The 285947-nt window shown below is 43.0% G+C and overlaps 14 protein-coding genes and 4 long non-coding RNA genes across 50 annotated transcripts in view; 11 read left to right on the top strand and 7 right to left on the bottom strand.

Annotated features, from left to right (window-relative positions):
• Window positions 1-9539: 9539 nt before the first annotated feature.
• Window positions 9540-14196, bottom strand: LOC119026339. The gene is made up of 4 exons (XR_005077119.1): window positions 14182-14196; window positions 12961-13262; window positions 11822-11914; window positions 9540-10005 (listed from the first exon to the last, which is right to left on the bottom strand). It is a non-coding gene; the product is annotated as an uncharacterized LOC119026339 (long non-coding RNA).
• A 226-nt stretch (window positions 14197-14422) lies between these two features.
• Window positions 14423-30250, top strand: LOC119026337 (transmembrane protein 50B-like). 3 transcript variants are annotated; one of them, XR_005077118.1, is made up of 8 exons: window positions 14423-14577; window positions 15831-16095; window positions 16992-17104; window positions 18188-18255; window positions 19552-19644; window positions 21007-21064; window positions 21960-22101; window positions 30216-30250. XR_005077118.1 is itself a non-coding variant. In XM_037110631.1 (7 exons), the coding sequence occupies exons 2-7, from the start codon at window positions 15997-15999 to the stop codon at window positions 22003-22005; spliced, it is 477 nt and encodes a 158-aa protein (XP_036966526.1). In that variant the 5' UTR covers window positions 14423-14577; window positions 15831-15996; the 3' UTR covers window positions 22006-24186. The 3 variants fall into 3 exon arrangements, 1 of the variants encoding a protein (XP_036966526.1); XR_005077117.1 differs by lacking the exon at window positions 30216-30250 and adding an exon at window positions 22164-24186; XM_037110631.1 differs by lacking the exon at window positions 30216-30250 and having other exon boundaries at window positions 21960-24186.
• Window positions 24502-30562, bottom strand: ifngr2 (interferon gamma receptor 2). The gene is made up of 7 exons (XM_037110630.1): window positions 30349-30562; window positions 29279-29393; window positions 29014-29183; window positions 28232-28377; window positions 27636-27777; window positions 26519-26670; window positions 24502-26149 (listed from the first exon to the last, which is right to left on the bottom strand). Exons 1-7 carry the CDS (start codon window positions 30386-30388, stop codon window positions 26057-26059), a joined length of 858 nt encoding a protein of 285 aa, XP_036966525.1. The 5' UTR covers window positions 30389-30562; the 3' UTR covers window positions 24502-26056.
• A 2444-nt stretch (window positions 30563-33006) lies between these two features.
• On the bottom strand, window positions 33007-48220 carry il10rb (interleukin 10 receptor, beta). The gene is made up of 8 exons (XM_037110629.1): window positions 48007-48220; window positions 40490-40619; window positions 38985-39178; window positions 38304-38464; window positions 37358-37511; window positions 36302-36459; window positions 36046-36215; window positions 33007-35952 (listed from the first exon to the last, which is right to left on the bottom strand). Exons 1-8 carry the CDS (start codon window positions 48101-48103, stop codon window positions 35727-35729), a joined length of 1290 nt encoding a protein of 429 aa, XP_036966524.1. The 5' UTR covers window positions 48104-48220; the 3' UTR covers window positions 33007-35726.
• Window positions 48221-50297: 2077 nt separating this feature from the next.
• On the bottom strand, window positions 50298-78232 carry crfb2 (cytokine receptor family member b2). The gene is made up of 23 exons (XM_037110381.1): window positions 78039-78232; window positions 77302-77418; window positions 76430-76562; window positions 75341-75516; window positions 74787-74935; window positions 74208-74358; window positions 73432-73547; window positions 68681-69407; window positions 65697-65750; window positions 65245-65399; window positions 63111-63282; window positions 62863-63011; window positions 59848-60007; window positions 59541-59659; window positions 58184-58337; window positions 57932-57947; window positions 56807-57210; window positions 55139-55262; window positions 53457-53638; window positions 52546-52706; window positions 51840-51990; window positions 51590-51735; window positions 50298-51040 (listed from the first exon to the last, which is right to left on the bottom strand). Exons 2-23 carry the CDS (start codon window positions 77348-77350, stop codon window positions 50882-50884), a joined length of 3807 nt encoding a protein of 1268 aa, XP_036966276.1. The 5' UTR covers window positions 77351-77418; window positions 78039-78232; the 3' UTR covers window positions 50298-50881.
• Window positions 60014-61575, top strand: LOC119025543. Its single transcript, XR_005076846.1, has 4 exons — window positions 60014-60173; window positions 60363-60418; window positions 60506-61238; window positions 61362-61575. It is a non-coding gene; the product is annotated as an uncharacterized LOC119025543 (long non-coding RNA).
• Window positions 78233-78724: 492 nt separating the features above from the next.
• On the bottom strand, window positions 78725-89257 carry crfb1 (cytokine receptor family member b1). Its single transcript, XM_037109260.1, has 8 exons — window positions 89083-89257; window positions 88137-88232; window positions 87844-87970; window positions 84801-84961; window positions 84336-84496; window positions 83658-83817; window positions 83037-83167; window positions 78725-81977 (listed from the first exon to the last, which is right to left on the bottom strand). The coding sequence occupies exons 1-8, from the start codon at window positions 89240-89242 to the stop codon at window positions 81258-81260; spliced, it is 1716 nt and encodes a 571-aa protein (XP_036965155.1). The 5' UTR covers window positions 89243-89257; the 3' UTR covers window positions 78725-81257.
• Window positions 89258-91520: 2263 nt separating this feature from the next.
• Window positions 91521-191876, bottom strand: LOC119025585 (uncharacterized protein C21orf62 homolog). 12 transcript variants are annotated; one of them, XR_005076856.1, is made up of 6 exons: window positions 191473-191615; window positions 190925-191095; window positions 178883-179034; window positions 178279-178367; window positions 178047-178192; window positions 177331-177602 (listed from the first exon to the last, which is right to left on the bottom strand). XR_005076856.1 is itself a non-coding variant. In XM_037109281.1 (4 exons), the coding sequence occupies exon 4, from the start codon at window positions 97645-97647 to the stop codon at window positions 96883-96885; it is 765 nt and encodes a 254-aa protein (XP_036965176.1). In that variant the 5' UTR covers window positions 97648-97710; window positions 104664-104809; window positions 190925-191095; window positions 191473-191869; the 3' UTR covers window positions 91521-96882. The 12 variants fall into 12 exon arrangements, 2 of the variants coding, with proteins under 2 accessions (XP_036965176.1, XP_036965175.1); XR_005076858.1 differs by lacking the exons at window positions 177331-177602; window positions 178047-178192; window positions 178279-178367; window positions 178883-179034 and adding exons at window positions 154992-155111; window positions 155303-155418; window positions 155676-156073; XR_005076853.1 differs by lacking the exons at window positions 178047-178192; window positions 178279-178367; window positions 178883-179034 and adding exons at window positions 179186-179307; window positions 182101-182255 and having other exon boundaries at window positions 191473-191876.
• On the top strand, window positions 115325-124919 carry LOC119025577. Of its 9 annotated transcripts, none has more exons than XM_037109262.1 (9): window positions 115325-117716; window positions 119835-120164; window positions 120258-120545; window positions 121623-121721; window positions 122228-122296; window positions 122615-122707; window positions 122794-122895; window positions 123370-123411; window positions 123548-124919. In XM_037109262.1, exons 1-9 carry the CDS (start codon window positions 117206-117208, stop codon window positions 123721-123723), a joined length of 1710 nt encoding a protein of 569 aa, XP_036965157.1. In that variant the 5' UTR covers window positions 115325-117205; the 3' UTR covers window positions 123724-124919. The 9 variants fall into 9 exon arrangements, with proteins under 9 accessions (XP_036965157.1, XP_036965156.1, XP_036965163.1 ...); XM_037109261.1 differs by having other exon boundaries at window positions 122794-122901; XM_037109268.1 differs by lacking the exon at window positions 123370-123411 and having other exon boundaries at window positions 115328-117716.
• LOC119025579 lies at window positions 126124-149780 on the top strand. Its single transcript, XM_037109270.1, has 10 exons — window positions 126124-126128; window positions 127249-127289; window positions 142535-142882; window positions 144788-145132; window positions 145230-145517; window positions 146587-146673; window positions 147169-147237; window positions 147565-147645; window positions 147732-147839; window positions 148492-149780. Exons 2-10 carry the CDS (start codon window positions 127256-127258, stop codon window positions 148668-148670), a joined length of 1539 nt encoding a protein of 512 aa, XP_036965165.1. The 5' UTR covers window positions 126124-126128; window positions 127249-127255; the 3' UTR covers window positions 148671-149780.
• LOC119025586 lies at window positions 135203-138745 on the top strand. 4 transcript variants are annotated; one of them, XM_037109286.1, is made up of 6 exons: window positions 135203-135484; window positions 135657-135700; window positions 136734-136850; window positions 136969-137078; window positions 137753-137800; window positions 138016-138745. In XM_037109286.1, exons 1-5 carry the CDS (start codon window positions 135387-135389, stop codon window positions 137759-137761), a joined length of 378 nt encoding a protein of 125 aa, XP_036965181.1. In that variant the 5' UTR covers window positions 135203-135386; the 3' UTR covers window positions 137762-137800; window positions 138016-138745. The 4 variants fall into 4 exon arrangements, with proteins under 4 accessions (XP_036965181.1, XP_036965178.1, XP_036965180.1 ...); XM_037109283.1 differs by having other exon boundaries at window positions 136734-137078; XM_037109285.1 differs by lacking the exons at window positions 137753-137800; window positions 138016-138745 and adding an exon at window positions 137368-137610.
• On the top strand, window positions 139495-154811 carry LOC119025582. Of its 2 annotated transcripts, XM_037109276.1 has the most exons (3): window positions 139495-139793; window positions 140445-140567; window positions 151263-154811. In XM_037109276.1, the coding sequence occupies exon 3, from the start codon at window positions 152450-152452 to the stop codon at window positions 153506-153508; it is 1059 nt and encodes a 352-aa protein (XP_036965171.1). In that variant the 5' UTR covers window positions 139495-139793; window positions 140445-140567; window positions 151263-152449; the 3' UTR covers window positions 153509-154811. The 2 variants fall into 2 exon arrangements, with proteins under 2 accessions (XP_036965171.1, XP_036965172.1); XM_037109277.1 differs by lacking the exon at window positions 140445-140567.
• LOC119025581 lies at window positions 161474-173027 on the top strand. 5 transcript variants are annotated; one of them, XM_037109272.1, is made up of 8 exons: window positions 161474-162369; window positions 163114-163168; window positions 163397-163437; window positions 167603-167965; window positions 169958-170302; window positions 170400-170687; window positions 171757-171846; window positions 172209-173027. In XM_037109272.1, exons 3-8 carry the CDS (start codon window positions 163404-163406, stop codon window positions 172517-172519), a joined length of 1431 nt encoding a protein of 476 aa, XP_036965167.1. In that variant the 5' UTR covers window positions 161474-162369; window positions 163114-163168; window positions 163397-163403; the 3' UTR covers window positions 172520-173027. The 5 variants fall into 5 exon arrangements, 4 of the variants coding, with proteins under 4 accessions (XP_036965167.1, XP_036965166.1, XP_036965168.1 ...); XM_037109271.1 differs by having other exon boundaries at window positions 163012-163168; XM_037109273.1 differs by lacking the exon at window positions 161474-162369 and having other exon boundaries at window positions 162613-163168; window positions 172209-172277; window positions 172767-173027.
• On the top strand, window positions 176299-179352 carry LOC119026197. The gene is made up of 7 exons (XM_037110379.1): window positions 176299-176326; window positions 176750-177094; window positions 177745-177792; window positions 178008-178097; window positions 178647-178799; window positions 178896-178976; window positions 179177-179352. The coding sequence occupies exons 1-7, from the start codon at window positions 176299-176301 to the stop codon at window positions 179350-179352; spliced, it is 921 nt and encodes a 306-aa protein (XP_036966274.1).
• Window positions 182207-194711, top strand: LOC119025583 (ICOS ligand-like). Of its 2 annotated transcripts, XM_037109279.1 has the most exons (9): window positions 182207-182281; window positions 183965-184011; window positions 184943-185278; window positions 185368-185673; window positions 188581-188624; window positions 192142-192501; window positions 192581-192868; window positions 193212-193308; window positions 194351-194711. In XM_037109279.1, exons 5-9 carry the CDS (start codon window positions 188588-188590, stop codon window positions 194439-194441), a joined length of 873 nt encoding a protein of 290 aa, XP_036965174.1. In that variant the 5' UTR covers window positions 182207-182281; window positions 183965-184011; window positions 184943-185278; window positions 185368-185673; window positions 188581-188587; the 3' UTR covers window positions 194442-194711. The 2 variants fall into 2 exon arrangements, with proteins under 2 accessions (XP_036965174.1, XP_036965173.1); XM_037109278.1 differs by lacking the exons at window positions 182207-182281; window positions 183965-184011; window positions 184943-185278; window positions 185368-185673; window positions 188581-188624 and having other exon boundaries at window positions 192065-192501.
• On the bottom strand, window positions 192649-196599 carry LOC119025588. The gene is made up of 3 exons (XR_005076865.1): window positions 196483-196599; window positions 194214-194322; window positions 192649-192775 (listed from the first exon to the last, which is right to left on the bottom strand). It is a non-coding gene; the product is annotated as an uncharacterized LOC119025588 (long non-coding RNA).
• Window positions 196600-197405: 806 nt separating this feature from the next.
• Window positions 197406-198526, top strand: LOC119025587. Of its 2 annotated transcripts, none has more exons than XR_005076864.1 (2): window positions 197406-197519; window positions 198036-198526. It is a non-coding gene; the product is annotated as an uncharacterized LOC119025587 (long non-coding RNA). The 2 variants fall into 2 exon arrangements; XR_005076863.1 differs by having other exon boundaries at window positions 197461-197579.
• An 84007-nt stretch (window positions 198527-282533) lies between these two features.
• The window catches only part of arglu1a (arginine and glutamate rich 1a), a 10423-nt gene continuing 7009 nt past the window's right edge, over window positions 282534-285947 (top strand). Inside the window, exons 1-2 of one of the 2 annotated variants that reach the window (XM_037109624.1) lie at window positions 282534-283110; window positions 285832-285947. The exon at window positions 285832-285947 is cut by the window's right edge and continues 122 nt beyond it. In XM_037109624.1, the coding sequence (XP_036965519.1) occupies window positions 282779-283110; window positions 285832-285947 (448 nt within the window). In that variant the 5' untranslated portion in view covers window positions 282534-282778. The remainder of the gene's footprint in view (window positions 283111-285831) is intronic. The other variant, XM_037109625.1, reaches the window with a different exon arrangement.

The raw sequence follows: 285947 nt of genomic DNA, 5'->3' as shown, positions 1-285947 counted from the left end.
TAATATTCTTCACACACACACAGTTCTGTTCATAAATCAGCCGTCGTCCTGTGAAATCGTCTGACGTGTAGCTGCAGCGCCGTCGATCGTTCTGAGATCAGCTGACCTTTGACCTCCTCTCTGTGCTGCAGGTCAGGCCACCAGCGAGCCCGACGAGAGCCTTCTGATCAAGGGGTCCGGTGGGATCAGCCTGGGGGGCCTCAAGTCCGTCCTGGAAGACACGGTGTCTCCGGCCTTCGGCGCCACCATCATCATCATCATCACGGTGATCGTCTCCGGCAGCACGTACCTCTGCTTCCTCAAGTACGTGTGCGGCGGCTGCTGTAAGCCCATGCAGGTCGCCCCGACTGTGGACGTGGACCCCAACAAGGTGGAGGAGCAAGTGTAGAGAGAAAATGGCCGAGAGGAAGGAGAAGAATTCACAGAATGGATTCAGTCAGTGCCGAGCGGTGCTTTTTCTATTGGGTCGGAGTGATTCTGGTCATGTCAGAGCACCGGCCGAGGATGATTAATGGAATCGATCCGTCAGTCAGCGGTTCGCTGTCAGGCGGCTGCAGCTCTGCGACACTCGTGAACAGAGTCAGAGAGAAGCTTAATGAGCTGCTGTGTGTTGGTCAAACACGGCTGGATTGATTTTCTACTCTGGTGAAAAGCGTCTGTGAAACATTCTTTTCTTTCACTCCACAAAACTGATTATTCATGATTTCTGGAAGCTTACAGTCTCTGGTTTTTCTTTATAACCTGGTGAACGAATGACAGCCTGCAGACCTGCCTGACAGCGGGGGACAAACACATCGAGCCTGTTTCACATCAACCAGGATGTTTCCCATGAGGTCAGGACGGCAGAGGAGCGATGACGGGGGGATCAGTCCAATCAGCAGGTCCACCATCTGGCATCGAGGGTCAACACGGCACCAGATGAGATCTGGACACAGTACGCAGAATTATTATGAGGTTTTTATTGAGAGGCAGAGGACCAAAAATAAAACTGACCGACCTGAAACAGAATCAGCTGGGGCTCTTACCTCCCTTATTAACTGGTGTTAACATCTTATGCAACTCAAATATCGCTGATAGATAGAAAAAAAGCAGAAATGTGTTTTGATTATTATGCGCTGGTGTATCTATATATATATATACAGTGTATATATATATATATATATATATATATATATATATATATATATATATATATATATATATATATATATATATATGTTTGTGTCTTTCTGTATATATATGTATATATATATATATATATATATATATATATATATATATATATATATATATATATATGTTTTTGTGTATGTATATATATATATGTCATGGTATTGACAGAGGTAACTTGTTTATGCAGCAGTGTGAATGTGCTTATCTGTCGTGTTCTTGATTTACAGTAACCTCTTATATAAAAGCTGATATTACAACTCGTGTGTATCTTAATAAATGCTGTATAATGTTGTTAATCAGGTGTGGTGGCACCAGAGCAAAGACGTCTCCTGGTTTTGTGCGACGAACATAAAAACAATGAAGAGTGACGTCACTGAATGACGGCTGTATTGAAGTCAGTGGGAGAGACACAGTTGTTCCAGTTGCTCCACTGGGACCAGTGGATGGTAACCAGGCAACATGATGCCTCTTCCTGTTTTGGTTGCACAATGGCAGACGTGCTTTCCTCGTGTTAACGTTTTTGTGGAAAAATGTACAATCTGAACAGCTGTTAACAGTGAGGTTTATTGGGAACCAGTCTTTATGTGGAGGGTGTTATTCTCTTACAGCCATTACACTGTGACTTCAGAGTTTACTGCAAAATGAGAAGTTAAAGCAAAAAAAACCAAAAGCCTGTCATCATCAAACCTGGCAGTGTTTGAGTCAGTTTGTTATTGTACATCATCTGATTATTGTGTGTTTTTTTAAGACCACAGACACAGAAACACCTCACGGTTTCACTCGAGCATGAGCACAAGTCTTTTGGTCGTCTGTCCGTTGTGTCCTTCCTCCTGAGCCGTCCAGATTTCTTTGTCCCATCTGGTGGAGACGCTCTGCTGCAGACTGACCCTGTGAGCAGATGGCAGCTGACTCTTGCTGCGGTGCCTTTGGACATCTTTTGTTTACTCCTGTTTTGTTTACAACACTCTCTATGGATGCTGTGAATGCTGTCGGGCATCCAAATGCAAGCACTGGACGTCGGACAGAAACCTGAGGAGGGACACATACTTGACTCAGAGCTGCAGACGTTACTACTGAATGTGACTGTGAATGTATATTTCATGTCCTGTGAATAAATGCCACACCAAATCATAAACACTGTTCCATCTGCGTGTGTCTGTGTTCAAGTCCTGGTGACAAGCACTGTTACGCTGCATTATGGTTTTGGATCCAGTGTTTTTGGAGCTTAAAGTTTAGGAGGGACCAGTAATGAAATGTAGTTACGTGCATAAAGACCAGCAGTTTAGAACAATGTGCATCATACATGATGGTGATGAGGTTTCATCCAGGTCAGGGTAACGAACTGCTGTATCGTAGTCAGCTGGACGTTTCAGTTTTCTGTCACCTCTCATACAAGAGGCTTCTTCTAACTAACTGGAGGAGCTGCAGGCTTTTTATCTATGTGGGAGTGTCCTTGTAGAATGTGGGTGTGTCCTTGTCGAGTGTGGGGGTGTCCTTACAGGGTGTGGGAGTGTCCTTGTAGAATGTGGGTGTGTCCTTGTCGAGTGTGGGTGTGTCCTTACAGGGTGTGGGAGTGTCCTTGTAGAATGTGGGAGTATCCTTACACATTTTGAGTGTGTCCTTGCAGATTGTGGGAGTGTCCTTATGGGTTATGGGTGTGTTCTTCTGGCGTGTGGGAGTGTCCTTACAGATGAACATACGAGTGCTGATTTTCAGAGTCGTTAGACCCACTTCTGGGTCGTTGACCCAACCGGCCTTCATGTGGGACATAAAAAAATAGTTTTGACGTAATGTCTTACTAAACCTGGAGTATTTCAGGTGGCCACCAATTTATGTAAACGTTTGCAAAATGTACTTATAGGGAGGCACAATACATATCGGACAGTAAAGTCATCGACCGGATTGTGGTAAATTTACATTATCAGTTCATGGTTGGTCATCCATCTTTGCTCACTACATCTTAACTTCTTTTTCAAATAGAAAAATCTGAAATAATTGGTTATTTTATCAGTGTCAGCCAGGAGAAGCAGGCAGTTCCAGCTATCGGCCGCAAAAAAACCCAAGTGCATCACAGTGACGCACACAGAATCTTTCAAAGATGTGTTCACTGAATGTGTTTCATTTCAAAGCGATGAAAGATGGCAGCCGGAGAGCTACAGGCAGAGTGACAACTGTGCTGGTGTTTGAGTCCAGCTGCTGCCACTGTATTCATGTGACTCTTCATTACAATTCATTCACATGCAAATTGATCTTATCAGAGGAAGAATGTCATGCGAGTGAAATCCACAAGGAAAATTACACAGCAGAAGTAATACCCAGAGAGGCAGGAGGAAATCTTTGATCGGTAAAATGATCCGGATGCATAAAAAACCCCAATACAGAAACTCTGGAAGGAGCACAGACGAAGAGAAGCTGTTTCCAGAGAGCTAATTACTTTTATTCTTTAATCAATTCTGTGATTTCATTGTAAGCTCAGCTTAATTAAATAATTCTATTCCATTCTATTCTAATAAAAGGTTTACATAACCAGGACTTGTTGCTGTTGTTTGTGAGTGACATTAGGAATTGAGGTCAGCCTTCATTAAGAGTTGGCCCACAAGAAAAACTCACAGTACAGCTCATTTTCCATCCTTAATCAGGTTAAACATTACAGAACTGATAACTGACCATGTTGCCACACCCTCACAGTTCATAATGCATAGACTCAAAGAAATACATGTAAATAATGCTGCAAGTTGTGACTGTGTGAATGTGACTTGCAGCCGTCTCTCTGATCTGTTCTCTGATGCAGGACCGATGTGAAATAAACCAAAGTCTCAGACGTGATGGGGAAAAAGATGAAAGACTTCAAAATAAGAGCGTGGCACTATCTGTGTGTGTGTGTGTGTGTGTGTGTGTGTGTGTGTGTGTGTGTGTGTTAGGTGGCAGGGATCGTGAGGCAACACACGTCATGCATCTCATTGGTCCCAGTCGAGTGAACTGGGATGGTTGACAGTCGGCAGCATCATGTTCTGTGTTCGTACTTCATGTTGATAAATGTTTGCTTCTGTAAAACCACTTTCTGTTTCCTTCTCGTCACAAAAAAACTACTTGTCTAGGAAAACCTGCTCTGGTTTAAAACACCTGATTTGGTTGCCATGACCACAGGTGGAGCAGTCCGGACTTACCATGAAAAATATCCAGTTCTTTAACCACAAACACGGCTCAAAATGACCCAACTTCAGCGACAGAGAGCTCATTCATCGAAGGGTTAGAGATCGAGGACGGCAGCGTCGACCTTCAGGAGGAGTTCAACATTACATCAACATGTTCTCTGTTCCATTAGAGATGTGAAACACCTGTCAGTATCAGAGTCTCTGTAGAGTAACAGTTACTTGCATAAAATCAGTAAGATACAGATAAATGATGAAAACGTAAGAGATACAGCATTTTACAGCAAATTACTGGTTACTGAGCTACAATATTATTACAGTGTTACACCGTTATTTTACAGGAACATGCCGCTAAATTACAGTCACCTGAAATCACCCGTATGTTTAATTAATCTATTTTGCTTAATTACAGTAATCTGATGGCAATTACCTGTGAAATTACAGCTAAATGCAATAATTACTATTAAAGTTAATTAAAGGTGGAATCATTTGGATTTGTCCCAGCTGTTCCTGAATGCACCACAGAGACGGTTGATTGTTGAGTCTAAATAGACACATTATGGGGTCACAATAATTTACTGTCAAAAAACAGTAACTTACTGTGAAAGTAATGCAACTAGTGTCCAGTGATGTCACGATGCTGAGTGGAGTCACGCTGTCAGTGACGTGGTGTGAAAATATTCTGAGACTAAAGAAGTTTAGTGGTTCATGTTATTGGACACAGTCGCTGGAATAATAAGAACTGAAGTCTTTCAGAAACATGTAACAATACTTTGTTTTATACGCGTTAACATTCAACACTGCAAATAAATCTGAAACTGTCCCATAAAACAGCAGAATGGAAACAGGCCTGCAGTCTTTTATCAGCTGCTCCACTGATGCTCCACCATCAGCGTCTGCTTGGCCTCAATAACAGCCAGTCGCATTCAAACAGATGAACAAGCTGATATTAAACAGTGCAGCCTGCTCCCTTCATCACCACGTCGTCCTCCATGTTTCCTCAGCTGGACGTGAGTTAAAGTTAAATCATCCTGTCATCTGACAGCGTAATCACTGTAATTAGAGGTGAGCAGGCAGCAGAAGGCATTATTCCCACCGGAGCATTATAGATAATGTATAGTTCAGCTTCCTTGTCTGTTTAAAGAGGAGCCTTCAGTACAATGAGCACGTTCTCTTTATTCTGTTTTTACATGGAGGAGACGCAGAATTAATCAAATAAACCAGTTTCTGAATTAATAAATGCTGTGAATTGATTTTTTAAAACTAATAATAACAGTAATATCCTGTCTCATAGGAGCAGAGTTTGCGTCACAGGTGTCTTCGTCTCTGTGAGTCCTCTGAATCGGACCTGCTGCACAGTGATTCATCCTCTCACAGGTCTCCATGGCAACACGTCCACTCCTGACACACAATCAGATGTTAATTTAACGTCTTCACACGAGGCCGTACATTATCGTTTTTATTATAAGAGATGTGCCGGTGTCTGCTGCACACAATATGAAATATAAAAGTAAACGTAATGAAACAATTCTCCTTCTCATATACTGACTGTTTTCTTTGATACGAACTGGATCACTGCTCACCTGTGAGTCTACACACAGTGATTATACAAAGCTGGTTAAACTGAAGCTGATATTCTTCCTTATTGTCAACAAATCCACGCTGAACGTATTCTGGATCTTGTTCATCTGAGGCCGATGGACCCGACAGATGCAGATCCCTCTGGAGCCCGCAGACTTTAACTGAGGTCACCTGTGGGACCGTCGTTAGTGCGCAGGTGTGTGTGAAAGCAAAAGAAGGCGACAGAAGGAACAGCCCAGGTGTAAACAAGACTCTCAGTGATGGATGACGTGTTTGGGCAGGTGAGGCTGATATTTCATACCAGTAACTGTTACACTAATTAAAGATTTAAAGCAAATTGTAAACATAAGGAACAAAACGACGTCAGGTAAAGTTTTGTTTTAAAGACGTGAAGGTGTCGTGGTAACAGTTCATTTCATTAAACATTCTGATTGTTACATTTTGACTGATTTTAATGTGTTTTGGCACATTTGTTGTGTCTGGGATGAAGCCCAACGAGGTACAGATAATCAGGAATTAATCAATCAAATCAATTCTATTAATTTAGCCTAAAATCACAGTCACACATCCTCAGTGAGCTTTACAGTCTTCACAGTGAACGACGTCCTCCGTCCTTGAACTCTTCACTCAAGTGGTGAAAAACCTTCCAACAGGGAAAAAAGAAAAAAGATGGAAGAAACCCCAGAAACAGACGACGTGGTCTGTGAAGTCCATCCATCTCAAAATATCCCACTTCTACCCGGTCATATACCCGGTCTGTTCATATTCTCACCCCTGGCTTCTTTCTTCTTCTTCTTCTTCTTCTTCTTCTTCTTCTTCTTCATCATTATTTCCCACCTGTCTGACAGCAGCACGACTGCACCTGCAGCTGCCGACACCTTCCTGTCTCCTGAGAATAGAGGACTGGGAGGACGTTTGCTGAGGCTTCTTTCTTTCTTTATGCATCACAAGGACAAACTGCATCTGGGCCAGTTACTACAATACCTAACACACCAGGCTGCACAAAAGAACACTCAGGTTTCAGGAGGAAAACATGTAAACAGGAAACAGAAGCACGTGTAAGAGTTGTTTTTTGTATTTCTGTCCGACCGCTGAAATGTGACGAGTTTCTATCAGACACACACTGAGCTCGTCCTGATTCACAGAAATAATCCACACGCTCACTCGGACGCAATTTTCAATCATGAATCACAACAAACGGACAATCACGCCTCTTTATTACATTAAATATAATTACATGTGATCCACAGCTCACTGACACGAGGACATGAAGGATGGACCAACATGTCGGCTCCATCCTTCTACTGAATAACACCTGAGGTCTTCTGTTGAGACAGAAAACATCTGGTGTGAAGGACAAATGTCTTCCTGTACGGTGAACTAACATGTGCACACACTAAACTAAAGGTTAAACATCGTATCAACAAGTTTATATCGACGAATCGATCTTAAAAAACATAATCGTCTGCTTCTACAGAGCTTGTAGAGAGATGCAGAGTTGAAGTTTCTCTGCTCTTTAAAACATTATTTTGATTAGAACAACAACCTTAAAGGAACAGTTCACCCAGAAATGTAAACCTTCAGTCACTGTCTCATTTCTGGAGCCGTCTGCGTCCAGACAAACACGATATTTTCCTGAGAAATTCCTCACTAAACATCAGCAGATGAACGTTTCTGTCGCTTCCACCTTCCATCGTGAACCTCGGTGACGTCTCTGTGTGGGTGAAGCCTCACTCAGCTGTCAGGTGGCGTTTTGGTGATTAATCAGCTGATCAAACAGGCGGCACCAGCGCCAGCGATCTGGGCCACGGGGGATTTATGTTACAGGTATAGCTGAACAGATTGAACACAGTCAGGTGTTACTCTGAGAGGTGTGACTGAGACCTGTTGATCCAGAACCGGGCTGCTGGGATCCAAGACGGAGCAACACACAAACAACTGGTGGTAGATCCGGATCCGATATCCGGAAGTGATTCTCCTACACGTCACAGTGACGTCATGCGGAGGGACTGTGGGATCACTGAGTTTATGATGCTTCCACGTTTTGTTCATCAAGATTAATCCTCACAGACGACGCCACTTAAAAAAAAGCTAATCTTGAAATAATGATAAATATACACAGTAATATCACTCAGTTTCTTTAGACAAACATTCCTACAACACGCTCACAGCTCTTCTTCTTCATACAGGAAGATATTTCTTTATTTCCAGTGAGGTCGGTGTGTATTTGCATACGGAGCGGGGAAGTGAGATCCGACGTGGTTCTGAAAATCTCCTGCACTGCTGGTTTGATCTGTTGATCCTAATTGGATGCAAATGCAGGAAAAACAAGTAAATGATTTGAATGTCTGGATGAGGGATGTTTCCTGTTGCGGCTCCAGGGAGGATGATGTCTGAACATATGTGTCTGAAATATCACGGCGACTGACCGTTCATGTTTCTGTCTTAGCTGTGTTTGTGTCCTCCTGCTTCAGGGTCAGAACCGGTCAGAACTGCCTTTTGGTTCAGCAGAGTCTCATTACTCTGTGTGTACTGACCAGTTCCTCCAGGAGGAGGAGGAGCGAGGTGAAGCTCCGGGGTTAGACAGAGCAGCAGCAGCGTCCTCCTCCACACATAGAGATGGATTATTTTGTAGTGATGAGAAGCAAAATTATCAGCAGGAGATAAAAAAGTAGCTGCAAATATCAACCGACTGACTGACGGAGAGTTCGTCTCAGGCTGACAGCTGCTGGGTTTGAATCAGCTGAAAGAAAACTGCGAGATAATTAACATTTCCCAGCCTGAATAATGCAGCTGTGTTGGCAGAAGTGAGAAGTGATGAAGAACAAATACTCAGTTACTCTCCTCCAGTACATGTTTCATGTATCTGTATTTACTCTGAGTCTCTGTGTGACTTCTCCTCTCTACACCTGAACTTTCTCCTCCTCACAGCTTCACAACAGCCTCGTTACTTCAGTTTGATGCATCTGAGGTGAATTCTGGATTCTTGTTATTTCCCAACATCAGCAGACTGATGTGGACCAATCAGACGCAGCGAGACGAGACAAAGACGTAAAAGCCGTAAGAAGCCGTAAACAGACAGAGAGGGAGGCTGGAATGTGGAGAAAAGGCGTGTTAGTGTCTCGTATCTGCAGAGAGTTTCTGATTTTCTCTCTTTGTTGCTGCTCGGGACGTTTTACCAACCCAACATGTGTCTATTTGACGTCCTGGGAATGAGACTCAACAATCAACTGTCTTTGTGGTGCGTTCAGGAACAGCTGGGACAAATCCTACTGATTCTACCTTTAACTTTAATAGTCTTTGAATTCTATTAATATGACGTGAGCTTCAGTTAGCTTTGAGCACAAATGTCCTTCAGAGGGAGACTTTTTACTCTGATACTCTGAGTCCATGTCAGAGCCTGAACTCTGTTACTGTACTGGAGGAAACAAGCTGGATCAGAACTTCTACTGTCACCAGAGTCTGTTTCAGTATCTGAACTTCTCCTGGAGGACAGGATGTTCAGACCTTTGACTCGTCTGTATGAATACAGGTGATGTTTGTTTGCTGCTCTGGAGCTTCAGATTGAAGCTGCCTTGTTGTTCAACCTGCTGCTGGTTCAAAACACGAGTCGACTCAAAACAGACAAAACAAGAAAGTTGTTCCATTTTTACTGAACATTGTGAAACAGTGACAGAAAAAGAACACGTGTGTGTAAACATGAATAAACGATCTGTTGCAGCTTCATCAGCAGAGTCTTTGTTATCATCCAGACTGATCAGTTCCTCTGGAGGGGAATTGGTGATCAGACTTTCATTCTCTCTGCCGACTCCGACTGCTCGTCTCTCCGCCGGACGAAGGAAAGAAAACTGAGAGCTGGAAGCTTGTGGGAGTCGGAATAATTCAAGGTTCAGGAGTCTGGGGATCAAATCTTCCTGTGCTTGTGTGTTTGGTAAAGGTGTTTTTATGTTTGTCATCTCATTATGGAGCTTCCACTTTCTCCTCCGGCTCTCAGTTTACTTTCAGGATCCACAATCTTGTTTCTGCAGCACATCGACCTCCTGGGTCGGACGGGGAATCAGCGCCGGCTCTTCAGCGCTCATCCTGCCGTCCTTCGGTGCTGCAGAGAGACAGAACCTCGGGTTTAATTTGATTAGATTTATCCTGAATGTCATCTTAAAAAAACAATGAACAGAAATATGTCCAAACTCCAAAAACACGTTCGTCTTTGGTTTGACTTTGTGTGGAATTACAGAGTAATATTCTTCTTATTGTCGGCACAAAGAAAATGAAAGTTTAAATTGATTTTATTACTAAAGAACCTTTAATTCAACTCCCTCTTCTCTATATTTAAACACACATTTTAGTAAACTAGCAGCTGTTTTCAGTGTTCTTAGCTCAGACAGCTGGAGGTGATAAGTTCAGCTCACACATCTCATCACTTCTCTGTTCGATGGCAGTGAAAGTTTTAAATGATGCCAGTTGATGTCTGAACCTCTGAACTCTGAGCAGAAGAGATTTGTGGATTTGTGTGTGTTTGTGTCAGAATCCTGCTTCAGTCTCAGAGCCGGTCGGTGCCGCCTGCTGCTGGTTCTGCAGAGTCTCATTATTCTGTGTTTACAGACCAGTTTCTCCAGGAGGAGGACGAGTGAGGTTAAAGCCTGCAGTTTAAGAAAGAGCAGCAGCTGCATCCTCCTGCACACGTGAAGCTGGATTATTTTGTCGTGAAAAGAGGCGTGTTATCAGCAGGGCTGCATCTGGGACGTGAGCCGGACTGAATCAAAACTGAGCTGCCAAATTTCAAGCTGACCATCTGACAGGGAGTGAATTCCACAGTCTGCAGGGTCGGAGTCCATTGTTAGGAAACACACAAACACTCGAGAGTGTTTTCTGGGATGCTGCAGGTCTGAGCGGCGCCGGCTGAGCTGTTGATGCTCTCGGTCATGTAGGAGGTGACGTTTTCCACCGTCTGACCTGACTCACCTCCTGCTGGGAACAGTCCAGCAGTGCATACTAAACTGAAGCCCTCAACACAAACAGAGGTGTGACATGCAGGAGAACACAATAAAACAGGATGAGAGGGAGGAGAGAAGCAGTCTAGGAACAGAAATCTGAGTCCTGCGGTGAAATCCACCGTCAGATCTGAGTCCACTTCAGTGAGAAGCTGTTGTGTCCTCGGGGGAGACGGTGAAGCTGTTTCCAGTCCTTTGATTTGTGAGTAAGTGGTTTTATTATCTGAAGCAATCAGTGACTGAAAGGATTCAAAAGCCTTTGTGAGAGTCTGTCTTTTAGATTACATGACTGCTCTGTCATCACCGCCGGGACGAGACAGTCGCTGAGACTGAAGACAGCAGCGACAGACATGGAGCAAAAACAGGATCAGGATCAAAAGTTAGCAGTTAAGGTTCTGCAGAACATTTGTTCTGGATGTTTAAATGAGACATCTGGACAATTTCCAGAGATGTTTGTGTCGACAGAAGCAGCTGGTTTCAACGAAACCTCAGGATCATTTCCTGCAGGAAACAAAGCTGAATGTTTCTAACCCGAACCTTTTAAAAGGAACCGGGATCTTTTCTGAATCCTAACCGGGTGTTTTGTGCCTGAACAGAACCAGAACCAGAACATAAGCTTAGTGTTGTGATATAATAAAACGTAAAGTTTGAACTTATTTTTGTTTTTGCAGCAACGTTCTTTGCAAACACTTGTTCAAAGCTTCATGTTTAAAAAAGTGCAAAAGAACAGTTGTGATCTTTCTGTCAAGGAGCAGCTACTGTGGTTCAGCTGTTAGAGAAGTGTTGCAGAGACGTGACACAGAGAGAAGCTGGAGACGGTCCTGCATGTTCTTTATGATTAAAGCTGGTTCTGAAGTTGAGAGCAGCACCAGCCTCAGAGGGACTCGTTCATCTGGACTCTTGAATCCTTTGAACCTGACCCACCTTTCGCCTGGCCTCATCCCGCGGTGCTGGACTTCTCCGGCTGCTCCTCTCCTCTCACTGCAGCCCGGATCTTCTGCACCACGAACCTGCAGGCTGAGGAACAACGAGACACTGTGAACAGAACCTCTGAGTCCAGAACCAACAACACTTCTCTTGATACTTCAGTTCAGTGTTCTGCCTCGATGCGCTGCAGCGGCCAATCAAATGTGCTAAAGCATCAGTGACGGTCGTCGACCTCGTTAGCTCAAACGATGCCGTTAATTCACTCCACGTCTCCTTTACAGCCACGTCAGCTGGAAACGAGTGTTTGATCTCAGATGAGATTAATACATTATGTTACTTCAACTAATAATTGCAGCCTGGAGCTTTTATCTGGATAGGAAACAATCCAGATTTAATAACGACCTGCACAATCAGACGAGATCAGTGAGAGTATCGGTGAGTATCTGTGACTCTGGGTTTCAGTTTCCAGCCGGGGTAAAATAAATAATTGAAGAGGACGTGAGCACATTCTTCTGATGTAGCTGAAGGATGTGATCAGAGCGGATTATTCTCTGGCAGCCGGACGTCTTCAGGGAGATTAACTGTGGTTTTAATCAGTGAGATGATCCAGTTTCGAGAGAGACCTTGTTATCATCTGGCAGAGACGTGTGAGGATGTCATGAAACATGGAGATTTATTAATTATTAGATGGAGCAGATTGAAACTTTTACAGTGGAGTCAGTTTTTGATCTGTTTGTTTCACCTCAGCTATTCTCTTTATAGCAATCCTCCTGACGGAGTAGCAGAAAGACCGGTATGAAAATAAAGATCCAAAGGTCGTCTGAGTTCCAATCTGTCATAAAACCAGTTGATCTGGTCCCTCAGCGTCTCCTGGCAGACAAACGCTGAGTCATTCTGACAGCTGGCACAAACAAATCTCTCCGTCTGTCTGTGTTCGTTTAACAGGCCGAACAGGATCGACTGCTCTGTTTCTGAGACTTTAAAAGAAAATAAAAAGGCTTCAGACTGATAGTCGATGTAGCTGAGAGGTTTCCTGTGACCTCAAACCTGTTTGATCCAAACACTTTTATCATGTTTGACTCAAACACACAACTTGAACTTTTGCTGAAAGCTTTTTAAAAACAGCAAAGACTCACCGTTGATGATCAGTCACACCATGTCTCTGAGGTTCCCTGAGCTCAGGCTCAGACTCAACGATGTTTCCTCGGCGGTGAATCAGGAGCAAAGCTGTTTTTAATGCGTGTGTGTCAGCGCTCGGCTGTCATCTGAAACTGGATCTCTTCTTCTTCCTCAATAACAAGTTGGACCCTCCTCTGGCAGACCTGACCCTCCCCCTCTGCTCTGAGGTGAACTTCCTTCCTCTAACTGGTTTAACTGGAGTGTGTGTTTCCAGCTGCTGTCGACAGTCGACATGTGAAGACAGCAGCAACTCTGAACTCTTAACAACAAAGAGGCTGTTTGATTATCGGTGGGTTGAGAGACTTTTTAGGAAATCAGGGGAACATATTTGTATCTTTTCCTAATTTCATGATTCTAAACTATAAATCCAAATAGAAACTTGAAGGTTTTATACACTTCAACACAATATTTAACAGGTTGATATTTCACAGTCAGGCCATAAATAAACTCAAGAAGTAAAGGTAATTGAACAAAGTGAAAACAAACCAAAGGACAGGCATAATCAATATTACTGTCCCAAGATCAACACAGGAGGCGCCGTCAATCAAAACAAGAGAACAAACTGAAGACTGAGAGTCATTATCCATCCTTTTCACTCATTAATCCTTCATTTTCATCCAAGAAATCATTAAAAAAGAATAATTTTTCAAACCAAATTGTAAACTTGACTCCAGATAAAGAATCTCTCAGCGTCGTTATGATTATCGACCAACAGCAGAAGTTTATCACATGAAACCAGCCGCAGGCTTCTGAGGTCGCATGTGTGAAAACCACAGTGAGATTCAACATTAAAGCTCAACATAATGATTAAAGATCTGAACGAGACGAGAAATCGCTCCAAGCTTCACTGACGACTAATCATCGGCCCGCGTCTGCAGGTTAATGGAGAAAATGATGAATTATAAATGAAAGACTTACTTTGATTTCACAACTTGATTCATTAACTTTTCCCAGTCTGCTCGTTTGTTTTACCATTGTTATCCTTTTCTTTTGAACGTCATACAGTATTAAGTATATTAAGTATAAGTATTTAGATATTTTATATATATATATATATATATATATATATATATATATATATATATATATATATATATATATATATATATATATATATATATATATATATATATTCAGTTACACTTATCATTAAAATAAACAATTAAATATGAGTTTACCAGTTATTAATGAAGTTTAACACATTTAAGTCAAATCTTCTTCTTCTTCTTCTTCTTCTTCTTCTTCTTCTTCTTCTCCTTCTTTAGCATTGTAGCCTACAAGCTAAACACTTCGTCCGTCATCAGTTTATGTTCTTGGGTTTAGAGATTTACAGGAACAGCTGAAGTGAAAATGTTTATTTTTCAGTCCTGTCCCACATCAGGAACTGTAATTCTCAGTGACCGTCAGAGGCGCTGGCGCTGTTCACCGCAATTAAACACAAAGAAGAAGAAATCGACGACGGCAACAACGAAGAAGAAGACGAAGAAGAGGAAGAAGAAGAAGAAGAAGAGGGAGGAGGGAACCAGCTCCAGCTTGTCAATGGAAACTGAAAGCAATCTCTGGCTCATGACAAGGTGGGCAGCTGCACGTAACCCTACATAAACATTTCATATCGGGTAAAAACTTAGATCCCTTCGTTATGGAGTTAACGGTTTGTATCTGCTAACTGTTAGCTAGCTTCACACGTTGTCGTTTCAAACAAAACAGCCGCTGCTTCATCTGGACGAGTTATATTAGCCCCCGTTAGCTTCCTCACAGTAGCACAGCTTTGGGCACGACCCTTTAGAGATTCATATAATAAAGTTATTAATCCGCTAATGGTGCAATTCAAAGACTAAACAATTGATTATTTTACAGAATAGTCCTGCTACAAATGAACGAAGCTAGCTAGTATTGTCAGGCTAACGTTAGAGCTAGCTTAATTAAGCTATTAGCCAGATTCAGGTGTGTTTCTGTTCTACGGTGGGCAGTAATGCTAAATTCCGTTCAGTAAAATGGCAGTTTTGATGTTAAGCTTTATTTTTATTTGTTTATTGGCGCCTGGCAAAAACCTATAAATGATTGAAGAATATTTGCTCTTTAATTCGGCATGCTTGTGACCAAGTGTGTATATATATTATTTAGTTATAACTGCGACGTGTAGGAAGTGTTTTATTTGTAGTTGAGCTTCTCACAATGGCTTGAACTGGTGTAAGACATCTGTCAAAATCAACCAACAATCACCATCAATAAGACTTTTACTGCAAAAGCTGTTTGTTATATGATCTTTACGCCAAACTGAAATTTAAAAACGTGTTAAATGAATGTGGTGATAAGTAAACCAACAACAAATGACCAAATTATTCAGTGAAAATTGGTTCAATAGTCTGTATATGGACAACACATATTTAACAACAGGAAAGAGTGCTAAAGCAATATTTGATATATCATTCAAAACACAGGGCCTGCAATTTGTTGATGAAAGTAAAAAAAGTCTGAAATATCATAACAAAAGCGTCAAAGTGCCACTGAGACGTTCTGGCTTAAAAATCATATTCTCCAGATGTAACTTGGTTGAATTGACACCAAGGAAACATGACATCAATATTTTTGTTTGTCATTAGAAAGTTTAATGCAAAAATTAAACGTTTTTTTCCTAAAAGGGTGGCCCATAATGCAATTGAAATATCTGTAAAAATAAAAGCAGTATATTCATATAGTTGTTGTCTGTTAGAAACCCCACACTAACTCTGCAGATTTAGACTCCATGTCTGAGAAAACTGAACGTTACACATCAGGTAAAAGTACAGAAGATGTTAATAAGACTTGAACGATGCATTCTCTCCAGGAGACTTTGTCAGAGTCACTGATCTGAGCCAGAAGCAGAGCCGCCTGCAGTCTGTGAAGAACAACAGGTGAAGCAGGTGTTGACACCTACGGAGTCTGGAAGAGGAGACCTGGTTCACCTGTGCAGAGAAACAGACGGAAGGAGGTGGACACGACGAGGACTGCAGATGGCTGGCTTTCTGGATAACTTCCGCTGGCCAGAGTGGGAATGCATCGACTGGGGGGAGAGGAGGAACGCTGTGGCTTCGATCGTCGCTGGAGTTCTGGTCAGTAGCTTTATAAGAGTGACTGTTTGCGTGACAGTATGCAAAGGCGAGATTATGAAAATAACACAGTTGAGGCATAAGTGAGGTTATGACTGGGCTCTGACTGCTGGTTTTCATTTCTGAACTAATTGACAGACATTCCAGTACCTACAGTTAATTAATGAGTCAGACTTGTAGACCCACTCCTTTATCTGTTTTACTGTTCGCCTCTGAAAGATAGCTTCACTTTCACTTCAGAAAACATTTCAGTCTCTTTCACTGCATTTTTACATTTTGCAAACAGCCAAACTGCATCACAGCTGACATCTGGTGATTTTATCTCCACAACACTGTCTCAGAAAATCAACATGAAACCTTGTTGATAAAAACATCTGAGAAGGTTTGAAGCAAAAGAAAGTTTTGCACTGTGTTGCTATATCAACATCTTAAAAAGCGGAAGTTTCTGTGTAAAAGCTGACGCATCAAGCTGCATTTTAACCTTTATACACTTTGGAAATGCTGATGAAAAAAAGCTTTCATATTCGGGACAGTGAGCAGAAATTGAATAAGTGTTTAACCTTCCACATTAACAGCTCCTGGAAGGCGTACTCTGTCTTCAATGAGTGGTGTTTCTCAACATTTTCATTCAGAGGAATCACATCATCAGAAGTTATAGTGTACAATATTACACAGTAATTCTCAGTATACTTAGTTTACACCATATGTGATGTGACTGATTATTCCTCTCAGGCTTGACTTGTCTGTGAGCAGCTGTTTAAGAACCGATATCATCTCTGTTGATGACCAGAAGCTTTTAAAGTCTGCGCCATCTGTAAACCTCTGACAGTCGGCTCACAGTATTGCACGTCCTGTATTCCTGCAACCACAGAAGTCAACCCTGTTTTCTCTCCTCCCAGTTCTTCACAGGCTGGTGGATCATGATAGATGCAGCAGTGACGTATCCAACTCAGGACAAGATGAACCACGCCTTCCACACGTGCGGCGTCTTCTCCACCATAGCATTCTTCATGTAAGTGTTTCACACACGAGAGTTATAATCAGAGAATTAAAAATAATTGGCAGCGTTCAGTAGTTGGAAGCACATCATGTTCCTGTTGTTGATGAGGATCTCCTGCTGGTTGGATGTGTGTTGTGATTCTCTGTGTTATGGCCTCCTGGTGAGCTGTTAAAAAGTCCTTAAAAGCAGCGAATACAGAAAAAAATGTACATTGTGTTAAAAAGAGTTAATTTTAAATTACAGGTCTTGACAGTAACATTAGTTACATTAGTAGCTTTGAACTGCAGAGAATAGAAAATCATCAACTCATAATGATCAAGAGTCAGTTTCAGCTAAACACAACTGAATTATTTACTTAGATCAGTCTTCTCATGAGGACAGATTCCCTCCGTCAGCGTGAAGGCAGCAGGTTTACTGTAACCGAGCTCGGCTGCTGTTTATCTGATTGGAGGGTAAGATCAATAAGATCTAGAAACTGATGCGGGGTGTTTGGGGGCAATCTTTGACACTCATTTACGAGAATAATGGCATAAACACACAACCTAAATTCTGAGATGACAGTACGACACAAAACGAAGCTGGAGGTTTGGAGATGTTGTTGTAAACAGGCAGCTCTGTATAAAATTACCCTGTTTATTATTTTGAAATATTTTTAAAACCTTTTCGTGAAGCTTTCAGTGGCTTTTCATGTCTCACATCTGTTCAGTGATTCAAAAAGAGAAAGAAAATGATCTTTTATTCTGTTTATGTTCTCCATGATGAGCCGAGATAATTGTCATTTTCTCCAGGTAGCAGAGCACACGGATCAACAGCTGCCAGTCTTACAGCTGACTTTATTGGGTCAAACATTTTGTACACTGACGCTGCTTCTTTACTGCTGCAGTGTCTCTTCCTCTTTAATGTTATGTGATCTTCTTGAGGTCAAGCTGACAGGATTTGAGACACTTCCTTTTTGGTAATAGATTGAAAAAAACAGTGGACGCATCTCTCGACATCTTGTGAAAGCATCTTTAACAAAAGGAAGTTCTCAAGAGAACTGAAACTTTAGGCTCTAGATATTTGTCCTGCACAGCTGACTGTGTCTTTTATTTTCAGGATCAACGCAGTGTCTAACGGCCAGGTGAGAGGAGACACGTACGGAGAGGGCTGCCTCGGCCGGACAGGTGTGTTGAGAGACATTTGAGAGTCTGTATTGATTTGTAATGTTTCTGTAGTCTCTGTTTTGTTTTGTCAGTTTGCATCAGGAGGTTTGTTTCTGATTCATCAACGGTTAACAATCAGAAATAAGCTGCTGTGTTCCCAAAAGAAAACCTTTTCACCAACCACCCACACAAACCACATCTACATGAGGTTACACTGCAGTGTCACAACAATAAGAACAAGAATGTTTAGTGATGCAGCACCTTTAGAAACGAAGTTACAAAGAACTTCAAGTGACTGAACCAACAATTCACTGCAGTGAGATGAATAAAGTCGGACTGTAATATTGTCGTCAGTGATGTTGTCTCCTAACTTAACACTAAACTACATGAGGTTTGACTTTAATGACAACAAACTGACAAACATCATGTGTGAGATTCATGACACAGTTCAGACCGGATCAATACTTGATCTGTCTCTCTTCAGTCACTACCAGACAAAGGTTTTACCAAATAAGGTCCCATGATGGAAACAGGAAGGGGCGGGGCTTCAATCCATCTTCGTTTATTGGATGAACTCGTGTTGATTGAAGTCTCTTGTTTAAAGTCACTGCGGTGCCGACTCGTCTGAAACATTCTTGTGCTGATTGTTTTTGCTTCTTTAATTTCTTTACATGTGTTTTTTCCCCATATTACGCAAAATGGTGATTACACAGGTCTGTAACACTAACAAGAAAAAAAAAGAGAAGAATATAGATATTGTCCAGCACTGTGCAGATATTCTGTCTGTTTCTGTTCTTTTTAATCACGATTGTTCAGCTAAATTGATCAGATATGCCTTGAAGATGAACTCTTGCTAAAACAAGAGCTGTATATTCAGGTTCTGTCTCAGTAGTTTTCAGGTTAATAAAGGCCACTGTAACTCACTTTATAGACAACGTGATCCAATATTGTGTCTCATATTTGGAACACCGTTCCACCGTCTGGGAAACATAATTGAAAAGCACTTTCTGTGCACGTCACGGCCTCAGTTCAGCATCCGATCACTCAGAGTCTGAAATGGGGAAAAAAAAACGTTTGTGTTGTATAAACTGTTGAAAGACAAAATCCTGCTCAGAAAGAAAATATAGACAACTGACAGGATGTAAAATATAAGTCAATGTGTTTTAAAGCACAGAAAACAAAGCAGTGGTTCCGTTTTCATGCCTCACATTTTAAAACATTACTTGTAAGACACCTCTGCTCTGCTTTAATTTGATTGGCTCATGATTTGTACTGTGTCTTCAGCTGTCGGTGTTTTAACGTTGCGTGTTCTCACAGGAGCTCGTCTCTGGCTGTTCATCGGCTTCATGATGATGTTCGGCTCGCTCATCGCCTCCATCTGGATCCTGTTCGGAGGCTACGTGGTGCCGAGTGAGTCGTTACACCTCCTCTCGTCTGGTCAAATGTCTTATTTGGTTTTCATCTTTGGGATTTGGATATTATTTTAATTGTTGTTCCTTCCTCGCTCAAAATAAGAGAAGTCGAAAATAAAAGAGAAACGTCCCAAACCTCAACCCACGAAGCAACGTTACAGGACCAAACAACAGTTATGTGCTAACTGGTCGTGTCTCAACTTATATGAGGAAAGACACGCTGAAGTAATAATAATAATAATAATAATAATAATGATATATGAGCGAGTGGATCTTCTGTAGTTTAACCTTTTCAGACTGCAACACATCAGTTAGCTCCTGCATCACCCCTGACAACCTGCAATTAAATGGAGATTAGTGATTAGAAAAACAACTTCATTCACTTATTAATTCATCAGCTAATCCTCTCAGCTCTCATCCATTCATACATAATTCTGTTTGTCTTCATTATTCCATCAGCTAGAAATCTATAGCCACCTCTTTACTCCTCGTTTATCTCACCCACACAATCTCTAATCCATCAGGAAGCACAGGTCTACCACATGGTTTAACACCACAATCAAATGGGATTACTGAGGTTTTAGATATGACTCGAGCTGCGTCAATGCTAATGCGGATCAGTTTGGACACGCAGCTTTCCTCGTTAGATCTGTCGCTCCGCCAGCAGTCAGCCAGTGTTTTCCAGCCTCACAGAGGGAATTCAGCACTGACCTGGTGTTTGTATCCGGGTCAGAAACTCTCTCTGTGACTGCTGCTTCTTATGCCAGCTTATTCTGAGATTAATATACTATGACATGCCCGGTGAACTCAGTAGTGATGCTGCTAAAAGCCTGTCAGTTACAAATAAAAAGCACAGACGAGTATTAAAGAGTTATTCATTTGTATTGGTTCATCCTGTTCATAGTGGCCATGCACTGGATTCCAGTTGTTCTGATTTTATGAGGCCTCAGCGGTCTGTTACATGTCCTGGTAGCTGAGTTTAGCTTTATTTCTGAGGCACATGCATACAAAAGCTGTTTTCTCCTAGTTTGGGATGAATCATTTTAAAGCAATTGAGACGATCTAATATCAGGACGTCTCCCTTTAACCCAAACCCAGACAGGACACACTGTCCAGGGTGAAAACTAAGATATAGATTTTGTCCTAAAAACGACTGTAACTACAGAAGGAATCCACCTGGTTTGTCTAATTCAACCTGCTTGAAGCCTCGTGTTCGCTGACCTGTCAAATGTGTTCAACAGCCAGTAATGTTTCTGTAGTGCTGGGTGGTAAAGTGACTGTCTGTAGTCTGTTTAGAGACGTTTCAGTACCTGTTTCAACATCCCTGATTGTGATTTTGTTTTGTGTGTTGATGTTTTAGAGAAAGAAGTGGCTCCTGGGCTGGCTGTGTTCTTTCAGAACGCCTTCATCTTTTTTAGGTGAGTATGGGAACATGGTAATCTACTCTGGGTGTGAAGTGAAACACAGTAGGCTTGTTCATCGGCGTGGGAGTGTCACTTCATGGGCCGTGTGTGTGACATGTTGGGAACCCCCCCAACTGATCAGTTTGCCAAAAGGTGAAGCTGCTGTGTTGTTATGCTACTAGCATGATGGTCCCACTAGTGATTGTTTATCCTCCTCGATGGATGGAGGGATGCGTCGAGTCTGATTTGATCTGAATCCAGTCTATAACATGGAACTTAACTCAACCTTGTAAATGATCAGATATTAAAATTCTGCCTGTCTGTAAACTACCAACCATACGTACTTCTGTGACAGAGGTATTGATCTCTCTGAAACGGTCCAGAACAAACGGGGTAAATGTTCATGTGGGAATTTTACAGAGCAGGTTTCAGCTTGTATCTATGTTCAATACACGAACCTGATCGTGAGCGTCGCTTACTCAACAACTGCAGCTCAGTATCATTATCAGTAACAGGAAGTGTCTTGCAGCTACATGTTATTTCCAGTATGGGTGTGACTCAAGTGATTGTTAACCGGAAATTGTTTTGACTGTCACCTACACGCATGTTTTGTACATGATAAGTTTATTATTTGATGCTATAAAAAGGGGCTTGGTCCTCTGTGATGCTGGTTTCCAGGAACCGTTCACCTGCTTCACTGGGAGTATCTCTTTTTCTAAAATCAACAATCAGCTCTTTGGTTTTGCTGACATCGCTCTGTGCTAGATTGCAGATTTCCTCCTGATATGAGAAACTGATAATGATGTCCATTAAAAAATATCAGATGTGACGATCTCGATGGTCCATTAAACATCTTGTGATGGAGGAACTTGTGCTGACGTTGTGTTTCTTCCTCTCTGTCTCTCTGCAGCACTCTGATCTACAAGTTCGGCCGGACTGAAGATTTATGGGGTTAGATGGTTTGTCTTACTGCTGACTGTCGGTATTACTGACACACACGCACGCAGTCAGTCAACATGTTTTGTTACCAGCCCAAACACACACACACACACAAATCCACAGATTGTTTTATAAACTGCAATTGCTTTTTAAATAGAAATCTGTCATTGCTGCTACACACACACACACACACACACACACAATTTAGTTCTCAGTAGTTTTAGATGCTTTTGTAATGACTCATACTGTGTCTGTGCTGTTCTTGAGAAAAACTTTTCACAGTGTTTGTATCGAGAGAACCTTTTTTTTTTTGTTTTGGACAAACTGGAGGAACTGGTTCATGGTCTTTGTTTCTTTGTACGTCTGGACCGGTTCAGACCCGGTGTTAACGCCCGTCCTACATGATCCAACCACAGCTTTTAAAGTACAGGCGTGAGCGTCCCAAAGACTTCCTCTCAAACAGAGGCCACAAAAACTGCAGGTCCAACCACTGAACTAGAATCACAGCATCACCAGGCTCCCTTAACAAATTGCGCGATTTAAAGAGTTGTTCAGTGGGGAGAAACTTAACAAACTTTGAGTTACGGCTATGACAAATTCTAAATCATTGGTGCCTTGTTGTAAATTGAGCATTAAATGTTTCAGCTGAAGTTGTTTGTCTCCTTGTAAAAAGTGTCAGTTTGTGGCAGCATGTCTGTACCAGCCTGTCTGCTTCTGTGTCTAAAGTGCTAAAGTCTTACCTGCCAACATTTAGCAGCTGTTTGAACACACTGTTTACACTGATTTTACCATTTACACTCCATTTATGAAAGAAGAAACATGTTATCAGCATACTTTTTTTTTTTAAATTGTAAACAGTTACCATAAAAGGTCATTTCTGGTGGAGATGTCCCCAGACTACCTTTAAAAATTGGGCAATTTTGAGACTTGTGTCAGAAAATTTCTCATAAACTTTATGAAACTTTGTCGCTGACAAATTCTTCTCTATTTGCGCCTTCTTTTTTACTGACTGTATACATGTCCAATTTCACAAATACAGTAAACACTAACCACAGTAAAAGTCCAGTTCTTGGAGAAAGTCCCCAGACTCCCTTGAAGAAGTGCTCGATTTTGAGAGTTGTTGAATTAGAAGAATTTTGTGAAACAGCTACAGCAAATTCTAAATCATGTGTTCCTTCTCTTCAATTCGGCATTAAATGTTATACAATTTGTTTGTTTCACTGAAAACATGCCAAATCCAGTTAACAGTAACCAATACAGGCTATTTCTTGGAAAAAGGTCCTTTCAAACTCTTAAAATTGCCCAATTTTTGGCATTTGAGAGACTTTAAAAACATTGTGAAATGATGTCGCTGATGAATTTTTAATTATTTGGGCATTCGTTTAAATTCGGCTTTAAACCTAATCCATGAACTTGTTTCTTTCTGTGTAAAAGTGTCTTTCCAGACTCCCTTTAAAAAAACACTGTGTTGTGAGTTGTTGAATTGTGGGAAACAAATTATAACTGTTTCAGCAAATATCATTTAGTTCTTTGATTCTTCGGGCTGAAAACTGCCTGTTTGTTCCAGTGATGTTCGTGTTTATTTTAGATTTAAAGTGAGGCAGTAACTTCACAAGTGGTGGATCAGGGCGGATGTGAATACAAGGTCTGAACTGAGCTCCTCAGATGCTTCTCAAGTGTTCATTCATGCATTTATTCAGTGTGTTGGGGGTTACATTGTATTTTCACTGTAGTGAATCAGAGAGGGAACATCATTGCGTGAATAAGGAGATAATTTATTGCTATAAATACATTTTGAAGTGGCTGCGAACGAACGCACAACCACTGAGGGCACAAAGCCGCTCCTGCTGTCTCGACTGAAGCTGCTCATTCGTTCAGCACATGCACTGGATTATAATTAGATGATCGTTATTGTTTCTGATTCTGCTATTAGGGTCAGTTTCCTGTTGACAGATTAGTCGCTGTCGTTCTGCCTCAGGATCGAGTGTTTTTTTAAAATAGCCTGTTTTGTCTTGTAATTTTTGTCCTCATTTAGCTCGTTTCTACCAGAAAATGTCCTGTACAGTGAGATGTAAGTATTCAGTATACTCTGGATTTTTTTCAGTGGCCATTTTAAGTATTTAAGTATGGAACAAACCTTGTGAAGCTTGTCAATCAGACTGCTGTAGTAAAGGCATTAAACAGACTTCTTTACACTCTTTGCTTTCACGTGTCATCATTTTATGTCTGAAAGATACACTTGTACCTTTTAAAGTTTTGACTTGCGTTTCGTTAAAATCAGATCAGGAACACGGAGAAGTAGGAGGCACTTCCCAACATTTTTAATGTCTGAGTCGTCAAAAGTTTTGAAAATGTGACAAATAAAGAAAACGTTTTATTGTACGCTGGAATCCGCCAATTACTGAGAGTCCACAGCACCTTCATTCATTTAGGAACATGCTGCAAGGCCGTGGATGACAAAATCAGTGTGTGGGTGAGTAGACTGTTCCTCTGAATTAGACACAACGTTGGGATGAAGGTGAAGTGACACATCATGACATCTTTTATTATTATTCAACCCTAGACAAAACTTTGTAATATCCAACTAACAGCTGATTTCACCATGTATGAAGGAGTAAAAAAACAACAAATACTTTTAGCGGTGTTAAGACAGGTGGAGAGAAGCAAGACAAGAGGCAGAAAGTCCCCTTCAACAGTTCAACAGGTGAGAAAAGGCTTCGGTTTGATTGGTGAATAAAGATTAAGATTGATTAGAAGTGTTCTGTCATGGACAGATGGCAGAATGATGGTCACGTCCTCCCAGATAACAACAAATTCCCTATTGTGAGGGAGCGTTACCACGTTTTTAAAAAGGTGCAGTGTGTAAAAATCGGCTATCTGCTGACGGATAATCCAAACCAACAGGGGGCAGCAGATCACCAGAGAACGGCGTGTAGCGCTCTGATTGGTGCCGTTGGACAATAAAAATGGCATCTGAGTTCAGACGTGATATCGTGTCTGGGACCTTTTTCACAGCAGACATTTCCACTTGTTACAGCTTTTTCATTACATCTTGAGTAAAGTGCATATAAAACACATCGAATCACATGATTATCAGAACCTGATGACTGTGGTCATGTAAACAGGCTCATGTAAAAAGTGTCTGCAGTGAAAAGGGTCGGTTGTGTTAGACTCTACTCAAGTTAGCATGCTAACAAGCTAGCGGTGGCCCATCTTATCCAATAACATCCGGCCACTAGCTGCACAGCTAACTAAGCTAACCAGCTATCTGGTGATCTTCCCCTGATAACTGAGCTGCAGGGATGACAATTTTTTTGTAGGCTAAACTGGAAGTTAGCATCGCCCTGATTCACTCTCAGGGATTTTGTTTAGGATTGTTTCACGCAAACTAATTTCCAGGTTTTAACAGTCTGACTGCAGCATGAATTTGATCAGTAGCTTATTTTACATATTGCACCTTTTGTAATGATTTAGAGGTTGCTGATGCCTCCGTAGAGTCTTTACTGTGTTTTACATCAGCAGAGTTAATGCTGTGATTGTTAGAAGCTGCTTCTGATCTGGTTGTATAATGCCTACAAAAGTGCTTAGAAATGGACATAAACAGATAAAATAGTGTACAGTTGTTAAAAAGAAGTCAGCAGTAGTCTCACAGTTTCTCTTCCTCTTCTTTTAAAACTAGCGTGAAGTCGACGTCTATGAGCAGCTGTTCTCATCCCGTGTGATCGCTGTCCACATGTTGATTTAACAGTTTCTCCACAAATCAAAGTACACTTTGGACATCTTTCAACTTCTCCTGAATGTAAGACACTTTTTGCAGTCAATGCACAATTTGGCACACACAAACTTTAGACCTTGGTGATTATATTCAACATCTACAATTTGCAGCAGTATTAAATCAAATGAGAGCGGCGATGATGACAGCGTGGAGCTGCTGACTTGAGCGTTCTGCTGAATGGTTCAGTTGTTCGTCTCCTGCAGCGAAAGCTGAACGTAGCTCTGGTTAGACTAGAGTCTGTGGTCAGGGAGGAGCACAGCCGAGTCCAGCTGGCTCCAACAGTCCGAGCCGGTTTACTCCGGCGTGATGCAAGTGATGACGTCAAACTGCTCCTCGCATGGGCTGGTGGGGACGGGATGGTGCTGATATGAGGTGAACTGGAACAACTGGAAAAACATAATGATACAGTTTGTATTGTAAACTCCTCTGTGATGTGTTTCATTGTGTCCAGACATCTGCTGTTTGTGATCAGCTGCTAAATATGTTTTATGATCTGTAACCCACAGACAGGACAGACAGGCCTCCTCAACACAGTGCAGGTGGAGAGACAGACGGACAGACAGAAGGTCCACTAAACACTTCTCGGGCTTCACAGAGAAACACTTCCAGAAATGTTTAGTGGACTACAAAACTCTCTCTGTCGCATCAGTCACATGACCTCATTAAAGTAAAGCAGACTGCGAACACGGCAGTGGTGTGTGTGTGTGTGTGTGTGTGTGTGTGTGTGTGTGTGTGTGTGTGTGTGTGTCTCTTACTTCCGTAGGGATCTGGCAGGGCGGCTGCATCAGCCGTTTGATCTCCTCACAGTGGAAGATGAGGACGTACGCCATCAGGAGTCCCAGGACGAAGACGCAGGCGACGGGCACGACCACGGCCACGGCGATCCCTGCGTGGCTCAACTCGCTCTCTGGGAAAAAACACACAATCCATGAAAACAAGACTAATCTGAAGTCTGATCTAAACAGTTTTCTCTCCTGTGTTTATGAACTTGTGGGAAATAATGTTTTGCCACAATCTTTCTAAATTCCTTTATTCTGTTTTTTAGCAGATTTTTTCTCCATGTGTGAAACAGAAAACAAACTTTTTCCTCAGAGAACAAAAACAAAGTTTCAAGTGAACCCAAGTGAAGAGGAGCAAAACAGTATGAAGAAGGAACGCAAAGTTGTTCAGGAGAAAAAAATCCTAGTGAAAAAAAAAAGTTTTCTCTGAAAGAATACTGTGGTTAAATGTAATTTTTCACTACTTTTTAAAACATTTCTTTCCCCAGGAAGAAAAAATATTTTTCTGTCCTGAAAAATGTGCTAATTTTCACATGTACATAAAAATTTAAAAAGTTTCATTTTTTGTAAAACAAATTCTTTTGTTTTGTTTTTTTCCACAGCTGTCAAAACTGATTCTGGAAAGACATCGTGGTAAAACTGAATTTTCCACAGTTCTGCAGTCATGAACACAGGAGACACTTTTTTCTTCAGGAGGAAAAAACACAAAATAAATTCTCAAGAAATTTCTTTCAAGAGGAAAAAAAAAATCCACCTGTGAAAGCAAAAAAAAAATTTCTCCCACCAAAAAGTAATTTTTCATTCTTTTTCAATCAGGAGGAGAAAATGTAAATGTGTGAAACAAATGACTGGAAATGTTTTTTCAGGAGACAAAAAAAAAAAAAAAAAATTTAAAAATGTCATCTGTGAAACCAAGTGATTTATTTTTCTCCTGATAAATATCTTTTTTTTACTGTTTCACATGAAATCTTTTTATATATTTTATTTTTCACTTACTTAAAAAACTCTAGAACTTAGGAACACTGTTATATATCCACTGATTTTCTTTCTGCTCCACAAGTGAAACAAACCACCAGCTCTGACAGGGTCTTACTTGGCTCGGGGATGAGCTCACACTGGGTGCAGCTCGGCAGTCCGACCGGCTCGCTGTGGTAGATGTACTGGACCTTCACACAGTACCGATCTCCCTCCTGCAGCCCATCGATGGGCAGCGAGGCCACGCTGTCTATATAGGACTGGATTTACACATAATACAGACAGAAGGTCAATATTCTCTCTTCACTCAACAAATATTGTTTCTAAAGACTGTTTTCATCATCAAATCATCTGCAGGGTATTTTTATGATTAATGGAATGAATTAGTCAAATACATAATTATTCAATTCATGAAAGAGGACGACACGTCTGATCCAGGTGACTTCTTGGAGAAAGTCACCAGACTCCCTTTGAAAAACACACAATTTGGCGAGTTGCTGATTTAGGAGAAGCTTTATAAACGTTGGGAAATGCTGTCTCTGATCAGTTCCTCATCACTGGTGCTTTCTTGTAAATTTGGCAAATGTTTTACATTATGACCTTTCTTTGTTTGTGTCCTTGATGTACGAGTTCATTTAAATGTGGAGTGTAGAAGTGAGAAGTGGTCACTCAGACCTGAAGGTGTGTTATCTCCGAACTGATGGGGTTCCTCACCTTCAGCCGCTCTCCTTCCTTGCCGTAGTACACTCGGTGTTTGGCGTTATCTGCGTGTTCCCTGGTGAGATTGTTGTCACTGCTCAGGTGTACCATCAGTACCCCGGGCTGGGCGGTCAGAACGACTTCAGGAGTGCAGGAGTCAGCTGAGAGAGCACAACAAGCACACTGCAGATCAGGACAGATCCACACAAGCCATGGAGGCTCACTTAAACACATCAGTCTGTGGTTCACACCATGGTTAGGCCGGTTAACGGCAAGAACCACATGACAGACTGTGTCACCGCGATTCTGATGTGCCATCTCAAACAAGCCCACTCAAACTATAGAAAGTTGAAGTAACTGAAAGTAAATGTCACCAGTCGCAAGTCTGAAATTAGTCACTTCCTGACAGTTAGACCGCCGTCACTTAACACCTCTGAACCTCACGACTGTACTCACGGGTGTCTTATTTGTTTCTGCTTAGTACCGTTTTTAGTATAACATAAAAGACAACAGCATCATGAGCTGCACACAGTTACAGACACTCATACAAACTGAACGATATAAGCAAAATAAATAGAATCATTCAGTTTACTGTGATGAGAGCTGGGTAGGAAGATCCTTTCTCGATTTCCCTGAGAAGACGCAAGAAAAACTGAACTGAACTATAGTACTAACGCTGCCAAAGATCCTTTATTAAGTTCCTCGGGAAGATGGTTTACCAGAGAGAGATGTGAGAAACTTTGTACAAAACTGAATTTCTTAATTCTTAATTCTGGGTGCGGGTGTTGGTTTCTCACTGTGATTGCTGCAGGCTTCCACCGGCCTGGACCTCAGCCCTCGTCTCTCTGCCTGGATATGCAGCTTCACGCAGCCCAGCTCGTCCACGGCTTTGAGCGACGTGACATCACACGAAGAAGAAGAAATATTCACGCAGGCTGGAACATCCATCCACTTCTCACTGTCAAAACTGAGGATGGAGAGCAGAAACAACAAGAGGTTATGGGAATTAACTGAACTGGTGTCTTGTGGGGACAGATTCACAGGACAGCCATCAGACCTCACCTGCTGTACTTAACCGTGTAGGTAACATCTGTATCCTTGGTGCCGGGAGTCCATTTCAGCAGCCAGTTATCAACGTGGATGTTCTGCGGTGGTGCTGGTGGCACCTCACACAGTACTGGGAGTGATGGGAACGGACAGATCAGCGGATATGATGATGTGAGAGAGGAATACGAAAAAAAGACACATTTCCCGCAACTGTATTGATTAAATCTGATCTCTGAGGGGTTTTTTGTCTTTTCGGAACAGTCGTCACCGTCACTTTCTTGAACTTTTCTGTCCTGATTGAAACTATGAGTTTGATTAAAATCAGACATAAAACAAGAGTGTGTGATTCATAAAACTACAGTTGTCTGTTTCCTGTGAACTGCCAGTGAAAATTGATGTTTCTGATAACAGTTCTGAGTACTTTATCACTTCTACCTGTTAATCAGATTACACAGTGTAATGTTACCGCTTCCTTTAAAGAACAAGAACAATGGTAGATGAAATTTTACCACAATAACTTTTATAAAATAAAAATAATACATAATAAATAATACATTGTTATATTTTATCTGACACACTCAATTTAACCAGACTCCACTTACAATAAAACTCACACTTTTAGTTTGATTTCATGTCAAACAAAAAGTGTGAGTTTTTTGAGTGGAGTCTGGTCTATGTGTTGGTTGGATGGGTTCAGTTTATGCTGATTTTACCACAAAGCCTTATTTCACACAATTATGACATCAGACCACCTTATCTGTGACGGACAACTCCACGGACACAGTGTGATCTTTAAATAGCGAGTTTTCTTGATGGAGTCTGGCTTGCTAGCTTACAACACTCCTCTAATGTAATAGAACTTGCTGTTGTGGACCGTCCGGTCCGGACCTGTGTGTGCTAGCTTGGCTAAATTCGGACACAGACACATGTAGAGGATGTTGCCTCATAGTTAACACACACACACACACACACACACACACACACACACACACACACACACACACACACACACACACACACACAAACGGCTGGGCTAGCCCTGCTAGCTAAAAACGAAACGGTTAACGGTTATTAACGGCTCTTACCTCGAGCGACGAGCTGGACGCACAGCGCGATGACCAACATCGTGACGGAGTCATTTCACAGACTGAACCGAGTCTGGGTCAAACATGGAGGCAGGGACGAATCCGTCTCCATGTCGGCAGTAATGGATCAGAACAAATGTCACATCAGCTCAGGCTCGAGACACAACTTCCTCAATCTGGGAAAGAAATCATCTGGGAAGTTACGCACTTCAGATTTCTTCCGGACACGCCCCTTAAAGGAAACATCACAATACAAGTCATACCTGACGTCATAATGAGCATGATAACATGAATAATACATGTTTTTGCTTGTTAATCAATCTGAATCAATAGTTGGAGGGCAGAGCATGAACCGCTTACTATAGATAATCTTTTATCTATATCTTAAGATGATTTAAACACAATTACAAAAGATCTTCAATCCAAAAATTTGTCAGATTTTATTTTATTCCTTTATTTTTAAAACAACTCAAGTATCAAATTAGCGGATGAAGTGTGTCAGTGGCTTCACCTCATGGAGTCAGAAGAAAGTAAATCCAGATGTTTCTGTGTGAAACTGAGTGAAAACTAAATCAGAATTTTCATTTCATGTCTGAAACCAGCCGGACACTCAACTCAGTGTGAAACTGAGCAAAAACAAAATTCATGATGATTTTTTATTTTTTTTTTTTTCTTATCTTATGTTATATATTTTTCTTCTGTGAAACAGAGTGAAAAATAAATTCAAGATTTTTTTTCACTAGTGGAACTGAGTGAATATTTTTTTTTGTCTTTGCCTTGTGTGAAACCAATTGAAAACAAAATTAGACAACACAAATTTTTTAAAAGAAAAAAAAAAAATCCAGAAATGTTTTTTCCTGTTTTGGCTGCAAGAATGTTTTTGTATTGTTGAAACCAAACAATCATCATTGTTTCTGTTTCAGAATTCCTCTCTTGTAATTGAATTTGTTTCCTTGTGCGAAACCAAAAGAAATTAGAATTAAAATCAGACTTTTCTTTTTTCATTTGGGAACTCAAGGAGGAAAAATCTACTGATTCTTTCTTTCCCTCTTTTTCTTGTTTCACACTAGAAGAAAAAATTCCCTGAACTTTTCTTTTCATTCGTTTCACACATGAGAAAACCAAGAAAATAAACATTCAGACTGATTTTTTTTTTTCCATTAGTGAAACCAACAAATGTCTCTTCTTATTTTTCAGAAAAAAATATTCAGAACAAATAAATACAGGACATTTTTTTCACACGTGAAAATGAATTTAAATTTGTTTGTTTGTTTGTTTGTTTGTTTTGCCTCGTGTGAAACTGATTGAAAAAAAACATTGGAATTTTTGTCTGAAACATTGAGCTATTTCTTCCTGATTTTTTTGTTTCAACCAAGCAATCCCCCCCCCCCAAAAAAAAAAATCAAGACATTTTTCTTTCATTTGTGAAACCAAGTGGAAGAAAAAAGAACAATATTCAAGGTGATTTTGTTTTTGTTTTGTGCGTTGTGTGAAATCAAACACATTTTTAATTTGGAATTATTTTTTTCTTGTGTTTGAATTTGTTCTGTGTGAAACTAAACAAAAACATTAATAAATAAAAAATCAGGATGATTTCTTTCAACCAAATAAGAAGCAGGATGTGATGGATTGTGCTGCCTCACTGTGTTTTCTTGAACTGTGACTTTTGACAAAGATCTCATCTGTCCAGGAGAAAGAAAACAACCCGACAGGACACAGAAACACCAGCAGAGGGCGACATGGACCAGCAGGAGGGCTCAGCTCGGTCCAACAGTCTTCATCACAGAGGAACCAAGTCCAGAGTCGGTCTGTCTGACACAATGTGGACTTATACTCCTCTGGCTTCAGTTTAATGTTTAAGCCAAAGACTAAATTAACCTGAGCTTTATGGTTCAGGTGTGTCTCACTGCAGCGAGCCAGACTTTCAGTTTCATTATGACACAGATACCAACAAGTACAGACCAGGACAGACCAGTACAGACCATGACAGACCAGTACAGACCAGGACAGACCAGGACAGACCAGCTACCCTCCAGTGAGGCATCAGTACTGGACCAGTTACTCAGAGACGTGTTGTTAAAATCCTGTCACTCTCCAAACAGCCACATATTAATTTACTCACATGACTTTGTAAGAATCTGTTTTCAATCAGACATTAAAAAAAATAGTTTTGTATATTTTCTGTATTTTGACCGTGAATCATAAAAGTTTATAAAATTAAAGTTTATAAAATAAATAAAACACAAAAACAAGTAAGGGGTTTAAGACTTTTTCTAGACACTAATCTGAGCTCTGTGGGCGTCTTTAAAGAAACGAACAACAACTAAGGCTCAGGACGGAGACGATCTGGCTGAGAGACGATCAGGTGCGTCCTGGGAGACTGAATGGTCCCTTCACAGGTGAAGAGTCCACTCACACCTGATGTCTCCACGTCCTTCTTGTGATTTCAGAACTGCTCTCACTTCCCCACACTTATGCAAATTTATGTACACACACGCACACAAGAGGAACTGATACGTTTATTACACAAAGATAAATATTTATTCATGTAACACTGCTGTTGGAATTTGAGGAGACTAAAGAATAAAAATGAGTTAAACCAACTGCTGAAAGCAGAAACTAACCTGATGAGTAAAATCAGTGGCTGTGACACCAGGGTTTGGTATAAGAAGTGATTTATTTCATCTTGATGATCCATTAATGTCCACTAAGATGGGAGCAGTAGACATGAGAGTTGTGGAGACGTACACTTACATCACTGCTTCCACTCACTTCACCAGCACAAAGCTTCACAATATGTTTATATACAGTTTCAGTTTCCACAGACGTTACAACAGATGCTGAATGTTGAGGCGACGCAGACCCAAAAGCTCTGCAACAAGAATCAAACCTCAGGAACTTAAATCATGTTTGTCTTCTTGACCCTCTCCCATCATATTCTACACTTTCTGCCTCAAAACATCCCGAACATCATCGTCACACGGCACATTAAAAAAAAAAAAAAAGCCATTTGTATGTGTTGTTATAGAGCAGATGGAAGTGACGACAGCTGTTTCATAATCTGTACAAGTCCACAGCGAGGCAGCCGTCTCCATCTCCTCGCTGCTTCTGTTCACAACAGAACATTTTCTCTCCGTCTTTATTGAAGTGAAGTCACAAAATGAAGATTGTAATGAACATGGAAGGTAAAACTTAGAGGGAGTTCTGCTGTGACGATCTAGTTTCTCCTTCAAAAGCATAAAAACAAACATGACAGATGAACGCTGGAGGACGTTTAGAGCCACTGTAAAAAAAAAACATTATATTCTCAATTCTCTTCACAAATCCTTTTCTCAGAATTCAGACTTTTTTTCCTTAAAGTTCTGAGGGGACACAAGAGTCGGACAGAAGTCAAGAAATGTTCTTACAGTGGCCGTTAATCGTCCTCCGTGATTTGTACATTTAAGTGAAGAAACACAAAGAAAATATCTTTGATAGAAAAACAAAATATAACCAATATGGCACCAAGATTCTATAAGAATCATAAATGGAATGAAAATGTTTTCTGCATTAAAATTAATACAAGCTTCAGAGACGCACACAAAACTTTCCTTTAATAACAGTGAAAAAACGTTGGATTAAATCTGGTTCTTTGGTGATACGATGAAGACCAGAACCAGAAGAACAGAAATAAATTCCTAACTACTTCCTTCGTTTAAGTTTTGGACTCAGAACTATTCAAGTATGGAACCGGATGAGATCCGATGCGGAGACGCCTGAACACATCTGGGATGGATCGTTCCTGTTCAGGTCAAACTACCCTGTTAAAAGTTTAAAGTCTTTCAGAGACGTTTCAGCAAAATGTTAAACAGCACAACTATTTTAAAAATTACTGCGTTAGTAGGTAACAAAAGATGAAGGCGAGTCGGGTTCAGATCCAGATCTCCTGGAAGAACAAACGTCTGGATTCTGCTCTGACCCGGAGCGTTCACTGGCGGGAGGACAGCTCAGAGATGACTTTTTAACTTCTGGGATTAAAATGTAGATTTTTCTTCTACTCAACAGAATATATAACAAAGCTCTGGTGGTTTTAATTCCTACATATTAATTCTTTAACTGGCAGTGACCTGCACTGCCTGAGCTGCTGCTGAATAAAACCTTCCTGGAGGATCGACTGCAGGACTGCAGGATCAGACGGTGTCAGGGTTCCTTTTTATCTACCAGATGCCACTCAGCGGTGCTTTGAGGAGAGTCAGATATTTGAAAGTTTTTAACATTAAAAAACTGCATATTTGGGGAAACTTAAACAGGCCACTCCATAAAATTGCGTAAACATAATCATATGTATAAATATATTTTTAGTTGTTAGGCCGACTCACTAAATATTTGTTCTTGCCCTAAAGGATTTTATTGCAGCCCAGATATAAAATACTGGAATTTAATAGATGCCAAGATTCGTAAATGTATTTTTTCTAATAATTTAATTTCGTAAAATATGTGATTTGCGGTGGAAGTTATATATTGTTGCTTCAAACGTGGACTTTAATCTTATTTCTTCTCGCAGCAGCACTTTGAAAACGTTTTAATTTATTTTAGATCTGCTGTAATCGATTGTCCTCCTCAGCCACCGTAGCGCTGCGAGCAGGTGGGTGAGGTTTGGCCGACAGCTGGAGCGTTCCAGAGCCAGTGAGCAGAGCGAGTCATGACAACAAAAACTTAAATTCCAGATCGTCGCGTGATTCACAGACTTCAGATACTTCCAGGAAGTTCGAAGTGGGCAGTTTGACTGCGTGAATACTGAGAGAGAGAAGTACGATGTCTGGCAATTCGCAGTTTTCACATGATTTATCAATTGACTGATCTACAGGACGAGAGGCTCCAGGACCATCAATAAAATAAAACAGGTCAGATGGAGTAAACAGAGATGACGAGACTCGCTCTACTCGAGGGCTCTGGTACCTTCATGTCACGTCCACTGTTTGAGTCAATCAAGCGCTCTGAGATCATTTTATTTGACTTAGTCCGCTAATATTAAATTACTGCTAATTAGCACCTTTAAGCTACTTATGTTAACTCAAAAAAGCAACATGACAGTAAAACATCAACAGACTGCGACACAGATGAATCCTCTCAGCCACAGAGTGATGGCACATTACAGTGACGACTGCAGGCTTCAAACAGTGGCTGTCGGAGACGAGGGGACAGAAATGTACAACATATTCAAATCAGCGCTGACAGTACTTCCTGGTTGGCAGCAAATTCAGGTCAGATGAGGATGTACATCCTCTCCTCGTTTCACAGTGACAGCTGGAGAAAAGGCACGCCGCACATTTTCCGCACCTTCCTGAACATCATTCCCTTCACGATCCTCCAACAAACGTCTTTCGGCGTGCGAGCCTTCAGACGCACATGTCTACGATGCCCTCGTCTGTGATCAGAGGTTGACTCTTGAGCCCTGGAGCCATGTCCTTCATCTTCACCTGCTCCAAGTCACCCTGCCAGGAGTTCTCGACCATCCCGGAGGAGGACTGAGTGCTGCTGGGCTGCCGCAGGCCGGAGCTGCCTCCTGTGGAGTAAACGCCAGAGTCTGCGCTGCCGCTGCTGTCCTGACGGCTGTGTCTGCCACTTGAGACATGAAGGAGAGGGTACCTTCAGTCAGTTACACTGATAAAATAATACTAAAGTTCTTATTAAATGCTGTAGGGAACATAAGTCTACCTGCTGTCCGGCTCCGGGCCTGATGTGGGTGACGGCAGGGCCTCGGGGGGAGGGTTGTGGATCTCCAGGACCGGTTCTGGACAGATGATCACCTTGTCACACAACAGCTCTGACTCTGAGTCCGGGGTGAGGAGGCGAGGAATGTCGGAGCCAGGAGAATCACAGAGGTACTGGAGGAAGAGGAGAGAGACCGAGTCATTCGTCTGCCAACAATCAAAGGTGAACTGTGAATCTGAAGCGTGCTGCGGCTTCGTACCGTCTTGAAGATTGGTGGCAGCTGGTTGGAGGGGCAGAAAGTGGACTTGATGGTCTTGTAGGTCCTGTAGAAGCCGAAGACAGCGACCAGCACCAAGATGAAGCAGACCAGCAGGGAGGCCAGGAAGTACAGAAGGATCTGCCACCACGGTATCGCACCTGTTAGAGTGTGAACACAAAGACAGACAGGTGAGATCAGAACTGAGCTGCAAGTTGTATTCATCATCTTCATGCACTCACACAGGAAAACATCTCACACTGACACCTTTAGCCTTTGGGGGGTCAGTTGATGTGTCTTGGCCAAAAAGCTGCAGCTTACTCTTCATTTTACCAGCAGCAGAGGAAGACTCGAGACCGACTGTCATAAATAAGCAGCCACTCTTCATCTTCATGTCAGTGAAGCTCAGTGAAAAAACCCTACCTTTTATTTCTTTAGTGTCATTTTAAGAGCCCCTTTTCCAATGAATGCTATGGTACAGATAAATTCATCTGAAGGTTTTTGTGAAATATTTAGTTGTGGAGGTGAAACAAAGATCTCCTGATGCTTCAGACATCTACAACTCAAGTACCTTGCTGAGGTTCACTCACACTACATGAATAACTGCACTGTAAAATGTTTTTTTCTTTCGGCCTCACGTCTCTTTTCCTGCCATGCTACGCACCATGTGTGGTGTCTGCCTCTGCACGTGTCTGCCTGCTGCTCGCCCACACTCAGTCTACTGACTGAAGGGAAAACACGGAGCCCACCAAACGTTTGTTTTTGGTTCTGCCAGGTGGAAAGTTGACAGCTTCAACCGCCACCCGTGTGTCACGTCTCTGAGACAGAATTTATGACTCTGATGTCTCGATCTTTGATCCTCTTGAATGTCACATGCATTATATATTCTGATCTCAGCGTCAGTACTCTTGAATTGGTGACAGTTGCAGATATTTTCAAAATAAAACAGTGACCTCATCAGCAGACATTTGAAAACAAGATCACATCAATATGATCGTAGTTGACACTTTAAAACTCTGGCCGACACTTTGACCCCTTCGGGCGTGTACACTGTGTTACCTTCAGTCTCCATGCACTGTGGGGAGGTGAAGCTGCTGCTCTTGTTGTAAAAGTCAGAGCGAGACTGGACGATCACACAGTACAGAGTCCAGGGCTTCAGGTGGGGCAGCGTCACCAGGTTAGCACTGCTGCTCACCATCTGGGCTTCTGAATCCTGAAGGACACAGAGGAGATTTAAAAAGTGGGACGTGTGAAAATGATTGAAGTGTTGATGAACCTAAATGCTTTTTATGTAACTGTTGGGCACAGAGGTATGCACTCTACTGAGTGCCACCCTCGCTGTGAATACATTGCTACGTCTCTGTAAAGGACAGTATTGTGTCTGAATGGTCTGAGTGCTCTATAAATAAACACACCTGAATGAGGAAACGAGCAGGGCTGGATGAGCCTTCACTGAGACTTTTTCCTTTTAGAATATTTTCAGTATTAATCTCTCTGCAGCACGTGACTCATTCTCCAAACCATTTGTTATTATTACTGTTTTTCTTTTCAATCTTTTGTGTGTTCTGGCCTTCATCCAAATCAGCTGCACACTCGTCAGATGTGCGTCAGCTCTGTGGCCCTCGTCAAACCTGTTTGAAGATGTTCCTGCACTTTTATAGTGAAGCAGCTGGCAGGAAATCATGCCGATTTCTCGCGTGACATTAAGCACTTTGTCGCACAGACAGGAAACTGCTCTGCTCGGAGTTTAGGGCACTGATCAAAACCACTAAACCAACAACGTGCGCGACAGAAACAGACACCAGGTGCTCTGCTGCTGCACGCTCAGAGGTGTCACCAGGTGTTTTTAAGGACTGAAGACAAAGTGGGAAGTGTGAAGAGGAGAAACTGCTTTCTCTTCTGTAAACTGTGACAATCTGTCCTGCTGTTTTTAAAGAAGTATCTGCAGAGGAGGCATCACTTAACAAAAGGCATCTATTACAAACAGCAGGTATGACAGCTCTACCTGTGGGTCTGTAGAGTCTTCCCAGTAGACGATGTGGTAGTACAGTTTGTCCACTTTCTCCCTCATGGAGCTGTTGTTTCTGGTCAAAGGGTCGGAGATGTTGACATCCAGGTCGCCTCCTGCAACTGCAAGAGTCACATTCCTCGGAGGGCCCAAAGCAGCTGGTGGGAGATATTAGAGAAGATATCAGATCCAACAAACAGATTCAGGGTTGTTTCCTTCTCTCCCTTTATTTTAAGCTTCAGTAGCAACAATCTTATCTGACACATGTTGCTCCAATGCACTCACTTATTTCCTGTGTTTTGTGGAGACTGAACACAGTAAACAAGTTATCTCAGAGATCTCAGTTGTGTGATGTGAGCAGCTGGATGTTTATCTAAGAATCACCACAGATTCTGACTGTTTACTTCTACATTTCCTTGATCGTGAAACTCAACTTTGCGGTTTAGATGGTTGAGAAATATTCCCGGTATTGTTTTTCTCACAGCTCCGTCTGCATCACTTTGTGGTTGTTTGCTCTGTTGTTCAGCTCTCTTCCATCACTCTGTCTCTCTGTCTTGATGGTTTGTGGTGAACTAGATGCCGCATCAGCTCGTGCATGAAATATCTTTTCCTATAATCTTATCGAATCTCCACTCGTCTTCATCTCATCTCATTCCTCTCTCTCTCTCTCCTGCTCACCTTCTTTATCAGGGCAGAATTCCTTCTGCACCCAGTCCGAGTGATTCCCGTTCAGGTTGGCTCGTACACGAAGCACGTAGATGCCCAGGTAGTGCAGGTCGAACTCTGTGAGGTCACATGACCTGTTTGGCTTCTCTTCACACGCCATGGACCAGGTCGGTCTCTTCTTATTTGAGGGCTTCAGCCTGTACCTCCTGGAGGGGAGAGGCAGAAGGAAAAAATACTGATGGGAACGCATTTGATAAGGCAGCTGCAGAGAAGCACAGTCAACTGTTAATAAATGCATAATGAAGAATGAAACAATAGTAACAGAGCAACAGCAAAACCTGTGGTAAAAGTTAAATAAAGACATTCATGTGTTTGTAATCTATAACCTGGTTACTCCCAGATACTGGGTCACATTTTACTTTGGTCACCAAATAAATTTGCAGAATTTCATTCATAGGCTTTTATTTAAGATTCATCTACTGTCAACATTTGAGCCACATGAGGGGAGTTTGCTGGTAAACACGGTGCTTACAGAAGAATTTCAACGCTGCAAACACGACGCTTCGCAACAGAAACACTTAAATATGATTTGAAATTGGTGCTACATGCCCAGAGAAAACAGGGCTGTGATATTTAACCACTCCACATAAACAGAACTGTTAACATGGGATGTTTTAAAGCTGCATTGTACAATTTCTGGAGCTTCTTCATTCTGAAACGTTGCACATGAGAAACGTCACACTGCAGTTTCCCAGCACTTCATTTTGTCATGCTCAGCTCGCCAAGTATGAGGAACTGCAGGTAACAAGTCAACTATTATCTCCTCGATTCCAGTAAAGACTTGAATTACATATTCACTGGGAACAAATGTCAACAGAGTTCAGAAGTTTTGTTTCTCAGCAGACTGAACTGGACTGATGAGTTTACAGCAGCACATCTGTCTCTGTGAGGCTGTGATGGTCTTTATGAAGAAAAAAGAAAGAAGTTGAGATCTTTAGCAGTCATGGTGAAGTAAATGTGAAGTGCACAGAGAGTGTTGTCGGTAGGGACTGAAGTAGGCTCCTCCTCTGGCGCTGTGTCCAGGTTTTAATGTAACATCCTTGTTCTGGACTGGGAGCCTGGAGCCACGGGGATGTGTTGGTGTTTGTATCGCTGGTACAGGGGCACTTTGGACCAGGACAAGCCAGTTCACCTGGTCAGTGAGTGAGCACGCACAACACCAGAGCCTGGAGCCAGTTCATCATTTCTGTTCTAAATTCCACTGCCAAAATGTCTGCTGTGAAAAGCATGAATGTCTGAATCTGATTTCATTACTTTTTTCGACTCTGGACTGGAGCGGTGGAGAACGACTGACCTCCTGCAGCATCACGCATGTTGCAAGAAGTTAAACCAGGCGACTCATCAACAACCTAATTGTTGATCCAAAGTGAAGCTAGAGGAGCTTTACAGATTCAAACGCGAGTTAAACTGACTGTTTTCCCTCATGTATGATGTTGGTATGTGTGAGTGAGACTCACGCGATGTATTGTGTGGTGAAGGTGACACTGTGACCCTCTGCAGCGCTCTGGTCCCAGTCCCAGGTCAGGACGTAGTTTGTGTTTACAGTCACCATGGCCAAGTTGTGTGGTGCAGCCACCCCTGCTCCAGCTGAAACAAAACCAGAGGAAAACCACATGACGACACATTTCACATCAACATTTATTCGCTCAATATACTCAGTGTTTTATCCTATAGGACAAGGAAAAGCTCAATATTCTGACATTTGAGAAGCCATCTGTTGTATTTGGGTTGGACTAAATGAAAGGGAATGTCGTCTCTAGAGAATTAATGTCAACACTTCTTGCTACCAAATATTTTACAACATTTGTATTAAAAGTTAAACTATTAAAATGTCTATTACAGAAGAAAGAAAACAAAATAAGACACTTAAACTCAGAATTTTAACATTCATAAACTCACAAATATGTATATTGCCCGTAAGTGAATAAACCACCTTTTCCTCAGAGGAAACGCAGGTGGCAGGGTCCGCCACATATAAAAAAAAATAAATGTGAAACTCAGGTCAGGTTGTTGAGAAATAAAAAAGAAGAATCCTCCCTTAAGGATAAACCTGACTTCAGTCTATTTCACCAAAACCAACAACATGTTAACTCTGATACGCCCACTGACTCTTTCTGACGACAAATATCCTCAAAAAAAAAAACTTAAAAAACTTAAACACACAGTTTCCTTTTACAAAAGGCTCAACAGTTCTGAAGGTCTCAGCAAATGTTACTCAAATATGAGTAAATAATGTGTTTCAGTGGACTGTTAATTTCAGTCTGGTGGTCTCTAGAGGTTTTATGGTAGCAGAATAGAGTCTCTGGGATCCAAAACAAACGTGACACAATGGAGCTCAGTGGCTCAGAGGAAGAAGATATTTCAGGCACACAACAACAAAGGAAAAGGTTATTCAAACATATCACCAGACAAATTCTTCAACAACTTTGTAATTTCAAAGAAGGACGACAACATGTAAACTAGTGTTGTCACAATTCTAAAATGTATGATGTTGATACACTGAAAAAATGTCAGTATTGTAAAAAAAAAAAGAAAAAAAACCCAGAACACATCGAGGGCATGAAAATCCCTTCAGTTAAAGATAAAAGCTAAAAGGCTAAAACATCAACGAGGTCCAACTTCTTAGAAAGACTGCAGTAAACTCTGACGTATCAATCCTGCAGAAAAACAAGTACCAAAACCACATCAAATTTTACAATTCATACATGTTGAAGGATCAACAATTAATGCAGAGGCAGCATTTATGTCCATGTGAAACTTCATAACAAGAAGTGACAAGTCAGAAAACATTGGAAGAGACTGACGACAAACCTGCTGGCTCGAGAGAAACAGAAGCACGTGTCTAATCTTCAACATTTACAAGCATTTCACTCATTCAACTGTTTATTACACTATAAAGTAGCTGTAGGCAGATACAATTTATAGTGCAAGTGTTAATTATATCAATGTACAGTTTTTATAACATACTTTATATCAATACAACTGTGTTTTATCATATTATTGTATATTCATGCAGCAGCTCCAACAAATAATAACATGTAATAAAAACATTTATAGTGTGTTACAAATCAATCATTAAATGTTTGTTGCCTGAATATAAAAGTTAAATTATTTTGGAGACTTTTTAATGCAGTTTCAAAACTATAACAAAACTATAACTGTTGTGTTTGAACTGCTTCTTTGTCAACAAAAGTAAATGAAATATTCACGAGTATCTTCACGTTTGTTTGGAAACATTAATTAAAATGTTCTGCGTATGATGTCACGATCCTTTGATGCTCACAGTGTAGTGAGTGCAGCCAAAACCCAGAAGACAAACACAGAAAGAATAAATGATCAATGTGATTCAGATTAATGAGGTCAGTAAGGAAACCAAAAGAAGAACAAACACAGGAGCGTGTGTTCTTTTCTGTCTTGTGTAATATTTCACCAGTCGAGAACAACCAGGCCGAGAGTCAAGCACACAACAATGTGACCTCAAGAAAGAGGAACAAATCACAGAGAGAGAGAGAGAGAGAAAAAAAATCAGTGACTAATTTAGTCTCTTTAGACACAAACAGAACATGGTGCATTAATGCTGTAACACCTGTGGATTCAAAAAAGGGGGAAAACCGTGAAAAAACAGATGAAAGATGTTTCGATCGCACGCATGACTGAAAAAAAACCCAGTGAACAAACCCAGGAAACATTTGAAGGAAAAACTCTGGCAGTTTTGGGGCGGACTTGGTTCTGATCGGCACTTCCTGTGTGGGTTTCTGTGTGTGTGTGTGTGTGTGTGTGTGTGTCTCAGTTCGGCCTCCTGCGGACTCTGGCTGAACGACTTCCTCCCTGACTCAGTTCTTCACATTCCTTTACTTGTGCAACGATTTCTCTCTGTCCATTTCATACCAATTTCACAGCCACAGAGACATTTAGACTCCAAGTTAAATCAAACGCTGATGGTTTCATGACTCAAACCGTCCCAAAGACACAACGCAAAATTCAAGCCGAGTTGTCCATGTATGACTCAATGACATCACAACCCAATCTGAATTTTTGAGCCCTCTGACGACAGACGGAAAAACTCTGTTGACACTTTACTTAAACCATGTGTACGCACAAAGATGGAAACATGCAGACGCCTTCTTCTTGTCAGATTTATAGAGCTTCATGTCAACATGGTTCAGTTTATAAAACTTGATCACTGTGGATGTGGGTGCATAAGCTTCATTTCTACTACAAGAGCTCCCCTTCAACAACACTTTACACACTGATGCTTGAGGCCCAACGCCTCTCAAATTGCAGCGATGTGACCCAACAATCCTACTCTCAATTCTCGTGTCCAAACCACTTTATGAAGTAAAACAACTCCTTACAATTAATTTATTACATTTGCTCATGAAATATATTAGAATATAGAATTAGAATATTATATTATACTATATTATATATATTTTTATTTAATTCTTAACTTAAAAAGTAGTGATAGGCGCGCAGGTGGTCGAGTGGTTAGAGCGCACGCCATATGTCATATGCATGTCATATCCCCCTCTCTGGCACATGTTTCCTCTCTGTCTGCTGCCAATAAAGGTATCTATGCCAAATAAAAATAAAAAAAAAAAAAACTTAAGAAGGGGAAAAAAAAAAAGTTCTGATGATTATGTTTTAGGCAGTTTGTAGCCTTGTTGTGTGTTTTGTCAGGCCAGATGTTGACAGAAGCGCCAAAATGTCTAATTTAGTTTGTTCAAGTATCTCTGTGTTCATCTGTTCTTTCACCTCCTAATGTGAACTCCTCTGATTTTATATCAAACATAAAACATGGTTGGTTAGTTAGTTGGTTTGTATAAGTTGTATTGTTGGTTGGTTCATTTGTTTGCTGATTTGTTTGTTGGTTGGCTGGTTGGTCGGTCTGACCACGTTTTATGTTTGATACAACAAAATGAAAAACACTTGTCTTTGTAGCTGCTGACTTAACCTTCCGCCACCTACAGTTTATTTTTAACCTTTTCAAATCTTGATAATCAGGCTTATATTTCATATGTACACAAGGACACGTCACCAACATACAGATCATTTCCCTGTAATGGTTGTGACTAATAATAACTACAAAACAGGGGCAAAATTCACAGCGAGTTCTGGTTAATACTGAAGCTGAATTTGCGGAGTTCTTATAAACTCCTCCTCGGTAAAAAGTCTCCGGTGTACCTGCAGATACAGATACCAGCACCGAATGTCTCTGAACCTCGGGGTATGAAGGTGTGGCTCACCACAGAGAAACGGCATTAATGAGTCACACAGAGAAACATGGAGCCAGTCAAACTGAAAGTGAAACAGTGACTCAGATTAGGATAAATCAGGAGCTGCATGTGACTTTTGACTGCTCAATTTCATGACATTTATTTCGGTAAAGATCTTTAGAGTCGAGCATTATAAACAGTTTAATCACACTTAAACTCTGATAAGAAGACAAGTTCCTATTTTCCAAAACTTGCATTTGAAGCTGCACTTTAACACAGAAGGTGTAAGGGTAAGTTTTCCCAGAGATATTATTGATTCAAAGAGAGGATAGGCCACATCCACTCACGAAAGCGGAACATTAAATTAATTTGACAGCCATAATTCTTGGCTGCCTGACAGATGATTCAGTCTAGTTTGTTCCCAGCAATAATGCTTTGAGATGCTTGGGACTTGTTTCCACTCGTCATGGATTATTTCCTCTGTGACACCAATAAAACTTACTCAAGCCTTCAGAAACTCCTGCACGGGACTGAAACACTGTCATGGCCAACAAACTTTAAAAGACTCTCTAAACTGGCCTTACTCTCATCGAGCTCATACCTCCACTGAGGCCCCAACAGTCCCAGACACACTGCAGTGTCCTCACCCATAGATATCAGACACCAAAGTACACCAGATTTTTTGCATCAACATACATGAATTATTCCATGAGAACCCTGAAAAGAGGGGAAGGGAGGGCCTGGCTGACCAAAGTTACTACACGCTAACTGATGGAAGAAGCTGTTGTAGCCTGCGCTGCAAAAAAAAAAAAAAATCTTGATCCTCATATCTTGATCAAAACAGTGTATTAAACTGAGCCTTGTTAAGAACAACTTATACCAGTGGCACTTTAATGCATTTGACAATTAAGTCCTTAAATCCTACACAAAAAGCACCTGGAAATATTTAGTTTCAAACAGCATAACAGCAGAATAGTCTTCTATCTGCACACAGCCTCTTCAATATTGTTCATTTCTGCATCAGCTCAGGAAGAGATAAGAGCCAACTCCCAACAGATCCCTCTTCAAAACACACACAGATTATATCACTCCTACAGCTTTTTAACTCCAAGGTCAAGAGGAAGTGATCTCTTAAAAAAAAAAGAAAGGAGAAGACAGTCTCGAGTTAGTCATGACTGTATTACAGTGTACTGAAGACAGGAAGTAGAACAAGATAAAAATTATTTCCAAAGTAAAGAAATAAATCAGCCAGGAGAGCTTTCACAAAATCAAACTCACGTCCTAGTTCACTGACATTCACTCTACTTTGGACTGAACAGCCTTGTGTATTTGCTTTAACTGGGAAAGGATCTGAGCAAACAAACTTTCCCCTCATTTCCATAGAAGATGTCGGACCTCGGTGTCAGTCATGTGTTGATCTGTGGAAATGAGGAACAAACTCCAAGGCTAAAGCTGACGCTATTATTAGCTGACCACACGGCTGGTGGAAGCAGATATTCCACAGAAAATGGTTCCTGGAAGAAGAGAGCCGTCAGATAGAAGAGCAGCTGGACGCTCTAACAAAATGTAGCTTGGTGTGTTATTAATGAAGGGAATTGTGTTCTTATACTGACATTTCCACCTCGATGGCCATTTGTACACTGGAAGCGCAGCGATTGCTTGAGAGAAGAAAATGTCCAAATTCAGCTTGTTTTTCATATAAATGTGACTATTTTCTAGTTTCTTTGCTCTTCTGTGACAGTAAACTGAATTTCTGCAGGTTGTAGACAAACAGCAATATTTTATCAAGACATTTTTCAGCATTTTCTGACATCAAAAATGAAAATAAGTGTTAGTTGCATGCGTCAACCTGTATCCAGATACAACAACAAGATAGTTTCTCAGATGGACTGACAGCTGGCATCAATAATAACCCCGGGTATTTTTTTTTATTTCTATACTCAAGATGCAAATAAACACATGTATCACCTGCTGTACTGTGATCCATTCTGCATATGTCAGGCGCTAATTTGTGTGAACTCACAAAAGATTTTTGATAAACGGTGTGAGACAAACTCACAGATGGCTGGACAGACACATGCCAGGGAATAATTGTTGACGGCTGCAATCAAACATTTTAATTATCAATCAATCTGCCAGTGAGTCCAGCATGATATGGTAGAAAAAATATCATATTTTGAGTATTTTGACAGATACTGCGATGAAGTATAACAATTTATGATTCTATAATGATGTGGGTGCTCAATCAACACACTCCCACGGTATCTAAGAACCCTTACACTGGACTACACCGTCTAATATCAGACGGATCTGTGCTGTAGACTTTGCTTTTGTACCAGGCAGCAAAAATAAGACATAACAGGATGTGTTGAGTTTGTCTGACTTGACATCGTAAACACTGCGATGTGACTATTGCACACGCTCACACTGCAACATCAATGCTGAAAATGCTCACCACTATTTCTCAGAGCCCCAAGTGACAGTAAAGACTCGTCATTTACTGTCACGGATGACAAAGAAAAGAAGGAACTCCTCACATTTAAGATCATCGAGCTTACTGTAACTTCTGGGTACTTTCATGAGCAAACCACAGAGACTGCACTGTTTGAGTATATAAACAAGCCTTTACTCTTTGTTTTGACTTCATTATTCCATTTTCAACTTTAGTTTCAGTTTAAACATTGGATTGGATAGAGAGTGCAGGCTGGGGGTCTAATTGCACGGATCGGTACTTTCTGCTTCTCTGGGGACATCGGATAGAGCTGACTGCACGTCAGGCTTGTTGCCAGCGGCAACATGTTCAGTGCCTTTGAGAAAACCACAATGAAAGCAGAACAAGGTGTACCGGTACTCCTTCGACTGCGAAATATAATGGAGTGTATCTATGCAAGTCTGAATTTGCCTGAATAATGACTACTCTCCACCTAATAGGCAAATATAGTCCTTTCCATTAAACTACATTTGTCTGACAGGACAGCTTAATACCCAACCTTATGTCTCTAGTTGTGATGATGCTGTTGTACATACTGAGCAGACACTCCTCCTTGAACAAAATAAACTCTATAAAAAAACCTTCTTGCAAATGGAGGAAAGTGCAACGACACAATGCTGAGAACAGGCTGTTTTTCTGATACATACAGACACATGATTCCTACAGTAAAGCCAGGATCCACACATCTGCTGACAGTATATAATGCATCGCAGTGGACTAAAACAGCCAACAGCATATCAAAATCTGCTCAACATCTACAGCAGTAAAATGCATCATACACATTAATGCAGCAATGATAATATTAATATTATTTTCTCGCACAATAATAATAATAATAAATACGTTCATCTAATGCGGTGTAGTTGACTATCTTTACAGTTTGTATTGCTTATTTTCTTAAATAAACTAGACAGACTGTTGCTTTCATTCCTCCTGAGAGGAAACAGACAGTCCAAACACAGAAGGGGCTTTTCGCAGTCCTCAGCTGCAGCGAGGCAACATGAAGCAGTGACACTGTATTTGGCTGTGCGGCTAACAGTTAGCTAGCAGTAATAAACGCGTCTGACGCTTTATTTTCGTAGCTAATACGACAAAAACTTGCATCAGACAGCGTCTTCTTATAAAGACGGAAGTCTTCAGTGCGCTGGTAGAGAAAACAGTAAACGACGGATATGAAGCAGCTCGCTAGCACGAGCACAGTCAACCCCGTTCCCAAAACAAACCGTCGAACGTTAGCATGCTAACTTAGCTAGCAAAAAGAACTTACCGGCGCTGGTGTGGAGGCACAAGAGGAGAAGGCCGGTGAAAACAGCAGCAGACATGTTTGAGGTGGATGTTTCTTCGACGTGCGGACAGTTTTTCATGCGCTCATCGCCTGTGTCAAGAGCCGCTCGGCTGAACTCAGCTCGACTCGCCGCTCGGCTCCCCGACGACGTGAGTGACAGCTACAACACGCGAAGAAGAACCGAGATATCCGGTGGCGCTGTCAAAATAAAAGCCAGGTTCTCATTTTCTACTCGTCTGAATGAATGCAGATCCGGCACGCTGTGAAACGTGAATGCTGCCCTCCAGCGTCAATGTAAGATCAACTAGACTACAGAAACACATGAATAAATAAATCACTCACCCAGCCCGTGGTTTAAAATAGTTCATAACTCATAAGCATTTGATTGATTTCAACACTACTATACTACCACTAGTGTTTTTACAGCTACTGGATAAACCACTGTATAACATATATAAACATATTTATATAAACATATATATATTAGCACATATATTTCATATATATGAAAATACAAGTCTTCTCTTCTCTTCTGTTAACAACTCGACTCTATGAGCCCTATTCATAGCCCCCGCGTTATTTGACGACCTGAGAATTAGACTCAAAAATCAGCTGTCTTTCTACAGAATTGCTTTATGAGCATGCCCACATCACACAATTAATCACTTGAATAATAATTATCCTCCATAATGCAGCACACTGGCTTGTCTTACATTTCCTCTGTAAGGTCTCAATATAATAATAACTTAATCTATACGAATACATCACGTTTGATAAGAAAATATTTATAGTAGTTTTAATACTAAGGAACAATGCGGTTTTCGTCCGGGCCGCGGAACACTGGACCAGCTCCATACCCTCCGCAGGGTGCTCGAGGGTTCATGGGAGTTTGCCCAACCAGTCCACATGTGTTTTGTGGACTTGGAGAAAGCATTCGACCGTGTCCCTCGTGGCATTCTGTGGGAGGTGCTCAGGGAGTACGGGGTCGGAGGCCCTCTGTTAAGGGCCGTACGGTCCGTGTACGAGCGGAGCAGGAGCTTGGTTCGCATTGCCGGCAGTAAGTCAGACCTGTTCCCGGTACATGTTGGACTCCGGCAGGGCTGCCCTTTGTCACCGGTTCTGTTCATTATTTTCATGGACAGAATTTCTAGGCGCAGCCACGGGCCGGAGGGGATCTGGTTTGGGAGCCACAGGATTTCATCTCTGCTTTTCGCGGATGATGTGGTCTTGTTGGCTCCTTCGGGCCAGGACCTCCAGCATGTCCTGGGGCTGTTTGCAGCCGAGTGTGAAGCGGCTGGGATGAGAATCAGCACCTCCAAATCTGAGGCCATGGTTCTCGACCGGAAAAGGGTGGCTTGTCCCCTCCGGGTTGGGGGAGAGCTACTGCCTCAGGTGGAGGAGTTTAAGTATCTTGGGGTCTTGTTCACGAGTGAGGGAAGGATGGAGTGTGAGATTGACAGGCGGATCGGTGCGGCGGCCGCAGTAATACGGTCGTTATACCGGTCTGTCGTGGTGAAGAGAGAGCTGAGTCGAAAGGCGAAGCTCTCGATTTACCGGTCAATCTACGTTCCTACCCTCAACTATGAACTTTGGGTCATGACCGAAAGAATAAGATCCCGGATACAAGCGGCTGAAATATGTTTCCTCCGCAGGGTGGCGGGGCGCTCCCTTAGAGACAGGGTGAGGAGCTCTGTCGCCCGGGAGGAGCTCGGAGTAGAGCCGCTGCTCCTCCACATCGAGAGGAGCCAGTTGGGGTGGCTCGGGCATCTGTTTCGGATGCCCCCGGGACGCCTTCCACGGGAGGTGTTCCTGGCATGTCCCACTGGGAGGAGACCCCGGGGAAGACCCAGGACACGCTGGAGCGACTATGTCGCCCAGCTGGCCTGGGAACGCCTTGGGATCCACCCAGAAGAGCTGGAGGAAGTGTCGGGGGTGAGGGAAGTCTGGGTGTCCCTGCTCAGACAGCTGCCCCCGCGACCCGGTAACGGATAAAGCGGTAGAAGATGGATGGATGGATGGATACATTTATTCATTTACAGTAATTCAGTCAGTTTATTAAAAGATTAATTTGTTAATGCCTGTATTTGTCGTACAGTGAGTTAAATGCTTTATTACCATTTCTGTGACAGGTGTGGTCCAATAGCTTCCAGGTCAGGTGACCCATTGACCCAAGATCAATGCTGAGGTGTCTCCATGTACACCTGTGGTCTCACCTGTGGTCTCACCTGTGGCTGCACACTTACCTGATTCATGTCAGAATGAAACCAAACCCACACGTTAAAACAACGTCTTTATTTACGTTTAACTGAGTGAACATGAACACATAAATGTCTGAGCTGCACATTGTTTCACACTTTGACTTGTAGCTTCTCTGAATCATCGTCACTGCATTCTGAATTTAACTTAATTAAGAAAACCTTCATATTTCACCAATGAGGCAAAGATAAGTCAGGAAGGAAATGTGACCATTTGGTGGCAGATTCTACATCCATAGCAGAGTCGACCACGGTGGACGGACGTCTTCCAGCACAAGTGTGGGCGGCTCCGGTCCTTCAGTTACACTCTGGTGACACTGTGAGGATCATCAGAACGGCACAGCACAAAAACAACTTCACTGGGATGAGGTGTCGGTGTGCCTCCAACATCTCTGCTGTCCAGTCGCTTCACATTAACACCTGCTCTGCTGAGGGATGATATGAAGCTACTGCAGAGTTTGTTGCCTTAAAACACTGAAATAAACCAGTAATGGATGACTCCACTGTTTTGCCGACGTGTGTCAGGTCTGCCTGGTTGATAACGGTCCCTGTCATCAGCTCTTCTTCATTGCTTTTGTGTATTTTCAGCCTCTCAGTCTCCTCTAGCTCTCCCTGCTGTCGAGGCTGCAGCTTGGCCCCATGTCCTGCAGAGGGCGCCCTTCCTCCACACTCTTGTCATCTGCAACGATGCTGACAGGGTCATAGTGCTCCTCGGGCGGGTGGGAGTCACGCATGGCCATGTACATGGATGACTTGGGAGCCTGAAGGGCAAAAAGGAGGTAAACTGATTGTTGTGTCACGGTTAGAGAAGGAGATGGAGGACTGGAGTCCTTACTGCACTGCTAGAAACTTCTCTCCACATTGTTTAGACTGTTTTTCTCTGAAATTTGCCAACTCAACATTTCTGGGAGTAAAAAGGTGGAATTTGATCATTGCCTCAGAATTCTTTCAACTTGTTTTTCAGGATTGTTGAGTTTTTCGTCTGAATTTAACTGTTTTTCCACAGAATTCAGAGTTTTAAGTTGGAGTTTTTACTGTTTTTTCTCAGAATTTTGACTTTTTTCTTGGAATTTCTGAATTAAAAGTCAGAATTCTGAGCTGCAAGTTCAAATTCTGACTTTTAGCTCAGAACTCACAGTTCTTACATGTGACCCTGATCCCCTCAGTCATTAAGACTAAGAAGAAGGGAAAACATTTTGACTCTTTGCAGATTTGAACTCTGCACATTCTTAGATAACATTTGACTTTAGAGGTCGATCAGTTGTGACACTTGTTCACACACAGATCCGTGCAGACGTATGAACACACACCTCTTTGAAGCGCTGTGGCAGTGAATCTTTCGGACACAGAAAGTTGGATATATGTTTCTGATACACCACCGCCAGCACCACCGCCGCCACCACCACGGTAATGACCAAGAACGTCACCACTGCTGCCACCCACGGAACCCCAGGTTCTGCAGAACAATTGGATATCAGTTTGTTTCTCACTTTACTTCACTGCTGCAAGAGCATCTCGGTATGAATGAAACACACAAAACTTATTTCTGGGTGAACTTACTGCAGGTGGTGCGTTCACAGACCGGCGTGCTGGGCTCGCCTGGTTTGGGGTTCATCTTGGCGCTGACGTGGACCTGGACGCAGTACGAGGTCCAGCACTCCAGGTTATCCAGAACAAACCGGTTCTGCTGTAAGTTGCTGTGGCTGACGGCCTGTAGGAGGCGACAGAGAAGAGGTCAGGTGTGCAGCAGTGACAGGTAACCACAGAGACCACAGGTGAGACAAGAGGGAGAGGCGACCATCTGATCCTCTGACATCAAACATCTGAGAAACACCTGACAAACATCTGATAGATTTTGGTTTTTGACGATTTTTTCAAAAGTCTTCTGACTTTTTTTCTTGAAATTCTGATTTTAAAGTCAGATTTTTACATTTTTCTCCAATTCTTCCAACTTGTAGAACAGAATTATGATTTTAAAGTTTTCGTTTTATCAGAATTATTTTGACTTTATTGTCAGAATTTGGATTTTTTCCTCAATATTTCAATATTGTCGTTATTTACACTCTTGATTTGCAGTTGAGCGTGTAAACACACTTCAGACTCTTTTCACATCCATTTGCGATAATTGGAGGGAAAATGACTGAATTTACTACTTTGTGTGAAACATTGCTTTAATAACGATCCTGTTGTTGGTCACAGATCTGCCAAGAAAGCAAATCAGATCCCTGAACTAATGGATAATTAAGCTTTTCACACGACATCCCACCTGCTTCTCGTGGCCTTCCTTCCAGTGGGTGATGTTGTAGGTGACAGATGAAGCACCATAAGCCTCCTTAAGTGTGGAGCGAGCAAACACCGGATCTGTAATGCTGACTTCTATCGTATCCTCGGTGGAGATGAGAGAGACGCCGGGAGGACCGATGACAGCTGAGGGAGAGAGAGAGAAGAGAGGAACAGCGTGAGGAGGAGAAAACATGACTAAAGCCACATGGTGGTGAGACTGAAATCAAACGATGACATAAAAGACGTCACATCCCGAGATGAGACAAAAATGTGTTTGCCTATAATTCTGATTTCTTCGCTGAACTAAAGCCAGTAAAACATCGACGCCTCTCAGTAAGATAAAACCACAGCAGCAGCATGTTTTGCATATCAAGTTGTGTTTACAGTACAATGATGCAAATTCTACAGCTTCAGTAAATCCCAAAGGTTTCTGTGGCAGGCAGTCAAATTACCAATCGAGAGCAGAGCAGAACGGGTCCAACCTACAATGAGCTGAAAACCTGAAGCTTGTTCTTTAGAGCCCATGTTTGGTTGGTACAAAAACACATTTCTGAATATTATATTCATATTTTCTACAAGTGGAATTAAGAGGAAGACCAAAATCATTAATATGTCAGAGACAGCATTTCACAGTGTTGATAAAGTTTCTCCTGACAACACAACTCACAGAATTGAGGGATTTTTTAAGGGAGTCTGGGGGGTTGTGTTGGAATTTTCAGCAGGTTTGATGACACGTCATCAACTGACCTGTAATCCATATTTTAAATTACTGATCAGTTGTTGGAAACATTCACAGAGTCAGTCACTACAATGTAAGATCTTCTGTATCTGATGAGAACCATCACTGTGCACATCTGTGATATCAATGAACACCTGTGCAGTGTTTGGACTCACTGTCTCTCTCCAGGCTCAACTCTTTGCTCTCCACCCAGTTGGAGCTCTCTGCCCCGAGCTGCGCTTGCACTCTGCCGGTAAACTTCCCGTACACGGGGATGGAGGAGCCCAGTTGGCGGCTGAAGTCACACTGGAGTTCCGAGGAGTTCGTACAACTGGTTCTGTAGATTATGAATTGGCTCCTGTGGACAAAATACAGCAGCGCCGTGTCAGATGTGATGTTGTGGTGTGTTTGTGATGTTGTTCACTGCCAAATCATCTGTTACTGGGAATGCTTTCACCTTCTCATCACAAAGAAACTGTACAAAACTTGACAGGAAATGCAGATATATCATTTCACATTAACTCCTTTAAGTAAAAATAAACCTAAATGTTATGAACAAAATTAAATTTATTAACATCCGGGCCGCAAAGGTACAAATTATTCATGATATGATAACAAACTCAGGAAATATTGTATCAAACTGATATCAGTTTCAGTGACTTCTTTGTTGTTTTAACAAACGCTTTATATATTATATATTGTCCTGAAAGACATGCAACTTAATCTACACTTTAAATATTATACTTTTTATTACATGAATTCAGTTCATGTTCATGGCACATTTAACTTGAGAGGGATTTATTGCTGCGACCCAACTAAACACCATCTCTGCTGTATGTTATCAATATATGATAAAATACTGAAATAATATTATATAAACACACATGATGTGTCACTAATGTTAGTTAACTTCACGGTAAATGGTGCCAAAGTTAATGAGGAACAGTGATGTCATCTGTGTACTGTGTGTAATGTGTGTACTGTGTGTAATGTGTGTGTTTATTAACAGACAGTCAGTGTTCCGGCTGTTTCCCAGAAGAGAAGCTGCGTCTGCTCATACGCTGATGTTGCTGCTGATAAGAGCAGCGAGTCACTTTTCAGTTTGACAGTTATTGAAATGATGCGCCTGATAAAAATCTGGCTGGTAAACCCTCAAAACAAAAACACACTCAGCTGCCTGTCAGATTAGAGAAACCACTTCACACGTATGACCACCAGCCGTACAGACTCATTCAGATCGATCACAGCACTTAAACACTCTGGTGTTTGTGTCAGAGGAGTCAAATCTTTGAGAGATCTTCGAAAAACTGTCTACTGTAGAGCTGTTGCTAATTATTATTCTCATTCTCGGTTATTTTCTCCATTAACTGATTAGTTGTTTGGTCCATAAAATGTCAGAAAATGCTAATAGAAAGTCTGGTTTTGTCCACAGAGGAGGAAAGAAAGCGGACAATATTCACGTTTAAAGAGCCGGACTCAGAGAAATATGACTTTTATTTCCTTTAAAAGTGTGTCAAACCAAATAATCAATTATTTAAATACTCGGCGATTCATTTAATAGTTGACAACTGATCGATTCATTGCAGCTGCTTTCCTCTGCTGTATCAATCTGTATTTTTTCATGCTCCAAATTCAGTCTTAAGAGTAAAAATAAGGAAGAAAACCAAAATACTCCTGACAAAATAATTTATGTGTTGAAAAGACTCGACAGATATCTGATAGTGAAAGTAATCCCAGGGTTGCAGCTCTATTGATCAGCTGCTGATTCAAACAGCTTTGACAGCTTTGCAGCAACAGATCAGACTGACGTCGGAGTGTTTGCTGAAGCAGAGAGGTTCTGTCATCGCTGTTGACTCACTTGTACTCTGATGTGTAGACCAGGCCATCGGCTGCTCCTTCAGGTGGATCCCACCTCAGCACCAGGTTCATGTTGTAGGAGGTCAGGCTGACGTTTGTGGGTCCACTGAGGACTCCTGACACCGCTGCACAGTCCAAATACATAAAATATGACACACAGATAGAGATAGCACAGGTTCAGTCAAGATTGGAAAGGACAGAAAATGACATTTCATGTTTTTATTGAATTGCTAACGTGTCAAAATGGCAGTAAAGCTAGTTCCCATAAGAAGAAAACATAGCTGGTATAACGACTTCTTACAATCGGCCCTGCACCTGGTTTCATTTAAAACTTAAAGGCCTTTATAAACTGGAAAACTAGGTCTCTCTGGCTAGCTAGACAGCCTCGACTTACGAATAGAGAACATTTTCCTCTGCTGGCTAACTCTAGCACGTTCTAAGAAATTGTATTAAGATGTACTGTGACTGTCAAAACAATACAGTAAATATTGCTATTCATGTACAAGTCAAATGTAAAATTTCATAAAATGACATGCTACATCAATGATACTTAACATAGTAACAGTCTGTGGAACATGTTTAATCAGAAAGAGGAAGACAGACAAATAAATTTTTTCAGTTTCATTTCTATTTTTAAAAAACCTAAAGGTCTACACATTATGTCAAATAATGTGTGTGCCTATATTAGCTAGCTAGAAAAACTGGCTAGCTAGTGTAGAAGCCTTAGGCTTTGCTAGGTAGCGAGATAGCTAGCTAGATATTTGGTTGATACATTTTGTGTATTTTAAATATGTTACAACAATCCCTGAACTCAGTTTTCAGTCATAAACCTAAACCTAAAAACCTACAAAAACCCCACAAAAATATAACTAAATAAAATAAAAAAATAAATAAAATTAGCATTTCTAGCTAATGCTGGCATGTTTTGTGAAATGTTATTAATGTGTACTGTCTGTCAAATTAAGTAATAAAACAAAATACATTTTAATGCATACATTTAAAATAAATGTAATTTTAAATTCATCTTACATGATAAGTTAATGATAATTAGCATGCTAACAGCCAGTGGAAACTGAAGACAGATACAATAAGGAAAACAATGATGTTAAATTATGACTGTGACTGTACTATTATTAACATCATTATTATTAATATTATTATTTGTAACCTGAACAAATCTCATAAACCCATTTAAATTCCAGATACAGTAGTTTACACTTTGAAGTTTAGAGCTAACTGACTTTGTTTTCACTGTTAGCCTGAAGTTAGCTCATATAAACTGACCACAGGTCTACTGAAAGAGTTCACGTGAGGACAAACAACTTTTTAAATAAATATTATTTATAGGAAGTCAACATAAATACATATAAATAAAGTCTTTAGGGTTAGAAACTGTCTGTACGAGGCAACAAGCTAATATACTTGTTTCCGTTCACTGACTGTGTACTGTGATTATTAGAGACGAAGAAGAGTTGCTAAGGGTCCCCACAAGCGCCAAAAGACACCTCGTCTCTAAAACAGCCGATTTAAGTTCAAACTGAGGAACCATGTTGAGTCGAACTTCTTCTATAGAGGCCGAACACATTCAAACTTCCACACCTGGCTGTCTCGTCCTGCTAGAAGGTAAGAAGAGGAGCACACACGTTATCGATCAAAGCTTATTGATTACCTCTGGGTCCATGTAGTGTTGAGAGCGTCAGGATGAAGACACACACTCGGGCTGACATGTTGCCGAACTCTTCTTCAGTCACCGTGTTCTGTAGTCCAGCTGGGTAGTGTGTGTGTGTGTGTGTGTGTGTGTGTGCAGGTGTGTGAGTGTGTGTTTCATTATAAACAGTGTATTTCCTGGTAAGGCTCGCGCACAGAAGGCGGGGGGAAGCCCGAGGAAACGAAACCTTGTCCCCGCACAGAAACGTCTGCCGCTTCGAGGAAAACAGCCAATCAGCGTCAGTTATTAGAAACGTCACCCATCTGAGCCTGTCTGTGAAATGTCGCGAGAGTTCACAGTTACGTTGGTGTTGCGCAGCTTCAGGTGACAAGTGCGCAGACACCTGCAGCAGGGCCGGACTGAGGCTGTGAGGGGCCGAGGGGCGGGACGGAACCGAGGGGCACCAGGGGGGCCGAGGGGCGGGACGGAACCGAGGGGCACCAGGGGGGCCGAGGGGCGGGACGGAACCGAGGGGCACCAGGGGGGCCGAGGGGCGGGACGGAACCGAGGGGCATCGGTGATTAAATGTAGACCTCAAGACATTAAGGGCAGTTTTCAACAGTTTTCTAAACTAAGTAAGTGAATCAATATTCAGATTTCATTGTGTAAATGTGCTTTATCTTGTTTATCTTTTCATGTTGAACAGTTGGAACAGTGCTCTCTTCTCTTCTGTCTGTCGAGCTGTCTAATATGTTCTTGTAATTCCAAAGAAACTGTTACTGAAGCACAGCTGACGCGCGTCACTTCCTGTTTCTAGGTTCTTTACTTCACAAGAAGCTCCAGGTGTTCACAGCAGGATAACGAGGTCATTTATGTTCTGATGATGGGACGGATCCAGAACTTGCTATTGAAACACATCTGCAGAGATTACTATTATTATCATCCGGCTCCTCAGTTGGATCAATCAAGTGTTTCTGATTTGATTAATAGCAGATGTTAATTATAGAAGACGGCAGAAGTGTGGCATCAGAGATCGTAGATCATAAATCTACAGAATATCAGTTTGTTGTTTTTTTCTGTCAGAACTGTAATGACATCATGAAGAACAGTTACAGACTCTTCTTCAGCACAACTCGCTTTATTCACAGGATTTTCTCGACATCTGGAGATTCAACAGCTCGTCAGTGAGATCAGTAACAGGACAGAATCACAGAAACACTTCACAGCGATCATCACACTATAGTGGTTTATACCGATATGTCACAGTTATTCAGATATTTCTAAAGTTTGACTTTTAATGGGCAGTTATTTAAAAAGTTAGAAGAAGAGTCAGAGAGGATATTTTGCCATAAAGCAGGATTATAAACTTCAGCACGATCGACTCCACTGGTATTCAACAGTATTCTGAGCTGCTCCTCAGTGTTTGGACCGGCCGGTGGTCCGGCAGAAGACAGTCAGCAGAACCTTCTTTATGCAGCGGCGTGTCCGAGGTGTCACCTGAGAGTTCAGGTGGTGCAGCTCCAACATCCTGGACTTTGAGGAGAAAGTACGACTGCAGACAAAGAGTTGGAGACAGAGACGGTCAGGCTTCATGATCGAGTAAACAGAGAGTAACCGTTAGCTCAGTTAGCTCAGTTAGCTCAGTTAGCCATGCAGCTAGCAGGCCACGGCCGGAGCTAGCTGGTTAGCATGCTAAACATGCTGAGTGTAGAGAATAACTCTGGTGTTATATTTTTATAATTGTCAACAAATTTCATGAAAAGACCAAAACCAACAACATGATGTCCTGACAGCTTCAGGGCCGGGCTGCACCAACAAGGGTTCATTTAATCTAAAATAAAACTCAGTTTAAAATCAGTAAATCCAGGTTTTAATTCCAGCAACTTTAAACTGGAGTTTATAGTTTCAGTGCAGAATTAAATGTAATCCAGTTCAGCTGGTTTAAAAGTTCATCCTTGTTGGTGCAATCAAGTCTAAATGTTCCTACTAAGGACTTAAATCTCTAAAATATATAATTAAATATAATTAAAATAGGTGTGTGTTTGTTGGACTATTTTCAGCGGTGGATGAATCCTTGTTGGCGTATTAGTGGCAGGGCGGTGTGTGTGTGTGCGCGCGTGTGTGTGTGTGTGTGATCCGGCTGCGAGACGCTCGGTACCTGTCAGGAGCTCGGGTCACTGCTGGTTCTGGTCTGCGCTTGAGATTTGTTGAAAAAAAGAAAAATATAAAAACGTCACCAGACTGAGCCCTCGAAGGCGACGTCACAACGCTCTGTCGTCCAAAACTAAAAGATACTGAATTCATGATGAATCTTCAGGTTGTGGAGACAGAACCAGACGCTTTTTGTGGCGACAAACATGGATATTTACTCCGAGATGTCGGGACGTTTTCCAGCCGTGTTTGTTGAAAAGGCAGCTAAGATGTGTCGCTAACCATAAAACCTTCCTGCATCTCGTCTTGTTTTGTCATTACCGTTTTTCTCCTTTCTCTTTTCTCGTGAGAACTGGAGAGCTGAATAGTAATTTATTGCGAGTACTTGGATGTGGAAGTAACTTAAAAAGCCCCTGACCCCCGTCAGCCAACATGCAGAAACCTTTGTAAGCCTGTTAGCTTGCTGATGTTGAACCACTGTGCCTGCACTGAATCACTGTGATCACTGGATTAGCACCTGGACGTCAGAGTCACAGGTGCACACAGTGTTTAATGTAAAGATGAAATGATTGTTGGAGCAGCAGCACACAGTTGGATCTGTTACCAGCGATGTCGGGAGGCGTCGTCGCAGTAATCTGACGCTCAGCTGACCGCTGCAGGCGACCGATCCGATGAGGAGGAGCAGAGCGCAGAAGGCCCCCAGCAGGCCGTAGACCACAGACACTGAAACAGGAGGACGTCAACAGATATCAGATCTCAGATCAGCTCAGGATCTTCCAGCTGCATGAATCTCTGAGAGGAACTGTTAACAATCAAAAGTTCCTCTTTCTGCCAGCAGCACAGAGCAGCTGACTCCTGTTTTTGAACCGCAGAGCAACAAAGATCATCGATCTCAGCGAGCCGTGACCTACGTGAGTGCGATGGCGGCGGGCTGGTGAAGGCGCAGTGGGCGTCGCTGGGCACTGAGTTGTCGTTGAAGAGCGTTTTCACAGTCACGGTCACGCAGTACTCCACGCCTCGCTGCAGGTACGAGATCTCCATCTCTTCCTTGTACGGCCGAGTCAGGATGAACTGCAACACAAAAACACAAACCGGGTCACACAAACCGAGGCAACAGAACCTGATTTATCTGACGAGACGTCAGGACCGATATCAGCTACGTTTATGACGATAAACCAGATATTTCTGACAAGACCTCGAGACATTCTGGGCAGTTTTCAGCAGTTTTCTAAACTAAGTGAGTAAATATTGAGATTTCATTGTGTAAATGTGCTTTATCTTGTTTATCTTGTATTTCCTGTTTATTGTTGTGTTTTCATATTGGAACAGTTGGAACAGCGCTCTCTTCTCTTCTGTCTGTCTAACATGTTCTTGTAATTCCAAAGAAACTGAAGCAAAGCTGACGCGCGTCACTTCCTGTTTCTAGGTTCTTTACTTTCCTTCACAAGAAGGAGCTCCAGGTGTTCGCAGCAGGATAACGAGGTCAGTTATGTTCCCTGAATGTCACAATGAAAGAAATTGCATCATAGTTGAGATTTTTTTTTGCACAATCAGTCTCATTTTCTCCAGAAGTGTTCCAGGTCCGATCAGTTGTGTGCAGCGAGTCGACTGATGCGTTCAGGCTGAGCGTTTCCTCGAACACATGCAGGCGAGCGGAGTTGTTGAGAGGAAGACGTGGGTTAAAAACTGAAAACCACACTGTGAAAAACAGATCAGCCTCCACACGAGCTCCTCTACAGACTCACATCCACCTCTCAGCAGATAAAGAAACGTTTGTGGCTTCGCTGTTTTGATTTCTCCACATTCAGCTTGTTTCAGATCTTGGAAACACGCAAGTGGAGAAGAAAACGAAACAAAAACTGCAGGAATTCACTGATTTCTTCTCATATCTCACAAAAATGATGATCAGCATTCAGATTTGGTGTTTTTTTTTCTGACGTTGATGTAAAACCTTGAAAATATTTGATGATATTTGAAAACGTGCAATCAATTAAAAACACGTGAAACATATAAAAAGGCTGAAACGTGACTGTGAGGTTCTAGAATCTCGTCCTGGTGCATCAGCCCTCCAAAGATCCATGTTTTCCACAGGAATAATCAGATTTACACTTCGCTGCTTCGTTATCTGCGTCTTCATACTCATCTACGTTGACGCCTGCTCACAACATTAACAAAGTAAAATGACATTTTGACCTCAAAGAATCATAAAAAGCATCATTTGTGTTTGAGCAACGAGTAAACTCAAAGTAAAAGACGTGAGACGGCTTCCGATTCAAACATCTGGACTCCAACAAGCCATCAGGTGCATTACACTAGACTTCACTGATTAAATTACCCACAATTCATAGCGTACGCATGTTTAAATTGTAGTTTGTTACCTGAGTCTTGTAAGGTAGAAATAATGTCCAACCACATGGTGATACAGAGTGTAGAGCTCGTCAGTCGTCTGTCAGCTGCTCACGTGCAGACGGTGTGCATGACGGTGAAACGGACCACGTGAACAGAACGTGGGCGGGTTTAAAGGTCCGGTGTGCAGACTGCAGACGGCCGAGCAACCCGTGTCGAACCCACAAAACCCTGAATCAACCTCTCTGGGTTTGGACTCGACAGCACCGAGATTCCCAGTTTAAGGTTAGTGTCTACACAGCTCACCTGCTCCAGCAGCAACTCATATACAGCAGCGAGTCCTCAGCTACGACCCGGGATCAAGTCCAGTCTTCCTCTTTCTCAACCTCCTGACCCGTCTGACTGACAGCTGTCCTGTCCAGATTAAATCTCAGAGAACAAAGTGGACGTTGTGTTTAATTGGAGGATGGACATGAAGTTGGTTTGGTGTCTTTGGAACAAAATGAGAAGCTACTGCGACTTCAGCTGGTTGAGTTCTGCTCTCAGCAGTGTGAAGTACCAGGTTTCAGTACCGGATCATAAATTACACGTCGGCTCTCTGCCAACATTTGAGAATTTTGCTGAAATCATCGCTTGAAGGGAAGTTTCACTCCAGACTCACACCGAGAGAGAAGGAGCTGCTCATCAGCTGGATGTGTCGTAAATCTCCTTTGGTGAAACTTTCAGGAACAAAGTTTCTTTAATTGAACTCGTGATAAACACACGACATGAACGAAAGCTCGCTCTCTTCCTGTGACAGCAACATTTCCACTAACCTGTGAACTAAAGCAGCCACAGTTAAAGCCACACTGAGGAGGAAATAACCTCGGAGACAGGAAACAAACAGCTTCAGGTCGTCACCTCCGTGTGTCGTGTCGTCGTCAGCGCTGTGAAACATCGTCTTCTGTAGTTTGATTCTCTATGACTCTGACAAACACGAGCAGTCAAATAATACGTTAACGTCTGTCTGAGCCTCCGTCAGAACTAAACATCGTTATTTGTTCTCAATGCAAATCACATCGTGTTCACGTTACATGTATATGAAGTCCGATCTGACAGAACCAGACAGACGCCGTGTGAAGCTGCGTTTCAACATCTCATCGGGAAACAACTTGATATTTTCCAGCCGCGTTCCTGCCAACAAAATTGGATGTTTTTAAAAAGACGTCGGGATGTTTTCAGCTGCATTTACGGTGAAACTACTGATGAGATGTCGGGACGTTTTACTGCCAACATAACCAGATGTTTCTGCAAGACATCAGGATGTTTTCATCAACAATGTGTCTTTTTTTTTCCAACAAGACGTCGGGACACTTTGAGCTGCGTAGTGGCAACAGAAGTGGACGATTTTGATGAGACACTTTTAACTCAGTTTGTTGTGACAAAAACTGGTATTTTTATCACCATGTAAGGACTTTTCCTATTTGTGGAGACAGAACCAGGAATTTTAAACATCATGTCTTCTGAAACCCTGACAAGATGTTTTCTTGTGCATAAACCTGCCCAGACGATGAAGACATGTCACAGTTTAAGACTCGTACCTGAGCACCATCCCTGGTCCTCTTCACATTGAGGACCAGGTCCATGTAGAGGTCCGTCGACAGCATCCCGACCGATGAAGGAGGACGGACCTGCAGCAGCAAACAGTTCCCACAGCCGGACACGACCACGTCAGGAGGTCCCAACACAGCTGCGAGGAGAAAAGGTGGTTAAGGTTCCTCGTTAACATTTTATTTTGAAGCGTTTAAAGGATCTGCATGAGACCAAAGTGTGTTTGTTGGTGTCTCACTGTCTGATAGAGGTTGGAACGCCACCGACACGGTCCAGCTGGACGTCTGTCCGGCTGTGAAGGCCCGGACTCTGGCTCTGTACTGTTCCAGCGGCTTTTTGAACACTTGCGTCAGATTACACGTCTGTCCGGCCTTCAGCGCCGAACAGGCGGCCACCGCTGTCCACGACTTCTTACTCCAGAGGGAAAGAAAACAGAGACACACTGATGACGGCGTACGACAAACTGCGACACACAGCAGGTGAAAGATCGCAGCAGAGAGGCGGGAAAACTTCTGACAGCTGGTTGAAAAGGCAACTGATTGGACCGAGTGAGTCATGCTGGTACGAGGAAATCAAACCTTGATTATGAGTCGCTGTTACAGAAACAGGACTCAGACGAGGCTCAGAAACAAAAATGAAACAAAAAAACAAACAAAAATGAAACTTCTTGTTTTTGACACATCTGGTAGAAAACTGCATCTCAGCTCGGTGCTGAAGATATAGATGGACACAAATCAGACCTGTTGGATGATCGTCCTGGTTTTTTGGGGTTCAGTTCTCGAGCAGCATCATTATAGAGATATTACCCTTGAAAATATGGATCAGTCGACCAGATAGTTCCAGAAATATCTCAACAGCTACAGGATGGATTAAGATCGAATTCTGTACAGACGTTCGTGGTTCCCAGAGGATTAACTGAGCTGATAGATTCACTTTTATTGTCGCGATCAACAAGTCAGACTTCGAACAGCTGTTGGATGGATTATCATGAATTTGCAAAAACATTTCTGTCAGCTTCAGCTGTACTTTTGTTAGCGCTACTGACCAAATGTTAGCTACAGTAAGACGGTAACCAGCCTCCTCTGTCTGTTTACGGCTTCTTACGTCTGTCTCGTCTTTGTCTCGTCTTTGTCTCGTCTTTGTCTCGTCTTTGTCTCGTCTCGCTGCGTCTGCCGGGGTGATGTGCTCTGATCGGTTGAGATACATCAAGCTAAAGTAACGAGCCTGTTTTGACATTAAGATGGAAACATCAGATATATTGTAGATCTGTAGAGTGCCGACGTCCCTGCAGCTGATGAATAATTGAGAATTCTACATTTAGATTTGAGTGGTTTTGTATTTCAAACCGAACATCGATCGAAGGAAACTTATCAATGCACATTAACGCAGGACTTAAACTCCACGTTTGTTGCTTCCGGCCTGTTTTGAAAATGTCAACTCTCATCTTTTAAAGTGTAAAACAACCTGATGAACACGATGAAGCTCAGACAAACCTCGTCCTAAATCCTGAACCGCCGTCTTTTCTTAATGTGAACTCGAGTTTCTGGTCGACTGAACACTCACGAGCTGCAGAAACTCTTTTAGACATTACTTCATGTCAGTTCTTATTAAATTCTGAGACAACACGGTGAACTAACTTCATTCCTGCAGTTTGACTTCTTCTGGGTTTTCTGACTTCTTCAGTTTACACAGATCTCACCATGTATCATTGCAACGGATCAGTTATCACATAATTATCGTTGTGAAAAAATCGTCATTGTGGGCAAACGACCGTGAGTCGTATCGTACGAGGCGTCCCACAGGTGTGTTCTTTAAATCAGGTGCAGCATGACGTCACTGATCAGTTACAGCTGCAGCTAATGATTATTTTCCTTATCAGTTATCAGCTAGTAAATGTCAAAAAAGTGCTCATCACAGTCCCAGAGGGAAGTTCATATCTCTTCTTTTATCAAACCGACAGTCCAAAACACAAAAACTCTTCCATTATTGTCAGAAATGATGAAGAGAAGCTGCAAGAAGAAGCTGGAACCAAATTTATGTCAGAAGACGTAACATGAGAGACAAAGTGACGTCTTCGAATCACTTCTGTGGTCCAAAACCTCCCAAATACTCTTTGTTTACTGTCAGAAGTGATGAAGAAAAAGCAGCAAATTGTCACATTTAATGATCTGGAACCAAACAATCGTCAAGATTTCTGCTTTAAAAAAATGACTCAAACGATTCATCGATTATCAAAAATAGTTGGTGACCTGGTTTTTCAAGAAATGAAACTCAATCTGAGTGATTTCATCTGGGCTGAGTCCAAACCACAGTGAGTCAATCTTTGTGGATTTTCCCACAGAAAACTTCTCTGGTGCTGAAACCAATCTCACTTCTGCTCTCTGACTCGAGTACCTGAGACGGACGACCTGGACCTCGAAGCGGCTGCTGTCAGGGGAGTCGGCGCCGGGCAGGAAGCTGAGCGTGTGCTCCATGTTGATGGAGGAGATGGAGACATTGGATGGAGCTGGGAGGGAAACGCTGATAGCTGCAGAGAAGAAGAAGAAGAAGAAGAAGAAGAAGAAGAAGAAGAAGAAGAAGAAGAAGACATCAACTTTTAAAATCCATCAGTCTTGAATCATCTGTCTCCTGCAGCTCTGAAATCTTCAATCTACTGAACTCTTTCCTGCAGGTGAACAACAGCTGAGTGACTTTAACACACACACACACACACACACACACACACACACACACACACACACACACACACACATACAACATATGTTCAGTCCAAAGGTGTAAAAACCTCCTTCTGCCTGCAAACCTTCAGTCCAGGGAGCATTACCAAGGTGCGACTGCAGAAGAAGAAGGAGAAGAAGAATCCACAGCCTCATCTTCCCTCCATGCAGTCACTCACAGTTCAGCGTCTCTTACGCAAAGCTGGCAGATGTTTTTTAAGGTTTGAGCACACAACCTATAGAGAGGGCTGGGAGGGAGCAGGGGGTGAGAGCGGGGGATGGGACGTGAACACCGTTTGTTATCATGTCGCTAGCTGAGTTTCTGTTTCCCCAGAAGTCTCCTCCCTGTGTGAGCTTTACACTGCAAATCCTGCGTTTCAGCGTCACAGCTGTCGCAGGAGCCGGACAGAAGACTCGCTGCTGATCTGTGGGGAGTTTCTGTCTGCTGGTTTTTGTGGGTTTTTATTTTGGTAAGCTTGAAAAAAACCCAAACTTTACAGGAATAATGCAACAGATTTACAGATATACAGAGTGCAGAATGTGGCTTTATTTGTTGCACTGAGTTGTATGATTGATACAGTGAGTATAAAAAGATACAAACATGTTGTTAACTTGTGTGATTATGTTGTTTACATACAGCTGCATGCGTTGACTTGACTTTCCTGTGACTTTAGATAAGACTGTACGCTGAACAGGACAATAAACTATGGAAGACATGACATGATACTGTGACACTGATGCATTAATATTCCTCTAACAGTCACAATGCTGACGTGATTCTCATGTGGAGTAAAATGTGAGATAATGATCGTATAAAAAAAACAAAACAGAAACAGAGTTAAAGGTGCTTCTGTCTGATACAGAAATATTCATATCTTAAATCATGTTTAGCTTGTTAAGAGTTTTATCTGACGGCTCTTCAGAAAACAAAGATATTCAGTTCAGTTTCAGACAGAGTGAATAATGAGGGTCGCTGTTAAACTGTTCTTACTAATACTTCTTTACTACCTTGTTCTCTGGCTTTAATTTGGACTTTTAATTCAGAATATTTAGGTTCAACTTAACATTTTAGAATTAAACTAAAAAAAAAGTCAGAATGCCAAAAAAGTGTTTTCCAGTGGCTCCGATCGTCTTCTGTACACAGAAAATGGAACCAGATGTAAAAGACTGATTTAAAATTAAGACAAATAAAACAAATTGTTAGCGCTGAATTACCATCGACTGAGCATCAACAAGTTTCATCGTTACAGCCTCCAGCTGAAGAGTTAAAGCTTCATCGTGTGAGGATTTAAATCTCATAATTAGTGGAGGCGTCTTTGTTGTTTGGCACAGACAGCGACTGAAGTTAGCATGCTAACAGCTAGCAGCAGCCCAATCGGTTTGGACGACGGCTAACTGAGCTAACGGCAGCTACCGTCAGCAGCAGTTAGCAGTTACTCTGGCATGAAATTGAACAGTTGGCCAGTTTTCACGTGCTGCACCTTTAAGTCTGGACACACACAAACCCACATTTATAAAAAGCAGCACAGCATGTGGACCCTTTTGGCAGACGATCATTTCTTCACACCGTTTTAACAAACTCAGTTTTCAGTGCACGATGAAGAAAAATAAAATGAAAATTAAATTCTGCCTATAAAATAAAAAGCTGTCAAACGTCAGAGCAGCAGAAACAACCGTGTGTTGTTGGGGAAACATCTGCTGCTCGGCTGCGTCTAACAATCACTGTCATTATCCATCAATCTGCTGATTATCTTCAACATTGATCAAATATTTGTTCTGTCACAATTTCCTTAAAGTGACGTCTTCAAACTCCTCATTCACTGTCAGGAACGACTAAGAAAAGCTGCAAAGAATCTGAAACCAGACAATGTTTGGCATGAAATGATTGGCAACGATATTCTCTTCAATGGACCGGACAGAACCAGTCCAGTGATGTGAAGCTGTGACCACAAAATTACCAGAATTCCTGTAAATTAATGCCCTCAGATTCCCAGGAATAATTCCCTGCATGTACCTACAGGAAGATAAAAGGAAGTTGTTCCCTGATCAGAACATCACGAGTGGTCCAGAAGTTTGAAACCACTTCGACATATTTTAATTTCATCAGCTCCACAGTTGGAAATCCTTGAAACGTGTCCGTGAACTTCAGAATATCTCAGAATCTGAACGCACTCGAGCTGGTACGGATCCACGATCTCACCTCGACCCGACAGCGTTCACGGTCGCTTCGTTTGTCTTCAGGTCGGTGTGTGAAATCTCTGAGGTGTTCGTGGAGTCCGTGCCAGGTCGAGCGTCCCGTTGTTCTCTTATCTGTATTATTATTTCACAGCATTTGTGATAATCGTGTGTTTGATTGTTAAATGTTCCAACCGATTGAAAAAATAAAACTAAACACTTGTTGGCAGCAGTTCATGTCTTCAAGTTCTCGTCTTTTCATTAGTTTATAGATCAGTGGTGGTTTATGAATGTGATAATAAGGTTTTAAATCTAATATATACTGAATGTTGAAACAAAACTTTAAAACAAATACTAATCGCAAATCATGTCACAATATCTGTCAGAAAAATGTAAATATATATTTTTTGGTGCAGTTATTGAAGCAAACGAGGGGCAAACATCACGCTGAGATACTCTGAGGTTCATCTCTCAAACATTCGACTTTTCATATTATAAAAACATTATTACATTAGAAACAAATCAGAAGTATTTTGCCAAGTGGTCTCTGACTTCTGTGGTGTTTTAGGAGGAAGCTCATACGTCAAAACACAAAGTAACATGATTCACAGTTAATGATATGGAGAGGATTCAAATGGGCCTCGTGCAAAAACATTCTAATATCTTGATCCTAAATCGGTTGTAAACAGCTGAACAGAAGCTGCCTGTTCTCCTGCTGAAGGGCACCAGCAGGAAAGTAAGAACATCAGCAGAGAAACAAACATGTAGCAGCGACCTGCAGCTGACTGACGGGACAATGTGAGAATGTTACGAGCTTCCAGTGTCTCGACTCTGTTATTGGAGATAAACGCTGCTTCACAGTCCGTCTCTAACACGGAGTTTTGAACACATTATAAAATCCTTTTAGATTTCTATTTCAAGTTCTGTAAGACAAGTGGAGGTGGACGCCTCATGTATCCACAGTCATCTTCTTCATCTTCTTTGTCCTCCTCTTCTTCGTCCTCCTCCTCGTCGGCAGCGCAGGATTTTAATGCAACTTCCTGCTCAGCGTCCTGTGTTTGTGCTGGCAGGATTGCAGAAATCTCATCGTGTAATTCCTCTTCCTCCTCTTCCTCCTCCTCATCATGTCTGCCAAACGTTAACGTGAGGAGGTTGACATCCTGACCCTCCTCCTCCTCATCCTGTCTGCCAAACGTTAACGTGAGGAGGTTGACATCCTGACCCTCCTCTTCTTCCTTCTCCTCCTTTTTCTTTGGCTCGCTCCCTCCTCCAGTCGAACTGTCTGCAGGAGGATCAGAAACACACTCTGGCTGAGGCTCAGAGTGTGACGATGTGTGCGTCGGGGATTCTGACGTTTGGTTTGAGGAGAAGCCCGACGTCGGTTCAGGCGCTGGAGGCAAAGGAGCCGCCAAACAGGATGAAGACGAAGAGGAGGAAGAGACGAGGTTGGTGCCCACCCGCAGTTTATAACCTCCTCCGCCGCTGCTCTCCGTCTCGCTCTCCTCGTCACTGTCGTCTGACACAGTCTGTTTGCTCCCGTCCTCACCAGAAGAGGGCGGTGTTGGTTTGAGGTTCAGGAGGGACGACAGGGACGTGCTGCGTGGAGAGACGACCAGAACCTCGTCCAGGTGATGGATGGACGTCTGAGACACACAGACGGAGAGACAGGAAGAAGTTTAATCAGCCGCAGAGCAGAAACAACAAACAGTTCATGAATCCACCAGTCGGTAGGAAACAAACGATCAGTGTCCTTCATCAAACTGTCAGCACTTCCTGGTTAGAACTCCTCAGATGTGTTGCTTCTGTTCCCTGTCTCCTGTTTGTCAGTGAGCAGAAAACATTTTGGTTTTGTTATTCTTATTTAGGACACACCTCTGTCCGAGTTAGACGGCTGCAGGCATTAGCTTCAGGTGAAAACAGCTAATGTGTCCCGTCATGTTCTTAAAGTCTGACATGTCTAACCTGTGCCTCCCTCTGATATATAATCTAGAGGATATGAATCAAAGCATGAGAGCGGCGTTGTGATGTCACTTAACAACTTTACTTATCAGCTGATGTAAAAAAAAAAAAAAAATCAATGATCAACAGAAGATTTGATCTCTGGATCATGTTCCGTCTTCCACGTCTGTACTGTGACGCATCACATCATCGAGAAATGTCGACACGTCTGCTAACTGAAGGCACGCAACTCGAAATTATTCTCATCATTTATTTATTGTTCTTCTACGAGCCGTTACATGGAAACTTCAACCGGTGGTGTTGTATTGAAAAACACTAAAGTCAACTCAGACGGTTTGTTTAACCTGCAGTTCAAAACCCCAAAGATATTCAGTCAATATCATAATAATATAACTCACAAGGAAAACAGAACATTCTCATATTTGTGAAGCTCAAAATGACTTTAAAGTCCAGTGTTTATTACAGTATCATCACGTGAAAGTAACAATCATTGTGTTTCCACTCGGCAACAACGTTCAGACCACTAACAGTCAGAAACATCGATCGACTGCTGGGAAACCTCGTGGACGGGAGGACTGTGACTAAGAGCTCCAGGTATCGACCGGGCCTTGAATTCCTCAGATCCCGATCTCATTAAACACACGTGGGACTCGTCTGAACAAGTCTGATCCACGGAGGCCCGACCTCGCCCTCCGAAGGAGACACGCTGTGCCATCAGTGTTCGTCTCACAACGAGCATCACCCATTAAGACACAGACATTCGTTAAATGTTCACATGAAGCTGCGTATCTTCTACGTGCAACAACACGTTTCTCTCCAGTGGAAATGCTGCTGAATCACACTGAAGGAAGCGAGAGTCCACAGAGTGCTCGCTGGAGAAGAAACCACCCAGCAGCCTGAAGTCTCCTCCACAAGTAACATCTCATGTGTCGGCCAGGTTCAGATCCTGCGTGAGGGGGGGAAGCCCCTCCACGCCTCGCTGCCACTCCGGCTGACTGCAGGCTCTCGCTAACACAACACGAAACCACATCTCAGTTCATAAAAAAGCGCCTTCAAATCCCCCTCGCATGAGACAATTAGCACAGATATTAAAAGGTTAACTGTAACCGACACCCACACAGCCAACAGTAATAAAACTGACACAGGGACTGAAATGAATTCAAGGTTTCAGAAGCTGCCAACTGATTCATGGTCTCAACCCCCTTTTTCCCCCCAAAAGTCACGAGTTCAGTGTCACAACCCTTCAGATATTAAAGCACCAGCAGACAGTTTATTTTAACTCTGGAGTTTATAAATCAGCTTTTTCCACGATTATTACTTTTTTTTCCCCCTCAGAATTCTGGATTAGAAAAAAGTGAAAATTTGAAAAAGAATTCAGAATTGAAAAAGAAAATGAGAAAAAAAAAAACTGAATAAAAAATAAAATTAAAAATTAAAAAAGTGAGAATTAAAAAAAATGTGAGAATGAATAAAATAAGTTAAAATAAAACAAAATTCAGAGTAAAAATAATTGAGAATTGAAAAAAAAATCAGAATTAAAAAAGTGAGAAGACAAAATCAGAATTAAAAATAAATTCTAGTTTTGAGTTTAAAATCGAGTTTAAATTATTAGAAAAGTCACAATTCGTGAAATTTTGAGTGGAAGTGAAAATATTAAACTATATTTCACAGCATGTGTGTGAATGAGATCAGTCTCTCATTCAAAACCAAATCTTTACTTTGTATCTGTGTCTGTTCACCACCACCGTCTGTAGTTCTGCTACATGAACTTTGAACTGAGGTTCTGATAAAAACAGCAGAACTACAGCAGAACCGGTTCCAGCAGTGACCCAGTTACAGCAGCCCAGCAGTCTGACAGTGACGTTCGCTGGACTCAGTTCATCCTCACAGTGTAGATGGAACACAGAGGAGACACGATCGCAGCTCTGTTAGGTTGAACTCAGTTTGCTTCGTGTTCTCTGTTATCGATGAATACAAACGATAACTTTGTGGTTTTACAGAAAGCAGCTCTTGCTTGACTTCTTCTGAGTAAAGGAGCTGCAGCGGAAACACACAGATGAAGCGTGCAACCTTTCTCCACACTGAGAGACGACAACAGTCACACACAGTTGACTGTAATGTATCTGTGTTTTACGGTCAAACGCAGACGGGACAGATATTTTGATGACCGCTCCTTCAGTCCGTCTTCTTCTTCTTCTTCTTCTCTGATCTCAGAACACAAACCGACTACATCGACCACCCTGCAGCAGGAGACAACCAGCAGCTTTCTGCCTTCGTCTCTTTTCCGGTTGCCACAAATCGTGATGGCACAACGATGCTGCATGTAAAACAAGCGTGTGTGTGTGTGTGTGTGTGTGTGTGTGTGTGTTTCCGCTTGCAGTTCTTTCCTGTCACTTTACCAAGAAAAAGTGAAGCGGCAGCTGCTTTTCTGTCAGACCACACACACCAAACAGTGCGCCTATTGTGCACATTAACCAACAACAGTCACACAAAGATCTAACTGGATCTACTTTATGTGACAGAGCTCTGATTTAAAGTCTCACCTGTTCTCTTTTCTTTATGATGTAGTCATTCTGCCTCAACACATCGCACCACAGATGTCAGAACTCGTGAGATGACAAGAGATCCGAAACCACAGAAACTCTTATTCAAATGTTTCTGGCTTTTTAACTGCAGTTGACGAGAGCACAGCTGAGACAAGATGAAGATGCTAACGACGGAATGATGAAATACATGTAACAACACATAATGCAGAGATCAGACATCTCGGATGATCCTCTGGAGTGTTTCAGCTTCTCAAGGTTTTAAATGTGCCGTCACATGTCTGACCCAGCGCCGGTGTGGAGGAGGAGGCGGACCGGTCCGGGCCAACAGTGAGGGCATCGGACCGGGCAGCACTCTGCCACCTCACCAGGGACCACACCAAGGAATGCAGTTACAGGATCAGGGCTGATCTTTCCTGTAGCGAACATAAGAGAACGCCTCGCAGACTAAGACCAGAACCAGAACTAATGAACGATGGAGGCCGGAGCCTGATGGCGTCCTGAGCCGTAACTTGAAATGCTGCATCCATCATGTTGGTCGTTGTCTTTGGCACTGATGCATGAAATATATTTTATGAAGACTTAAATCACCCTGGGGACTCTTTTTACTGATAACTTCTGTTTGATCCAGTTTGTCCACAAGGAAAGTTGATTTAACTTGTCAAAAATCCCCCAAATTAAATCTTCTCCATCCAAAGTCTGTGAATTAGCTGATATAGTTCATTTAACAGTTGGCTCGTGATCTCAGGGGCTTCTGGAGACTCTGGTCACAGCAGATATTTGATGTTTTTCTGGTTGTTTCTGTTTTAAATCAAGCAACTTAAAGCAGCTGTGTTTCACTGTGAAGCTGCAGACAGTTCTGTGGACTACGACACTTCACCTGACTTCACGTCAGTGTGAAGCGAGGAGCTGATGACTGGATTGACATTTTTCGGGGGAACTTTTCCTTCGATGTTATGACGAACCCAGCGACTATTATAATCGCAGAGACGTGGATCATTTTCCAGTAATGACGGCTGACTAATTGTTCATTTTCCATAAAAAGACAATAAAGATGAAAATGGAAACTGTTTTTTCTTTAAAACCTAATGAACTCAGACTCATTCCTGCTGCTCGTTAACGCCTACAGCGTAGAACACGATGATACAATGAAAGTATGACTTACCAGGACGCGCGGCAGAGATTTCCTCCTCAGACAGATGTAACCAGCAGAGAACAGCAGAACCACGATGACCACACCGGCCACCACCAGCGAACACAGCAGGGTGGAGATCAGCGCGTCTGCAGAGCCGACAGGAGGACAAAAACACTCACAAATCAACTGAAAACGACAAAAAAAAAACTAACCACGGAAACATTTTGTTCTCATAATATTACCACGTCATTCCAGAAATGTAAACGTGTTTTTCCCGATCGTTTGTCACATCGGACAAAAGCTTCTGCCAAACGAATAAATGGAAATATGAAATATTAATCCTGTATGTAAGAGTTCAGAGAGTTTCTCCTCATGAACTTCTTTATGTTTCTGGAGCATTAAAGAGCTTTAATGGAATCGTTTATCTTCGACATCTCGACTCACAGGAGAGAAATGTTCAGCTCATAACTGTACAGATTCCTCTCATACTTAGTTTTTATACTTAGTTCTGTACTGCTTTTCTTCTACATCCTGTGATGCTGCACTCTGAACATGTTTGTTTGCTGAGTTTAACTTGAAATAAAGGTTTTCTGTCAAAATCCTGCTATTAATCAACATTTGGAGAACAGATTCTGAATCGTGGGAGAGTTTTGTGAAATGATTGTTTTACCCACTCTTTTTCTGGACTTCTTCCCAAAAAGGCAGTTATTACTAAGTTACATTATTAACATGTCAAAGGCAAAATCCACAGCAAGAAATGCTGAGAGGCTTAAAATCACAGCAGGGACAAACACAGAGATCTGTACCTTTGTTAAAGAGGCTCGGGCTGAAGTAACAGACCGGCCGGCTGTAGTTGGACTTGTTCCGCACGTTGTCTAGGAAGCAGACGGAGACACAGTAATTTTTTCCAGGCAGCACATACTCCGAAAGCGTCACTCTTTCCAGAGAGTAAGTGTTCTGAAAAGACACAACAGAGGGATGTTAAACTGACGACAGACAGCATTTCATGTCAGAGATGCTCTCCTGCATCCAGGAGCCGCAATCTGATACCAACATCACATTATCTCACATTTAAACTACAGAACAGTCACTCTGCTGACCGTCCCTCCACACACAGACAACCACAAAGTCAAACAGCCGCCATCACTGGTTGATATTGATATTTTTGACTCCATATTCTCATATTTCTGCTCATTTGCAGGTTCATACTTTTATTCTGGGTGTTTACTGGAAGATGTTCACACGCTTTAATGCTCAGAAAACACTTTTTTTTCCCTCACACTGTCTGTCTGAAAGCTCTTTAGGGAACTTTGCATCAGGAGACCTTTTAACTTGTTCATCACGATGGCACAAGTGAGTGAAACGCCGTCTGTGAGTTCATGTACCTTCTTTTTTTCCCCTCCGTTGTACTGGAGCCTGAGTTCGTATTTCAGAGTGTTGTAGAACTCTCTGAGGTGCTCGACAGGAGACCAAAGGTCCACACACAGGTATTCATCGCAGGGCGTCACAGAGAGCAGCGGCAGGTCCAGGTGAGCTGGAGGACACGTCGGACAGAACAAACACTTCAGTTACAGAAACTGAAACGTAATTAACGACGACTACACAGACATGAAGCTTACTGAGGTGTCTGCTAATTAAAACAGGCACTCAGGGCGTCTGCAGGTCTCAACAAGGTGAATTTAAAACCTTTTTCACAGCCAACAAACAAACCCTGAGGCTGATTACTCCCTCATGTGCGCTTCTGTTATGCTTCTCCCCAACCACAAAAACATCAGACCTCCTTCGTTAATGGAGATAAATCAAGTTGGAGGTTGTGTTGAAACTCCTGGTTGGCAGCTGAACCGGTTCTTTAATCACACATTTGCTCAGAGAGAGAGAGACAGCAGACAGGAGGATGAAGACAGCAGCTCTAATTTAAAGTGAATTCCTCTCCACTTACTGTCTCTGATGGGCTGAAAGTCGTTGTAGGTGCTGGAATTGGAAGTCCGTCCTCCCAGCCGGGCTGTAACTGTGGTACCGTAGGTCCCAGATCGGTCAGAGAAGGTTTCTGTCAGGTTGCAGACCAGCGGGTGTTGGACACGCTGGCAGCCGTCCACTGGCAGCCAGGTGGTTCCTCTGCAGGAGGTCAGAAGAGCCAACAAGTCCAAGAAATAAATCTTCCTTCTCGATAACGTCAGAGGTCTGATTGTGTGACTGCATGAAACGTGTTTTCGGTTTCCAACACAACTCACAAACTCTCTCATCTTTTACCTGAGTGAATAACCTGCACGCTACGGAAGCCCTTTTCTGCCACTTGAAGTCAAACTGATGAAACTGAATTCATTTTGACTTTTTTATTTAATAATTTGGATTTTTGTGTGTTATTATTTCAACGTTTTTGTCTCATGATGAAGATTTTCTCTCATAATTTCAGCTACTTATGACTTTTTCCTCATAATTCTGACCAAATTGTGTCTCTATAATTTTGACTGTATATTGTCATATTTATAACTTACTAGCTTATAATTTTGACTTTCACAATTTTCATTTATTAATCTCCCAATTATGATTCATTTACTCACGATTTTGACTTAATTTCCTAAATATACTATAAATATAAAATACTTTTTATCCCATAATTGTGATTGTTGTCATGTCACTTTAAAATGTTATCTCACAATTTTAATCTCTTATTTATGACTTTTTTTTTTTTATCACTCACTTGATTTATTTATCTAATTATTGGTCATAATTCTGACTTTCATCACATTATTCCAAGTTATTGATCCCTTATTCATGAAGGTTCATAGAAAAATTTTTTTTTCATCAAGATTTCATCTTGCAAAATTATTTCTGTGTTTTAAATTTCTTCTCCTGACTTTTTCTGTATGGAGACAGAATCATTGAAGAGTAAACAGAACAGAAAACGCTGATCTGTGACATCTGATATCTGATCCTCGATAATAATTATTATAATATCTGTATCACAGGTGTGTTACAGGTGGTTTGTGCATTAAACATTTGGGCTACAAACACAAATGAAACCTACGTGTTTGTGCACACGGCGTGCACGCTGTAGTGAACTCCTCCAGGTGTTCCTGGTCCAGGTTCCCATTTGAGCAGATGAATGAAGTTACTTGAGTTCAGGGTCAGTTTGACAGGCGAGGGGAGTTCAGTCATCGCTGGAAAACAAACACACGGGGTGTTAAATCTGGTGATTTGACTCTCTGATGATCTTCACAGTAAGAACTTCTTCTGTCTGTTGGTGCGGACTGAGAAAGCAGCGAGCCGACCCGACCTGCGAGCTGCTCCTCATCTCAGCTTCACACTATGTTAGCTGCTACGAGCACAACATACCTACAACTTGAACTGAACTGCTGAGGTCGGGTTGCAATTTGGGTAATGTGGTTTTATACTTTGGCTCATATTCTGACTGACAAACGAGTAATTTCTCAGGGATTGTGCATCATGTGACGACGTTACTACACTGTGAACACTGGCTTCAGAGCCTGCCGCTCCTCCTGGAGGCTTGGGATCGAAGTCCGCAGTCTTGTGAAATCAATTCACATTTTTACACGTCCGGTTCTCTCGCCTCAAAGTCTCTGAGCTTTCTGAATGTGTTTACAGTTAAATGTGCAAAACAGGCTGAAGATATTTACACGTTTTGTTCTACGACATAAAATCCATCATTAAATGTCCCGCAGTTTAATTATAAAACTCTTCAGTGTGCTAAAAGCAGCATATATTATTGATAGTCAATCCATAATGGACTGTTAAGGCAGCTGACTATCCATTAAAGAGATCACTTAAAATGTGCATCCCTAATCGCTTCACGTCTCTATTGTCAGTTTGTCTTCTGATGCGGGCAGCTTTCAGTGTAACTGTGCTCCAGGGGGTTATAATGACACCCAGGTGACTCACCTGGCAGGACCTGAGGCAGCCAGGTGAACATCCAGATGAGAGCGGTCATGACATCCAGAGCATCTCTGCTGCAGAGCCATCAGCCCAGGACTCTGCTGCTTTCACTTTCCCTACGAGCTGTCGGACATCACAGACCGGGAGACATCAGTTCACATTACATTACATTACATTACGTTCACCATGACGTCTGATAAATACTGTTATTATAACATGTGATCAGGTGGATGTGGAGAGGGGTGGAAACTTCACACTTGTTTTACAGTTACTCCCACTCACATTATGGCACATTCCTGAACAAGTCTTTCACTTTCACATTTATTATATTACACTGTAATTTTTCAATTTAAATCTTTATTTGTGATTATTTTTACACACCAAAACACCCAAAAAAAAAAAAAAACACGCCAAATTCCTCTGAAGTGTAAAAATACCTGGCAACCATCTGACTGTGACTCACATTTATCCTTTTGAAGCTGAATTGATTCAGTTAGCTCAAAAACATTAAAGAGGAACCAGCTGCTAAACGACCGAGTTGTGACGGTCAGGTAAACGATTTCTGAATTTATTTCATCCACAAACTTATAAAGTATTCGTGTTTCTCTCCAGACGTCTCCGGAAATCTCCGCTAACTTAAGCTAACGGGCTAGCTTTGTTTTCTGACAGCGCGCTAGCTAACAGGCTAACAGGCTAACAGGCTAACAAGTTACCGGCTACACGATGTCTGAGTTCACGGCTACCTGTCGGGAGAAGAAGTTCCCATGTTTGTCCTCTGACTTCACCCAGAGGAACGACCGCAGGAGGAGCCTGTGACGGTGAGGACACCACGGAGCGATCACTGTTCGGACCCCGCGGAGCTGCAGATGCGAGGAAGCGGACTCACGTTAGACTGCCGCTACTCCCGCTGCCTTCACGGACCGCTGGGAAAACTGTGTTCCCAAATCCGACAGCGAAGTTATTCATGGCACGATTACTGGCAATGGTGTGTAGAAAGTACCTACACGTCATACTTCAGTAAAAGTTACGATATCGTGTTAAAAATATTACTTTGGTAAAAGTGAAAGTGACTAATTCATATGAATAGTATCTGATGTTTAATGTACTTCAAGGCACTGATGTATGTAGAACTGATGTATAAAAGTATAAACTGAATGAATACAATTATAAATAACTTAATATCTAAATTAATAATCAAGAGCACCAAAATATTGTTTTAATTAAATGCAAGCCATCAAATGTTACATCAATGGATTTATCATCTTCTAAGGGTCTAAAAATACAATATTTGTGTTAAAAATGAGAGAATAAACAGCAGAAAGTGGAAATACAGTACATCAAAACTACATATGGACAGTACTCGACTGTCCAATACTGCCAGAAGATAAACAAATACAAATATAAATGACTTAATAATCAACACTAATGCTGACGTTATGAATATGTTTTATTTAGGTAGAAATTTGATATCAAGATACACAATAAACTATAATCAGAGTTTGAATCACAATACATGATATAAATAGACATACAGCTAAACAAACAAGGGTGGAACAGGTGAATGCAGGTGCAAATACACTGTATAGTACAAGTAGTTGTAAGCAAAGGCTGTTGTTACCCAGTAACAAGTAAATATAAAAATCTAAGTACACTTTAATAAACAGCAAACATTCTCCAGCTGTCACGTGTTTGGGGGAATTAAAACTCAAGTTCTTTGAAAACATTTTGTGGCTCTAAGTTGTGGCTGCAGAAGTAATTGGAATTTGTCCCGCAGTTCCTGAAGGCAGCACCTGGAGAGGTTGTTGATAGGAAATCACGTGACCTCGTGGAACTACAGGGACATGAGCAGCTTCTGAATTTCAGTCATCTGTTGTTCAGGAGGCATGCGAGCAACAACATGGAGGCTAAAGTAATCACATTACATTTGTACCTAATATCAGTCACAGTAGCATCAAACATACAGGAGTCACCTGCCTGTCAGGTCCAGGTGTAAACAGAACAAATTACGACTGATTTAATGGGTTTGTATAAAACAGGATGAGATACAACATGTGCAGGAAAACACTAAAACTCTGGTCCAAGTTTTTCCACCCGTGAGTCAGTGCCTCCATTTCCAGTCTTGTGCATTGCATTGTGGGACAACAACGAGACAAATATCCAGCGATTTGGTCATTTCTGCAGAGTGAAGACATGACATCACACATTCACTGCTGCCACCGTGCTGTATATGAACAGTAGGAATGATGGGAGTGACTCACGTGTGGGACATGTGAGTAACGCAGGGTGGTTGTATGATTGCATAGTTGAGTTTTAAAGGAACAGTTCAGCAAACATACCTACTAATTTTTGTTTTTGTTTTTTTCAGTGGCTCTAATCCTCCTCTGGAACGGTTCACCCAACACTACAACATTTAGTCTCATGTTGATATGAAGTCAGGTGAAGTCTTTTGGTACACAGAACATTTCTGGAGCTTCACAGTAAAACGGTTCTGCAGCATTCTGCTAATAAACTGAAGCAGATGGAGACAACATGAAGATTCAGGCTTAATAACTGTGACATAAAATGTCTCCATACAGCTCGTTGAGTTTCCCAAACTGATTTAAAAATATGTTATTTACACTCTCGACTTCCTGTGGAGCTCGTGCAGCCACTTCAGATGATGTGTGTGCTAATGTTCTTAAAAAATGGGTGTGAACAACATTGTTTCAAACTAATTTGGGACGAGTTGTATGAAGCTCCAGAACTGTTCTGTAGACTACGACACTTCACCTGACTTTATATCCTCAGGAGGAGGAGAGGAGGACTGAGTCGTTACATTTTCGGTGAACTGTTCCTTTAACGCAGGACTTAACTGAATGACAGCGCAGATTTTGGCTGAGTTCCATTTAGCTGCTTTGGTGTCAGAGTTCTGGTTATTAATGTTATTAATTACACAAAAAAGGTCTTCCATGAAAAAATAATCATCTAAAACATTATTTCCATTAAATTATGTATCTTTACACTGAACAACGACTATGGTGAACAGTATTACTTTGGCTTTTTCAGGCTGTTCTGCATCATTAACCTCTCAGAAAGGTTTCACAGTTATCACTTGAACATTAACACAAACATTCTTTTTAAAATAACGGACAAAATTAATAAGATATATGGAAATTCAAATATGGCAGCCAGGACAGAACAAACAAAAACAGCGAGATGATTCAAGATGAACGAGAACTCAAACCACGACCTCGTCAGTAAATAATAGAGACATCTATACAGACAGCATTATTAATTAACACATTTTCATAAATTTCCTTTCAGATAAATCCTGGAAATGTGTGTGCACCAAAAAGATACTTAACAATTAACAATTTTCTCAACTTGTATGGCACAGAAACACTAAAATCAGCCTCCTTTACCACCTTGGAAGGTGTGAATAACCTAAAAGTAGGACACCTCTGAGATCCGATCACCTGGACCACATTCAACTGACGTCCGTGGAAGAAAAAATACAGAAGAGCGAAACAGTTCCAACAAATTCAAAATGATTCAAGCCTTCTTGTAAATGTGGCATTAAATGTAAAACATTAAGTTGTTTGTTGCAGCAGTTTGAACTGATTTCATGATTTACACTAAATCTATAAAAGAAAACAACATTTTGTTGTTATTATTTATGTCAAACTTTGTAACTACAGTAAACAGTAAATATTACAGGCTACTTCTTGGAGAAAGTTCCCAGACTCCCTTTACAAATCACCTTATTTTGTGAGCTGCTGACTCGGGATGAACATGATAAACTTTGTGAAACGCTGATCACGATGAATTCTTAATTTTATGGGCCGACTTGTAAATTCAGCAAATGTTCCACATGAAAATAATTCTTTATTTTTTTGTTTCAGAGGCGTAAGTGTTTACTTTGAGCTGTCCGACTGTAATCAGGTCACTCAGGACGGATGTTAAAACTCAGTCAGAGCAACATATCATGAGTGCCTCATATACCCAGAGAATTCCTCCTCCTCCTCCTCTTGTGTTTCACCCTCACAGGTTTTGAAAAAGTCTGAAAAAGCGTCTGCACGTTTGACTTCATACCCGGTGAAGTCTTCCTGTGCAGGCAGCGTTACTGCCACAGCTGTCTGATCGTCTAACTCAGAGTCTGCTGGTGCTTCAGGCTGCTGGTATGGTCTGAAAATGTTTGCGGGAGAGTCTCTCATACACTCCTCCTCTTCTTCCTCATGTACAGCCAGTGCGGCGAGGGTGATTGAGAACAGATCGACGTTGCCTGAGCTGTGACACACCTCCTCCTCCTCACCTGTGATACCTTCTCTGGCTCCAGTCTCCTCAGGAATAAAACAAACCTTTGCTGCTCCTCCAGCTTTGGTCTCAGCTTCCTCCAGCTCCTCATGTACGACCTGTACCTCCGGTACCACCACCTCCAGCATTCTGCTCCCTGATGCAACACCTGAGTCCTGAGAGGAACTCTGATCTGAGGAAAGATCTGTGGGTCTGTCCATGTAGACATTTAACCCGTCTTCTTCCTCCTCCTCCTCATCCTTATCCTCCTCCTCCTCCGAGTTAGCGTGCCTGCTGGCAGGTTTAGGTGTTGTGGGATTATTCTGCCTCCTCTGTTTCTCCAGGATAATGGAGATCTGGTCAGGGACGGTCCTCTCTGGTGTGAGGGTGTAGCCTCCGCTCAGAGCCGCCTACAGGGGAGAAGATGGAGGAAGATGACAGTGAGAGAATAGATTTGTCACCCAGGTATCACCCAGTCGAACTAATCAAACAATGGTGCTGGCAGCAGAGCGAGGCAGCAAATCTTCAGTGTGAAACTTCAGGCCAACAGAATCTAATAAACAGCTGAGAGCACCAGAAAGATGAAATTTCTCACGTTATGTATTTCCTTTTGTCCTATAGCAATATTATACCAATAATAACCTTTTAAATCTTGATCATTTCATTAGTTTTGCTCAGAACACTGATCCTGTAATCCCATTACATCTGTTTATCTGTTTATCTTTTACTTTATCAGAATAATAATGACAACAATGTCTGATTGCCACTAAATACTGAATCATCTGAACCAGCAAAATAAACAGTAACTACATTTATCAGATAAATGAGGAAGAATAAAGTAGCAGAATTGTGATTAAGAACAGAACTTGGGTTCATTCCATCACTGGTTTTTGACATGAAGAGTTAAATTTTTACCGTTATTGGTCTCCCTGATTTTTCAATAAAAACGTAACGTAAGGAACCTCATCAACTGCCACAAGTTTCCTCTGCAACCTCCTAAAACAGTTTTGTGTTGTTGGTCTGAACTTTTCTGGGGTATGTTTGAAGTGAACTCAGAAAATATCAGAGAACACAACCCAGGAATATCTGACATAAAAAAAAAAATAAAAAAAAAACTGATGAAAGAAGTCCGGAGTGATACTCCAACCTCTTCTTTCCTCGACAATCAGTGTGTGAAGTCCGTGTGACTGTGTGAGCTGTCAGGCCGTCTGACCTGCAGCGACACCTGCGTCAACACGCTTCACCTCTATTTATATAAAAGGTCCAGATACAGATCGCTTGTTTATGTGGAGATAAATGAGGCGTGACTGTCATCTTTCCAAGATAAGTACATGATTCCACTTTATCACCAAGAATCAGGGAGAAATAATTAGCCTGAATAACTAAATTTAACAATTGAAATGCTCAAAGAGAAGTTTGTTGTATAGTTTAGATACATATATAGATAGATGGAGATATTGATTACTTACAATTAATGCTCTGGGCAGAGTTGCCTTCAGCTTACAGATGAATCCGGTGTAGTAGAGGAGATACGTGGAGGCCAACCCAACACCGATGAAGATAATCACAAGAGAAGCAACTGAGCCTACAATAACAGGTGCTGAAGACACACACACACACACACACACACACACACACACACGAGGTGTTAGTGTCTTGCTCTCTCACTCAGATAGTGGGACCAAGATATTTTACTTTCACGCACCATCAAACAGGAATTTCCACGAGTTTCACAGGTTAATGGAAACTCTCACTTCCACGTCTCCATCCGAAATCACTAGGTAACCGGGGGCAACGTGTGTGTGTGTGTGTGTGTGTGTGCGTGTGTGTGTGTCATCTTCTTTTTAACAAGAGTGGCCAAGCCATTATCTGGTGTGACGTTCTGCTAGTTTCAGTTAGTTTTGGACATTAAATGATGCAACATTTGTACCAAATTTGAAGAAATTCCCTGATGGCGTTTTGAAATATCGCGTTCACAGGAATGAGTTACACAGACGCTGTCACTGACCCAGAGGCATAAAAACGACATCATCTGCAGCTCATCAGCAGCATTTTTGAGACGCTGTAGTCATATCGGAGGCTGTGCCTACCTTTATTTGGTCCCACGATGCTCGTGAAGGTGCACTCCCAGGCGGATGGCTCAGTGTTGCTGTTGACAGTACTGTCTGGATGCACCTGTATGCAGTACTCTTCACCCGTCTGCAGGTTGGACAGATTATAACTCCTGTTCGTAGTCGTGAAAAGTTGCTTCTGCAAGTGAAAAATGGAGAAATTACTAATTAAAATGACATATCGAGGCCTCATCTGCGTGACTCAATCACAGTATTGAATTTGAATCTTGGTTTAACTGAATCTTTCCAAGCAGCGAGACAACAGCAGTAATGTGGAGAGAGATCTGATGTTGCAGATGGAACAATTTCCACTGAGCGAAAATAATGTTGTGTATTCGTGTCTCAGATGATGATACAGTATCTCAAAAGTTATTCTCAAAATACAGCCATAATGTCTCAAATACTCAGAATATTACGTCATTATTTGGAGCAGCTGAGCGATTATTTCCAGACACACAAGTCATTTTTTTGGGTTTCTAACTAACAGGATCTTCTTGAGCTTCCATTTCAATCATCAATGATCCGACTGTGCTGAGTTAAACCTGATGATGCTGGTTTGACGAGTCAAAATGTCTGTTGTCATCATCAACAGTACAGTTCATAACACATGAGGAGAAATCTGTGGTGTGTCACAGGAGTAAAACATGGATGTCTGACCTTTTCCTCGTTACGCCTCTTCACCCAGATGTTGTACAAATCGATGCAGTATAAATGTATATCATCGACACTGGAGTTCCTGTCGGGTTCTGGCAGTGAAATGTTGATGAGGATGCCGTTGCCGTATCCAGCCAGTGAGAGTTTTGGAGCACCTATTTCAGCTGGGAACAAAAAGAAAATGGTCTTTTTAAAAAGTTAAGAACATTCCTGTTTCCAGAATTTGGCATATTTTCTATTAACGATTTACGTGTGAGAAAAGTGTGAAAATGTAATTTTGTAAAGATGGAGAACATCTATATCAAACTGGGTTCAGCTGCTGATGTGGTGCTGCTTCTTCCCAGGAAGACTTTAATCTCAGATATCTGACTTTATTTCTCTGACATCTGAGAGGAAGTCACTCTTGTTTGTTGGCAATAAATCACAAAATTCAGCCGTTCGTTAACTTCAAGCAACACGTGAACGTACTGTCTGTGAAGGGGGTGAACTCTTTGCTGGCAGACAGTTCAGACACACTGTGGTTGTACGACGCCTGGACGGCCAGATAATATCTCCTCTCTGGCTTATTAAGGACCAGCTGCACTGATGACCTCTTTGTCTTAGTGAGACGTTTCGGTTTTCTGTCCCCGCTAAAAAAAGAAAGAGAAACAGAGCTCAAACATTTTATTTCATATGATTACTGGCTTAAACATTGATGTGATGTTTTATAGTTTCTGGACAACAAAGCTTTGATACACGCAACAACACTAGTTAGTAACCACCACAAACTCAACCCATACAGTCAAAACTAATCTACTTATAGTCATGTGCCCCTTATAATACACAGCTTTAGAGCTGGCTTGGTCTGGAGGAGAAGAAAAGGTGAAGAAGAAGATGAAGAAGAAGAAGAAGAAGAAGAAGAAGGAGAAGAAGAAGAAGAAGAAGAAGAAGAAGAAGAAGAAGAAGAAGAAGAAGAAGAAGAGATAGTGGAGGATGTTATCGGACACACTGTCTGTTTCAGCCATTGAACAAGTCACTGCAGTGTCACCAGACTCCTTTAACACACATTTCCAAATCATTGGTTCCTTTTTGTAAATTCTGCATTAACCAGATTTCACCTGATTAACGATCAAAACACACATCAGACCCAAGCAAAGACATGAATCATGTGCATTCCTTCTGTACAGGCGAGAAGAATTCCACTAAAGCTTTATTATGACTGTCAAAACAAAAGATCAGCTCAGGTGAAACTGAACAACCAGACCCATCCCTATTGCTTTTATAAGACTGTTTGAATGATCGGTTGCTTTTAAAGCCTCGGCCGACCTCTCTGTGGTCACAGCTGCCTCGCATGCTCACTGTGGTGCCACACTGCAGGCTGGAAACAAACAGCGCTGTGAAACAACGACTCGGCCACGGTCAACGAAAGCAGAAGACTGAAAAGAAAAGTTCCCTGCAGCAGTCAGATATTCCATCAAAGGTGACGCTCGAGTGAAGCCACAGATTGTCAGACAGATGCACTGAGTGAAAACGTGACTGAAGTAAAGGTCGCGGTTGATCCTGAGGCTGATATAACACGACAAATTCACACGATGTAAATCAAATATATTCATGAATGACATTTATTGTGATATATTCATACGGATTCTGTCTTTTTCCTTGTGATAAATCAAGTGTCCTACAAGTGTGTAGAGATGTAAGACTGATGAAGTTAACATCAAACTGAATATGATGTACTCCTGCAAGACCTTTGTTTATATTTGATTGAATAAAATACACATTTAAACAGACGAGGATAAAAGAAACGTCATGTTTTCAGAAACTTGACTTTAAAAGCAGCATTCTGACTTTCTTTCGGGGAAATCAGAAAATCCAGAACTCACTGTTTGTGTGATTTTTACAGAGGCCCCAGACCTCTTCCAAACATTCACAACTTATCAAGCTACAAGCTAAATGTATTGTTAGTTTTTAAAACAAAAATAATGTTCTGCTATATTTAGACTGAGCTCAGGAGTCTCACGGCAGCCTGGGGAAATGTGGCTGCTCCACAACCAAACCACATGTAAATGTGTGAATTTGCATTTCAATTCTCGTTGTGGAAACTAAAGTAATATTTGATGTTTATAGATGGATCTGCCTCTTACTTTCTATCAGCAGGGGTTAAAAAAAAGAGAAGGTTGTTTGAACAAAGATCCGCTCTCTGGCTGTCTTATCTTTCTCTCTCTGGTTTATCAGAGAGAAGATGTGAGAGAAACAGGAAGCTTTGATTTAACACTGGAGGACAAACTGCCCTGGACACAGATCACCCTGCCACACATAGTCATTTACATTTACTACATATTATATATAATTCTGTGAGCAGTCAGATGGTACAGATACTGCTGGTCTTGAGGTTTAACCATGAACCACAGCGTCTCTGCTCTGAGGCCAGCTGGGGGCCAATTCTGCATTTTGTTTCCCATCTCACATCCCTTTCACTTCCTGTTATCTCTCTCCTGTCTCTAAAATAAAAAAACAACAGAAGCAGAAGCTGTCTCCGAGGACATGTTACAAATCTGAGGACATTTATTTCTCAGGGGTCCACTTATCGTTGGGTTCTGGAAGCTTTAATCAAAAGATCTTCATCGACAGACGAAGGTTTGCTCAGTTGTCACGATGACACTTTCCATTGTTCGGAAATTGTTTGCGATTCCTCACGACGTTGACATTTTGTGAACTGGAAACTGTTGTCGCCTGATGTTTCCAAAAAAGACTGAATCTGAGAGAGCCGCAAGAAGAAGACGCGGTTCTGATACCACCTGGATCCACATTCAGCGGTACCGAAAAAGCTACGGAAGCTTTCAAAAAATAATAATTTACAGTCGTATTTTCAACCCAAGGCTGCACACAGCTGAATCACAAATGTGTTGGGATGTGTTCAGGAAAGGAATAAATATAAAGACAATAAAATTAAGTCTGAGGTCAGGGATTTTTCCTTTGGGGCTGATTTTGATGTTTTTTAAACATTTTGAATTATGTGTTTACATAACTGAATGGGAATCGGTTGTGTCACAATTTCCCTTTTCAGTGAAAACTATCAAAGTCACGATGATGAGAAGCACGTCAGTATTTTATCACCATTCTGTTCTGTCACACATTTACTGTTATCAAAGAAATTAAGCTTCTTGTGGTTTGGAGTTAATTTGTACATTGACATTTTTGAGTTTTTTCTATAGTTGCATTCTTTGCATCTTAATAAAAACTATAATATATAGTACATTATAGTATATAAGTCAAACTTTACTCACAAGACTCTCTCTAAGGACTTAAATTGGCTGATTCTGTAAAGTTCTCTGGTCGGGCAGATAACAATGTTTGGTGTTACAGACGCATCCTGTTGAGGTTTGATTCTCTGCCACAGGAAACAGTATAAAACTCTACAGAAAAGAGTCTGACGGGTTATTTTTCTGCTCCCCAAAGAGGAAATGTCAGCAGTGTGAGTGTGGCAGGAAATGGAGAGCAGCAAACAAGATGGTGGACGGGGGGGATTTACTCTGTGATCCTGTAGATCCTGTACTCCGCTCCTGGTGGGGTGCCGGGCCCGGGATCCCAACGCAGGACATGGTGGAAGTTGACAGACTTGACAGACAGATTCACCGGTGCAGGAAGGAAAGTGAGCGCTGCGAGAACAAACGCACTCGTGACTCAGTCATAAGGTTCAGAAACATACCTGGCAGGTGACTGATAACAGCATGTGGGTGTGTTGAGGAGAAAGATATCTGAGGTATTCAAGAAACTGCCTGTTAAATAATAATCTTCTTCTCTGAGTGACGTCTGTGCACTCACCAGAATCAAGCAGTGACATTGAATAGAGGAGAAGAAGCAAACAGTTCATCCTTCTGTCCTCGTGAAGCTCCAGGAGGTAGACTGCATCGTTACTGCCTGAAAAACAAGACAGCGTTCACACATTGACTGGAACGAATACTTCATGTCTTTATTATTATCATTTAAATTTAAAAAAAGCGATTTTCTTTATTTTCACATGTTTTATTGAAACTATAAACTAAGTGAACAAACAAGCTGTTAAAGTCCCAGATCACCGTTTGAAGCTAGAGAGGTGGCAGGGTCCGCCACATGCAAACCTTTAAAGTCAGTTTGTTTATTCAGTCATTGATTATTCAGTTTTTTTTAGGCAGAAAAAAAATCAGCCAACGAATATCTTTCTGTTCTCACTGACATTTCTTCAACAAAACTACAGACTGCTCCTGTAAAATATCACAACTTACTCATGTTTTACTGAATATTTAACTCACTTCAGTCACTTTTTCTCTGTCAAAACTCACATAATTAAGAGCAAAATACTTTTAAACAGTGCAATAAATGATAACATTAAACAGGAATAACATTTCCCTTCTGCCTGAATGTAAATATGAACACCATCATGCTAATTTAGTCATGTTTGAGCTGTTGTAATAATTAGCCTTCCCTTAAGTTCCCATAAAGTTGATCCATTTCTAAGATGACAGTTGACTCTGACATAAAAACAAACATGACTGACACTTAAACCGTCATAAAACACAAATATTAAAGAGATGTGTTAAAGTGTTTGCTGACGGGCTTGTCGCTGACATCAGCCAACATTAATAATTACATGTCAGCGCAAACAGTCAGTGACATGTTCACTGACACATTAAAACACATTTATGACTGTTTGAACTGACAGGAAGTGATGTTTGCTAACAGCTAACACGACACACAGGTAAAGAAAGTGACCGCTGACTCTCACACTCACCGCCCGCGTATCGTCGCCTCAGAGTCCGGGAGGGAAAACAGAAATCCTCGCTGTGGAACTCAGAGTCCAACCGACAGACGTGCCCTGCGTCATGACGACAGCTGAGCGCTCTGACGTCACACTGCATGACGGCCAGAGAGACGCCACTGCAGTGATTCATGTTCGCCTTCAAAATAAAAGCACGCATCGGAGTGAAAATACTGAATATTTCCATCAGTTCAGTTGAATTTTATCTCACAACACAAAGGTCCATATCAGTGATGAGTTATAGAAGCAAAAAGACCACAATCTGTTATAAAATATGCTAAAAAAAACAACTATTGATCAGGGTTGTACCCATGTGCCCAAAGATAAGATATAATGTGGAAGTAAAGTGATTAATTAGTGAGTTGTGGAGAAGCTGTAGGACTGAATACGTGTAATAACATGCTTTTCATTTTATTATGCTTATTTGTCAAACTAAAGTAACTTTTTTTTGTTTTGTTTTCACATGTTTGAAATAAATTAGCATTCACACATTCATTCATACACTGAATAATTCTTATTTTTCTGTGATATAAATCATACTTATACAGTGAATTAGCTAGATTTAGTTTTATAATCAGCAAAACATAAGAAGATGATCTCCTAAACAAAATAAATCCACCTGGTGCCTTATACAGTACGGAAGTGGCATGAAATCTGCTAAGTAACCGCTAGCTAAAGTGTTCAAATAAATATAGTGAAGTAAAAAAATATAATGTGTGGAAGTTTAAAGCTGCAGAAAATGGAAATAATACATGTAATGTGTGTTTTTTGTATTGATAGAACAGTAAATTGTGATTACATTTCTGAATCGATTAAATAGATGAAATAACATAAATCTGTGCAGAGATTCCTCAACATTACAATCACATTACTGGTCATACACATTTAAATTGCACTTGTCCATCTCAGCAGCTCGTTTGCTTCATCATCATCATCATCATCATCATCATCATCATCCTCTCCTTCTGTCCCTGCAGATCCTGCTTTTATTGTGAAGGCCTCCTGTGTGAGTGGACTTGCCACACGTCACTCTGTACTTTCCAGGCTGAGCTGGCTGGATTTCAGTTTTTGTGTTATTATGTTTATGCACCACAAGAGGGCGATGAGAGAAAAGATAAAACCCTGACAGCTCTCTGTGGCCTCCTGCGAAACCATTACATAAGTTATATGTTGTATTAAAGACACGCAGCAGCATTATTCCTAAAGATAACTGCTGTTTTATAATTACAATATACTCAAATATTCAAATGACCCTCCACAGTGTGCAGGATGTGCCTCTACAGGACAGTCCTCAGTGTGTACAGATGTGTACAAACATCCACAGTGTGACGGCACCAGACTTCAGTTCAGGTGTTTTTCATCTGGAATATATATTTTCTTGTAATCTATCTAATCTCTGGTGTTAAATGTTGCTGACAGAGATTCAGTTCACAGCCGGCTGATGATAAATGTGATGTTTCTAACAGCCAGCTGGAGCCAGCTGGACTCAGAACATTTAGTTATTTCATTAGTTTGATGACAAACTGACGCTTTTTTTTTTTTTTTACTTTAAATTATAGAAAATTCAGATAATTCCTGAAAAAATCAAAACACAAACTTCCAAAAAAAGTCATAAATATACAGGAAAAGAGAAAAGACCTCAGATAGTGACAATATCTGAGATGATCATAATATACATAAATATACAAGAAAAAAAACAGGGTTATTGTCTGAGATTATAAAGTTACACATTCATGAGCAAACAAATCGGAATAATCTAAGAAATTAAAAAGTTATAACTGTCAATATTCATCTTGTCCTCGACCTTGTTGTTAAGTGTTGATGAGATGATGTCGTTCACTGAGCTTTAACACAAAACTACACAAGGTTTGACTTTAATTACAACATCATGTGTGAGATTCATGACAGTTCAGACCGGATCAATACTGTACCTGATGGAAACAGGAAGGGGCGGGGCTTCACGACTCCTGTTTCCTCCAGTGGTTCAGGTTGTTGTTGTGTCAGGAGACGGTTTCCATCCCTGAAGGCTGCTCACACACACACACACACACACACACACACACACACACACACACACACACACACACACACACACACACACACACACACACACACTCACTCACTCACAGCTTTCATTTATTTTTCCACTCAACAAACACAGAACAAATGAATCCTGCGTGTTTCTCCTGCTGCTGATTAACTTTAATCGTCTTTGAATTATATCAATATGACGTGAGCTTCATTGAGCTTCGACCACAAATGTGTTTCAGAGAGATCTGCTTTGTTAGTGTGATGTGTTGTTTCCTGTGATAAACTGGTTTACGCTCTACAAAAATAAGATGCAGAACTTTTTATTTGCATCACATTTCAGTATGAGCAGTGAAATCAGAGCTGAAGGAAGAAACGAGAAACTCTGTAAAAACGTTTTTATTATCTCAGACTATACAGAGGAACAAAGTTTGTGGACAGAAGAATTAATCCACGTCGTCTGGTCATTATAAACAAATAAGCTCCAGGAATTTTGCTTTAAAAAGCCAAATTATATACAAATCAAACCTTCCAAGCCGTTTCCCAAATACACAATCTGTTCCTGAAACAGCACACGAGTCAGCCGCGAGTCGCACAACACGTCAGAGGTTGTAAAACATGTTTTAAAGTCATCTTTGAAGCGCACCGCCGTGGATTACACACAATCTTATTTTACATTTGAATAATTACATTCCCTGATGCAAATACTTAAGGTGCCGTACCAAAGATCAAGAGAGAAGAAGGGAAGAAGAAGAAGAAGAAAAAGGAAGAGGGGTGATGTCAAACCCAAAAACCCCGATGATCTCATTTTCACCCATTTTGTGGTAGAATGTTCCAGACGTTTTAAGACCGTGTGATGAGCTCTGACGGGGAGCGTTAGCACAGAGTCTCACGGCCCGCTCTAAACATCCTGTCTGAAAACCATTAAAAGGTGGCTTGTGGAGGTGCGTAATCGCCCCGTTCACCAGATGGGAGTGACTAATTTCTGGCTGCACAAGACGCTCGGTAAGTTTCCACCAGCGTTTTACGGGTGAACGAGCTCCCAGTCCGGCCCGGTGCTGAGCGGAGCGGAGCGTACTGGGTGTGACTGCTGGCTGAGAGGCAAAACACCCCCAAAAAAACAAGGTGTGCAGAAGATTTTCAGCTCTTTGAGACAAACGGACTGAACGGACTCGCCGTGCTCTGGTTGAAACCTCAGAGCTGCGACACAGAACGTTAAATTAAAGCCTGTTGCATAATGAAATGTGTTTCCATTCAGCCGACAAAGAGCCGCAGCTCAGACGTTACAGGCACCATCTTGTTTCCATATCCAAGTGTTAAGACACACAGTCAGAAAAAGTGCATTCAGTGCCAGGACGCAGAATAAATCACGCTAAAGAAAGCAGAACATCAGCGGCACGCTGGCGGCCGCTAGAGGAGGACCAACTTTTACTTTTACGTAAGACTTTGTGGTCTGGTGGTTAATTTCAAGTCTCAGGAGTTTTGCAATGTGGCATACTGGTGATTTACAAAGTATAATCTAATGTTCCTCTGTGCAGGAACAGAAAACAATGAGACTCGAGCCGTGACAGTAAACAAAGCGTGAACTTGGAGGGTCACATCAGAACTGAAATGCTTGTGTGAGAAAACCTTTATAAATACATTCGGCACTGAAAAAGTAAAAAAAAACAAAAACAACAAAACAAAATATTTCATTGAAGGCAATTTCTGTAGTTTGCTGGTAGCTGGTTTTCTGGTTTTCAGTTACCACTTCCTGTCTGATTTGCGGCCTTTAGGACGACGTTATCTGTGCTCTAACGAGAAAGCTACCAAGTGACCAGCTTCCATGATTACACCCGGAAAAACAGAAAGGCAAATCCAGCGAACAACGCAGTTAATTGCAGATAATTAGCAGGTTAAAGTGGTGGTAGCTAACAGTGGCTAATGTCAGCGATCACAGCTAACGTTAGCTCACCAAAGAAATCCTGCAAGTGTGTGAACTCGGCTCTGTTTCAAACCGTTTGGAGTTATGAACCTGTTAGAAAAGCCTGTGGATAAATTAAGAAATAGCTCATCGTCGATGTTTTTCTCTGGACCTTTTGATGAGTTTGATGAGAGTTTTATTACAAGGCCGCAAACTTAGGATTTCTGGAGAATTACTACACAGTAACTCAACAGTTTTTGCAGCAGTTTTGTTTCTCTGACACTGTTTACTTGCACACAATCCATGCAGAAGTGAAACATATACAACACGTGTTGCACACAACGCTGTGCGACTGTGGATCCCAGATCTCCGACCGTCTGATCCAAACAAACTGAGATCACAAAGCGACAAATCTGCTGCGACGGCGAAAAGGAGATGAATGCAACCACACACACACACACACACACACACACACACACTCAGACACACCCATGCACACACACACTCTCACACACAGACCCAGAACAGTCCTGAATGATCAGTGGAACAGAAGTGTTGGCTCCGGATCGTGTTTGTGCGAGCAGCTTTAACAAAGTCTCTCACAGGATATGAGCTGGAAGCAGAGAGAGAGAAAGTAGAGCCGTTCTGAACTCGCTCGCTCTTTACTCGTTTGGTAAAAAAATATCCAGAAACACACACACACACACACACACACACACACACACACACAAAAACAATCAAGCACCTCATAATGACGTGTTTTTTTCTTCACAAACAGCTGCAGAGCGACTGAATCACGTCCATCACGGTTCTGAGAAAAAAAGCTTCCCTCACTCTGGGCGCTGCCAACTTGGCTTTGAGCGGGTTCAGAACTCATCCAGCTCGTTAAAGAGAGTCGGAGTCATTGTTCTGATCCAAACAGAGAGAGAGCTGTTGGCTGGTGAGAGAGAGAGACAGACAGAGAGAGAGAGAGAGAGAGATCGTCCATTTTAACCTGTTTCAAAACAACTTGTTTTATTAGACCATCTGCAGTCAATAAGCCCAGCTGGAAACGGGCCGCTCCAGAACAGCGAGCCTACTGCGCCTCTCTGTCAGCTCATACCACAGCGGACTGACGCAGTCCTTGTCTTTTTTTGGTTTTCGTGTAGCTCTTCTATCTTTTTGAAGTTGTCTTTAGATTTTTCTGTAAGTTTTACTTCTTAAATATCCTCACAAAGCCGCTCAGGTCTCCCTCCCAGACACAACAGTATCATGCGGCTCTGGTGCCGGCGCTGACCCCGACTCTGGATTCTCTGGATCGGTTCCAGCCAGTGTTCGCTGCAGTCAGCTGCCACAGTACATCTTGTTTTTTCTTTTTTTTTTTACGATGCTCTATTGATCCCTGAGGCAGGAATGTGTCCTTGTTGCTTCCCTCCTCTCCCCGCAGCACCTCGTTCACTGAGGTCCGACAGTATTTCAACATGTAGGTGTTGAACACGATCTGCCACATGTTGCAGCTCAACCGCATGCAAGTGAAAAGAGACGATTACGTAACCCGGATGTTCTCCGACGTGGCAAATCCTTTCGCCCACTAAAGTCTGGATTAACCATCGAGGAGGGAAATAAAGGGACCAACCTTAATCTGTCTCTCCCAGTCCCAGAACCAAACCAGAATCTCTTTGCTGGGATCCTACATGGGGTTAATTAACTGCTAGTCCTTATGAAATTCACCACAACCATGTCGAACATTCACCTTTTCACCAAAGAAAGAAAAGTTATCCTTTTTCATTACGCAAAGAAAAAAAGGGTAGTGAAGGGTGTAAATAAGAAGCTTAAAACGTGACGACAATCCTTCATCTAAAAGACTACGTGACCATCAGTTAACCAAGGCTGGCTCCGTTACGTATAACCCAGGAAGAGCACAGCAGCCAGCCAATCAGGAGGGAGCACAACAGCTGAACAGTGCGGTGTGTTTACTGGGGAAACTGCAGGTCACAGTAGTGACACCGGAGGAGAAGCGATTCTACCAAGCAGACCAACCACAGCTGCTACATGTTCCAGTTCATGTGCACGTCTGACTGATGCTCCGCATGTACGTGAGCTGAGATCCAAGATGGAAACTCAGTGCTCAGAAGTGTTGATGTTGCTGGTGACTCCTGGTTGATTAACTGTTTTCCTTCCAGGGAGTTTGATCTTTAGGTTTGACAAGCAAAGATCTTTTCTCTGTGTCCACTGGAAAACTTCTGGTCACTCAAAACAACTGAAAAATGAAAGAGGAAAACACTGAATGGCTCCTGGTGTAAGTCAAGTCTCTGCAAACCCCGAGGTCCCAACCTGATTTAAATAGGGTGTAAATAACGACAAGATCTCGGGGCTTCTGGAGATTTAAACCAGTCGAGCTGCATGAAGCTATTTTCTATTCTAACATGTTGGAGGGGGAGACTATCTGCACTCCATCATTTTCAGACTCATCAAACTCGTCGAAATTTCCTTCCTGTAATTCATCAACTCATAAAAACAAAACAAGTGCAGCCATTCAGAGAGGCCCAGGTCTCTTCCCTGCTGCCCGACACATCTGGCAACACCTGGATGGGAGCTGACACCCAGCTGGATCTGGATCCTCTCATGGCTCTCTGGGAGCAGGCGTGCGGTTTATCCAGGATATTGTTCTAGCAGATGGCCGATCAGTCTGTCTGGACGCTCGTGGCTTCAGTTACACTCGTCACAGTCGCCCGTGTGTCATCTGATCTCGCCAGGGAGGCTTCAAGACCAGATGTGCACAGATGTGATCAACACAAAACAAAACAAAAAATCAACGTAAAGCCACCTCCAGCTACCTGGTGTTTCAAAGGTAAAGGGAGAGCGGTGTTTACGAGCACATCTGCAGAAAAGAGTCGCTAAGTGCTTCATAAGAGTTACAGGCAAAAACTACCGGCTCCTATCTGGACTAGAAGTTGACTCGATAACTGGAGAGCTTTAAAACTGAGCCATGTTCACACTCTGTGGACTCACTTTCTGGAAAAGTGACCTATGATCCGTTAAAGCTGCTGTAAGCGTCGTCATCGTTGAGCTTCCTGTCCCTCCTCTCCACGTCACCACACTCGCACGACTCCTTTCTTTTCGTCGAGGTGGCTCTCTTCCTCCTTCTTTAGTTTGTTAGCTAAAGCTGTCGCCGGGAGCTTTCCCCAAGAAAACAACGCTTACAGCAGCTTTAAGTCACTGCTAAAGGATGTAACCATTTACAAAGCCACCAGCTTTAAACCACTTTATGAAGAGTGCATTACAAATTAAATACTTAGGCGCCTGAAGTTGCACCAACATCTGCAATCAGAAGGTGAACGTGCATGTGAAACACTCTCCTGTGTATAACCATGACAAGAGGAAAACGTTTGTTCACGTTGTTTCTGTAAAGCGTCACCTCTAACTTGAGCACACGAGCTGGGATGATGTCACTACAGCTTTCAAACCTCATGACTTGTGTTATAGTTTGACAACTAAATATCCTGCAGACAGACTTTGAAAGAATTTGCAGCTGGTGCGCACGCTGCCAGAGCTCGTGTCCGTCTGCTGTACGACTGCAGATATTTTAAACACAGCAGCAGGAGTAAAAGCTCTGAAGTCAGTTGTCTCCTTGAAGAAAATGCATCAGGGTGAGCGAGAGGAGCCTCTCTTGAAACGCTGCTCAAGGCCGGAGTGACAGCAGCCAGTCATACATGAAGTTCAAATATCCCACAGAGAACAAGTCAGATGTGCAACTTTCCCTTTGCAGAAGGAGAACAAAAAAAAAAAAACCCAACATCCAGCTGTGTCCTGTGCGATCGCGCCATGTGTTGCTGAGCGGTTCCTCCACTGAGAACTTGTTGTCAGTAGATAAATGTGAGGAGCAGGTTCTCCGGAGGCTCTGCAGCCGGATCACTGGGGTCTGCAGGGACCTCAGGTGCAGCAGAGGGCGGCAGAGGAAGAGGCACAGCCAGGTGGGGGAAGTCTTTGTAGAGGGAGTGAGCAGGTGGTCCCACCACAGTGTAGGCCTTCAGGGCTGAGAGGCCGTTCAGCACGGCGACATCCAGGAAGGTCACGTGGGAGGAGGAGGAGAAGTCAAAGGAGAGGGCTTCTATCTCCGCTGTGAGCCCTGCTGCAGGGGAGACTGTAATCTCCTGGTCGGGGTAGGGAGCTTCCGGTGCTGCGCTGTGGATCCTGAGGGTCCGCAGACCGAGCAGAGCCAGATACTGACTGTCCATCGGTTTTACTCCGCAAAAGGACAACCGCAAATGGCCGACCGTCCTCCTGTTCAGCAGCTCCTCCAGGATCCAGAGCTCCTTCACCCACACGGTGACCGGTCCTGGCTCCCTGAGCCCAGCAGGGGGCAGAGCGGAGCGCAGAACGGTGTGACATCTGCAGCGCGAGTTGGCCAGCGCCTCGTCGCAGTCCGCGATGGGCACAGAGCAGCTGCAGTTGCGCAGGTTGTAGCCTGGAGCGCCACCGTCGAACAACAGCGTGGAGTTGACCGTCAGAGAGGTTTCAGGTGTGGGGGCGGAGTTTGTTGTCCGGGTGACCGGGGCCAGGAAGAACAGCAACCACAGTGACCATGGCAACGAGGCAGAGGAGACTGTGTTTGGAGACATCTCCATGGAGATCAAGCAGACTACATCTTCACCAAGTGGACGGACTGGACTGTAGAGAGACGGACGAGGCTGCGGACAGACAGGAGGACAGTTAGCATGTGCAGGTACGAAGAGGGACGGCAGAGCGACTTCTGCTAAATACTGACTGAGATCCCAGATGGATTTAAAAAGACATTATTTACATGTGCATGCTAACACTTTTAGCCCAACGGCTACAGTGAAGATTGAATCTTAAAGAAGCGCCCAAATCTTCAGCTAGTCCTCAGATCCTTCAGCTGTTTACGAGAACGCTGCGACTCTCCTGACTTTGCATCATGAGTTTACACTCTCGTGTGAACTGTTCCTTTAAAAGAACCGAACCCCAGCAGGATCGGACCTTTACTCAGCCCTCCATGACTCACTGCAGCACTTCCCTTAAAACACATGACACACAAAGAAAGTCTCTCTCGCTCGCTGCCCTGCAGTAACCTGCTTCTGCTTTGCATCTGTATTTTTACAACATGTGGAGGCCAGCTCGAGACCCACAGCCAGCTGAATTCAACTCTTTATTTCCAGTCCAGCCCTGGCACACACACACTCACGCACTCACACACACACACACACACACATAATTGAGCCACTTAGTTCTTGCTCTCCAGTTTTACGGGGGAGAGGTCCTTCCAGGCCCGAGGCTACTGCGGATGGCGTTCGGCTGCTTGTAAAAGTTCCTGCGCCGCGCTGCAGCGCTGCGGTGAAACAGGCAGCCGGCCACATTAAATGTTCAGGAATAATGAAACACTGGTTTCTTTATTTCCTCACTCGGGAACGGTGGAAAAGTGGCCTGAATAAGCACTTTTCACTTCCAGAGTCAACTTTTCCCCCACGCTTCTTTTCTCTGAGCGAGACGAGGACTTTCCAGCGTTCAGGTTGGACACATTCGACTTGATTGTCTCAAAAACCAGGTCTGGAAAAAGAAATCCATGTGATGTATTTCGTACCAAAGACATAGTGTTTTTATATTTTAAGTTGCCATATTTACTCTGGCTTCTTTTTGCTTGATAGTCGACTAGAAACCATCTCCTCTCACTGCTGGAGTCTTCTTTTCTCAGCTACCAACACTAAGAACTGAGATGTAGGAAGTGAAACCTTCAGGATGCTTTTGCTCTGATATATATCTGAGCAAATCATTGCTTTCTGCTACATTAATGCTTTAATATTAATAAAAACTAAGATGAAGCTCCATGAGTGTGATTGTACTGATTAAAAGTCTTTGAGAAGTTTTGGGGTTAGGGTTTGTTTTTCAGCTAACTAACACATTAAAGTTACGTCATGTACATCAAGTGATTTCAGTTGAATATCAGACGTACATTCAAAATGAAGTTACAAGAATAAAACAATTAATTTAACACAAACCACAATGTTTTCCTGAACCGAACCAAATAGTTTTTCTTTCCTTCAGTCGTTTGGATACGAGGATGTTTGTTTTTCTTGTAACATTATGACTTAATTCTCTAAAAGTCTCTGATTATATTTTATGTCTTTCGAGCTGAACTCAGTGAAAAAGACGACGATCATTATTTTAGTGAACGAGCGAGTGAATACAGATTGTGAATAAAGAAGCTTGTAGGTTGAGTTTTTTTGACATTATTAGTGTTAATCATCTAAAGTGATTAAAAACCATGCTGACGTGTTTCAGGTTGATGTAACCTGTCAGCATCACTGGACTTTTTCCTCCCTCGTGTGAAACTGGACGTCAGACATTTGGGATGTACACTGGAATAATTAACAGCTTTTCAAGACATCTGCACATTTTACTCTGTTCCAGTTTCTCCAGGAAACACTTCCCCCTTTTTATTCTCTGCAGCCCCTTTACGGGTCACGCGGGACATTATTTATAGAAATGTTCTCTGACTGTTCTCCAGATTTCTTTGTCAGATTTTTTCCCAGAATGTGATTAAAAAAAAAAGAAAAAAAACAACAACAAAAAAAACAGTACATGAGTGCTGAGTGTGTCATGGAGGATGTGAGAGTCAGAGATGTTGCTGGTGTTCAGAGACGAGAGCGAGTCGGCTTCAAATGTTGTCAAAGTCGTAACTGGTCCACATCTGAGACAGACGAATCACAACAGTGTCTACTGAGAGTTTCAGGTCGGTGGAATGAATCTCAGTCCTGAGGATCAAACTACTGTGGAGGTAAAAGTAAATAAGGGTTGTGAGAATTTGTGCGTATGTCATGTAACTGTGGAGTAAATATGAATGTGTGTCGGGGTTTCCTTGGTTTGTTGTTTTGGTAAATGTTGGTGTGAAAAATACATGATTTCCATCCAAACGTTGCACAAATTGTAACAGAAAATGTATAATTTTATGACGTTAATGGGGCAGATTCTCCAGCCTGTGTCATTAAATGTTTTAATTGCATAATTAAGGTAAGTAAAATAACTACAGTCGATCCTCAAACAATCAAAAACTATGTGGAAAAACAGAAAAGACACAATAGAAAATAAGGTTTCAGTCATACAGATTTTGTTTTTCGTCTCTTCAGCTGATGTTAAAATCTCGATTTGACTTTTCTTGGAAAAAAGGAAAAGTTAAAAGTTTAATGTGTGTTTCTCTTCATATATCTGATTTGAGATTTGAGGATTATTTGTGCCTTTTTAAAAACATTTTAAATCTTCCATATCAACATCTCTGGTGACTCTTAGTCGGTCGGTGGACCTGAAATCTTCTTCATCGGGGACAAAAGCACGAAACTAAGATGCTGAAGGGGTTAAAGTACAATTTGGCATTAAAGTCCCATTTCTGGTGTCCTGACGGTGCTTCTATAAATAAACGTGACTTCACTGTGGTTGGTTTACAGTAGCAGCTGCCCTCCATACACACCGCCCGTCCTCCCCGTCCTCCACCATCTTACCTCACTGCTAATATTAGTCATCGTCTCTCCAGCTGTTCCCAGCGTCTGGCGCTCCCACACATTATATCACCCGCTTTCTCTCTCTTTCCATTCGTCTGTCCTCTCTCTCTCTCTCTACCAAGCCCATTTTCTTTCTTTCTGTTTTTACTTTCCTTTCCTCCATCTCCATCTCTGTAATCCCTGCTACGGGGCTGCAGCTGCAGGACCGGATGCTGGCAGGCAGGACCGGACTGAGCTGAGCCGAGTGCGGAGATGAAAATCAACCATTAAAAAACACATTCCACAAGGTTTTAATGGTGATGCTGCATGTGTTTTCATTGAAATCCTTTCTGATTCTGTTGTTGTCTGTGAAGGATCCAGACAGAGAGCGAGAGAAGAAACCAGGAGAAGAGTTAGTGTGTTTGTGAGAAAGCGAGGCGGCCGGCGGTCCTCGCGGCTCCAGCTTGTTAAAGGAGAGGCTCATGCATTCCTCTGACATCATCCACCGCAGGCACCAACCCTAATCCTCCCTTCCTCTTTCTCTCTTTCTCTCTCTACACCTCTCAGCTCCACTCGTCCTCCATCTCACCCACCTCTCCTCAGTGTCTCTCTCAGCAGCTGCAGCTCTGAACGGGTTTCAAGTCTAAAAACTGTGAATATGCATCAAAAGAGATCTGATGCTGCAGTGGAAACATATAAATCTCAGATTACAGTTCATCAGAGGAAATGAATCATGGCGTCGTCCTGTCAGTAACAGATCTGATGGCGAGCTGAAGTCCTGCACGTGTTTATTTCATAGTTTCCTTCTTGTCAGCAGATGAAATGATTAAGACGTCTTCACACTGAAATCATTAAAGAACAACAAGATGTTGTTGCTGCATCGGTTTGTTGAGCTACAAGCCAAGATTAGATTAAATGAGATTATTTTAGCCTGGAAAACGGGTCATTTTCATTATCTGGCTGATTATCTGGGCTGATATTCAGCATTTCTATGATTATCTGTGTTTATTGTGTCTGATTGCACATTCATTTTGGCTCCGATCACATAATCAGTGTCATATTACGTTCACATTATACGCTTTAGCTGAGTTTAGCTGAGGCTGCCGAGCAGAAATGTTTCAGGACACCCGGAGACGATCGTCCTGACCAAACAGGCACCTTCAGCCAAACCGTGACGTGTTCTGACCCTAACAAGAGGTTTTTATGTTGCAACCTAAGCAAAGTGTGAGAGAAATGGAAAACCGAAACAAACTTGAAGTTGCAACAAAAGTTTTAAGGTCCTATTTGTACGATAAATTAACGAATGAGACTCAAAAATAAACTTTTCTCACAAATGGGACCTTTAAAATTATAATCAGTCACAGAAGTTTGGTTACAGAAGTTAAGCTCCGTGCCGACATCTGTGAGAGCTCATGAAGAGAAACTGTGAAACACTGAGGAGCAGACGGACGAACACTAAACTGAAACTTACAGTAAAGTCAAGCAGAGCTGCGTTAAATATGAATTAATGCCTCAAAATTGCTGCATGAATTTATAATTATAATTCAGTAATGACCTGAAACAGCTGCAGTCATGTCGGATCATTTGTTGGTGGTTTTGGTTCAGCCGTGTGGATGTAAATACGTCACATCTGTGAAGCTGCTGGAGCTGTAAACAGTCGAACATACAGTTTGTTTAATGAAGTGTAAATAGTTCATATTGTGTTTATACGTGTTTTACCCATAAAGCCTGTTTCCACGTCTGTAAGCTCGTCTCAGGCTCTCGTTATATAATTCCTTCTATACGTCTGCAGCTGCTGACGCCCCCTTCATGCATTTTTTCCTGCATTACTCCCGACGGGGTTTGTTTTTTATTGACTGTTGTACAGTAGAATCAAGTTAGCAGGCTGTAAAACTAAAAACTCCAGAGTCTCATAACCCGACTAATCTCCAGGTCGGATTCTCCCGAGTGTGAGAGCGAGGAGAGCGGCAGTATTTCAGCCAGGAGTTTGGCAGCCGGAGTCAGAACACAAACAAGTGTCAGAGTCACACAAGTGATATAAGTAGTATTTACAAGTAGTACAGTGAGATTAGATCACTGTGACTCCATTTAGTTTCATTTAAATACATTTAACACAGGTATAAAACACAGGTGTCGTAAGAAAAGTCTGATATTAAATCAACAGTGCAAGTTTAATTAAATCATAGATAAATATTTTCAAAGTGTATCTGCTCTGATATTCAGCAGGTTTCCATTGGAGTCAGCGTTTTATTTTAAAGGAGCAGTCTGAAGGAAAATGTTAATGAGCAGAGAAACATCCTCATTAGCTGAACAAACTAAACAATCGAACTCTCTCTGACTTCACAGGACAACTTAATCTGTACTGTTTTACTTTGTTTACTCTTTCTAAATAATCTCTCTGAAATTCTACGAAGTCTTCTTTACTTCTTGTCCAACTTTTAAAAGCTAAATTCAACCAGTAATATGAGCCATGCTGACATATACTGGATTTTACTACTGATATTAAGGATATTAAGGACGTTTTAAAGGTTTGACTTTGAGTTTTTGATGTTTGGATATCAGGAAAACTTCTAAACAGTTTCTTTATTCAGTTATGGAAAAGATAAATATTCCTGAGTTTGTATTATTATCACATTAATTATTTTTGACTTATTTTTGAATTTCTTCTCCAAAACTACATAGTTCCCCGTGAGAAATAATCTTTATTGTGCGACAAAGAAACCATTTTAAATAGTTGGTTAAGAAAGTACAAAGAGGATCAGATTTATGTGGAGAATTAAAGTCAGAATTACGACTTTATTCTCAGAGGAAATACGATCAGAATTCAGAAATCTGTTTTTTTTTTTACAAGCCTCAGTGAATTTGTGTCTGAACTGTTTGGATGTGAGACGTGGCGTTCCTCAGGGACGCGTTATCGGACCTCCTCTGTTTTCTTTACGTGTTCTTTCAGAGTTTCTCACCATCGTTACTGACGATACACACCTGTACACATCTGTCTCACCTGGTTCTCTGCATGATCTTGTTGCCCGTCTCACTGACATGAACAACTTAATGACTGGAAATGTTTTAAAGATAAACGATAACAGAAATGCTTCTTGTAGAACCGGGTGAGGAAGGACAGACTCATGACGGCTTTTGCGAGACACATTTCACAGATCTTCGATTGATTTTAGATTGTGATCTTAAATCTGATCAGGTAACAAAAACATACATTTATCATCTTAGGAACACTGTAAAAATGAGATAATTTTAACCCATAATGATGCTGAAATGCTAAAACATGCTTTTATTACACATTATTCAGATCAACATCAAACTTTTTTTCTGCTCTCCATAAAACTTCCACCAGAAAACTACAGATAATTCAGAGGGAAAGAGTCTTCACTCCATTTTCTGACTGTATATTTTAGAATTGATTATAAAGTCATCCTCAGGTGCTTTTATTTTGAAATGTTTAAAAATCAAACAAACAAATTTCCCCGTCTACGGGACATTAAAGGATTTCTGATTCTGATTCTGATCTGGTGAAGCTGCTTTCTGCCATTTCAGAAACTGAGGATCCATCTTTCAAGTTTGTCTTTTAACGTGAAGTAACTTTTATTATTTCAGTGTTCGTTAGATCAGGATTTTCACATTATCATTATTATTCTTATTATTTCATCCATGTGTCTGTCGGCTGTATACATCAAGTTTATATCATGATATTAGCTGCTTTACGAAGGTAACTGGACATATTTCAGTGTCTTGAAGACGTTTCAGCTCTTTTCATGTGATTTTGATCCTGTTTGGTACAAAAGTCTTTAAGGATTCAAGAAATATCATGAAAACAGACGCAGCGATGTTCATTTTTTAAAAAGAAATCTCTGCTTCTTTAAGATCTGAGTGACAAAATAAATACATTTACTTAAAAACAACAAAGTGAATCAGATATTAGATTAACAGCACCGTTCATTCTCCAGTCAGCTGACAGAACCAGAGTCCGGTTCATCTGACAGGTTACATAACTCGCCTGTCTTTAGGTTCCTCACTGGTTTCAGTGTCCGTATGATCCTCAGTACAGAAATATAACCTGTTTGATTCACAAACATCTGCAGAGACGACTGATGGAACAGATCTGACATTTTAGCTGCAGGACAGAGTAATAATGGACTTACATGGACGGCTCAGTTCTGGTTCTGGAGGCATGCTGCTGCTGCCGTCTGGATCCGGGCTGATCTATCCAGCTTCCTCAGGCGGTGAGAGCAGCAGCTGCAGCTTCCACATCTGTCTGCAGGTTGACCGGAGAACCACATCTGTCTGTCTGACAGCAGAGGAGAGAGAAGCCGTCAGGATGGAGAGGAAACGAAGGAGAGGAGGACGAGGACGGACGGAGAGAGCTCTCACTTTCAGGACACTGGATGGACTCAGACTCTCGGTCCATTTTCACTGACTTCTTCTCATCTCTTTTTTCTCTTTCCCTCTCCTCCTCTGCTGGACCCGCCTCTCATTTTCCATGGCGGCACTTTTCCCCCTCCAGAACAAACAATGACTGTGTTTGCTGCCATCTTGTGGCCCAAAACACTCCATCACAGCTTCACAACACCAGATCAGCTGCTTCCTGATGGATCGCTGCACTTGAACTAAACTGAGGATGTAGATTAGATTTGTTGGGTCACACTTTCCAACCGTGACCTTGAGAAATATTTTAGATTTGAGGACGGTGTTTCCTGCATGATGGAGATGTTTAAAGACTGAAAATAACAAAATAACAAAACACAATCTTACTTCTAACTCTCAGAGGACAGTGCAGGATAAATCACCCTCTTGCTTTAACTTGAACAAACACTTTTTATTGATTTATTCAGAGTTTAAACCTTCAGAGAGTCTCTCTGCTGCTCCACAACCTCTGTAATTGACAGAAAAATCAATGTGGCATTTAACAGCCCATACCTTTAACACCTTATGTAAGAAAAGTCAAGTTGTTCCCTGCCGGGTGTCTGAAATGTGTTTAGTTAGTCTCTGGTGGTGTCTCGCTCACTGAGGAGGACGAGGCAACACAGAACCACAACAGGTTAGTTGTGAGAACTTAAAAAGAGGAAAACATGTGAAAAACTGTCATTAATTTGGGAGAAATTCAGGAGAATTGCGGCGATGAAAAACAGAAGTCAGGAGGGAAAATCAGGCTTGAGCTCGTATGGTTCACTGTGATTTCTCTTCCTCAGTATTTAAAGATGCTTCATGTAAGAATAGTTGAACTATGAGTCTCATTCCCACCTCGTCACATACTGACACATTGGGATTGTAGGTCAGGATGTCTGCAGTCTCAACGTGTCAGAATATTTAGACTCATAAATCAACTTTTCTTACATGAAGCCTCTTTAAAGACTGAATGACATCAGTCTATATCTCAAACTCGACTAACGAGATGAGGGAATTAAAGAAATGGTGCTTTCAAGTGCAAGCTGAAAATTGGATGCTCGCTGCAAACTGATTTAACAGTCGAGTCACTTAAATAAAAGTATATATCTCATGTTTTCTTCTTCTATTCCCCACTGAAGTCTCCCAAAAAAGAAGCGATAGACGGCGCCGCCACTTCACGCAGCGGATGTTTGTGCATCGGAGACGACTGATCAGCCGAACACACGGACAGAACACGTCACTTAGTTTGGTTTCTGCTGCTTGTTGGAGGCGTTTGTAGATATTCCAGCTTGATTTAATTTCCCTCCATTGAAGCCGTCCACAAAGAGAGAGACGAGTCTACAGGCAGGAGAGAGAGGAAGCTCCGGTTTATACATGTAAACCACTGAAACTGTGACGTGAGCGAGTTTTAACTCCTGTAATGTTCAACAAACGTGAACAGATCAAGCGCAAAGACACGAATTATCAACAAGCAGTGTTGGGAAAGTTACTTTCCAAATGAATGACTAGTTACTGTCATTTTAAAGTAATATATCACGTTCCAATATTACTGCCTGTGCAGAGTAATGTATTATTAATAACCTCCACAGAACAATTAAACAGCCTCTGTCTCAGACTCAGTGATGAGCAGACAAACCATCACAGTCTGATTTTATTACTCAGATATTGATTGTCAGTCAATCAGACGATGAAATCTGGATCAGCAATTAATTCACTTTAACACCTGGGTGTAATTTTATTTCTCTGGTGTTTGACGTTTAGAGAACACGACTCAGACGCAGCGTCCTTGTTTTCCTCCTGATCCAAACGTTTGCACGCTCGTCGCTCACAAGCACTTTTTCATTTGTGAACACGATGGGCGGCGTCCGTCTCCAGAAGACAGTAAAAAGACAATAAAAGCAGGTTTACAACACATTTTGATATCATCCAGCAGACAGAAGATCACACTAAGTAAACCTCACAGCCTTGACTGTGTGTGTGTGTGTGTGTGTGTGTGTGTGCGTGTGTGTGTGTTTCATCCTCCTGTGTTGTGGGTGAAGGTGAGGGCGAGTGTGAGTTGAGGTCACGAGGCTGAAGCTCAACAACCTTCATATTTGCACAGCAACAGCTGCTGTTGTAGCAACCGGACCAGAAGGATCCCGACGAGAGGAGCAGAGCAGATGGAGAAACTGGCTCCTCTCGCTCTGAGGCAGTGAGATCACTTCCTGTCGGGGTTCTCGTGTTGGCGAGGACGATCAAGATGGCAGCCAGGGGCGACGCTGCTGCACCAGAACACCCAGTACTCCCAGAACCGTGACGCTGGGTGGAGGCGCAGATGGCTGCTGGTAATCATGTGACAGACAGGCGCCGAGTTTCCTCCTCCTGCTTCTGTTTGTTTTATTTACATGTGTGCATCATTTTAATCTACTGTCTCTCCTCAAAATCAACAGTTTCATCCAATAACCCATGTCTGCTCTGTAACTCTTCATATTTATCTCTGAGAGATTAACCACAATTACACCACCAGGAAGTCTGTTGACCGGACGCTAATCAGTGATTAGCATAATGCTAACAACATGAACACAACACAGAGGAGAGTCTCCTCCTGCACACAACAGGCTCGTTGCTTTGCTTTGATGCATTTGAGGTGAATTATGGATTATTTTAATTTGGCGTCATCACGCCGCCCTCCCAACGTCACCAGACTGATTTCAGACGCAGCGAGACGAGACAAAGACGTAAAAGAAGTAAGAAGCGAGACTTAAGAGACGTAAGAGGGAGACTTTTTACTCTGATGCTCTGAGTCCATGTCAGAGCCTGAACTCTGTTACTGTACTGGAGGAAACAAGCTGGATCAGAACTTCTGCTTCTACTTCTACAGGATGTTTGGACTGTTGACTCGTCTGCATCTCATCGAAACTATCCAGCAGTTTCACTCTTACAAATGTTGAAACTTGCTCTCTAACAGTTGGCGTGAGACTCAAAAATCTTCTTTTCTTATAAATAAAATCATCAGAAGAAGACAGAATAACACATCAGCTCGCTCTGTTGTCACTCAGTATTCTGAGACGTTACAGCAGCTCGTTAATCCTTCGTGTCAGTTCAGTCTTAATGTTTTCAGGCAGAAGTCGTGTTTCATGTTTTATTCTCCGTCACATCTCACAGACGCTGCTGTGACACATTTTACGATCGAATGTGACGGTTTAACATGAAATACAGAAGAATTCCAGCTGGATTAATGAGGTGACACAAACAGCTTCATGAGATTTAACAGTGTGTCTGTGGCTGCAGCAGAGATACACAAACATCAACAGGTCACACAACAAACAACCTGTTGACTCCTCTGCTTATTTACAGTTTATCTGTGACTTCCTGATCTTATACACCTCATTTAACACCTCACTTTGTGTTAATATCTTCTTGTTCCCTTAAAGGTCATCAGTCCTCCTCTCCCCACACACACACACACACACACACACACACACACACACACACACACACACACACACACACACACACACACACACACACACTTCTGTGCTTACACTGACAGTAAACTTGTGTTTGATTGCTGTAAATCTCTCGTTTGTCGCCGTGTTTAGAATTGTTTTTCTTACTGGGATAATGTATGAAACCACAAACTGTGTGTCTGTTTCTGTCTCTCACTCACTCACACACACACACACACACACGCACAGACACACACACACACACACTTGTAGAGTCGGCTCTGTTTGGTTATTTCACAGAAAGAGATGGACTTCTTGGAAGTGTGTGTGCCTGTGTACATGTGTGTGCGTGTGTGTGTGTGTGTGTTGAGGTGTTTCTGCTGCAGAGGAACGAAACTGGACGATGTGACGTCTCTTCAGGAAACCTCAACCGTCACAACCTGTTTTATTTGAAATTCAAAAGCCATCAAGCATCACTGATCTTGTTGTTGGAGTCACAAGACTCGGACGCAACTTACAAGAAAGTGAAACTGAAAGTGTGTCTCTGCAGATTGAAGCAGGAAGTCAGACAGACAGACGGACGGACAGAAGTGTTATCTAATGTTTGTTTCTCCTCCAGTAACATTTCATCCAGCTGCAGATGTGATCACAACCTGTGAGGCTGCTTATTTCTATCTGTTCGAACAATTCTGTCGGTTCTGAAAATCCAGAGGTGTCAGAAGTCCACAAACAGTTTCCCTTCGTTTGTACGAGTGGCTGGAAATAAAAAGATACAACCAGCTGATGTGTTACTCTGTCATTTAACCTTCAAACAGAGCGAGGGAAATCTGCACATACTGAAAAAACAAAAAAACAAAAAAAACTTTTGGCAATTAAATCAGTTGCGACCGAAGCTAACGAGATGTTAGCCAAATACTTAGCTAGATAAGACCTTAATAAAAGTAACTTGGACTCTTAGACTTAGATTACTGCCATTAAGTAACTCGTTACGTCACTGTCTCTACTGAGAAAAAGTAAAAAGTAAATTACAGTTAAACCTGTTGGTGACTCGTTGAGCAGGTGGGTTATATTGTTCAGACGGTCCACAGTCGTATCGTCATGTACAGACACTGAACTGAGCAGAAGCTGTTTCAATGAAGACAACACGACTCTTACGGCCACTATATGATGTTTAAACATGCAGCTGATGAGCCTGTAAACTGTCAGACATCACACAGAAACCACAGAAGCAAAATTATTATTTCAAAACACGTTCCTTCACTCCAACGACTGAAGTATAAAAGAGATAATATCATAAATATTACAATAACAAAGTCTGATCCTCCTCTATATTTTAGCAGGTTTCACAAATAACTGAATGCTTCCTAATTTCAGTGCCTCTGAGATTTATCCTCAAAACAACCCGTGGACCAACCACGGCCTAAAGATCAGAACTAACACGTTACTCATTACAACAAAAAGGTAATCTGAGTACTGAACAGATTCCTTTGTAACAAGTTACACCACACTGTTACATGTTGTAAATGTTACAGTGACGACCGAAATGCAGAAACGCTTGACAGGCAGACGGTTCTGACAAAAGCAAAACAAAAACCACAGAACTCAAAAACCAGAAAGAGCAAATACAAACTAACTATGACTAAGAGGAGCAAAGTAAACATGAGGAACACAAACAGAAAGGTAGCGTGAGGAAAACATGCTGTAGGAAACCCAACTCTGCAGCAGACTCATCCAGAACCCTCACATGACGACACAAGTCCGATGGAAACATGAGAACGTGGATGAAACAGTGATTTAACTGATCGCTCGTGGTCGTCTTGTGTTCACTCAGCCACAGAGGCAAATATACAGCAGTTATTTTGGTTTCTTCCCTCCTGGAGGTGCAGCTCAGCCCGGACGTTATCCCGGCCCTGTGCTCACCACCGGCCGGCTGCAAACCCTGACTCAGGTTATACGACTGCATCTTGGTACCATCAGAACCATCAGCAGAACTGAGCCTGCATCTACACGTGCAGGAGGGCAGAAAGATTAAAACGCCATGCTGATTCTACAGATCTCACATCATTCAGCCGTGAGACACTAAAACACATTTCCAGCCTGTCAGCGGTCGACGTAAAGCTCAACATACCTGTGTGACCACGTCCTCTGTCAGAAATCCACCCGGTGTTGTCACATATCCAAGGAGCCGAGCTGAGCCTTCCACTGAAACCTCCCCCTCCTCCTCCTCTTCCTCCCTCTTTCTATTCTTCACTCTGCCAGACTCTTTCTTTTCTATCCTCTGTTTACCCCCCCTCCACCACTCTGTAACCATGGCAACAGGCCCAGTCTGTTTCACGATCATGCCGACGTGAGAAAACAAAACATGCTGCATCTCTGTCACGGTCTGCTGAGCGAGTCACACCAAAACAAACCAACATCAACCTGGTTTCTTTTTCCCACAACAAAGAAAATAGTAAAATGAGATCTCTCTCTGGTCCGCAGATAAAAACAGCTGATTGATTTGTGGCCGGGAGAGATACAGTTCCAACAAGTCGAGACGGACGGGGAGGGTTGTTGGGAAACGTGGTTCGTTGGCAACAAGTAATAATTAAATGAGTCACAAAGACGAGGCGAAGTTCAACCAGCTGAACTGAAACTGTGACGTTGTGCAGTCCAAGTTTCATTTTGTTCATTTGACATTTTTATGGATTTCACCATCTGACAATCCATAAAGTCTAAACAGATTCAGAGAAATCTCTGTCCAGACCACCGACATCGAATGCCTGTCACCTTTTTTAAAAAGTTACATTATTTTCAGGCCATATTCTATGGACAGGATGGGCAAAAGGGCCGAGAGGGCCACAGAGTGGGATCAGACACAGCAGCTGTGGCGAGGACACAGCAGCTGCACATGTTCCCTCTACATCTCACTTTCTCTGTGTTATTCACGCTGCACCCAAAACAGAAGAGGCATGTTTCCCCCGGTCATTAACCCCAGGTAACGTTAGAACAACTGGAATAACTGTGGAAACACTCGCTCCAGGGAGAGTGAACGGTGTTGTGTTGAAGTCGGTTCCCCTGTTGATTTGTGTCTCCTCGTACCACCGGGACTTGAGCTGCTTCAAAACCTCATTAATACAGCCGCCTGCTCTGTCACAGCACAGACATCAATCTCTCTACGATGGATTCATACCATTATTTTTTTTGTTGCTCTGGACATCAGCCAGGTTACTAAGGAATGGGAGGCACGAAAGCAGTACGGGAGGAGCTGGAGGATTCGAGCAGGAGGGGTGAAATGAACAGACGCTGTGAGGAAGCTCACAGAGATGTGCTGGTACGGAGGGCAGGGCAGAAGGAAATATTTCCACAGATAGGCTGGAAGCAGAGAGGATGACAGAAAATTGTAGTTCTGCACACTGAACGGAGAAGCTGCAGGTCACTGCCTTTTTTTTGTCTCCAGGTCTGCATCAGCAAAGAGCCCTGAACGCAACATTTCTAGTGTTTTTTCTTTCAAGACAACAAGTCGTCAGAAGAAAGTAGAGGACACACTCGCTCAGTTCTGTCTCTTCATACCACAGGGACTTGTGTCTCTGACATGGACTCTGATGTGGATTACATGTTGTGTATTTCCTCCTGGCTGCTTTCTGTGACTTGAGAACGTTCTCTTATCAGCTTGTTTGTTCGTTATCTGCTCAGGACACAGCATGCCTGTGCGGTACAGGCCACGCTCCCATCCAGCCATCTTTAATCTGTCTGTTGGTGCCGCAGTGATTTCTGTCTCCAACCAGGACTCCTGAGAACCTCGGCCTGACCTCTCTGTCATTACATTTTCAGTTTTTGTGACTGAATGTGACTCTTTCTCCTACTTCGGTCATATGAACTGGGTTGGATCATATCAAACTGCTTCCTGTTCTCTGCAATTTGCAGCCTGTTGTTTTCCACGTTTCCCTTTCTTCCACCTCACTCGTCCTGTTTCCAGGGAAACATTTTGCAAATAACTTCCAAGTATTTAAATAACTTGGCTCCTTAAAGATCAGCCCATTTATAGAGCTTCAGCGACCGTGACAGGATATCTACACTTCACTGTTGCAGCACTTATGAAAGACTGAGTGTATCTGAGGCTTTCACTTCCTCTGTGACATGGAGCTGTGAACTCAGTCTCTCACCTCGTCAGTCACTCACTGTGTCCTGTCCTATTCGGTAAGATTCATGAGCTTTTATTAAACATTTCAGCGCTCAGTTTTATTAAGGCACTGATTGTGTGTTTGAACACAACAGAAACTAACTGTAGTCTGTAGTCGAAGGTGTTTGTACTAAAAACAATTCTTATTGTTTCCTCTTGACATTTGAAGCCTCATGCAGCAGCTCTGTAACACTGTAGGTGATAAACACTTCAACTGACTGAGCTACACTTCTCTCTGTGCAAGACGACTGCAGATACCAGAGCACGAAAACAAACTTTGTTGAGACAAGACAAAGATTACAGGACATATTTCAGTCTTGTTAACTGATGTGGATCAGAGGCTTTTCCAGCTGATGGCTGAAGTAGCTGAAGTTATTTTCCAGTTGTTCTCCGGCGGGAATCTGCTTAGAAATGTCTCTCCTTCCATGTGCAGAACTTGCCTTGGAAAGATCATGTTTTTAGGTTTCCTTCAGCATCACAGTTGTTTGTACATCTACACACAGAAAAGTACTGACAGCTGATTCTGCAAAGTTTAAATGGAGTTTTAGAGTGTTTTTTTTCTTGGTTGTTATTAGAGGATGACAGAGTTTGCAGTTTTGGGAATTAATGTCACCTCCTTTATTGTGAACTTGACTTACGGTCTTATTGACTCCCAGTCAACACCAAGTCCAGTCCTGCCCGTTTACTGTTGCTGCAGATTACTGAGTGGCTCCTCCTTCAGACTTGGACTGTTTGAGCTGCCTGCCTTCTGTTCACAGGTGACTGTGTGCAGTGGAGGAACAGTCGAGCTCCGCTGTGAGACGATTTGATCTGGTAGGTGCTCTTTAATTTTAACAGTCGTACTTATTGGGATGGAGGGAAACAGGACACACTGATGATACGATCAGGACTTTTGTAATATTATCCAATACTTCCTCATTATGTTTTTCTATATTTGCATTTCGCATGTCCTAAAAAAACACAGTCACAGCGGCTCACCCTGCTGTGACTCTGTTCATGACAACACAGCTACTGTATCACATTCTTATTTTTGTTTTGCAGTCCAGTCATGTCCTCCACCATCCTGCTGATCATCCTGTCTGGTGAGGAAACTGTTTTTGTTAATAATTCATTCCTTGACTGCCCGATACAGGTAGAGGTGGTTTATCAAGTAGAAGTATGCAGCGAGCTATACGCCGCTGGAATGATTGTGCTCTGTGTTTCAAAGGAAGATGACAATCAAATTAGTCATAATTTGCAGGGTGTCATCAGCCTTTAAGTGCTTTTATTATTTAATCTCTTTTCTCTATATTGGGCCTCGGAGGCTTCTCGTCCTCTTCTGATCAAATGAAAATACTTTAGAAGAGCTTTGCTTTTCTTGTGGTTAAAAACTGTCATGCATTCAAGTTTTGCATTCGACCACAGATTCACTTCTCATTCTGAAGACGCTCACTGTGTTATGCAAGATATAATAACATATAATAAAAGTGTGTGACCTTCATATTATATCAAACATTTGAGTGCTAACTGGCTTCAGATAGGAATAAAATTGTGGTGAATTAATGTGATCCACACACCAGGAGCAGGATCAAGAATATATAGTGTTTATTTAGAGGAAGAAACAGATTAGTCTGTGAACCACAGGGCTGCTTTGTTAAGAAAATGAGGCAGAAGAAGATTTTGTGTAACAACAACAGAGCCAAGAGTGACGCATGACGATCGATACAGAATTATTGATACATAGGATCCCAGACATCTCTGTTCATAGGATATAGAAACAGATTGATATCTCAGTTAGAGCAGTGGTTCCCAACCTGGGGTCCGGGCCCCCCTGGGGGGCGCCAGAGATCACACGGGTGCACACAACTCTGTCTGCTCTGAGGTTGTGAGGTTACCAAAATTATATTTGTGCAACCCTCTGAGGTTGATTGACGAGCTGGTGCATCAAAATCATGTGACCAATTCAAGGTGGTGTAGCAGCGAGATGGAGCCTCTGTGAGTCTCGGTTCTGACCTGTGTGTTAGAGCAGCCTTCAAACTACATACCCGTTTTTAAATCGTGTTGACAGGCCAATCAAATTACCGGACTTATGGTAAATAATGTCGTGTTTTTGCAAACATTGCCGTCACGTTTGATGCGCGTTTGTTGCAGGAAGAGACATTAAAAACTGGCTTCTCTCACAAAAGTGTCCGCAAGCAGGAAGTGTTTGCAACCAAGAAAACACGTTCCCATTGGTGGAAAAAGTCACCACACCAACCAATCACAAAATGATATGGCAAACCACGTGATTTGGTTGCTGAGGAACAGGGGGAGTTGTGGGAGGGACGGCAGTGGAAGAGTGACAGCAGCAGTGATGTGATAGAGACAGTGAGTTCTGAGAGTTGACAGATTTGTGACAGTTGTTGTGTTATGTAGTGTTTGGTGTTGTGTGTTTAATGTGTAGTGGAGTCCTTCTTTTGTTTAATGAGTCAGAACAAGGAGAATGTGCTGCTGAATGTGGAGCAGGCAGGGAGGTGCTGAGGAGCCCTGAGCCTGAGGCATCTCCTGATTTAAATGTAAATAGTTACATATAACTTTGTAAATTTCAAAAACTTATGCACAAATTTAGCAAACAACAATTTATATTTGCATTATAAGTAGTAAAAATGGTTCGTTAAACATATTTGTGGTTTTCACAGTAAAAAAACTAACTTTTTCCTTCTCAGATTTTATGTTATTTGGGGATTTTAGGTCCATTGTGTTATTACAGTATGTCAAAATGAAAAAATAACTGTACAGTCACACGTGTGAGGTTGTGCTGACACCAAACAAGGCAAGGTAAATAGTTTTACGGTGAAATATAATGGTAAAATCAAAAATAGACAAAAATGGCCAATTATACCCTGGACCCCAATAACACACCCAACTGGATAAACAAAACTCTATAATTCCAAATTGAAACATATTTTTGGTCCACATTTAAATTCATTAAGCTGTTTATTACCAACAACCCTATGAGGTAAAACGCAAATCGCAGTGATGAATCAGGCCTCAGTTTGCATGTTATCTGACTGTAAAACGAGGACTCTCAGTGGATTAATATATTTAAACCTGATTATTTGTCCACAGAAATCATGTTGTTCACCCCCCAACCCTATAAGTCATTATCAGCAAGCCCTTGGTTCCGTCTCCGGCAACATAAAACCCACTGCAAGAAACCTAGGTGTACTTTGACTCAGAGCTGACATTCATCCCTCATGTCAATAAACTGGTCCAGTCCTGCTTCTATCAGCTACACTCTGTCTGTAGAATAAAACACATGCTCACAGCCCCGATCTGGAGAAACTCATTCACGCATTCATCTTCTCCAGACTAGATTACTGCAACTTCCTCCTCTCTGGCATTAAATAAAAATCTCTCTCTCACGTCCAACTGGTTCAGAATTCAGCAGCTCGGCTTCCAACTGGTTTTAACAGACGTCAACACATCACTCCAACATTAGCTTCCCTCCATTGGCTCTCTGTCTGTATTAGAACTGATCTTTAGATTTTACTGATCACTTTTAAATCACGCTCAGGTCTGGCCCTGAGATATATTACAGATATTTTAATTCCTTATGAAGCAGCTCGCAGCCTTAGATCCTCAGGCGGGCCGTCCCAACTGTTCCAAAGTTGAGACTAAAAACTAAAGGGGACCTTGCCTTCGCTATAAAGGCCTCTCGACTGTGGAACGCCCTGCCTGAGGAGATAGAGCTTTCGAGATCGGTAAATTCTTTTAAATCACTTCTTAAAACATACTTTTATAGACTTGCCTTTATGTGATGTGGTCCTTGTATGTTTATTTGTACTCCAACTGTCTTAGTTGTGTTCTACTTATTTTATTTATTTATTATCTCACCTACTTTACTAATTTGTATCATTACCTGTTATTTCAACCATTTCATGCAATCTATTTTTTCGTCTTTTGTAATTGTAAATTGTATTCTTACTTCTGTTAAGAGCAAAACAACAGATGAACACACTGACCTGAATAATAGACATAATGTTGTGTCCAACTTCATTAAACAGTGTTAATGGACCTGAAAGATGCAGCCACACTTTTAGCTCTCGCTGTTGACAGTTTCTCTCATGAGGGGTTATCCAGACATCTCCGTCACAAACTATCCATCGTGGTCAGCCTTCGGGGAGGGCGAGGAAGAGGAGGGCAGTGTGCTGGTGGTATTTGAGGCTCCACGTACTCTGGCGGCATCAAGTTTAATTGTCAGGCTGAACGCCATCAGACCGACATGCCATGCTGGCCTTTCCATCCACACAGATGGAGTCTTGCCTCTGTTGCAATCTCTACCTCTGTATCTTTCATACAGACAAGGCTACTGACTCACTCCCACATTCCTCCAGCATTTCCTCCTGTTTGTTTTTAATTTGACATCAAGACATTGGGTACATGGGGGTGCATGACATGATCCACAGGAGTCAGACATACAGTGAATATTATCACCTAGTCCAGGAAGAAGAAATCGAGCGAGGGTATCGTCAACAGGAGTGTTTACTTGGATGCAGGCTCTTTGTTCACATGTGACCTGTAAGAGTTTCCAGTTGTTGTGGTGACGTTTCCATCAACAATAAAGCGGCTCTTGACTTCCTCGGATGGTCGGGAGATGAAGTTGTTCATGTTGGTTCTTGTATCTCGGCTGCTTTGTTCACCTTCCACATGTTGGTGTGAAGAAAGTCGGCAGTTGATCTGAATGTGAATGTTTGTCCGTCAGACTCAGAGTTTCTGTACAGGGACGCACCTTCTCCTCGTGAAGTTAGTTTGTTTTTTTAACTTTTCTTTTCATGTTATTGGTCTTTTGGGATTCATTAATTCTCTTTCACTGACAAATGTGTTTTCTTTTCTAGCACACATTACAGGTCTGATCTCAGAGCAGCTTCTCAGAGCAGCTGTTGGAGGATCCGTCCTGATCCCCTGCTCTCTCCCAGGATATCCACTCAGTCTCAACTGGTTTTACTGGCAGGAGGGCGACAATCCTGTTTTTCGATGGGAGAATGGGAAAGAAATGAAAATAGAAGACAACAAATACGAGGGCAGGTTCCAAGTCTTCACTCATGAGTTTAGTGCTGGAAATATTTCCATCAGACTTGAAAACATTTCTCTCGAAGATGATCAGAAAACATTCTTTTCCTACGTCAAATTCTACGATGAAGAGAAAAAAGTCTTAAAACAATCTGAAGAACGTTGCAGATCCAAGCTGCAGGTTTCAGGTAATTTCAGAAGCTTCTTTACATCAAACCTCAATAAATCAGCAGTGCCGGCCCTGAGTAACTTGGTGCCCTAGGCAAGATCTTAACCAGCACCCTCTTCCTTCAAAAATATCACACCAAATAAAAACTGAAGAAAGAAACAAGTGATAAAATACAATATAAATAAGACATTGTGCAAACATATTATCTCTCAGTCTCAGAGTGCCATTTCTCTCTTATCGAATATCAGCCGCTTTGCAGAACGACCTCCAACTCCTTCCATGTTGCCATGTGGGTAGTGTGCTCCCGACTAGTCTTTATTTGAAGGAAGAAACAAATAAATCTGTCAGCCACAGGGCTGTTTTGTTAAGAAAATCCTGTTGTCGAGGCAGAGAGAGTTTTTGTGCAACATCCAGGTAACAGCCAGGTGAGCGAACATCGCATTGTTCAGTTCTACAAAGAGTGACACGTGAGGATCAATACAGAAATATTGATACATACGATCCCAGACATCTCTGTTCCTAAGATACAGTAACAGATTGATATCTAAGATCAGTGAGTTCGTGTCGGTGAGTGCAGACGCTCAGTTGACAGGAGTGTAGTAGTAGTTTATACAAACTACAGGTGTATGAATACGTCAGGCGCCTCAGGCAGAAGCACAGGTGCAGATCCAATGTCAGGATTGGGGGGGACACAAAAGTGACTGTACGCAACTCATTCCATGTCACCATAAATCACCTGCAAGCTTAGAAAATCTGCTGAGAGCATAACAACAGATGAACACACTGACCTGAACTATACACAATGTTATGAACACAATGTTGTGTCCAACTTCACGCTTGTAAAAATTAACTTCACTCTTAATCGGCCTGAAAGCTGCAGCCACACTTCTAGCTATTGATTGCATTTGTTTGGCTGTAAACTGGATGTGTGATCTTTGATTTGATTCTACACAGACAGGCAGAGTTCAGGGCAGCAGGGTGTCATCAGCCTTTAGGTGCTTTTATTATTTAATCTCTTTTCTCTTTATTGGGCCTCGGAGGCTTCTCGTCCTCTTCTGAGCAAATTAAAAAACTTTAGAAGAGCTTTGCTTTTTTGTGGTTAAAACTTGTCATGCTGTCATGTTTAACTTCTCATCATGAAGACCATCAGTGTGTTTTGCAAGATATAACAGGTATAATACCATGGGTGACATTTATATCAGGGTATTTTTTTTGTTTCTTTGAGGTGACAGTATCTGAGTAAGAGGATTAGAAACAATAGAGTTCTGACTTATTTTCACTGTGAATTATTAGAATCTAAACTCAAATAATTTCTCAGAATTCAGAGATTAAAAATGAATATTTAAAAACTCCAATCACTGCCATGTTTTCTGAAATAAGGTCCCATGAGGTCCCCACTGGAACAGTAGTTACTGGATGTAACTTTAGTTCTCTGAGAATTTGTTTAGCTCTCTAACTGCATGTCATCGCAGCCACAGTAAAGCACATTATAGTTGTAGCCAAACATGACACCTGTGATGAAACGTTGTGCAGCTGGCTCTAGAGGCTGTATTTTCTAACCATGTTGTGGGAGTTATTCTTATGCATTTTAGAATAATGTCACTCGCCAGGTCATGTAAGGGGTAGACAACAGAATGTATTATACTTGTCAAAACGAAAATAGGAACTCCACTATGTCTCTCTTTACATTATTTTGTACCGTTGTCAGCTTCAGCTAAGAAAAAAACAGTTCACACACACGCCCAACATTAGAACTTAGAACACATCAGAGAACCTTCTGAAACGATTGCAGGCTCTTTGGTGGAGCTCTGCTTTGTTCCATCGTGACAAATGAATGGACTACTTGCGGAGGGACATGAAGACATTAATCAGAGGCACAAAAAACCTTGTCAGCAGTGAGCTTTCATTATTTTTACCAATACCCGACCTGTGCCTTGCCCATCCCCCCATCCCCCAAAAAAGCAGATTTGCATGATTTCTGAGAGCCTCATTTTCAGGCTGGAAAAGCTGGATTTACTGATTTATCCTGAAAAATCACACCCCTGGTTTACTGCTGTGACATTCTCAGCATTTTGATGGGACTCATCATTTCACTTTATGCTGACGACAATATTTTCTATTCTAACACACATTACAGGTCTGATCTCAGAGCAGCTTCTCAGTGCAGCTGTTGGAGGATCCGTCCTGATCCCCTGCTCTCTCCCTGGTAATCCACTGTCGTTTTACTGGCAGGAGGACCAGTCTTCTGACCAACTGTGTCACTGGGACAATGGGAAAACATTGCCAGCATGTGACAAATACAAGGGCAGGTTCCAAGTCTTCAATTCTGAGTTTAGTTCTGGAAATATTTCCATCAGACTTGACAACATTTCTCCTGAAGATGATCAGAAAACGTTCGTTGCCTTCGTTAAATTCGATAAGCAGATGCCACCTGAAGAACGGTGCAGATCCAGGCTGCAGGTTTCAGGTAATTTGACAGGCTTCTTTACACCAAACCTCAATAAATCTCTCCTCATATCAAAATGCTGTAAATGTCTCAGTTGTTCTGTCACACTCACAGCTCCCTACCAGGATCTGGTCCTGATGGTGAAGGATACAACCAACAGTGCAACCTGCTCAGCACGAGGAGGATATCCTGCAGCTCAGGTATCATGGAAGGGTCTGAACAGATCCAGCGATGAAGAGCTGGACCTGCAGGATGCTGAGACGTTCCTGCAGCTGGATCCAACAGAAAAAACCTTCTCCTTCACAAGCTCTGTCAACGTTAGAGGGTTAAAGTCTGTAACCTGCATCATCTACAACCCTCACTCCAACAAGACCATCACCAGAACTGAAAAGATCGACACTGGTGAGAGATCATTCAGATCAATTCATGTGGCCTGGAAGCATCTTCAAGGATGTTACAGTTAAACTATGAGGAACTGGTTGATTTGACACAATTGTTTAACTTGTTTTTATTCCTGAAAGTTAATGTAAAGTGAGAAAAGGCTTAGAAAGTTTAGAAGCTCTCAGAAGCTCTGCAAGTGTTTCTGGATAACGTCCCTGGAGCTGATTGCAATCATTTAGACAATTCATGTGAACCATGACACGTTTCAGCAGCGTCCCAGAAGCAGCTCTGAATACATGCCAAGTTTATTTTTGATAGAAACAAAACCACAGCTGCGTCAAGATGCACAGACACTCAGGACACAGAACCATGTGGTGCATCAGGTTACCTTTCCAAAATACAACACCAAGTGCTGACTCTGGCTCTACTGTACAATACACTCAGAAATATTAACAGCAAACACACTTAAAACAGATGAATAACCACAGCAAAATCACGAAACAGTTTAACTATGTAGCTAAGAAGAATTGATGAAACACAATCTGAGCGAGTCGACATGAAACAACAACATGAAACGCTCTTGGTGGGATGTGAAATATAGATTTTCCCAGTCATGTAGTCTTGCATGGTCCAAGTTCAGGTGAAACAACACCACTGAAGATGAACATGTAACACATGCTTTTCTGAGGAAACATTCAGGCACCTGTTCATCCATCTATTTTATGACCTTTAAACACCTGCCTGAGAGTAACAGGAGCATTAAACTCATCATAGTTCTTTTAAGTTCAGTCGAAAACATGTCCTGAGGTGGAAAAAACGCCGATACAAAGAGCATAAAACTACATAACTGATATTTGTCTCTTCTGATCCATTGAGCACCTGGTGAGCAGTGTTTTGTTAAACTATGTAGTTCTGGATTTGATTTGGCAAACTGATGCACCAATCATCTGGAGGCTGGCTTGTTAGTGGCGCAGCAGAGAGGAGAAAGAGGAGATGGGCTGCTTGTCTATATAATCACTCATTGGCTGTTGTAGGCTCTGGGGGGGCATAGAAGCTCCTGTGCAGCAGGTCTAATCTGTTGTTTCTCCTGACCTACAGGTGAAAATGATAAGTTTAATGTGGCTGCAACAGTTGTTGTCCTCATCATCCCTGTCATCCTCATCATCCTTGCTGGTGTCTATTGGTACAGAGGGCAACGTGAGTGATCTTTGCTGATTTTCTATTCTGTTGTTTTATGTTTCAACAACTCGTGGGACGGGATGAACTCAAGCACCAAACAGAAACTGTGTGACCTGATATGAACAAACACAACTAGGCTGAAACTGTAAAGTAGAGCTGAGAATGTTCAGTAAGCAGAAAACATCTGGTCACTTCATACCCAATCTGACGTCGCACATGGTATGAAGAGAACTTCAGTCAGCGATTTTCAAACACATCCTCTTATTTCTGGTCTGTATGTAGAGCGCCCGCCTGGTGCCGTCAGTCCAGAATGTCAGAGTCAAAATAAAGCTTTGTTAAAAACATCCTGACAGTGTTGAAGTCAGTCACAAGCTACAGCAGCTACAGCACAATATTATCACTCTGACTTTGATTTAATACACTTATTATCTCATTTAATTTAATTTCAGTCGTGTCATTTGGTTTCTTTCGACAAACTTTAATCAATACTTGGATCAATTATTATTTCTACTGTCATCACACAGGTGCAGTTCAAGACCCACGGAACCCAGAACCAGACGTCCCTAATCCCCAAGACCCAGTTCAAGAAGAAGGTTTATTACTAATAGCTGCGTCGTAGTTTCCATGAAGATGATTTAAATCTAATAATGAATTATTATTATTATAACAATTAATAATGCTAAGAATAATATTAAGCACAATGATGGTTTGGTTTCATTGGAATACACTCAATAGATTGAATACCCTTATCACGCAACTCCAGATTTAAATCCAGATGCAGCTCGAGAACCAGTCGACCCTAATCCCCAAGACCCAGTTCAACAAGAGGGTTGGCTGGTTTTTGTTGTAGTGAGCCAGTTTCACCAGAGCAATCTGTGATGGTTTGATTCTGTTCTACCTTTATCACGCAGCTCCAGCTCCAGATCAAGCTCCAGCTCAAGATCCAGATCAACCCAACCAACCACCAGTCGACTCGAATGCCAAAGAGCCAGCTCAGGAAGAGGGTCAGCTGTTTTTTGTTATTGATAGTAGCAAGCTAGTTTCACCAAAGCAATCCATGATGGTTGAATTTTGTTTTACCTTTATGAAGCAGCTCCAGATCAAGATCAAGATCAAGCTCGAGCTCAAGATCCAGATCAACCCAACCAATCACCAGTCGATCCTAATAACCAAGACGGAGCTCAAGCTGAAGGTGAAGGTGAGCAGTTTCTTGTGTTGATGGCAGCGAGTCAGTCTCACCAGAACAATCCATGAAGCTGATGATTAAAAATGCCAGCAGAGATTATTCAACCCTGATATGTAATTATTAGCAAAGAATCATAAGAATCAGAACCAGAACCACCATGTGTCACGTTTCAACTGGTTAAAGCAGCAGAACTGCAGAAACATCATGTGGTGACTAGACTCACTTAATTTGTTTACACACTACACGTTCACCAGGCCACGCCTCCAAAGGTCTCATAACCAATTACAGATGAACAGGAAGTGATTACAGAGGCTGATGGACAGTGTTGGAGTTAGAAGACGCCACAGTAGATACAGAACTGGATTTTAGTTCATTACTCCAGAGATCAACATCAACCACTGGAAACATTCCCATAGCCATTTGATCATTTAATTTGAATGAAATCAATAATCTCTAGTCAACTGTACCTCTGCCATGAAGATGCAATCGTAGCGGAACCTGCCCAAGACCCAGTTCAGGAGGGTGAGCTGCATTTAGTTGAGAGCAGCGAGCTAGTTTGGAAATGCCAACTGAGATCATTCAAAGATAATAATAATAATAATAATAATAATAATAATATCAGTTAATGTCTCTCTTTCTCTTACTAACCTCTCAGCAGCTGATGCACCTGAGGACACTGTTTTAATATCTGAGGATCGAGCTGCTTTTCACCGTCGCACAAGGATGAGTGAAGGTACTGCAGACCGCGACACCTGTGAGGACGCTGCTGCTTCTCCAGAGAAAGAAAAACTGTTGAAAAAAGAAAATGGAACTGAAGACAGAGCCTCAGATTGAGTCAGAAGTGTATCTGACAACCTGGATCAGAACTGAGTCGGGGAGGGAAGAACCTGAAGAACTACTGCACATAAACTAAAATAATCACTTGAAGACTTGTTCAGACAAACTCAGGTCCACTAAACTGTGAGTCCATTAGCTGTTAGTCAAACTCTGGTGCTGAATAAACAACTGGACAAAGCAAACAGGACCGACAACAGTATGTCGAGATAGTTCTGTGTGTTTCTTCTCTGGTGTCACACAGAGCTGCCAGCTGGACCGTGGTTCTGGAGAAGATGAGGATAAAAAACACATTTCTTTTTGGAAGTATGGCAACTTTTTTTTTGATGACATAAAGAATCTCCCGTCTCACAGGACTGAATGAAGGTCCGTTTATTTCCACACACAGACTCCACATTATAACCACAGTCAAGGCTCAACTTTGTTCACACTGAACCAAGCAGCACCATCTGAAAGGTGCTCAACTGTGTCCAGTTTAAACAGCCTGTCGGCAAAGCAGAACCAAAAGTCTTGGATGGTACACATCATGACGTTGACATCCGTGTGTTTCCCCAGTGTCACCTGTTGATCTAAACATGTACCTGCTGACTGTTTACAATCACATGGATGCTGTCCTGATGTGTTCTGACTGAGATCCAGACCCAACAATCATCCTGAAATTTGGAAGTCGGGTATAAATGTGGTGATGAGTTTGTAGGACAGACAGGATGACAGACAGGATGACAGACAGGATGATTGACAGCTTTTTCCCTCATTTAAGTTGCCAAAGACATTTCCAGTTATCTCAGTACTGTTGTTTGGTCCTGTTACGTTGCTTTGTGTGTTGAAGTCTGGAACATTTCTCTTTTATTTGATGAGTGAACAAACTATTTATCCGTCTGTCTGAACACCATCAGACTGACACACTGCGATCCACAGAGACGCCAAACTGTCCTCCCTCTCTGCATCTGTTACTTTCATACAGGTGGACATGATTCTCACCAGCCTGTGAATGTGTCTGTGGTGTGACGATTTGTGTTGTTGTCTCATATTTATTCTTATTTAAGCGCACAGTGAGTGTTTCTGTATTGTCTGTGTGTCTGAATGTTGGGGTTTGTGTTCAAAGTGTTGGGATTTTTCAGATAATTAAACAATGGTGCTTGCAAAATTGTTTGATTTACTGTGTTGTCTTGTCAATTGAACTAAGTACAAAAATGGTCAGAGGAAGTGAGTGTAAAAACCACATAAGTTAGAATAAACCAAATGCTTCCACTCAAATGGAGAGAAGGGAAAGTGTCACCTGTGTGACCTGAGTTGAAGTCCAACTCAGAGTCATATATTGCACAGTGACAAATCCTCTATTTACATGTGCAAGAAGGGAGAGAGCCTGGCATGGTAAAAAAAAACAAATATAGGTGTGGTTTCACACCATCTGGTCTGCAGATAAACCAGCTGACTGATATTTGTTTGGGAGCAGTAAAGTTCTGACAAGTTTAGAAAGACGGGGAGAGTTGTTGGAAACTGAAAAAAAAGAAAAAGAAAAAGAACCTCACCAGTGCATCTTTATTCAGCATTTGAATGCTCAGTTTTATCAAGGCACTGATTGTGTGTTTGAACACAGCAGATACAAACTGTAGTCTGTTGTAGTCGACGGTGTTTGTACTAAAACAATTCTTATTTCTTCCTCTTCACATTTGAAGCCTCATGCAGCAGCTCTGTAACACATTGTTTGGTGATGAACACTTCATCTGACTGAGGATCTACACTTTCCTCCTGGCAAGACGAATGCACACATACCAGAGCACGAAAACAAACAGACAAAAGATTACAGGACATATTTCAGTCACAGTTAACTGATGTGGATCAAAGACTTTTCCAGCTGTTTGCTGCAGTGTTTGAATGCAGAGAGACGAGGAGACAAATAATAAAAAGTCAGTGAAGTTTGTTTAGTCCGCAGAACATTTCTGGAGCTTCACAGTAAAACAGAGCTACAGCGTTCTGCTAAACAAGTGAAGCAGCTGGAGACTTGATTTAAAACATATATGGCTCCTTACAGCTCTCCTGGTGTAATCCAAGTTTTTGGAAGTCTTGACATGTTTCACTGTGAAGCTCCAGAAATGTTTTGTGGACTACGACACTTCACCTGACTTTCATCAACATGGAGGAGGAGAGGAGGACTGCAGTGATTTTTATGAGGGGAACTAATGTCGCCTCCTTTATTGTAAACTGTTTAAATTGACATTATTGTGTTACTAACTTCCAGTCAACACCAAGTCCGGTCCTGCTTGTTTAGAGTCGCTGCAGATGATTAAGGAGCGGCTCATTCCGATGGCTCACTTGCATATTTGAGCTGCCTGCCTTCTGTTCACAGGTGACTGTGTGAGGTGGACGAACAGTTGAGCTCTGCTGTGAGACGATTTGATCTGGTAGGTGCTCTTTAATTTACAGTCGTAGTTATTGAGATGGAGGGAAACACTGGTGATACGATCAGGAGTTTTGTAATATTATCCAATACTTCCTCATCATGTTTTTCTACATTTGCATTTTGCATGTTATAAAAAAACACAGTCTTGCTAAAGGACTCGCCTTCAAAGACTGCAAAGGCCGATTCAGACCCTGAACTGAGAGGCAGCACCAGAGAAAGGGAGCAGATGAGGGAGAGAGACGGGAGATACAAGATGGCTCCCAAAGTAGCCCTGTTAAAGGTGTGAGCTCTTCTCTCTCAGACGCTGACCTCGTCTGTTGCTTACTGTCTTCTGTCCTGTTCGGTAAGATTCATACATTTTTATTTATTTTTATCTCACTTCACCGTTTTATCAAGGCACTGACTGTGTGTTTTAATACAGCAGAAACAAACTGTAACATTTACTTCCTCATGCACACGTTCTGTACGGAAGCGTATTGCTGCCACATCAGATAAAATAAAAAGTGATAATGAAATAAGGTGAAACTTATGTTTTAACATGATTAATAATGGTCTCGGACGGAGGGATTTTGTCCCTGCATGATCACAAAAGTACACAGTAAAAGTACTTAAGTTCAGCAGTATGTGAAGTTTGGACTACTTTAAGAATTTTTTTTTTTTTAATCTCAAGTTGTCCTTTACTTTGGTATCTGGAAGGATACCATCGTGATACTTTGAGTTTTTTACCAGGAATAATGACTGGGAACAATAACTTCCCGTATGTGTCATGGGTCTGACTGTGAGACTACAGACTGACCCACAGTCAGAGCGGTCTCAGTAACGTTACCGTAAATGTGCGTACTGGAAAAACAGGTGCGGCTCATAGATCATACGGGGACTAAATCTCTCCGTCCGAGACCATTATTAATCATGTTCAACTTATCATGTAATAACATGATAAGTTATCATGTAATAACATGATAAGTTATCATGTAATAACATGATAAGTTATCATGTAATAAGATCCGTTTCCTGTTTCTGCTGTGTGCATTTCATGTTTTAAAAAGAACATAGTCACACCTGCTGTGACTCTGTTCATGACAACACAGCTACTGAATCACATTCTTATCTTTGTTTTGCAGTCCAGTCATGTCCTCCACCATCCTGCTGATCATCCTGTCTGGTGAGGAAACTGTTTTTGTTAATAATTCATTCCTTGACTGCCCGATACAGGTAGAGGTGGTTTATCAAGTAGAAGTATGCAGCGAGCTATACACCGCTGGAATGATTGTGCTCTGTGTTTCAAAGGAAGATGACAATCAGATTAGTCATAATTTGTTTCGCTGTAAACTGGAGTGAGATCTTTGATTTGATTCTGCAGGGCAGCAGGGTGTCATCAGCCTTTAAGTGCTTTTATTATTTAATCTCTTTTCTCTATATTGGGCCTCGGAGGCTTCTCGTCCTCTTCTGATCAAATGAAAATACTTTAGAAGAGCTTTGCTTTTCTTGTGGTTAAAAACTGTCATGCATCCAAGTTTTGTATTCGACCACAGATTCACTTCTCATTATAAAGCCGCTCACTGTGTTATGCAAGATATAATAACATATAATAAAAGTGTGTGACCTTCATATTATATCAAACATTTGAGTGCTAATTGGTGAATTTCATGTGATCCACACACCAGGAGCAGGATTAAGAATCTCAACAGTGTTAATTTAGAGGAAGAAACAGATTAGTCTGTGAACCACAGGGCTGCTTTGTTAAGAAAATGTACAGTCAGGATCAACAGACACACCTGTTGTTTGTGTAACAACAACAGAGCCAGGTGAGCAAACATCTCATTGTTCAGTTCTACAAAGAGTGACGCATGACGATCAATACAGAAATATTGATACATACGATCCCAGACATCTCTGTTCCTAAGATATAGTAACAGATCGATATCTCAGATCAGTGAGTTAGTGTCGGCGTGTGCAGACAGGTGACAGGAACTACTTGTCCTTCCTCCTGTCATACTGTAGTCGTATGCAAAATACAGCTGTATGAATACGTAAGGCGCCTCAGGCAGAACATTAATGATGACATTATGCACAGATAGACAATGAGGCTATTCTTGACTCTTACTGCACTCGCAGTGATGAATCAGGCCTCAGTTTGCATGTTATCTGACTGTAAAATGAGGACTCTCAGTGGATTAACATATTTAATCCTGATTATTTGTCCACAGAAATCATGTTGTTCACCCCCAAACCATATTAGTCTTTATCAGCAAGCCCTTGGTTCCGTCTCCGGCAACATAAAACCCACTGCAAGAAACCTAGGTGTACTTTGACTCAGAGCTGACATTCATCCCTCATGTCAATAAACTGGTCCAGTCCTGCTTCTATCAGCTACACTCTGTCTGTAGAATAAAACACATGCTCACAGCCCCGATCTGGAGAAACTCATTCACGCATTCATCTTTTCAAGACTAGATTACTGCAACTTCCTTCTCTCAGGCATTAATCAAAAATCTCTCTCCAACTGGTTCAGAATTCAGCAGCTCGGCTTCCAACTGGTTTTAACAGACGACAACACATCACTCCAACATTAGCTTCCCTCCATTGGCTCTCTGTCTGTATTAGAACTGATCTTTAGATTTTACTGATCACTTTTAAATCACGCTCAGGTCTGGCCCAGAGATATATTACAGATATTTTAATTTCTTATGAAGCAGCTCGCAGCCTTAGATCCTCAGGCGGTCCCAACTGTTCCAAAGTTGAGACTAAAAACTAAATGTTGGTTCTTGTATCTCGGCTGCTTTGTTCACCTTCCACATGTTGGTGTGAACAAAGTCGCCAGTTGACCTGAATGTGAATGTTTGTACGTCAGACTCAGAGTTTCTGTACAGGGACGCACCTTCTCCTCGTGAAGTTCTTTTTTTTTTTTTACTTTTCTTTTCATGTTATTGGTCTTTTGGGATTCATTAATTCTCTTTCACTGACAAATGTGTTTTCTTTTCTAGCACACATTACAGGTCTGATCTCAGAGCAGCTTCTCAGAGCAGCTGTTGGAGGATCCATCCTGATCCCCTGCTCTCTCCATGATAATCGAACACTCAGCAGGTTTTACTGGCAGGAGGGTGAACAACATTTCTTTCGGTGGGACAGTGGGAAAATAATACCAATCCCAAACAACACATATGAGAACAGGACTCAAGTCTTCCATGATGAGTTTAGTTCTGGAAATATTTCCTTCAGGCTTGACAACATTTCTCTGGAAGATGATCGGAAAACATTCTTTGCCTACATTAAATTCGATAAGGAGAAGCAATCTGAAGAACGGTGCAGATCCAGGCTGCAGGTTTCAGGTAATTTCAGAAGCTTCTTTACATCAAACCTTAATAAATCTATCAAAATGCTGTAAATGTCTCAGTTGCTCTTTCTGTCACACTCACAGCTCCCTACCAGGATCTGGTCCTGACGGTTAACCACACAACCAACAGCGCAACCTGCTCAGCACGAGGAGGATATCCTGCAGCTCAGGTATCATGGAAGGGTCTGAACAGATCCAGCGATGAACAGCTGGACCTGCAGGATGCTGAGACGTTCCCGCAGTCGGATCCAACAGAGAAAACCTTCTCCTTCACAAGCTCTGTCAACGTTACAGGGTTAAAGTCTGTAACCTGCGTCGTCTACAACCCTCACTCCAACAAGACCATCACCAGAACTGAAAAGATCGACACTGGTGAGAGATCATTCAGATCAATTCATGTGGCCTGGGAGCATCTAATTACAGTTAAACTGTGAGGAACTGGTTTAAATGAATTATTACATGTTTGACATTTGACAAATTAATTTAACCTGTTTTTATTCCTGGTAGATAATGTAACTTAGGAAAGGCTTAGAAAGGTTAGAAGCTGTCAGAAGCTCTGCAAGTGTTTCTGGATAACGTCCCTGGAGCTGATTGCAATCATTTAGACAATTCATGTGAACCACAACACGTTTCAGCAGCGTCCCAGAAGCAGCTCTGAATACATGCCAAGTTTATTAAAACTGCATCTGTGTCAAGCTGCACAGAGCAAAATACAACACCAAGTGCTGACTCTGGCTCTACAGCACAATACAGTCAGAAATATTAACAACAAACACACTTAAAACAGACGAACAACAAATCAGTTTAACTATGTAGCTACTCAACAACAGCAGAAGCACAAAAATCAAGAACTGATGAAATAAACACAATCTGAGCAAGTCAACAACATGAAACACTCCTGGTTGGATGTGAAGTTCTCAGAGACGTTCTCAGTCTCATGTAGTCTTACATGGTCCAAGTTCAGATTCATGAACAACACCGCTGAAGATGAACACGTAACACATGTTTTTCTAAGGCAATATTCAGGCACCTGGTCATCCATCTATTTTATGACCTTTGAATACCTGCCTGAGAGTAACAGGAGCATTAAACTCATTATATTTCTTCAAATGCTCAGATAAAATAGTCAAAAACAGGTTCTGAGGTGGAAAAACAGCCGATACAAAGAGCATGAAAATACACAAACTGATATTTGTCTCTTCAGATCCACTGAACCCGAAATCATCTGTTTCTACAACAGGTGAGCAGTGTTTTGTTAAATTACGCAGTACTGGATTTGATTTGGCTAACTGATGCACCAATCATCTGGAGGCTGGTTTGTTATTGGCTCAGCAGAGAGGAGAAAGAGGAGAGTGGGCTGCTTGTCTATATAATCACTCATTGGTTGTTGTAGGCTCTAGTGTGGGCATAGAAGCTCCTGTGCAGCAGGTCTAATCTGTTGTTTCTCCTGATTTACAGGTGAAAACAAGGGGATTCATGTGGCTGCAATAGTTGTACCTGTTGTCCTCCTCATCCTTGCTGGTGGTGCTGTGCTTTTGTATTGTCGGTACAAAAAGAAACGTGAGTGATCTTTGCTGATTTTCTATTCTGTTGTTTTATGTTTAATCAACTCGTGGGACGGGATGAACTCAAGCACCAAACAGAAACTGTGACCTGATATGAACAAACACAACTAGGCTGAAACTGTTAAGTAGAGCTGAGAATGTTCAGTAAGCAGAAAACATCTGGTCACTTCATACCCAATCTGACGTCGCACATGGTATGAAGAGAACTTCAGTCAGCGATTTTCAAACACATCCTCTTATTTCTGGTCTGTATGTAGAGCGCCCGCCTGGTGCCGTCAGTCCAGAATGTCAGAGTCAAAATAAAGCTTTGTTAAAAACATCCTGACAGTGTTGAAGTCAGTCACAAGCTACAGCAGCTACAGCTCAATATTATCACTCTGACTTTGCTTAAATACACTTATTATTTCATTTAATTTCAATCATGTCGTTTGGAGTAGACACACTTTAATCAATACTCTGATCAATAATCAGTTCTACCCTCATCACACAAGTCCAGTTCCAGATACAGTTCTAGATCGACTGAACCCGCAACCAGACGTCACTAATCCCCAAGACAGTTATTATTATTATTATAATTAATAATACTAATACTACTACTACTACTACTACTACTAATAATAATAATAATTATTATTAATAATAATATTAATCACTATTATTATTATTATTATTATTATTATTATCATCATTATTATCGAGAAGAAGGTTTGTTATTGATAGCGGCGACCTAGTTTCACTAGAGAAGTGAACCTAGTTTCATTTCTCCAGGAAGATGATTTAAAACTTATAATGAACTATTATTATTATAAGAAATAATAATGCTAAGAATAATAACAAGAACAATGATGGTGACAGCTCCAGATTTAAATCCAGATGCAGTTCGAGAACCAGTCGACCCTGATCCCCAAGACCCAGTTCAAGAAGAGGGTTGGCTGGTTTTTGTTGTAGTGAGCTAGTTTCACCAGAGCAATCTGGGATGGTTTGATTCTGTTCTACCTTCATCATGCAGCTCCAGCTCCAGCACCAGCTCCAGCACCAGCCAACCAATCACCAGTCGATCCTAATACCCAAGACGGAGCTCAAGCTGAAGGTGAAGATGAGCAGTTTCTTGTGTTGATGGCAGCGAGTCAGTCTCACCAGAACAATCCATGAAGCTGATGATTAAAAATGCCAGCAGAGATTATTCAACCCTGATATGTAATTATTAGCAAAGAATCATAAGAATCAGAACCAGAACCACCATGTGTCACGTTTCAACTGGTTAAAGCAGCAGAACTGCAGAAACATCATGTGGTGACTAGACTCACTTAATTTGTTTACACACTACACGTTCACCAGGCCACGCCTCCAAAGGTCTCATAACCAATTACAGATGAACAGGAAGTGATTACAGAGGCTGATGGACAGTGTTGGAGTTAGAAGACGCCACAGTAGATACAGAACTGGATTTTAGTTCATTACTCCAGAGATCAACATCAACCACTGGAAACATTCCCACAGCCATTTGATCATTTAATTTAAATGAAATCAATAATCTCTAGTCAACTGTACCTCTGCCATGAAGATGCAATCGTAGCGGAACCTGCCCAAGACCCAGTTCAGGAGGGTGAGCTGCATTTAGTTGAGAGCAGCGAGCTAGTTTGGAAATGCCAACTGAGATCATTCAAAGATAATAATAATAATAATAATAATAATGATAATAATAATAATACTATCAGTTAATGTCTCTCTTTCTCTTTCTAACCTCTCAGCAGCTGATGAAACTGTTTCACTAACTGGGACTCAAGCTGCTTTTTACCGTCCCACAAGGACGAGTGAAGGTACTGCAGACCGCGACACCTGTGAGGACGCTGCTGCTTCTCCAGAGAAAGAAAAACTGTTGAAAAAAGAAAATGGAACTGAAGACAGAGCCTCAGATTGAGTCAGAAGTGTATCTGACAACCTGGATCAGAACTGAGTCGGGGAGGGAAGAACCTGAAGAACTACTGCACATAGACTAAAATGATCACTTGAAGACTTGTTCAGACAAACTCAGGTCCACTAAACTGTGAGTCCATTAGCTGTTAGTCAAACTCTGGTGCTGAATAAACAACCGGACAAACAGGACCGACAACAGTATGTTGGGATAGTTCTGTGTGTTTCTTCTCTGGTGTCACACAGAGCTGCCAGCTGGACCGTGGTTCTGGAGAAGATGACCTTTTCTTAAATGTGGCAAATTTTATTAATTACATGAAGAATCTCCCATCTCACAGGTCTGAATGAAGGTCCGTTTATTTCCACACACAGACTCCACATTATAACCACAGTCAAGGCTCAACTTTGTTCACACTGAACCAAGCAGCACCATCTGAAAGGTGCTCAACTGTGTCCAGTTTAAACAGCCTGTCGGCAAAGCAGAACCAGAAGTGTTGGACGGTACACATCATGACGTTGACATCTGTGTGTTTCCCTGGTGTCACCTGTTAAACTGAACAAGCTCCTGTTGACTGTTTACAATCACATGGATGCTGTTCTGATGTGTTCTGACTGAGATCCAGACGAAACATCCTGGAAGGTGTCAAAGTTACGTTTTTTTGCTCTAAGTTACATAATTACATCGTCAAACTTCCAGTTACTTCAGTACTGGTGTTTGGTCCTGTTACGTTGTGTTGTGGGTTGAAGTGTGGAACATTCTTTAATTTGATGAGTGAAGGAACTGTTTATCTGTTTGACTGATTTACAGTATAGACAGATTTATCATTTTGTCTCCTGTTTATTCATTTTTTTTTTATTTTTAAGCACACAGTGAGAGTTTCTGTATCGTCTGTGTCTGAGTGTTGGGATTTGTATGGAAAGTGTTGGGATTTTTCTGATAATTAAACAATGGTGCTCGCAAAAGCATTTATTTCACTGCGTTGTCTTTATTTTCACTATAAAACTAAGTCCAAAAGTGGTCTGAAGAAGTTGTGTGTGAACCAAAATTGAACATAAAAACAACACAAGTAAGAATGAACCAAATGCTTCCACTCAAATGGAGGAAGGGAAAGTGTCACCTGTGTGATCTGAGAGGACTGAAGTCCAATATGACCCTCATGTGAGCACAGAACTAATCCTCTATTTACATGTGCAAGAAGGCAGAAAGAGATACACACTGAGCTGATTCTGATAACCACTGAACACAGCTTCAATGACCCACTTCCTGTCGAACATGACGAAAATAGTTGTTTCTGTAAATTCTGTAAAATTTTTTGCCTTAGCTTGCTAACAAGTGTGTTGACATGAAATTGAAGTGTGAGTTTCTGATCAATCAGATACCCAAATATTTGTATTTAGCATTTACCATTTCAATGTCTTGCTGAAGAATTGTAATGGCTTCATGTGCAGGACAGTATATTCAGCATGTAGATTTGCATTACAGTTCGTTACAGAGAATGTAATTTTGTGAATACAGATTGTGAATGACACAGGACAGAGTATTGAACCTTGCAGAACCTCTTTAGACGATGGTAAAAACATGGAAAGATTGTTTCCTACAGTCAAATATTGTTTTCTATGAGACAGGTAGTCCTTGATCCAGTTACATGAATTACAATCAACACTGAGCATCCACAAAGAGGGCAGCACAGTTTTTCCCTTAACAATGACAGGACCATGAAGCCCAACAATGTGAAAGACTGGGGCCCGTCAGTCCCAACGTTATCCCGGCCCTGTGCACATCACTGACCTGTTGTACATCCTGACTTTTGATTATATAATTGCCTCTTGGTACCCTCATCGCGTGAGCAGACAACCACACCTCTATTTACATGTACGAGAGGGCAGAGAAAGCATGGCATGGTGAAAACCAAACATAGGTATGGATTCACACCATTTGGTCTGCAGATAAACCAGCTGAGTGATATTTGTTTGGGAGCAGTGCAGATCAGACAAGTTGAGAAACACAGGGAGAGCTGTTGGAAACTGAATGAAAATACTCCACCAGTGCATTTTTGTTCAGCAGAGACAAACAATATCAGGTGAAGTGTCGTAGTCCACAGAACATTTCTGGAGCTTCACAGTAAAACAGAGCTGCAGCGTTCTGCTAAACAACTGAAGCAGCTGGAGACTTGATTTAAACATTAATGGCTCCTTACAGCTCTCCTGGTGTAATCCAAGTTTTTGGAAGCGTTGATGTGTTTCACTGTGAAGCTCCAGAATGTTTCTGGACTACGAGACTTCACCTGACTTTCTTCAACATGGAGGAGAAGAGGAGGACTGGAGTGACATTTTTCGGGGTAATTAATGTCGCCTCCTTCATTGTGAACTGTTTAAATTAACTTTACTGTGTTACTGACTTCCAGTAAACACAAAGTCCAGTCCTGCCTGTTTATAGTTGCTGCAGATGATTGAGTGGCTCCTCCTTCAAACAGAGCTGCCTACATTCTGTTCACGACCCTCACAGGTGACGGTGGCAGGTGGAGGAACAGCTGAGCTGATCTGGTAAGTGCTCTTTAATTTCCTAATACTTCCTCATTATGTTTGTCTATATTTGCATTTCAGGATAGTTTTTTTAGTTAAAAAAACAACAACATAGTCACAGCGGCTCACCCTGCTGTGACTCTGATCATGACAACACCGCCACTGTATCACATTCTTTATCTTTGTTTTGCAGTCCAGACATGTCCTCCACCATCCTGCTGATACTCCTACTGTCTGGTGAGGAAACTGTTTTTTTTTTGTTTTTTTTTAAATTCATTTCTTGATGGTACAATTCAGGTACAAGTGGTTTTTCAAGTTTGTTTCAAGTTTTTTCAAGAGAGAATAAATTATTCAAACATTGTTAATTGGCTTCAGATGGGAATAAAAATGAGGTAAATGTGGTGAATTTAAAGTGATCAGATGTTTATTATTATTATTATCATTTTAGTTGTTGCAACAATCCAGAACAACAGACACTGTTCAGAATATTCACCAGAACAACCTCAGAGGTTCTGCATGCTCAGAGAATCTGCTGAGAGCAAAACAACAGATGGACACACTGACCTGAACGTAACATTCAATGCTGTGTCCAACTTCACACTTGAAAAGATTAAACAGTGTCAGTCGACCTGAAAGATGCAGCCACACTTTTAGCTCTCGCTGTTGACAGTTTCTCTCATGAGGGGTTATCCAGACATCTCCGTCACAAACTATCCATCGTGGTCAGCCTTCGGGGAGGGCGAGGAAGAGGAGGGCAGTGTGCTGGTGGTATTTGAGGCTCCACGTACTCTGGCGGCATCAAGTTTAATTGTCAGGCTGAACGCCATCAGACCGACATGCCATGCTGGCCTTTCCATCCACACAGATGGAGTCTTGCCTCTGTTGCGACCTCTACCTCTATTATCACCTAGTCCAGGAAAAAGAAATCGAGCGAGGGTATCGTCAACAGGAGCGTTTACTTGGATGCAGGCTCTTTGTTCACATGTGACCTGTAAGAGTTTCCAGTTGTTGTGGTGACGTTTCCATCAACAATAAAGCGGCTCTTGACTTCCTCGGATGGTCGGGAGATGAAGTTGTTCATGTTGGTTCTTGTATCTCGGCTGCTTTGTTCACCTTCCACATGTTGGTGTGAACAAAGTCGGCAGTTGATCTGAATGTGAATGTTTGTCCGTCAGACTCAGAGTTTCTGTTTTTAACTTTTCTTTTCATGTTATTGGTCTTTTGGGATTCATCAATTCTCTTTCACTGACAAATGTGTTTTCTTTTCTAGCACACATTACAGGTCTGATCTCAGAGCAGCTTCTCAGAGCAGCTGTTGGAGGATCCGTCCTGATCCCCTGCTCTCTCCATGATAATCGAACACTCAGCAGCGTTTACTGGCAGGAGGGTGAACAACATTTCTTTCTGTGGGACAGTGGGAAAATAATACAAATCCCAAACAACAAATATGAGAACAGGGCTCAAGTCTTCCATGATAAGTTTAGTTCTGGAAATATTTCCTTCAGGCTTGACAACATTTCTCTGGAAGATGATCGGAAAACATTCTTTGCCTACATTAAATTCGATAAGGAGAAGCAATCTGAAGAACGGTGCAGATCCACGCTGCAGGTTTCAGGTAATTTCAGAAGCTTCTTTACACCAAACCTCAATAAATCTATATGGAACCGGTTTAAATTAATTACCTGATTGATATGACATTTAACACATTTGTTTAAACAGTTTTTATGAGTAATAAAGTGAGAAAGGGCTTAGAAAGGTTATAAGCTGTCAGAAGATCTGCAAGTGTTTCTGGATAACGTCCCTGGAGCTGATTACAATTGTTTAGACAATTCTTGTGAACCACAACATGTTTCAGCAGCGTCCCAGAAGCAGCTCTGAATACATGCCAAGTTTATTTTTGACAGAAGCAAAACCACAGCTGCATCAAGCTGCACAGAGCCAATCGAGCCAGACAGGAAGTTGAGGAAGAGATGCTCCTGGTTGGATGTGAAGTTGTGTAACAGAGATGTTCCCAGTCTCATGTAGTCTTACATGGTCCAAGTTCAGATTCATGAACAACACCGCTGAAGATGAACACGTAACACATGTTTTTCTGAGGAAATATTCAGGCACCTGGTCATCCATCCATGTGACCTTGAAATACCTGCCTGAGAGTAACATGAGCATTAGCATTAAACTCATTAGCGTTCTTTTAAAGTTCAGATAAAAGAGTCAAAAACAGGTCCTGAGGTGGAAAAACAGCCAATACAAAGAGCATAAAAACACATAAACTGATATTTGTCTCTTCAGATCCACTGAACCCAACACAACCCGTATCTACTCCTCCCCCAGAGAAAGGTGAGCAGTGTTTTGTTGTTATGTAATTCTGGATTTGATTTGGCTAACTGATGAACCAATCATCTGGAGGCTGGCTTGTTATTGGCTCAGCAGAGAGGAGAAAGAGGAGAGAGGGCTGCTTGTCTATATAATCACTCATTGGCTGTTGTAGGCTCTAGGGGGGCATATAAGCTCCTCTGCAGCAGGTCTAATCTGTTGTTTCTCCTGACCTACAGGTGAAAACAAGGGGATTCATGTGGCTGCAATAGTTTTACCTTTCCTCTTCCTCCTTGTCCTTGCTGGTGTCTATTGGTACAGAGGGCAACATGAGTGATCTTTGCTGATTTTCTATTCTGTTGTTTTATGTTTCAACAACTTGTGGGACGGGATGAACTCAAGCACCAAACAGAAACTGTGTGACCTGATATGAATAAACACAACTAGGCTGAAACTGTAAAGTAGAGCTGAGAATGTTCAGTAAGCAGAAAACATCTGGTCACTTCATACCCAATCTGACGTCGCACATGGTATGAAGAGAACTTCAGTCAGCGATTTTCAAACACATCCTCTTATTTCTGGTCTGTATGGTCTGCATCCTGACATAGTGTTGAAGTCAGTCACAAGCTACAGCAGCTACAGCACAATATTATCACTGGTGGTTTCACTTTGCTTTAATACACTTATTATTTCATTTCAGTCATGTCATTTGGTTTATTTAGACTAACCTTAATCAATCCCTGGATCAAAAATCAGTTCTACCCTCATCATACTAATACAGCAGCAGGGAACCATAAAATAATTCTTTGAGTTAGCAGAAATACACTCTTCTGATAATTTCATCATTAATCTTCTCTACCCTCATCACACCGGTCCAGATCAACCTCAAGCTCAACCTCAAGATCACGATCAGGCTCAAGATCAAGTTCTGGTTCAAGATCCAGATCCACCCAACCAACCACTAGTTGTCCTTAATCCCCAAGATGGAGCTCAAGAAGAGGGTCAGCTGTTTTTTTATTATTGATATTAGCGAGTTAGTTTCACCAGAGCAATCCGTGATGGTTTAATTTTGTTCTACCTTTATCACGCAGGATAAAAATAAAAGGCTAAAAAAATATCCCCTCACCCTAAATGGGATAAAAACATGGTGATATCTGCTTTTGGCAGGGGGCGGTGGGCTCTCTGCATCTGACGTGTGTTTGGTTTGCAAATGATATTTGAGACTGGACAGGTAGTTTCCTCCTGATTTCAATCAGAATTAAGAGAGAAATATCAGAAATGTTTGACATTTTAGAGGGTTTTTATTTTGAAATTCCACATCAGAACGTCATCTGAGTGGCTTGCTGAGGTGGAGTGGTGCTATCAGTCAGAAATGAAATTAGTCTGTGGAAACAGGTAGGTTCCTCTTAACATGAATCTCAACTTGAGTGAGATAACGAAAATATTTCACGATTGAGTGGGCTTTTATTTTGAAATTAGATGATCAAGTTACTGTTTATTTTCATGTTGGACTAATCACTCACATAATTAAAATGTCATATCCTCAATCGTCTAAGGCTTCACTGTGATCAGAATTGGGATGGTAAAAATGAATTAAGTAAATAATAAATGAATTAATTCCTTAAATGAGTGAAATGTGTTCATAAGTCGGTGATTTTATTTTGAATTCTCTTCTCTAACTGCATTACCGTATTATCCTCTACAAACAGGAACCACAAAATAACTGGCGAGTGTCACGGGGGATTTCGGAGTGGAGGCTGGCTGGACTGAAGTCATTCAGCACCGGTTGATGCGGTATTCGACGGTCTCGCCGAAGGACTCGCCTTCAGAGACCGCAAAGGCCGGTCGGTCGAAGGATTCAGACCCTGAACTGAGAGGCAGCACCAGAGAAAGGGAGCAGATGAGGGAGAGAGAAGGGAGATACAAGATGGCTCCCAAAGTAGCCCTGTTAAAGTTGTGAGGTCTTCTCTCTCAGACGCTGACCTCGTCTGTTGCTTACTGTCTTCTGTCCTGTTCAGTAAGATTCATACATTTTTATTTAACATCTCACTTCACGGTTTTATCAAGGCACTGACTGTGTGTTTTAATACAGCAGAAACAAACTGTAACATTTACTTCCTCATGCACACGTTCTGTACGGAAGCGTATTGCTGCCACCTCAGATAAAATAATAACTGATAATGAAATAAGGTGAAACTTATGTTTTAACATGATTAATAATGGTCTCGGACGGAGGGATTTTGTCCCTGCATGATCACAAAAGTACACAGTAAAAGTACTTAAGTTCAGCAGTATGTGAAGTTTTTTTTAATCTCACGTTGTCATTCACTTTGGTATCTGGAAGGATACCATCGTGATACTTTCACTTTGTTAATGACGGTGAACTTCCCGTATGTGTCATGGGTCTGACTGTGAGACTACAGACTGACCCACAGTCACAGCGAGCTCAGTAACATTACCGTAAATGTTAGTGCATTTGCGCACTGGGAAAAAAAAAGGTGCGGCTCATAGATCATGCGGGGACTAAATCTCTCCGTCTGAGACCATTATTAATCATGTTCAACTTATAATGTAATAACATGATAAGTAATCATTAGTTCTCAGTTATCTCTTTTGGGTGGAACTAATATCGCCTCCTTTATTGTAAACTTTTAAATCGACTTTACAGGGTTACTGACTTCCAGTAAACCGAAAGTCCAGTCCTGCCTGTTCCTCCTTCATGCTCCTTCATCAGACAGTTCACTGCATATGTGAGCTGCTGCCTTTCTGTTCACAGATGAAAGTGTGCCAGGTGAAGGAACAGCTGAGCTCTGCTGTGTGCATTTCACGTTTTAAAGTAAACAGTCACACCTGCTGTGTCTCTGTTCATGACAACACAGCTACTGAATCACATTCTTATCTTTGTTTTGCAGTCCAGTCATGTCCTCCACCATCCTGCTGATCCTCCTGTCTGGTGAGGAAACTGTTTTTGTTGATAATTCATTCCTTGACTGCCCGATACAGGTAGAGGTGGTTTATCAAGTAGAAGTATGCAGCGAGCTATACACCGCTGGAATGATTGTGCTCTGTGTTTCAAAGGAAGATGACAATCAAATTAGTCATAATTTGCAGGGTGTCATCAGCCTTTAAGTGCTTTTATTATTTAATCTCTTTTCTCTATATTGGGCCTCGGAGGCTTCTCGTCCTCTTCTGATCAAATGAAAATACTTTAGAAGAGCTTTGCTTTTCTTGTGGTTAAAAACTGTCATGCATCCAAGTTTTGTATTCGACCACAGATTCACTTCTCATTATAAAGCCGCTCACTGTGTTATGCAAGATATAATAACATATAATAAAAGTGTGTGACCTTCATATTATATCAAACATTTGAGTGCTAATTGGTGAATTTCATGTGATCCACACACCAGGAGCAGGATTAAGAATCTCAACAGTGTTAATTTAGAGGAAGAAACAGATTAGTCTGTGAACCACAGGGCTGCTTTGTTAAGAAAATGTACAGTCAGGATCAACAGACACACCTGTTGTTTGTGTAACAACAACAGAGCCAGGTGAGCAAACATCTCATTGTTCAGTTCTACAAAGAGTGACGCATGACGATCAATACAGAAATATTGATACATACGATCCCAGACATCTCTGTTCCTAAGATATAGTAACAGATCGATATCTCAGATCAGTGAGTTAGTGTCGGCGTGTGCAGACAGGTGACAGGAACTACTTGTCCTTCCTCCTGTCATACTGTAGTCGTATGCAAAAGCATACAGCTGTATGAATACGTAAGGCGCCTCAGGCAGAACATTAATGATGACATTATGCACAGATAGACAATGAGGCTATTCTTGACTTTTACTGCACTCGCAGTGAGAAAGTGACGCACATCTACTCAGACCTCAGTTCGTGTGTTATCTGATTATAAAACTAGGGCTGTCAGTTGATTAACATGTTTAATCCTGATTGTTTGTCCACAGTTGACTCAGGATTAACTGCAAAATAACCGCACATTCCTAAATCTGTTCTAAATGAAACTCATAAATCATATTGTTCAAGTTTCTAATGCTCTTATCAACATGGGAGTGCACAAATCTGCTTTGTTCAAGTGTTTATTATTATTATTGCGGTTGAGGTCCTGCATGCTCAGAAAATCAGCTGAGAGCGAAACATCAGAAGGACACACTGACCCGAGTGTAACATTCACCAGTGCAACTAACAGAATGTGTCCAACTTCACATTTTACAGCTTCACTAAACAATGTTAATCGACCTGAAAGATGCAGCCAAATATTTAACTCTCACTGGTGACAGTTTGTCTCATGAGGAGTTATCCAGGCTTATATAAGACATTGGAGGCTCCACGTACTCTGGTGGCAAATCAGTTCACATCAAGTTTAACTGTCAGGCTGAACACCATCAGACCGACACGCGCTGCTGGATTTTCACATGTGACCTGTAAGAGTTTCCAGTTGTTGTGGTGACGTTTCCATCAACAATAAAGCGGCTCTTGACTTCCTCGGATGGTCGGGAGATGAAGTTGTTCATGTTGGTTCTTGTATCTCGGCTGCTTTGTTCACCTTCCACATGTTGGTGTGAAGAAAGTCGGCAGTTGATCTGAATCTGAGTGTTTGTACGTCAGACTCAGAGTTTCTGTACAGGGACGCACCTTCTCCTCGTGAAGTTAGTTTTTTTTACTTTTCTTTTCATGTTATTGGTCTTTTGGGATTCATCAATTCTCTTTCACTGACAAATGTGTTTTCTTTTCTAGCACACATTACAGGTCTGATCTCAGAGCAGCTTCTCAGAGCAGCTGTTGGAGGATCCGTCCTGATAAACTGTTCTCTCCCAGGATATCCACTCAGTCTCAACTGGTTTTACTGGCAGGAGGGCGACAATCCTGTTTTTCGATGGGAGAATGGGAAAGAAATGAAAATAGAAGACAACAAATACAAGGGCAGGTTCCAAGTCTTCACTCATGAGTTTAGTTCTGGAAATATTTCCATCAGACTTGACAACATTTCTCCGGAAGATGATCAGAAAACATTCTTTGCCTACATTAAATTCGATAAGGAGAGGCAATCTGAAGAACGGTGCAGATCCAAGCTGCAGGTTTCAGGTAATTTCAGAAGCTTCTTTACATCAAACCTCAATAAATCAGCAGTGCCGGCCCTGAGTAACTTGGTGCCCTAGGCAAGATCTCATTTTCAAATTCAAGATTTTATTTCTTTTAAGTCAAAAATATCACACCAAATAAAAACTGAAGAAAGAAACAAGTGATAAAATACAATATAAATAAGACATTGTGCAAACATATTATCTCTCAGCCTCAGAGTGCCATTTCTCTCTTATCGAATATCAGCCGCTTTGCAGAACGACCTCCAACTCCTTCCATGTTGCCATGTGGGTATTGTGCTCCCGACTAGTCTTTATTTAGAGGAAGAAACAAATAAGTCTGTCAGCCACAGGGCTGTTTTGTTAAGAAAATCCTGTTGTCGAGGCAGAGAGAGTTTTTGTGCAACATCCAGGTAACAGCCAGGTGAGCGAACATCGCATTGTTCAGTTCTACAAAGATCCAATGTCAGGATTGGGGGGGACACAAAAGTGACTGTACGCAACTCATTCCATGTCACCATAAATCACAACTTCGTAGAGGCTTGCCCTATCATTCAGAAAGTACTGCACAGAGAATCATGTATTATACTTAACTTTCTTGCTTGTTTGTCCTAAACAGTCAGCAGCGCATATCACTGCTTACTTAACTGTTATATTAGTAAATCATAATTTTAAGGGTCTCGGGGATGTAATGTCTACTCATGTTCTTATCTTTCACCTCCCTCCATCCCTCCCAGATCCACAATTCTTCTCACCATCTTCCTTTTCTCCCAGTGTATGGGACTACTTGATGAATGATCAGTTTATAAGGATGAATATCAAAATATGAGGCCCTAACCAAGTTGTGTAAACTAACTGATCATGTTTTTACAATGCCAGTTAAGCTGATAAACAGTTCTAAAAAAACACACAGTTCTAAGAGAATCTAAAATGTGAAGAATGTGAAGTCTGAAAATACATTTGTTCAATTTTGAATAATTTAGGGTATTTTATTGGGGGGGGGGCAATTCATGTTTTTCAGAAATTGGGGGTCATGTCCTCCCATGATCTGCACCCATGGGCAGAACATTGATGATGACAGGTAGAGAGTGATGCACGTCTCCCCAGGTCTCAGTTTGCATGTTATCTGATTGTAAAACAATTTAACATATTTAATCCTGATTATTTGTCCATAGCTGACTCACAATCTGCAAAAGAATCACACATTTTTTCCCCTGCTCTTAATCAAACTATAAATCATATTGTTCAAGTTTCAATGCTCTTATCAACATGGGAGTGCACAAATCTGCTGTTCAAATGTTTATTATTATTATTATTATTATTATTGTAACAATCCAGAAAAAACAACTGATTTATTTTCCCTGTGAATTCCAACCATGTTTTAATCAGAATTATTAGAATCTAAACTCAAATAACAATTTCTCAGAATTCAGAGATTAAAAATGAATATTTAAAAACTCCAATCACTGCCATGTTTTCTGAAATAAGGTCCCATGAGGTCCCCACTGGAACAGTAGTTACTTGATGTAACTTTAGTTCTCTGAGTATTTGTTTAGCTCTCTAACTGCATGTCATCGCAGCCACAGTAAAGCACATTATAGTTGTAGCCAAACATGAAACCGGTGATGCTGATGAAACTGAGATATCGCCCAGACTAATTATTGATATGAAATGAAATAATCTCCACAATGTTTGTACACCTGGTTCAGAGTGTTTATGCATGTAGAACACATCAGAGATTGGATGATTTCTGAGAGCCTCATTTTCAGGTTGGAAAAACTGGATTTGCTGATTTATCCTGAAAAATCACACCCCTGGTTTACTGCTGTGACATTCTCAGCATTTTGATGGGACTCATCATTTCACTTTATGCTGACGACAATATTTTCTATTCTAACACACATTACAGGTCTGATCTCAGAGCAGCTTCTCAGTGCAGCTGTTGGAGGATCCGTCCTGATCCCCTGCTCTCTCCCTGGTAATCCACTGACGTTTTACTGGCAGGAGGACCAGTCTTCTAACCAACTGTGTCACTGGGACAATGGGAAAACATTGCCAGCATGTGACAAATACAAGGGCAGGTTCCAAGTCTTCAATTCTGAGTTTAGTTCTGGAAATATTTCCATCAGACTTGACAACATTTCTCCTGAAGATGATCAGAAAACGTTCTTTGCCTTTGTACATTTTTACGATGAGCAGAAAAAAGTCGCCAAACCGTCTGAAGAACGGTGCAGATCCACACTGCAGGTTTCAGGTAATTTGACAGGCTTCTTTACAACAAATCTCAATAAATCTCTCCTCATATCAAAATGCTGTAAATGTCTCAGTTGTTCTTTCTGTCACACTCACAGCTCCCTACCAGGATCTGGTCCTGATGGTTAACCACACAACCAACAGTGCAACCTGCTCAGCACGAGGAGGATATCCTGCAGCTCAGGTATCATGGAAGGGTCTGATGAGATCCAGCGATGAAGAGCTGGACCTGCAGGATGCTGAGACGTTCCTGCAGTCGGGTCCAACAGAGAAAACCTTCTCCTTCACAAGCTCTGTCAACGTTAGAGGGTTAAAGTCTGTAACCTGCATCGTCTACAACCCTCACTCCAACAAGACCATCACCAGAACTGAAAATATAGACACTGGTGAGAGATCATTCAGATCAATTCATGTGGCCTGGAAACATCTTCAAGGATGTTACAGTTAAACTATGAGGAACTGGTTGATTTGACACATTTGTTTAACTTGTTTTTATTCCTGGTAGATAATGTAACTTAGGAAAGGCTTAGAAAGGTTAGAAGCTGTCAGAAGCTCTGCAAGTGTTTCTGGATAACGTCCCTGGAGCTGATCGCAATCATTTAGACAATTTATGTGAACCATGACACGTTTCAGCAGTGTCCTAGAAGCAGCTCTGAATACATGCCAAGTTTATTTTTGATAGAAACAAAACCACAGCTGCATCAAGCTGCACAGACACTCAGGACACAGAACCATGTGGTGCATCAGGTTACCTTTCCAAAATACAACACCAAGTGCTGACTCTGGCTCTACTGCACAGTACACTCAGAAATATTAACAGCAAACACACTTAAAACAGATGAATAACCACAGCAAAAGCACAAAACATTTTAACTATGTAGCTAAGAAGAATTGATGAAACACAATCTGAGCGAGTCGACAACATGAAACGCTCTTGGTGGGATGTGAAATATAGATGTTCCCAGTCATGTAGTCTTACATGGTCCAAGTTCAGGTGAAACAACATCAATGAAGATGAACATGTAACACATGCTTTTCTGAGGAAACATTCAGTCACCTGGTCATCCATCTATTTTATGACCTTTAAACACCTGCCTGAGAGTAACAGGAGCATTAAACTCATCATAGTTCTTTTAAAGTTCAGTCGAAAACAGGTCCTGAGGTGGAAAAAACGCCGATACAAAGAGCATGAAACTACATAACTGATATTTGTCTCTTCTGATCCATTGAGCACCTGGTGAGCAGTGTTTTGTTAAACTATGTAGTTCTGGATTTGATTTGGCTACATGATGCACCAATCATCTGGAGGCTGGTTTGTTACTGGCTCAGCAGAGAGGAGAAAGAGGAGAGAGGGCTGCTTGTCTATATAATCACTCATTGGCTGTTGTAGGCTCTGGGGGGGGCATAGAAGCTCCTCTGCAGCAGGTCTAATCTGTTGTTTCTCCTGACTTACAGGTGAAAACAAGCGGATTCATGTGGCTGCAATACTTGGATCTGTTGTCCTCATCATCCTTGCTGGTGTCTATTTGTACAAAAAGAAATGTGAGTGATCTTTGCTGATTTTCTATTCTGTTGTTTTATGTTTAATCAACTCGTGGGACGGGATGAACTCAAGCACCAAACAGAAACTGTGTGACCTGATATGAACAAACACAACTAGGCTGAAACTGTAAAGTAGAGCTGAGAATGTTCAGTAAGCAGAAAACATCTGGTCACTTCATACCCAATCTGACGTCGCACATGGTATGAAGAGAACTTCAGTCAGCGATTTTCAAACACATCCTCTTATTTCTGGTCTGTATGTAGAGCGCCCGCCTGGTGCCGTCAGTCCAGAATGTCAGAGTCAAAATAAAGCTTTGTTAAAAACATCCTGACAGTGTTGAAGTCAGTCACAAGCTACAGCAGCTACAGCACAATATTATCACTCTGATTTAATACACTTATTATTTCATTTAATTTCAGTCATGTCATTTGGTTTCTTTCGACAAACTTTAATCAATACTTGGATCAATTATTATTTCTACTGTCATCACACAGGTGCAGTTCAAGATCCACGGAACCCAGAACCAGACGTCCCTAATCCCCAAGACCCAGTTCAAGAAGAAGGTTTATTACTGATAGCTGCGTCGTAGTTTCCATGAAGATGATTTAAATCTAATAATGAATTATTATTATTATAACAATTAATAATGCTAAGAATAATATTAAGCACAATGATGGTTTGGTTTCATTGGAATACACTCAATAGATTGAATACCCTTATCACGCAACTCCAGATTTAAATCCAGATGCAGCTCGAGAACCAGTCGACCCTAATCCCCAAGACCCAGTTCAACAAGAGGGTTGGCTGGTTTTTGTTGTATTGAGCCAGTTTCACCAGTTTCACCAGAGCAATCTGGGATGGTTTTATTCTGTTCTACCTTTATCACGCAGCTCCAACTCCAGATCAAGATCCAGATCAACCCAACCAACCACCAGTCGACTCGAATGCCAAAGAGCCAGCTCAGGAAGAGGGTCAGCTGTTTTTTGTTATTGATAGTAGCAAGCTAGTTTCACCAAAGCAATCCATGATGGTTGAATTTTGTTTTACCTTTATGAAGCAGCTCCAGATCAAGATCAAGATCAAGCTCGAGCTCAAGATCCAGATCAACCCAACCAATCACCAGTCGATCGTAATACCCATGACGGAGCTCAAGCTGAAGGTGAAGGTGAGCAGTTTCTTGTGTTGATGGCAGCGAGTCAGTCTCACCAGAACAATCCATGAAGCTGATGATTAAAAATGCCAGCAGAGATTATTCAACCCTGATATGTAATTATTAGCAAAGAATCATAAGAATCAGAACCAGAACCACCATGTGTCACGTTTCAACTGGTTAAAGCAGCAGAACTGCAGAAACATCATGTGGTGATCTGCACCACTGGGCGTAGACTCATTTGATTTGTTTACACACTACACGTTCACCAGGCCACGCCTCCAAAGGTCTCATAGCCAATTACAGATGAACAGGAAGTGATTACAGAGGCTGATGGACAGTGTTGGAGTTAGAAGACGCCACAGTAGATACAGAACTGGATTTTAGTTCAATATTCCAGAGATCAACATCAACCACTGGAAACATTCCCACAGCCATTTGATCATTTAATTTAAATGAAATCAATAATCTCTAGTCAACTGTACCTCTGCCATGAAGATGCAATCGTAGCGGAACCTGCCCAAGACCCAGTTCAGGAGGGTGAGCTGCATTTAGTTGAGAGCAGCGAGCTAGTTTGGAAATGCCAACTGAGATCATTCAAAGATAATAATAATAATAATAATAATAATATCAGTTAATGTCTCTCTTTCTCTTTCTAACCTCTCAGCAGCTGATGCACCTGAGGACACTGTTTTAATATCTGAGGATCGAGCTGCTTTTCACCGTCCCACAAGGACGAGTGAAGGTACTGCAGACCGCGACACCTGTGAGGACGCTGCTGCTTCTCCAGAGAAAGAAAAACTGTTGAAAAAAGAAAATGGAACTGAAGACAGAGCCTCAGATTGAGTCAGAAGTGTATCTGACAACCTGGATCAGAACTGAGTCGGGGAGGGAAGAACCTGAAGAACTACTGCACATAAACTAAAATAATCACTTGAAGACTTGTTCAGACAAACTCAGGTCCACTAAACTGTGAGTCCATTAGCTGTTAGTCAAACTCTGGTGCTGAATAAACAACTGGACAAAGCAAACGGACCGACAACAGTATGTCGAGATAGTTCTGTGTGTTTCTTCTCTGGTGTCACACAGAGCTGCCAGCTGGACCGTGGTTCTGGAGAAGATGAGGATAAAAAAACACATTTCTTTTTTGAAGTATGGTAACTTTTTTTGATCACATGAAAAATCTCCCGTCTCACAGGTCTGAATGAAGGTCCGTTTATTTCCACACACAGACTCCACATTATAACCACAGTCAAGGCTCAACTTTGTTCACACTGAACCAAGCAGCACCATCTGAAAGGTGCTCAACTGTGTCCAGTTTAAACAGCCCGTTGGCAAAGCAGAACCAAAAGTGTTGGACGGTACACATCATGACGTTGACATCTGTGTGTTTCCCCAGTGTCACCTGTTGATCTAAACATGTACCTGCTGACTGTTTACAATCATATGGATGCTGTCCTGATGTGTTCTGACTGAGATCCAGACCCAACAAACATCCTGAAAGTTACGTTTTTGTCTTTTTTTTGTTTTTTTCAGGCTGACAGTTGCTGTGTTTTGTTTCAATAGAAGTTGGAAGTCGTACATTTCCTGTTACTTCAGTACTGTTGTTTGGTCCTGTTACGTTGCTTTGTGTGTTGAAGTCTGGAACATTTCTCTTTTATTTGATGAGTGAACAAACTATTTATCCGTCTGTCTGAACACCATCAGACTGACACACTGCGATCCACAGAGACGCCAAACTGTCCTCCCTCTCTGCATCTGTTACTTTCACACAGGTGGACATGATTCTCACCAGCCTGTGAATGTGTCTGTGGTGTGACGATTTGTGTTGTTGTCTGATTCTTATTTTTAAGTGCACAGTGAGTGTTTCTGTATTGTCAGTGTGTCTGAATGTTGGGGTTTGTGTTCAAAGTGTTGGGATTTTTCAGATAATTAAACAATGGTGCTTGCAAAATTGTTTGATTTACTGCGTTGTCTTGTCAATTGAACTAAGTACAAAAATGGTCAGAGGAAGTTGTGTGTGAACTAAAATTGAGTGTAAAAACCACATAAGTTAGAATAAACCAAATGCTTCCACTCAAATGGAGAGAAGGGAAAGTGTCACCTGTGTGACCTGAGTTGAAGTCCAACTCAGAGTCATATATTGCACAGTGACAAATCATTTATTTACATGTGCAAGAAGGCAGAGAGAGCCTGGCATGGTAAAAAAAAACAAATATAGGTGTCTGGTCTGCAGATAAACCAGCTGACTGATATTTGTTTGGGAGCAGTAAAGTTCTGACAAGTTTAGAAAGACGGGGAGAGTTGTTGGAAACTGAAAAAAAAAAAGAACCTCACCAGTGCATCTTTATTCAGCATTTGAATGCTCAGTTTTATCAAGGCACTGATTGTGTGTTTGAACACAACAGATATAAACTGTAGTCTGTTGTAGTCGACGGTGTTTGTACTAAAACAATTCTTATTTCTTCCTCTTCACATTTGAAGCCTCATGCAGCAGCTCTGTAACACATTGTTTGGTGATGAACACTTCATCTGACTGAGGATCTACACTTTCCTCCTGGCAAGACGAATGCACACATACCAGAGCACGAAAACAATCAGACAAAAGATTACAGGACATATTTCAGTCACAGTTAACTGATGTGGATCAAAGACTTTTCCAGCTGTTTGCTGCAGTGTTTGAAAGCAGAGAGACGAGGAGACAAATAACAAAAAGTCAGTGAAGTTTGTTTAGTCCGCAGAACATTTCTGGAGCTTCACAGTAAAACAGAGCTACAGCGTTCTGCTAAACAACTGAAGCAGCTGGAGACTTGATTTAAAACATTAATGGCTCCTTACAGCTCTCCTGGTGTAATCCAAGTTTTTGGAAGTGTTGGCATGTTTCACTGTGAAGCTCCAGAATTGTTTCTGGACTACGAGACTTCACCTGACTTTCATCAACATGGAGGAAGAGAGGAGGACTGCAGTGATTTTTATGAGGGGAACTAATGTCGCCTCCTTTATTGTAAACTGTTTAAACTGACATTATTGTGTTACTAACTTCAAGTCAACACCAAGTCCGGTCCTGCTTGTTTAGAGTCGCTGCAGATGATTAAGGAGCGGCTCCTTCCGATGGCTCACTTGCATATTTGAGCTGCCTGCCTTCTGTTCACAGGTGACTCTGTGAGGTGGAGGAACAGTTGAGCTCTGCTGTGAGACGATTTGATCTGGTAGGTGCTCTTTAATTTACAAACAGTCGTAGTTATTGAGATGGAGGGAAACAGGACACACTGGTGATACGATCAGGACTTTTGTAATATTATCCAATACTTCCTCATTATGTTTTTCTATATTTGCATTTCACATGTAATAAAAACACAGTCACAGCGGCTCACCCTGCTGTGAGTCTGTTCATGACAACACAGCTACTGTATCACATTCTTTATCTTTGTTTTGCAGTCCAGTCATGTCCTCCACCATCCTGCTGATCATCCTGTCTGGTGAGGAAACTGTTTTTGTTAATAATTCATTCCTTGACTGCACGATACAGGTCAATCCCGCTGCAGGTGCTTCCATGGTTTGGCAACGTCTCGAAGAGTGTTATGGGACTCCCGAGGTCATCGAAGACGCACTGCGAAGATTGAGAACTTTCCGAGGCTGACCAATAGAGGTACTGTTAAGCTGAGAGAGCTAAGTGACATTCTCCATGAACTGGAGCGCGCTAAGCAGGATGGTGCACTGTCTGGACTCTCATATTTGGATACAGCTCGAGGGGTGAAACAAATAGTGGAAAAGCTCCCTTATAACCTCCAAGAGAAATGGATCAGCTTTGGAAGCAAGTACAAAGAAGATTACAGAATGGCTTTTCCTCCCTTCTCTGTCTTCTCAAGGTTCGTTGAACAACAGGCAAAGATAAAAAACAATCCAAGCTTTACTATAACACCGAACAGCAGTCATGTCACTTCCAGGGTCGAAAAGCCTACAAGGTACAGTGGTAAAGGGTCTGTGGCTGTACATAAAACTGACATCCCTGCAGAGCCATTAAGCATCCAAGCCAGTTCTGCACTGAAGAAAATGGGAGAACCGGATCATCAGTGTCCGATACATAGAAAGCCCCACCCACTGAAAAAATGCAAGCTCTTTAGAAACAAAACTCTAGAAGAGTGCAAATCATACCTCAGAGAGAATCACATCTGTTATCAATGTTGTGGGTCTACTCAGCACATGGCAAAAGAGTGTAAAATGGCTGTCAAGTGTTTTGAGTGTAACAGTGACAAACACATCGCAGCTCTGCACCCGGGTCCTCCTCTTCTGACCACACAGTGTGGTGGACGACAGAGATGAAAGCGGGGAGCAAAATGAAAGCCCACCATCTTCAGTCACCTCCAAATCTACAGAGGTTTATGGAAGTGCAGACAGTGCAAGATCTTGTTCCAAGATCTGTTTGGTGAAAGCATATCCTGAAGGGAAAAAGGAGAAGGCAATCAAGATGTATGCGGCGTTAGACGAACAAAGTAATAAGTCTCTCGCCAAGACAGAGTTTTTCTGTCTTTTTGAAGTGAAAACTAGCTCCTTACACCCTGAAAACCTGTGCTGGGAAACTAGAGACTTCCGGTAGGAGAGCTGCTAATTTCACCATTGAGTCCATGGGTGGGAAAGTAAAGCTTGCCTTACCCCCCTTGATAGAGTGCAACATGGTGCCAGACGATAGGACAGAAATCCCCTCCCCAGAGGTTGCATGCCATCACCCCCACCTACAGTCAGTTGCTAGTAAAATTCCACCTGTGGACCAAGACGCACAAATTCTTCTGCTCTTAGGAAGGAACATCCTAAGGGGGCACAAAGTACGTGAGCAAATCAACGGGCCCCACAACGCACCTTATGCACAGCAGTTAGACCTAGGCTGGGTCCTTGTGGGAGATGTGTGCTTGGGCACGGTTCATAAGCCATCAGAGGTGAACGTTTACAAGGCAAATGTTTTGAACAACGGCCGCGTATCCTTCCTCAGGCCATGTCCAAACAGCATCCACGTGAAGGAAGACTATGGTGGTATGACACAGCATCACGGTGCAACCCTCCCTGCATGTGACCTGAACACAAGTCTCCATGTGCATCCAAGTACAGACAACCTAGGGTGTTCTGTGTTTGACAGGTCTAAAGATGACAACAAACTAGCACTGTCCATTGAAGACAAAGCCTTCCTAGCTCTCATGGATTCAGAAGTCTACCAAAATGAGGAGAACAGCTGGGTGGCTCCTTTACCCTTTCGGGTTCCTAGACGACGCCTTCTAAGCAACAGGGAGCAAGCTTTGAAACGCCTCTGCTCACTTCAGAGAACCCATGAGAAAAAGCCAGAAATGAGAGAACATTATATCAAGCTCATGCAGAAGATGTTGGACAGTGGCCAAGCTGAGCTTGCTCCATCTTTGGACAAAGGGAAAGAACACTGGTATTTGCCAACCTTTGGTGTGTATCACCCAAAAAAAACCAACCAGATACGTGCTGTTTTCGACTTGAGTGCTGAATGTGATGGAACCTCACTCAGTGATGTCCTCCTTAGTGGACCAGATTTGAATAACACTGCTTGGAGTTCTTTTGCAATTCCGCAAAGAACCCGTCGCTCTTACAGAAGACGTGGAGTAAATGTTTTATTGTTTTGTCGTCCGAGAAGAGGACAGGGATTATCTTCGGTACCTCTGGTATGAGGATAATGACATAAGCAAGAATGTCACCAAGTACAGGATGAAGGTCCATGTTTTTGGAAACAGCCCTTCACCTTCTGTGGCCATCTACTGCATGAGACAAACAGCACAAAAAGGTGAACAAGAACATGGTTGGGATGCAAGACGCAGTTTGTCGAGAGGCAGTTTTACGTAGATGACGGTCTCACCTCAGTCGCCACACCTGAAGAGGCAACAGATCTCCTCTCACAAACCAGAGAAATGTTGGCAGAATCCAACCTGTGACTGCACAAAGTGTCATCAAACAGTAGTCAGGTAATGGAAGCGTTTCCAGTAGAGGAGCGTGCCAAAGATCTGAAGGATCTAGACCTCGGAGTGGATCCCCTACCCCTTCAGAGGAGTCTGGGTCTCTCCTGGAATTTGGAAACAGACAGCTTTACTTACCTGGTGTCCTCTGAAGAAAGGCCGTACACACGGAGAGGTGTGTTGTCAACAGTTAACAGTTTGTATGAGCCCTTGGGCTTTGTTGCTCCTATAACAATGCAAGGGAAAGCACTTCTGTGGGAGTTGTCTTCTGAACAGAGTGAGTGGGATGCTCCTTTCCTCCCACAAAAGGAGGCAGAATGGAACTCATGGAGAGACTCTCCAAAGGCTCTGGCAGACATGCTTATAAGGAGGCGCTACATACCAGTTTGGCTGTTCTCAACCCAGACAAAAGAACTGTGCATCTTCTCAGATTCTTCCACAGTGACGATAGGAGCAGTGGTCTACCTGAGAGCTGCAGACACTGAGGGACAGTGTCATGTCCGATTTGTCATGGGGAAGTCAAAATTAGCTCCTCGCCGCGCTCACACCATTCCACGTTTGGAGCTCTGTGCAGCGGTGCTGGCTGTTGAGCTATACGAGTTGATCAGCGATGAGATGGACATTGAGATAGCCATTGTGAAATTCTTCACTGACAGTAAGATTGTCCTTGGCTACATTCATAACTCTACAAGAAGGTTTTACCTCCATGTCTCCAACCGAGTAACTCGGTTAGAGACATAGACGATCTACACACCCCAACCAGAGGTACTATGTGCCGACAGATCTGAATCCCGCTGATTATGCAACCAGGTTTATGCCAGCATGCCAACTCGAACACAGCAGCTGGTTGTCAGGTCCAGCTTTTCTCTATCAGGACAATGCAGAGGAGATATCCAAATCTAATATCTTCGCCCTTATTGAGCCTGAAGCAGATGAGGAGATTTTTCCAGAGGCTACTACCCTGGCAACCGAAGCATCAGAGTCTCAGTTGGGCTCCCAACACTTCGAGCGATGTTCAAGCTGTAGAACACTCTATCACACCATAGCCAAACTTATTCACGTTGCAGCATCTTGCAAAAGAAAGTCAGACAAGGCTGGAAAAAAAGGTTGGAAGTGTTTCGGAGATGCATCCAGCATATGTGGGCTTTTGAAAGCCAAAGCCGTGATCATCCGCTCCCTGCAACACAGTGCCTTTAAGGAGGAATTTAAATGTCTTGAAGGCGGACAGTCCTTCCTCAAGCAAAGCACACTCAAAAAGCTCAATCCGATTGTTGATGAAGATGGCCTACTTCGTGTCGGAGGTCGTCTTTCTTGTGCCGATCTGAAAAAAGAAGAAAAATATCCACTGATCATTCCACACACACATCACATTGCTACACTACTTGTGAGACGTTTTCATGAACAAGTAGCTCATCAAGGGCGACACATTACAGAAGGAACCATCAGATCAGCTGGATACTGGATAATTGGGAGCAAGCGTCTGGTGTCTTCTGTCATTCACAAGTGTGTTACCTGCCGCCGACTGCGAGGAAGGTTGGAGGACCAGAAGATGGCTGACCTTCCGGCCGACCGACTCACTCCTGAACCTCCGTTCACCACTGTCGGCCTTGATGTCTTTGGGCCGTGGTCTGTCATGACACGTTGGACAAGAGGAGAATATGCAGACAGCAAACGCTGGGCTGTGTTGTTTACATGCATGTCAACTAGAGCAGTGCATATCGAACTGATAGAAACCATGTCAACAGACAGCTTTATCAATGCTCTCTGGAGGTTTTTTGCAGTTCGTGGTCCAGCCAAACTTCTGCGGTCAGACAGAGGAACCAATTTTGTGGGAGCTTGTAAAGAACTGAATATGAACACAGAAGACTTAACAGTTAGGAAGTACCTCCAGGAGAAAGGTTGCTTCTGGGTGTTTAATCCCCCTCACGCTTCCCACATGGGTGGCTCCTGGGAAAGGCTCATCGGAGTTGCCAGGTGCATCCTGGATGCAATGTTGCTTCAGACGGGACCGGCACGTCTCACACACGAAGTCCTCAGCACTTTCATGGGGGAAGTCATGGCAATTATGAACGTGAGACCTCTCGTGACCATATCCACCGACCCAGATATGCCTATGGTGCTCACCCCAGCGATGCTCCTTACTCAAAAGATGAGCGCAGTTTCAGCCCCTTGTGGAAAGTTTGACGTGGCTCAGTTGTATGGCAAGCAGTGAAAGCAAGTTCAGTGTCTTGCTGACACGTTTTGGAAGAGATGGAAGGGAGAGTATCTGTCTACGCTACAGACCTGCAAGAAAATGAACAAAAGACCAACCAAATGTCAAAGAAGGAGATGTTGTCTTGCTGAAGGTCAGCCAAGCCCACAGGAATGAGTGGCCAGTGAGGCTGGTTTTTAAGACTTTCCCAAGCAGTGACAACAGAGTCCGCAAAGTAGAGGTGCCGACTGTAAAGGATGGGACAGCTAAGGTGTTCTTAAGGCCGGTCTCAGAGATCGTCCTTCTTTCAGAGACTTAATGTGTATTGTTTCCAGAAGGCATTCCCCTTTAATTTTGTTTGTATCTGGAGTGATATAATGTAAGCAAATCAAGCGGGGAGTGTACTGTCCTTGAAAGTTAAAATGTTAAGTTAAAGTTCATAAGTTAACTTGTAAGCAGGTCTAAAAAGTATATGCGCTTTGGTTCAGAGAAACCGCGTCAGAGTGAGCACTCGGCTCGTCAAGTCCAGCTATGCTGTGTTTTTTCTGTTGCATGCTCAGTTCTCATGCTTGGGTGTAAAAGTGAGCACAGATGGCTAAACAGACTGCTAAATAATATTGTTCAATGCCTTTTGCCTTGGAGAATATTTATCTATGAGTATAATACGCGAATAGTGTTACATGATTGTGTATTTTTGTAATTAAGACATGATTAGTTATGTTTTCGGTAAATACACCTTGCTAGCTATCAGTCTATGTTAACTCTTTTCACTTGTTAATCTATGGATGCTAATTGAAATATGTTCATACTATGCTACTGTAAGTACTGTAAGTAAATTGTGTTTCTATCTGTGATAATTTCAGTTTTACGGAGGAGAAATAGAAGACTCCATTAAAGGACGGAAAAGATCATGCCTTGTAGTTTTTTGGAGAACTTCTATCTGTTAACTGTCGAGCTTTGCATCAGCACACGCACCGCGGGGGCAGTACACCTTCTGTCAAAGTGTCTCTTTCACAGTTTGAGCCAGATTAATCCTGGCGTTGTCATCTTGGAATACGCCCTTGTCATTAATTTGGGAGAAATTCAGGAGAATTGTGGGGATGAAAAACAGGAGTGCTGGGAGAATCAGCAGGGTTAGCTTGTACAGTTGGGAGCTCTGCAGTTATTTACATGTGCTTCATTGTGATTGCTGTTATTCAGTCTTTAAAGATGCTTCATGTAAGAAAACGTCAAACACCAGAGAAATAAAATTACATCCAGGTGTTAAAGTGAATTAATTGCTGATCCAGTTTTCATCGTCTGATTGACTGACAATCAATATCTTAGTAATAAAATCAGACTGTGATGGTTTGTCTGCTCATCACTGAGTCTGAGACAGAGGCTGTTTAATTGTTCTGTGGAGGTTATTAATAATACATTACTCTGCACAGGCAGTAATATTGGAACGTGATATATTACTTTAAAATGACAGTAACTAGTCATTCATTTGGAAAGTAACTTTCCCAACACTGCTCATTGATAATTATGTCTTTGCACTTGATTTGTTCACGTCACAGTTTCAGTGGTTTACATGTATAAACCGGAGCTTCCTCTCTCTCCTGCCTGTAGACTCGTCTCTCTGTTTGTGGACGGCTTCAATGGAGGGAAATTAAATCAAGCTGGAATATCTACAAACGCCTCCAACAAGCAGCAGAAACCAAACTAAGTGACGTGTTCTGTCTGTGTGTTCGGCTGATCAGTCGTCTCCGATGCACAAACATCCTCTTATTTATTGGGTATAAGGTCATATGCCAAAATATTTAAACAGTAAAAAGCAACAGGACAGTTGATGACAGCTTTCACACTTCACACTTCACATGAATCGCTTTTTGGAAAACAGGCAAACAAGCGTTTTTGAGAGACTCAAGTGGAAAATAGGACAGAATATATATACTTTTATTTAAGTGACCTCAACTGTTAGATCAGTTTGCAGCGAGCATCCAATTTTCAGCTTGCACTTGAAAGCACCATTCCTTCAATTCCACCATCTCGTTAGTCGAGTGTGTGATATAGACTGATGTCATTCAGTCTTTAAAGAGACTTCCTGTGAGAAAAGTTGATTTATTATTTATTATCAACTTGTCTAATATACTGACACTTTGGGATTGCAGACAGCAATCACAATGAATCACACGTTAATGTGACTGCACAGATCCCGAGGTGATTCTACCCGAGGGAGACTTTTCACTCTGATACTCTGAGTACATTTCAGAGCCTGTACTATTACTTTTACTGGAGTAAAGAATCAGTAATTCTAGTTTTACCAGAGTCTGTTTTTACACAAGTATCTGAACTTCTACTGGAGAACAGGATGTGTGGACTGTTGACTGTCTGGTTATTCACTAGTCTCTATTGTATCTGTGAATATGTGGTCTTATACATCTCAGTTTGTCTGCAAATCTATTCTATCTATTCTTTATATTGACAATTATTGATGTTTCACATACATTGTAAAAAAAGGATATTTTTCAAATATGAGATGATCAAATAAATATCAGTATATATCATCAGTGTATTATCACAGTATACTGGCATGTATGTAAATAAAATAACATTTAACATTTCAGCGTGTTAATATCTTCCTCACACACACACACACACACACACACACCTGTAGAGTCGGTTCTGTTTGGTTATTTTACAGAAAGAGATGGACTTCTTGGAAACAGCAAACAGCTGTGCAAAGTGCAACTTTCTATTAAACACTTTCAGTTCATACGTGTGTGTGTGTGTGTGTGTGTGTGTGTTGAGGTGTTTCTGCTGCAGAAGAACGAAACTGGACGACGTGACGTCTCTTCAGGAAATCTAAACCGTCACAACATGTTTTATTTAAAATTCAAAAGCCATCAGTGTTACTGGTCTTGTTGTAGTAGTCACATGAATCAGAGCAAGTGAAACTAAAAGTGTGTCAAGAAGTCAGACAGACAGAAAACAAGTGTTAACAAATGTTTATTTCTCCTCCATTAACGTCTGATCCAGCTACAAATGCATTCACAACCTGTGTGACCGCTAATTTCTATCTGTTCGAACAGTCCAGTCAAAAGTCGACAAATGGTTTCCCTTGTTTGTGCAAGTGCCAGAAAATAACTGGATACCACCAGCTAACGTGTTATTCCTCCATCATCAGACCCTCAAACAGAGCGAGGAACATCTGCACAAACTGTACAGTTACATCAGTTGCACCCGAAGCTAACTAGATGTTAGCCAACTACTAGCTAGATACGAGCTACCAATGTGGAGAGAAAGCCATTGGCTATACGTTACATTATCACGTTACTTTGTCAGTAACTCATTAGGCTACTAGCTACCAAAATCATAGTTAAACCTGTTGGTGACTCGTTGAGCAGGTGGGTTATATTGTTCAGACGGTCCACAGTCGTATCGTCATGTACAGACACTGAACTGAGCAGAAGCTGTTTCAATGAAGACAACACGACTCTTACAGCCACTATATGATGTTTAAACATGCAGCTGATGAGCCTGTAAACTGTCAGACATCACACAGAAACCATAGAAGCAAAATTATTATTTTTCAGTTTATTACTCATTTCAGTGCCTCCGAGATTTATCCTCAAAACAACCCGTGGACCAACCACGGCCTAAAGATCAGAACTAACACGTTACTCATTACAACAAAAAGGTAATCTGAGTACTCAACAGATTCCTTTGTAACAAGTTACACCACACTGTTACATGTTGTAAATGTTACAGTGACGACCGAAATGCAGAAACGCTCGACAGGCAGACGGTTCTGACAAAAGCAAAACAAAAACCACAGAACTCAAAAACCAGAAAGAGCAAATACAAACTAACTATGACTAAGAGGAGCAAAGTAAACATGAGGAACACAAACAGAAAGGTAGCGTGAGGAAAACATGCTGTAGGAAACCCAACTCTGCAGCAGAACCCTCACACGACGACACAAGTCCGATGGAAACATGAGAACGTGGATGAAACAGTGATTTAACTGATCGCTCGTGGTCGTCTTGTGTTCACTCAGCCACAGAGGCAAATATACAGCAGTTATTTTGGTTTCTTCCCTCCTGGAGGTGCAGCTCAGCCCGGACGTTATCCCGGCCCTGTGCTCACCACCGGCCGGCTGCAAACCCTGACTCAGGTTATACGACTGCATCTTGGTACCATCAGAACCATCAGCAGAACTGAGCCTGCATCTACACGTGCAGGAGGGCAGAAAGATTAAAACGCCATGCTGATTCTACAGATCTCACATCATTCAGCCGTGAGACACTAAAACACATTTCCAGCCTGTCAGCGGTCGACGTAAAGCTCAACATACCTGTGTGACCACGTCCTCTGTCAGAAATCCACCCGGTGTTGTCACATATCCAAGGAGCCGAGCTGAGCCTTCCACTGAAACCTCCCCCTCCTCCTCCTTTTCCTCCCTCTTTCTATTCTTCACTCTGCCAGACTCTTTCTTTTCTATCCTCTGTTTACCCCCCCTCCACCACTCTGTAACCATGGCAACAGGCCCAGTCTGTTTCACGATCATGCCGACGTGAGAAAACAAAACATGCTGCATCTCTGTCACGGTCTGCTGAGCGAGTCACACCAAAACAAACCAACATCAACCTGGTTTCTTTTTCCCACAACAAAGAAAATAGTAAAATGAGATCTCTCTCTGGTCCGCAGATAAAAACAGCTGATTGATTTGTGGCCGGGAGAGATACAGTTCCAACAAGTCGAGACGGACGGGGAGGGTTGCTGGGAAACGTGGTTCGTTGGCAACAAGTAATAATTAAAAGAGTCACAAAGACGAGGCGAAGTTCAACCAGCTGAACTGAAACTGTGACGTTGTGCAGTCCAAGTTTCATTTTGTTCATTTGACATTTTTATGGATTTCACCATCTGACAATCCATAAAGTCTAAACAGATTCAGAGAAATCTCTGTCCAGACCACCAACATCGAATGCCTGTCACCTTTTTTAAAAAGTTACATTATTTTCAGGCCATATTCTATGGACAGGATGGGCAAAAGGGCCGAGAGGGCCACAGAGTGGGATCAGACACAGCAGCTGTGGCGAGGACACAGCAGCTGCACATGTTCCCTCTACATCTCACTTTCTCTGTGTTATTCACGCTGCAACCAAAACAGAAGAGGCATGTTTCCCCCGGTCATTAACCCCAGGTAACGTTAGAACAACTGGAATAACTGTGGAAACACTCGCTCCAGGGAGAGTGAACGGTGTTGTGTTGAAGTCGGTTCCCCTGTTGATTTGTGTCTCCTCGTACCACCGGGACTTGAGCTGCTTCAAAACCTCATTAATACAGCCGCCTGCTCTGTCACAGCACAGACATCAATCTCTCTACGATGGATTCATACCATTATTTTTTTTTGTTGCTCTGGACATCAGCCAGGTTACTAAGGAATGGGAGGCACGAAAGCAGTACGGGAGGAGCTGGAGGATTCGAGCAGGAGGGGTGAAATGAACAGACGCTGTGAGGAAGCTCACAGAGATGTGCTGGTACGGAGGGCAGGGCAGAAGGAAATATTTCCACAGATAGGCTGGAAGCAGAGAGGATGACAGAAAATTGTAGTTCTGCACACTGAACGGAGAAGCTGCAGGTCACTGCCTTTTTTTTGTCTCCAGGTCTGCATCAGCAAAGAGCCCTGAACGCAACATTTCTAGTGTTTTTTCTTTCAAGACAACAAGTCGTCAGAAGAAAGTAGAGGACACACTCGCTCAGTTCTGTCTCTTCATACCACAGGGACTTGTGTCTCTGACATGGACTCTGATGTGGATTACATGTTGTGTATTTCCTCCTGGCTGCTTTCTGTGACTTGAGAACGTTCTCTTATCAGCTTGTTTGTTCGTTATCTGCTCAGGACACAGCATGCCTGTGCGGTACAGGCCACGCTCCCATCCAGCCATCTTTAATCTGTCTGTTGGTGCCGCAGTGATTTCTGTCTCCGACCAGGACTCCTGAGAACCTCGGCCTGACCTCTCTGTCATTACATTTTCAGTTTTTGTGACTGAATGTGACTCTTTCTCCTACTTCGGTCATATGAACTGGGTTGGATCATATCAAACTGCTTCCTGTTCTCTGCAATTTGCAGCCTGTTGTTTTCCACGTTTCCCTTTCTTCCACCTCACTCGTCCTGTTTCCAGGGAAACATTTTGCAAATAACTTCCAAGTATTTAAATAACTTGGCTCCTTAAAGATCAGCCCATTTATAGAGCTTCAGCGACCGTGACAGGATATCTACACTTCACTGTTGCAGCACTTATGAAAGACTGAGTGTATCTGAGGCTTTCACTTCCTCTGTGACATGGAGCTGTGAACTCAGTCTCTCACCTCGTCAGTCACTCACTGTGTCCTGTCCTATTCGGTAAGATTCATGAGCTTTTATTAAACATTTCAGCGCTCAGTTTTATTAAGGCACTGATTGTGTGTTTGAACACAACAGAAACTAACTGTAGTCTGTAGTCGAAGGTGTTTGTACTAAAAACAATTCTTATTGTTTCCTCTTGACATCTGAAGCCTCATGCAGCAGCTCTGTAACACTGTAGGTGATAAACACTTCGTCTGACTGAGGAGCTACACTTCTCTCTGTGCAAGACGAATGCAGATACCAGAGCACGAAAACAAACTTTGTTGAGACAAGACAAAGATTACAGGACATATTTCAGTCTTGTTAACTGATGTGGATCAGAGGTTTTTCCAGCTGATGGCTGAAGTAGCTGAAGTTATTTTCCAGTTGTTCTCCGGCGGGAATCTGCTTAGAAACGTCTCTCCTTCCATGTGCAGAACTTGCCTTGTAAACATCATGTTTTTAGGTTTCCTTCAGCATCACAGTTGTTTGTACATCTACACATAGAAAAGTACTGACAGCTGATTCTGCAAAGTTTAAATGGAGTTTTAGAGTGTTTTTTTTCTTGGTTGTTATTAGAGGATGACAGAGTTTGCAGTTTTGGGAACTAATGTCGCTTCCTTTATTGTGAACTTGACTTACGGTCTTATTGACTCCCAGTCAACACCAAGTCCAGTCCTGCCCGTTTACTGTTGCTGCAGATTACTGAGTGGCTCCTCCTTCAGACTTGGACTGTTTGAGCTGCCTGCCTTCTGTTCACAGGTGACTGTGTGCAGTGGAGGAACAGTCGAGCTCCGCTGTGAGACGATTTGATCTGGTAGGTGCTCTTTAATTTTAACAGTCGTACTTATTGGGATGGAGGGAAACAGGACACACTGATGATACGATCAGGACTTTTGTAATATTATCCAATACTTCCTCATTATGTTTTTCTATATTTGCATTTCGCATGTCCTAAAAAAACACAGTCACAGCGGCTCACCCTGCTGTGACTCTGTTCATGACAACACAGCTACTGTATCACATTCTTATTTTTGTTTTGCAGTCCAGTCATGTCCTCCACCATCCTGCTGATCATCCTGTCTGGTGAGGAAACTGTTTTTGTTGATAATTCATTCCTTGACTGCACGATACAGGTAGAGGTGGTTTATCAAGTAGAAGTATGCAGCGAGCTATACACCTCTGGAACGATTGTGCTCTGTGTTTCAAAGGAAGGTGACAATAAAATTAGTCATAATTTGTTTCGCTGTAAACTGGAGTGAGATCTTTGATTTGATTCTGCAGGGCAGCAGGGTGTCATCAGCCTTTAAGTGCTTTTATTATTTAATCTCTTTTCTCTATATTGGGCCTCGGAGGCTTCTCGTCCTCTTCTGATCAAATGAAAATACTTTAGAAGAGCTTTGCTTTTCTTGTGGTTAAAAACTGTCATGCATCCAAGTTTTGTATTCGACCACAGATTCACTTCTCATTCTGAAGACGCTCACTGTGTTATGCAAGATATGATAACATATAATAAAAGTGTGTGACCTTCATATTATATCAAACATTTGAGTGCTAACTGGCTTCAGATAGGAATAAAATTGTGGTGAATTAATGTGATCCACACACCAGGAGCAGGATCAAGAATATATAGTGTTTATTTAGAGGAAGAAACAGATTAGTCTGTGAACCACAGGGCTGCTTTGTTAAGAAAATGAGGCAGAGGAACATTTTGTGTAGCCAAGAGTGATGCATGACGATCGATACAGAATTATTGATACATAGGATCCCAGACATCTCTGTTCATAGGATATAGAAACAGATTGATATCTCAGTTAGAGCAGTGGTTCCCAACCTGGGGTCTGGGCCCCCTGGGGGGCGCCAGAGATCACACGGGTGCACACAACTCTGTCTGCTCTGAGGTTGTGAGGGTACCAAAATTATATTTGTGCAACCCTCTGAGGTTGATTGACGAGCTGGTGCATCAAAATCATGTGACCAATTCAAGGTGGTGTAGCAGCGAGATGGAGCCTCTGTGAGTCTCGGTTCTGACTTGTGTGTTAGAGCAGCCTTCAAACTACATACCCGTTTTTAAATCGTGTTGACAGGCCAATCAAATTACCGGACTTATGGTAAATAATGTCGTGTTTTTGCAAACATTGCCGTCACGTTTGATGCGCGTTTGTTGCAGGAAGAGACATTAAAAACGGGCTTCTCTCACAAAAGTGTCCGCAAGCAGGAAGTGTTTGCAACCAAGAAAACACGTTCCCATTGGTGGAAAAAGTCACCACACCAACCAATCACAAAATGATATGGCAAACCACGTGATTTGGTTGCTGAGGAACAGGGGGAGTTGTGGGAGGGATGGCAGTGGAAGAGTGACAGCAGCAGTGATGTGATAGAGACAGCGAGTTCTGAGAGTTGACAGATTTGTGACAGTTATTGTGTTATGTAGTGTTTGGTGTTGTGTGTTTAATGTGTAGTGGAGTCCTTCTTTTGTTTAATGAGTCAGAACAAGGAGAATGTGCTGCTGAATGTGGAGCAGGCAGGGAGGTGCTGAGGAGCCCTGAGCCTGAGGCATCTCCTGATTTAAATGTAAATAGTTACATATAACTTTGTAAATTTCAAAAACTTATGCACAAATTTAGCAAACAACAATTTATATTTGCATTATAAGTAGTAAAAATGGTTCGTTAAACACATTTGTGGTTTTCACAGTAAAAAATCTAACTTTTTCCTACTCAGATTTTATGTTATTTTGGGATTTTAGGTCCATTGTGTTATTACTGTATGTCAACATGAAAAAAATAATGTACAGTCACACGTGAGGTTGTGCTGAAATACTGACACCAAACAAGGCAAGGTAAATAGTTTTACGGTGAAATATAATGGTAAAATCAAAAATAGTCAAAAATGTCCAATTATACCCTGGACCCCAATAACACACCCAACTGGATAATCAAAACTCTATAATTCCAAATTGAAACATATATTTCGGCCACATTTAAATTCATTAAGCTGTTTATTACCAACACCCATATGAGGTAAAACGCAAAAAGAGCGTTTTCGTGTGGACGGCCTTTAAATCTATTAGCAGTGAAAAGGAACTTTACTTAAGAGAGAATAAGTTATTCAAACATTTTAGTGCTAATTGGCTTCAGATAGGAATGACAATGTGGTGGATTTAATGTGACATGACTTGACTGTGTGCAGACAGTTGACAGGAACTACTTGTCCTTCCTCCTGTCATACTGTAGTCGTATGCAAAATACAGCTGTATGAATACGTAAGGCGCCTCAGGCAGAACATTAATGATGACATTATGCACAGATAGGCTATTCTTGACTTTTACTGCACTCGCAGTGATGAATCAGGCCTCAGTTTGCATGTTATCTGACTGTAAAACGAGGACTCTCAGTGGATTAACATATTTAATCCTGATTATTTGTCCACAGAAATCATGTTGTTCACCCCCAAACCATATTAGTCTTTATCAGCAAGCCCTTGGTTCCGTCTCCGGCAACATAAAAGCCACTGCAAGAAACCTAGGTGTACTTTGACTCAGAGCTGACATTCATCCCTCATGTCAATAAACTGGTCCAGTCCTGCTTCTATCAGCTACACTCTGTCTGTAGAATAAAACACATGCTCACAGCCCCGATCTGGAGAAACTCATTCACGCATTCATCTTTTCCAGACTAGATTACTGCAACTTCCTCCTCTCAGGCATTAATCAAAAATCTCTCTCGCGTCCAACTGGTTCAGAATTCAGCAGCTCGGCTTCCAACTGGTTTTAACAGACGTCAACACATCACTCCAACATTAGCTTCCCTCCATTGGCTCTCTGTCTGTATTAGAACTGATTTTTAGATTTTACTGATCACTTTTAAATCACGCTCAGGTCTGGCCCTGAGATATATTACAGATATTTTAATTCCTTATGAACCAGCTTGCAGCCTTAGATCCTCAGGCGGGCCGTCCCAACTGTTCCAAAGTTGAGACTAAAAACTAAAGGGGACCTTGCCTTCGCTATAAAGGCCTCTCGACTGTGGAACGCCCTGCCTGAGGAGATAGAGCTTGCAAGATCGGTAAATTATTTTAAATCACTTCTTAAAACTTGAATTTCCTCCGGGATCAATAAAGTATCTATCTATCTATGTATCTAAAACATACTTTTATAGACTTACCTTTATGTGATGTGGTCCTTGTATGTTTATTTTTACTCCAACTGTCTCTTAGTTGTGTTCTACTTATTTTATTTATTTATTATCTCACTTACTTTACTAATTTGTATCATTACCTGTTATTTCAACCATTTCATGCAATCTATTTTTTCGTCTTTTGTAATTGTAAATTGTATTCTTACTTCTGTTAAGAGCAAAACAACAGATGAACACACTGACCTGAATAATAGACATAATGTTGTGTCCAACTTCATTAAACAGTGTTAATGGACCTGAAAGATGCAGCCACACTTTTAGCTCTCGCTGTTGACAGTTTCTCTCATGAGGGGTTATCCAGACATCTCCGTCACAAACTATCCATCGTGGTCAGCCTTCAGGGAGGGCGAGGAAGAGGAGGGCAGTGTGCTGGTGGTATTTGAGGCTCCACGTACTCTGGCGGCATCAAGTTTAATTGTCAGGCTGAACGCCATCAGACCGACATGCCATGCTGGCCTTTCCATCCACACAGATGGAGTCTTGCCTCTGTTGCAATCTCTACCTCTGTATCTTTCATACAGACAAGGCTACTGACTCACTCCCACATTCCTCCAGCATTTCCTCCTGTTTGTTTTTAATTTGACATCAAGACATTGGGTACATGGGGGTGCATGACATGATCCACAGGAGTCAGACATACAGTGAATATTATCACCTAGTCCAGGAAGAAGAAATCGAGCGAGGGTATCGTCAACATGAGTGTTTACTTGGATGCAGGCTCTTTGTTCACATGTGACCTGTAAGAGTTTCCAGTTGTTGTGGTGACGTTTCCATCAACAATAAAGCGGCTCTTGACTTCCTCGGATGGTCGGGAGATGAAGTTGTTCATGTTGGTTCTTGTATCTCGGCTGCTTTGTTCACCTTCCACATGTTGGTGTGAACAAAGTCGGCAGTTGATCTGAATGTGAATGTTTGTCCGTCAGACTCAGAGTTTCTGTACAGGGACGCACCTTCTCCTCGTGAAGTTGTTTTTTTTAACTTTTCTTTTCATGTTATTGGTCTTTTGGGATTCATCAATTCTCTTTCACTGACAAATGTGTTTTCTTTTCTAGCACACATTACAGGTCTGATCTCAGAGCAGCTTCTCAGAGCAGCTGTTGGAGGATCCGTCCTGATAAACTGTTCTCTCCCAGGATATCCACTCAGTCTCAACTGGTTTTACTGGCAGGAGGGCGACAATCCTGTTTTTCGATGGGAGAATGGGAAAGAAATGAAAATAGAAGACAACAAATACGAGGGCAGGTTCCAAGTCTTCACTCATGAGTTTAGTGCTGGAAATATTTCCATCAGACTTGAAAACATTTCTCTCGAAGATGATCAGAAAACATTCTTTTCCTACGTCAAATTCTACGATGAAGAGAAAAAAGTCTTAAAACAATCTGAAGAACGTTGCAGATCCAGGCTGCAGGTTTCAGGTAATTTCAGAAGCTTCTTTACATCAAACCTCAATAAATCAGCAGTGCCGGCCCTGAGTAACTTGGTGCCCTAGGCAAGATCTTAGCCAGCACCCTCTTCCTTCAAAAATATCACACCAAATAAAAACTGAAGAAAGAAACAAGTGATAAAATACAATATAAATAAGACATTGTGCAAACATATTATCTCTCAGTCTCAGAGTGCCATTTCTCTCTTATCGAATATCAGCCGCTTTGCAGAACGACCTCCAACTCCTTCCATGTTGCCATGTGGGTATTGTGCTCCCGACTAGTCTTTATTTAGAGGAAGAAACAAATAAGTCTGTCAGCCACAGGGCTGTTTTGTTAAGAAAATCCTGTTGTCGAGGCAGAGAGAGTTTTTGTGCAACATCCAGGTAACAGCCAGGTGAGCGAACATCGCATTGTTCAGTTCTACAAAGAGTGACACGTGAGGATCAATACAGAAATATTGATACATACGATCCCAGACATCTCTGTTCCTAAGATACAGTAACAGATTGATATCTAAGATCAGTGAGTTCGTGTCGGTGAGTGCAGACGCTCAGTTGACAGGAGTGTAGTAGTAGTTTATACAAACTACAGGTGTATGAATACGTCAGGCGCCTCAGGCAGAAGCACAGGTGCAGATCCAATGTCAGGATTGGGGGGGACACAAAAGTGACTGTACGCAACTCATTCCATGTCACCATAAATCACCTGCAAGCTTAGAAAATCTGCTGAGAGCATAACAACAGATGAACACACTGACCTGAACTATACACAATGTTATTAACACAATGTTGTGTCCAACTTCACACTTGTAAAAATTAACTTCACTCTTAATCGGCCTGAAAGCTGCAGCCACACTTCTAGCTATTGATTGCATTTGTTTGGCTGTAAACTGGATGTGTGATCTTTGATTTGATTCTACACAGACAGGCAGAGTTCAGGGCAGCAGGGTGTCATCAGCCTTTAGGTGCTTTTATTATTTAATCTCTTTTCTCTTTATTGGGCCTCGGAGGCTTCTCGTCCTCTTCTGATCAAATGAAAATACTTTAGAAGAGCTTTGCTTTTTTGTGGTTAAAACTTGTCATGCTGTCATGTTTAACTTCTCATCATGGAGACCATCAGTGTGTTTTGCAAGATATAACAGGTATAATACCATGGGTGACATTTATGTCAGGGTATTTTTTTGTTTCTTTGCGGTGACAGTACCTGAGTAAGAGGATTAGAAACAATAGAGTTCTGACTTATTTTCACTGAATTCTACCCATGTTTTAATCAGAATTATTAGAATCTAAACTCAAATAATTTCTCAGAATTCAGAGATTAAAAATGAATATTTAAAAACTCCAATCACTGCCATGTTTTCTGAAATAAGGTCCCATGAGGTCCCCACTGGAACAGTAGTTACTTGATGTAACTTTAGTTCTCTGAGTATTTGTTTAGCTCTCTAACTGCATGTCATCGCAGCCACAGTAAAGCACATTATAGTTGTAGCCAAACATGAAACCGGTGATGCTGATGAAACTGAGATATCGCCCAGACTAATTATTGATATGAAATGAAACAATCTCCACAATGTTTGTACACCTGGTTCAGAGTGTTTATGCATGTAGAACACATCAGAGAACCTTCTGAAACGATTGCAGGCTCTTTGGTGGAGCTCTGCTTTGTTCCATCGTGACAAATGAATGGACTACTTGCGGAGGGACATGAAGACATTAATCAGAGGCACAATAAACCTTGTCAGCAGTGAGCTTTCATTATTTTTACCAATACCCGACCTGTGCCTTGCCCATCCCCCCCGAAAAAAGCAGATTTGCATGATTTCTGAGAGCCTCATTTTCAGGTTGGAAAAGCTGGATTTGCTGATTTATCCTGAAAAATCACACCCCTGGTTTACTGCTGTGACATTCTCAGCATTTTGATGGGACTCATCATTTCACTTTATGCTGACGACAATATTTTCTATTCTAACACACATTACAGGTCTGATCTCAGAGCAGCTTCTCAGTGCAGCTGTTGGAGGATCCGTCCTGATCCCCTGCTCTCTCCCTGGTAATCCACTGTCGTTTTACTGGCAGGAGGACCAGTCTTCTGACCAACTGTGTCACTGGGACAGTGGGAAAACATTATCAGGATGTGACAAATACAAGGGCAGGTTCCAAGTCTTCAATTCTGAGTTTAGTTCTGGAAACATTTCCATCAGACTTGACAACATTTCTCCTGAAGATGATCAGAAAACGTTCTTTGCCTTTGTACATTTTTACGATGAGCAGAAAAAAGTCGCCAAACCGTCTGAAGAACGGTGCAGATCCACACTGCAGGTTTCAGGTAATTTGACAGGCTTCTTTACAACAAATCTCAATAAATCTCTCCTCATATCAAAATGCTGTAAATGTCTCAGTTGTTCTTTCTGTCACACTCACAGCTCCCTACCAGGATCTGGTCCTGACGGTCAACCACACAACCAACAGTGCAACCTGCTCAGCACGAGGAGGATATCCTGCAGCTCAGGTATCATGGAAGGGTCTGAAGAGATCCAGCGATCAACAGCTGGACCTGCAGGATGCTGAGACGTTCCTGCAGCCGGGTCCGACAGAGAAAACCTTCTCCTTCACAAGCTCTGTCAACGTTAGAGGGTTAAAGTCTGTAACCTGCGTCGTCTACAACCCTCACTCCAACAAGACCATCACCAGAACTGAAAAGATCGACACTGGTGAGAGATCATTCAGATCAATTCATGTGGCCTGGAAGCATCTTCAAGGATGTTACAGTTAAACTATGAGGAACTGGTTGATTTGACACAATTGTTTAACTTGTTTTTATTCCTGAAAGTTAATGTAAAGTGAGAAAAGGCTTAGAAAGTTTAGAAGCTCTCAGAAGCTCTGCAAGTGTTTCTGGATAACGTCCCTGGAGCTGATTGCAATCATTTAGACAATTTATGTGAACCATGACACGTTTCAGCAGCGTCCCAGAAGCAGCTCTGAATACATGCCAAGTTTATTTTTGATAGAAACAAAACCACAGCTGCATCAAGCTGCACAGACACTCAGGACACAGAACCATGTGGTGCATCAGGTTACCTTTCCAAAATACAACACCAAGTGCTGACTCTGGCTCTACCGCACAATACACTCAGAAATATTAACAGCAAACACACTTAAAACAGATGAATAATCACAGCAAAAGCACAAAACAGTTTAACTATGTAGCTAAGAAGAATTGATGAAACACAATCTGAGCGAGTCGACAACATGAAACGCTCTTGGTAGGACGTGTAACAGAGATGTTCCCAGTCATGTAGTCTTACATGGTCCAAGTTCAGGTGAAACAACATCAATGAAGATGAACATGTAACACATGCTTTTCTGAGGAAACATTCAGTCACCTGGTCATCCATCTATTTTATGACCTTTAAACACCTGCCTGAGAGTAACAGGAGCATTAAACTCATCATAGTTCTTTTAAGTTCAGTCGAAAACATGTCCTGAGGTGGAAAAAACGCCGATACAAAGAGCATAAAACTACATAACTGATATTTGTCTCTTTAGATCCATTGAGCACCTGGTGAGCAGTGTTTTGTTAAACTATGTAGTTCTGGATTTGATTTGGCTACATGATGCACCAATCATCTGGAGGCTGGTTTGTTATTGGCTCAGCAGAGAGGAGAAAGAGGAGAGAGGGCTGCTTGTCTATATAATCACTCATTGGCTGTTGTAGGCTCTGGGGGGGGCATAGAAGCTCCTCTGCAGCAGGTCTAATCTGTTGTTTCTCCTGACCTACAGGTGAAAACAAGGGGATTCATGTGGCTGCAATAGTTTTACCTTTCCTCTTCCTCCTTGTCCTTGCTGGTGTCTATTGGTACAGAGGGCAACGTGAGTGATCTTTGCTGATTTTCTATTCTGTTGTTTTATGTTTCAACAACTTGTGGGACGGGATGAACTCAAGCACCAAACAGAAACTGTGTGACCTGATATGAACAAACACAACTAGGCTGAAACTGTAAAGTAGAGCTGAGAATGTTCAGCAAGCAGAAAACATCTGGTCACTTCATACCCAATCTGACGTCGCACATGGTATGAAGAGAACTTCAGTCAGCGATTTTCAAACACATCCTCTTATTTCTGGTCTGTGTGTAGCGCTGTTTTTTTTGTTGTTTTTTTTAATCTATAGTAGTGATATTGTCTAACCAGGGCAATCGGTGATGGTCTGATTTTGTTCTACCTTCATCACGCAGCTCAAGATCCAGATCAACCCAACAAACCACCAGTCGAACCTAATCTCAAAGACCAAGCTCAAGCTGAAGGTGAGCAGATTTTTTCTCAGAATCGAGCTGTGTTTCAGCTTCCCACAACGACGAGAGAAGGTATTGCAGGCCACAACACCTTTGAGAAAGAAAAGCTGTTGGAGAAAGAGACAAGGACAGCGCCTCAGACTGAGTCAGAAGTGAATCTGACAACCTGGATCAGAACTGAGTTGGAGAGGGAAAAACTAAAGAACTACTACACACAGACTAAAGACTTGCTCAGACAAACTCGGGTCGATTAAACTGTGGTCCATTAGCTGTTAGTTAAACCATGGTGCTGAGTAAACAACCAGACAAAGTGAACGGACCGACAACAGTATGTTGGGATAGTTCTGTGTGTTTCTTCTCTGGTGTCACACAGAGCTGCCAGCTGGACTGTGGTTCTGGAGAAGATGACCTTTTCTAAAGTGTGGCAAAAAAATTTTTTATCACAAAAAGAATCTCCCGTCTCACAGGACTGAATGAAGGTCTGTTTTTTTCCACACACAGACTCCACATTATAACCACAGTCAAGGCTCAACTTTGTTCACGCTGAACCAAGCAGCACCATCTGAAAGGTGCTCAACTGTGTCCAGTTTAAACAGCCTGTCGGCAAAGCAGAACCAGAAGTGTTGGACGGTACACATCAAATCAAATCAAATCAAATCAATCTTTATTTATATGGCGCTTTTCATACAGAAAACAGTACCTCAAAGTGCCTCACAGAAATAAACAAACAACAGCAGAAAAATAGAAACAGCAAAATAAAATTAGGAGAAGATAGTTAAAAGAACCCAAACCCTCCCACCCCTTCAGACATGGACAGAGACATACACACTCATACACACACTCACACATATGCACGCAGACAAACACACACTCATACACACCCATACAGTAGCTGTCACTAAAGAGACATGGCTGGACAGCGAGACCTGGTGCATGGAGGAAGCTACCTTTCAGGAGCCAGCCACACCGGGAGAGATGTCGGGCCAAGGCCACAGGGAGCACCACCACAGAGACCACCCCAACCCGGGCAGACAGGAGGCCCCACACCAAGGTGCAGAGCCCTCTGGTCACCCGGGCTGGAGCCGTCCATGGGACAGCACCCCCCGCGGCCAGACCAGAGACCACCCCCAGCCCGGCAGGCCCCCATGAGGAAACACTGGAGATTAAAAACTGACAGACTAAAACAGTAGAATAAAGCAAAAAGCATAGAAGCTGAAAACACGAGGGACTAAAACATAAAAGTATAAAGGCTAAAAGCTTGCTTTGTGGGTTGAAATGTGGAACATTTCTCTTTTATTTGATGGGGGAAGTAACTATTTATATGTTCGATTGATTTAAAGTTACTTACTGACAGATTTATCCTATTGTCTCCTATTTATTCTTTTTTTTTTTTTTTTTAAGCGCACAGTGAGTGTTTCTGTATCGTCTGTGTGTCTGAATGTTGGGATTTTTCTGATAATTAAACAATGGTGCTTATTTCACTGTATGGTCTTTAATTTTCACTATGAAATTAAGTCCAAAAGAAGAAGAAGGTCTGAAGAAGTTGTGTGTGAACCAAAAATGAGCGTAAAAACAGCACAATTAAGAATAAACCGGTCGCTTCCACTCAAATGGAGAGAAGGGAAAGTGTCACCTGTGTGATCTGAGAGGACTGAAGTCCAATATGACCCTCATGTGAGCACAGAACTAATCCTCTATTTACATGTGCAAGAAGGCAGAAAGAGATACACACTGAGCTGATTCTGATAACCACTGAACACAGCTTCAATGACCCACTTCCTGTAGAACATGAGGAAAATGGTTCTGGTTTCTGTATAAATAAACATTTTTTGCCTTAGCTTGCTAACAAGTGTGTTGACATGAAATTGAAGTGTGAGTTTCTGATCAACCAGATACCCAAATATTTGTATTTAGATACCATTTCAATGTCTTGCTGAAGAATTGTAATGGCTTCATGTGCAGGACAGTATATTCAGCATGTAGATTTGCATTACAGTTCGTTACAGAGAATGTAATTTTGTGAATACAGATTGTGAATGACACAGGACAGAGTATTGAACCTTGCAGAACCTCTTTAGACGATGGTAAAAACATGGAAAGATTGTTTCCTACAGTCAAATATTGTTTTCTATGAGACAGGTAGTCCTTGATCCAGTTACATGAATTACAATCAACACTGAGCATCCACAAAGAGGGCAGCACAGTTTTTCCCTTAACAATGACAGGACCATGAAGCCCAACAATGTGAAAGACTGGGGCCCGTCAGTCCCAACGTTATCCCGGCCCTGTGCACATCACTGACCTGTTGTACATCCTGACTTTTGATTATATAATTGCCTCTTGGTACCCTCATCGCGTGAGCAGACAACCATACCTCTATTTACACGTACGAGAGGGCAGAGAAAGCATGGCATGGTGAAAACCAAACATAGGTATGGATTCACACCATTTGGTCTGCAGATAAACCAGCTGAGTGATATTTGTTTGGGAGCAGTGCAGATCAGACAAGTTGAGAAACACAGGGAGAGTTGTTGGAAACTGAATAAAAATACTCCACCAGTGCATTTTTGTTCAGCAGAGACAAACAATATCAGGTGAAGTGTCGTAGTCCACAGAACATTTCTGGAGCTTCACAGTAAAACAGAGCTGCAGCGTTCTGCTAAACAACTGAAGCAGCTGGAGACTTGATTTAAACATTAATGGCTCCTTACAGCTCTCCTGGTGTAATCCAAGTTTTTGGAAGCGTTGATGTGTTTCACTGTGAAGCTCCAGAATGTTTCTGGACTACGAGACTTCACCTGACTTTCTTCAACATGGAGGAGAAGAGGAGGACTGGAGTGACATTTTTCGGGGTAATTAATGTCGCCTCCTTCATTGTGAACTGTTTAAATTAACTTTACTGTGTTACTGACTTCCAGTAAACACAAAGTCCAGTCCTGCCTGTTTATAGTTGCTGCAGATGATTGAGTGGCTCCTCCTTCAAACTGAGCTGCCTACATTCTGTTCACGACCCTCACAGGTGACGGTGGCAGGTGGAGGAACAGCTGAGCTGATCTGGTAAGTGCTCTTTAATTTCCTAATACTTCCTCATTATGTTTGTCTATATTTGCATTTCAGGATAGTTTTTTTAGTTAAAAAAACAACAACATAGTAACACCGGCTCACCCTGCTGTGACTCTGATCATGACAACACCGCCACTGTATCACATTCTTTATCTTTGTTTTGCAGTCCAGACATGTCCTCCACCATCCTGCTGATACTCCTACTGTCTGGTGAGGAAACTGTTTTTTTTTTGTTTTTTTTTAAATTCATTTCTTGATGGTACAATTCAGGTACAAGTGGTTTTTCAAGTTTGTTTCAAGTTTTTTCAAGAGAGAATAAATTATTCAAACATTGTTAATTGGCTTCAGATGGGAATAAAAATGAGGTAAATGTGGTGAATTTAAAGTGATCAGATGTTTATTATTATTATTATTATCATTTTAGTTGTTGCAACAATCCAGAACAACAGACACTGTTCAGAATATTCACCAGAACAACCTCAGAGGTTCTGCATGCTCAGAGAATCTGCTGAGAGCAAAACAACAGATGGACACACTGACCTGAACGTAACATTCAATGCTGTGTCCAACTTCACACTTGAAAAGATTAAACAGTGTCAGTCGACCTGAAAGATGCAGCCACACTTTTAGCTCTCGCTGTTGACAGTTTCTCTCATGAGGGGTTATCCAGACATCTCCGTCACAAACTATCCATCGTGGTCAGCCTTCGGGGAGGGCGAGGAAGAGGAGGGCAGTGTGCTGGTGGTATTTGAGGCTCCACGTACTCTGGCGGCATCAAGTTTAATTGTCAGGCTGAACGCCATCCGACCGACATGCCATGCTGGCCTTTCCATCCACACAGATGGAGTCTTGCCTCTGTTGCAATCTCTACCTCTGTATCTTTCATACAGACAAGGCTACTGACTCACTCCCACATTCCTCCAGCATTTCCTCCTGTTTGTTTTTAATTTGACATCAAGACATTGGGTACATGGGGGTGCACGACATGATCCACAGGAGTCAGAAATACAGTGAATATTATCACCTAGTCCAGGAAAAAGAAATCGAGCGAGGGTATCGTCAACAGGAGTGTTTACTTGGATGCAGGCTCTTTGTTCACATGTGACCTGTAAGAGTTTCCAGTTGTTGTGGTGACGTTTCCATCAACAATAAAGCGGCTCTTGACTTCCTCGGATGGTCGGGAGATGAAGTTGTTCATGTTGGTTCTTGTATCTCGGCTGCTTTGTTCACCTTCCACATGTTGGTGTGAACAAAGTCGGCAGTTGATCTGAATGTGAATGTTTGTCCGTCAGACTCAGAGTTTCTGTACAGGGACGCACCTTCTCCTCGTGAAGTTGTTTTTTTTAACTTTTCTTTTCATGTTATTGGTCTTTTGGGATTCATCAATTCTCTTTCACTGACAAATGTGTTTTCTTTTCTAGCACACATTACAGGTCTGATCTCAGAGCAGCTTCTCAGAGCAGCTGTTGGAGGATCTGTCCTGATCCCCTGCTCTCTCCATGATAATCGAACACTCAGCAGCGTTTACTGGCAGGAGGGTGAACAACATTTCTTTCTGTGGGACAGTGGGAAAATAATACAAATCCCAAACAACAAATATGAGAACAGGGCTCAAGTCTTCCATGATAAGTTTAGTTCTGGAAATATTTCCTTCAGGCTTGACAACATTTCTCTGGAAGATGATCGGAAAACATTCTTTGCCTACGTTAAATTCGATAAGGAGAGCCAATCTGAAGAACGGTGCAGATCCACGCTGCAGGTTTCAGGTAATTTCAGAAGCTTCTTTACACCAAACCTCAATAAATCTATATGGAACCGGTTTAAATTAATTACCTGATTGATATGACATTTAACACATTTGTTTAAACAGTTTTTATGAGTAATAAAGTGAGAAAGGGCTTAGAAAGGTTATAAGCTGTCAGAAGATCTGCAAGCTGATTACAATTGTTTAGACAATTCTTGTGAACCACAACATGTTTCAGCAGCGTCCCAGAAGCAGCTCTGAATACATGCCAAGTTTATTTTTGATATAAGCAAAACCACAGCTGCATCAAGCTGCACAGAGCCAATCGAGCCAGACAGGAAGTTGAGGAAGAGATGCTCCTGGTTGGATGTGAAGTTGTGTAACAGAGATGTTCCCAGTCTCATGTAGTCTTACATGGTCCAAGTTCAGATTCATGAACAACACCGCTGAAGATGAACACGTAACACATGTTTTTCTGAGGAAATATTCAGGCACCTGGTCATCCATCCATGTGACCTTGAAATACCTGCCTGAGAGTAACAGGAGCATTAGCATTAAACTCATTAGCGTTCTTTTAAAGTTCAGATAAAAGAGTCAAAAACAGGTCCTGAGGTGGAAAAACAGCCAATACAAAGAGCATAAAAACACATAAACTGATATTTGTCTCTTCAGATCCACTGAACCCAACACAACCCGTATCTACTCCTCCCCCAGAGAAAGGTGAGCAGTGTTTTGTTGTTATGTAATTCTGGATTTGATTTGGCTAACTGATGAACCAATCATCTGGAGGCTGGCTTGTTATTGGCTCAGCAGAGAGGAGAAAGAGGAGAGAGGGCTGCTTGTCTATATAATCACTCATTGGCTGTTGTAGGCTCTAGGGGGGCATATAAGCTCCTCTGCAGCAGGTCTAATCTGTTGTTTCTCCTGACCTACAGGTGAAAACGAGGGGATTCATGTGGCTGCAATAGTTTTACCTTTCCTCTTCCTCCTTGTCCTTGCTGGTGTCTATTGGTACAGAGGGCAACGTGAGTGATCTTTGCTGATTTTCTATTCTGTTGTTTTATGTTTCAACAACTTGTGGGACGGGATGAACTCAAGCACCAAACAGAAACTGTGTGACCTGATATGAATAAACACAACTAGGCTGAAACTGTAAAGTAGAGCTGAGAATGTTCAGTAAGCAGAAAACATCTGGTCACTTCATACCCAATCTGACGTCGCACATGGTATGAAGAGAACTTCAGTCAGCGATTTTCAAACACATCCTCTTATTTCTGGTCTGTATGGTCTGCATCCTGACATAGTGTTGAAGTCAGTCACAAGCTACAGCAGCTACAGCACGATATTATCACTGGTGGTTTCACTTTGCTTTAATACACTTATTATTTCATTTCAGTCATGTCATTTGGTTTATTTAGACTAACCTTAATCAATCCCTGGATCAAAAATCAGTTATACCCTCATCATACTAATACAGCAGCAGGGAACCATAAAATAATTCTTTGAGTTAGCAGAAATACACTCTTCTGATAATTTCATCATTAATCTTCTCTACCCTCATCACACCGGTCCAGATCAACCTCAGGCTCAAGATCAAGATCAACCTCAGGCTCAAGATCAAGATCAACCTCAGGCTCAAGATCAAGATCAACCTCAGGGTCAAGATCTAGATCCACCCAGCCAACCACTGGTTGTCCTTAATTCCCAAGACAGAGCTCAAGAAGAGGGTCAGCTCTTTTTTTTTTTTTTAAATTGATAGTAGCGAGTTAATTTCACTAGAGCAGTCTGTGATGGTTTAATTTTGTTGTACCTATATCATGCAGCCACAGCTCAAGCTCCAGATGCACCCAACCAACCACCAGTCCAATTTAATCCCCAAGACGGAGCTCAGGCTCAAGCTGAAGGTGAGCAGTGTCTTGTGTTGATGGCAGTGAGTCAGTCTCACCAGAACAATCCATGAAGCTGATGATTAAAAATGCCAGCAGAGATTATTCAACCCTAATAGCAGCGAGCTAGTTTGGAAATGCCAAGTGAGAGTATTCAAAGCTAATAACTCATAATAATAATAATAATAATAATCTTATCTCTTTCTAACCCCCAACAGCAGATGCACCTGAGGACACTGTTCCACTATCTGAGGATCGAGCTGAGTTTTTCTGTCAGACAAGGATGAGTGAAGGTACTGCAGACCGCGACACCTGTGAGGACGCTGCTGCTTCTCCAGAGAAAGACAAACTGTTGAAAAAAGAAAATGGAAATGAAGACAGCGCCTCTGATTAAGTCAGAAGTGTATCTGACAACCTGGATCAGAACTGAGTCAGGGAGGGAAGAACTTCTGCACAACGGACAGACAAAAGTATGTCGAGATAGTTCTGTGTGTTTCTTCTCTGGTGTCACACAGAGCTGCCAGCTGGACTGTGGTTCTGGAGAAGATGACCTTTTCTTAAATGTGGCAAATTTTATTAATTACATGAATAATCTCCCGTCTCACAGGTCTGAATGAAGGTCCGTTTAGTTCCACACACAGACTCCACATTATAACCACAGACAAGGCTCATCTTTGTTTGTTCACGCTGAACAAAGCAGCACCATCTGAAAGGTGCTCAACTGTGTCCAGTTTAAACAGCCTGTCAGCAAAGCAGAACCAGAAGTGGTGTGACGGTACACATCATGACGTTGACATCCGTGTGTTTCCCGGTGTCACCTGTTAACCTGAACAAGTTCCTGCTGACTGTTTATAATCATATGGATGCTGTTATAATGTGTTGTGACACTGAGATCCAGACCCATCAAACATCCTGGAAGGTGTCAAAGTTAAGTTTTTTTGCTCTAAGTTACATAATTACATCGTCACACTCCCTAAAGCGCTCTTTCAGCTTGAGCCTGATGAATCCTGGCACTGTCATCATGGAATATGCCTGTGTCATTGCCGAAGAAAAACATCCATTGATGGAAAAAGAAATGGTCATTCAGTATGGTAGTCAGCTGACCTCATTCTTTGGGTGCATAATGTTGCTGAGCCTGACGAACTGCAGCAATCCCAGCACTGCCCCCACAGGCTGTAGGCACTAGGCATGATGGGTGCATCACTTTATTTGCTCTCTTTTTACCCTGATGTGCCCATCACTCTGGAACAGGGTGAATCTGGACTCATCAGACCGCATGACCTTCTTCCATTGCTCCAGAGTCCAATCTTTATGCTCCCTAGCAAACTGAAAACTTTTTTTTCTAATAGGCCTCAGTGATGAGTGGTTTAATTAAGGCTGCGCAGCTGTTTAGTCCCAATCCCCTAAGTCCTCTTCACATTGTGTGTGGAGGCGCTCTTACTTTCAAAACTATCTTTAAATCCATCTCATAAATATGAACTTCAGAGGAGTGATATCAAAGTGACCTCTACATGTTTCTGTAAATCATTTGTTGACTATGTTAATGCTTATATGTATCTGACTGTGTGTGTGTAAAAGAGAGTGACACAGTGATCCTACAGTAATAAATGTCCTGTATATATGACATTTTGGTTTGTTCTGTTTGTATGTCTTCCCCCCTTTTTAGCAATGTTGCTGTTTTCTGAGAAAATGTGCAACACTCATTGTGTCGTTATGATGTGACTAACTGGGGTCAGTACTTTGTGCAGCTTTGTTGTTTCACAACCGAGTGAATTTATTTTCGCTTCTCTAACAGAAAACAATAAATTATACATACATATATCTATACGTAGCTGAAAGAGGAAGTGGTCTGTTGGTGCAGCAATGTCTCTCGTCTGTACGTTCATCTGTCTGTCTGACACCTTTTGCCTCACTGACCCAGCTTTGTGTGCAGGCTTTGACCTCTTATTTTAACCCTGTTTGATGGATTCCAATTTTCAGATTTGACTGGAGTATACATTGTAAGTGGGACCTTTTCACAGACAGGCTGTTTGATTCATGCTCATGTTTGCCAAGAGGAAAACCAATATCTAAAAATGTCTGTCTTAGACTTTGGCTTTTTCCTGTGACTGTCTGCAGACTGTTTTACTTTCTACATCAGATGCACACATACTTCAGGAGCTGTTTAAAGACAACATACTTCATAATATTTGTGCTCAGTTTATGTTAATAACCTGTTAAAAGCCCATTTATAAAAAGTAAAACATATTTAGTCCAAAACACAGTGTTCCTGATAAAATGTTGACAAAATGACCCAGAGAATCTGCGATCACTGAAGCTTTTTCATTCCTTTGTCTAAAGATTCCTCTCATCCCTCCAGATCCTGAGATGGCAGCCGTTTGACAGTCTCATTTCTACATAGTATCATAAGCTGACCTATCATTAAATCATTCACTGAGCACTCAGAAAACACGTTGATGAGCCGAACATATAATAACTTTTTGCCTAAAATCTGATCAGCGCCCAGTGTCATCACTCCCATGTGAAACCTGCAAAGAGTACAGTGCTGACCTCGGTATGATGGACGCTGGTATTTGTCGACATTTCCACAAATGAGCTACTTCCAGTTCCTTTATGAAACCCGACAGCAGAGAGGATGTGAGAGGAATAATGATGAGACACTGTTCAGTGAAATATGAGCCAATCAACAGTTAAACTGTGGCCTAATGGACGAGAAGGAGTGGTGAAGATGATTATAATGTAAAGAAACATCGCTGCACCAACAGGCCACTTCGATGAGGCAGTTACGTGTGTGGATAGCAGAGTGTATCAGCCTCGTGTCGATGATGCCTACATTTCTGCAGAGCCACACTGGCTGAGGGACGACCGGGCATCCTAAACTGTTCCAATAAATGGAGACTGTGACATGAAATCATGTGAACAAACCTCTAAACCACACAACACATGCTGAGTAGTGTCTCTTTTCATGAGAGCAGATGCAGGAAGTTCTCATGTAAGAAAGTTTTTCAGAAAGTGTCTCACCACAAGCACCTCACAGACAGAGACGTCATGTGAAGTTCACTTGTTCGTGTGTGCAGACGTGTGGCAGGTTGTGTGCTCACCACAGCATGGGGAAATGTGTGCATGTGGTTTATAAACATACCTGAGATCAGATCTCAAGGCTGTCTGAGCAACAACTGAAGCATTAATCTGGGTGTGTTGTCTTGGCAGTCAGAGAGGAAAGTAGTCCCTCCTCCTTTTGCTGCAGTGACTCATTCACTCGCTGTGTTCAGAGAGGCAGCGCAGACGGAGGAAGAGCTGCATGAGGAGTGGAAGCAACACAGGTCAGCTTCATCTCATTTCTTACAAGCTGTTTACATCAAAATAAGAAATACTGCTTCTGCTTTCTGTTTTAAGAGGAGTTAAAACCTGAACATCTGAGGGTGGATATGATCTCAAAGTACCATGCTTAAGTTGAAGTTCAGAGACGTGTCATTGATTCATTTTAAGGCTTTGAACTGTACTGTGACCTTTTGTCTTTAGTCCTGTCTCTACTAAACGTATTCTGTTTTAGCTTATTTTCCGAATGTGATTTTTAAATGTCTTTTATTGTAATTTCATGCCCCTCTACAGCATTGTGAGTTGCCTTGTGTCTGAATTGTGCAACACAAATAAACTTGCCTTGTGTAAAAAATAAAGAAAGGTAAAAGAAGAAGTACTTCATTCAGTACAGAGTACAGGCTCTGAGTATCAGAGTGAAATGTCTCCCTCTGACGGACATTTGTGGTCAAAGCTAACTGAAGCTCACGTCATATGAGGTGCTGACAAGCATTTTCCCCCCATTACCACAGTCCGCCTCTCCATCTCTTTCTTCTTCTTGCGTCTTTACGTCATTGTATCTGACCGCCATGTCCAGAGTGCCAATCACGTGTGAGAGCTACTGCTCGTGCGCAGATAAATAAAATGGCCGGAATAACTATACACCGACTATTATCCTCTCTCAATCTATCAATCCCCAGGTACTGCAGAACTTGTGTAGCTTGGTTTTGTATCTAATATCAATATTTAATATCCATAACTAATTGTTCTGTAAAGCTTTTGCATGTTTTGGAAATGTGTAATGAGTGTAGAGAGCTCAAATGGGAAGCTTCGTTTCATGCCGTTGGCCTGTTGAGATTCACCTTCTGTGACCTTCAGCTTTCTACAGCAGTTTTGTTAGCGTAACAGTCATTAACGTAAGAAACTAACGTAAGAAAATGTATTTCTAAGAGTCTTAGCCAGCCGTTTGTAAGTAACGTTTTTAACTAGTTTCACTTGTGAGTCACTCGTTAAGATGGACGTGCCATGAGTGTAAAGGGTGTTTTGTGTGTGTGTGTGTGTGTGATAGAGAGGATTTGTGTATATTAAACAAGTGTAGAACGAGTGTGACTGTAATGTATGTGTTGAATATGAATGAATGTCAGGATTAAAGTGTAGTTAATATGTATTTTGTGTTATATTATTTTTTGTACAGCTTAATATCTTAGGTGAAGCTGATTCTTGTTCATGTGGAATATAAACAGGATTATTTTGAACTCATGTGTGTCATCTTTCTTTTAATCTGCTGTTTATTGACAGCCTGCTTTTGCCATTTGTTATTTGAGTTTTAGTGTTTTGGTGTGAACGTGAATGACCCTACATTAGAAAAGCTTTGCTGCTGATGTGAGTACTGGCTGGCCAATCAGACAGTGTTTTACTGGCTGCTCAGTGCTTCCAAACCTGTGAATCCTTTGCTGCTGGTCCAGATTTCTTCTAGGTGATATACAGTAACAAGTATTTTTCTTCCCATTGCTGATGTTATTATGACCTGAGCTCATGATGTACAATATTATCTAACACTTCCTCATCTTCTGTCTAAATCTGGACGCTATGTCTCTAAAATCTCACAGTGAAAATCCGTGAAACACACACCTAAAAGACTAAACACAATGTGATGTGTTTCTATCACAGTCTTAATGATCTGCTTTGTCTCTGCTCTTTTCTTTCAGCAGTCCTTTCATCCTGGCTGTGGTGTTTCCTCTGTTGCTTCTCCTCGGTAAGAGTTTTCCACTCACTGGCAAGAAAACAAAAAGCTAGAGTTCAGGACACACCTGAAGTCTTTTTAAGCTTCTGCTTCCTGTGATGAAGTGAAACATACTGGAATGATCTGATTTACTTTGATGTGTCAGTAAACAATTCAATTTAAAAGAAACGTCATTTTGCACGACATGTGATGAAAAAAATGGATGTGTTGCATCAGCTGATACGTAGCCTCTCAGAGCAGGTCTGCGACAGGAAAGGGTTGATGCTTGTGTTGTGGTTCAACAGGAACAATACAGTTAGAGAAAAGTGTGTGTGGAAGAAACTATAATAAATGCATGATACGAATCTGCTGATGTGATGTGATGAATAGTCCACACCAATATTCAAAATGCTCACCTGTCGGCGTGACGCATAAATACTGCAGCACTCACTGAGGTAGTTAAGAGGTCACAAGGACTCTGGTGGTTTTGAAGGCAGCTAATAAATCGCGGATTCAGTTCCCTGTCTGTAAATCCCACATGTACATCATATTGACTTTACATCGGTGTTACAGTCTGTGTTTCTGCCTATTTAAATGGATATTTGTAAGAAAACCCCAGAGGACATTTTTATTAGCAACCAAAATGAGACACATTTCACAGGAAATCCTTTCAACTCCTGCTATGTTTGTGGAGACCTAAAACGATATTAAAGTAAAACTGTAATGTACTCTTAACTCTAACCAGGGAGTTTTGTGCTTAAACCTGTCCAGATCATAAGCACAGCATTGTGACAAGAGATAAATACAAACTATGCATCAGCAAGCTCTTGGATCGTGCCTTTGAACACAAGTGTGGGCACTGACTTGCCTCTGACATGGGGCATTTAGTATCAGTTCAGCATTTTCTGCATTTGAGACTGAGCATTTTCTCCTCTTGACAAACATGTCATTGTTTTGTTTCTAGCACCCGGTGTGGCTCAGATCCTTGTCACTGCCACTGCTGGAGGATCCGTCCTGATTCCCTGTTCTCTCCCAGGATATCCACTCAGTCTCAACTGGTTTTACTGGCAAGAGGGTGAACAACATTTCTTCTACTGGGACGGTGGGAAAGTAATAAAAATCCAAAACAACAAATATGAGAATAGGACTCAAGTCATCAGTTCTGGGTTCGGTTCTGGGAATATTTCCATAAGACTTGACAACATTTCAACTGAAGATGATCAGAAAACATTCTTTGCCATTGTAAAAAAAGTTGGCAACCCATCTGAACAACGGTGCAGATCCACACTGCAGGTTTCAGGTAATTTTAGAAGCTTCTCAATAAATCTCTCCTCATATCAAACTGCTGTAAATGCTGTAAATGCCTCAGTTGTTCTGTCACACTCACAGCTCCCTACCAGGATCTGGTCCTGACGGTCAACCACACAACCAACAGTGCAACCTGCTCAGCACGAGGAGGATATCCTGCAGCTCAGGTATCATGGAAGGGTCTGAACAGATCCAGCGATGAAGAGCTGGACCTGCAGGATGCTGAGATGTTCCTGCAGCCGGGTCCAACAGAGAAAACCTTCTCCTTCACAAGCTCTGTCAACGTTATGGGGTTAAAGTCTGTAACCTGCGTCATCTACAACCCTCACTCCAACAAGACCATTACTGGAACAGATCAATTAATGTGGCCTGGAAGCATCTTCAGGGGTGATTATTTAACTACAGTTAAACTATGAAGAACTGGTTTTAATTAATCATTACCCTTTTGATTAGACATTGCAGCAGGTCTAATTTGTTTGTTAATCTGTTGTTTCTCCTGATTTACAGATGAAAACGAGGGGCATCATGTGGCTGTAATAGTTGTACCTGTCATGTTCCTAATCATCCTTGCTGGTGCTGTGTGGTTCTATTGGCAACACAAAAAGCAACATAGTGTTCTTCACTGATGTTCTGTTCTTACTGTTGTTTTCTGTTTCATCAGCTGAATAAACATTATTTTATCACTTTTAACCAACTGAATTCTGGATGTTCAAGCCAACACATAAATAAACACTTTCGCATAGTTGTAGCAGATTTGGCAGTCGAAGTCTTTTCGGAACTGGTGAAGTGTGGGGTGATAGTAGAGAGTTGAACAGTGAACAGGATGTGACATTATTCGCTTTAGAGGGGAAGTGTACTTTCTGCAGCTTGTGTGTTACAGTTATTTGTAACAACCGACATAGACAGCTGTCATATTAGATTGTTCTTAACTGTCATTAACAAGCAGTTAGCTTAACAAGCACAAACGAACGGTCTTCTGAAATATGACTCATACTTAAGCACGTTGAATAAGCAGTAGGCGACTTGTTAGCCCTGACAAGAAAGTTATGCTGATGGATTTCGCTCCACTGTCACGTCTCATCTATGTGTGTGGTGTAGTTCTAGATGAGGCAGCGCCCCCCCCCCCCCACGTGCCTGTAACAAGGCATTGGATGTGACAATATTGTATGATATATTTGATCAGTTTGAATAAAACAATTTTCCTGTGTATACCTGAATATTCGATGCCCCTCTGTCTCTGTGCTGATGAGGCATTTCCCTCCTCTTCCTTTCTTCTCAGCTAAAGCTCTGTGCTCTCTGTTTTATGTGTTTGAATAAGTTTGTGGTGTTGCCACAGCGGTGAACAACTTCCTACACACATCAGAGTTCACAACATTCTCATTTACAGTGTTGAAGAAGCACCCGGGCAACACACAACAGACGACGACTTACATGAGTTAACACGGATAAACATTTAAGACAGCTCTGCTTGTGGATGAAACATTAATTTCTTTGAGATTAGTGACTGTTTCAGTCCCAAGTGATCATGATTATTTGAGTTCATACAGTTGTTAAAAAGGGATTAAAAATGTAATAAAGTTGATAAGAAACGTTCCCTTTAATGAGAAGTCTTTATTTAATGCAGGATGGACCACAGTTTGGATGAGGGCATTGTGATGTGGTAGAACATAAAGTTCTTCTGCCCCATCTGCAAACCTAACCACCATTCGGTCAAGAGCTTTCAGCCGATCTGCCCCCAGCCTCCAGAACTCTCTCCCACCAGATATTCACACTTCTAACACTTATTCCGAGTGGCTTACTGTATCAGACTAAAATGTTTTTAATTGAATAGAATTGATTCTCTTCCTGACATTGACTCTGGTGCAGTGGTACTGTGGGTGATGTGTTGTCAGGGTGGGTTTATCCCCTTTGATAGGAAATAAAAAAGCTTTTTTTAAAGTGACAACGAGAAACTTGTAAGTGTTGAAATCTGACCTGTAACAGCAAACGAGACCATCAACGTAAAGATGGCTATTCTTCTATTGTTATTATTAATGTCTGTGCTCGTGTAGTCAGCAGTGAGTGCCTCCTCAGTGCCCATGTTTAGTATGCGTGGCACCCCCTTACATAAGTGGTCGCGGCTGCATTGATCCGGTGAGACACTGCTTCGGTATCTATCAGACTATATCATATAATCATATAATATAATATAATCACACTCTTTCCTATAGCCTATTCCACTCTATTGCACTGATCTGTAAGTCTGCGTTCTTCATCGATGTATGTTTACAGACTGTGTTACACATTAGTCATCCGGCGCGGATACATTATTTCTGTTTTGCTGAATCATGATTGGTACAGCTCTGCGGCAGCGGTCAAACCACTGCAGGCTGCAAACCGATTTTATTTATGTAGCGAGGCATTAACCATCATTAACTGTTTCTATGAATTGAGACTCATAGATATGAATTGAGAAATCATGTGAACAAACCTCTTAAACTGCAGGCTAAGACTCCAGAGAGCCCAGACAGGCAGGAAGCTCTCATGTTGATAATTCAGCTCAGTTCATCTCATTTCTTAACAGCTGTTTGCATAAGAATAAGAAGTATCCCTCTGGGAGCACTTGTCTAGGCCGAAGCTAGCTTTAGCCAAGTCCTTCTCTCGTTTCAACGTACGTTATAAGTGGACCGTAGCTGTTTAGCTGGAACATGTGGCTTGTTTAGCTAGCTCGTTCTCTGCTACGCTCACCTAACGTCAAATGTGGTTTTTATATTAAATGCAGTTCAAAGAAGAGCTGTGCCAGTAATGCTACTACGAATGGTTTTCTTCAAAAGGAGGAGACCTGTACTCCCCAGCAAGTGACTGCCCTCACTGTATCAGTGCTAACCATGCTGGTCCTAAAACAACCTCGAGCTACATTTAAAAGCTAAATAAAAGCCATTGAGTAATTTTGCAATTCACAATCCATATAGTCAATTAGTTAGCTCAATAATAACAAAGTGTTTGTACTTTATTACTTCCCATCACTGATGTTATTATGACCTTACTTCATGATGTATAATATTATCTTACACTTCCTCATTGTCTGTCTACATCTGGACACTACGTCTCTTAAGGCTCACAGTGAAACTCTATTAAACACACACACGTAATGGATTAAACTGAGTGTGTATGAGTCAGTTCAAGCTCATTAAACTGTGTTTAAACTGATAAATCTCTGGTTTTATTATCTGGTGTCAACATGTGCTCACACTATGTGATGTGGTTTTATCACAGTTCTAAATGATCCACTGTGTCTCTGCTCTTTTTTTGCAGTCCTGTCATGCTGGCTGTGGTGTTTCCTCTGTTGCTTCTCCTTGGTAAGATTAATATTTTCATTCAATGAAATCATTATGATAAGATGATTGCACACCTCATAAAAAAACACATTACTGCAAAAGAGGGAAATAAGATTTTTACAAAAAAGCGTTTTTTAAGCTTCTGGGCTTCCTGAGATTAAGTGAAACATAACTGGAAAGAACTGATTTACACTGATGTCTTAGCAAACAATTCAGTTTATGAGAAATTTCATAATGCACGCGTCTGATGACAGAAACTGGATGTGTCGCATCAGCTGAAATGTAGCCTCTGGGTGCAATTCACACAGTTTTTATGTTTTATGGTCAGGAAGCAAAGAATGTGTGTGTCAGGGACGATGATTTGTTAAAAAAAAAAATGTCAGGTTGTTTCTTTAAAACAATTCATTTAGATAAGTTGCAATGTTCTTTGGATGTGTGAATATAGTAAGCTATAAACCAGGTTATTTAATAATCTCTGAGAGCAAACAAGACAAATTAACAAACAAGAAGACACTTGTCTTCTTGGATACAGAGATGCTTGTAACCATATTGGCAGCTAAGTTAAACAGCTGCATAATAATTTCACTCTTATTATAACAGGTTAAGTAGCTATGAGCTCAGCATGTTTTACAAATATTAATTATTATATTTTCACTTTAAGTTTAAGTGTTTTAATTAATAAAAAGAAATAAATCATTTTAAGTTCCACATTCTGTCATCTAATATTTCATCCCATTACTTTTGAAGATGTTTTATTTTTCCGCTGTGGTATCGTTTCAGCATTGTATCGAGGTATTTTAGGCAGGTATCGCACTGAAGTCATAATTTTGGTATCGTGACAACACTAGTTAGTTAGACTATGATTGGATTTTTAAGATGCATGTAAACACCTTAGCCTGACTCAAATTTGCCAAAGTCTGGTATCTTTTAACTCCGCCGGTCAAAAAGGCCGGTGAAAATATTCCATCCAAGCATAAATTGAATTGTATTTAAAAGTGAGGACGAGTTAGTGGCAGCTACAGCCCCACTCATCAATGCCAGTTGTGCACAATGAGACGCCATCACTGTTATGGAGGCTTGATGTTCTCAACAGCCTGCGAAGTTCTTATCATAGATTTCAGCGATATCTATACCGAGTGGGCTAAACTGGCCAACATAGCCTGCGTGATCCCCGTCTCCAGTGTGCCAGCGAGAGGTTTCTCTCTGCAGAACCCCATCAAAACAGCACAGCTAAGTCGCCTCGGGGAGAACAAGGCGACAAGACTTAATTCAGAAAGGTATCTAACCGTAATTTCAAACATTCGTCCAGTAAATTGAAAACCTGTCGGTCACGTTGTCCAGTGACAATTTCTTCTAGCGGAAACCCTGAATCCGACTAAGCTGAGCATGTAAATGTACTGAGTGTCGGGGGTCAACAGACGACGACTTGCATGAGTTCACACTGTGAAACATTTTCAGATGGCTCTACTTACTGATGAAATGTAAATAAATGAGCACAACATAGAAAAGTGGAACTGAAGCTGATCCCTTCATAACGATCCAAGGAGAAACATGGTGTTGGTAGTATTGATAGTTTTGGTCGATCCACACTGACAGGTAGTTGGAGGTGACATGTCCCGGGACTGCAGTCTTCGCCGTATTGATATATTCATACGTTAAAACACCAACATTACAAACAAAGTGACTGACGGAGGCAGCGGCAGATCAGCTGCCAAGTTTTGTCAGGTAAAATTATTTTTTTATCTAAGGAGTCAGGTGGATTTAAGGACAGCTCAGATCAAATCAGAGCTTCAGTTTCCTGTTCAGAGGAATCAAGCTCAATCATACAAAGTTATTTTTGTCATATTGTCTATATAATTTTGGGTGTGTAGTCTAAATTTAGTGTGCCACTCCTATGAGAGACTAATAGGTGGTGAATAAATATTTTAGTGTGTAAAGAACGACTGCTGGATCAGAGTGAATGTCTAAATGAGACTCAAAGACGTAAAAATTGATTTTGAAATATGCCAGATTCTTATTTCAAAAGAACATAAAAGGTTAAACATACAAAAGAAAATAGTAATTCCACTTAAAATAACAGTAGTAACACCAGTCATGTTGAACCACAGTTGATCAAGTCACATTTTGCTCTCAATTCACCGTACCTTACCTGAATACACAGTAAGTAACATTCAATTCACAGTGTCTTTCTCATCAGACTCAATTCAAAACAAGAGGAAGTGTGTGTGTGTGTGTGTGTGTGTGTTGGGAGTAAGAAGATGAGGGGGAATGAAAAACGATAATGAAGCCGAGTGTGAAGGTGTGTGAAGCAGTTGGCCTACCTCAGGACCAGGTGAAGTAGAAACAGGATGCGTTCAATGACCACAGCAGTATCTTTGGACACTGTGTCTCTCTCCAGCTCTCTAGGTCCTGGTGGGAAGGCTCGCCATCGACAACAAAGATCCAAATCCAGGAACGACCAATAGTGCAAACAAAATAAAACAACCCCTGACCTGTCAGACAGTGTCAGAGAAGTGTAATTAGTTTTAATCAGTAGTACTTTTCTCCCTTTCCTTTCTGAAATCACACAATATGATCAATATGGAACTTTACTTACAAAACAACACACTGTGCAGGCTTTGCACCTTACTTTCTACACTTATAACATACAGACTGTGTAAAAGTTACCAAAGTATACATATATAACCCACATGTGCCAAAAAAATAGCTTGCTTTCATCTACTTTAAAACTATAAATTACACCAAAAATTCCTTTTCCTTCTATCTTCTCACAGCATATAGTGAATAGTAAGTGCATAAAAATGAGTCAGTGAGGTTAAAGATAAATAAAACCTCTCATTTAGAGGAAAAAGATATCTGTCGGTCTCACCATTTCTCTTATCCGGCTGGGCGTATGCACATGAAATGGCGGCGCTCAGTTAGCTCACAGGTTCACAGCCGTTGGTACAGACTAAGTGTGGGCGGGAAGGTCAGAGGCGACAAAGGGCCGAGCTAACGGCTATTAGCTAACGGCTATTAGCTAACGGCTATTAGCTAATGCTACTATCGCTGGAGCTAGCGACTGTGCTAATTCGCCTTTTCCAAAGATACTCCACAAGAACGCCGTGAAAATCAGAGCATACAGCCCACAGCATATATTATCAAGATTAACTGGTATTTCCTGAGGTTTCATCGACATTTTCAGTCTTTTCACCGAGTGTTAGCATCAGTGCTCTGACAGATGCCTTCTCTCTCTCTTGCACACAGAAGAACGGAGGCAGTGGGCGGGACTAGAAGAATTTAGTGATCTCTGATTGGTCCAAGACATCTTGTCAATCTTTTGTGATATGTTCACTGGATATTGGATATCCCAACATTTTAACAACTCTTATGTAATTTTGAGTGAAATAACAATATTGCATTACTCTTATAGTTATAGTTTTTTCCCCTCTAAGTTAATATCATGTGGGTTACATTAGCCTAATCAATCACTGCCTTTGTGCATTTGTGATGGAGAATTTCCTCTTCCTGACAAATATTTCCTTGTTTTCTGTTTTAGCACCCATCTTGGGTCAGAGACCTCAGCTTCTCCATGTCGCTGTTGGAGGATCCGTCCTGATCCCATGTTCCCTCCCTGGATATCCGCACAATCTCAAGTGGTTCTATTGGCAGGAGGACGAGTACCTTGTGTTTCACTGGGATGGTGGAAAAACCATCCCAGTACAAAACAACAAATACAAGGACAGGTACCAAGTCTTCAATTCTGAATTCAGTTCCGGAAATATTTCCATCAGACTTGACAACATTTCTCCTGAAGATGATCAGAAAACATTCTTTGCCTACGTTAAATTCTACGATGAGCAGAAAAAAGTCTTCAAACACCCTGAAGAATGGTGCAGATCCATGCTGCAGGTTTCAGGTAAATTCAGAAGCTTCTTTATGCCAAACTGCTGTAAATGCTGTAAATGTCTCAGTTGCTCTTTCTGTCACACTCACAGCTCCCTACCAGGATCTGGTCCTGACGGTTAACCACACAACCAACAGTGCAACCTGCTCAGCACGAGGAGGATATCCTGCAGCTCAGGTATCATGGAAGGGTCTGAACAGATCCAGCGATGAAGAGCTGGACCTGCAGGATGCTGAGACGTTCCTGCAGCCGGGTCCAACAGAGAAAACCTTCTCCTTCACAAGCTCTGTCAACATTACAGGGTTAAAGTCTGTAACCTGCGTCGTCTACAACCCTCACTCCAACAAGACCATCACCAGAACTGAAAAGATCGACACTGGTGAGAGATCATTCAGCTCAATTCATGTGGCCTGGGAGCATCTTCAAGGATGTTGCCATGTTTTTACTTGATAATAACCTTTTAGGTGATTTTCAGTCAGGCTTCAGAACCGGCTGCTACTGTTGTGACAAATTATTTCATTGATGCTTTGGACATAAAACAACATTTGTGGATCGTTCAGTGGACCACAAACTGCTGGGTATACTGAGGAGCTAGTTTTGGTACTAAGTCTTTTTAAAGGTCTAAAAATTATTTTGCAGATTGAACTTGAACTGAGGGCCACAAATCTGATTTTCTTGGTGTAAATTGTTAGTTGTTAAAAGTGTTTCCCCCTTATTTACAGAGGAGGGCGAGCAGAAGTATCTGTTGCCTATTAAAATAATTGCACCTGTCGTCATCATCGCCCTCATCGCTATTTTGTGTGTGGTGCTACAGAAAAGGTGAGTGATCTTTCTTCACAGTTGAAGCTCAAATACCAGACACACAATATATTCAACAAATGAACAATTGATCCGAAACTGAAAAGATTATGCAGATTGAAAGCCTGGAGGGTCAGTGGGTCATACTTCAAGGTAAAACAACATAATTAACCCATTAGCTTCATTAGCAAACAGCTAATATTAGCATTTAACAGGCCTCATTGAATAAAGCCTCATTTCAGGCGTGTAATCATGACATACATCGTTATAGATTCTTGTTATCCAGTTCATGCAGACCATTTTAAGATAAATAACTGACTTATTCTCAAATGTCCAGTAGATACAGTTCAGTAAGTTATTTAGTCAAAAAACACCATTAACCTGCAACATGGCGTTATGTTAAGATGGCTGCTGACCTCTGACCTATCAGTCAACACCTGTTTTGGACCAGTTAGGAGCCTCTATGAACGGCCTGTGGCCTGCAACAGCCAACAAGTGGTTTCACAGACAGACAGGCAGACCCACTAGTTCCCTCCCCTTTATCCTGAGACCCTTACATGCCAGCCCCCTAAACACTTGTTATTGACTATGTGCACAAAGTAAGTTTAAATAGTGAATAAAGAACTACAATGAGTTTAATGCTCCTGTTACTCAGCATGTGTGCTGTGGAGCCTGTTCTCTTAATGGTTCAATAACAGCTTTGAACTGACTCTCATCTACACTGGGAGAAGAGATTTAAGTTCATTTTAAAAACATTTCCAGAGTGGTAACAGGAGAAATTCAGAAAGTTGTAAAGTGATTGATGGTTTTGGCAGATGAAATAGTAAATCATTGTGGTAAACCATCACCACTGCAGTCCCCGTCGGCTGAGGAACTGATGGTAAGTCATTATGACAGAATAAAGAACAAAGAGGTTGACTCTCTACCTTGTTAACAGCTCTGGCTCGTTTTCCTCCAGCGCTGAATATTCACTCACCTCAAAGATGATGTGAGGAAGCAGGTGAACACCAGGAAACAGGATGCCCCTGAAACAACCTGATGATTTCTTTGTTTTAATTCACAGTATTTTTACTGGACCCCAGGACCAGAGAAAAGATGAAGAAGGTGCAAGAGAATCAACCCAGCCCTCCGTCCCAGGCAGCCCGGTGTTCTGAAAGTTGTGCCTGCTCACCGAAGCAAGTTTAATTAAGATTATATTTAGTAAAATGTCAAATATCACCGTCACTGTGTTGTGTGATAAAACTTCAATATTTTACCAAAACCTGCATGGAAAGATGTTACTGGGACGGTGTATTTTGAAGAGTTTAGAATCAGAATCAGAATCAGAAAAAGCTTTATTGCCAAGTACGATGTTACACATACGAGGAATTTGTTGTGGTGATGTTGGTGCATGCATCAAATAACTATTAAGTGAAAATATAAACTATTTTAAAAAGTAGAAAATATAACTATACAATATAAATATATATACACAATCTGTTTTTTGGGTAAAAGGATAAAAGGAGCAGACCAGCTGGCAGTGAACAATTACAAGAATGATGTGCAAATGAAAATGTGCAAATGAACAGGATGTTCAAGGTGAGCGTTAATGTAACGCATAAAGTTATGGTACTGTCAGTGTGACAGTAGAGTCAGTGGTAGAGGTGGAGTGTGAGGAGTGTCAGGGGGGATTCAGGCCTTGTTGATAAGGCTGACAGCAGACGGGAAATTATTTTACTGTTGTCTTAAAAAATGGTGCTGGAAAGCCAGCTGTTGTAAAAGTGCTGCTGCTCTGCACAAGTGCTGCTTGAGTGTCGGCGTGTAAAGTGCTATTAGTGATCCAGAAGTACCGAGGTGGTTGATGCACCTTTTCTAAGAAACGGTTGTGTCTCTTCCAGGAAGTGCTTCTGGTGTTACACCTTTTATAAGACTGTGGTCTAGTTGCAGTGTTGCAATAAACCGCATGTGATAATAATAACAGAAATTTTATATATAGAGCACAGTTTACAAACTGACTCCTGCAGGCGCATGCTGAAGCCATATATCTAGACATCCGTGTAGATATTCCGTGAGAGAAGACGGAGAAAAATAACTCCACATGTCGTCTCTAAGAGCTGATGAATGTTCCTCAGGGTCGATGGATTTTTGGTCAATACAGAAAGACATTTACTGATGTTTGACTACACACAGACGTTGATACAACTACTAGGCTACTTCAGCATATATCACACTGACTCTAATGTGGAGACTGTGCAATTATTTAATTAAGATATTAAGTTGACTGTTTTAACTCTGTTATAAGTTTCATTGTTTTTAATTTGTCAGATTTCAGTTTCGTTTTGTCCAGTGTGAAGACAGTGCCAATGTGGAGGCTTTTTGTTGACACAGGAAGTTGTGTTTAATTATATTTATATGTATTTAATTTATTATCATTTGCTGTAACTAGCAGAGAAGAAAATAAATCTGTCTTCCAATTCAGTGCATCTGTGACCTAATAGTTATTTTTGTGAAAAAAAATGTCGGCAAGTACACAAATGAAAATACTCGGTTTGAAAAAAATGGTATCGGTGCAACCCTGGTGTGTGCAGATGATACTAAACAGTTTGGAGGTCAGTCATGATAGAGACAGTTTGATGTGTCACCAGTAGATGGTGCTGGAGCTCAGTTAAAGCTGAAGATCCATGTGTGCACCTGAGCGTTTGTGGTAGAACCTCAGAATAAAATAACCTCAGGTCCAAAGTCCACACATTTAATGACAGGTCCAAAACATATTCATGTAGGTATGATTGTGTTTCACATTCATGTATAATGTTAAATGGAGTCTAACTGAGACGTGTAAATGCAGATATTTAAAGACGCAGTCTATGGTATGTTGTGTGTGTTCTGGGTTCAGAGGATAAAACTGTCTAACGGGAGCTAAAAAGCTTAAATTGCAGTGTCGGCGTGGGAGGATCTGAGCCCGATGGACCGAAGCGTTGAGCCTTTTTTTTTTTTTTTTTTAAGTAAAGTGAGCTGGAGACATTAAGCTGTTAGACAAACCGGCTCAGGAGGAACGGACTGGGAGAATGCCTCTCAAATTAGCTGAACAAACAAGGAGAGGATTTTCTGCATGGTCAGGAAAAGAAGGAAAGCTGAGCGGTCACAGATATACGACACCGCCCGGGTCACAGTCGGAGGCTCCGAGGTCACATTTTAAAGAGTTATTAAAGATCTCACCTGGTCGGACAGAAACAGCCGGTTCATCTGCTCAACAGAACCACATGAAGATCTGATGTACACGTGTGCCATCTTTGTTACAAAAACAGCCTTTACAGGCATTAAAATAAAAGATTCCAACAAAATAATGCTTCTTCTCCTGTGTTGGTTTTGTCATCACCTCACTCGAAGCACATTATTTGCATTTTCCACCAATAGATTCCTGAAGAACCTGAATGAGGCCGACAGTCGTTAATCGTCGCTACCTGGAGCCGCTGAGTAGAGAGAGTTGGGATAATATACGTTTAAAACGCTTCATCATGTGATTCATGGAGACTTGAGATGGTTCCAGGAAGTTTCTAAGTGGGCAATTTAAATGCATGAAAAGAGAGAAAGAAGAACGACGTTTGGCAGTTTGTAGTTAACTTCTGACTTCTGGAGGACGGTGCTTGATCAGAGTCGGTTCCAGTCCGCCTCCTCTGCAACCTGTTGGCCCACAAACGTAGCTCCAGGGGCTCATGGGAGGGGGAACACTTACTCAGTGCCCCCTCCTCCCTTCCTGCACTGGACCTTCGGAGCGCCCTGGTTCCTGGTTCCCATGTCTCTGCTGGGATTAATCCCTGAACCACAGGTGTGATAATCCCAAACAGAATGGGGCTGCTGAACACTGGGGCTGACAGTGCTCAGGCCCCAGTCTGCTTTGATCAGGGGGGCAACAGCTGTTGTTCCTGTTGGTCCACAAACTGAGCCTGGACCTGCTTCCAGAGAGTCTGGAGCACAAAACAAAGGCCTGTTGTCCCAGAGAGGGGCGAGGACGCTGTTCAGAGGACAGACAGTAATGTCGTGTGAAGGCAGAAGAGATGGAAACCTTCTTCCACAGGGAGCGCTGAGATTCTGGGGCATGTTCTGTTCCACGACCTCTCAGAACTATAACATTTCAAACTCTAGAACAAAAGAGAACATTAACGGTAGCTGTATTTTTAGAACCATGTGATCGGTCCGGACTCTTTGACCTGAATATAGTTTATTATTCCATGGAGCTAAAGCCAGACATGAAGGTCAGTCTGATGTTAACACAGAGACGCAAATCATTCAAATCAATGTGAAATAAAGCAGAAGTAGGTCATCTCTTTTTTTATTTAATCAGTGTTGTGTTTTATGATGAGTTAGTGGGTCTGCTTAGTTTGGTTAAAGAGAGAAACTCAAACACAGACGCTGTACAGTTGTATTTTTCCTGAATATAATTAAAAACTGACCTTTCTTGACATTTTGTGAGTTTGTTTTGTTACATTATTAGAAGTTGTGAACTTGCTTCTGTTACATCTCGCAGCTGAATCTCTGAGGGCCTTCAGATCATCGCTGTCAGCTCATTTTTTAAATGTTTTAAACTGAAATTCTACACAAATCTTACAAACTGCCCCTTTAATGGCTTCTAGGATAAAACCAAACTCACTTTCTATTTGTGAAACCACATTCCTGATGTCGGCCGCCCAACGTCCTGCTGACAAACAGATCTAAACCAGCACATACGTGTAAGAAAGTTTAAGGGACTTTTCTTCTTCTTTACACCACAGAGTCTAGAAGAGATCGCAAACTGAACGTGAACTCTTTCATCACCCACGAATGTTTCCCCCGGAAATCAGTCGGCTCATGGAGGCGTCTGGATGTTTCCTCCGCTCATCATCATCAGACAGACTCCGTCATTTACGTGATTATTGAAGAGCTGCAGGAACGTCACCAGGACTCTTTACCTCTGACCTCTGACCTCCAGGTAGAGATGTTTCTATCAGCTCCTCTGTCAACAACACGTCCTCATACTGAAACCACTGCGTAGGTTTGATTGCTATTTCTCCCAGAATGCACCAGTGACAGACCTGCAGGACCGTCCTCCTCCTCCTCCTCCTCCTCCTCGTCCTCCTGCAGCCTGCATCATATTTCATCTTCAACAAACCTCCTGAATTATCTCTGCTGCCACTAGAGGGCGCCGCCCAACAACAAATGCAGACTGGACAGTCAGTCCAGTATTCAGTCTTACTGTTTGTATAATACAGCAGATTAGATTAGAGTTCTCTGTTTGTGTACAGTTTTAAGGTATTTGTGTTTTTAGGTACTTTATTGTATTTCCCTTCTCTGCTTCTTTATGCTGCCGCTGCAAAAGTTTAGTTTATTTATTCCACTACATTTAATTGACAACTTTAGTTATTAGTTATTTTGACGAGTACACGGAGCATCGGAGCCAAAGATTGATTTGATAATGACATAACTGACATAATATTCTAACTTTTGTACCTGAGTAAATTTAATATCAGGTTCTTTAAGATTTTTACTCGAGTACTATTTGTATGGGGGAATTTCAGTTTTACTGAAGCAACGTTCTAAAGTTATATTTTGATATTTTGACTTATATACATAAAACTGTGTGTGTGTGTGTGTGTGTGTATATATATATTATATAGATATACATATATATTTTAGTTACCTCTGAAAAGTGTTCACAAGTTAACTTTTTTTTTGCGAGTACTATTCACATGAAAGTGATATTTTAGAATTATGTTTTGACCTTTGAGTACTTTTACAACACTGCATGTCTGATTATATACATTTTTATACATAAGTTACCGCTGAAAAGTGTTTGCAGGTCAACTTTTCATTTTATTTTAAAGTGTCATCCTGTTGGTCAAAGAGTTACAACTTTCATCTTCTTTTCTCACTAAACTTAACATCATAAAGATTCAACGAATATCCAGGATGTAAAAGTTAAAGTGATGTGAAGGGATAGCGAACACGTCTCCATCCATCCACTGGAGGGCAGCCTTCACCACAACATGCTCAGGTTCCTCCTGTGTCCTCCTCGTGTGTCCTCCTCGTGTGTGTTTGTGTGTTTGTGTGTGTTTGTGTGTGTTTGTGTTGGGGAGTCGATCTTGGTGATGAGAAGTCTCCAGCTCGGACTTTCCCACTCTGCATGCAGCAGCTTTAAACTGTTCAATCATCAGATGTGTCGCTGTTCGTGTGAGTCTGCTGCTCAGATCAGGTGCTGCACCAACAACGACACCCTGTGGTGACCAGGAGCACACACACACACACACACACACACACACACGCACACACACACGCACACGGTGGTGACTGTGAGTTAATATACCCTCCCAGTTGTCCTGTCAGGTTGTGTTTCACAGATCCAGGGTCGCCCTTTATGTCCCAGTCTGAGCCTCTGCCTTTGATTCATCACACACACACACACACACACACACACACACACACACGCACACACACACACACACACACACTCAATGCAATTGCAATCAGATTAAATGCAAAACGCATGTGTGCCACATCAGAGTGCAGCCAGCTGTGTGTGTCTGTCGCCATGTGTAAAAAAACACACATGATGTACACACACATGCACGATGAACACACACACACACGATGAACACACACACACATGATGAACACAAACACACAATGAACACACACACACACACACACGATGAACACACACACACACGATGTACACACACACACACACGATGAACACACACACACTCAGATGCAGACAGGCTCTTCTGGATCGACGCTGTCTTGCAGCTGCAGTTTGCTTCAGGATCAACAACTTCCTGGTTCTGTTTGGAAAAGTATCTGATTACATTTATTATTGCAGCGTGACGTCACGTACGGTTTGACAGAACACTTTTAGCGGGTTCTCTCCATTTTTATAACATTCTGTGGTCAAACAGAAGCTCAGGGCCACAGGCTGGGAGTAAAAACAGGCTGGTAATAAATCTGATGTTGAAAATATCACATCATTGTTTCTGACTCAGAGGAAAACACACTGAAAAACATCTGATATCAGTTTCTTCATTTCAGTCTGATTTAGGGATGTTGTGATATTGTGATCTTTAAAAAAAGAAATACTGACATCATGTTAATAGTAAAGAAGTTTGACCTCGGACATCTTCTGTTTGTGAACCTTGTGGCTGTCGTTGTTCGTTGTGTTACTAATTAAACAGCTATAGAGACAGACTCACTCATTTATTTGACACAGTAAATACAGAATGTTTAAAGTAAGATTTGACTTGATGTTGCAATAATCTCCTAATTGTGATTTTGTTAATTGTGCTGTTATAATCTGACATTGTGATGGCCTCAGTCGAGATATACTGGTGAAATGAGTTTGAAGATCCAAAAAGTGTCTGCGCCCGGAGCTGCTCCAACCATTTAAATCTTAAAATCTGAGCAGTTATACAGTTGGTCCTATGTGTCTCTTTGGCCATTTAATAATCCACATCAAGCACAGATCTTATTCCTACGGGTCTTTTTTCTGCGCCCTGTGTGTGCCGGCGTTACAGTTTGAAGTTTTGAATCCTCCCTCAACAGTTACTGAGGTGAGAACATCGTCGCCGAGAGGAATGACGGATAAAACCAACAGAAGTACAGCCGCTGTTGTAATAAAACAGAATGATCCTTTAAGCTACTCACTCCCGTCAATGATTAAAAAGGACTTAAACCCATTTCTATACACTCTGTCCTCGGACAATGAGGCGAGCACATAAACAAACCCCAGCAACAGTCCCAGTCCGCGGTACCAGCCGGCCTCCCTGCCCCGGGATCGGGCCGCTGACCTTTGCATGAATGGGGGGAAGATATTGACTGACAGCGCTGGCTGAATAGGAAGCCCGGTTAGCTCCCAGTCCAGCACTCGGGTAAGCTGATACCCTCGAGTCCCCCCGCTGCCCGAGTAAACACGGGCCAGAGTCCCACAACCAAACTGCAACAGTCACTAAAGAGGCCGGTCTCCTCCCGCCCTGCCTCCCCCGGCACGATGTCACAAGGCCAAATCGATGCATCTGACCCTTCTTTTCTCTTGTGCATGAACTTTCACCCCCCGGCCCAACAAAGCCAGAGAGAGAGAAACTTCTTCATCAGAGTGTTTCAGTCTCAGTGCTGCACAAACAAAGCTGCCCTCCAGCTCCAGCTCACACTCCAAGCAGCTCTCTGTGTGTGTGAGCTTCAGATAGAGAGACGTCCAGAGAGGGAAGTGTGTGTCTGCGACCAGTGAGAGTGTGTCAACTGTCTCACAGTTCAAAGCTGGAACACAAATATCTGAACAGGCTCGTTTCTTTAGTTTGATGCATTTGACCAGTTTGATCAGAGCACATCACGCCTGGCAGACGCAGCGAGACGAGACAAAGACGTAAAAGCCGTAAGAAGCCGTAAACAGACAGAGAGGGAGGCTGGAATGTGGAGAAAAGGCGTGTTAGTGTCTCGTATCTGCAGAGAGTTTCTGATTTTCTCTCTTTGTTGCTGCTCGGGACGCTTTACCAACCCAACATGTGTCTATTTGACGTCCTGGGAATGAGACTCAACAATCAACTGTCTTTGTGGTGCGTTCAGGAACAGCTGGGACAAAATCCTACTGATTCTACCTTTAACTTTAATAGTCTTTGAATTCTATTAATATGACGTGAGCTTCAGTTAGCTTTGAGCACAAATGTCCTTCAGAGGGAGACTTTTTACTCTGATACTCTGAGTCTGAACTCTGTTACTGTACTGGAGGAAACAATCAGTACTTCTGCTTCTAAACACGTATCTGAACTTTGTTGACTGTTGACTGCGTGCACTGCTGTAGATTAAACTAACCAACAGTATATAAAGCGGTTAAAATTAGCTCTGCCTTCATCACTGTGAAGACATTGTCTTTCCTACTTTCTCAGCCTCTCTGATCGACTCTCGTGAAGATTCATGTGCGACTGCTGTCGTCTCTGCGTGTGTCTGTGAGAGCTTAAAAACTTTAAAATCGTGTGAGAAGCAGCTGAACTGTTCCCATCAGCCGGTCAGAGCGTGGGCGGAGCTGGGAGCAGACAGACGCATCATTCCCACCTGATCCCTGCAGGGAAGGAAGAGGAAACAGGCAACAGTAGGAAACTGGGAATAATGGGCAGAAAACTGACGTTAACTGCTTAAATGTGGGAACTGAAGCAGAGTGTCAGTCGGGGGAAACTTGTTAAACAGGACGACAGAGAAACAAGTGACAAAGATCGTCAGGCAGTAACTGAGCAGGTGATGTGACGAGGAGTGTTAGTGTTTGTATGTCAATGAATTTATGTAACAACAAAGCTTCAGATTATCTCCCACAACTGCAGCCAGAAGGAATTCAAACCACATGAATTCAGACCGATTGATTAAAATGTTTTTCATTAATATCTCAGCCTTCATCCAGTATTTATGCTAAGCTAAGCTAACCTGCTGCTGGCTGTAGTATCAGCCTGTATTAAGACATGAGAGTCGGTCAGTCCTCTCATCTACATCACGGCAGGAATGAGAATAGATATATTTCCCAGATCATAAAAGGATATTACGACCTCTCTTGGCCAAACTATGACTCGTATTTGGGGATCAGCTGACTTTTAATTGGACCTGTTCAAGTCAATTTAAACTCAACTGGACACACGATCTATAAAACGTGCATGACGTATCTGTTTTATGTGTTCCGTTGGCTCATGCTGCTGTGGGCGGACGTCAGGACGTCGGCCGGGTCGGCGGGTCGAGGTGGTGAGGTCACAGCGAGGCAGCTGGTCAGCAGTCCCGGTCCACGCACAACAAAACCACACACACCACAGTTTACTGGCATCTGTGTGAGTGGGAAGAGTGTGTGTGTGTGTGTGTGTGTGTGTGTGTGTGTGTGTGTGTGAGCACCAATGTATTATTTCTAAAGAATGCTATAAATGTTTGTGAGTGTGTGCTTGTGGTTTTATAATGCATGTTTTTACAATCACGTGTAGGCGAAGGACTGTGTGTGTGTGTGCGTGCATGTGCGTGTGTGCGTGTGTGTGTGAGTGTGTACATGTGCGTGTTTTACAGTTGTGAGGTCAGCAGGTTGAAGAAAGTATTCTCTCGCTCACTTTGTAGCCGTCAAGGTGAACAAAAGGTGAAGGGGAGGAGAGCGACCAGGTGGGTCTCACCTGACCAGGTGTGACACACACACACACACACACAACTTGTTTGAGTTCACAGGGGAGACAAATGTGTGTGTGTGTGTGTGTGTCTGTGGTTCCTTCTGTTTATTTAAATGCATTCGTTTGCCTCTGGTGTGTTTAAGTAGGCAAAGTCAAATCCCCAGGAGTGTGTGTGCCTCTTTTGTGTGTGTGTTTGTGTGTGTGTGTGTGTGTGTGTGTGTGTGTGTGTGTGAACAGTGGCCTCTTTAACGGCCTGCACAGCTCCCCAGGCTCGGCTGTAAACCAGTAACAGTAGTGGACTTTTATTGGGGCTGTTTAGCTCATTAAAACCAGGACGGACACCTTTCACCCAAACAAGTGCTGCTGCGAACACGTCAGTCTGCATCGTGTTCACGACGGACTCTGTCTGACACCTACGGACACTGTTATTATTCTGTTATTATTCTGTATACTTTTTATTGTCAGCAGATCCCATAAAACAAAGCCCAGAAACCACCAGCGTTCCTGTGAGTCCGTCTCTTAATAGTTTCTGTCTGTGGCTCTCAGCCGACGGCACTTTTTATTCCTACTGAAGCAAATAAACAACAACAACAAAAAACACAAACAGGAGGAAAAAGTGCATTTTTTGGAGACTATTTTCAGCTGTGGATGGATTCACATCGAGTGCATGAGGGTTTAATCAGGTTGGTGTGTGTGTGTGGACCGCAGTGTGTGTTCATGTGGCTCACAGCTGTCGGACGCTGGAAGAAGAAGATATATCAGTCGGTACCGTCACTGCTGGAATATCACCAAACCTCTCTGTTAAATATGCTTTGAACAACATTTCCAATCACCTCAGAAACCTTCAGCAAAGGTAAGGAAGCCGTCTCGTGTCAGGACGTCACAGAGGCTGAAAAAGAGGATTTTCTGTCTGCTTTTGTGTAAAAAACTTCCTCTTCCTGTTTTGTGTCATAAAGAAAATCCAAGCAGTGTTTCCATCAACGAGGACCCGAATCTAAGATGGCGAAAAGGGTTGAAAATGGAAAAGTTTGATAAAGAAGCTGTTCTTCAAAGTCCAGGCTGGGACAGAGTCACAACCCAGAAACTTTCTGGACACCAACAACCAAAAACACCAGGAACAAAACAGACAAACTGACCGAGAGAGACGGAGAGACGAGGACTTAAACACACCGCAGGTCAATCAGAGACAGGTGAGACGATCAAGGACGAGACAGGAAACACATCACGACACGAGGGTCAACCTTACAAAATAAAACAGGAAATAACAAAAACCACAACAAGAAACATTGAACTTCAGTATAAATGCATTGCAGTGCATAAGGAAACAACTTATTTAAACCTTTAACTCACTTGATGATTATTAACATCGTATACGTTGTTTGTGACCTCTTCTTCTTCTACTCTGTTAATTACAGTCACGTGTTGCATCTTCAGTTTGATGAAAACATTTCTCTTTTAATTCTTCCTCGAAACATTTCAAAAGTTTGCCTGAAATCACCAGAAGTGAAAAGCTGACGACATCAAAGTTACTGAACTTCCTGCTCAAACATACTTTACACATTTAGCTGTAAACCGATCGATCGACACGTAGACGCGTCTCTTTGTTAACGTGTCAGATGTTTACTGACATATTTTATGTCATAAAATAAAAACATGAACATATCTTAAATCTCCTTGTGGACTCGCTCCTGCTAGAGTGCAATTCTATTTTTCACCAAATGTAATGAGATGAAAACATGTGTGAAACAAATGTGCACTGAATCTTTTCTATTGTTTCAAACATTATTGAGTGTTTTAATCAGATGCCAGATCTTGTAAGTTTGTTTTTGTACCTGTGTAATTCCATTAGTGGGACCGGCTCGGTGCTGATGACTTGCAGCTGGGCTGCAGGTCACAGCCGAGTCACTCGGGTTTACTCAGGAACTCAAACTGCGTCTGACGGAGCGACTCCACACCTCCAATATTATTTGGAATTTCCTCAATTCCTTAAGTTTCACAAAGACGACGTTTCGCCTTCACAGCATCGCACGTCCTGCAAACTTTATACGTTTTACTTGGAATTATACGAAATCAATCTATTAAAATACAAAAATCCCTCGAGAGTTTTTCTAATCTTCAAAGAAAACTGCAGATATCAAACCTCAGTCGCTCACTTCCAGAGGAGCTGAACAAATATTAGACTTAATGGATGATCGATGGGCTTCGCAGCGCTGCGTGTGTGGAGCTAACAGAGCGGTGTGGACACAGTCTGTGAGGTCGAGCTGCATCTGCTGCTTTAACGTCAGACGATCAATGACGGGCGCCGGAGAGCAAACACGTGACGAGGACGAGGATTTTATTCAGATGTTGTGCTTTACAGGAAGACAGAACTAATAATCCTGCGTTATAAGATCATCTGCAGCTCGTCGCCTCCTGAAGGAGAAGGAGAAGGAGAAGGAGAAGGAGAAGGAGAAGGAGACGTCACCGGAGACTCTCCTCGTCCTCCTCGCTGACCTGCAGTCAACCGAGCGCACCTGTTTTTCAGATGAATCCTCCTCGGAGCTGTAATCCAACTTTCCCATGGAGATTACGGCTTCTGTGGCTCTCTGATTTATGTTTTTTGTGCAAAATGTGAAAGCAGCTCAATAATGAAAAGATACGAGGGAGAGTGGGAGGAAGAGGAGGAGGGAGATAGAGACGCAGGCAGCAGAGGATTTCATGGTCACGCACAGATGTTCAACCCCACACAATGCTGCTCATGTCTGGTATTTACTGCTTCCTGGTTCCTCAACAGTTTTATTGGTGTGTGTGTGTGTGTGTGTGTGTGTGTGTGTGTGTGTGTGTGTGTGTGTGTGTGTCTCGTGGACGTTTCAAGGCTTCTTCTACTGCCGTAAAAAAAGATGTCCCTCTTTTCTCCTGCTGGAAATCAAGGTTAGCGTCGTGGCGTCCGTGTTCTGCAGGCGTTCTGGACTCGTAAAGATGAATCTAGAAGGCTGAATGATTCTGTCTCGTAACGCTGACGGGTCAGAACTCCACGACGACAAGTAAACCTGTTAAAGAGCGTTTCGAACAAGATGTCAAAATCCCCCACAGAGCAAAATCACTGTCCTGCAGACGTGTAAATCACAAATACATCTCAGTTCAGCTGCGCGAAAATCCAAAAGTTTACAGATAAATACATGAAATGAAATGAACTTGTGCTTCAAATAAAAATAAAAGTACATCATGAGATGTAACCGCAGGAAAAACACAGGTGTAATGAATTAAACCAATAGCTGTAGCTGGGTAGATGTTTTTTTATTTTTTTTATTTGAAGTTTTAATTTGCTTTTCTTTTGATTACTCTGTTTCTCCTGCAGTGGCCACACCTTGTTTCTTACTGCTCAATGAAATAAAATATGTTACGACACATAAAAGATATCCAACAGAGTTTCTGACTGATGAGTAAAAGTGAAAAACTGGAAATATAATGTCAGATGATCTGACTAACACTTTCTGACGCGTCTTGAATCTGCAGTGACGGCTCCTCTGCGGTCACTTGGAGGCGGCCAGGTGTGAACTCAGCATCGACGCATCGTCACCTTCTGTTGAACTCGTTAGCAAACAGTCACTTATCAACACATCCAGCAGTCAGAGAGCGACGCTGTCAGACATCTGGAGTCACTGTGTGTGATGTTTGCTCCTGATTAGCTCCTCTCACTGTTAAACATTAAAGTCTTCCACCTCAGTGATTCTTCTTCATCTCTTATAGAAGAGATCAACCTCACATCGTCTATCATTTCAAATAAAACCACTTTTATTCTGTATAATGGAGTAAAAGAGCTCTGTGGATCCTCGTGAAGCTGCAGATTTTGATCAGTATGTTGCTAAATATCGATCAGTGCACAGAAAGTGTTTCCTCTTCATACACAGAAACCTTCTTCTTCTTCTTCTTCTTCTTCTTCTTCCTCTTCTTCTTCTTCTTCCTCTTCTCCTGAACACTTTCTCAGGACTTTGTATGTTGCAGCGTCTCTGGACCTCATGCGGACTCTTCGACCAATCAGCCTCTTGATTTAAGAGAGTGTTTACTTTGACTCATTAGTGGTTTACTCCCACATGCCAGACTCAACACCAGCGACGGTGTGAACAATGCCCAGCCCGGCCTCACAGCCGCCGCCTGTGAACCCTCTGCGCTCGCTTCTCACATGCCCACGCTGTTATTCCCCCCTCCACTCCAGCCGGGCGCAGGGGGAGTCGCGCGTTAAGAGGCAGCGCTCGGAAACAGGATACTGTGAGAGACCTTTTGTGTCTCCGACTTTGACTGAGAGAAAAGGAAAACACGGGAGTTTCTCACCTACTCAGGTCCACGCTGGGGGTGCTGAGGTGACGAGGGGAGGGCTGCACCACCCGGGGTGACGGGAGGCCCTGGTGCAGCACAGCTCACTCCTTCTTTTTAAAGTCTCAGCTCCTTGTTTGGCAGAGACTTTGTTTTATTAACAAAAGTACAATATCTGCCTCCAATAGTACGAGTACCTCGGATCTTTATGTAGGTAGAGTTTGAGTAAATGTACTTAGTTACATTCTGTCACTGGGACGAAGTTTCCCACACAGTGTTTCGCTTGTTGATAAAACTGAGGAACAAACGAATAGAAGTTTATGTCTGAGTGTGTTGTGAAGTTAATGTGAAATATCTTAGTGTGTGTGTGTGTGTGTGTGTGTGTGTGTGTGTGTGTGTGTGTGTGTGTGAGAACCAGACTGGAGGCTTTATCACAGTCCAACAACACATCCGACAGTAGCAACATGTGTGTGTGCGCCTCGTAGTTTTCGTATATATACAAGTGTGTGTGTGTGCTGTCGTCTGTGTTTGTCTGCAGGTTTGCTGACGAGGCTGGCACTCATCAGACGTGTGTGTGTGTGTGTGTGTGTGTGTGTGTGTGTGTGTGTGTGTGTGTGTGTGTGTGTGAGGAATGTTAATGGATGGCAGACAGAAATCGAGTCAGAGAGCAGAACAATTGAAAATGGATGAAGGAAACGGCAGCTCAGATTAACGAGGCTGAACAATGCACAGTGTGTGTACGTTGAGCCTGTGCTGTGTGTGTGTGTGTGTGTGTGAGAGCGATACACACACACACACAGACACACACTCACTTTAATTGTTCCTCATCACCTGCACACATTGTGTATTGAATTATTGATTCAGTTTTTGGGAGGACGCGTCAGGAAGCTGCGGTCGGTTCTGTTGATCCGACTGTGAGCCGGAGGGGAAGAATCTTCTGTAGCTAATGAACATTTTATCAATTTGTTTTAGATGAACGTGTTAGCAAACAGTTCAGCAGATACGTAGCAACATTAGCATTCATGTGGAGGCATTTCTCCGTCCACCCGATGCATCTGAGTCCGATCTTCACTCTCTTTTTGCTCTGTTTTGGCCTCCACCACTGAGGGAAACATTGATTAAATATGTTGTTTCTAGATATTTTTTTCTGTGGACGTGTTTGTTTATTGCTTGTTTAAGTGTAGCCTCCTAATGTGGCTAAAATCTGTGCTAATGAGCAGAGAAACGATGAAGCTAACGTGCTAAGTAGCAGTGAGCTGTACAATCAATGTACATGCTGCAGAATTTAGACACCTGAGTCTGAAGTTTGTGTGACCAAATCAGTTTGTGATCTTCTGGACGCCTGAAGCTGTTTTACTCTGTTTTACTGTGAAGCTGCAGAAACATTTTGTGGACTACGACACTTCACCTGACTTTATATCACCAGGAGGGGGGAGAGGAGGACTGAGTCCTCATATTTTGGTGAACTATTCCTTTAAAATCACTGTGAAAGTTTAAAAATCACAGTAAGTCTTAAGCACGTGCTGTGATTGTCTAAACATGATGCTTCAGATGCTGCGAGCACATGTTGAAACAGCTTTTTTTGCTCTACTGATGAACTTTTCCTTGACATCATGACGATAAACGACGTCACACTTTTGTAGCATGTGTCATCTTGAGATTAACCCTGATATCGATCCATAAATCCAGGTCTTGGTCTCCATGTTTCCCCTCAACGCCTCCACAGTTTGCTCCCACTAAAAGAGAAAGAGAAGTGATTGTAGGTGCTGATCTCAGCGCCACTTCCAGCCTTTGTGACTGAAGAGAAAACAGTCGTAAAGAGTGGATCATCTCCCATCATTACCTCTCCTCCCTCCACTTCTCACCGGAGCATCCTGAGCCCAACAAAGGTCTCAGGAATGTCTCCTCCTCACTCCCAGGCGGTGCTCCGGCCTCAGGAATGTGGAGGAGGAGGAGGAGGGAGAATTCAATGAAAAGAAAAGGGAGAGAAACGAGGAGGAGTCTTGCGTCTGGTCCCACCTCCTCCCTCCTCCTCGACCAGGCGATCGCCTCCACTCGTCCCAGCGTGAGAAAGAACAAAGCTGCAGAGGAGGAGAGCATGTCGTTTCTCCTCCAGGCCCCATGCTTCGTGTCACTAATTGCAGGAATGAGAGGAATGAGATGATGGAGTCTCGCTGGTGCTGAGGTCTATTTGTCAGTCTGTGTTACGGCGGCTCACAGCTGCTTGCTGCAAGACAAAAGCCTGAGACAGTTACACAGCTTTGAAGAGAAGGAAGAAACAGGTGATTCTGGAGGGGAGACGTATTGTTTCTCTTAGCTTCACAACAGAAACCCTGTGAGATTTAACTCAGCGCTGTGTGATTTATTAGTCAAGCATTCAGAGACTTTAATGTGGTCGGTTAAATGGTTTTGTGCTTTTTGTTGTTCGTCTATGAAAAACACTTCATGTTGGAACAAACGCGTTCTCGTCATTCCGCTGTTTGTTCGACGCCTCGGCCTGATTACACGGCAACCCAGCTCTCGCTGCGCAGCGAGAGGCCTTCATCACCTTTCTCTACGAACATCATCAGCTCCTTTTAGACAGAAAAAACGGCACATCTGCAGCAAAGTAAAGGCTGCAATGTCTTCCTAAAACAGAGGTGTAATATTCCTTCTTTTCCAAAAAATGCTACTGGGGTAGATAAACATGATGTGATGTGAAGAACAAAGTTTGGTGTGAACAGTGAAGCAGGTCGAATTTGTCTTCAAAATAAAAGCTTTACATTGCACCCCATTGGAGTTTAGAACTGGGTTCTTAGCGGGGGGCTTTTAATTTGAAAGTAGCGACTGTTAGTAGCTTCCTGCTACAACAACAGGCGGACAGTGAAGACAGCTACAGAGACCGAGGAGACGCTGCATCTCCTGGATCTCTGCAGCTGTCCAGTTGTTCATCTTGACGTCTGTGGATGAAGTGATGGACTGACTGCTGTGATCAGCTGTTTCCTGACGGCATCATATGCTGTCAGGCGGAGGGAAAAGTAGTTCCTATTGAGCTCCGTTATTAAGACCAGCTGTCGATGATACGTGCTGCTAACATCCCACGTAGCTTAGCATGCTAACTAACACGAGCTGACATGAAGTATTTACTGTTGATTTTCTTTAAAAAAGAAAGAAAGTCTGTATTTCATATAATTCACATGTACAAATGATGACTCCACATTATATCACCCATCTGCCGACCACATCTCCTTGAAATTGTGTTTTGATACGGCTCACTTCAAACAGGAAATAGTTTTTTGGGAGGAAGTGTGATCGCTGCCTGGATCAGACAACAAGTGTTGATAAAAATTCACTGCTGACTTTTCCGTATTACAGACACACCAGGATCTCTGCCGAGCCTTCACCGTAAACATAATCATAAAGACGTTACTGCAGCCGGACGATGTTTCTGTCTGTTCTGATGGAAACAAATGAAATCCGTCTCATCTGCTCACCCTGATCCAGGACCAGAGAACTTTCTGGGTGCAGAAAACAAGATGTTTTGGAGTCTTGTAACGTGAAAGACTTTTTCAGAGATGAGCTGTCAGCTGCGTTCTCTCGCCTGCTCTTCAGTTTCAGCCTCTCATGTGTTCCCTGTGATCTCTCTCCCTCCATCTTGTCTTTACAACTCCCGCTGATTTCTTTACTTGTTCCGACACGCCGATACTCCTGAAAACCCTTCTCTCCGTCTCATCTGTAAGATTTGTTCCCCAGCAGCTTCTCTGATCAAAGACGTGCAGCCTTCCTCGTGCTCCTCTTCTGTCTCGGGATGAAGATGAGAAACGTTTGGATCAACAGGCCTCGCCGCTGCTGACTTCACTGCTCGGAAAGCGGCGGTGATGAAGAAGGTGCTGGTCCGGTGCAGCCCGGGAACAAAGGCAGACATGACGGAGCGCGTTTTAGTTATCTTTTTTATTTAGAGGCCTAACGACCAGTGGGATCTGTCGGGGGAGTTAGACGTGAAGAGGAGTGACGGGAAGTGTTGGGTTTGATCAGAACCGCATGTGGACTCAGTTACAACAGATCCACGATTCATCTGCAGCCGTATTTCACCTTCTAATGGTGGAAACTCCCTCGGGTACGACGAGACGCACTTAGCATGACAAAAGCTAAGTGGCTGTGTGTGTGTGTGTGTGTGTGTGTGTGTGTGTGTGTGTGTGTGTGTGTGTTTGTAGTTTTTCCTAACACAAGTTTCATCCGACCACAACTCCATTTTCCTCCACCACTCGCCTTCGGGGACATATTAACCTGTAACACACACATGCACGCACGCACACTCAAGAACTCCAGACCCGTCTTACACACACACACACACAGACACACACACACACACACACACACACACACACTAATGCCATGGAAAACCCAGTTACAGAGACGGTACCGGATGTGAGGAGGTCCTGGTTCAGGTGACGGAGTGTGTCTGCGTGTGTGAGAGTGTGACTGTGTTGTCTGAGCGAGTGTGCGACCATGTAACCAGTGTGTGTGTGTGTGTGTGTGTGTGTGTGTACATGGGTAAGAGGGCAGAGGTCGTGACAACAGCCCCGAGGTTCAGGAGTTCAGCTGAGGTCCTGAGAGAATCCGCACGGCCGCCTCTATCTCTGCCTGATAAGCCTGCAACAACAGCACGAATGCACCGGATGTGTGTGTGTGTGTGTGTGTGTGTGTGTGTGTGTGTGTGTGTGTGTCACTGTTGAGCTGCTGTCGTTTCCAGTTTGTGTGTTTGACTTAGAAACAGATGATGGTGACGAGGGGGAGGAGACGAGGTTTATCTGTAGGCTGATAGTTTCAGTAATGTCGCCATAAAATGTCAAAAATGTCAAATAAATGTCTGTTTTTTTAAACCTTCAGCTGACGAATACTTAATAAGAAAACTTAACTAATAACTGCAGAAGTAATAAAAACACTGTGTCCACCACTGTGTTGAGGTTTGGGCAGCGGTCCACAGCAGAAAACACTTCACTGTTCATTAAACTCTGCTGTACAGTCGTAACTGAATCTGTAAAAAGCCTCTGAGCAGGTTGTTTCTCATCATATTCACAGTCATTAAAATCAAGAACAAACTAAAGTGGAGACACATTTTCCCCCTGATGCACTTCAACACCACACAGATTCCTCAGACGGCTGATTAAGACGTCTTAACGCAGGATTTGGCATTTTCAGACACGTCGAAGGAGAAATTCGAACACATTTTCACAGCGTCAGAGGAAGTGATCGGCTGCGTGGAGACGTTTACTCTGCTGACATTTTACAGATGAAGTGTCTGCCGTCACTCTCTCCTCACTGCGCCGCTTTATTTCTTATTCCTGAACAATTTAATTATAAACTTGAACTTTCTGTCTCGCCGTGTGTTTACCATCTTCTCTCCGCTCTGACTCGTTCACGTTGACACGGCGCCAGCTCTCCGGCAGCTGAGGATTGTTCCCGCTCCCCCAAAAAGTTTATGTTTGCCCACGAAAAGGCGCAAAACAATGTCGACTTCTTTTGTGACCTTATCAACAAACACAAACGTGCATCACAATTAGAGAATTGGAGGCACGGAGCCACGAGGAGGAGGAGATCTCGTGTTTGAAAAATTAAAATAACTTTCAGGCTGGCGCTGAACGTGGCCTTTTTCCTTTCTCACAAAACAGTAACTGACGATTAATTAAAAAGCCGTGGAGCAGTCAGCTGTGCAGCCTGTGGCGCTCCGCTGTCACATTTACTGCTTTATTTTCCTCCTCTGTACCACTTAATCCTGTCAGCGTTCTTCCTCACTCCTGAAATTTAAACCCTGTGAATGTTCTCGCCGTGCCGTCTGTACGCGGCGTCCTCGGCCCTCCGCCTGCCTCCCCGACAGCAGAACCAAAGTGCAAAAACAAAATTAAAATGCAATAACAGGAGGAGCTTATTTTCCTTGGCCTCCTCCGTCTTCTTCATAATCACAAAACAAAGAGCGACTCCCCTCACCCTTCCTCCTCCTCCCTCCTCCTCCCTCCTCCTCCCTCGCTCTCCCACCACAGCCAGGAGAAAAGACTGGCGTGTAGGCTTTTACATGCTGAGGGGTCGCAGACCTCTCCTCACCTCCCCCCTCCATCTCACCCCCTGCATCTCCTCACCCCGAGGGCTGAAAAAGCGGTCATGTGGGACGCTCAGCGGCGCGGCTAACGAACGAGGGGAGGAAGGAGGAGGAGGAGGAGGAGGAGGAGGGAGGAAGAAGATCAGCGTAGCTCCAAGGAAGGGAGGTGAGATTACAGGTGGAGATAACAGTCACTGACATGGAGATGGTGTTGGATGGAGGAGACGAAGCAGACGTGGAGCACGTGGACAGAAATATGAGATAAGGAGAAGGTGGAGGAGGAGGTCGGCGGCCATCTTGGCAGTTATTTCAGACTGTGCATTAACTTTAAAAAATTAAAAAGTCAAGAAGCCGATTAACCTCCGAATTAAGTCAAGTAGAGCTGGCATTAAATTTGGGCTGAACAAGCAAAAAAGTTAAAACAGCTAGTTTGAGATTATCAGTTTCCTTGTTTAAAGTAAAGTAACTGTCAGATTTTACAGAACAGAACCAGAACTGTCGAGGGTCCGACACAGGTTAACAAATCAAGAAACACAGACGAAACACAGACGAAAAAATGAAGAGTGAGCAGGAACTAGGGCGGAAAAGCAGACAAAGACAGGAAGTGACACATAATCTACAAAATAAAACAGAAGACCAAACCAAAAATAACAATTCATGACAAAAAACGTCTCTTTTAAACAGTCACCTGGACGTAAGTGTAGACTCGCCAGTCAAATCTGAATAGAAACGCTTGAAATGTCGCCTCAGAAATATAATTTAAAACTGTTTCTGGTTCGTCTGCTCTTTTAAAACGTCTCTGGTTTACAGATGAAATGTTCCTGCAGGACTCGTCCTCCTGAGAGAAGTACAAGAAATACAGTTTTATGTGACAAAGAGCTTCCTGTGACAAATTAATTTATCTCCTGTGAAACAAACCTTCCACCAAAATGTCTAATCTGTCACTGAGAGGACGGTCAGTTTGACAATCCGTCGGTTATCGTGCACAAACATGGTGGATGAATACGACTCTGCAGTAACGTCACGTACTTTACATTAACGCTTCACTTCAGCTATCAGGCACTCACCGCCTGAAGTCCTGACAGGTCGCCCAGTTTTATGGCAGAAAAGGTAATAAAACATCCGCGGAAACTTTTTAGAAAACACTCGTGCGGCACAAAACGGTTCTTCACCGTCCATTTGTGTCCTGAACAGCTGCTGCGTCGCCAGAAAACTCCACTTGAGTGAAAGAGAAGTGCTGTTTGTTTGTTTGTGAGTGTCGGAACATTTTAAATGGACAGAAGTGAAGTGCTGCAGGAGGAGAGGGGAACAGTTCTGCATGAATATCTATGAATTTATAAACTTTTTGCTGCTAGTTGAGAGAACTTGTGGCTGTTTTGATGGAAACTGAGGAAACTGAGTAGATTTTTTTCTTTATTGTCGCCTCGTTCACGCCTGTAGCTTCTGTGTTTGGAGACTGTAAATCTTATCAGACCACAGTCTCCTCCAGCTCAGGCCTGTGTGGGTGATACAGGTGTGTTGAGTTGAAACTAATTACTGGAAAGTCTTCTTTAATTCTGTTTTGATCTGTCGGGGAATCGATGGTGGCAGAGAAGCTCTGGATAACAGAGCTGATCCCAGATTATCTCATGTCATTTCTGTTCGGGGATAAAAACACAAACAAAAAGAAGGAGAGAGTTGGATTAGTTTTAGGGAGGAAACAAAACAAAAAGGAATAAAGGGTTAAACTGACTGTTAAAGCCTGCAGACCCCCTGAGAGGAGAAGAAGAAAGGAGACTGAAGAAGAAGAAGAAGACAAAGAGCGAGACAAAATGAAAGTACGATAATGAGAGGAAGAGGATGAGGAGCGTCTTCACTCTTCATCGTGTCAAACATTAACACATCCATCCTCTCCAACAGCTCGTCTTCGTTTCTGCTGCTTCTCCAGTGAATCACCTCGCTAAATCTGAAACACCGGGACAGAAAACACCTGATGAATTCAACAACAAGTGAGAGTAATAATGTGAGGATTTATCTGAGCATGTGCAGAGGACGTCTCTGTGACGGCTCCTCTTCAGAGCCGACGTGATGAGCGGAGATGAGAGTGATGCTTCAAGAGGAGGAGGAGGAGGAGGAGGAAGAGGAGGAGGAGGAGGAGGAGGAAGAGGAGGAGGAGGAGGAGATGAGATATCAAGGTGATGAAGAGTTCAGAGTGTCTCTACCTGAGCTCTCAGGTTGATCTGACTGAACGTGAACTGACACCGTCACAGACATGAGACGCGTGACGGAGGAGGAGACGAAGGAAATATCTTTATTTCAGGAGGAGAACAGGAGGAGCAGAGGTGATGTAATCCAAATAATGACATCATCGATAAAAATAAACTTTTCTTTTCTTTCTTGAACTGAAAGTTTTTCAGCGTTCGTTCGAGGTCTGACTGGAGGTCGTTTAACCTGACGTCGTGTTCGCATCTGGAGCTGCTTATGTCTGAGAGGGGGAATGTAAATGTGTGTGTGTGTGTGTTTATGTATAAATGTGTGTGTGTTTATGTATAAAATGTGTGTGTGTGTGTGTGTGTGTGTGTGTGGTTCTGATCCAGCCTTTCCTTTAGGGCCTTGCCTGGCATTGTGCTGCTTCCTGTGCCGGCAGACATTATCAGTGTGGGATCAACAAAAGGACAAAAGGGCTCCGGACACACACACACACACACACACACACACACACACACACACACACACACACAAGCTAGCTCACTTTTTCCCAGGCCTCATGGAGCCACCAATAGTTTCCTGTCTGTCTGTATTACATATCTATCTATCTATCTATCTATCTATCTATCTATCTATCTATCTATCTATCTATCTATCTATCTATCTATCTATCCAGCAGATAATGATTTTATAAACTGCGTGAGATAAAGATCAGGTGATTGCGTGTCCTGCAGGAATCTGAAGGATTTTATCCTGCGAGGTTCAGATCTGATTTCCTGCCTGATGACATTAACAAAAAGAAAAAACACTCCTCATACTTATATTATCTGTAGACGCTCCTCTGAAGAGCTCTTCTCCATCTTTTTACAGATTTCTTTAAACTCTGTGAGCGAGGTAGAAACCTCTCACCCAAGAGACAATTAGCTAATCTGTGCCTGTGTCTGTTTGGAGGACTCTAATCTTCAGTCCCGACAGAGGCAGCGTTAGGAGCCGGACTCGCCTCTGTGCTCTGTTAAAGGTCAAGAGAGGACATCGCAGGAGAAAGACGGCACAGAAAATAGGTGGATTGAGCCGGAGGAGGAGGAGGAGGTGTTCACGGCGCTGATCCCAGATGATCTCATGTCATCCAAAAACATAAACAAAGCAGAGCAGAGGATCAGAAAGGAGGAATAAAGGGTTAATCCATCTGTTAAAGCCTGCAGACATCCTGCAGAGACAGAGACAGAGTGAGGAGGTGAAGAGCTTTGTCACAAAGTGAATCTCTATAGTCACAACAACAAGGTGTTTCTGCAGGGAAATGTAGGCTGCAAATCAAACAAGCTGTATGTGGGTTATTCAGGGGTCAGACAGTGTTGATGTCAGATAAAATATGAAGACATAAAAAGCTGTGCAACACAACAGCCGAGTGTCTGAGAAACCCCTCGACATGTGAGACACAAGCAGGGAAACAAGAAAGACAGAAAAGCTTCCACGGTTAAATATCAGACTGTCTATCACCAGACTCCCTTTACAAATTGCCTAATTTTAAGAGTTGTTGAGTGAGGAGGAACTTAACGAACAGATACGAGAAATTAGGAATCATCGGTGCCTTCTTGTAAATTCAGCATTAAATTAAAAGATGAAGTTTCTTTGTTTCCTTTACACTCACTTTATGAAACAAGACAACATTTTGACACAACAAAAAGTCACCAGGCTCCCTTCAAAAAACGCTCAATTTTGTGAGTTTTTACATTCAGAGAAACTTTATAAACTTTGTGGAACTTTGTCTCTGACAAATTCTTTATAGTTTAGCCCTTCTTGTAAATTCAGCATTGATATTATTCAATTAGATGTTTTTTTAATTTTATTATTATTATTTTTTTTTACCTTGTTAAAATTTGTCACGGCCAACATTTAACAGCCGTTTGAACTGATTTAATCATTTACACTAAATTAGTGAAAGAAGCAAAGAAACATTTTATTGTCGATAAACAGTCAACAGTAACCAATATAGGATACGTCTTTGTTACCTGTGGCAAAATTCACCAGACTCCCTTTAAAAAACATGGAATTTTAAGAGGTTTTGAGTTTGGAGAAACTTTATAAACATTGTGAAACAATATCTCTGATAAATTCTTAATAATTTCGCCTTCTTGTAAATTCGGCATTGATATTATCAATTTAGTTGTTTTTTTTAACCTGTTTTTCTATATAGGCTACTTCTTTGTAGCCTGTGGAGAAATTCCCAGACTCCCTTTAAAAAACGCTCAATTTTAAGAGCTGTTGAGTTTGGAGAAACTTTATAAACTTTGAGAAAGACTGTCTATGATAAATTCTTAATAATTTGGGCCTTCTTGTAAATTCAGCAAGTGTCACTTGAGACTTAAATCTGTCCACTTCCTTTGAATGGCATTCAATGATCCCCTCTCTGCTCTGTGTAACTTTCTGTCTCTCTCGCTGTAATTCTGTGGCCTTTGGGACTGAGGGCCTTTGACGAGCACTGAGAGTTAATGGCACATTGGAGTCAGACAAAGACACCCTGTGGATACAGAGGCCGGAGAGGAGGAACTGGAGAGGATGAGAGCGCAGGACGAATCTTGGAAATAGTTAGAGAGATACAACATGTGGTATTGAGAGAGAGAGAGAGCAGAGATGGAGCGAGAGAATGTATAAATGAGGGAGAGAAGAGAAGAGGAAATGAGGCGAGACGGTCGATGAAGGGAGGAAAACAAAAAAAAAAAGCAGGGCCTTTATTCCGGCGTCCTCTTTTATCGATCGGCAAAAGAAGGAAAAAGTGAAACACTGCATCCCCGTGAAAGTTGCAATCCAATAAGAGCTAATGAGATATCATTTGAATGCCAAAAGGTCGGGAGATAGTGGTGCGTTGAGGTGAAGAGGTGGCCTGAATGAGTCGCAGTGGATTCCCAGGGAGAGCGCTGGTGAAAGGAGGCCCGACCCCCCAGTGGGTCACTCTGTTCACTCCCTCTTTCACCCCTCCGCTGGTTTCCTCTCTCAATCAGATCCATTCTGCTGCTCTCAGCGCTAATCCACCCGACGCCGGCTGAGAAACACTCTCATTAGCCCCTCTGAGTGTGTGTGTGTGTGTGTGTGTGTGTGTGTGTGTGTGTGTGTGTGTGAGACTCAATGTCAGATGTTGTGAACAAACCGAACAAAAAGCCTCAAACTAACTGCTCCTTCAGTGTCATTTATACTCATTATACAGGTGAAGGAGTCCCACTTCTAACTGGATACTGTCTGAAATATAGTTTGTACACTCGGCGTGCAGACGGCTGGAGTAATGACGCCATTAACGCCGACGTGACCGCAAATTAAACTGTACAAATGTTTGACTCCTGCAGTCAAGTTTCCATTTAGTTAATCACGTCACGAGGGATCGTCAGTGTGTCTCCACTTCAAAGCTTTATTGTTACTGTCAGAAACTGAAATATCACTTTGAGCGATCAGATGTCACTTTGCTTATTTGCTCGAACAACTTATGCTTTTATTTTGAAGCTGCAGTGTTTTGTAACTGGGTGAATGGCGTCTCTCCTGCCAGCCCGGCTCGTCTCGGTTTGACTCGGCACAACTGGACTACCTGCTGGAAGGTGCGTCAGGACCAGAAGTATCATCGCCGACAACGCTGATCCGTTAATTCAGTTATCAATTTCCTGTAATCTTCACAATAAAAGCTCTGTGTTATTAAATCATTGGAAAGCTTTTATTGTGAAGCAGCAGTCACTAAACTCGACTCCTGAAGACGATGAAACAGTGAAACACAAACAGAACGAACATTTCTTTTAGAAATGTTTCCTGCACAGACACGAGTTGAGCTCGGCCCGCTTTGAGACGGGGCGGCGGTGACTCCGGAGCAGGTCCATCTCCGGACTGGTTCAGTCTTGTTCTCCAGGCGTCTGCTGTGAGAGCCCGATCCTGCACTCCCAGCTCATTTTGAACAAACGTCCCATTGAGCTGCCAGCCTGCCGTCTCTTGCACTCGGGTCCACCTCGTCTGCGACGGGCCGCGCCGTCGTTTGATCCTTTGTTGACATGAGAATATTGAGTAGAGCAGCTTTAAATAGGAAAGAGGCAGGATGTCCGATAAGCTGAGAGGCGGTGAGGTCAGAAGATGTTCCGTGACCTCATCATGTAGCTGGTTCTGGTCATCAGCTGATGCGTCGACACGTGTTTCTGCCCGGACGCTCGGGCGCTCTGATGCAGGATGAAGCGCTGTGAAGCCTCTGACCTCACACAACAACACGGCGCCGCTTCACACCATTTGGACACTTTCCTCACTTAAGAAAGTGCTTTTGGGCTGATTAGGAAAGCGCTAACGGTCGCGACTGTGCATTAATCACCTGCAGGAGCCACCGGCTGAGAGACGGGAGGGGAACGAGGAGAGAGCGGAGAACGGGCAGGATCGCTTAAAGGAAAACAGCCTCATAACAATGACCATTCACCGGCTGGGGGACTGTTTCCCCTGGGAAAGCTTTACAGTCCTTTCCTGCTATAACAACAGACCACCAGAGAGTGTGTGTGTGTGTGTGTGTGTGTGTGTGTGTGTGTGTGAGACAGCCTTGTGAATGTGTACTACATGTAAGTGTGTGTGTGTGTGTGTGAGTCTGTGTGTGTGTGACTGATTTTATTTGCGTATTTATTGACGTAATTTTGATTTCTGTGTCTGTGTTTCGGTTATAGTGTGTGTGTTTGTACGTATGTTTGCATATACATGAAGTGGATGTGTGTGTCCATTAACTCTGTGTGTGTGTGTGTGTGTGTGTGTGTGGGTGGGTGTGTGTTACCACCTGCAAAACTCGTTACAAAGGCCCACAAGCGGCGGTCTGGTGAACTGAGCCGATCCCATTTCCGCTGCGGTCACACGCCACCATCACACTCTTTGAACAAGCACCCTCTCACACCCACTCAGACACACACACACACACACACCACACACACACACACACACACACACACACACACACTCACTTTCTCTCACCCAGATATCCAAAACACATTTATTCCAGTGACTTCAAGGGCATGTAAAGTGTCAGAACTTTAAAAAATCTCCCGGAGGTAAACCCTCTGTGTGTGTTTGAAGCTGACACACACACACACACACACACACACACACACTGTCTCTTATACACCTGAGGGAGAAAAAAAAAAAAAAAAGCTTTTAACGTGCAGGAAACCAGAGTCTGGAGCAGCTGTCCCTTCACCCCGGCTGGCTGGAAGCGATGTTGTGACATGTCGGGACAAAAGGCCTCGTCGCCGTGCGGTTCTGGAGACGAGACGCAGAACGACTGCAGGCTGAATGTGTTTAAACGCCGACAGTCATGAATAACGTACCGCATGACGGCTTCTTCTGTCTCACAACTGTGTTTTCATACTTGGGAGTGAGAGAGGCGGTCAGTAAATACATCACGCTGACAGGTTGACGTGGAGAACAGAGGTGAGGACTGTTTAACGACAGATAACGATGCAGGTTAGTCAAACAGATTAATGCGACGTGTTTGTACAGTAACGTCCTGTTTACTCAGATCACAGTGAAATACAGCTGAGAGCGAGCAGAGGCGTCCAGAAATTCACTGACTACTGTTGCGAGAATAAATATTGTCCAGTCAATCACCAGAAGACGACATGTTAACTGTGTGCTGGATGAGAAAAACAACATGTGGAAAATCTAAAAACATCCGATGGTTTCACACTTAAAGATGGTGGAACGCAGTCTTGAACTCGGTCAGTGGCTTCGCAGCCGTCTGGCCTGTAACTCCACCAGCATCATGTGACGTGTGATGTGAGTCGACTCGTGCAGGTGTTGTTTCTTTCTGATTTAGTGTTTTGTGGAGAAAACTTCCCTCAGCGTATGAATGACTAGTAGATGACTGAATTGTTATTTTTGGGTGAACTGCTCCTTTAACCAAAACCACAACCTTGTACCATTCTTGACTAAAGCGCACTAAAGTCCTGCACACCTGTACGTCCCTGACCTCCACCCTGCAGGCCCGCTGTGGTTCATAAATGAAGCGCCTCCTTTATTACTAAAAACAGAATTTCAAGGATTCAAACGATCTAAAAACAGAATTAAACACTCAGTTATGATCCGACAGATGGACTGAATCAAACCCAACCCCTTTTTTTTCTGGCATGAACATTGATAAATGTAAAAAATACTTCATTTTCATAACCGTGCTCATCGTTTTTGTTCTGCCGGGGTGCTTTTGTTCGTCCTGCCCACATACCTCAGGTGCAGTGAGGGGTGATCTCTGACAGATGCCGCGGACAAATGAAAACACCGAGGCATTAGCTCGGGGGGGGGCAGTGGGGCAGTGGGGTGGACTGTGGACCTGTCAGAGCCGGGCCGGTTGTGCAGAACCGTGAGGACAGTTGATCCAACAGGTTAATTGTCTGTTCCCAACCCCAAACCGTCCCGCCCCCGCGTCGCTCGGTGCCGTGAAGACATCTTGTGACATCCAGCGTTCCAGACCGGTGACTCGGGCTTTTTTTCTCTTCGGACCCCCACCTGCTCATCACACACACACACACACACACACACACACACACACACACACTCATGCTGACAGGGTCCACTCTGTCTGGCCCCCAGCTGTTCGGCCACAGATGGGTGGCTTCCTGTCAGAGTCTTTTCCAGATGTAAAAGGTTTTTTTTTTTCCTTTCCCTCTTTCTTCCACCGCCTTTCTTCTCCTCCCCTCAAGTGTTTTGTGTGTCTGTCCCAAATCATCAAAGCTCATATCAGGACTCCCGGGTTTCCTCCGTCTGTCTTTTCAACTCCTCCTGCAGCATTTGTTGGAAATCACTTCATCTTACAGGTGAATTTCAGCTGGAAAGTTTATTTTTTATTTCCAACTTTATCCATAAAAACGAGGCTTCGAATCAGGAAGGAGCGACTCACACCTCCATGATTGTTTTCCTTCTGTAGAAACTGTTTTAAAGCATGAAAACATCAGATTAAAGGTTAACAATCCATAATTAAACCTCTGCTGTCTCCCTCCATCCCTCCTTCTTCCTCACCTCTCCTCAGAAGGAGACATATGGCTCAACAATAGTCACAGGCGTTAAAATATTAACTCGCTCCACCTCATTAAGGCTCTCTAAGTCATAAAGCCCTTCTGTGAGGCGGCAGTAGAAACCCTGGTCCAAGCCGTGGCCCTCCCCGGCCCGCGGTGCTCGTCAGGCTGCAGCAGCAGCAGCAGGATGTGGCCCCCCTCCTGCAGCCTCCACAAAGGCCAGTATGGCATCGTTAATGGTGCATGTTGGCTTAAAAATCGACCCGCAGCTTAGCAGGAGATGCTCTATGAAATGGCGTCTACAGAGTCAACAGGGGGGCCCGGTGCTTTGTATATGAGTGTGTGTGTGTGTGTGTGTGTGTGTGTGTGTGTGTGTGTGTTGGAGGGGGTTCTGAAGATATGCACACTTTGTCCAACGATCCACAGTTTGTGTTGAGAAGCTTCTGCATTCTTAAACTGGCAACAGACACGAAACGTTATGAAGTAAATGTGGATCACACGATGTGACGACACATCTGACACTTCGGTAACAAACATACTGAAAGTTCCTTGTTGTCAGGATTATTTAACAGGTTTTAAGTCCCTCAGAAGTCCTGATAACATGCTTGTTACACTCGTTATTCCTTAATGATGCTTAATTAATGTCCGTTATAATCTGCCTTCATGTCTCCATCATAGACGATTATAAATAAATGAATAAACTCACTTTTTCTCTCCACCCCGACACAAACTCCTGCAGGAGACACTTGTTTGCATTAATTAATACTGAGTTACAATAAATCATCATCATGTATTTTTACCTCGTCAGTAAACAGGCGTGTTCCTTCTCTCTTCTGTCCAGCGTGGTGGTGATCATCTCTTGTTTTCAGATGTTTCAGGATCAGTTCAGCTAAATGTTTCCCTGTAGTACACTTTATTATTATCATTATTATTATTTATTATTAAATTATATATATATTTTATTTATTTTTTTATAGTATATTCTTTTATACTTTGTTGTTTTTGGTCTATTCCCCAAATAATCAAGTGTGAAAGTTCACATGAATCTGGATTTGGACCCACAAGCAGACTGAACAAGTTGGTTGGGTCGAGGGCAGAATACAGGTGAGCATCAGAGGTGAGAGGAGGCAGGTAGACGCAGGACGGACACAGTCTGGAGGTGGAAGTGGAGGATGGAGGACAAAAAGCGGGGAACACATTGCAGGACATTTGTTTGGTGATTTAGAAATAAACAGCCCAGCTCTCCCGTCAAACCCGTCAGCAGGACCACGGTGCAGAACGAGCAGCGATGGAGGACGTCCCCGACAGAAACCCCGGGAGCGACCCTCCAATCGACTCGGTGCTGGAGGCCCACACACACGAGGGGCTTCTCGACCAGTCGGCCGTCGATATGTCGGTGGGTGGGGGGATTCTGGGGGCAGAAACTAGACAGCTTTCGACGATGGGATTGACTCGGGATGGTGGGGTGGATGTTCGCGGTCCGGGGTGAGCCCTGACGCTCGGCGGCCGTATTGACGACCTCGACAGCTCAAGACCCGAAGCTGAGAGAGACTCCGGCCTCACCGGGTCGGGTTGGGCGTAGATCGCTTCATGAGCCAAGTGGAGGAGACTTCAGCATCTTACCTTTGTCTTTCACAACACAGGTGGAGGAAAAGTCCCTCGCTCCTCCTCCTCGTCACTGATCCCTCTCTCTGTGACGCTCCTCATCCTCTCCATGACCCAAATGTCAATCAATACTATTTCCTCCACCACACACACACACACACACACACACACACACACACACACACACACCTCCTCCTCCACCTTCCTCAGGCTTTTAATTGAAGTGTTGTGAGGAGGAGAGAGGAGGATGCACGGTCGGTGTTACGCATCAGATCAGTGACGTCTGATGACTTTAGTTCCTCGTTACTTTGCAGATTCCTTCCTACATCAGAGCAGAAGTCGCACATTATTGATTCTGGCTCATTATTATTTATAAAAATGAATTGAACGAGACAGAAACTCTGCGTTAAACGTGACACACGCTGGTCTGACGTCAGTTTTCGATGGTGGCTGCATCACCGACATGTCAGCAGATCTCTGTATCCTCCTGAAATATATTCTGTAAATCCTCCCAGTGTGAGCTCACGTTGGCTCTCTAACACAACAGCTGTCCCCTGAAAGGAAACTTCTCTCTTTTCTCCACCACTGTCTGCTCTCCACCCTCGCTCCTCCCGTCTCCACCTCTTCCCTGTCACTGATCCCCGTCCTTTGTGAGCCTCCTTCCCCTCTCCGTGAGCCACTGCCGGGGGGATTAACTCCCCAACTGTCAATCAGGACTGTTTTCCTTTCTCCGCCGCCCCTCCTCCACCACCACCTCCACCTTTTAATTGAACAGGGGAGGGGGAGGATGGTGGTTTTTTTCCTCCTTTTTTCTTCCACTCCAACATTTGATGCCTCCTTTCCCTCCTTGTGTGTCGGGGCTGTTTGCTCAGCTCCGGGTTGCTGAGTTTGAAGAAAAAAAAGGAGAGATGAAGGAAGAAAATCCAGGCGGACTAAAGAAGGAAGGAGCGAGAAGACGAAGGTGTAAAAGTTTAATAAACATCGAGAGCTCTCGCTTTTCAGAGAGGGATGAGTGCTGCCGGTGTGAGTCTGTGTGTGTGTGTGTGTGTTCGCGTCTCCTTCCTCCTCTGTTGTCGGCCATAAACACGTCTTTTCTCTGTTTTCAATTATTCACCGTGACGAACGGGATCGCTCGCATTAGTTTGTTCGCACGTATTTCGTCATATGTGGCTGACAAGGTGCAAATCCCGCCGACGTGACGGCTGACGGTGCACACAGAGGGAACGGCGAGAGAGAACGAAGCTTCACGTCGTCGAATGAAAACACAAAGAGAATAAAGTTAAAGCATGTAAACGTTCCATGTCCGCTCAGTATTTACTCTCACGCAGCTCGAATGCGTCTCTGAACCTTTCATGTTGTTTCATTTTGCAGGGGCTAAATATTTACTCTCCACTCTGCAGAAGTGATTTCATTTTTCACTTTGCCACTATTTGACACTCCATGTTTGTGTTGGCGGCTCCTTTTTTCAATGAGCGGGAGGCAGAGAGCCGTGTGATGTTTGGGCTCGAAACAAATACCGGTTTGAAACTAAACAGAGGATTCAAAAGGCCTTTCAAACATTCACAGAAGGGTTTTTTTTCTCCCTCTTCCAGAAATGTACGTTGGATCTATACACACGAGCAATGATGCATAAACTCAGGGCACGAATCATGGACAGCAGGAAAAAATGCCAGTCAGATTTAATTGTGTACGTTTTCTACAGTCACGTCACCACACTGCTGCCGCTCGCTGCTCGTTTCCACACAAACACAAAAACTCATTAACTCATAAACTATCGATTTCACTCCTTTCATTGAGCCGTTTTCCTCTTGATTGATGCTCAGCTGCAGTCGGAGGAACTCAACACGTCCTTCACATCAAACGCACGAGTCGAATGATGAAAGAGACGAGAGGACGGCGTTTTATTTGGAGGGGAAACTTCAATACAAACTAAAACTAAATTAACGAGAGGAAGGATGAGACGCAGGTGGAGGAACACAGGTGAGAGGAACGAGCGGAGGAAAGAGCTGATTGGCCGGGAGATAACGAAGGTGATGCAGCGCAGGTGAGGAGGGAAAGCAGACACCAGAAAACCTAGAAAAAGCCCACAGAAAAGTTCAGTTCAGTCAGTTCAGTTTATTAAGACAGCAGGTCAACAAACTGTCTGTAAATTAACCCCGGAATATCTGAAATAAATAAATAAATAAATACCTCTTTCAAGTATGTTGGTGTCTCTGTCCTGATAAAACAGTAAATAATTGGAGATTTTTCTGGATAATGTGACACTGGAGGCAGGACGGGCGGCTCGGGGTGAACACCAGGTCTGACGTGACAAAAGATACAGAAGGTTGTAAAACTCTTCCTGTGTTTTCTGTCACAACCCTTCATCAGCTGATCCGACTTCCTGAGGGAGCAGGTTTTATCTCCGTCTCCTGAGTAAACCCCAACCATCCTCCATCGCAGGACCTCAGTATCATGTTCTGCTCCTCGGGAGTCTGAGGTCAGCAGTAACTGGTCCGACAGCACTCAGGATCGGCTCTATCACAGCTCATCTAACCTCTCCTTTGATTTTCTGGACCTTCTCCTACTTAGTGTAGTGTTACAGCAGGCAGAACCGGGCCTCCGTCAGGCTCCCTGCAGCGATGACAACCAGCAGCATTAGCGCAGGATTCAGGCTTGGCTGAGCTAAAACAGTGCGGTTAGTGCCCGGCATGTTAAGATCCCTGATAACAATCAATGGAGGATCAATATAAATCAATGAGGGCTAATGGCAGAGAGCTCTCCCTCTTAAAGGTCAGTTCTCTTTGTGGGTCGTTATCAGACCATCAGCCGCATCACCGGACCGTTAACTCCTGCAGGGTCTCCCAGGAGACCCGAGTCAGAAACCAGATGTGTGTTTGATCACCTGATGACGGCGAGAGTGTTTGTGAGGCTCGCACAGAGAAAACACACCGAGAGAGCCAAACACAGAGCAGGAGGACGGATCAGCAGCAGCTTTTTAACAAATACATTTAAATCTGTACGTACGTGTCTCACCATGAGTCTGATCACACTCGTCTGCTGGTGACGTGACGACTGTTCAAGACGCCGTTAATCCAGAACCGACTCATTAATGTGAAAATGGACCCAGACGACAGACAGGTGAAGGAACAGAGGGATTTAATACTGATAACAAGGTCCAAAATCTAAAGTCTGAGTCACAAAATGGCAGATAAAAAATAAAGCTGGCAGCAAAGGGTGACCTGAAAATAAACATCAACACTAAAATGGAGGACAAGTAAAGTAAAACATGAGGACGTGATGATCTTTTTCCTAAACCTTGTTCAGACTCGCAGCCCGAATCTGTTTTCTTGCAGATGTTTTTAACCAGGCTGATTTTAGGAAGACGTTTGCAAATCAGATCCAAACCATCCGGACGCGTCTCGGGCCGGATGCTCCTGTAACACTTCAGATCCAGAGTGACGGATTGTGCAGCAGCAGGAACATGAAGTGGAGTCACGCTGGAATCAACTCTGCCGCTCGGCCTGATTGTTTGCATGATCCGAGATGATGGAGCTTCACAGTTACTGACGCCTCCGTCGTGACCACGCTGACCCGCGGCAGGAAGGTCGGTGATGTCAGCGCGCAGAGATCCAATCTGATCACTTGTAAATAACAGTCTGATTTGTCTGCAGTCTGAAAATAGCCTTTGAGCCGCGACCCAACCACATCACAAGCCTCGGAAAAATCCTGGTTTAATTTCTAAGGACGTGACCGGCGTGTCCCTGTGAAGCGTAATTACATCGGTGGCAAATCAGCGCCAGTCCCGCAAATCGTGTTTGTAATGTTCTGAGTGAGACGGACTGATGATGACGACCTCCGGATCAGACAAACACTCAGACAGCATGTGTTGTTTTCGGAAAATGAAACAACATAGAGAAGTCGGTCGCTGAGTTCGTCTCCTGCTGGGATGTTTTCTGCCACTTTCTGAGAGATTGTTCTGATAAAAGCGTCGGCGAGATGGAGTCTCAGAGATTCAGAGTCGTTCTGGGTCGACTGTCGCCTCTCTTCACTGACTCAGACCTTACTTACTGATTACTTTCAAGACTTTTAAAAGTATTTAAATATCGATATTAGAAAAATAACACATCGTCTTCCCTCTTTGTGTTTAAGTCCAGACTGAGGACAGAATTTTTGCACAAACTCACCGATATTTTAATCTCATTTCCTGTCAATAAGCCTTGTTTTGAGATTTATTAAACTTTTCATTGTAATGTTCTTATGTACGGCAGATAAAAGGCTCTACAAGCCATACGATAAAAGAAATTCTCTGTTAAAATAAGCATGAACATGTAGAAAACTACGCGGAGCGATGGTTTTTGTTCTGTCTGTGAAAGCATCGGGCTGAAAACAGCAGAAACTGTTGGCATCAGTCGATCCTGCAGTGGAAACAGAAAAACGCTGACCCCACACAAACTGCTGCTGCAGCGAAACACAGAATGACTGATATAAATAAATATATAAAACCCGGTCAACAGCTGACGGAGTGGATGAGACAGAAGGAGGAAAACAAACGCCATCCTCTCCTGTAAGGGCTCGCCACAAGTTTCCATCGGCGTGCCGGAGTCGTCACATCACATCAGATTACAGATTTATTTTCCAATAACAAAGAGACGCGTCGCTTCACAGCTCCGCCCGAGACTACGAGCCCCGAGATATCACGAGAGCATAATCCCAAAAAACAACAGAGTGAAAGATGAATCTGAATTCTTCTTCTCCTGTGGAAAAACACAAACTCCTCCTCCGACTCTGAGCGTCTTTGTTCAGTCGCCGCCGTCGTGTCTCTACGCGCCACGTTTACGGATCTCCGATTCAAAGACCGAACTCAGGTCACCAAACAACCTAAAGTGCCGGATTAAAGGTCGACTGCATCGCTGAAATGGTGTGTGTGTGTGTGTGTGTGTGTGTGTGTGCTGTCACTCAGTCTGCCTCTCAGGTGGTTTCATGTGTGGTGAAGGTGTGAAGGTGCTTAATCTTCCTCTTCACAGCCGCTTTGTGTCCTCGTCTCTGAGCAAACACACACACACACACGTGTCCACACATGAAATCAAACACACACATGCACACACACTTCTACGTGCATGCACCTCTATCTTCCACTAAAAGGTAAAAGATGTTTCAGTCACCAGAACCGTGTTGGTTCGGTCCAGATAAGTTCTCAGTCCACAGTAACATGTTCGTGTTCTCTACACGCTGCAGCCTGACGCTCCTGCTCGTCCACAGAGTCGCTGTCCTGGTCCGAGCTGCTGTAAATCACCTCTGTACTGCCTCACCTGTCTTCACACTGACCTCAGCTCAGTTGCTGTCCGGACGTCTTCACTGCCCTCATCATCCAGACTTCCCTGCACTCGTGGACTTTGTGGGAGAGTTTGCTGTCTGCAGAATTCCAGCGTGAGACGGATGTAACGTAGCAGAACTTATTATGAATCTGTAAAATAAAACAATGACTTCATTGACACGTGACCTGAATCCTCCAGGCCAGAAACAACACTGAATCACATCCTGATGCAGAGAGATGAAGCAGTAAAGGTTCAAGACGTTAGCAAATTGATTTCACAGCTGTGTATCTGCAAACTGACGCGCTGACAGTGAACACATCACGGTGCGGTCCGTGAGTCCAGAGGCTGGACGTGTGGACGCAGCCCGACTCTGGCAGAGTTCTGTCAGCCAACAGAACCGAGTCTGCACAGCTGAGGAACAGCTGCAGTGAAGATCACAGTCCACAGCTCACCTGCCCGCTGTGGTTTCTGGAGCTTACCTTCGTTTTCTGGCCTTTTTCTTGCAAAATTACAAACGACAGTGTTGTTGAGACGTTTCAAACTTTAAAAGCAGCTGTAATTATTTAACGCCGCGTGTTTGCAGAGCTCGACATGCGAAGCCGAGTCTCCAGCTCTCCGCTGTGCAATATAGAAAGTGGGCAGCGGTGATGGATGGGAGGAAATAATGCACTTCTCACTGACCTCATTTGAACAAACGCACATTCATGCAGTAAACCTCACTTCACATGGACACACACACACACCGACACACAGATCTGAGCCAGCTGCAGGTCACACACACACATTCACAAGCCCTTAAAACGTTGCATTAAATACAGAGAGTGTATCAGACACACACACACGTTGAGGAAATACTTAGCAGGAAGCGAACACATGCAGGACTTCAGACGACGACACTCAATCACACAATAATGTGATCTGTTGGATTTTATTAGTGCAAAGAGAAACACACACTTTCCTCCCTCGTCCCGTCTCCATCAATCGTCCTCAGCGGCGGAGCGTTGTTTATATTCCGCCGCAGTGGATTTACACTCGGGGGTAGCTCTGTTTTAAACTTTGTCATTATTTGGCCGAGCCGTGTTGTTACAGCGGAGTCGTTTGCAGCGGCGGCGGCGGACAGATGCGAGCTGATTGGATCCAGGCTCGCCGTCCTGATTAGAGTGATAGAACGGATCAGACCGCGATGATGGCACGCTTCAAAACTTAACTCATGGAGTTTTAATAAAGAATCCCTGATGAGGAACACGGTTACAGTATGTTGGGAATTATCCTGGAGGAGAAACGTGGGAATGACTCCAGGATCGAATGAGCTCATTAAACACACGCTTACAGGAACGTGTTCTGACGGGTCCAACATCGGACCGGACCCTCAGAGAGCTGTCAACATGAAGACGAAGAAGAAAAAAACAGAGTGTTTGCAATAGTTTTGTGAAGTTTTCTAATGATGACTCTTGTTGGGAACATGTTGCTGCCATCACATTCTAAAAACTCAATAAAGCTCATGAGTTAAAACATTAAAGGGACAGTTCACGCCCCAAAACTGTAAAGATTCACATCCGTCTGGAGTGTTTTGGCGAGTTGATAGAGACACTTCTGATTCAGAACATGTTTGATAAAAGTAGAAAAAGAAGGAGAAGTTGCTCTAAATGGAAATGAAATGAAATCACAGATCCAACAGCGACAAAGAGGCTCAGAGAGTTTATAGCTGTTGTTTTAACTCTTGTACCTTGTTGGTCTTTTTTATGTCAGATATGAAACGCACAGATTTCAGTATCATAAAACACAAAGAAATATAAATACTACACAACATCAACATATATAATCTACAGCTCAACAGTTTCTTATTTAATGGGATGTTTAGTTAAAAAGACGATAGTTCCGACATGAAACTGCTCTGTGGATTATCTTCAGTCATGATTCATGATTTCTGAAGTCTTTATTTATCTTTTGGTGCTTTTAGCTCCGCAGAGTCGAGCGTCATCTCGTTCTGTTGGGCCGACATCTCTACGTACGACATCTGTTCTGTTTTATTCATTTATATGTTTTATACATGTGATAAAAGCAGATTTTGCACGTTTTGTCCTGATTCTTGCTCATTGAGTAAATCACCTCCGACTCATCCAGGAGAGCGTTTCTTCAGGCAGGATGTGTGAAGGAGAGCCGAGCTGGATTAACTCTGCTGTAAACACAAACACTGAGGTATCAGGTGGACGAGTCCAGAAACAAAACACCAGACGATCAAGAGTCGATTCAAGAGGCCGACTTTAATCCTCTTATCTCATTGGCCGGCAGTTTAAAGATTCCCATCATGCTCGGCTCTGTGTTGTTTTTAACATCTTCAGTAGCAGTAAGTCAGGTGTTTCCCGCCCGGAGGTCACGTGATGTCGTGGTTATTGATCTGTGGATGTATCGATGAAAGTGTGTTCAGCGTTCATCACATCACATCTGAGCTCAGATAAAAAGCTTCATGTTTCTCTACAAACATTCAGCAGCTTCCTCCGACCCCGAGGAACAAACGCACCGACAGCAGCTGTGGGATTGTCTCGGCCCGACCCGACCCGAAAGGAGGAAAATCACTGGTCCTTTCTCTGAAGGTAGATAAACTGAGCTGCAGGAGCTCAAACTGCAGAGTTACGGAGCATGAAAACAAGCCTTCGGGTGTACGTGAAGAGAAAGAGACAGAAAGAGAGAGAGAACAATGGGGCAAAGGTTCCCGTCACGGAAGGCTTGAAGGGGAGGAAGAGGCCGGCCGGTCGGGTCGGGTCGGCTCTGTTATCATAACAGCAGCTAAAGCAGCGCTAATGTGGGAAACACAACAGAGATGTGAATGGAGGCTCGGAGGTGAGCAGGTCCAGAATCACAGAGAATAAACCTGCTGATATCACAAAGATATAAGATATAATCACGGCAGCTGTGTTACTGTGAGGTGCAGCATCGATCGACAAACAAGGTTTTTTGTTTTAGCTGAAGTCTTTTGTTTTGTAATAATTCATGGGGCTGATCCTGGATCCTACCTGGGTCTTTAGTTTCTTCTTCTTCTTCTTCTTCTTTGAGGTTTCCTGGGGGTTCGGCGTCTCGTTACTTCCTCTTCTCTGTTTATTACTTCCATGAGTAAAGCAGCATCTAATGAAAACTACACTCTTTATTTACTCTGAACCGTTTCATGGAAACGTGCTTTTATTTTTCCCTCTGACTGGCTGGTTAAACAGATCCAGCTCCAAACATGCTGGATCCTACATTTCCCACAATGCAACCTGATCTGATCTGGTAAAGAGGTTCTGTCAGTCTCCATGTTTTCAGTTTACAGTTTGTGGTTTCTGTTTTTTGAGCTCCATGTTTCAGCTGCCATGATGACATCACTCTGACATCAGCAGGGTGAGCTGAGCCCTGATAGGTCAGTCCTGACGCTCCTGCACAGGGTTCAACGCCACGTTCCCAGGCTGAAGCGTAAACTGACCTTTACGTTTGATGAGGAATGGTGAGAGTTACGGAGGCGGCAGCTGAGATCTGCAGTTTTTTTCATTTTTGTTCTGTTTCCCAGCTGGTTCTGTTTTAGCACTGTTAAGCTTTGGAAGCCGACCCGGTCCGAGTCTGTCTCCATTTCTTGATTTGTTTTGACTTTTTGTGACAAAATCCAGATCATAACAAAAGATGATTGAACAGCTAAGCGTCTGATCGGACCTGCTGCTGCTGCCGGAGGACCGACTCACTGCCTGCGTGTCTGACGGCAGTTGTTCAGGAAATAAGTGGTGAAGGAGTCGAACCTCCTCTCCATATTCATCTGAGCCAGACGCCACGAGAGCGATTGACACCGAGTGTTATCAGCTGTTATCAAAAGGCTTCATCACAGCGGCCGATGTTAATCCCCAGGAACGATGCTGCTCCATGCACACGAGCCATCCTTCAGCGCTGCGTTAGGCTGTATCAATAACAGCACCTGTTGCCTGATGACGGCCCCGCCGAGGAATAATTCATGAGCTGAAGCTCGACTTCAATTTGACGCTCAGCGGCAGCAGCCGAGAATCTGATGCGGCGCTCGGAGCCGCAGCAGGAGTGAAGCTGTTTTAATCAGAGGGCGGCTCGTCGTCGTCTGAGGTGAAACTGTAACACGTCCCTCAGTTTTCAGGATTATCAGAGTCAGAATCTCTGGAACTGAACCCTCTGCTGGGACTGCAGGAGGTTCAGCTCACCTGCTGTTCAGGTGAGGAGAGCAGCTCTTAATCAATGACTCAGAGCAGCTTGTGTCGTTCCCCTCGCAGTTCTGGACCTCATCAGAACAGAAACGCTGCTCTGTTTAGACCCGGTTTCTCTGCAGCCTTTTGTTCTGTTCTGTTCTGATTGAAGTGTTGAATATTCTGCAGAGGTTTACCTGAGTCAGCGCCGTGTTCAGTGCTGATTGTGACAGATTTTAAAGGTGCAGTATGTAAGATTATTAGTTAAAAATATATATTGTGTTGAGGAGACATCAGGTCTATCAGCCCTCTGACCTGAAACCTCTTTCTCTCAGCGGTCCAACGCTCCCGAGCTAACTGAGCTAACTGAGCTAACATTAGCAGTTAGACTTCAAGTTAAATATCGCACCTTTTTTAAAGGGAAAACATAATTAATATTCACAAGTTATCAGTGAAGTTTTCTGTCTGTTCTGAGAGTTTCCGTCTGATGAAGCTCAGGTTGGACGGACAGCTAGAAACAGCTTCTCCTCCTAAACCAGTTTAGTATCATGTACCTGAAACAAACCCAACTAACTGACTGAATTATTACCGTTATCATGTCACAAAAGTGGAATTAAACATGTCAGATCAGATTGTAATCATAAACTTTCAGTTATCATATTATTGTGGTCGTGTAAACGTGCTGAATAAGAGCCGTGGAGGAAGAAATCCTGAGTTCAGAGACAAAGAAAACTGGAAACATGGAAACTGTCCCTCAGGTTATAAATGTAGGACTGATTTTCTGCAATTACACGACTGAGTGGTTGAATTTAGGGAACAAAAACAACAGAAACAGGCAGATTTGTTTCAGGTTTTGGAAGATCTGAGTTTTTCTCCAAAGTTAACTTTTAGGTGATGGGCTGAAGAGGAGGAAGAAGGAAAATGGTGGGAAAGAAAAATGAATTTAATCGTTGCGCTCGTAAACGTTTTCTATCTAATTGGACTGAAAGTCTTTTCCAACCTGCCGGTGCTGTTGGACCGACGGCCGAGTGGTGAACAGAACACATTTTTTTGGGTGATTGTGGATTCGACAGTCAGCCTGTTTCTCTTCCAGCCTCGGTGGTTTTGGTGAGATTCTGGTTTTGGTTTGAGTAGATTGTTGTGATTAAAAGAGAAGGTCAGAATAATTATTGTCGCTCTCCACTGTTGTTGTGTTTCTCTGCGGTGGTGAATCATTATATTATTCTGTTCCAGGCCGCGAGTTCATCGTGGGATTTTATTGAGTCGTCGAGGGGTTCAAGCAGAAGTTTTCTGACTGGGAGATATTTAGATTCATGACGAGTTACGATGATGAAAACTTGAAGATAAGACGACAAAAGAGGAAACACAGAAAAACACAGGAAGTGTTCTGACCCACTGCTGCAGCGAGCAGCACCACATTGTACCGTCTGAGGAGCGGCTCCTCGTTACACTTCTGAGGAAATCATCGTCTTCAGAGCGGCTTGAAGTGGATGAATCAGCTGGTAAATCCCCTCGCTGGCCTGTGAGGCTGCTGGTCGGCTCGAACTTCCACTTCACCAGAAAAAGCTTCTCATCGTAGCTGCAGGACTTCAGGAGGACAGACGACGTGGAGTGTCAACAGGTTGAGCTAACAGCTAATTCTGCAGAATTTAATGACGCCGATTTGCTGAAATGTAACCAGACGGATGCTGAATAAAGAGAACGACGCTTCTGATTCGGTAGTTTTCTTTGTTTTTGCGGCGACCAGATTAACATTTTCATTAGCATCTCTTCGCTGACACAGCAGAAAACAGCATGTTTAATAGACTTTGAATGGTAGAGAGTTTGTCCAGGTGTTTGACTGACTGAGGCTCGTCGTGTCAGACTCTGATCTGGATGATCGTGAACTGTGATGTTCACGTTAGCATTTCTACCAGCGACCAGATTAACAGAACAGCTTTGAATGTTTCCTACAGAAGTTTTTCACTTCATAATGTTCTAACACTGGATCTTTACTGTTACGTAGGTGTTTGTGTGCAACACCTGGTGATGTTATTTCCCCTCCGTCCACCTTCAAAACCATAAAAACACCTGAACAATAAAAAGGCTGCAACCACATGGTGTGTGTGTGTGTGTGTGTGTGTGTGTGTGTGTGTGTGTCATCACCGCGGTCATGTGGATCAGTGTGTATACACGTGGTTGCAGATGGAGAAATGTTTCCCATCGATCGACCTCCACGAGCGTGACTCGTGGAGATGCGTTTATCGATCCAGAGAAGCGTCTTTATTCTCTGGGTTTCCGACTCCTCTTCTCATCTACAACCTCTTTTTTTTTTTTTTATTTCTGTTCTCATTTCCTAATCTCTGCCGTTCCCCTCCCTCGTTACCTCCCCTGCTGTGCTTCCCTCTCTGTTTTAATCTGCCGAGCCTTAAACAGGGGAGATGAAAAGTGATGAGTAACCTTGAGAGAGGTGGAGTGTGACGTGTGAATGTTGGACGGAGGCTGAGCAGCATCCTGACTGGGAACCTGGAGACGGAGACTCTGATGCAAGAGTTTGGATTTTGATTTTTTAGGGCGTGTGGAGGAGTTTCAAACGCGATCAGTCAGGATGTGTGAGTGGAACTAAAATCAAAGCGAACAGAAAAAAAAATGCTGCTGAATATTTTGTTCAAATTAAAGCTGTTTAAAATTTCCAGTTTCATTCTCGGGGTGAGAATAAACGTGTCAAACGATCCGACAGCTGTCAGGGAGAAGAGCTCAAACTCTGTCTGGAGATGAAAACAATCTTTGAACCTCGTGTAGAAAATGAATTCTGACTCTCAGAGAAGCTGCAGGAGACGCCGGTGTGTCTTTAAGTGGTGTCAGCGCTCAGAGCTGTGTGTACCGAGGCAGCGAGGACGCAGCAAATCAGGCCCGATATTGGCAGCGGTGTCAGTTGGCTGGCGTCTCTGTGCATGACCAGGCATGAGAGAGCGAGCTCAGAGCGACTCTGAGAGGATTACTGGCCGGGATGAACCGCCACAGTCAGGGTCAAAGGTCGTGCAGCGGTGACAGGACGGGCAGAGGACGTCGGGAGGACGGAGCTGTTTTTATCAGCGTCCGTGTTTCAGCGGCGGAAATTAAACTTCCACAAACAATCAGCTGATGTTTCAGCAAAAACCACAGAGAGGTTTCTTGAAGTCGCTTTGCTTGAGACACAAACTCTCACTTAGCGTTCAGAAAACATCACGGTTCGGCTTAAAATAACTGTTTCGGTCACCAGGATCCGGACAGAAATGATCCGACTACCCGTGGAAAAATAGCTGGTGTAGTCATCACGAGAACGGTCCGGGTGTCCTCAACAATATCCAGCGGTTTCGATGGGAATCGCAGCTTTTTAACCGCTTGTATTTCTTTGCATTATTACATTTGTACTCTCGTCTTTCATTTCCTGGATTCTGTTTTCACCGTGAGGAGACGAAACTGCTCCGCGGAGATCAATCTAATTAAATCCATTTCTGAGTCTGACCGCTGAGACGTTTCCTCTGTCGGCTTCAACGAGACATGATTGTTGTCGTAAAATAAATATGAATCACGAACGAGATTCAGCCTCATAACTCTGAGTATAAATGAGCAGTTTGTCTCAGTAGTGAAGCAGCGAAGCGTTAAACCACGACATCATTAAAAAGCGTCACCACAGACATGTTTTCCATCAGAGCGACCGCTTCAGCGCTGCGTCTCATCTGAGCGACGCTCTTTAACAGGCGGCTCGGCCCGAGCGACTCACCTTTCAGTCCGACTGGAGGATTAATGTGACTGTTGTCATGCTGCACCGCCTCACACGGGCTGAGGCGCCGCGGACGTTCATCTACGCTGAGGAGTTTTAAAGTCGTCGGTGTGACTTCAGGTCATTTTCATTAGCATCTCTTCGCTGACACAGCAGAAAACAGCATGTTTAATAGACTTTGAACGGTAGAGAGTTTGTCCAGGTGTTTCTGGATGGCTGCTTTCAAATTTAACTGGTTTGCAGGTTCAGACGAACTTTGTTTTATTTATTTATTGTTCAGTCGAACTCGAACAGCTCAGTCGGCAGGATTAAATGTCATCGGTTCACGTTTCTGCAACTCATGTGACGCCGGCTACGTTCTGTATCACACTCACATTACATGTTTATTACCTGACATTCACCAGGAGGTGGAGTTACAGGTGAGGAGATGATGGACAGACGGGTGACTGTAGTTTGAATCTGCATCTGGTAATTTGTAAGTGTGACACCGTCGGATATTTTGAAGGAGACGGGGAGATTTCCAGCCGTGTTTGTGGCGACTCACCTTGACATAAGCACAGCGTTGTGACATAAGTTTAAGCCCTGTGTTTCGTTATCTGTGGTTTGACAGAAATCTACATGGCTGACTTGTATTCTGGTGACTGGTTTGGGTCAGGAAGAAAGACACGGATCGACTGGGAAACTCTGACAGACCAGTTTTGGGGAATATCTTATATTCATTCATGAAAGCTGGATCACTTACCTTCATTCACAGACAGGCAGACTTCTGTTTGACTGGAAATTATAGAAGATCTGCAGCCGATGAATGTTTGAACTCAGCTTTGCTCTTGTGAAGTGTGAACGGAGGGATATTAGACGATCAGTCAGAAAGAGTAAAGACTTTAAAATGTTGCTCGTGTCCTAATTTTCCTCACTCGCAAGTGAGAAGAGGAAAGTGAAAAACTTCTTCTTCCTCTTCTTCTTCTTCTGTTGCTCTGATGAGCTATAAACACTGTTAAATGAGGTCATAATGACACGTCGGCGGTTTGTTTCGTGGCCTCGTGCTGCAGCTGAAGTGTCTCTGCAGCAACACACGTGACTGCAGATGGAAAAAAGCTGGATGTCGTCTCAAACAGGTGTGTCAAAGACTTCTGAGGCCCTGAAATCTGCTCGTCAACCTCAGAAACATTTGAAGGTTTTGTTGGGAGGTGCGGACAAACCGGCACTCAGGAGAAGTCAGCAGTTTGTGTCTGAAGGAGGTCGATCGTATGTTTCCTCGCTCGCCGTACGTCGGACAAAACTGTGACTTCCCCTCCGTCTCACAGCCGTGACCGTCCTCCCTGTGATGCTCGTCCAGGACTCTGATGGATCCACATGACGTTAGAACCATGTCATCCAGATCCAATACGCCCGCTCTGCTGCGCGACATCGTGAAACACTTAGACCTCAGCGCTCCATGAGAAAATCCACTTCGCCTATCATCAGCTATCTGGACATCAGATTTGTCTCTCTAATCAACATTCGAGCGCTCTAATGGACATTCCTCGGTTTCTGCAAGACTTTCAAATGAGAGGAAGAGGGCGAGGTTTTAATCTCTCCAATTACTCTGTATCTCCTGGTAATACAATCAGCCGGAGCAGGCCGACGATGGCGAGCCTTCAGTGGCTGCAAATCAAAAACAAATGCCGGGAAATGCCGGGTCTATTGTCTGCCGTGCTGCGATCTCAGCCCTCTGCTGAAACGCTGGAGGAGAGAGGGAGGAAGCGGGAGAGAAGGAGAGAGGGAGATAAATTAGAAAAGAAATCTCTCAGCGAGTCAGATGAGGCAGTCGATAAAAAGTTTTTTTGGAACGGACTTCCACACCACCATGAAATAGGATTTTCTGCCCCGAATCAAGAACGCTGGAGCTCCGATCACCCTTCTTTTTTTAATCTTTTCCCTCTCTGTCTTTCATTCTTTCTTTCCTTTAATCTAATTTGAAGGATTTAATGGGAGTAAGGAAACGATTTGGGGTTGCTGGATCTTGCTCGTCTCTCATTGCCTCGGACGCTCAAAAAAAAAAAAAAAAAAAAAAAAAGATGTAACTGCGATCCTGCATTTATGAAAAGTGCTTTCTGAGCTGGCTCTTCTCTTCAGCCGGCTGAACACGGTGGTTTGTTTGGAAGTGAGTCTGAGCTGAGAGGTGGGCCTCTCCTGGCACCGCCGTCTGGGCCAGAACTGTTTCTGCTCTTTTACACCCCCGTCGACTGACTCACCTCACGCCGGAGCCAGAACCAGAACCGCAGAGGCGATTAGACGCAAAGAGTGCAAAGAGAAAATGAACGAGGGTGTAGACGGATGGAAAGGAGATGAAAATGGTGAGAAAGAAGGAGAGAGAAAAAGGGAAAAACAGACTGGCAGAGAGTCAGATTGCAGCTCTTCGCCTCTCCAAGTCTCACTTTCCTTTCCTGGAAACCAGATCCTCCCTGTATCACCCTCTCTCTCGCCTCTGGGTTCAGCTGGATCCAGTCTGCAAGGCCAGCAAATAAATCTGGCCCTCACCCCTCCTTTATTTTCTCCTCCTGCTCCTCGCTTCCTCTCTTCTCTGACCTTCCATCCCTCCATCTTTTACTCTCCGCTGTCCCCTGTAACCTTCTCCTGGCTCCACTTCAAACTCAGGAATGGCAACATAAACGGTGATTTATGCCACAGCGACTGGGAGGGAACGGGAGCCGAGGAGAGAAGAGGAGGTGGAGAAAAACTAAGTGGGGACTGAAGGCAGAGCGCGACGAGAACTGGCTGCTGAGACGCTGAAAAAGCCAAGCAAAGGTATGTGAACTTCAGGACAACGAGACATTTTTACAAATCACTGCATGGATTGTTTCTGCAGCGTTAAGAAACAAAGTATGCCAGCGTGCAAGTTAAACAAAAAAAAAGTCTATCACGAAAGCATCGTTCACAAACCTCCACAGTTGTTTGGCTGTTTGACGCCAACATGCTCTCAGTGGAGAGATTAACCTAAAAAAAAGGAGAAAAGACAAAAAACGTACAGAATAAAACAGGAGCTGGAACGTAAATTAGGCCAAAAACTGATGAAATAAGTTTAAAAACAAACAGGCCTTTTTAATTTAATTGACACATCCAGGTGGATGAATCTGCTCTGAAGGAGTTTGATGGATGGAAAGTGATGAAAAGAAATCAATGGATGGTCAAAAACGTGTGAACGAACAAAGAAAGGAATCGGATGAGTCGGATCTGAGACGATCAGCAGGCTGACGGGTAACGAGAGGGAGACTAATTGAAAACTCTGAAACGCTGAACGAGCTGCAGTCGAGGAAAAAAAAAGAGTAAAGTTGAGAAAAAGAGTGTGGAAAGAAAATTGAAAAGGAGAAGGTGAGAGATGGCGAGGCTGGTCGTACACGGCGGAGGCAGGGTGGGGGGTGTAATTCACTGGTAACCGTGGCGACGGTGGCGGAGCTCCAGGTGATGCTAATTACTCCCATCCGTCTTCTTTAGCGCCGCTGCTAAAGCACGTTAGCCGAGGCCTTGGAGCAAATCACACGGAGTACAGGTAGATAAATAAATAAATAAATGTTTGATTTGGAGGATAAATCTTCTTCTGCTCCTCCTGGGCAACGAGGAGACAACGAGGAGGCAGCGAGGAGGCAGAGAGGAGGAAGACAGGAGGCAGAGAGGAGGCAGAGAGGAGGAAGAGAGGAGGAAGAGAGGAGGCAAGGAGGAGGAAGAGAGGAGGCAGAGAGGAGGCAAGGAGGAGGAAGAGAGGAGGAAGAGAGGAGGCAGAGAGGAGGAAGAGAGGAGGAAGAGAGGAGGCAGAGAGGAGGAAGAGAGGAGGCAGAGAGGAGGCAAGGAGGAGGAAGAGAGGAGGAAGAGAGGAGGCAGAGAGGAGGAAGAGAGGAGGCAGCAAGCTCCATGATCGTCCCACCCACAGTTTCCACCGGGCCAGTCACAGTACAGTCGTGGTACCTGGTACCAGCTGGACTGGACAGCGCTCGTGTTTCCTCAAGTCTATTTCTGATGGAAGTTGACCACAGAAGCGTCGACGTGCGATTGAGCAGTTTGAGCCAGACAGGAAGTCAGACGGCGGAGCGGCACTGTGCATCCGGTTAATTTTCAAAATAAAACAGTGTCGACTCTACAGCAAAACAAAGTCAGAAATATTAAAAATAAACAGAATAAAAGACTCAACTAGGTAGCTACTGAGCCACAGTAGAAGCACGTAGATCAAGAGGAAGTGATGGAAGCCTAACAGCATCAGACAGACACGACGCTCCTGAAACCATATATGAGATATGAAGCTGTGCTGAGGACGGAACCAAACAGAGGTGGACCCGGTGGACTCAAGGTGGCTCTGAGTGAATATTGGTTTTTAATAATTCAGATGCTGGACGTCATCTATGTGATGGGAGGTGATATCCATACCTGTAAGACTGTCTGGGTGCTTTTGTGAGAAATTCTCTGCTGGCGAACCTTTAGGAAAACTGAACCTGGAGATGATCGACTGTCGTTTTTGTAAAAGAGCGTTAAAATAATAAATCAGCATTTAGGTTTGATTTAACACGGGACGGGAGTAGCTGATCCACATCAGGCCCACGACACTCTGAGTGGAACACCGAGTCAGTTCTGATGCTAACAAGCTGAGTGTTTGTCCACGTTGACTCCTGTCACAGCGCTGCAGAGTGACCACATCTGAAACATTACATTATATTCTGGTCTGATCTCCAGTTTACATGACTGGATGTTGTTTCTCTTCAGCCTCTGCAGCTGTTTTGGCGTCTTCGCTGTAACGCTGGAGTCTGTCTGAATGAGATCTTTTGAAAGTTGCGTGTTTTGTCGTGTGCAGCCGACATGTTGTGAGTCTGTGTAACTGGGAAACACTCGCTGCAGCTTCAGGCCCGCAGCCAGAACACGAGGTCCGTCCCGTCAGGTGTTCCACATTATATTGATGGGTGTTCCCCACCAACACATTAACTCTCATTACTGCTCCAGTGAACCGCCTGGCATTTACTATGACAAATTCCTCTCAGCGCCGGGCTCCCAACACGACCTGGAATAAAGATCTCAGAGCCCTCACACATACATCAGCAGCCCCCGCAGCTACCTGCACACATTACCCCGCTTCAACACATTAAAACAATTTCTGAGAGGCAAACTTACATTTTTCAAATGTCACACGTTTCCAAACTTAAGAATGAGATTGCTAAGAAAAAAAACAACCTCTCAGCGCCGTTCCCTCAAACCCTGAGTGGTATTTCCTCGCTAGCAATTAAGTTATTAGACCGAATGTCCGATTTGTCAAAGGGTTAATAGCCTCAATCACATTCTGGACCGATCAGCTGACCTTTAATGCAACCGTGAAGGTGTTTTTCTTTAATATTGCTGCGAGAGCCAAAGTTTGATTAATGTTACAGAGGAAATAAAAAGAAGAATTATTTATTTTTTCAACACTTCAGTCCCACTTCAGACGGTCTGTGGACAAACTGAATTGTCTTCTCGCTGAAAAAACTCCACAAAATCTACTTCTGCTGATTGATGTCGCTCAAGTATGTGAGGGAGGAAGAGCTCAATTAATGTGTGTGTGTGTGTGTGAGTGTGTGTGTGAGTGTGTGTGAGTGTGTGTGTGTGAGTGTGTGTGAGTGTGTGTGTGTGTGAGTGTGTGTGTGTGTGAGGGGGGGTTGCAGCTTGTAATTGAGTTAAAGTCTCCGTAGGCCAGAACTGAATTAAGAGCAGATTAGAGGCCAAGTGCTGAGTGTGTGTGTGTGCATGTGTGTGTGTGTGTGTGTATGTGTGTGAGTGTGTGTGTGTGTGTGTGTGTGTGTGTGTGTGTGTGTGAGCGTCCTGCGCGGGGCTCTGAATTGCTCCCCTGTGTGTCGGCTTAATGCTGTTGAAAGATGATATGAAACGTGGTTTGAATTTAAAACGCTTGTTTTATGTATTCTTTTGATTCTGTCACGTCACAGGTGTTCCTCGAGGACGCGTCCTGAGGGAGGAGGTGAATATCCAAGATATGAGCAGAACCGCAGGAGGGGAGAGGTTCTGATCGCTGGAATAACAGAATATGGTCCAGATTAAAAAGGCTGTGTGATGGCGGTTTGAGTGACACCTTTCACATCATACAGACTTTTATAAGATATTGATAATATTTCAGCTCATTGGTTTGATTTTACAGTCGGCGTGTTTGGTTTCACCTGCACTGTTTCCTGCAGAGTTAGCATGTAGCAGGTGAACACACAGCAGCTAACGAGACAGATGTTTCTCTCAGCTGGTGGAAAAAAACAAATCTTAAAAAAAAAAAAACAGTAGAAGAAGAAAGAAAGTAAATAATAATAGTCTGGGCTGCACGAGTCTCCAATGTCTGTTAAATAAAAGGAAAGCTGTTAAAAGAGACATTATTGTGTCATAATCTTATAAATGTGATGTGATTAAAGGAACAGCACACCCAAAAAATCAAATATATATATTTCTCCTCTGACCTGCAGTGTGATTTATCCATCCAGGCTAGCTAACTAAGCTAACTGGCTTCAAGGAGGAAAGAATCAGTTTCGTATTGGCTGAGAAGATAAAATCACAACTTCTACGTCTGAGATAAGTCCATCAGAGTGCTGCTGCAGTACAGGTCTTGAGTAAACGCTCTTAGTTACATTCCTCCGCCTCTTAGCTGCGTGGTTGTGGAGCGTCTCGTCTGCGGCGGCCTCGGCTGTGTGTCTGAACGAGAACCTACTTTGAAGTATGACCCAGCTGTCCCATTCAGGCCTGAAGTGCTCACCAGGTGCCTCGGATGACAAAAAGAGGGTAGAAAAAACATTTCTCAAAGGAAACTGCTGCTCACAAAAGGCTCTGCATTCACATCTCAGATCTCCCAGCAACCACGGCTGCTGTGAGGTCACACACACACACACACACACACACACACACACAATGACGAGCAGATAGTGATACAAGCTGAAGGACGGAGACGTGTTTCTGTTTGAGTCTCTGAAGGTTCAGATCTGCTCCCTGCAAAATCACCCACAGCTGGAAATCAGCATTTATCTGTCCCGAGAGAAAAGCTGTTAATAAATCTCTTCTGTTTAATACGTCAGATCACAAATGCTCCTGATGAACCAGCTCAACTTTCTGCTGCCGCGTCATCTGCTGCTGGATTCACTCTGTAGTAAACATCATATTTCTGTTTGTTTATCTCCTGATCATCCGAACAAAAGATGAAATATTTCCTGCTGCAAAACTTGAAATCCTGTCAGTGTTGCTTCTGAAGCAACCCGTCACTCACACTTCACCTCCTGGATCGTATTTCATCGTCTCACTTGCAACACAGAAGCAACTCGTGCTGAAGGCGTCGGTGCGCTTCAGCCGCGGTATGTCGTGTTTTAATTCTTCTCTTCAATCTCAACAATCTGTACGTCTCACAAGCTGCAACCAACCGTGAGCCTCAGCTGCCTGCACTGATTTGACAGTTCAGTAGCACATAAAGATATTCTGGCATCAATATTTGAACCAAACCTCGCTGCACATCTAAATGAAGTTTATTCAAACTGATCGCTGATTTATCAGGTTTTTAAAATGTCTAAGCTCACAGTTAGTCGTCATCCATGAACGTCTCAGCAGAAAATCCAATGATCCGACAGCATGATTCATGCCCGACACTGATTCTGATGCCAGTTTGTTTAGAAAAACCACAGATATTAAAAAATGTATGTTTACAGACGAACGTTGAGGTCACACAAGTTGAAAAAAGTGTCACGGTGCATACAGGTGTGCAGGATGTTGTTGGGAAGCAGGGTTGTGTTCACTCACACACACCTGATGAGGTACTGGAGGCACTTCCAACACTTCTACAAAAAAGTGACAGTGACTTTTACTTCCAGAATGATAGAAACCCAAAATTACTCCTGAGTTTCTCTCCTGTGTCGCTGCACACGGCGGAGGTCCGGCGGTCGGGCTGCCTCACCTGTGAAGTCACTCAGTGACTCTTCGCAGTGACTCACAGTTCTGTTGTTCGCTCTTGTCGAGGAAGTCGTAGGCGGTTGCACATCCTCTCTCTCTCTCTCTGTGTCGTCCACTCCCAAAGTATTACTCTTACATATAATGTCACGCAGGCTCGTCTGTCACTGTCCATCCAGTGACAGGTCAGTTATAAATGAGTCATCCGTAAATGAAAGTGGAGTTATGACTCCCCGCGGAGACGCTCGTCCTCTGACTCTGACCCTGTGGGAGGCTCAGCTGCAGCATCTTCTCTGACATCAGTATCTTCTCTAATCTAACATTCATGTGTTTGTGCAGAAAGGTGTCCTGAGCTGCACCTTCGCGCAGATGTTAAAACCGTTCTTTAAGAAGCCTCCTCCGACTTCCTGCTCTGACGTACCGTCTACAGCGTTCAAAATGTTGATGTCGCACAAGCACAGAATCAGGCGTCAGGCATGGCCGCCTCGCAGTAATGATGTCACCGTCCCGCCCTGTATTCTGGCGCGAGTGTGGGCGCGATTAGAAGTGTTTCAATCTGTTAGTCTCATTCACTTTGCTCAGCGTGTGTGAGGCTGTTCCTGGTACTCTCTCTTTTGTCCCGGCCGTGACTGACGGGGCACCGCGTCACCTGGCATCTGCGACCGACCGTAAAAACGTCTAACGGTGAATTGATAGAGCGCCCGCACGTGTGCGATTGTGCGGGTGCTGGTGATTTGCATCACGTCGCCGGCATGTGTCGCTGAAAGAGCGCGATGGAGCGGCTGCCTCGGGGGCCATTGTCCCCTCCAGATGTTTCCCTGAGCCACCCAAAGAGCCGCGGCCAGAGGAGAAAGAGGCCAAAGCCACTAGACGCCGTAAAGCCAGGCTGTAAATTTGCTGCATGCCACGGCACTCGATTTGCACCTGAATGGGGCCAGGCGGTCCGGCTCGAGTGGGAGAGAGGGTGGGCCGGGTCACACACACACACACACACACAATGCAGCAGAGGCACACAGTGAGGCGAGCTGCTGCAGCCTCCCCCGCACTCGCTGTAAGAGAAGGTGCTTTTTAAATGGTAATGAAAAACAATCGTACGTTTCTACAACGAGCCGAGGCCGAGCTGACGGGGGAGCGAGGGGAACCATTACCTCCATGTAACCACAGATGTGAAGTGTCCTCAGCGTAACTGGAGGAGAAGCAGAAAACAAATGTTGAATAAACTCTTTGAATCGGTTTTTATTGCTGTTTTGTGCCACTTCTCCGTCACGATGCAGGACTCAAATGTTCTGTTTGTTTTAAAGTTCACATGGTTCGACAAAAACTCCAGATACAGAATATTTTTTCACTTTTTTTTAGTATCTGGAGGAACATCCACTGATTTCCTGTTTGCTGTCAGAGGTTTCAGCACCGGCGTGATGACTGTGTGGATCCAAACAGCTCCCGCGGTACATGTGTGCTGGGTAGAAATAGAATATCCTGACCCAGGATCAGCTCAATATTCTTATACTTGGTGTACGTTTCTTTATGTTTCTTCAGGTTTGTGAAGTCGTCACTGTGTTCAGGCACAAACACCACTTCAGGTTCCGGTCATGTTCTGTTCTAACAACATCTGGTCTTATCAACACAAACCCGGCTGGTTCTGTTCCTGACGTTGCCTCACTCTTGTCTTCCGGTCCGATACATAAGATGAACATACACTATATTACCAAAAGTATTCGCTCACCCATTCAAATGATCAGAATCAGGTGTTCTAATCACTTGGCCTGGCCCCAGGTGTATAAATTCAAGCACTCAGGCATGCAGACTGTGAAACAAGACATTTGTGAAAGAATGGGCCGCTCTCAGGAGCTCAGTGAATTCCAGCGTGGAACTGTCATAGGATGCCACTTGTGCAACAAATCCAGTCGTGAAATTTCCTCGCTCCTAAATATTCCACAGTCAACTGTCAGCTCTATTATAACAAAATGGAAGCGTTTGGGAACAACAGCAACTCAGCCACGAAGTGGTAGGCCACGTAAAGTGACGGAGAGGGGTCAGCGGATGCTGAAGCGCATAGTGCAAAGAGGTCGCCGACTTTCTGCACAGTCAATTGCTAGAGAGCTACAAACTTCATGTGACCTTCAGATTAGCCCAAGTACAGTACGCAGAGAGCTTCATGGAATGGGTTTCCATGGCCGAGCAGCTGCAGCCAAGCCACACATCACCAAGTGCAATGCAAGGCGTCGGATGCAATGGTGTAAAGCACGCCGTCACTGGCCTCTAGAGCAGTGGAGACGCGTTCTCTGGAGTGATGAATCACGCTTTTCCATCTGGCAATCTGATGGACGAGTCTGGGTTTGGAGGTTGCCAGGAGAACGGTACATTTCAGATTGCATTGTGCCAACTGTGAAATTTGGTGGAGGAGGAATTATGGTATGGGGTTGTTTTTCAGGAGCTGGGCTTGGCCCCTTAGTTCCAGTGAAAGGAACATTGAATGCTTCAGGATACCAAAACATTTTGGACAATTCCATGCTCCCAACCTTGTGGGAACAGTTTGGAGCGGGCCCCTTCCTCTTCCAACATGACTGTGCACCAGTGCACAAAGCAAGGTCCATAAAGACGTGGATGACAGAGTCTGGTGTGGATGAACTTGACTGGCCTGCACAGAGTCCTGACCTGAACCCGATAGAACACCTTCGGGATGAATTAGAGCGGAGACTGAGAGCCAGGCCTTCTCGACCAACATCAGTGTGTGACCTCACCAATGCGCTTTTGGAAGAATGGTCAAAAATTCCTATAAACACTCTCCTCAACCTTGTGGACAGTCTTCCCAGAAGAGTTGAAGCTGTAATAGCTGCAAAAGGTGGACCGACATCATATTGAATTCTATGAGTTAGGAATGGGATGGCACTTCAGTTCATAGAATGAGTAAAGGCAGGTGAGCGAATACTTTTGGTAATATAGTGTACGTTTGAATGATAACGTGGTTTGTCAGCAGATGATTCTGGAGACTTGGTTGCTGCTTGGGCTCCATTTAAATCCACCCTGCGGATTAATAAACTCTATTAAAATGTTTAAAAATACATGCAAATATTGTGGTTGAACATATTTGTTGCAAATCTTATATGACATCCAAATAATTACCCAGCATGCACTGCAAAGTGTGATTACAGAAGATTATTGCTGGATTTTATTGTGAAATGATGCAAAATAAAGGTTGTGGAGAGGTTTGATCACTTCCTGCATTTACACTCAGACATGTCGGTGCGTTAATCGATACAGTCTGATTTCCTGATTTTCCTGAAAATGACACTTAATTGTTAGAACTATAAAGAAACGTCTCAGACTGTGGAGACGTTCGTCAGACCTGATTACATGTCTGGAAGTTAAATCGATGTGAATGCTCGCTGCAGCTCTTTTAAAAGTTGTTGTTTTCTTTTAATCACTCACTCCCTCACACACACACACACACACACACACACACACACACACACACACACACACACTACCATGTGCACGTACGTCTGTTTACTCTGCCCGAGCCGTGCACTCTGAACGCCACATTAACTCCATTTTGTCACTCATCACCGGGCGGCGTTAACGCTGTGACCTTTCAGCGCACACGCTGACGTGTCATTACCGATCCCCCGGCAGAGCCTGGGACTCCCAGCCACAGCCCATTAGCGAGTCATCTAACGACCTTCATGTAATGACCAAATCACTCCCGTACGGTGTAACGCGGGAAGTTAATGGATCTGATTCTCACACAAACACAGAGAACACACAGTTACAGCTCGATCTATCTCGGCATCAGCTGACGTGAGAACGGAGGAATGCCGTGTGAACGAGGCGGTTAATAATCCAGGAAGTACGTATGGAGGGCTGTGATGGTAAAGTTTCTCATGCAACGAAGCGTCGAGTCGCGTGAGGGATAAAATACTTTACACTGATAAAGAATATTCAGTCTAAAGTATAAAAAAAGTGAGAATAAAGTGAGAGAAGTCTGAGTCAGGTGGTGGACGAGGTGAAGCTGGGATCCTCACACTGTTTGTTTTTAAGTTGTGTGAGATATCTTACTTTAACTTTGTGTTTCTTTACGTGCTGTGAGATGAGATTCAGCCTCACCAAAGTAGTTTTGGAGCCTGAACCAAACCTGAACACCAACGTTTACCAAATGTAATAATCCAATAATCATAAAAAGTCATAATACATGAGGTGTTGGCAAGGTTTTATTTTGAAACTCTAACCAGACGTTGAATTTGAGGCATTTCTTCTAACAATTAAACATGCAGCACGAGTCAATTTATAATCCTTTATAAAATGCTCTTTATAATAATCTTTAAAAAGCTGTTAATAAGCTCATAATAAAGGATTTAATAACTGCAGACTAACATGTATTCAAAACTTTCTTTTATTAGCTATCTTGTCAACAATGACTTTAAGGTAATTAAGTTAAACTCACTGTTACAAACAAGGTAGTGAAACTCAAAAGGCTTTTATTTGACGTCACACATGAAGCTCCAGGAGAAATTAATGTGACGAGGAATTGTTTCTAATGAAGAAGTGAGAATTAACTGACCCCACTTTGAGAAAATGGCGAGACAGAAAACAAATCTTTTTCTGATAAACGCTCACATCTGGACAGCCGGAGCACAAACATAATACACTCCAGGCTGAAGACGGGCCGACCCTCGAGACGCTCCCTGGAGCCCAGAGCTGGATAAGCCTGGTTTTATTATGGACGGCACACACACACACACACACACACACACACACACACACACACACATGTATTAGCTAATTATGTTTGCGGCACTGTGTGTTGCAGCACCTCGCTCACTGCAGCGGACTGTTAGACATGCAAACATCCAAAACAAGCATCTTATTGTAGTTTTTACTGGTGGCCTGTGCAGAAGAACAGCTGCTGGTCAAAGATTAACAGATCTGGAACCATCCTCATGACTAATTAGAAAGCAGACAGGCTGTCGCTCTCAGACAACAGAAACACAAAAGGCCAAACATTTGTTTCTTGTGTCTGATGTGTCACCCAGGCCCGGTTCAGACCTGGTCCACATGAGTCATCGCCTACATCATCCGAGTCAGATGGACAACGAAATGAATAATTACATGTAGAACATTTGCCGAATTAACAAGAAGACTCCAATATTTGAGAATTTGTCAGCGACAATGTTTCATAAAATGTATAAAGTTTTTCTGACTCAACAACTCACAAAATTAGACGACTTTTATTGGGAGGCTGGTGACTTTTCACAGAGAATTAGCCTTTATTGGTTACTGTTTACTGTATTTGTATAATTTGACATATTAACATACAATACAGTGTTGAGTGTAAATATTGAACTCACTGTGTGTTCAAACAGCTGCTACATGTTGGCAGGTAAGAGAAGATTTATCCAGACAAACTGAGACTTTTCTTTTTACAAGGAAACAAACTGACATCATGTTCTGATTGAATGCTGAAATTACAAGAAGGACACAATGATTTAGAATTTGTTGAAGCAGTTTCACAAAGTGTGTTAAAAGTTTCTCCTCATGAAACAACTCTTTAAATTGCATGATTTGTTAAGGGAGTCTGGCGATGTTGTGTTGACAGTGTGTTCACAATCAGCTGCTGCTGACATCAGCAGGTCGTTTACATCACAGAGAACCTCATGATGTCACACAGGGTGTTGTATGTTCTCACAGTTGGTTCTTCTTCTTCCTCTCCTCCATCTTCTTCTTCCACTTCTTCCTCTCCACCAACTTCCTCTTCTCTGTTGTCTTCTTCTCCTTTCTTCTACCTTCTTTTTTCCTCCCTCTCCATCTTCTTCTTCTTCTCCGTGTTCTTCTTCTACTCTTTTCTTCTTTTCCTCCTCCTTCTCCTCCTCCTCTGTCTTTTTCTTCTCCGTCTTCTTCCTCTTCTCCTTTCTTCTTTTCCTCCTCCTCCTCCTCTTGTGATCAGATCACTCTGGCCACAGATCAGTACCGGGTCTGAACCGGGCCTCAGTTAAGCTTTAGCACCTCTGGGCTCTGGGGGGACTGCAGGTCACCGCGGCGAGGTCGCCCTGAAGCAACAGCTCACAACATGTTTTCCATTTGAAGTCGTGAACTTAATGCAACTCATTTATCAGCGGTGGCAGAAACAGACAAGCTCACTGAAGTCCTGTTAAGTGTTCTGTAACAACATAAATCAGCTGCTCTCTGCCCAACAAGGCTGCTAGTTAACTTCCCTAACTCACATCCCTCAGCGCTCCGAGGGGGAGCGGGGGAGCGGGGGAGCGCTGGAGATCCGTGAGGACCTTTTTGCAGAGGCAGCGATATATCTATTCCTTCATAATTTAAAACCAACAGGCTCGGGGCCTCCGCTGGCCAGACGCGGATTAAGTAGTAAAACAAATGCTTTAGCCGCTCGTCCGCGGCTATCAAAACAGCCATTAGCATTTCCGCGGCTGGTAATCGCTGGCGTTGAGAAAACAGGGAGGAAGCCCTCTCAGCTGGCTTCCCACACATCGCAACAAAGTGGGCTTATGAGCACGCCTGCCACTCATGATGGGACACACACACACACACACACACACACACTGTGTCACCGGATTCCATGCCCTCAGGCTGACGGCAGACGTGGCGGGTTCCCAGGGGCAGATCGCGTCGTTTTTTTTTTTTTTTTTTTTGAAACCAGTATGAAAACAATTAAGTCATCAGCGTGGGCTCTGCGGAGGAGGAAAGGGAAATTGCCAGCAATAATTTAAAGGGAGGAAATGGGATTACAAGCAGAACAATGGGAACTTCTAAGATATCAAATTAGTGCGTCTTCTGTAGATGCAGCGTGAGGACGAATGTCTCAGGCCTCGGAGCGATTCGCTGCCAGCTCAACGGCACTCAGGCCAGAGCAAACGGAGGACCTGAGAGGTCGCTGTGGGCGTTAACGCTGACTTTCACTGACAGAGTTACAGGAAGACATGCATTAGTTGTTACTGTTATTAACATGGAAACAAGTCGACATTGATCATCCTCACGTACGTCAGTTTAAACAGGCATGTTAGGATCATTAATATCCACAGTGAAGACGTCAGAGTCTGCAGATGTGATAAACACGATGTCATCTTTCTATTTCTGGGCTCAGTCTGCGTGTGATGCAAGACTTCTCCAGCTGTCTTTATCTCCTCTGACCTCATATATATATATATATATATATATATATATAATGATGTTTTTTGTACTTTGCTCCCATGACTGCAACACAATATCCCTCTGATATCTAACAGTAGTTTATCAGAATTAACACAAACTGTTTAACCATCGATCACTAAATGTGTCTAAAATATTTAATTATCCTATTTAAAGGAGCCGAGGAGAAACAAACTAAATCAACAAACTCTCTTTGTTTTCATGAACAAACTGAATAAACAAGCTGACCTTATAGAAAAACACCTTTCATACTGTTTCACTCTGTTTACATGTGGCGGACCCTGCCACCTCTCTAGTCTCAAACAGTGTTTCCTCTGAGAACACGTCTGACCGGATGAGTGATTGTACACTTTATAACGGCCTTTCAAATAATCTCTGTAGATGAATCACACAAAAAAAGATGAATGAATGTTTCATAAAGTTTAATAGGTTTAATAAACTTCTGATTAGCTGTATACACACCTGTACTTTATGTGGTTTATAGTTATATTTCACTTCTCATACAGATTTATATGCAGCTCACCCAGAAGTAACTTTAGATATGAGAACGTGTTCACAACCTGTTCACGTTTATCTATTCTGTTTATTGATATTTTAAACCTGCACTGTTCTCCTGCACATATCTCACAAGGGAGGCATGAAATAAAATATAAATCTGGGATGACGCTGCCTCAGTCTCCTGTAAATAAATACTCTGCGACGCCTCTTAGACACGCGGGAGAACAACAAGACAACAACAGGAACACAAACTTTCATTTTTGCAGAGCGAGTAAAGCGAAAGTGGAAACAACCTCACAGCAGCTGCAGCTACTTCAGCTTAGTGCATTTCCGTATTTATGACTGTGTCAGCTGCACAAAGAGCATTAATGTGTATTTAATGTGTGTGAGGTTAACGTGTGTGTTCCAGTGTTTCTCTGAGTCGCTCTAACGAAAGTCAACAGTGAAATAAACAACGGCAGCACTCGGGCCGGCGTTAAAACACACACCGCTGCACGCTGTCACTCACCCTGCGACTACACAAGTTCAGGTTGGTCTGCAGCGACTCTTTGAACTGCTAATTGTTAATTACTTCAGCATTTCTCAGACAGCTGAAAGGCTCACAGAGCAGCTGTGATTGATTGGGCCGGCTGCTCTGCGGCCTTTGATGTTGATTTATTTTCCTGATATCCACAAAGTGAAGTCGGCAGAGAAAAAAGGGCCGCGGCTGCTATCTGCAGATCTCTGCTGCGTGTCCGTGTGAGGCTTCATTTCCATATCAAAAAATACTTGTTTAACAAACGTTGCCACGGATCAAGTGAGCAGCATCAGGGGTTGTTTCCTCTGCGACCGCAGGGGGAAAAGTCTGTGAAGTCGAGTGAATTCTGGTGGTGCAACAAGCAGCAGAATGCACTCTTCATCTGAGGAAGACTCCTAAAAGTGGGATCATGCATGAAGTCCAGAACTTTTCTTGCAGCCTTTTTTGTAGTTTTGATATATTGTGTGTGAAAAATGTTACAAATGGACTTATTGTGATCGATTAAACAACTTTTTTATGCCCAGATTCTGTCAGAAATACTACAACAAAAAGCAAATAAATGTATGTTTGTAATGTAGACAATGTGCTTTAGTCCCAACCTGTCCCATCTCCTACACACCTGGCTCATGAAATAAACGTGCAAATGATATTTCTAGAGTCAAATTATGAAATATGATATTTTATGTCAGTTAATGAAAACACATAAAATGCTAAGACATAAACGACAACGACTCATTTTGCTGCATGCTGCCATTTCAATGTGATTTTAAAAAAAGAATTAAATTCAATCCAACAGCATAATTATCTAATTATCCTGTGAGTCTGTTTTATTTTATATAACTGGGGTCTGGAAACAGTCGTGTTGTGATCGGTCAAAGACTAAATCAAATGACAAAACACACTTTGATCATAAGTCTTGAGAAAAGGGTTGAAAGGGATTTTAAACCCTAAAGTTTGAAGGATGTTTACCAGACAGTGAGAGTTTTACCAGGTTGCATTATGGGAAGTGTAGCATCCAACGTTGCATTGCTAACGTTTGAAGCTAACGTCTTGTGTGAGCGTCCAGTAATCTGCTCGTTCAGTTTCCTCTCTGCAGCCTTGTGTGTGTGTGTGTGTGTGTGTGTGTGTGTGTGTGTCGCCTCCTCTGGTTTGTATTAACCATCACAACATGTGCTTCTGATGGACTGAATCAGCTTCAGTGTGTGAGACGCTGCAGCTACTGAAGAGTGTTTGTACGAGCTCGACGTATAGCTAACTGTTACTGATATGTGAGTCTGCTCACTGTGGCCTGCCAAGCACTGTGTGTGTGTGTGTGTGTGTGTGTGTGTGTGTTTACAGTAAGTCCGGGGAGATGGTGGAGCCATCTGTCCTCACCACAGTGGAACTGATGAAGCTGTCAGACCAGCGCCGTGTGAATCCCTCCTCCTCATCATCACCTCTATGTCACTAATTACAACCTGTGTGTGTGTGTGCCTGTGTGTGTGCGTGTGTGTGTGTTCTTCACTGCCAGCGTGAGTTTATTATGTAATTACTTTTGTTATTCTCAGAGAACAACAGAAAAGGGACGACTTGTGTTACAGATGAAGAATCAGGGAAACTTTCAAAATAAAATCATATTCATAACATTATGTGATACCTCCTGTAATTAACACACTGATATCTCCTCAGCTTTGTGTGTGTGTGTGTGTGTGCGCGCACTGACAGGTAAATGCGTCACAGATGGTGACATCACAGCAGGTGGCTGCTCTCCAAAGCTGCTAACATGGCGGGGGAGGCGGTGTCGATGAGGGAACAGTGACAGGGCCGCCGCCGCGGGAGACAGATATACCCTGACAACGTCCTGGAAATGGACACGCCCACTTCCTTCCACCTCACACACACACACACACACACACACACACACACACACACACACTAACAGTACACACCTGAGAAGGAGTAGCGTTGGTACGTTCATGTTGCTTCACAGATTGTGTGGCGTGACTTCAGGTGTAACTTCCACGATTATTTTTGACTCACGGGAGAACGTGACATGTCGAGGGGACTTAGGTTAAATCTGCAGTTCCTCTGCTTCTGGATCTCATCCAGGATGAGCCTGAACACACAGATGGAAGAGGAAAAAAAACTGAGATACTAAGAAGCAAAGTACTGAAGCAAAAGAAGGTCTAAACTTTGTGCGACTGTGATTTTACTTTTGGAAATTACTCAAATCATTGGTTATTGTTTCCCAGCTGAATCTGGTCACATTGAAATGATGTAAACAAACGTTCTGCCTGCGTCTTTCTCAAGAAAACAATAAGGGAAAAAAATGAGGATTCAAAGTTTTACAGTTATGTCCAAATTGGTTTGAAGCTGAGGAGAGAAGATCACGTCATTATTTAGGTCGTCTTTTACGTGACGACTCCAGAATGAGACGCAACAATCAGCTGTCTTTGTGGTGCGTTCAGGAACAGCTGGGACAAATCCTACTGATTCTACCTTCAATAGTCTTTGAACGATATTAACATGACGTGAGCTTCAGTTAGCTTTGACCACAAATGTCCTTCAGAGGGAGACGTCTGCGTCTGAACTTCTCCTGGAGGAGAGGCTGTGTGCACGCCGCCTCCTCCGGTCGGGTTTGTTTTCTGTCGTCTTCCAACAAACACAACCTCCCACGTCACCGAGCGAAGGTGTGCAGGGACCTGTGGAGTGGAGACAGACGGCTGCTGTCGATACAGAATATCACGGCTGTATGTTTTGATTCTGTCATCCAGATGGTTTGAGACACGACCATGACAACAGAGAAGATATTTTGAACCATGTGATGTTGTTCTCAGGTTTGTGCGTTGTTTGTGTGTGTGTGTGTGTGTGTGTGTGTGTGTCCTGCTGTGTGTGGGCTGGTGGGAACCTGAGTGTGTGATAGTCTCCAAGGTCATTTCTCCTCCTCATGACTTCAGTCTTTCTCTCAGCGCCCTCCTCCTCCGCCACAATATGACTTCCTCCCCCCGGGGCAACAAAGGGACTATTTTGGACAACAATGATCTTCCTCTGACGAGACACTGAGAGACGGAGAGACACCGACTTAAATCTCCTCAGGTTCGAAAAATGCATCGGACCAACTGAGCTGACTTGGCAAAGGTACAACACATTCAACTCAGCGCGCAGACAAAAACACAGGCGCACTTCCCCGTTCACGTAGACACGATGAGACAATACGTGGAGGTAAACAAGATGGAAATAGAGCCGAGTCGGAAAAACTGACTGGATGCTTTATGATCTGCTGAGTGAAATAAATCTGCTGGCTGCGCTCGTCTCGCAGCTGCAGGTCGACAGTTTTCCCTTTCGAGGGAGAAATGACGTGTTATATTTAACCCTTCAGCTCCCGACGTGCTGCCTGATGACTTTAAAAAGACTCACGGTCGAAGATGTTGAAGTCCGACACGTCAGCGTCCTCCGAGGAACCACCGGAAGCTGATTTTGGTGCCCACTGCCTCCGACGATGACAGACAGATGGTTCGTCCAATCAGCTGTCCAATATTTGGTGGAAAGGCTCCGCCCCTTTCCAAACTGTGTCTTGCGACGTCTCTCTAGATGGTGACGTCCAGCAAACCATCTGGTGAATCAGCTTAATGGAGTAAAAACACACATCACTTAATTCCACTGTTACTCTTGGAGACTCGTCCACCGTCCTGCTGCAGATATTCACCCAGAGAACCAAACGTATTCATCCACATCACAAAATAGTCCCGTACGTACATGACGATATAAACTTGATGTTCGTCCGAACTGCTTCTGTTCTGCAGGTAAACACTGTAACTTTTTGTCTGGCAGGTAAACTGTCATGGAGTGAGGTTTTAGTTGTGTTATTTCCTGTTTTATTTTGAAGTTCTGTCCTCATGTTTCCTGTTTTGCTTTTCATTTCTTCACCTTTTACTCCCCTCATTTAACACCCTGCAGAGGATTTCAGAACCACAGGGAGGTTCTGGAGGTCCACGCCCAGAAATATTTCAGTTTTCAGAGACTTTGTTTGGCAAATTCTAGAGACGTTTTGGGAAACAAACGACCTCTGACACAGAAAAGTGGACTGGAACAGCTAAGCCGGAAATCCAAGTAAGACAAAATGCACGTAGCACACAGTGAACAATTACTTTTTACCTCTTCATCAGTTTTTGCTTTACAAAGTGTCTTTAAATGTGCAGAAACTACAACTTTGACTGTCGACTCCTCCAGTCTTTTATTTTTAAAGTTCCCTCAGCTGTTAAATCAGCTGCTGTGAAGTTTGCAGCGTCCATGTTTTTCAGAGCAAACACACCGGAACGCTTTTAGATTGGACCGACTCGGAAATTGTTTCAACTTACAGGAGAATTCATCATTAAAGAATGAGTTCAGGACTGTTAGAGAGTCTGCTGTCGTCAGCCTCTCGACGGTGGTCTGACCCCTGTGAGCAACAGGAAATCACTGCAGCAGATTTATAATAAGTGTCAGAACGACAGGTTGTGATGATTAAAAGGGCATAATGATGTGAAAACCTGGCATGAATCAGGAGAAATACTGGAGAATTCTGCACAGGAAAAGGCAAAGAAAGGTGTGAGTCATCTGGGACGACTGGAGGAGTGTCTGCAGGTATTTTAAGTGAATCGATTTCCTGAAGTAATCCTGGGAAATACTGAAATACTGTCAGTGCTCGATAGTCAACTCCAGGGGCGTTGTTGTCCTCGCTGTCCAGCTGCAAAAATATTCCAACAAAAAGCAGCATGACAACATTAAGCATGTTCAGTGACAGTGACGTCAGAAAATGAAGCTGGCTGGCTTTTTAATTCCCTTTGTTAGGTCATCGGCCTGCAGGCAGCCATGTGACCCTCCCTCTCCCCAGAAACAGGCCAGTTCACACGAGGTCTGCGGTTCTGTGTGCACGCTTTGTGTCCGTACAGCACCGCCTGTCACTGCCACTGGTGAGAGGAAACACACAAATCACACAGAAAGTCTCGGCCACACACTGTGAAAGCCGTCCCGGGAAATCAGAAGAATAAGACGCAGCCTCTCTGATGAAGAGCTGAGTCCAGAGCAGGACGGAGGGGGGGAGGGAAAAGGGGACGGGTGGGTTGGCAGCAGGCCACGGCGGATCTGAGGGGGTGGCAGCGGGTCCTGTGGGCTGTAACCTTTGCCTGGGCGGGTCACGGGTTCAGAGCCCAGGTGGAGCTGAGCTGCAGCAGACTGACAACAGACATCACATGTCTGTTTATGGTTTACGTCTCGGCCGAGGCTTCTTGGCCTGCGGTCCTTCTGTTGTGTCTGAGGTCTGAAGTGACGCTGTCAGCCAGGACGCTCCGAGATGTTCGTCCAATGATTTAACGTCCGATTACTGAAGGACGTGTGGCTTTAATATGACGGCGTAGCCAATATCATGTGACCCGATTCTTTACAGGGAGAATTCTGCTCTTATTTTTTATATTTGCATGAATTGTCAACAAATCAGTGCAGCTATCAGAGCCCACTATGTGTCTTTTTATTGGTCCTAAACCACCTTGTTGCCCTCTGAGAACCTTCATCCATTCATCATCCATAACCACCACCTGGAGGCGGGAAAAACCTGCCCTGACGTACCTGAAAACAAGAGAAACAGCACTGTAGGTTGTGTGTAGCTGCAGGTACACACACACACACACACACACACACACACACACACACACACACAGTGACGATACGTCTTTGTCCTTTGACTGATGACAGCAGAGACGTTCTGGCAGAGTTATTGTGGACCTGAGACTTCCATGTGAACGTCTGTCATGTCTTGGAGGAACAGAGGAGGGAGAAGGAGGTCCGTTCTCCCACCATGCACTTCTCTGCGTGGGGGCTCCGAGAACAGGAAACGCAGGACTGGGCGTCGCTCCTCGGCTCAGGGATGGACGCGGCGTTTGTATTCTTTTTCCCAGAGGCTGCTATATTTATATCTATTGTCTTGGACAGGGGAGCTCCTCTGTGTGTGTGTGTGTGTGTGTGTGTGTGTGTGTGTGCGGTGCTGTCTCTGGCCCGTTGGACGAGGTCCAGTAATGAAAATAACATGTTGACCAAAGGATGACCGCAGCGGCTGACGATGACAGCAGCGACTCTCGCTCTGTCTTTTGTTTTGCTGCGAGGTCGACGGTGAGATTCCCACCGCAGGTCGTAAACAAGCGCTGACAGCACAACAACAAAGGCTGAAGATGGTGTGTGTGTGTGTGTGTGTGTGTGTGTGTGTGTGGCTACAACCTCCTTTTCACCTTAATCTAATTCTCAAATAAACACGGGAGGTTTGCAGATTAATCAAATAAATAAATGTCATGAATAAAAACCACCTTTGTGCGCCGTGGGGAGGGAGGTGATCTGAAGGAGACGGTGGACAGCCGGTGACAGAGAGCCGGAGAGACAGATGGACTGTGAGAGGAGGAGGAGAAGAAGAAGAGTGTGACCTCTGACCTGCCACCATGATACAACATGAGAGAGAGGGAGGAGGAGGAGGAGGAGGAGGAGGGGCCGGTGATGAAGAGGGCCGGAGGATTTAACGAGGCAGGATGATGACGGGAGGATGAAGAGTCTGAACTCATCATGTTAGAACTGATTTGAGGAGAAGTGAGAGTGAAATCTAATAAAGTGTTATGAAGAAAAATATCTCAAGAGTCTTTAAAAGAGACAGAAACAACCTACAGGGTTAATATGACTCATGACAAGTATTAAAACACCATGTGTCATGTATTTTGTATCGTAGAGTTCTTTCTTTCTCTCTTTCTTTGTTAATTATTATTTATTTCCTTTGTTCCCTTCGTCCTTTTTTGACTTGGCTTTTCCTTCTTCTTCTCTTCTTTCATTTGTTTCCTTCCTTCCCTCCTTCTTTCGTTGTTCCCTCTGTCCTTTCTTCCTTATCTTCTTCTATCCTTCCTTTGTTTCTTTATTTCTTATTTTCCTTCTTACTATTTATCTTATCTGATTTCATGACTCTTATTTTGAAGGGGTGCTCCAGTCTTCAGCAAAGCTTTGACCACTGTTGGTCTTTAATAAATCTGTGGAGTGTCCCTTTAATACCGGCTTTATTCCAGGTGGATCCATGAGGACAGGTGTCATTATGACAAGTAAAACTGCAGAAGGTGATTTTAATATAATATTTTCCAGGTGTGTTTATTTCAGATTCTCTCCTGATGATTTTTTACAGTCGTGGTCGTGTTTTCTGACTTCGCCTGTTGAATAAATCTTCATCTCCGTCCTCCATCTTGTTTCTTCCTCATCACTTCTGACTCATTAGTCTCCACGTCTCTCCGACCAGACTGCTGTCTGCTGTCCACACTGATGTCCCGTCTGCTTTCTGTCCGCCACATGCTAATGACACATTCCTGCAGCTCACTTCTGTTTCTGTCAGATGAAAGATACTGAAGCTACCACGTTAACGACACATGTCGCTCTCCGTCTGCTCGTATTGTCTCCACACAGCGACACGATGCAGCGGCGTCCTCATCGTAGCTCTGCTGCAGGCGGTCCGGTCAGATTCCTGCTCAGATAGAAGCACAGTTTATTAAACACACATCTGGAGCTCTGCCAACACACTCAAACAGCATCTTTAAATAGAAACCGTGGTGGGAAGAAACATTTTTACGTGTGCTGAATACATTTTTTTTTCCAGCCTTGCATCAGCCCAGAGACTCAGCAGAAAGCTTCCCGAGCAGAGAGAACGTCGCTCCGCTGTGGTTTGTGCACATTTTCCAAGAGTTCATTTCAAAAGTTGCTGTTCGACCATTTTTAGGAAAAAATAAACTTGTGTTTCCGTTCAGATTGTAGAAACTGAATGATGAAATTTAGAGAAACTTCAAAGTGTTTCGCTCCCAACTGAAAACTGGAGGATGTGAGTCAGTAGTTTTGTTGAGCAGAGATTTAATTTACTCTTTAATTTAACTCTTACGTGTCATGAGACACAAGGAGCAGCCGTGAAAACACTGAAAGTGTATTGTGACGTACTGACAGTCACACGTGAGGTGAGCGGTGGGCAGGGCTGCGTGCTAGCTGCTAGAATTAGCCGTCGGCCGCGACAACGACGGCCAACAGGGAGGAAATGCTGTCAGACGGCAATAAACACGGACGAGGACGGAGGTGGGAACACGCCGAACGAGGCCAAAGGCATCGTCCTCTGGAAGCACTGGAAGTACCACGCACTGTTTTTTTTTTTAGAAACAGGGTTAAAGTGGAAGGTGTGTGTGTGTGTGTGTGTGTGTGTGTGTGTGAGACAGCTCACCTAAACTATAATAACGTCATGTTCTCATTTTCCTCGTGCGTACGTAACGAGAGGAATTCCAACACAAGTCTGATCCGCCAAATACTGAAGCTTTGTGGATCGCAGGTCCAAAGTGTCCCATTAACCTGCTTATCTTAACATTAACATCTCTCTGAATCAAAACAATGACAAACAGCTTGATGTGAAGCAGCGCGGGATCATGGGAGTTGTAGTCTTCATTGTTAAACAACCATGTTTTAAAAGTTTGACTCACATTATCACATTTCAGCTGAAGTTGTAGCAAGAGACGAGCAAAAAGTGAAGTAAAAAACAAAATGCAGCACATAACAAAGATGTGGTTGTTTTATATCCTCAGCTGGTGTTGATGTTTCTTGGTAGATTATATGAATATATGAGGAGAAGTATTTCTGAGTATTTATATATGAATTTACATTTTTTTTTCCCATACATAAATCCATCCCATTAATTGTCGGACAACCTTTTCACCCTCCCATCATTTTCAACACTTGATGACTGAAAGAACAAACACGAGAGAAACTAAAGAGATTCAGTGAGAAGCTTCACTGAGAGTTGAACACGCTGACTGTTAAAAACCTCCATCTCTCAGGTTTCCTGCACGGACGTGAGTTGAGTATTTTAGTGGGGAGACGGTTCTTGTTACGGGTTTTGAGTCGTGAGACAGCGCCGCGGCCCGGCTTGGTCCTGCTGCAGTGCTGGAGCGACTCGAAGACTTTATTTCAGGTGTCTAACCAAACACCCACTGACTTTCTGTCTCTTTTGTCTCTGTGACTCTTCCTCTCACCTGACTGCAGCCCCCCCACCGCTACAAACATCAACTAGAGGCCTTTAAAGATGCGAGAATGCGTCCGCCCGTGTTGGTGGCCGGTAGAAAACATGGCCACCCACCTCGATGAAGACCGCTCTTTGTGTACGGCGAGCCGCTGAGGAGTCCCCGACACAGATGTGAGCTGCTGCTAATTGTTATCTCAGGACTCTCCCGTGTTGTGACAGTGGACGGTGTCCATCTCCAGCAGCTCTGCAGGGACGGGACATACCACTACACCCAGAGACGGGGGGAGGGTGTGTCTTCGCAGGGAGGTCGGAGCGGGGCTGTCCTGGTCCTGATCGGGGAGCACTCATTCGTGTTTATCTGGTAAATTTGGGCGGTCGGTTGTTTCTGAGGAAGGTCGATGTCAGGGCGTGAAAACAAGAGCTCGATGTGGGGGGAGAGCAGCTGCTGATGAGGCAGGCATGAACACACACACACACACACACACACACACACTCACACACACACACACCTCTGCCTCTGATTGTTAACCGGCGCTGATGTGAAATGAGAGTCTGGCCTCTAATTTGGTGTCCGCATGTATCAGGATAGTGTCGTGATGAATGCTCCCTTTATCCTGATCAGTCTTCCTCTCCGGACAGCAGATTGATCCGCCTCTCTATCGATCCGCCAGCTCCCTCTCCTCTGTTCGTCCTCCTTTACCCTCAAATCCCTCCATCCTACATCATCCGTCACCTGTTCTCACTTTTCCTTCCTTTTTTTTTGGCATCCTTTTTCTTCTCTTCCCTGATTTCCTGCTTTGTTTGTCTTTCCCCCGCTCTCTACATCATCTCTCCCTCGTTGTTCCTTCCTGTCTTCACTTCATCTTCCTCTCGCCTCCTCTCTGTCTCGGCCCACCTTCGTTTTCTCAGTGCAGCCCCAAAGTCAGAGAGTTGATGATGTTGCAGGAAAAACTCCATCTTCAACATGGAGGAAATCAATAATGTGACTTAATGCCAGTTAATGTGAGTAAAGGCAGCTTTGTGTGCACGAGATTTCCTCCAATTTCCTTTGGGGTTACCTTCTCTTACTCTCTCATCAGTTTCCATGAATGACTCAGTCTAATGTGAGTTACAGTATGAAACAACAGCTGCAGGTTTACACCACCCGGATTAAAAAGCTGCAGTTCCAGCACATGTTGTTTTGCAGTCTTGGGAAGTGATGAATCCATCTCGGCCTGTCCTGAAGTTGACAATCCATCAGCGGAGATGTTGTCAGGAGTGAGCGATCGTCATCTGCGTGGCAGGAAAAACTGAAGCAATCCGACTGATGAGGAAACTGAAGGAACGGGACAGCTGCTCTAAAGTTTCATTCTGTTTTCTAGAGAAAATGTATTTTCACAATCACTTGCTGGCAACATCTTCTGGTAACAGGCTGAACTCAGACCCGACGTGTCAGGACAGCAGCGTGAACAAAGCATTCATCCGGTAAACTGTCAAGATGCTTTGAGTAACAGTAATTAGACCTTGTCCTGCACGGAGGATGCAAATCATTTTCCGCAGGACAGGTCTGCACAGACGGAGCTGCTGACAGGCTTCATGACGAATCACAGGTGAAACAGATGAAGCAAAAGAGGCAACGCAGAGGCGCAGTGGAGTAGATCGCTCGCAGGGTCTAAGGAAGCTAAGGAGGCTAGCTCGTTAGCTTGTCAGTTGCTGACATGGAAATACATTTGTTGTGTCATCTCAAAAGATCCACTTCTACCACCGCCAATTAATTCCTCCTCATGTTTAAGTTGTAGTTTATATTTTAAATCTAATAAGCGACTCTCCCGCTCAGCTGTTCTCTCAGACAGCGCTGACTGGTCGACTGCAGAAACCAGCATGTCAGGATGATTTAAATTGAACTCAATGAGAAAGATTTAGGCAGATTTACTAAACTCCAGCGAGCGGATCAAGTGATTGCAGTAAAATTGCTGCAAGCTTTTGCCGTTTAACCTCCGTGTGACACTTGAAACTGATCCAGTGACCAGATTTTTATTGAAGAGTCGGGAGACTGCTGTGTGACATCTGTGCAAAACATGAACAATACCAGACAACAGTATTAACTTCCAGCACTTCTAATCCACAAGACATTTTCTGTATTTCCATGAACGCTCTGCCAGTGGAAAGCTTTCAGTTTGAGGACGCGATAGCAGGAAATGTTCGGTTCTGCACGGCCGCAGGAAGCAGCCAGCAAACAGCAAGCTGATGTCCGTCAGATGAAAGTATTAACAGGAATGTGTGAGTGAAACTAAACTCCAAACCACAGCGTGCCGGTGTGCAGCAGAAGCGGGCCAGGCCTGTGGAAAGAGACCATGAGAGTGTTCTGGTGTGAGGCTCGGCCCGGCGGAGCTGGATCGGCCCGTTCTCTGCATTCTTTGCTGAGCCTGTTGAACCCACGAGGCTTCGACTTATGATCAGATATTTTCTGATGAAATCTGACTCTCAGTTCACTTCAGCGTGATCTCTTAAAAGAAACTCTCAAACTTTTAAACACGGATCCTCAGCCGTCAAATCCGTTCGCTTAAAGCCTCTCGTTTTCAAACTCGGTCAGGAATTAGAAATGAGGAACTTCCTGTTCGGGTTGCTGTTTGGTTTCCACGCCGCCTGGAAAGGAACAGAGCCGGCGGTGCTGTCAAATGTTAGCGTCACTCCGTGAACACTGTGTGCAGAGGTATAAACCAAACACGCAGAGTGGGCAGTGCCAGCTGGTTGAGGGATTATGCGTTTTTCACCGGGGGTGCTGGATCTGCCATAACACCTCGCAGCCTAAATCACAGGCACCTCCTGTTGTGGCAGAACATGTCAACCGGTATATTTAGATCGCTCCGTTCACCGAGGAGTCGAGGTGAGGAGGAGTGAAAGTCAGATGACACACACACACACACACAATCATCCCCTCAGAGTGTGTGTGATTGACAGCAGCAGATGGCAGTGCGACCGGAGGGATCCCCTGCAGAGATGTGAGTGTGGGGTCTCCGCTGACCCCCCCGGTGGTCACCGATCACCGCTGGACACAATTAGTAAGTTCAGTTCAAACAAAGTCGCAAACATGCAAACAAACACCCGGCGCCCGGTCCTCTGACAGCCGTCGGTAGAAGGTGATCTGAGTATACGTGGCGACATGTTACGGTTCAGCGAGAGGTGACGTGAAGAGGCTGAGGGCTGTTCTGTCAGGTTTCTGCTCCTCTCTGAATATGCATGATCCCAGATGGCCAGATGGCACTACCCGCTTGCAAAGGGGGGCCTTCGGTGCTGTGGGGGGGTGACGACAATGTTTCTAATGATGGATAATGCTAATAATGCGATGTCGAAAGCGTGCGACATCTTCACTGCATCTCTAATTAGGTTGCGACACATTTTAAGCAGCTCCTGATGGCAGACTGTTGAACGTGCAAGCAGGTAAGAACATCTGAGGTGCTGTAATTAAGTTAAGTCACAAAATATCAGCATATTGAACAACGCTCTGTGAGATTATCTGGTCTAACGCTTCATTCATCAAGGTCGTGGATTTACCTGAAGGAACCCAAATGCAAGATGCGAGGAGGTAAGCAGGTTAAAACTAATTCAAAGTGAGCTTTAGTGAAACCAAACAAACTAGTGCAAACCAGGAAGACAAACTTTACTGACTGATGGAACTGAGGTGTGTGGGGGGAAAAGACAAAAACAGGAAGTGGGAAGCAAAACATGCACAAGGAGAAGCTTCTAACACCTAAAACTAATTTCATAAATATCAATAACTGAGCGATAAAAACGAACTTGACAACACTCGAGCTGCTGAGGAACTGCAGATGTCTGAATTAGCTCTGAGCTAACATTCAGTCCCTCTACAAATAAAGACGAGTGAAGTTAAACTGAGTTCAGAGTCAAAGCGACAGAGAACGAGTGTCTGCAGGCAGTAAACGCTCCCTGCTGTGAATGTGTTGGTTCCTTATTGATATTGACGCTGACCTCACTGACTTGTGTTATCAAAAATCTTATTTTCCCCTGAGGCTTCAGGTTATTGCTTTTCCCTCCGCGTCTTCATATCCTGACTCACCTCTTCCACTGCGGCGTGAGGCGGGAGATGAAGTCGTCCCGGTCGTCTCGGCGCAGGTTCCTAACACTCTTTATCATCAGGCGGTCCTGTCAGAGCGTTAACGAAAGAGCGCTTGTTAACTCCTAATTTAACACCTGAGGAATGCAGCGGCTGGGGCGAGATAGAGTCTTATCTGCTGGAGGAAGCAGGAGTGCTGCGTCGGGGGGGGAGGGGGTGGACATTCCCCAGAGGCTGAGCAGCTAACCTGGGACGTGAAAGTGACTACAGGGTCAGCGGAAGGCCGCATGCTGGAGTACGCAACGCGAATGTCTGCGGCTCATCTTACTGCAGGGAAAAGGCTTCAACCTGGGGGGGCTGAGAGCAGCGGCGAGGCAGACTACAGGAGGAAGAGCGGCGCTGATGAGCGGTAGTTTTCTTCACTGTTGGAAGTAAAACAACTTCTTGATGACTGGCTGATTATCAGGCGGCGGTGCGGGAGGGAAATGAGCGACGGTGGCAGCTGTTCGATGCCTGGCGTGATGCTACCACCTAGCAAGAGGCTATCTGAGGTCACAGAGCGAGAGGAGAGAGAGACGCTCGGTCACACACCGGCCAGATGGTGAAAGTGTATTTACAGTAGCACCGCCTGGCGTTCAGCGTGCCAAGAGACTCTCCTCACTAATTAGATAACTTTGAGTTTGTGTTTGCCAAGAGAACACAACGAGAAAATATGCAATTCTGATCAAGGGCACAGAGTTTGATTTGATTAACACTTAAAGTGATAAATGAGCGTATTTGTCACCGAGACAATCGGCATTTTTCAACATTATGTTTCTGTGGAGGCGGGTGACTGCAGGACTGTGGCTGTGGGTCAGGAACCAGGAGGGTTTGGACGGAGACTTGTTTTATACAGCGCAGAGACCAAAGGGATTTATAAAGACTTTATTTACACAGTTTCATCTCCACTGTAGCTGCTCAGCTAACAGTGTTCGTTACAAGACATGAATGTTGGTTTGTTTGTTTGTCAGCAGGATTATATAAAACCACTGCAGTGAACAGTTTCAGCTGCACATCCAGATAAAAACAAACGTCCAGGAATTTTTTTCTTGGGTTTTATTTTACTGTGAAGCTCCAAAAATATTCTGTGGACGACAGAACTTTGACTTAAACAGATGATTTTGATAATGATTTTTGTTTTCCTGTTCCTGTAAAGTTTAATTAAAGGGTTGGGCATCTTTGTGTGTGTTCGAGTGACAGCGCTAAACAGCTCAGCGTCGCCCTGATGGGGTGTCACAGTCGTTTCACGAGGTGTCATAAGGCCACTGGGCATGCCCAAATCAGGCTCGCACTTTTAAAGAGCCGGTGTCACGCAGCTCGACCCGCTCAATACAGCTGTCAGTCACAGCAGCTCCACCTAAAAAAAGACAAGAGGGAGGAGGGGGAAGGTTGGTTTATGGAGTACGTACGTGTGAAGATGTGATGTGAGGTCTTTCAGAAGCACCGACTAATCAAATTCCAGCACCGAGCTCTGGGATCGGGGACCAGGTCCTGTGGGGGGGTCCAGATATGTCAGGAGACCTCTGAGGCCTCCAGGGGAAGGAATGGTGAGAGTGTGAAAGGAGGAGGTGTGATGTGAGGAACAAGAATTGATTAGCCGGTCACTCCCAACCTCGAGGGGGGCTGGAGTTGTTTTCTGACGGAGTCTGAAATGTGTCGACGATTCGGTGGATTCAGAAGAGATCTCATCTCAAGATGTCTCAGGCCCTGTTCAAATGTTTAATTAAGAGTTATAGTGCTCTTAAGAAGTAATCGGTCTCTTAATGATAGAGAGTCTGATGGAGGGAGATTAAAAAGTGACCCTGAGCCTCATTAAACGAGTCTGAGAGAGAACAATCTGACTGAATTTCCGGAAATCTGCCAAAAAGAAAATTATGAAATTGGGAGTTTTACACGTATTAACAGTTGGTGGCGCTGATTCTGTTCAGGTGTCTCCAGACCCCTGCAGAAGAAGAGTCCACATCGAGATGACCAATACACTCACGTCATGTTCATTCAGCACATTTTGTTTGTGTGATGCACTTTTCCACCTCAGCCGAGCAGCATCTTCTGTTTTATCAGCCAGAATAAAATATCATCATTTCTACATTTCTGCAGGTTTAAATTTGCACATTTTGAGAAGTTTCCTGTCAACATCTCTGCAACATGTGTCGCTACATGTTCATATTACTTGTTTTGGAGCCGAGAAGCTGTTCGAGGCTGCATTTTAACATTTAGTAATTGTGAAGCAGCTGGATATTATATATTCAGGCAACAGAAGTAGGTATTTTAAGTAAAAACATGATCGATTTCTAATACACAGTTTCCACATATCTGTGGTTTTGCAAAAAAAAAAAAAAAAAAAAAAAATCCTCCCTGCCAACGTTTACTCTGGTTACTCTTGTTCTCTCTGTGTTTCCACTTGAAAATTGGAAACCATTAAAAACATATTGAAGTTAATGCATTTATTGTTCCGATTGGTAAAAAAGAGAAAAGAATCTGAGGAAGCTCCTTGTTGGTTCAAAACAAATAAAATGTTCTGGTTGTCAGAGACAAGAAATAAATCATGCACCCTGTCGAAGACAAACTTTTCCGGTACGTCCGTCCCTCCAGACTTTTAAACAAGCGTGCACACGGACAACTTTGAAGTTCTGCAAACATGAGGATTAATTTACTGTCCAGAACATCAACATCTCCAGAACACTGTTTTTACAGATCTTCACTCTTCCTGTCTTCCTCCAATTAACAGGCTTTACAGGACCAGGAGGGGCCACATGTATGACCCGGGGTCTAGAAGGTTTTACTCTCCGAGTCAAGGGTCAGCTAAGTTTAGCTGCGCCCTGGAGAGGGAGCGAGTGTTTCACCAGAGAGTTGGATAAAAGACGCCACCTCTTGCAGGAGCAGCGAGCTCCATATTGAATGTGAATCAGGGCGGGGGCCCATCCCCTCCATTGTGTGGATAAAAGAATAGCTTGTCTTTCATGTCCTGAATTTTGAAGCCCTGTGGGTCTCCTTGTATCAGCCCGACTGATCTCTGTGCTGCTGCTGCAGGGAGGAGGACTTTGAAAATGAAAATGCCTCGGCTGCATGCTGCTGATATGATAATTAAGATCAAACCGAGATCTGTCCGAGAAAAAAGCTTGACAAGGAAACTTTGAGCCACATCTTCATCGTGGACTTTGATGGATTACCGTTTAAAAACAACACGGTTTAGTCTGAAGGTGAGTTTGCCTTCAGGTGTTCTCAGCCTGCAGAGTGCTGACAGTTCTCAAAGCTTGCAAAAGCTTCCTTTTCCCCGTTTGTCCCTGTCCTCCTGCTCCTCTCTCTGCACCGTCTGGGAACTCAATACCAAGTCTGACTCTCCACCCATGTTTCCCCAAACACACCAGGGTCACAAACCTCTTATCCAGTGATTCCTCAGTTTGTGAACCTGAGGCAGGAACACTGCAGCAGGACGGTTTGTGTGTGGTCGCTGCAAAACTGCCCAAGTGATTTTCAATTGCCTTCCTGTTATTGTCTCGCTGCTTGGCACTTGCATTGTCCTCTCCTTTTTCAGAAACCCCACCCATCTGGCTCTCCGGCAGGTTAAAACAAACACTGATGCAAACATTTGACCAGAGTTTGCTCCCAGTTCTTTTTATACGATTGCTCCTCCTTTTTCTTACGTCCTTTGCTAAAATCATTGTCCCACTGACGGATCTGACTTCGTCTTTGGATTCTGCTCAGTTATAAAGAAGCTGTGAAGAGAAAATAACATCAGATCTGACTCACAGTTGGTGTGATTGTCTCCAGAGGAATCACAGTCTGTGTAACAGTGACATTACGGATGTCGTAGCGCAGAAATACTTGTCTGAAATCGGCTATGATGTCCTCTTTGGAGAAAAAAAAACGATGTTGAAGAAGCATTTTGAAACCAGCCAACAGTCCAACGATAAAACATCTCAGAAACTTCAGGCCTTCTCATCTCACACCTTCATCAGGAAAATGTTTAGTTTATACCAAAAGTCCTGCAAAGTTAAAGACATCCTCATCAGTCTCAGCTGTACTCTGTATTCAGTGCTGATCAGCTGATGCTAGCATGCTAACACACCAAACAAACATGAAGAATTTGCCAACTTGCCAGATTGTTTGTCACATAGAACCGTCAACTCCAACCAATCAGATCAACAGAGGAGAGTGATCGCTTTCAGTGTCAAGAGGAGGACTTTATATCATCAGGAGGAGGAGAGGAGGACTTTATATCATCAGGAGGAGGAGAGGAGGACTTTATATCATCAGGAGGAGGAGAGGAGGACTTTATATCCTGAGGAGGAGGAGAGGAGGACTTTATATCCTCAGGAGGAGGAGAGGAGGACTTTATATCATCAGGAGGAGGAGAGGAGGACTTTATATCATCAGGAGGAGGAGAGGAGGACTTTATATCCTCAGGAGGAGGAGAGGAGGACTTTATATCCTCAGGAGGAGGAGAGGAGGACTTTATATCATCAGGAGGAGGAGAGGAGGACTTTATATCCTCAGGAGGAGGACTTTATATCATCAGGAGGAGGAGAGGAGGACTTGATATCATCAGGAGGAGGAGAGGAGGACTTTATATCATCAGGAGGAGGAGAGGAGGACTTTATATCATCAGGAGGAGGAGAGGAGGACTTTATATCCTCAGGAGGAGGAGAGGAGGACTTTATATCCTCAGGAGGAGGAGAGGACTTTATATCCTCAGGAGGAGGAGAGGAGGACTTTATATCATCAGGAGGAGGAGAGGAGGACTTTATATCCTCAGGAGGAGGAGAGGAGGACTTTGTATCATCAGGAGGAGGAGAGGAGGACTTGATATCATCAGGAGGAGGAGAGGAGGACTTTATATCATCAGGAGGAGGAGAGGAGGACTTTATATCATCAGGAGCAGGAGAGGAGGACCGGACTTTCCTTTTTGGCTGAACTGTTCCTTTAAGATCAACTTTCCAATAAACAAATGCAGTTTGTATCGACTGCAGACGAGAGATGTGATGAGAAAACATCATGTGAACGCTGCGACACGTTGAACTGACCGACACAAAGTGACGGGGCACTTTTTATCCTCCTCGGTCTCTCTCACAGCTCACAGGACGGATTTGTCAGATCATTTGTCTTCGGATCATTTACAGCTCTGACGAAAGGTGAACGGTCACGGATGGATGTCAGAATCTCCACTAGACAAATGAGTTTGGGACCCGGCAGCTCAATTCAGGTCCACGCAGAGGTCAACCCAGCGACGGCGGGGTGTCCTCAACAAGTTAACCCGACTGTGAATGGGCTTCCTCCGGCAGACAAGGCCTCCATACATCGCGGGCCGGGCCTCCTACTGTTAGCTGAGGGCCCGTCGGAGCGCTCGGGGAGGCTACTGTTTCTGCCACTGTCAGTGAGATGGATGAGGGGGGAAACACGCAGAGAGGGAGACTCTATTTAGACCGGCTGACATCTTAGGCTGCGTTTGACACGCGAAGAAGAAGAAATCTCACAACCCCCGACTTCACCCGCGCTCGCACAATGAACATATGGTGTCTCCAAACACTTAAACACACATGCAGAAGAAATTAGATTACTGCTGACGATGACGACCAAATTAGATTTGTCACACTCTCACACGGGAGAGCAGAGTGGTTGGTTTTCGGGGGATAAACATGTATGCACACACACGTGTGCAGTACAAAGGTTGGAATTCTGCACAAAAGGGCGGAGGGATGACACCACACTGTGCCTCCGACAGGACGGGTGATGGATATGATGGATCAATCACCCGCTCTGTTTAATCAGGACATCAGTCACCAAACGGGTGATGGGTGAGATGGGAGGGGGAGTCGGGGTGAGAGGGGAGGGCGGGGGACAGCTACAGGCTCTTTATGACCACATTTAACCCCTGATGGGAATCTTTATAGATGCTGTATATCTAAACGGCTCCTGCAGAGAAGAAGAGCCCTGCAGAGAACAAACTCACAAACAGGGTGAGATCGTTCCATCGCTGGTTATCATGTGATATGTGACAACAGCTGGTAACTAACAGTAGTCTGAACCCCCCAGTGTTTGATCAGTGAGCATATAGATTAAATCGCTCACCTTTTCCTGCGGTTTAATTAATAAATCTGTGGCTTAATGAGTAATGAAACTGAAGCTCGGCATCAGGGAATTCAGTTTACAGACAACCTAAAGCGAAGCGGAGAGAGTCCTCCGCGAGGCTCCAGCTGAGCTGCTGCTCGTCATAACGATGAAGTAAATGTTGATTGCATGATGTTGCGACACCATCAGTGTTCAGATCAACTCTCTATAAACATCTCTGTCACCACCCGGTGATCTCCAGGAGGACACAGACCATTTCTGTCTCCGCTGTAGAACAAACTGAACTATCGTCGTGTGTTTGTTGTAGCTGCTACTCTGAGGAAAACAGAATCCATCTGGTTTGTTTCTCGACTGTCTGAAGATGTGAGCTGTTATCAACGTCTTTAATTCTCATCCGTCCTCCACTGACATGTATTATGTTCATCATTGTCACTCTTAGATTAGCAACAGTTGCTAATCAGCAAAAAGTGCAGCTGAAGCGGATCTGAACGTCGTGAGTCTTGTTGATATTTGGTCTTAAACCTAAAATGTTGACTGGTTTGCTTCAATAAAAGAAAAGTCAGGGGCTCAATGAAGATATTAGGATTCTACAGGTGCGTGAATGTGTTCATGGCATACCTGTCACACCTTCATAGCACCAGCAGTCGTTGCTTATCCTCCAGGACAATAAGGGATGAAAGGTCGGCTTCCTTATTAAAGATTACTGGCTGAATAGTCGGTGTGTTCATGTGGAAATGCTCTGAAAATGAAGTGAAACAAGTGAGATGAGGGCGGGAAAGTATTTATTTCTGCTTGCAGTGTGTGAAGGCAGCCTTGTACGAGTCTCCCTCAGTTCCCCTGATCACCATCCTGGCTCCCCTCTTCAACATACCCAGCCTGACAAACACACTGTGAAATCAGCCTCACCCCCCGTCCTCCTCCACGCCTTCCACAGGAGGAGAGCGCTAATGAAAGCTAACACGATCAGCCAAGAAAACAGCCGTCACACCCTCAGCCCTGTTTCCTCCCCACACACACACACACACACACACACACACACACACACACACACACACACACACAGCTGCAGCAGTGAGGGAGACTGTGTCTAAACTACGCTGGCCAAATCTGGAAATATTGTTTATGTGTGAAAACAGTTCTGTAAAGGTTTTTTTTTATTCACACTGAAACGCTGCGAACAAAAAGGCTAAAACAGGACGGATGTGATGCAGAGCTGCACACACACACACACACACACACACACACACACACACACACACACACACACAGTTCTGTTTAGTCTGCGGTCGGTTCTGACCTGCACATTTATAATTGTTCTCGTTGATATGTTTTTCCTGTTTCACCAACATGTGATTGGCCTCATGTTAAAGACTACAACACAACTCTCTGCTGGCATATCTGAACACCTACTACTGATATTCAACACGTTTCTGTGCTATAGATTTTTATTCATTGTTGAGCGTCTGCAGGCCACTTCGCACCTCATTAAAGATCAGCTGCTCTTTGTTTTGATGCAGAAACAGGAGCGAGTGTTCTGAGAGGATTCATGAAACGCTGTCACAAGAAGTTCTTCAGCACAGAAAGGATGGTCCACGTATCAAACATGGCTGTCTTCTCTGCAGTAGAGATGAATACATGTTGAAATTGGAGCTTCATGATGGGAGGAAACAGAGAAAAACGAGGCTGTGGTATTTCCTTCTGCACAAAAGCTAAAAAAACCTACAACAACCAGAATGCATCGTGTATAATAAACACTACTGATGATTGGTGATGTTCTGCAAGCAAAGTTTGGGTGATTTGGGGGTTGAAGGAAGGGTTGGCAATGAGGCTAAAATCAGCTTTTCTTATAAAAAGCACCTTTAAGTGTTTTTCACATTGAGTTCTGCATACGGCAGCATGAGCAGCACCTCCAGCAACAGATCAGGACCACGTCGTTATGTCGACTTTATGTCGTCTGAGCTGCAACAACAACTCCAGAAACTCAGTAACTCACCAGACGAGCGCGTCAGTATATTATCAACTCTTCTCTCTCAGAGGTTTTGTCAGCTGGACAGCCGGAGTCTGCTGTTTTTGTTTTTAGACAGGAAATCAAACAGGAACTTTAAAAGTCGACAGTCCGATGACATGAGTAGAAGTGGAAGGACAGCTGGACCACATCTGGCCTCATGCTGCATATTCATAGGTAACACTTTGCTCTTTATCTGGTGCAGAGAGGTGACACACAAACACATCAGCCTCTGCAGATCCTCGTTCTAAAAAAGCCCGGAGGGAGCCGGCTGTGGGCGGATCAAGGAGAGGTGGCAAACTCATCTATTCATGCTAAACATCACGGCTGTCGGGTCTTTGTGGGAATGACAGAGCAGCTTCCTTTCACTTGAAGCTGACGTGGACGAGAGGCAGGAACCTGACAGAGCCTGAGGGCCACGACGTCTCGCTCACTCTCATCTACTTGTTGTTGCTCTAAAGATATCAAACTAATAGAGGCAGTTCTGAAGCCGTCAGTGTTCGCTGCTTTCATCTGGGTATGAATAATTACCTCCTCCTCCAACCTGAATGTGAAAGCTCAACCCCGACCAGTCAAGATGAAGTGATTCCTGAACAGCAGCCAGAAAGTCCATATCTGCGAGGGAGAAGCTGTTCCGCTCTGTGAACAGATAGAAATCAGCGCTGATTAAAAAACTGAGTCATGCTGCATTCAGAGGCAGCAAACCGGTCAGCTGAACCCGCCCTTTGTGAAATGTTTGCTTAATGTGTGAGGATGATGAGGGCTCGGTGAGGAAACGGTGGATGAATCAGAGCGCCAATCTCTGACTGATGGTGGTTGGACGTTGAGTAAGACCTTGGCTCTTTCCTTATTCGCTGGTTTTCTTGAGCTCTCACAGAGAGCGTCGCTCACCGTGACCCCAGTCGTCAGGAAGCATCCATTGTTAGAGCGAGCAAGGAGAGTGGATTGTGTGTGTGTGTGTGTGTGTGTGTGTGGTTGCGTGCTTGTGATGGATGTGTCCCTCTTCCTGTTTGTAGTTTCTCAGGAGAGCTCTTTTTCCCATGCTGTGAACTGTGCACACTCTCTCTCACGCTGGCCGCCGAGCTCTGCAGTGGGAGAAAGAAGTAGGTGCGAGCAGAAAGCGAGGAAGGGGGAGATGAAAGAGTCGCGGGAGTAAATCTCATTCCCCTTGGACCAGATGATATGCCAAAGACACACTCGGGAGGGCCGCAGAGTCTTTTAAGTCAAATTCTTTATTCCCTCGTGTTTTGACATTAAACTACGGCCTCCGCAGGCGAGCGGCGCGTCGACACACAGTGCAGCTCATGTTCCCGTCAATCCTTCGCCCTTTCATACGTCTGCTCAGTTGAGCAAACACCGACCTTCCCCTCCTGAGTTTACTCACAGTTTTTAATTTCAGCTGGTAATTGCTCTGATACCTAACCTTGGCCCGTTTGAGTCCTGAATGGTGGTGAAGGGAGGGACCTCCGGGGTGCCACGCCAAGACGAGAAGAGAAGCGGAGCGCCCGTCTCAGATGAAGATAGAGACAAGAGCTTAACCAGATCAGCTTCCACGCCGAGCCAATACTTCAAACCCGACCCTTGACCTCTCCGGTTGGCCTGTCACAGTCACCTGTCCTCCTCGCTCTCTTCTCGGCCAGCCCTCTCGAGAAAGATGATCCTCGGCGCTGACCACCGCTTGTCACATATACGTGGTGGTGACAGCCAAGTTCCCTCTGAGTCTTTTGTCGCGGAGGTCATCTCTGAAGCTCCTCTAACACTTAATTACATCTCTTAAGAGGAAGGGGACATGACTGAGCTCTTCAGCCGGCCTCGACACAAAACAAATCGTCCGGAGGAAGACATTAGACATATGGTGGTCGCAGTGAATGAGGAGCTCTTTTTAAGGGTTAGTGATTCTGAATTGAGTGAATCGTCTGGATTGCTGTTCCTGAGTAATGGTCAGTCAGAGGACGGACATCTGGTCGGTGGTCCGGCGGAGGTTGTCGGGGTCACGCTGTAGCAAAAAGAGTGTGACGGATGATGGAGGAAAGTGGCAGAACAAATCAGTCAGCAGCAGCAGCAGCAGCAGCAGAAGAAGAAGATGTTCACTTCACTCAAAGCAAACACACAAATCAGTGAGGAGCTGTAGATCGGGTCAGCTGTTTAGATTCTCAAACACAACGCTGGGCGACATGTGGTGGACGGTTCAGAGCAACTTTAGTCGTCGATTTTCTGGCAGAGATGACTCGTTCAGTGTTAATCTCTTGTAGACCAGCTGTATCTGATGCCTTCAATCTGCTTTCATTTACACAAGGTGCCAGTAGTGCAACATGATGCATCCTGACCAGGGCTGCAACAAAAAGTCAAGCTATTAACTGCTGAAGTCGTTTCTCAATCAAAAGAAGTCAATGATTTGCAGCTTTTCTTTCTCATTTATGAGAGGATCCGTACTTCTCATGCTTCCGATTCATGCGTGTTGGAAGCCGTGCAATGCATTCTGGTAGCAACGCGTTGTGTTTCAGAGACGGGGCGTCGTCACCTCGTTTGCATAACTGAATCAGCTGCATCTGAAGTCAAACTGTCAAACTGTCAGGTTGAAGTGAAGTCAGATCCTGAAACTGTACGGCTTCAGAACACAGTCTGCTGAGTCATTTTTGTGATATAAGACGAGGTCACCATGTTGGTTCTGGTTGAGCAGCGGCCCACAAATGAGTCCAATTGTCCAATCAGGTGAGGCCAGTTTGTTTGGGTTTTGGACAAAAGAAGCAACTTGAAGGCTGAAAAGAGTTGCAACTGATTCACTCTTTCTTCTTCTCCTCAAAAACAAGACCTAACCCAACCTAGAGGCCATCTGGACCCAGTCGTACACTGGTCCCGGGTCAAAGCTTGGTTTCTAAGGAGCACAAAGTAAAGAAGACAAACATTTAGCCCAAAAAAATGCCTTGATGGATGAATTCTGGTTCCTTTGAGACTTGTTCTACATTCACATCACAGGCTGTTGAAATAAAACTTGGATCATGAGTCGGCAGAATAAACGCAGGCGACTGGAGGGAAGTGTTGAAAAGCTGTTATAAGTCGGTTCTGATCGGAGCAGACAGAACACGCTGGATGTTTCCCAGCTATCAGCGGTCAGTGCTGCAGTCCAGCGACACTAAACTCCCCCCCTCCTTTTCCCTCCACATCCTCAATTTCTTCCCTCTCCTAAAATCTCCACCTCCACCGTCCTCCCCCGCTTTTGTCTCCTTCTCCTCCTCACCTCTCCCAGACCCGGCCCGAGGTGAAAGAACCGTTCCCATTCAGGGCAGTGGAGGGGGAAAGCTTGCTTTCAGGTCCCCCTCCTCAATAGCTCTTTATGCCAGGACCCCTGGGCCATCAACATGACAATGTGACAATGTGGCGGGGCTTTTTAAAAGAGATCCTGTGTTTGTTAAGTGTTTTTCCCCCTGAAGAGCCACCACGGGGCAGGGTCAGGAGCCCTGAACAGTCCTCATGAAAGAAGAGGGCCAACTTTGATCACGCAACGTGAAAGGGATGGGCTTTTTTGATTAACTTGAGCCCAGAGATCTGGGATCTGTTGTTTTTTTTTCAGGATCACAGAGCGCCTTGAATCTGAGTTCTGAGGATAATCTGTAGCACACATTTGAAATCATGAGCCACATTTTAATGTTCGACTTAGACATCATTAGAGAGTCGTACAGAGAATGACTTACGGTGTGCTGAAAGATCCTTAAAGGGATTTGGTTTCAGGGGGGAAACCGTAATATTTTCCAACCTCATGAATGCCTTTTGAGTCACCGTGTGCAGCTAACAGTGTGTTGACTGCTGAGATTACTGAGGTTTATCTCATTCATGGACGTCTAAAGAAGAAGCAGTACGACTTCTTTGCAGCCACTGTTTCCACTGTTGTAGAGGTGGATGCATGTAAACAGGAAGTGGTGTAATGTCCTTTAATAGTTCAATTGTTAAATACCTAAATCACACAGTTAGCATGAAACTGTAACTTAAACTATTTAATTAGGACAGTATTATGTGGTGTTAGGTGTTATATTCTATACTTTACTGTGCTGTATTACTTTATTGTGGTTACTCTGTGCAGTGCTATAAACTACAATATGCTATGCTATACAATGCTTTGCTGTAATTAGCCTTGCTATACTTTACTACACCATGTTCTAGGCTGCTATGCTGTGCTAAATTATGCTAGGCTATATTGGGATATGCTAAGCTACAAAATGATGTAATGAGCTATGCTATACTACACTATGCTATCCTATACTGTGTTCCAGGCATCTATGCTATACTTTACAATGCTTTGCTATAATGAGACATGCTATACTATGCTACACTAAGTTCTGTTGTCTATGCTATAGTATACTATGCTGTGCTAAACAATGCTAGGCTATACTGTGAGATGCTATACTATACTACTCTATGCTATGCAATGCTATGATGTAATGAGTTATGATATGATACACTACATTATGCTATACATTGCTAAGCTATGCTATGCTATACAACACTATGTTCCAGCTTAAGATTTAGCTAATATGCAAAATAAGTTTGTACTCAGCACTGTAGATGTAAAATTATAAATGACAGTAAAGAAGTTTTCGGTCTTTTAATCAAATTTCAATGAGGCAGACAACAGAAACAAAAGACAATCTTTGAATGTAAGTTAACCAATATGAACAAATTAAGTGATGTAGTTCTCATTCAGGTGTGTATTGTATTCAGTCATGCTAAGAGCAGGTGAGTTAATCTGGTATTCATTAACTATCTCTGTCGCCAGACATGTGACCGGATCAATCATCATTTAGGTTTTAAACGCCTCCCACCGCAGGAAGAGGTGGTTCTCCTGTGACATCTACACCTTTAAGCCTTGACTGACGTGTGATTATTCCTGACATCTCCAAATTGTTTCTCTTGAGGTTTCCTCTGCGTGGCATCCTTTCAGATGCGGATTAGAGAAATTCGAGACCTGCTCTCTGGACCCTTTGAAACCCTCTCTAACAACCTCATCTTCCCTGCTCGTGTTATTGCCTCTCCTTCATCGTTCACCCCAAACCACCCAGGAGCAAAGCAGACAAACTCTGCAAATTCTTTCATTTACACATCCACCGCTTCTCCAATTCGACTCCTTCTTTCTCCCCCAGCGGAGCTGCACTGGAACTCTTTTCCTCTCCACCTCCATGAAACATTTTCTATTATTCATCAAAGAGCGCTTTAAGCACCTCTCCTTTCCCGAAAAACAAGACATCTCTGGCTCTTTAATGCCTATTCCTCTCATCTCCGGGAACAGAATTTGTGGATCATTAAAATAAAACACAACCACAAGTTACAGAAAATTGACTCTTTGGCTTCGAGCAGAGGAATAAGAAAGAGAGGAGGAGGAAGAGAGGGAGGGAGGGAGGGAGGGCAGGGGAAGCTGTTCCTGGATGGATGAACTGAGACTTGCCCTCAATTTCTGGCACTAAAATCACATCATTTTTCTTTTCGCTTTAATACTGAGGAAATCTGCATTTCTGTGGTGGTGGTGCTCTCACTCAGCCTGACAATACAGGCTCACGGATGAACGCACATGTTACTCGACACAAGGGCTCGTTTCATCTGCACGAGTATGAATGTGACTCATCTGACAACCGCTATCAGTTCGCAACAACCGAAATGATTCTTGATCTACAAACGAGGCTGCACGCAGCGTGACTCCGTGTGAACAAATCCTTTCTTTCTACTAAAATTAGATTCAGAGTTGCAGAGAGCTGCAGGTAATTAAAAAAAAAACCTAAATGACATAAAAACCCTGTGAAGTCGCAGCACTTTCATTTTTTAACTTGAGTTGTGTGACCTTTGTAGGCTGAATCACTGGGCTTTTGAATGATGTGTTTTTAAATATAGTAATGCCAGTTTATTTCGAGCGCAGCACTCCAGGGAGAGTTATCACAATGGCCTCATTTTACCAGAGTGGGATGGCAATCTCTTAGCGCAGGACTGTGTCATTGTCAAGTTGTGTTTTTTTTTTCTCCTTCTCCCACGTTGTGTCTGTCGCTTGGTTATCTGATGTTCTTGTCGCTATATTTACAAGCTCTGATAAAAAAGCATCATTTTGGCCCCTGATAGTGCATGAAAACAACATTTAAAAATGGACACAGGCAAAGTTAAATATAGGTCAAACAGGGACAAGAATTGAAATCAGTGTATGTCGACTGTGCTCGCTGTCAAAAGGCACTTCACACTTCCAAGGTTCATTTTATTTAACAGCTTAGAGGACGAGGTTAAAGTCGTTCTCTCTTTTCATTCAGACATCAGAGTTTTTCCTGTGAATGTTAATCTCAACATGTAGGTGTCAGAGGAATTAATTCAATAAATACACAAACACAGTATCACGCGTTAAATTTCAGGTAAGAGAAATTAGGATTTAAGCACAGCAAGTGGAAAAAACCTTGACTCACTCTGATGTCATGCACCTCTGTCCAAAATAAAATACAAACTGCATTAAACCCAAGAGGCTCGTTTAGATTATTATAAACACAGTCTGACGGTGTTTACTCTGCACTGAAGAGGTTTACGTGTGATTCATAACCGCCAACGTTGAACAGAAAGAGCTTGAACAACGTCCAGTGTGGCGCAGTGCTGGGAGAAGAACTTTAAACAGAACTTTTTTTTACTTATGTAAAAGAATTAATATAACAGTGTGGACAAACTTTGTTATATGTGAACGTTCTGCATTTGAAATTGACAAGTACAAAAATGAAAAGTTCTCAACACAGCTGAACAGGGTGAAGGCGGCTGTGGCTCAGGGGTAAAGCTAGCGCCTTATCGGAAGGTCGCTGGTTCGATCCCCCACCATGCCCTGGTCTGCATGTTGAACTGTTCTTGGGCAAGATAAGATGCCTTAAATGTAAATGTCAACAAACACTTGGTGCTCCTCCTTAACCGGCCCCCACAGCAACCTGTAACTTCAGTTCCTACTGCTGCAGTTTGTTTTTACACCTGTGCTATCTTTGACTTAAACGTCTGGTGAACAGTCAGTTAATGTCTCTGCTGTTGATTTGTGTACACACATTACCTGTTTGAGAGCTCATATTATGGACTTCAAGGATAAAAATGTGTGACTTTTAACATCCTGGCAGGCTCAAAAGGATTTATTCATACTCTGCACGAGCTGGACTGAAATATTTTTAATGTGCTCTGGAACAAACTTGTGATTTTAGGGCTATATTTAAAAAAAAAAAAAACTGACTTGACTTGACAACCATCACTGTTACCTTGATTATAATTTGTATTTTTTAATTAAAACACGTTTCATCAGAGTGTGTCTGTGCTCCCGCACACACACAGACACACACACTGCCCATAAATAATTATTTAATTATTAATTTCCAATCAGACAGCAGAGCTGTGGGACTGTGTGTTTGGATCTGACTGGAGAATCCCGAAGTCTACCGGAAAATGCCGAACGCCGCGGTGCCTGCTGGGAAACTACAAAGTCGGCCAACCGCCATCTTTCTTTACAGCGAGCTAGTAGGACAAAATAACAACGAGTTTTGGATGGTTATTCTTCCAAAACAGAACCGGTGAAGCATTCCCTCCTGGTCGTTTATTGCAGATAACAACTTTAAAGAGGAGCGAGCGGAACTGAAATCCAGATACGGTGCACGTACGACACAGTAGTTTGGTGTATCCCGCTCGACTTAGTGGAGGTGGTCAACATGGGCCGCTCACGGAGCCGCAGCTCGTCCCGGTCCAAACACTCCAAAAGCAGCAAGCACAGCAAGAAACGGAGCCGGTCTCGGTCGCGATCAAAAGACCGGGAGAGGTCCAAGAAGCGCTCCAAGTCCCGAGAAGCCAAACGGAGCCGCCGCAGAGAATCTCGTTCTCGTTCCCGGTCCACCACAGCCTCGTCCCGCAGAGAGAGAGCAGCCTCGCCGCCGGAGCGCATCGACATCTTCGGCAGGACACTGAGCAAGAGAAACGCCCTGGACGAGAAGCAGAGGAAGGAGGAGGAGGAACGGCGGATAGAAATGGAGAGACAGAGGAAGATGTGAGTATAGTTTAATAGAAGACTCTGCAGCTACGACGTTACATAACGTTGTCTGTGTTGGACTGTAGCGTGTGCTAAGCTAAATGCTAGGCTAGCTGCGTTTTGTTGTATGGGCGGCGCTAGCAGGCTAATGCTAACAGGCTAGGCTAGCCGCCGCAGCATGCTAACGTCAGCTCGGCTCTGCAGGCCCCGTCTGCACAGAGGAGGGTTTTCATCCCAGTCAGAGCAGACAGCTGCACCCCAGGGACCAGCTCACCTTCTCAAACAGACTGAGCCCCAAGTTTATAGTTTGAGTTTTAGACCTATTTGGGATTTTAATAGAATAAGTCTTTACTGAAATGTGTGATTTTTGATGTATAACTTGTAAAGACCTCACAGGTGGGGGGTGAGGCTGTGATCCAATTTTTTTTTTGTATACAGACCTGTTGGCATCAAATGAGTCATTCCCTGCAAATCTGTCCATCTGTTGTTTTCATATCAGTAATGTCTTGATAAAATTGTGAGTGCAGCAGATTTTGAGAGGGGTCACAAAGGTCATTAATTTAATGAATGAAACCAGGGAGTGCTGATACTATAGGACAGTTAGTCAGCCAATGGTTCAGTGTTCAGAAAATTATCCAAAACAGGTGATTGCATAATTTATTGAGCACCTATGCCAGACATCTGTACAGCCAAGTTAGCAACAGGTTGAGAGCTTGTCTGATTAAAAATGCAGTTTTAAGCCCCTTACTCCCTGACACTAACCCTTTCTTACAGCATTTAATAGCAACTTAAAAAAATAATGTTCGTGCATGAATCAGTCTGTAAGTAATAGTTGATAACAATATTGCAAACACATGAGAAAAAAATATACCTGGCCAGCAGGAAATCCTGCTTAATGCATCTACGTCCAGCAATGCACCCATAATGTTTATGTTGATTTTCAAGTGTCTGACTAAGCAGCTGTGGTTGGATCAGCTGCTGCAGCAGAGAAGCTGCTGATAGAAGTGCAACACTGTCACTTCTCTGCATCTTAAAACACTTCAGTGGTTTCCACACACAAAGACTGCAGCCCGTTTATTGTTTGCTGGCAGCTTCTATCTGTCGGACAGGGAAGCTGCCTTTGTGAAAGTGTGTGTGTGTGTGTGTGTGTGTGTGTGTGTGTGTGTGCGTGTGTGTGTGTGTGTGTGTGTGTGCGTGCGTGTGTGTGGTAGCCAGAGGCGCGCAGACACCTGAGATGTGGGCTGCATCCCACACCTGGCCTCCTGAGTGGCTCTTTTTTTAACTGCTTAAATGCCACAGGGCCACTTAACCAAGCATACTAATGTAAATATCACGACACAGACACTTGGTAGATAAGGATGGACTCGGGCCCGGGTTGGGTGAGGGTCTCTGGTTTCCCAGTGGCTGACGGGATGAAATCAAACCCAGGGAGGGACGTTTGTGTGTTTCCAGTTGTGCCAGAAGCAACAACACACATCCCCAACTCTTAATAGCTTCCTGTGAGTGCAGTTTGTGAAGCAAAAGAACAGGTTAAAAGCATTTTTCAAACGTAAACAGGATGACAGGTGACATCCACCTGCAGTAACCCTTTAATCTGCTGCTGTGTTGGACAGGCTCGGTCATCCCTGCAGGGGTAGAAGCCTGATATAGTGAGTCAAGTATCCACACAGCTCTGCAGTGTGCAGTCAACCTGTGATGTGTCTGTAACATCAGTGGTTTTGCACACAACATGCATGAATGAGGTAAAACATTTTGTGAATTTGTGACGAAGTGTTGAAGGTTCAATCCAAATTTGAAGCACCTGTCCCCTGCAGCTCTCTATTTAATGACTGCATTGTCACCTGGTTTCCCTGTTTTAATATGTGAGATTGACTCGCTCACAAAGTTCCTCTGATAAATGTTCGGCTCCATATTATCCTCAAGGTGTGTGTGTGTATATTTATACTATAATGTAGAATGAAGGGTTGTCCCTAACATAGTAAGGACTGCAGCATTCAAGCAGTGTTTGTTTGTCCCCAGTGGACTTCTTCAGTGAGTTTTATCTTAAAGCTTTTTGGGTGTTTTAAAATATTTACCATCTGCTCTAGCTCCAAATTTCTTTTATTGAGTAAAACAACATTTAATTGGCCTGTTTATTCAATGTCAGTAAAGAAGTTAAACCATCTTGCCCCCTCTTACAGTCTGCAGAAGCTGAATCTTATCACAGGAGCAGATCTAACTTCTGTATACCCCCGACAGTACAGAAACATTTAAGCTCTTTATTGTTATATGAAAGAAAGAAGAAGCTAAGTAACTAAGGGGCTGCTGACAGCTTAATATACTAAACTTTCCAAAAACACGCACTTTTTCTGGTAAGTTTCCTTCATGACCACACATATTGAACCAATCAGTTTGTCTTGAGGTCATATCTGGCCCTGGCTCTGGTCCTCCAGGGCCCGACTATGTGCTCTGTGCACTCTATGCACTCAATGGGGAGTGACCACAGTGACCCGCAATATTACGGCCCTGTGGTCGGCCCCGCTGTGAGCCTGCGTATGAAGACAACACTGTTTCAACCAAGCCGATGGAAACTGAATATCTTAACTGCAGCGACACCACATGTAATTAGACTGGCTGTGATAGAAATCCCTGACAGAGCTGCGTATTATAAATGAAACATTTTTTAAAGAGTTTTTGTTGGTGTGCAAGGAATGAGAGCGATCGGCTTTATGATATTCTTCTATCCCTTTGTGTCTTCTGTCTTTCCGCCAGCCGGCAGCAGGAGATCGAGGAGAAGCTCATCGAGGAGGAGACGGCACGGCGAGTGGAGGAGCTGGTAGCCAAGCGGGTGGAGGAGGAGCTGGAGAAGCGAAAGG

Source organism: Acanthopagrus latus, chromosome 9 (assembly GCF_904848185.1).
Source record: "Acanthopagrus latus isolate v.2019 chromosome 9, fAcaLat1.1, whole genome shotgun sequence".
NCBI classification, from domain to species: domain Eukaryota; kingdom Metazoa; phylum Chordata; class Actinopteri; order Spariformes; family Sparidae; genus Acanthopagrus; species Acanthopagrus latus.
This window is presented reverse-complemented; position numbering and strand designations above follow the sequence as displayed.

Coding starts and splice junctions, on each gene's coding strand:
- LOC119026337 (XM_037110631.1), top strand. CDS start 15,997: ATGGCTGGCTTTCTGGATAACTTCCGCTGGCCAGAGTGGGAATGCATC. Junction 17,105..18,187: donor TCCACCATAGCATTCTTCAT/GTAAGTGTTTCA, acceptor TTTTATTTTCAG/GATCAACGCAGTGTCTAACG. Junction 19,645..21,006: donor CGGAGGCTACGTGGTGCCGA/GTGAGTCGTTAC, acceptor TTGATGTTTTAG/AGAAAGAAGTGGCTCCTGGG.
- ifngr2 (XM_037110630.1), bottom strand. CDS start 30,388: ATGTTGGTCATCGCGCTGTGCGTCCAGCTCGTCGCTCGAG. Junction 29,184..29,278: donor TACACGGTTAAGTACAGCAG/GTGAGGTCTGAT, acceptor CTCCATCCTCAG/TTTTGACAGTGAGAAGTGGA. Junction 27,778..28,231: donor AGGAAGGAGAGCGGCTGAAG/GTGAGGAACCCC, acceptor GTGTAAATCCAG/TCCTATATAGACAGCGTGGC.
- il10rb (XM_037110629.1), bottom strand. CDS start 48,103: ATGAAAAACTGTCCGCACGTCGAAGAAACATCCACCTCAAACATGTCT. Junction 39,179..40,489: donor TTCACCACACAATACATCGC/GTGAGTCTCACT, acceptor TCTCCCCTCCAG/GAGGTACAGGCTGAAGCCCT. Junction 38,465..38,984: donor ATTCTGCCCTGATAAAGAAG/GTGAGCAGGAGA, acceptor ATCTCCCACCAG/CTGCTTTGGGCCCTCCGAGG.
- crfb2 (XM_037110381.1), bottom strand. CDS start 77,350: ATGACCGCTCTCATCTGGATGTTCACCTGGCTGCCTCAGGTCCTGCCA. Junction 59,660..59,847: donor CCCGCCGCCATCGCACTCAC/GTAGGTCACGGC, acceptor CTCCTGTTTCAG/TGTCTGTGGTCTACGGCCTG. Junction 51,041..51,589: donor TGCCACAGCGCTTCAAAGAG/GTGTGTGTTCAT, acceptor TTTGCCCTTCAG/GCTCCCAAGTCATCCATGTA.
- crfb1 (XM_037109260.1), bottom strand. CDS start 89,242: ATGAATCACTGCAGTGGCGTCTCTCTGGCCGTCATGCAGTGTGACGTC. Junction 84,497..84,800: donor GTTCACCCCCTTCACAGACA/GTACGTTCACGT, acceptor TTTTGTTCCCAG/CTGAAATAGGTGCTCCAAAA. Junction 83,818..84,335: donor AGAGGCGTAACGAGGAAAAG/GTCAGACATCCA, acceptor TTTCACTTGCAG/AAGCAACTTTTCACGACTAC.
- LOC119025585 (XM_037109280.1), bottom strand. CDS start 100,551: ATGACTAATATTAGCAGTGAG. Junction 97,711..100,530: donor TGACTAATATTAGCAGTGAG/GTAAGATGGTGG, acceptor GTCTGTCCGCAG/CCTCGTCCGTCTCTCTACAG.
- LOC119025577 (XM_037109261.1), top strand. CDS start 117,206: ATGTTTGTCCGTCAGACTCAGAGTTTCTGTACAGGGACGCACCTTCTC. Junction 117,717..119,834: donor ATCCAAGCTGCAGGTTTCAG/GTAATTTCAGAA, acceptor CACACATTACAG/GTCTGATCTCAGAGCAGCTT. Junction 121,722..122,227: donor CTATTGGTACAGAGGGCAAC/GTGAGTGATCTT, acceptor GTCATCACACAG/GTGCAGTTCAAGACCCACGG.
- LOC119025579 (XM_037109270.1), top strand. CDS start 127,256: ATGTCCTCCACCATCCTGCTGATCATCCTGTCTG. Junction 142,883..144,787: donor ATCCAAGCTGCAGGTTTCAG/GTAATTTCAGAA, acceptor CACACATTACAG/GTCTGATCTCAGAGCAGCTT. Junction 146,674..147,168: donor CTATTTGTACAAAAAGAAAT/GTGAGTGATCTT, acceptor GTCATCACACAG/GTGCAGTTCAAGATCCACGG.
- LOC119025586 (XM_037109283.1), top strand. CDS start 135,387: ATGATTGAGTGGCTCCTCCTTCAAACAGAGCTGCCTACATTCTGTTCA. Junction 135,485..135,656: donor GGAACAGCTGAGCTGATCTG/GTAAGTGCTCTT, acceptor TTTGTTTTGCAG/TCCAGACATGTCCTCCACCA. Junction 135,701..136,733: donor GCTGATACTCCTACTGTCTG/GTGAGGAAACTG, acceptor TTTCTTTTCTAG/CACACATTACAGGTCTGATC.
- LOC119025582 (XM_037109277.1), top strand. CDS start 152,450: ATGGGTGGGAAAGTAAAGCTTGCCTTACCCCCCTTGATAGAGTGCAAC.
- LOC119025581 (XM_037109272.1), top strand. CDS start 163,404: ATGTCCTCCACCATCCTGCTGATCATCCTGTCTG. Junction 163,438..167,602: donor CCTGCTGATCATCCTGTCTG/GTGAGGAAACTG, acceptor TTTCTTTTCTAG/CACACATTACAGGTCTGATC. Junction 171,847..172,208: donor CTATTGGTACAGAGGGCAAC/GTGAGTGATCTT, acceptor TTCATCACGCAG/CTCAAGATCCAGATCAACCC.
- LOC119026197 (XM_037110379.1), top strand. CDS start 176,299: ATGGGGGTGCACGACATGATCCACAGGA. Junction 176,327..176,749: donor GCACGACATGATCCACAGGA/GTCAGAAATACA, acceptor TTTCTTTTCTAG/CACACATTACAGGTCTGATC. Junction 178,977..179,176: donor AGCTCAGGCTCAAGCTGAAG/GTGAGCAGTGTC, acceptor AACCCCCAACAG/CAGATGCACCTGAGGACACT.
- LOC119025583 (XM_037109278.1), top strand. CDS start 192,093: ATGGAGAATTTCCTCTTCCTGACAAATATTTCCTTGTTTTCTGTTTTA. Junction 192,869..193,211: donor AACTGAAAAGATCGACACTG/GTGAGAGATCAT, acceptor CCTTATTTACAG/AGGAGGGCGAGCAGAAGTAT. Junction 193,309..194,350: donor TGTGTGGTGCTACAGAAAAG/GTGAGTGATCTT, acceptor TTTAATTCACAG/TATTTTTACTGGACCCCAGG.